The sequence below is a fragment of the Balaenoptera ricei genome, chromosome 6, assembly GCF_028023285.1.
Source record: "Balaenoptera ricei isolate mBalRic1 chromosome 6, mBalRic1.hap2, whole genome shotgun sequence".
Taxonomy (NCBI): Eukaryota; Metazoa; Chordata; class Mammalia; order Artiodactyla; family Balaenopteridae; genus Balaenoptera; species Balaenoptera ricei.
This window is the reverse complement of record NC_082644.1, coordinates 40,239,513-40,509,984: the sequence shown is the minus strand read 5'-3', so window position 1 is coordinate 40,509,984 and position 270,472 is coordinate 40,239,513. Positions and strand designations below refer to the sequence as shown.

The following is a 270,472-nucleotide window of genomic DNA, read 5'->3' as shown; positions in this document are numbered from 1 at the left end:
GAGAGATTCTTTTCAAACCCTTCAAAATGAAGTAGTCTCCTTCCTCTTTCTCTTCCTGAAAGGGTCCTAAAATCATTAGGTGAGTGCGAGAATAGGGGAGAAGAGGCTAGGTGGTAGGTAGGCTTTATAGCCTGGAGCTGGGCATCAGAGCCTGAGCAAGGTGACAAGGGCATTCGCACGTGGAGGGGATGGCAATACCCATGGGAGATTGGTTATAAACAGGGAAATTGATCAAATGTATACAGATCCTCATTATTTGCGAATTCACTTACTTGCAAAAATTCATTTGTAACCTCAAAATCAGTACTTGTGATGCTTTCACAATCATTTGTAGACATGCACAGAGTGGCAAAAAATTTGAGTTACTTGATGCACATGTTCCCAGCTGAGGTCAGACAAGTGACACTCTGCCTTTGTTTCAGCTTCCACATTATAAACAAGTGTCCTTTCCACAGTCTAATTTTTTTGTTTTTTAACATTTGGGGCTTTTTGTTAGTGATTTCACTATTTAAAATTGTCCCAATCATAGTGCTGAAGTGCAGTCTAGTGCTCCTAAGGGCAAGAACCCTGTGATGTGCCTTACAGAGAAAATACGTGTGTTAAATGAGGTTTGTTCCAGCATGAGTTATATTGCTGTTAACCATAAGTTCAATGTTAATGAATCAATAATATATATTAATAAAATGTCCTTAAACAGAAACACATAAAACAAGGTTATATACTGATCAGTTGATAAAAATGTTAATGAGAGGCTCACAGGGACCTAACTCTGTATTTCCCCTAGGAGCAATGATTCAGTGTTTGCAGTGACATTATAGAACAAACTACCTCAAATCATGAGATTCAACTGTAAATATATTAAGGATAATGGAAGCCAGGTTTCTTCCTGTCAGAGAAGGGAATTACAAATGTGGTAAGGAGAAAACTAGAATGAATTTTATAATGTTGGGATTGGAATCTGTTGAACTCGTAGTTTTCAATATAGATATGACTATGAACGGAAATATGTGTATCCATGTGTGTGTGTGTGCATGTGTGTATTCCTGACTCTGTCCACTGAGAGGCCTAGGAGCAATAAGCACACCAAGCACACAGATCTTGGCTCTTTCCCTGCTTACAAAAGGACCCAGAGTTCCCTGGAAAATACCTGACTCACAGGGCTGCAGTAGGAAAAGTACATCTTTTTTGTCCCAGAAAGCAAAAAAACATGCTAAGAGAACAATGGGATGTGTCAAAAGTACACAAAAGTCAGCTTGAGGAGGCTCCCAATGACCAAATTGGGGACAATTTGAGAACAAAATAAAGGATTACAACTCATTGAATAGAATAGGAAGGCACAAGTCCATAAGATATAAATGAATGAATGAATAAATTGAAAATTTGATGAAGATTAGTACATTTACATAATTTAAAGCACACACACACACAAATTATTAATTACAGAGGGGAGAAGAGTAACTTTATACCGGGGAAACCTGGTAGACTATATCAATCAAGCAATCAAAGCAAACAGCCTCAGGAATGGGACAGACCTGTATCATGCATCACTTAACAGGATACCATGAGAGGAACACAGCATCACTTCTGTGATTTTCCAGCCTAAAATGCATAATTTAATCATGAGGAAATATTCAAACCAAACTGAGAGATATTTTATTAAATAAATGGCTTGTAATCCTCAAATGTGTCGAAATTATGAAAATCAAGGAAAACTATGAAACTGTTCCACACTGGAGACAAGGAAGAAGACAGGCCAACCAAATGCAACATGTGGTTCTGAGCTGGGTGCTTTTGCTGTAAAGGACATTGTTCCATCAGTTTGAGAAACTTGAATGGGGGCTAAGAATCGAACTGTCGTAATGTAACAGTGTTAATATCCTTATTTTGATGGTTATATTGCAGTCACGTAAGAGACTGTCCTTGTTTTTACAAAACAGAGAAAGTATTCTGGACTATCAGGTTGGCAACTTATTCTCAAATGATCAGGGGAAAAGAAAGTTTTTTGTACGTATAGATTTTCTGTAAGGTTGTAATTTTTCCCTCCAAAATTTTTTTAATCATTAACATTAAACAAAATTAAGTAATGTGCACTAGAAGACAGAATGGGTTTGGTGAGAATATTGTGCCAGAGTAACTTTATTGATAGGTTTTGATAGCTCTACTGGGCTGATAATCAGGCATAGTAACCCTGATTTCAGCAAGGTATTCGGCAAAAACCTTATACAATGTCTCTGTAAATAAAAGGGGGAAATGTGTGATGGAAAATAGGAAAGTTAGGCAGCTTCAAAGCTGGTTCAATATTTACACCAACATAATGCCTCTTTTTAAAAAAAATGTCAGCCTGAAAGAAAGTTTCCAGCAGCATGCCACAGGACTTTGTACTTGGTCCTATTCTGGTCAACACTTTTGTCAACATGGAAGATATGAGTCATCTTTATCAAAGGTACAGAAAGTAATACTTAGGAGACTAGCTAATATAGTGGATGGCAGAATCATTAAAAAATCTCTGCAATGACAGGCTGAAGCAAGTTTAAAAATGTATAATAGATACATGTATAAAAACCCTTCACTTAGGTATATAAAACTAACAAACACAATCCAAGGAAGACCTGGCTTAATAGCAGTTCAAATGAAAAAACACCTGTAAGTTTCAGATGGCCACAAACTTAAGTAGCCTCACTGCCAAAAAATAATTTAAGCTTAGGCTGCATTAAAAGAGGTTTATTGTCTATAACAAGAGTTTTTTGTACTATGAACTTATTCAGACCACATTAAAAGGACCACATTAAGTTCTGGGAGTTACTTATTGAAAGGGACAATGACAACCAGAGTGTACCCAGAGGAAAGTGATTTCAGTGAAAGATCTGTAAATCACATGAAAGACAGATGAGTATAAATAGCTAGTTTTTCAGTGCTTACTCTATGAGGGCTTTGTTACGCCTATTTTACAGGTAAGAAAATTGAGGCTTAAAGAGGTTAGGTATCTTTCGTCAAGTCACATGGCTGGTAAATGGTGGATGTAGGATATGAGCCAGAACTGTTCTGATTTTTTTTAAAATTTATTTATTTATTTATGGCTGTGTTGGGTCTTCGTTTCTGTGCGAGGGCTTTCTCTAGTTGTGGCAAGCAGGGGCCACTTCATCGCGGTGCGCGAGCCTCTCACTATCGCAGCCTCTCTTGTTGCGGAGCACAGGCTCCAGACGCGCAAGCTCAGTAATTGTGGCTCACGGGCCCAGCTGCTCCGCGGCATGTGGGATCTTCCCAGACCAGGGCTCGAACCCGTGTCCCCTGCATTGGCAGGCAGATTCTCAACCACTGCGCCACCAGGGAAGCCCCAGAACTGTTCTGATTTTAAAGCCTGTGTTTTTAACCACTCTACTGCACTACCTTGAAAAAGTAGTAGGAAAGTTCCACTTAGATGAGAAAACAGTTTCATTGTGAACATGGTAGTTGTTTTCAAATAGATGTTAAATAGTCATGTGGTCCCTGAGAACAGAATTAAGACCAGTGAGGGGAAATGAAAAGGAGGCGGATTCAGGACATTCTAAAAGAAGAGTCTTTAATGATTAGAGGTGCTTACAATTGACCAAAATTGACTTGTGAATGTTCATGTAGAAGCCAAATGAAAATCTGGTACCATAGATGTTACAGAAGGATTCTTGCATTGGCTGGGCCGGGTAATCACCAATATACTTCTTGCTTTAATATTCAGTGGAGGTAGAAACAGCTAGGAATTTTCAGCCCAAATATTGTTTTTCAACTTCCAAAGATGCTGAGACGTGCCCTTGTATCTGTGTAGTATCTATTCCTAGTATCTGGAAGTATTTGTGAATTAAAAAAAAACAGAGACAGTATAAAAAAAAGCATATAGGGCTTCCCTGGTGGCACAGTGGTTAAGAATCCGCCTGCCAATGCAGGGGACAGGGGTTCGAGCCCTGGTCTGGGAAGATCCCACATGCTGTGGAGCAACTAGGCTGATGTGCCACAACTACTGAAGCCTGTGCACCTAGAGCCCGTGCTCTGCAACAAGAGAAGGCCCCACTCGCCACAACCAGAGAAAAGCCCACGCAGCAAGGAAGACCCAATGCAGCCAAAAATAAATAAAATAAAATAAATTTATTTTTAAAAATGCATATAAGGGAACAGGGTAATTAGATTTTTATCTAATTACAAGCTGAACTGATAATTAAATGAAAACTATACAGGATAGGTAGATTGAGTCTAGACCTATTTTTGTAGGAGTTTAGATTCTATAAAATATCTTATGTAACAACTAGCTGTTTTTTAGAATGCTGTAACTTTATTTTTTAATTTATTTTATTGAAGTATAGTTGATTTACAATGTGTTAATTTCTGCTGTATAGCAAAGTGAGTCAGTTATACATATATGTACATTCTTTTTCATATTCTTTACCATTATGGTTTATCACAGGATATTGAATATAGTTCCCTGTGCTGTACAGTAGAACCTTGTTGTTTATCTATCCTATATATAATAGTTTGCATCTGCTAATCCCAAACTCCCAATCCTTCTTTCCCACACCCACCTCCCCACTGGCAACCACAAGTTGGTTCTCTGTGAGTCTGTTTCTGTTTTGTAGATAAGTTCATTTGTGTCATATTTTAGATTCTACATATAAGTGATATCAAGTGGTATTTGTCTTTCTCTTTCTGACTTACTTCACTTAGTATGATAATCTCTAGGTCCATCCATATTGCTGCAAATGACATTATTTCATTCTTTTTTATGGCTGAGTAGTATTCCATTGTATATATATGCCACATCTTTTTATCCATTCATCTGCTGATGGACATTTAGGTTGTCTCCATGTCTTGGCTATTGTGAGTAGTGCTGCTATGAACATAGGGATGCATGTATCTTTTTGAATTAAAGTTTTGTCCAGATATATGCCCAGGAGTGGGATTCCTGGATCATATGGCGACTCTATTTTTAGTTTTTTGAGGAGCCTCCATACTGTTTTCCATAGTGGCTGCAGCAATTTACATTCCCACCAACAATGTAGGAGGTTTCCCTTTTCTCCACACCCTCTCCAGCATTTGTTATTTGTAGATTTTGTAATGATGGCCTAGAATGGTATAACTTTAAAATCACCTAAACGGGGGGGGGGGGGGTGTCTTCAAGATGGCGGAGGAGTAAGACGTGGAGATCACCTTCCTCCCCACAAATACATTAGAAATACAACTACATGTGGAAAACTCCTACAGAACACCTACTGAATGCTGGCAGAAGACCTCAGACTTCCCAAAAAGGCAAGAAACCCCCCACGTACCTGGGTAGGGCAAAAGAAAAAAGAAAAAAGAGAGACAAAAGAATAGGGATGGGACCTGCACCTCTGGGAGGGAGCTGTGAAGGAGGAAATGTTTCCACACACTAGGAAGCCCCTTCACTGGCAGAGACAGGGGGTGGGTGGGGGGGAAGCTTCGGAGCCATGGAGGAGAGCACAGCAACAAGGGTGCAGAGGGCAAAACGGAGAGATTCCCGCACAGAGGATCGGTGCCGACCATCACTCACCAGCCCGAGAGGCTTGTCTGCTCACCCGCTGGGATGGGCGGGGTCTGGGAGCTGAGGCTCTGGCTTCGGAGGTCAGATCCCAGGGAGAGGACTGGGGTTGGCTTCACGAACACAGCCTGAAGGGGGCTAGTGCACCACATCTAGCCAGAAGGGAGTCCGGGATAAAGTCTGGAACTGCCTAAGAGGCAAGAGACCATTGTTTCGGGGTGTGCAAGGACAGGGGATTCCTTCCCCGTCTGCCTACAACAGGCAGAGCACCACCTAAACAAACTCCAGAGACAGGCGTGAGCCGCGGCTATCAGCTCAGACCCCAGAGACAGGTATGAAATGCTAACGCTGCTGCTGCAGCAACCAACAATCCTGTGTGCAAGCACAGGGCACTATCCACACCTCCCCCCCAACCCCCTCCCACCCCCCAGGAGCCTGTGCAGCCCGCCACTGCCAGAGTCCCATGATCCAGGGACAACTTCCCCGGGAGAACACATGGTGCACCTCAGGCTGTTGCAATGTCATGCTGGCCTCTGCCGCCCGCAGGCTTGACCCGCATTCCAATTATAACTAGCGTTCCCCTCCCTCCTCCCAGCGTGAGTCAGCCAGAGCCCCCTAAACAGCCGCTGCTTTAACCCCTTCCTGTCTGGGAAGAAACAGAGGCCTGAGGGTGACCTACACGCAGAGGTGGGGCCAAAACCAAAGCTGAACCCCAGGAGCTGTGCGAACAAAGAAGAGAAAGGGAAATTTTCTCCGTGCAGCCTCAGGAGCAGCGGATTAAATCCCCACAACGAACTTGATGTACCCTGCACCTGTGGAATATCTAAATAGACAACGAATCATCCCAAAATTGAGGTGGTGGAATTTGGGAGCAACTGTAGACTTGGGGTTTGCTGTCTGCGACTGACTTGTTTCTGATTTTTATGTTTATCTTAGTATAGTTTTTAGCACTTGTTCTCATTGGTGGATTTGTTTATTGGTTTGCTTGCTCTCTTTTTTTATTATTATTTTTTAATTTTTTTATTTTAATAATTAAAAAAAATTTTTTTTAATTTATTATTTTTTTTTCCTTTCTTTCTTTTCTCCCTTTTCTTCTGAGCTGTGTGGCTTACAGGGTCTTGGTGCTCCGGCCTTGAGTCAGGCCTGAGCCTCTGAGGTGGGAGAGCTGAGTTCAGGACATTGGGCCACCAGAGACATCACAGCCCCACGTAATATCAATCGGTGAGAGCTCTCCCAGAAATCTCTGTCTCAGTGCTAAGACCCAGCTCCACCCAATGGCCAGCAAGCTCCAGTGCTGGACGCCCCATGCCAAACAACTAGCAAGACAGGAACACAACCCCACCCATTAACAGAGAGGCTGCCTAAAATCATACTAAGTTCACAGACACCCCAAAACACACCACTGGATGTGGCCCTGCCCACCAGAAAGACAAGATTCAGCCCCACCCACCAGAACACAGGCACCAGTCCGCTCAACCAGGAAGCCTACACAACCCACTGAACCAACCTTACCCACTGGGGGCAGACACCAAAAACAATGGGAACTATAAACCTGCAGCCTGCGAAAAGGAGACCGCAAACACAGTAAGTTAAACAAAATGAGAAGACAGAGAAATATGCAACAGATGAAGGAGCAAGGTAAAAACCCACCAGACCAAACAAATGAAGAGGAAATAGGCAGTCTACACAAAAAAGAATTCAGAGTAATGATAGTAAAGATGCTCCAAAATCTTGGAAAGAGAATGGAGAAAATATAAGAAACGTTTAACAAGGACCTAGAAGAACTAACGAGCAAACAAACAATGATGAACAACACAATAAATGAAATTAAAAATTCTCTAGAAGGAACTTATTCATATTTGATGGAGAAATTAAAACCTTTACAGACAAGCAAAAGCTAAGAGAATTCAGCACCACCAAACCAGCTTTACAACAAATGCTAAAGGAACTTGTCTAGGCAGGAAACACAAGAGAAAGAAAAGACCTACAATAACAAACCCCCCAAAATTAAGAAAATGGTATTAGGAACATACATATTGATAATTAACTTAAATGTAAATGGATTAAATGCTCCAACCAAAAGACATAGACTGGCTGAATGGATACAAAGAAAGACCCGTATATATGCTGTCTACAAGAGACCCACTTCAGACCTAGGGACACATACAGACTGAAAGTGAGGGGATGGAAAAAGATATTCCATGCAAATGGAAATCAAAAGAAAGCTGAAGTAGCAATTCTCATATCAGACAAAATAGACTTTAAAATAAAGATTACTAAAAGAGACAAAGAAGGACACTACATAATGATCAAGGGATCAATCCAAGAAGATAAAGCAATTGTAAATATTTATGCACCCAACATAGGAGCACCTCAATACATAAGGCAAATGTTAACAGCCATAAGAGGGGAAATTGACAGTAACACAATAATAGCAGGGGACTTTAACAACCCACTTTCACCAATGGACAGATCATCCAAAATGAAAATAAATAAGGAAACACAAGCTTTAAATGACACATTAAAAAAGATGGACATAATTGATATTTATAGGACATTCCATCCAAAAACAACAGAATACACTTTCTTCTCAAGTGCTCATGGAATTCTCCAGGATAGATCATATCTTGGGTCACAAATCAAGCCTTCATAAATTTAAGAAAATTGAAACCATCTCAAGTATCTTTTCCGACCACAACACTATGAGAGTAGATATCAATTACAGGAAAAACAATGTAAAAATTACAAACACTTGGAGGCTAAACAATAGACTACTAAATAACCAAGAGATTACTGAAGAAATCAAAGAGGAAATCCAAAAATACCTAGAAACAAATGACAATGAAAACATGATGACCCAAAACCTATGGGATGCAGCAAAAGCAGTTCTAAGAGGGAAGTTTATAGCAATACAATCCTACCTCAAGAAACAAGAAAAATCTCAAATAAACAACCTAACCTTACACCGAAAGCAACTGGGGAAAGAAGAACAACAACAACAACAAAAAAAAAACCCCAAAGTTAGCAGAAGGAAAGAAATCATAAAGATCAGATCAGAAATAAATGAAAAAGAAATGAAGGAAACAATAGCAAAGATCAATAAAACTAAAAGCTTGTTCTTTGAGAAGATAAAATTGATAAACCATTAGCCAGACTCATCAAAAGAAAAAGAGAAGACTCAAATCAACAGAATTAGAAATGAAAAAGGAGAAGTAACAGCTGACACTGCAGAAATACAAAGGATCATGAGAGATTACTATAAGCAACTATATGCCCATAAAATTACTACAAGCAAAAAGCACAACATTCCGAGACTGAACCAGGAAGAAATAGAAAATATAAACAGACCAATCACAAGCACTGAAATTGAAACTGTGATTAAAACTCTCCCAACAAACAAAAGCCCGGGACCAGATGGGCTTCACAGGTGAATTCTATCAAACATTTAGAGAAGAGCTAACACCCATCCTTCTCAAACTCTTCCAAAAATTGCAGAGGAGGAACATTCCCAAACTCATTCTATGAGGCCACCATCACCCTGATACCAAAACCAGACAGAGATACTACAAGAAAAGAATATTACAGACCAATATCACTGATGAATATAGATGCAAAAATCCTCAACAAAATACTAGCAAACAGAATCCAACAGCACATTAAAAGGATCATACACCATGATCAAGTGGGGTTTACCCCAGGAATGCAAGGATTCTTCAATAAACGCAAATCAATCACTGTGATACACCATATTAACAAATTGAAGGAGAAAAACCATATGATCATCTCAATAGATGCAGAAAAAGCTTTTGACAAAATTCAACACCCATTTATGATAAAAATTCTCCAGAAAGTAGGCATAGAGGAAACCTACCTCAACATAATAAAGGCCATATATGACAAACCCACAGCCAACATCGTTCTCAATGGTGAAAAACTGAAACCATTTCCTATAAGATCAGGAACAAGACAAGGTTGCCCACTCTCACCGCTATTATTCAACATAGTTTTGGAAATTTTAGCCATAGCAATCAGAGAAGAAAAAGAAATAAAAGGAATCCAAATCGGAAAAGAAGAAGTAAAACTGTCACTGTTTGAAGATAACATAATACTATGCAGATGACATGATACTACACATAAAGAATCCTAAAGACTCTACCAGAAAACTACTAGAGCTAATCAATGAATTTCATAGAGTAGCAGGATATAAAATTAATGCACAGAAATCTCTTGCATTCCTATACACTAATGAAAAATCTGAAAGAAACTAAGGAAACACTCCCATTTACCATTGCAACAAAAAGAATAAAATAACTAGGAATAAACCTACTTAAGGAGACAAAAGAACTGTATGCAGAAAACTATAAGACACTAATGAAAGATATTAAAGATGATACAAACAGATGGAAAGATATACCATGTTCTTGGGTTGGAAGAATCAACATTGTGAAAATGATTTTATTACCCAAAACAATCCACAGATTCAGTGCAATCCCTATCAGACTACCAGTGGCATTTTTCACAGAACTAGAACAAAAACTTTCACAATTTGTATGGAAACACAAAAGACCCTGAATAGCCAAAGCAATCTTGAGAAAGAAAAACGGACCTGGAGGAATCAGGCTCCCTGACTTCAGACTATGCTACAAAGCTACAGTAATCAAGACCATATGGTACTGGCACAAAAACAGAAATATAGATCAATGGAACAGGATAGAAAGCCCAGAGATAAACCCACATACATATGGTCACCTTATCTTTGATAAAGGCGGCAAGAATATACAATGGAGAAAAGACAGCCTCTTCAATAAGTGGTGCTGGGAAAACTGGACAGCTACATGTAAAAGAATGAAATTAGAACAATTCCTAACACCATACACAAAACTAAACTCAAAATGGATTAAAGACCTAAATGTAAGGCCAGACACTATAAAACTCTTAGAGGAAAACATAGGAAGAACACTCTGACATAAATCACAAGATCACAAGATCCTTTTTGATCCACCTCCTAGAGAAATGGAAATAAAAACAAAAATAAACAAATGGCACCTAATGAAACTTAAAAGGTTTTGCACAGTAAAGGAAACCATAAACAAGATGAAGAGACAACCCTCAGAATGGGAGAAAATATTTGCAAAGAAGCAGCTGACAAAGGATTAATCTCCAAAATATACAAGCAGCTCATGCAGCTCTCAATATCAAAAAAACAAACAACCCAATCCAAAAATGGGCAGAGGACCTAAATAGACATTTCTCCAAAGAAGGTATACAGATTTCCAACAAACCATGAAAGGATGCTCAACATCACTAATCATTAGAGAACTGCAAATCAAAAGTACAATGAGGTATCACCTCATATCAGTCAGAATGGCCATCATCAAAAAATCTACAAGCAATAAATGCTGGAGAGGGTGTGGAGAAAATGGAACCCTCTTGCACTGTTGGTGGGAATGTAAACTGATACAGCCACTATGGAGAACAGTATGGAGGTTCCTTAAAAAACTAAAAATAGAACTACCATATGACCCAGCAATCCCAATACTGGGCATATACCCTGAGAAAACCATAATTCAAAAAGAGTCATGTACCACAATGTTCATTGCAGCACTATTTACAATAGCCAGGATATGGAAGCAACCTAAGTGTCCATTGACAGGTGAATGGATAAAGAAGATGTGGCACATATATACAGTGGAATATTAGCCATAAAAAGAAACGAAATTGAGTTATTTGCAGTGAGGTGGATGGACTTAGAATCTGTCAAACAGAGTGCAGTAAGTCGGAAAGAGAATAATAAATACCGTATGCTAACACATGTATATGGAATCCAAAAAAAAAATGGTTCTGGTGCACCTAGGGGTGGGACAGGAATAAAGACACAGACATAAAGAATGGACTTGAGGACACGGGGAGGGGGAAGGGTCAGATGGGACAAAGTGAGAGAGTAGCATTGACATATATACACTACCAAATGTAAAATAGATAGCTAGTGGGAAGCAGCTGAATAGCACAGGGAGATCAGTTTGGTGCTTTGTGACCACCTAGAGGGGTGGGATAGGGAGGATGGGAGGGAGATGCAAGAGGGAGGGGATAAGGGGATATATGTATACATATAGCTGATTCACTTTGTTATACAGCAGAAACTAACACAACATTGTAAAGCAGTTACACTCCAATGAAGATGTTAAAAAAATTAAAGTGTGAAAGAATGAAAAATAAAGTAAAATCACCTTTAAAACAAGCAAGTACAAGGAAGCAGGAAGGATTACAGAGAGCGAGAGGAAGAGGAAGAAGGAGAGGTAAAGTGAGAGAAAGAGGAAGAGATGGAGATGGAAGGAGAAAGAGAGATGGGGGAGGCGGAGGGGAATCATGCTTTGTAGGCTGCTGATCACTTGGGGAAAAACCAAGTATTTCAAAAGGAGTAGCTTCTCCTCAAAGTAGTAACTGAATCTATTGGATTTAGTGTACTAACCACACATAAGAAAAGAAACAGGTCACATTGCAGTAAATGGGAAGAGACTATAGGCTTCACTGAAATGCAAAAGGTATTTTTTTTGTTTACAGTTGGAGGATTAAATCTATTTTACCACTTTATTCCTCAGCATTGCTTTTATTCCAAAATGCTCTAAAGGATAAATGCAAACCCTTATGAATTATATGATCAGTATTTAAAACCTAAGACTTAGAAAGGAGAGACTAAGGCAATGAACATCTAAATAACTATTATCAGGTAAATGGTCAACACAGACGAAATGCACAGTTTGGGTTTTCTGAGTTCTCAAGTGTGCCTTGCTCACTAAAGGGTACTGCATTTCACCAGTATCTACATCTCACCTCAGAAAAGTTACTATGTTTTCCATCTAGTGGAAAGACTGAATAATTGATACTTCTCAATCTCTGATTAATACAAGAGCAATAAACTGTAGGGGGCTTTATTAAACAGCTTGAGGGAACCAGGACAAAGAGAAATGATTTACATTAAATACTGAAGACATTAGCCCCAAATATAATGATATACCAAACAGGAAAATTGCATCCATGTTTTCCAAGAAACAGAACAGTTTTATTCTCTCCTGAATGGAGCAGTTGGAAGTAGACAACAACTGTTGAGCAAAGTACCTAAACAGAAGGGGACTGTGTCAATGATTTTTCTTTTTCCTGTTAACAACACTATTAGAAAATGTCAAGTTCTCGGTCTAATGCATGCCAAGTTTTGTCTATTCTTCCGTTTTTTTCTACTCTTCAATTTTTTATTTTCTAAGTTTTATATCAGTTTTAAGTTCTCTTGTTTGAGCAGCTTTCTTATTTAAGGCTTTGGAAGTACCTCACTGTCTTGATAGAATTGTTTGTTAAACATGTTAAGCCTCTCTAAAGATAAGAAAGCTAATGAAGAAAAGTTTAAATTTATATTCAGAACTCTTAGTCTTTAAGCAGTAGTGTGCTGATAAACCAGTTGGGGTGAAGGTAGGGGTGCTGATTTGTAGCATTTATCCGTTGCCAATTTCCAAGGTGTAAATATTCCCACTAATATAACCAATTTTAGGCTATCAATGTGAAATGATATCATTGATTGCGGAGTTGGAAGAGATGCACACAGTCAACTCTCAGGAACCAGTAAAAGTCATGACCAACACATCACTGAGATCTTAAGTCATAGATTACTACCCAACATATAGTATTCTTGGTTTTGGTATCTATATTTTTTAAAGTGCACCTTTAAAACTTACATGGTGTTAAAAAATTCCCTGATAATATTTTTAAAATCACAAAAATGCAAAATGGACATTTAGAATCTTCTAGAATCCTTGACATATACATAAGTCATTAAGAGGAAAGTGCCTAGTTTCTTCCTAGAAGAATTTATTTATTTATTTTAAAAATATTTATTTATTTATTTATTTATTTGGCTGTGCCAGGTCTTAGTTGCAGCACGCAGGATCTTTGTTGCCACACGCAGGATCTTTAGTTGTGCCATGGGGGATCTATTTCCCTGACCAGGGATGGAACCCGGGCCCCCTGCATTGGGAGCGTGGAGTCTTAACCACTGGAGCACCAGGGAAGTCCCCCTAGAAGAATTTAAATAGTTATTTTTATTTAAGTGGCTGGTATCCTAGGATCCTTTTCATTTTCTAACGTAGCATGGAATCGCCCTGTGGGAAATATTAAAACAAGAGATACTTGCAAACAGTTCCCCTTTTATACTAGTTAATTTTGTGATATGTAATACACAGTTACATATAGAAAGTGCATTATACATACATTTTAAAAACCATTTTTATATATAGATATAACTATATCCAGGGTCAAGAAATAGAACATTCCCAGCATCCCAGTAGACCCCCTAACTGTGTCTCTTCCTATCATAATCCTCTATGATCTGCTAGAGATAAACAATAAAATGACTTCCAGGATAATCAATGCAATTAAGTTAATTTTGTCTGTTTTCAAATTTCATATGTATAAAATCACACTATTTGTATCCCTTTCTGTCTTCCTTCTTTCACTTAGTATTACATTTGGGATATCCATCCATCATGGTGTTTTGTATGAGTGGGGCTTAATCCATTTCAGATGGATTTTTTCCTTCAGTTTTTCCCTTTTACAAACAATGCTTTTACGAATATTCTTATACACATAAAGCATAAGAGTATATATACTTATGAGTGGAATTGCTGGGTTACGGGGTCTGTGGGTCTTCAGCTTTTCAAGATCATGCCAAAATATTTTCCAGAACAGTTGTAACAATTTACACCCCATCAGCTCTGTATGAGAATTTTGATTAACCCCAAATTTTACAAACTTTTGGTATTATCAGACCTTTAAATTTTTGTCATTTTGGTTAGAGGTATAAATAGTTTCTCACTGTGGTTTGAATTTAAATGAGGCTGAACACATTTTCCTATTTTTTTTGACCATTTGGATTTCTCTTTATGTAAAGAGCCTGATACAAGGGGCATATTTTTTTCTGTTTGGTTTTAACAGTCTGCTGGGTATGTAATGGTATTTCACTTTGGTTTTAATTTTTATTTCCTTTATTAATAAAGCTGATCACCTTTTTATATGTTTACTAGCCATTTGGATTTCCTCTTTTGCGAAGTGTCTGTTCAAGGTTTTTGCCCATTTTGCGACTCTGTTATTTTGCCAGTTATATATATTGCAAATAGCTTTCCCCACTGTGTTGATTGCCTTCTTATTCTTTCATCGTATCTGTTCATGAAAAGAGGTTTTTTAGTTTTAATTTAAGATAGTTACTCCTTTCCTTTATAGTTAGCGCTTTTTTTGTACTTTCGATACCCTGAGGTCATGAAGATATTTGCCTATGTTATTTTATTAGTTCCTAGAGCTGCCATAACAAATTACCACAAACCTGGTGGCTTAAAACAACAAATTTATTCTGGTACAGTTCTGGAGGCCAGAAGTCTGAAATAGAGGTATCAGTAGTGTTGGTTCCTTCTGGAGGCTCTGAAGAGAGAACCTGTTCTATGCCTCTCTCCTGGTGAGAGTTCTGCTGGCTGCCAGCAACTCCTCACCTTCTTTGCCTTGTAGTTGCATAATTCCAATCTCTGCCTCTATTCACGTGGCCTTTTCCCTTGTGTTTCTCCTGTGTGTCTTATTTTCTTTCTGTTATAAAGACACTCATTATTGGATTTAGGGCCCACCCTAATCCAAGATAATCGCGTCTTGAGATCCTTATTTTAAAAGCATCTGCAAAGACTCTTTTTCAAAATAAGTTTACATTGTGGGGTTCCAGATGAACATATCTTTTAAGGAGGGGCCACTATGCAACCCATGACAGTTATCTCCTAAAAGCTTTAGGGTTTTGCCATTCACAAATAGCTCTTCAATCTATCCATGATTAATTTTTTGGTATGGTATGAGGTAAACATTTTTTGTCCAGTTGTACCAGGACAACATATTGAAAAGACAGTCCTTTCCCAACTCGTCTGCAGTGACACTCTTCTCCTCAAACAAGTATTGATACAAATGTCCTCTAAATAAGCTCTCTATTCCACCAGTTTATTTGTCTACTTCTGAGGCAATGTCATAGGTGTAGTTAATGTAATGTTGTAAGAATTCTTGGTAGCTGGTAGAACAAATCCTCCAAAATGATTTTTCATCTTCAAGAGTGTCTTGGCTTTTCTTGGCCCTTTCCTTCAGCTAGTCAAGTACCACAAAACAAAGCAAATATTCTGTTGAGAATGATTGAGGTTGCTTTAAATCTATAAATCCATTTGGAGAGAATTAAAATCTTTAAAACATTAGACCTTCTAATCCAGGAACATTGTATATCTATTTATTTAGATTGTTATTGTCTCTCAATAAACTTTTATACTTTTCTGTTAACAGTATTGCACACCTGTTTTGGGATTAGTGCTATACATTTTTATGTTATCTTAAATGATATCTTTAAATTTTTTTAATTTTTAATTACTTAATGGGATATATAGGAATAATATACACAACCTAAATGCCCATCAACAGACGAATGGATAAAGAAGATGTGGTACATATATACAATGGAATATTACTCAGCCATAAAAAGGAACGAAACTGAGTCATTTGTTGAGAAGTGGATGGATCTAGAGACTGTCATACAGAGTGAAGTAAGTCAGAAAGAGAAAAACAAATATCGTATATTAATGCATGTATGTGGAACCTAGAAAAATGGTACAGATGAGCCGGTTTGCAGGGCAGAAGTTGAGACACAGATGTAGAGAATGGACATATGGACACCAAGGGGGGAAAACTGCGGTGGGGTGGGGATGGTGGTGTGCTGAATTGGGCGATTGGGATTGACATGTATACACTGATGTGTATAAAATTGATGCCTAATAAGAACCTGCAGTATAAAAAAACAAACAAACAAAACAACTAATACTAAACTTTCATTGGGTTATTTGTATGGAAATATGTTAATATAAATGTTTCAGACATTACATGAAATTTCTAAAAATCTTATATTTGTATTTGTATGGAAATATGTATGGAAATATGTTAATATAAATGTTTCAGACATTATATGAAATTTCTAAAAATCTTATATTTGTATTTGTATGGAAATATGTATGGCAATATGTTAATATAAATGTTTCAGACATTAAAAAAAAAAAGGAATAATATACAAATAGTTTTGTGTGTGTTTGACTAAAGATGACTTTTTGTTGTTTTCTTTGCTTGTCTCAATCTTTTTTTAACCTGGAACATGTATGGCAAGAATTTTTAAAATCTACTTTTTGGAGATATAATTTACACACATAAAGCACACTCAATTTTAAGTGCATGGTTCCATGAACCTTAATAAAGTATTCATTTATGTAACCACTACCACAATCAAGATATAAAACATTTCTATCAGTCTGAAAAATTCCTTTTTTTTTAAACGTTTTTATTGTAGTATAATTGCTTTACAATGGTGTGTTAGTTTCTGCTTTAAAACAAAGTGAATCAGTTATACATATACATATGTTCCCATATCTCTTCCCTCTTGCATCTCCCTCCCTCCCACCCTCCCTATCCCACCCCTCTAGGTGGTCACAAAGCACCGAGCTGATCTCCCTGTGCTATGCGACTGCACTAGCTATCTATTTTACATTTGGTAGTGTATATATGTCCATATATACACTACACTCTCTCACTTTATCCCAGCTTACCCTTCCCCATCCCCGTGTCCTCAAGTCCATTTTCTAGTAGGTCTGCGTCTTTATTCCCGTCTTGCCCCTAGGTTCTTCATGACCTTTTTTTTTTGGAAAAATTCCCTTTTGTCCTTTCCCAGTCAATCCTTACCCTCAACCATGGCTCCAGGAAAATACTGAAGTCTTGATTGTCATTATAAGATTAGTCTTCTCTAGAGTTCATATAAATTGAATTAGTATGTAATCTTTTGTGTCTGGTTTGTTTTATTCAGGAAAATTATTTTACGAGTCATCCATATTGTGTAAATCAGTGGTTCTTTTAGTATTCCATTGTATGGATATACCTCAGTTTGTGTTTCCATTCACCTCTTGATGGACATTTATGTAGTTTCCAGTTTGGGGCTATTCTGAATAAAACTGCTATGAACTCGTGTACACATCTTTGTGTGGGCATATGTTTTTCTACCTAGGAGTAGATGGAATGAATGGATGTGACTGGATCATATAGTAAGTATATTTTGCTATTAGGTGATGAAGCTTTATTAGGATGAGTGTTTTTAACATAGTATATCTTTCTCTATCCTTTCAATTTATATGTGAGATTTCTTGTAGCTAGCATGTCATTCATTGGCTATTACTTTTTTAAAATCTAGTCTGACAGTCTCCGCCTGTCAGTTGGAGTGTTTGTTTAATCACTTGCATTTAATGCACTTGTCAATATAGTTAGGTTTTAAATCTGACATCTTATTATTGTTTTCTGTTTGTTTCATCTGTTCTTTGTTGCTTTTATCCTCTTTACCTGCCCTCTTTTAGAGAATTTTTGAGTATCTATTTGATCTCCACCACTGGCTTCATATATGTATAATTTTTCCCCCCTTTTTGTGATTGCTCTAAGGCATGGTTTCTCAACCAGGGGTGATTTTGCCCCTCGAGGGACATTTGGGCAATGTCCAAAGATATTTTTGGTTGTTACAACTGGGGTGGGGGTAGGGCTGCTGTTAGCATCTAACAGGTAGAGACCAGGGATGCTGCTAAACCACCTGTCATGCACAGGATAGTGCCCCTCCCCCCAAAACAAAGAATTATCCAGTCCCAGAAGTCAGTAGTGCTGAGATTAAGAAACCCTGAATTTGAATTCATCACAGTTTAACTTCAAATAATAATATGCCACTTCACATATAACGTAGGAATCTTGGAGTGTATACTTCATTCCCCTCTCCTGTCCTTTGTGCAAGATAATGTTGTTCTATATCATATATGTAATAAGCCCTACAATGCTTTCTTAGATTTATACTTAGTTATCTTTTTAAGAAATCAGAACATGAGGAAAAATATTTTTTATATTTACCCAACATTTCCATTTTGCTGCTGCTCTTCATTCCTTTGTGTAGCTCTAGGTTTCTATCTGGTAGTATTATCTTTCTGCAGAGAGGATTTCTTTCACATTTCTTTGTAGTGCACACCTGCTGGCAATGAATTACCTGAGCTTTTGTTCATATGTTTCACCTATTTTTGAATAATATTTTCACTGGTTATAGAATTCTGGATTGACAGTTTCCTTTTTCCTTTCACATTTCAAAGATGTCATTCTATTGTCTTCTGGCTTGTATATTTCTGACAAGAAGTCTGTATAAATTCTTTTTTTTTATTTTATAGACTTGTTTATTTTTATTTTTTATAAATTTATTTTATTCATTTATTTTTGGCTGCATTGGGTCTTCATTGCTGCATGCAGGCTTTCTCTAGTTGCAGCGAGCTGGGGCTACTCTTCATTGCAGTGCGCGTACTTCTCATTGCAGTGGCTTCTCTTGTTGCAAAGCACAGGCTCTAGAGCGCGTGGGCTTCAGTGGTTGTTGCATGTGGGCTCAGCAGTTGTGGCTCGTGGGCTCTAGAGCGCAGGCTCAGTACTTGTGGCACACGGGCTTAGTTGCTCCGTGACATGTGGGATCTTCCAGACCAGGGCTCAAACCCATGTCCCCTGAATTGGCAGGCAGATTCTTAATCATTGCGCCACCAGGGAAGTCCCTGTTTGTTTATTTATTTATGGCTGCTTTGGGTTTTCGTTGCTGCACGCGGGCTTTCTCTAGTTGTGGTGAGTGAGGGCTACTCTTCGTCACGTTGCACAGGCTTCTCATTGTGGTGGCTTCTCTTGTTGCGCAGCACGGGCTCTAGGCACATGGGCTTCAGTAGTGGTGGCATGAGGGCTCAGTAGTTGTGGCTCGGGGGGTTCTAGAGTGCAGGCTCAGTAGTTGTGGTGCACGGGCTTAGTTACTCCGCGGCATGTGGGATCTTCCCGGACTAGGGACCGAACCTGTATCCCCTGCATTGGCAGGTGGATTCTTTACCACTGCGCCATCAGAGAAATCCTAATACTTTCTTTAGCAGTGTCTAATCTGCATTAATCCCATACAGTCAATTAAAATTTTTTTTCAGATATTATACTTTTCATCTCTAGAAATTCTATTTGGTTCTTTTTTTTATGTTTTCAATTTCTCTCCTTATGTTCATGTTTTTCTTTGAATAAACATATTTATCATAGCTGTTTTAACATCCTTGTTGCCAGTTCCATTATCTCTGCCATTCTGAATCTGTTTCTATTGACTGATTTTCCTTTTAATTATGTGTAACATTTTGCTGCTTCCTAAACATGACTAGTGATTTTTTTATTGGATGTTGGATATTGTAAATGCTGATTAGTTCAGATAAGTTTTGAATTCCAACTATTACTTAGAAGTGAGAAGAAAAAATTTTCCTAGTCTGTAAATTGACAGATTTGTAGGACATTTAGAAGAACTGACACGTTATATCCAGCCTTGTTCTCCTTGCTGTAGGAGGTTAAAATTGCTTGAAAATTAGTATGATTACTCCTGCACTTGGATTTCATTTTGCTCTTTTGATCTGGATCAACCACACTTTTCTGTTTCGAGTTGCCTTGACTGCTGCAAATTTGGTACCTGATGTTCTCTCAGATAAATCTTGGTGACATTAGTAAAGTGCTTCATTTTTAGGTGATAAATATCACATTTAAGAAGTCAGACTAGGGACTTCCCTGGTGGCACAGTGGTTAAGACTCTGCGCTCCCAATGCAGGGGGCCTGGGTTCGATTCCTGGTCACGGAACTAGATCCCACATGCATGCCACAACTAAGAGTTCACGTGCCACAACTAAGGAGCCCGTGTGCCACAACTAAGGAGCCCACGTGTGGCAACTAAGGAGCTGGCGAGTCGCAACTAAGGAGCCCTCGAACCGCAACTAAGGAGCCCACCTGCCACAACTAAGGAACCCATGTGACGCAACTAAGACCCAGCGCAACCAAAAAAAAATTTCAGACTAGGGACTACCCTGGTGGTCCAGTGGTTAAGATTCCAGGCTTCCATGGTGGGGGTGTGGGTTCGATCCCTGGTTGGGGTACTAAGATCCTGCATGCTGCACAGTGTGGCCAAAAAGAAAAATAAATGAATAAAATTTAAAATAAGAGGTCAAAATTTTTTTAAAAGTCACACTAGAGATACTTGACATTTTTTACACACGGTACAATAGGTCAGTTGCTGAAAGCAAAAAAAAAGTCAGTTTTTACAAGAAAGTATTTGTGGTAACTTATTTTTTAAATATTTTCTTTCTATAGTTTTAAATCTTTCTTCCCCTTTGTATATCAGGAATGTGGTTCTTCAGTTGGAGTTCACCTTATTCACAATGCCCCACTGAAAGCAGTTCTAGCTCAAATGAGACTCCTTTAAAACAGGCTTCTATTGTACATAAAGTTCATTACTTAAGAGATGTTATAACAAACAATACTATTTGCTTCATCCAAAAGAGTGTTATACATCTGATACATCTGTAGACAGCTGGTAACTTTTGCAAATAACTTATTCTTTAAACTTTGAAGTGCTTTTCCATCACTTGATGATGGTAATTTTTAATCATTTGGTATCAGTATATCTTGATAGTCACTGTTTAAATACTAAATGTGCATTCTGTAGTTTCAAGAGTTCTGTGAAGAACATTTACTTTTATACCTTAAAAGGATTTTAGAGATTATCTAATAAAACTTTTAATTTACAGATAAAGAAATCAAGATGAATTTTATAGGTGAAATTGAAGTTTTGTGAACTTAATGATACTTAAGAAGTACTTTGAAAGCTCAAATGGAAATGACTACTTTAATATACATATCAGAAAAAGCAGTGGCAGTATAGTGATTATCAGATTTTAACATGCATAAGCATTTCTTGGGAAATTCATTAAAACTTTAGACACCCAGACCCACCTCCAAAATTACATGTTTTTTAACAAGTGCCACCAGTTAAGTCTAATGCATTTGATCTGCAAACCAGTTTGAGAAACAGATATAGTAGAATGGAACTGCATCCAGAATTCTAGTACCTGGCTCCATTATTTAGTCACTGAGAGATCTTATGTAAGTCACTGTTTATTCTAATTAAAAACTAGTAATATCCTGTTTCCACAGGTGAGAGCAGATCCTTTTCATTCTTCTAGTGAGCCATTTCATAGAGAATATAAACTTATCCATAATCTTGTCTTCTGTCTTCTCAGTGGGGAGTCAAGATGAAGATCTCTAGCTCAGGGTAAAGGGAAGGAAAGCTCTCATCACTCCAGGCAGATACAGTATACTTGGATGGTGGGAAGAGCTGGAGGAAAGGTATCATACCATCAACCTAGAGGTGAGGGAGGAGCATCTAAGGAAGTCAGGGAGGGACATTTAATCACTGAGTTAGAGCATGTTTAATACATACCAAGGTATGTGGCTTTGTTCATTCAAATTGCCCAGAAGAGGGCCATAGAACCCTCTATTTCAGGCTAACTGGATGTACTAGTAGCTCATAGTGAGAGCCACTATATTTATGGGCTTGACTCTCCCTGTGCAGTTAAGCCACTCAAACTTTTATGTATCTAACAGTATATTTTTCTGAATTCAAACCACTGTAATGTAAGCAATTTGTATCACCTTGCTTATTAAATTACTAAAGCTTATAGCCTTTTATGGGCTAACATAGTGAGCAAAGGGAGAGATAGTCTTTGTTAAAAGTGGTATTTGTTTGTGCAGAAAGAGGTTCTCCAAAGGGGGAATATTCTGTATATTTCTACCAATACACATGCTGTAACTCTGGGTCTCAGTTTCCTCATTTGTAAATTGAGTAGGTTGCATATGTTCTTAAGATTTATTCAACCTTTAGTAGTCTCTGGTTCTAGTGGTTGCTAGATTATGAAGACTTGGCTATGGTGGTTTCTTTTTTATATGACAAAGATTTTAAATTAGTCTCGAATAATTACTCATATCTCATTGTAAATATCTAGAATGTTTCATGACCTGAAGACTTGCTGGGTTCATTCATTGTTCATTAAGATATTTGTATTAAGAATCCATGACACACCACACACAAAGTACTGTGGATACAGTATTACTAAAAGACATGACCTTAGCTCTCATAGAACTTACATTCTAGTAAAAACAAACAAAAAAAACAAAACTATAAAAATAAGATAATTTTAGATATTAAGTGCCAAAATTTTTTTAGTGTTAAGATGTAACAGAGAGTAACTAGTAAGAGTTACTTCAAACAGAATAGTCAGGAAAGGCCTCTCTGAGATGACATTTGAACTGAAACCTGAAGTATGAGAAGGAGCTAGATATTGAGAATTGAGAAAAGAGCACCGTAAGGAGAGAGAGCATCAAGTGTGTTTTAGTCCGTTCTGGCTGCTATAAGAAAAACACCATAGCCTGCGTGGCTTAAACGACAGAAATTTATTTCTTATAGTACTGGAGACTAAGAAGTCCAAGATTAAGGTACTGGTAGATTCAGCGTATGATGAAGACCCACTTTCTGGTTCATAGACAGCTTTCACACTGTGTCCTACACAGCAGCACAGAGGGGAAGCAAACTCTCTTATGACTCTTATAAGGGCACTAATTCTATTCATGAGGGCTCCAACCTCATGACTTAATCACTGTCCAAAAGTCCCACCTCCAAATACCATCACATTGGGGATTAGGTTTCAGTATATGAATTTAGGGAGTGGGGGACACAAATATTCAGTCCATGGTAAAGTGCAAAGGCCTGCCTGAAGTAGGGAACAACTTAGTGTGTTCAAGGATCAAAAAGGAGTCCAGTGTGTCTGGAGCATTATAGTCCAAGAAGACAGGAGAAGTAGAGGGCAGCCCATGCTTACAGGGTCTTCTGTGCCACAGAGGTAGGTTTGAATTTTATTTTCCATGCAATGCAAAGCCAGTTAGTGACTTTCTGCAAAGAGTGGCATGGCCTGATTTACATTTTTTTAAAAATTGACATGATTGTATGTGAACAGTGTGGGTGCGTGAGCAAAGGCAGGAAGACCAATTAGAAGGCTAGCACTAGTCCAACGTAGAGATAACAATGACTTGGAATAGGGTGTTGGCAATGGAGCTGGAGAGATATGGGCAAATTTGAGATATATATGGAGGAAAACTTGAGAGGACTTGCTAAGAGATGGGATGATGGAGAGGGAGAGATCAATGATGATAGATTTTTGACTTAAGTATATGCATGGATATTAGTATCATTTATTGAGAGAGGAAAAGTTGGGAGGGGAGGGAATAAAATAAGTTTGATATGTCTCTTAAATATCCAAGTGAGGATAAAGTAGTTGGATATGTTATCTATTTATATCCAGCCTGTCTTTAAGGGGGAAATCAGGTATGGAAATATAAATTTGAGAGATATCAACATATTGCTAGTATTTAAAGCATGGTAATGGATGAACTCACCTAGGGTGATAGAGTAGAGTGAGAAAAGCAGACATCCCAGAACTAAGTCATGGAGCACCACAATATTTAGAGGTCAGAAATGCTGTCATAACAAATCGCTATAAATTGGTGGCTTAAAAGAACGTAAATAAATTCTCTCACAGTTCTGGAGGCTAGAAGTCTGAAATCAAAGTGTTGGCCGAGTCATGCTTCCACTGAAGGCTCTTGGGAAGAATCCTTCTTTGCCTCTCTCAGCTTCTGGTTTGTTCCTGGCAATCCTTAGTGTTCCTTGGCTTATATACCTGCCATCATTCCAATCTCTGCCTCTATTGCCACGTGGCCTTCTTCCCTATGTTTGTATGTACAAGTTTTCCTCTCTTTTCTCTCATAAAAGTATCAGTCATTGGATTAAGGGCCCGCTCTAATCCAGTATGACTCATCTTTTGGATTCCACATATAAGTGAAATTATACAATATTTGTCTTTGTCTGACTTATTTCACTTATCATAATACCCTCTGGGTCCATCTATGTTGTCCAAATGGCAAGATTTCATTCTTTATGGCTAATATTCCATTTTATATATATAAAATATATATATACACACACACACATTTTTAAAAAGTAGACAAATCCACGATCACTGTCAGATTTGAACATCTCTCTCTCTTGCTCAGTAACTGATAGAAAAGAGGACAAAGAATAATTAAGGATATATTAGATTTGAAGAAACTCAATCTAATCGGACATGTATAGAATACTGAATACTGCATCCAACAACTGCATAACACATATTCTTTTTAAGCCCACACATAACATATACTAGTTAGATCACATATTGGTGCATGAAGCAAATCTTAACAAATTTCAAAGTACTGAAATCACAGAATATGTTTACTTATCCCATATAACATGTGCAGTTGTATGCCAATTATATCTCAATAAAGTTGTGTTATAAAAAATTAATTTTATATAAAATGGTACAGTCAGTACCCCTTATGTATATTGAGGTATCAAAAAGAAAATTCTCTCTTCCTTAACAAATTCAGAATTGGGAGCATACTATATAAGTTATACAATAAAATAATTCACATTTTAGTTTGTAATATGAAAATCAAAAAACTAATTTTTGAATAGATGTCACCAGAACAGTATAATATGGTTAATGATAGTAAAACTTCTAAAGTTCTGAAATATTTTTGAATGAGAAATAAAACAAGGGAAACATCAACCTGGTTGACTACAATTTTACAAGTTTTCTTGCAGCCACACAGTCATTTTGATTCACAAAGCTACCTTCCCTGGTTCAGTTCTATTATAGTGAAGGGTTCTGGATTAAAAAGCAAAACTTCCATGTCCAGGAGATGTTCTATATTAATTAACACAATTCAGTTGAACATGTCAATACATAAGTTACTACAACCTACTTCTGTAACAGGAAATTACTTAACACAAATCCAAGCAGTAGTAATTTTTCTTTTTTTTGAATTACAAAAAATGGTGTATTAGATAAAATTTGGGGGGAAAAACAACCCATAATTCTCCATTATCCCCCATCCCAACACAAGCAGTGTTATTTTGGAATTACTACTTTCCAGTTTGTCCATATGCATATAGATTTTCACTTTACCTGTAATGAGTGTACAAGTTTTTATATTTAAACTTTGTTCAATATATTCTAAGTTTTTACAGAGTTGTTCTAATTATACTTTTCTTAAAGGCTGCATAAATACTAATTCCCACTGATGTGTTAATTAGTCATTCGAGTTGGGTATTTGTGTTAGACACTGAAGCTAAACGTTTGGGTTACTCCATGGTTCCCTGTTACACTTACTGTTATACCTGTATAGATCTTTTAAAGTTTATTCTTCTCTCAAACTGTTTCCTTAGGATAAATTATCCAATATTGGGAATGAGTGGGTATAAACATTTTTCTGGCTCTTGATATATATTACCACAGTGCTTTTCCAAAAGGCAGAAATCAAAGTACAAGATTGCTAATAGTACATATGGGTATCCACTTCAAAACAACCATACTAGCAGTGGCTGTTAACTTTAAGTAAATAACATTTTAAATTCAATTAAAAATTTACCCCAGGACAATCCGTCAATGATTTACATACTTTGGAGGATCTTTCACTTACCATCTTGTCTGTTGCTTCAGGAATTATTCCTTCATGGAAGTTTACTAATGTCTGATTATGAAATTATTTTATATTTCTTTTTTAAATCCTTAAGTTCTGCTTAAACATTCTTAAACTGTTATAAGGAAAGTACATAATTCCATTAACAGAGAGCAGCTTAACTTAGAATTGAACTATGAACGGGAGAGGGTTGACATGGAAACCAAATTACATAATGGCAAGTAAATACCTAATTGGTGGGCTCTGAAGTCAATTCCTCACCCCCATTCCCCCAATCTCATTGTTTTTTCTTTAATTGGGGTATAATTGCTTTACAATGTTGTGTTAGTTTCTGCTGTACAATGAAGAGAATCAGATAATATGTGTACATATATCCCCTCCCTCTTGGACCTCCCATGCCCCGGCATCCCACCCATATAGGTCATCACAGAGCACTGAGCTGAGCTGAGCTTCCTGTGCTTTATAGCAGGTACCCATTAGCTAACTATTCTATTTTACAATGGTAGTGTCTATATGTCAATCCTAATCTCCCAATTCGTCCCACTCTCCCCTTCCCCTCCATGTCCACATGTCCATTCTCTACATCTGTGTCTCTATTTCTGCCCTGCAAACCGGTTCATCTGTACCATTTTTCTAGGTTCCACATATATGCGTTAATATACGATATTTGTTCTTCTCCTTCTGACGTACTTCACTGTGTATGACAGTCTCTAGATCCATCCACGTCTCTACAAATGACCCAATTTCGTTCCTTTTTATGGCTGAGTAATATTTCATTGTATATATGTACCACAACTTCTTTATCCATTCGTCTATCGATAGGCATTTAGGTTGCTTCCATGACCTGGTTATTGTAAATAGTGCTGCAATGAACATTGGGGTGCATGTGTCTTTTTGAATTATGGTTTTCTCTGGGAATATGCCCAGTAGTGGGATTGCTGGGTCATATGGGAATTCTATTTTTAGTTTTTAAGGAACCTCCATACTGTTCTCCATAGTGGCTGTATCAATTTACACTACCACCAACAGTGCAAGAGGGTTCCATTTTCTCCACACCCTCTCCAGCATTTGTTGTTTGTAGATTTTCTGATGATGCCCATTCTAACTGGTGTGAGGTGATACCTCACTGTAGTTTTGATTTGCATTTCTCTAATAATTAGTGATGTTGAGCAGCTTTTCATGTGCTTCTTGGCCATCTGTATGTCTTCTTTGGAGAAATGTCTATTTAGGTCTTCTGCCCATTTTTGGATTGGGTTGTTTGTTTTTTTAATATTGAGCTGCATGAGCTGTTTATATATTTTGGAGATTAATCCTTTGTCCGTTGATTCGTTTGCAAATATTTTCTCCCATTCTGAGGGTTGTCTTTTTCTCTGGTTTGTAGTTTCCTTTGCTTTGCAAAAGCTTTTAAATTTCATTAGGTCACATTTGTTGATTTTTGTTTTTATTTCCATTACTCTAGGAGGCGGATCAAAAAATATCTTGCTGTGATTTATGTCAAAGAGTGTTCTTCCTATGTTTTCCTCTAAGAGTTTTATAGCGTCCAGTCTTACATTTAGGTCTCTAATCCATTTTGAGTTTATTTTTGTGTATGGTGTTAGGGAGTGTTCTAATTTCATTCTTTTACATGTAGCTATCCAGTTTTCCCAGCACCACTTATTGAAGAGACTGTCTTTTCTCCATTGTATATCCTTGCCTCCTTTGTCAGAGATTAGTTGACAATAGGTGCGTGAGTTTATCTCTGGGCTTTCTATCCTGTTCCATTGATCTATATTTCTGTTTTTGTGCCAGTACCATACTGTCTTGATTACTGTAGCTTTGTAGTATAGCTTGAAGTCAGGGAGTCTGATTCTTCCAGCTCCGTTTTTTTTCCTAAAGACTGTTTTGGCTATTTGGGGTCTTTTGTGTCTCCATACAAATTTTAAGATTTTTTGTTCTAGTTCTGTAAAAAAAATGCCATTGGTAATTTGATAGGGATTGTACTGAATTTGTAGATTGCTTTGGATAGTATAGTCATTTTCACAATATTGATTCTTCTAATCCAAGAACATGGTATATCTCTCCAACTGTTGGTATTATCTTTAATTTCTGTCATCGGTGTCTTATAGTTTTCTGCATACAGGTCTTTTGTCTCCCTAGGTAGGTTTATTCCTTGGTATTTTATTTGTTTTGTTGCAGTGGCAAATGGGAGTGTTTCCTTAATTTCTCTTTCAGATTTTTCATCATTAGTATATAGGAATGCAAGAGATTTCTGTGCATTAGTTTTGTATCCTGCAACTTTACCAAATTCATTGATTAGCTCTAGTGGTTTTCTGGTGGCATCTTTAGGATTCTCTATGTATAGTATCATGTCATCTGCAAACAGTGACAGTTTTACTTCTTTTCCAATTTGTATTCTTTTTATTTCTTTTCCTTCTCTGATTGCCGTGGCTAGGACTTCCAAAACTATGTTGAATAATAGTGGTGAGAGTGGACATCCTTGTCTTCTTCCTGATCTTAGAGGGAATGCTTTCATTTTTTCACTATTGAGAATGATGTTTGCTGTGGGTTTGTTGTGTATGGCCTTTATTATGTTGAGGTAGGTTCCCTCTATGCCCACTTTCTGGAGAGTTTTTATCAGAAATGGGTGTTGAATTTTGTCAAAAGCTTTTTCTGCATCTACTGAGATGATCATATGGTTTTTATTCTTCAATTTGTTAATATGGTGTATCACATCGATTGATTTGTGTATATTGAAGAATCCTTGCATCCCTGGGATAAATCCCACTTGATCATGGTGTATGATCCTTTTAATGTGTTGTTGGATTCTGTTTGCTAGTATTTTGTTGAGGATTTTTGCATCTATATTCATCAGTGATATTGGTCTGTAATTTTCTTTTTTTGTTGTGTCTTTGTCTGGTTTTGGTATCAGGGTGATGGTGGCCTCATAGAATGAGTTTGGGAGTGTTCCTTCCTCTGCAATTTTTTGGAAGAGTTTGAGAAGGATGGGTGTTAGCTCTTCTCTAAATGTTTGATAGAATTCACCTGTGAAGCCATCTGGTCCTGGACTTTTGTTTGTTGGAAGATTTTTAATCACAGTTTCAATTTCATTACTTGTGATTGGTCTGTTCATATTTTCTGTTTCTTCCTGGTTCAGTCTTGGAAGGTTATACCTTTCTAAGAATTTGTCCATTTCTTCCAGGTTGTCCATTTTATTGGCATAAAGTTGCTTGTAGTAGTCTCTTAGGATGCTTTGTATTTCTGCGGTGTCTGTTGTAACTTCTCCTTTTTCATTTCTGATTTTATTGATTTGAGTCCTCTCCCTCTTTTTCTTGGTGAGAGTGGCTAAAGGTTTATCAATTTTGTTTATCTTCTCAAAGAACCAGCTTTTAGTTTTATTGATCTTTGCTATTGTTTTCTTTGTTTCTATTTCATTTATTTCTGCTCTGATCTTTATGATTTCTTTCCTTCTACTAACTTTGGGTTTGGTTTGTCCTTCTTGCTCTATTTCCTTTAGGGGTAAAGTTACATTTTTTATTTGAGATTTTTCTTGTTTCTTGAGGTAGGATTGTATTGCTATAAACTTCCCTCTTAGAACTGCTTTTGCTGCATCCCATAGGTTTTGGATTGTCGTGTTTTCATTCTCATTTGTCTCTAGGTATTTTTTGATTTCCTCTTTGATTTCTTCAGTGATCTCTTGGTTATTTAGTAATGTATTGTTTAGCCTCCATGTGTTTGTGTTTTTTACGTTTTTTTACCTGTAATTTATTTCTAATCTCATAGCGTTGTGGTCAGAAAAGATCCTTGATATGATTTCAATTTTCTTAAATTTACTGAGGCTTGATTTGTGACCCAAGATGTGATCTATCCTGGAAAATGTTCTGTGAGCACTTGAGAAGAAAGTGTAATCTGCTGTTTCTGGATGGAATGTCCTATAAATATCAATTAAATCTATCTGGTCTATTGTGTCATTTAAAGCTTGTGTTTCCTTAGTAATTTTCTGTTTGGATGATCTGTCCATTGATGTAAGTGAGGAGTTAAAGTCCCCCACTATTTTTGTGTTACTGTCGATTTCCTCTTTTATAGATGTTCCCAGTTGCCTTATGTATTGAGGTGCTCCTATGTTGGGTGCATATATAGTTTTAACTGTTATATCTTCTTCTTGGATTGATCCCTTGATTACTATGTAGTGTCCTTCCTTGTCTCTTGTAACACTCTTTATTTTAAAGCCTATTTTATCTGATATGAGTATTGCTACTCCAGCTTTCTTTTGATTTCCATTTGCATGGAATATCTTTTTCCATACCCTCACTTTCAGTCTGTATGTGTCCCTAGGTCTGAAGTGGGTCTCTTGTAGACAGCATATATATGGGTCTTGTTTTTCTATCTATTCAGCGAGCCTGTGTCTTTTGGTTGGAGCATTTAATCCATTCACGTTTAAGGTAATTATCAATATGTATGTTCCTATGACTATTTTCTTAATTGTTACGGGCTTGATTTTGTAGGTCCTTTTCTTCTCTTGTGTTTCCCACTTAGGGAAGTTCCTTTAGCATTTGTTGTAGAGCTGGTTTGGTGGCGCTGAATTCTCTTAGCTTTTGCTTGTCTGTAAAGCTTTTGATTTCTCCGTCGAATCTGAATGAGATCCTTGCCGGGTAGAGTAATCTTGGTTGTAGGTTCTTCCCTTTCATCACTTTAAATATATCATGCCACTCCCTTCTGGCTTGTAGAGTTTCTGCTGAGAAATCAGCTGTTAACTTCATGGGAGTTCCTTTTTATGTTATTTGTCATTTTTCCCTTGTTGCTTTCAATAATTTTTTTTGTCTTTAATTTTTGTCAGTTTGATTACTATGTGTCTCGGCGTGTTTCTCCTTGGGTTTATCCTGTATGGGACTCGCTGCGCTTCCTGGACTTGGGTGGCTATTTCCTTTCCCATATTACGGAAGTTTTCGACTATAATCTCTTCAAATATTTTCTCGGGTCCTTTCTCTCTTGCTTCTCCTTCTGAGACCCCCATAATGCAAATGTTGGTGCGTATAATGTTGTCCCAGACGTCTCTTAGGTTGTCTTCATTTCTTTTCATTCTTTTTTCTTTATTCTGTTCCGCAGCAATGAATTCCACCATTCTGTCTTCCAGGTCACTTATCCGTTCTTCTGCCTCAGTTATTCTGCTATTGATTCCTTCTAGTGTATTCTTCATTTCAGTTATTGTATTGTTCATCTCTGTTTGTTCTTTAATTCTTCTAGGTCTTTGTTAAACATTTCTTGAATCTTCTCGATCTTTGCCTCCAGTCTTTTCCCGAGGTCCTGGATCATCTTCACTATCATAATTCTGAATTCTTTTTCTGGAAGGTTGCCTATCTCCACTTCATTTAGTTGTTTTTCTGGAGTTTTATCTTGTTCATTCATCTGGTACATAGCCCTCTGCCTTTTCATCTCGTCTTTCTGTGAATGTGGTTTTTGTTCCACAGGCTGCAGGATTGTAGTTCTTCTTGCTTCTGCTGTCTGCTCTCTGGTGGATGAGGCTATCTAAGAGGCTTTTGCAAGTTTCTTGATGGGAGGGACTGGTGGTGGGTAGAGCTGGGTGTTTCTCTGGTGGGCAGAGCTCAGTAAAACTTTAATCTGCTTGTCTGCTGATGGGTGGGGCTTGGTTCCCTCAATGTTGGTTGTTTGGCCTGTGGTGACCCAACATTGGAGCCTACCCAGCTGTTTGATGGGGCTAATGGAGGACTCTGGGAGGGCTCACACCAAGGAGTACTTCCCAGAACTTCTGCTGCCAGTGTCCTTGTCCTCACGGTGAGGCACAGCCACCCCCTGCCTCTGCAGGAGACCCTCTAACAGTAGCAGGTAAGTCTGGTTCAGTCTTCTATGGGGTCACTGCTCCTTCCCCTGGGTCCCGATGTGCACACTACTCTGTGTGTGCCCTCCAAGAGTGGAGTCTGTTTACCCCAGTCCTGTCAAAGTCCTGCAATCAAATCCCGCTAGCTTTCAAAGTCTGATTCTCTAGGAATTCCTCCTCCCACTTCCGGACCCCCAGGTTGGGAAGCCTGACGTGGGGCTCAGAACCTTCACTCCAGTGGGTGGATTTCTGTGGTATGAGTGTTCTCCAGTTTGTGAGTCACCCACCCAGCAGTTACGGGATTTGATTTTATTGTGATTGCACCCCTCCTACCATCTCATTGTGGCTTCTCCTTTGTCTTTGGATGTGGGGTATCTTTTTTGGTGAGTTCCAGTGTCTTCCTGTCGATGATTGTTCAGCAGTTAGTTGTGATTCTGGTGCTGTCGCAAGAGGGAGTGAGAGCATGTCCTTCTGCTCTGCCATCTTGAACCAATCTCTCAAAATCAGTTTTCTTTTTTGTGGTATCTTTGTCTGGTTTTGGTATCAGGGTGATGGTGGCCTCATAGAGCAAATTTGGGAGTGTTCCCCCCTCTGCAATTCCTGAGAGTTGAGAAGGATAGGTGTTACCTCTTCTGTATATGTTTGATAGAATTCTCCTGTGAAACCATCTGGTCCTGGACCTTTGTTTGTTGGAAGATTTTTAATTACAGTTTCAATTTCATTACCTGTGATAGGTCTGTTTATAGTTTCTAATTCTTCCTGGTTCAGTCTTGGAAAATTGTACCTTTGCCAGAATTTATCCATTTCTTTGAGGTTGTCCATTTTATTGGCATATAGTTGTTTGTCATAGTCTCTTATAATCCTTTGTATTTGTGCAGTGGCAGTTGTGATTTCTCCTTTTTCATTTCTAATTTTATTGATTTGCATCCTCTTCCTTTTTTTCTTGATGAATCTGGCTAAAGGTTTATCAATTTTATCTTTTCAAAGAACCAACTTTTAGTTTTATTGATCTTTGCTATTGTTTCGTTCATTTCTATTTCATTTATTTCTGCTCTGATCTTTATGATTTCTCTCCTTCTACTGCCTGGGTTTTCTTTGTTCTTCTTTCTCTAGTTGCTTTAGGTGTAAGGTTAGATTGTTTGAGATTTTTCTTGTTTCTTGAGGTAAGATTAAATTGCTATAAACTTCCCTTTTAGAACTGCTTTTGCTGTGTCCCATAGGTTTTGGGTCATCGTGTTTTTATTGTCATTTGTTTCTATGTAATTTTTTATTTCCTCTTTGATTTCTTCAGTGATCTCTTGGTTATTTAGTAGTACACTGTTTAGTCTCCATGTATGTGTTTTTTACAGTTTTTTTCCTGTAATTGATTTCCAGTCTCATAGCATTGTGGTCAGAAAAGATGCTTGATACGATTTCAATGTTCTGAAATTTTCCAAGGCTTGATTTGTGACCCAAGATGTGATCTATCCTGGAGAATGTTCCATGTGCACTTGAGAAGAAAGTGTATTCTGCCACTTCTGGGTAGAATGTCCTATAAATATCAATTAAATCTATCTGGTCTATTGTGTCATTTAAAGATTGTGTTTCCTTATTTATTTTCTGTTTGGATGATCTGTCCATTGGTGTAAGTGGGGTGTTAAAAAGTCCCCCACTATTATTGTGTTACTGTCAATTTCCCCTTTTATGGCTATTAGCATTTTCCCTATGTATTGAGGTGCTCTTATGTTGGGTGCATAAATATTTATAATTGTTATATCTTCTTCTTGGATTGATCCTTTGATCATTATGTAGTGTCCCTCCTTATCTCTTGTAACAGCCTTTATTTTAAAGTCTATTTTATCTGATATGAGTATTGCTTCTCCAGCTTTCTTTTGATTTCCATTTGCATGGAATATCTTTTTCCATCCCCTCACTTTCAGTCTGTATGTATCCTTAAGTCTGAAGTGGGTCTCTTGTAGACAGCATATATATGGGTCTTGTTTTTGTATCCATTCAGTCAGTCTGTGTCTTTTGGTTGGAGCATTTAATCCATTTACATTTAAGGTAATTATTGATATGTATTTTCTTAATTGTTTTGGGTTTGTTTTTGTGGGTCTTTTTCTTCTCTTGCATTTCCCACCTAGAGATGTTCCTTTAGCATTTGTTGTAAAGCTGGTGTGGTGTTGCTGAATTCTCTTAGCTTTTGTTTGTCTGTAAAGCTTTTGATTTCTCCATCAAACATGAATGAGATCCTTGCTGAGTAATCTTGGTTGTAGGTTTTTCCCTTTCATCACTTTAAATATATCCTGCCACTCCCTTCTGTCCTGCAGATTTTCTGCTGAAAAATCAGCTGATAACCTTATGGGGAGATTCTCTTGTATGTTATTTTTTGCTTTTCCCTTGCTGCTTTTAGTATTTTTTCTTTGAATTTAATTTTTGTTAGTTTGATTAATATGTGTCTTGGTGTGTTTCTCCTGGGGATTATCCTGTATGGGACTCTCTGTGCTTCCTGGACTTGGGTGGCTATTTCCTTTCCCATGTTAGGGAAGCTTTCGACTATTATCTGTTTGAATATTTCCTCAGAACCTTTTTCTCTTCTTCTTCTGGGACCCCTATAATTCGAATGTTGGTGCACTTAGTGTTGTCCCAGAAGTCTCTGAGACTGTCCTCAATTCTTTTCATTCTTTTTTCTTCATTCTGCTCCTCAGCAGTTATTTCCACCATTCTAAGTTCCAGCTCACTTATTCGTTCTTCTGCCTCAGTTATTCTGCTACTGATGTATTTTTCATTTCAGTTATTGTGTTGTTCATCTCTTTGTTTGTTCTTTATTTCTTCTAGGACTTTGTTAAACATTTCTTGTATTTTCGTGATCTGTGCCTCTATTCTATTTCCAAGATTTTGGATCATCTTTACTACCATTACTCTGAATTCTTTTTCTGGTAGGTTGCCTATTTCCTCTTCATGTATTTGGTCTTGTAGGTTTTTACCTTGCTTCTTCGTGTTTAACATATTTTTTCATCATCTCACTTTTTTTGATGGGTGGTACTGTTTCTTGTCTTACTGGTTGGCCTGAAGCTTCCAGCACCGGAGTTTGCAGGCAGTTGGTTAGATCCGGATCTTGGTACCAAGATGAGTACCTCTAGGAGACCTTACTCTGATTAATATTCCCTGGGGTTTGAGGTTCTCTGTTAGTCCAGTCGTTCGGACTCAGTGCTCCCACCACAGGAGTTCAGGCCAGCCCCCCAACCCATGAACCAAGATCCTGCAAGTTGCACAGTGTGGCAAAAAGAAAAAAAAAAAAGCAGAACAATAACAAAAAGTAAAAAACAAAATTAGAAAAGATACATTAGAAAAAAAAAAAATAAATGAAACAATCAGAAAGTAAAACAGAACCACAATAGTCCCCCCACAAAAAAATAAAGGGCCAGAAAAGGCCTTGGCTGTGGGGGGGAGGAGCTTAGATGGGGGTGGGGCTTAGGGGGCCAGGGTTTAGGTGGGGAGCAGGGTCTAGGCTCCAGAATCATGCGGCCAGTAAAGGTCCTGGGGGGGTTGGGAGCGGGGCTTAGGCTCAGCGTGGTGGGACGGGTCCCTGGAGTGCCTTTGGCCTCGGAGTGTGGTGGATGATGCCTGAGACCTCAGCAGGCTCGCCAGGGGCCGAGTGGGCAGGGGAAACACTAGCCACATTCCCCTCCTCTGATCCTCCAATTCCCAAGGGTCCCACCCTGTTGGCCTCTACTCTTCCTTTACCCTCCCTCCTATGTCCCCAGGACCTATGCGGCCAGAGGGCGCCTCAGAAGGCAGAGGGCCAGGCCTGGGGACCACAGCAGGATCCCTGGGGCCCAAATGGGCAGGGGAAATGCCAGCCACATTCCCCTCCAATCCCCCCCTAGGGTCTCTCCCTATCCCTGTTGATCTCCTTGCAGTGAGTGGGCCTCTCCAGGCGTCGGCACCTCTCCCCTGCCCCAGCCGCCCCTCAGGGGCGCTGCTCCCATCCCACCTCCACTTATCCTACCCCATTGCTCTCCCCCATGTCCTATCCAGTCATTCAGGGGTTCCTCCTGTCCCCTTGGGTGTCAAGGTCCCCCACCAGTGTCTGGTAGGTGCCCTAGTTGTGAGGAGACACGGACTCTGCATCCTCTTACTCCGCCATCTTGACTCCGCCCCCTCTGCTAAAAATGTCTCATTGTTTTCTTAACTGGTTCCTTTTTGTTCATTAACATAGTAAAGGTCTACTGAGTCCTAAATTTAAACAAACCAACCCTCACTCAACCATGTAGTCCCTTCAAAGCACCTTGGGGGCCCTTTCTTATAACTGCCAAAAGTGTTACAGTTTAACTTTTTCCTCAGTGCCTTGCTCTGTGCCATTGAAAAAGCTATTTTGAAAGTCATTAATGTGTTCTTTCTCTGTTAAAACCAGTAGTTTTTCCTCAGGCTCATAACTTGAGACCTCTATGCAACATTCATAACCATGCCTCCCACCTTTCTCACCAATCTCTCTTGTTTCCTACCATTTCCAAAGTCTGTCCTCAGCAGTATTCCTCTTCAAAAACTTTTTCCTTTGGGTATGTCAACTATTTATACAACTTAACTGTAGATGGATCCCAAATCCATCCTTCCCTCAAAGGACCAGATCTGTATTTCCAACTTCTTGGACTATTTTCAGATGCTCTGTAGGCAAATCCAGTTTAAAAAGTCAGAAGTTAATTCTGTCCATCTCCCCCACATCAATTCCTCCATCAGTGTACCTTACTAATGGCACTATCATCCTCACTCTCATTTAGGCTAGAGATCTTGATTTTCATGTCTAATGCCCTTGTTCTTTTCCTCACTCTACATAAATTTGTTAAATTCCACCCTGGGAATTTTTTTTATTCTGTATTCTGAATCCCACTGCCACCTCCCTAGTTCAGATCCTTTTTACATCCTGTTTCTACTATTATAAAAGCTTCCTTGATATTTCCAAACTGATTCTTCTATAATTTTTTATTACATCATTACCATTTCAATCTTCTTAAAGGACAACTTTGCATCACTGCTGTGGCCATAAATTTTTTTTTCAAAAACTCAAAAATTAAGTATTATTATATTAGCTTGATATGCTCCTCAACACATGCCTTGTTATCTTTCTATTCCCTGAACACATATGTTGCTTTTTCTTCACCCCTCTTTTTAAATTTTCCTTTCTTGTCAAACAACCTCTGCCCTTTAAAACTTTTTGGGAAAGCTACTTATCAATTAAAACGTTAGCTTTTTAATCAGTAACACTGGACTTCCCTGAACAAATATACTCTCTTCCTTCCATAAAATTGTTATGGAATCCACTGTATTCTATCTTGAATTTCATTTACTTATATGCTATGCTTGTTTATTCATATTAGACTGAAAATAATTTGCAGGTAAAAATGGCATCTTACGTAATTTTTACCCAGTACTTTCACTGACTATTCTCATTAGATACCAAATTTCATGCTGTTCAATCATTTATTGAATATTTATTATGAGCCAAGGCCATACAACTAATAAGTAACAGAACTTGAACAAAGCTCTAGTTCAAGAGTGTTGGCTTTACTAACACACTATAGAAAATGTCAGAAATCCCAAAGATGTCTAAAATGTTTAAAATAGTAAGATGTATTTTCTTCTGTACCCCAATAGCAATTTGAATACATCAGTATTACTATTTATTGGAATATTTTATGAATATTTCTTTACATTTCTATGTTCTTCCAATTGATTGTGGTTATTTGCATCTCTAGGACTTAGCACAATGCCTAGCACGTAATAAGCTATCAATAATTTCATTGCACATTCAGGAAGCAGAAAAGAATCTGAGTAATGATATTTATTAAAAGGGGATGCCTGAGAAATCAATCTAACAGAAGAAATCAACTGATCACTGATTGTCTTTTCTATCTCTTACTAGATAAAGCTTTCTCTGTTGAAATTGAGACATTGGCCTAGAAGTGATAGATTAAGTCCACAGAACTGGATACATCAATCAATGAAAAAAAATCAGCGGGAAAAACAAAGTCATGAGTGCAGTACTCCAGAGAATACCCAACACAAAACAGGATAATCAATGAAGTTTTCTATGTGCTCAGGTGATTTTAAACCATATATACACTAGTAGAAAATGGCGTATCTGTTGAGTGTCTACCATGTGCCAGGCACTGTGTTAGATGTTAGATAATGTACCAAATGGATAGTGTATAGGTAAATAATCAAAAGCAGATGATAATGTGATAGGCGTTGGTAATTCAGTTCAATAACTACCTGGGTAATTCAATTATAATTGAAACTATTCAAGTTCTGTCTGGCTTGTTCCTATAAGACAACATTAGAAATTTGATTTTGTTCATCACTGGATTGAAAAATATGGTACCATGGATTACCAAATGTATTTAAGTAATTAACTAGGTTCTGATGGTACCTATTCTTAATCAAAGGTAAAATTAGGGGAAAACTATCTTAAAAAGCTGTACACCACTTTATCAATTAATTAAACAAATAATTATTTAACATCTACTCTGTGCTATATAGAGAACTAAGTGTTGAGAATAATAAGCCACAATTCTTTGCAAGGTTCATGTAACCGCACGGAAGAAGCCAGACATATAAACAATGATAACATTAAGTAGTTTTTCTTATTAAAGACTGTCATGAAGTGGAGTCTTTCATATAATGCTGGTTTTGGAGGCCAATACCAGTATTTATGTGTTTACCTTTGTTATAAAACAAAAAAACTCTCTGTATTTTAATAAATCATATTTGTATTTTACTGACAACACTAAAAAAAAAAATCAATCCCATAAACTGCTAATTGATTATATGAATAAAAAAAAATCTATCTTCATTCCTTCCCCACATCAACACTCAGTGTGTCACACTTCTGTCCTCAAGCCAGATTGTCCTTTAAATAAATATTTCAGCCCAGAGTTTGCTCCTTCTGCCTAGGATGCTTCTCAAAAAATTTACAGAAAAGGTATCCACCTTCCAAACAACTACTGGGTTGGCCAAAAGGTTCGTTCGGTTTTTTCCGTAAGATGGTTCTAGTAGCACTTAGTTGTCTTTAACTTCATTCAAAACAATTTTGTTAGATTGTATGTGACAGCTGTCATATCAGTGTGCATTTTAAAAAAGACATCAAAATTGGTGGATTTTTGTGTAGCCATTTTAATATTGAAGACAGAAGAAAAAAGCAACTTTTTCAGCATATTATGCTGTATTATTTCAAGAAAGGTAAAAACGCAACCGAAATGCAAAAAAAGATTTGTGTAGTGTATGGAGAAGGTGCTGTGACTGACTGAACGTGTCAAAAGTGGTTTGCAAAGTTTCGTGCCTGAGATTTCTCGCTGGACAATGCTCCATGGTTGGGTAGACCAGTTGAAGTTGATAGTGCTCAAATCGAGAGATTAACTGAGAACAAGCAACTTTATGCCACGCAGGAGATAGCCGACATACTGAAAAATATCCAAATCAAGCGCTGAAAATCATTTGCACCAGCTTGGTTATGTTAATCACTTTGATGTTTGGGTTCTACGTAAGTTTAGCGAAAAAAACCTTCCCGACCTTATTTCCGCATGCGATTCTCTACTTAAACGTAATGAAAACGTTCCGTTTTTAAAACAAATTGTGATGAGTGATGAAAAGTGGATACTGTACAATAACGTGGCACAGAAGACATCATGGGGCAAGTGAAATGAACCACCACCAACCACACCAAAGGCCCGTCTTCAATCCAAAGAAGGTGATGTTGTGTATATGGTGGGATTGGAAGGGACTCATAATAGTCCTCTATTATAAGCTCCTTCCGGAAAACCCAGCGATTAATTCCAACAAGTACTGCTCCCAATTAGACCAAATGAAAGCAGCACTCGACAAAAAGCATCCAGAATTAGTCAACAGAAAATGCATAATCTTCCATTAGGATAACGCAAGACCGCATGTTTCTTTGATGACCAGGCAAAAACTGTTACAGCTTAGCTGGGAAGCTCTGATTCATCCGCCGTATTCACCAGACATTGCACCTTTGGATTTCCATTTATTTAGGTCTTTACAAAATTCTTAATGGAAAAAATTTCAATTCCCTGGAAGACTGTAAAAGGCACCTGGAACAGTTCTTTGCTCAAAAAGATAAAAAAGTTTTGGGAAGACGGAATTATGAAGTTGCCTGAAAAATGGCAGAAGATAGTGCAACAAAAGGGTGAATACGTTGTTCAATAAAGTTCTTGGTGAAAATGAAAAATGTGTCTTTTATTTTTACTTAAAAACCGAAGGCACTTTTTGGCCAACCCAATATCTCATGCAAGTTTTCTCAATTTCCAAACAATGTGATATCACACTCTAATATGTATGGTAATTTTTTGTTTGCTGTTGTCATTACCCACCCCCACCTTCTATTTCCCCTGAGCATAAGCCATTTGAGGATATCTTGTATGTTCTATAGGGTTTAGCATGCACAAAGTGCTGCGTAAATATTCACTGAGCTTAAATCCAGTTAAATTGATTGTGCTATAAGCAAAAACAATACTTTGACACTGTTTCTGAAATTTTAAAAAAATCAAACATTAATGGAAGAGTAAATTAATTTTATTGACTGATGAAAAACTAAAGTGATAAGAAGTACGAATAGTAAACAATAATCATTGAGTTGTGCTGGAATTCTATTTTTCTTCTTTTCACTTTAAGCCAAAAGGACATAAGATTATAAACCATTAGTGAGCTAATCATTTTAAGTTTCTTCAACAAAAACTGCATAGTTCAGCAGTTGCACAGCATTAAATATATACATTTTTGCAAAACCCTGAAAGTTTTAATTTTTGTGTTGACCTCAAAGGCTAATGGAATCACCTACACTGGTCGGATTCAGAGTTTCTTTTCCCTTTTCTGCCACCCTGTAAAGAAAAATAGGGTCAATTATTTAGGAAATAACATTTTGGGGGCATTTTCTTTTCAAGAATAAATGAGATCAAAGGCATTTTTGACTATGAAAAGGAAGGAACTTCTTTTCTGAGTTTGTTGCAAATTTGAATGAACATACCACTAAATTATTTATACGTATTTTAAATAGCAATAACCGTTGTTATTTTTACAAACGGTTAAAGTAGGTTGTAGAAAACAGTTATCTATTTGAACTAGTCTGGACTTAGTCTGATCACCAGTACCTTATTTTTTAGAGCTCATTTGCATTGTCCCAGATTTTTTTTTTAAATAAAAATTTTGATCAGGACTTCCCTGGTGGCGCAGTGGTTAAGAATCCGCCTGCCAATGCAGGGTTCGATCCCTGGTCTGGGAAGATCCCACGTGCTGCAGAGCAACTAAGCCCGCGAGCCACAACTTCTGAACCTGTGCTCTAGAGCCTGCGAGCCACACCACTGAGCCGGCACGCCACAACTACTGAAGCCTGCGTGCCTTAGAGCCCGCGCGCCGCAACTACTGAGCCCACACGCCACAACTACTGAAGCCCGCGTGCTCAAGGGCCTGTGTGCCACAACTACTGAGCCTTCGTGCTGCAACTACTGAAGCCCGCGCGACTAGAACCCATGCTCCACAACAAGAGAAGCCACTGCAATGAGAAGTCTGTGCACCACAATGAAGAGTAGCCCCTGCTCGCTGCAACTAGAGAAAGCCCACGCGGAGCAACGAAGACCCAATGCAGCCAAAAAAAAAAAAAATTGATCAAAATAGACAATTTGCTCCATATGATCAGCAAATTTGGTGATTCACTTCATTACCCTTTTGGGTAATTCAATTTCTAATTCAAGTTCTATATAGTTTTGTTCATATAAGACAGCATTAGAAATCTGATTTTGTTCATCAGTGGGTTGAAAAGAAGATTATACTTTTCATATTTGCTCAGTGACATATATAAATCTGTATTTAATTTCCTCCAAATGAAATGTAATCAATGGTATTTGACTTGAGCCAAAGAAAGAGAAAGGTGGCTTAAAAGACAGGAAGTATTGTTCATTAATTACTTTTAACTACATTTTCTACCTTACTCTGATTCAAAAAGCAAATAATCATTTAAAAAATATGGAAAGCACAAAGGTACAAAAAAATTTAATCATCCATAACTATTCTACCCTCCATTTTAACCATAAATAATGGTTTGATGTATTTATAATACTTTTATAATTTTTCTACATTTTTATAAACTATGGCAATGATACTCAAACTTGGTTAATTACTAGAATCATCTAAGTAGTAATATTTTAAAAATTCTGATGTCTAGACTTTGTCCCAGCCTATTTACTTATGATAATTAGTAGTGGGCTGAACAATCAAACAGTTCACAAGAAATTCTGATGATCAGCCAAGTTTGGGAACTACCTGTCTGTGAAAGCACATTTTTTAGAGTGGTGGTTATATCAAGGGCACATGGGACCCAGACCCATTTAATAATGTTGGCAGCTTCTCTTTGTTTGTTTCACCCTTTTTCTGCCCATAACCTCCCTCTTGGTGTTCAAAAACATGTCCACAACCAACCTTCTTTAAAAAAAAAAAAAATCAAGTATGAGAATGCTGTTAATTCAGTCCTGACCAAATAAAAGTTTTTCAAAGATTCATTCAGAGAAAAAAAAGTATGAACAGGTTATATGAAACTTGAGATGTATAATGACAGGTGTTAAAAATAAGATGTATTTCCTGATAGCAGGGAAATAAAAAATTTACTAAAAAACTTTCTACATGGTAGATACCCACTATACAGAGGTACCAATATTATATAGCTTAAAACTCTTACCTTTCTTCTAAACAAGAGTTTTAAAAAAAATAATAATAATTCAAAGATCCTTTTCAAAGCTTCCCAGGCAAAGGGAATCTTCCTTCCTGGATTGATGACATGTCAAAGCTGGAGCTAAACAACTTTTATGTTCTCTAGGCCACCAGTGGTGGCTTTCAAACTTTTAAACTATGACCCCACATCAATTAACTCATTTTATATCATGACATAGACACACATACATATGCATATACAAATATATGTGTGTTTGTGTATATTCACACATATACATATACACATATATTGAAACAAAGCCCTGATATTGTTTACTGCTTCACCCAGAAAAAAATGCCAAATGCCATCTTGTAAATGCAGAAGAAATGACAGAATTAGAAAAATCACTATTTTGCAACTACCAAAATAATAACTGATACAAATATCATTAATCTGGATGCTAAAATCATTGCGTAAAAAGGATATTCACACAATCTCAAAATATAACTTCACATATTATTTATTAATTACAAAGGGGGAAAGATATCTTTACAATGAAGATATCTAGGAGAGATTGCTGTACCCAAGTGATCAAACTTATTATATAATGGGATAAATGTCATTATGTACCTTCCCTCGATATGATTCACTGGCACATATCTCACATCATCTATGTAGTACTGAAGGTCTTTTTGAGTTACTTAAGTTATTGCTGTATATACCAATATCTAGAATAAACATTTTCTACGATGTAAATTATATAACCAATAATAACAAAATTATCAATATGTTTGGTGAATAAATTTTGGACTAAGAATAAAATAGTACATTTATTCTCACATGTATATACCTATTCCAAATGTATTATTTGTGATGAAAACACTTTCATAATTATAAAAGCATACCTGATATTTGGCTAATTCTGCTTGTAATACTTTCACTTTAGATCTTTCTTGTTCTAACGCAGCATGAAGTGAAGTTACCTATAACCAAATATTCAATAAAAAAAGACTTTTTTTGGTCTTTTTTGGTAAATATTCTTGTTATTCACAATGATGATTTTTGACTATGAGATTAATGAGCATTAGAAGAGAACCTCTATCCTCACAAACAATTTCAATTAGCCATTTTATTCAGCTGTATATTAAAGATACGTAGGGCAAGCTCACTGTTCTAAGACAAGACCAAAGACTAAGGATGGGAAGGGGAGAAAATCAAGTCCATGAACAGGATAAGTTCTGTCTGTCCTTTCTATCTCTATATTCAGCCCACACCAACTAAAATACAACCTTATCTTCCCCTATTCTTTAGGACATACATACCTCCCTCAGTTCAGTAAACAGAATTTTCAATCATTTGTTATTACATAATAATAATGAAGTATGGTTTGCAGTATTGATGGGCTGTGTTTTTGTTTAGTCAAGTTTCATAATTCAGGACTAAAGAACAGCTTAATATAACCAGTCCTATATATAGTTTTTCTTACCTGTATCGTTAGCTCATTCTTGATACTTTGTGATTCATCAACTTGCAGAAGTATTTCTGCTTTATCTTTCACTGACAAAAAGGAAAAACAGCAGTATAATCTTTTCAATCACTCAAATACTTTAACAATACTTTTAGTGAACCAAGACAGCAATGCAGTCAGGCAAAGATGAATTGTCCTCATACTTAATGTATTCCTTGACCCTATATATACCTCTTTATTTTCACTGGTAAATTCTGATCATTATTATCACCACAGCAGCTTTTATTGGAAATTCTACATTTCTGTGGTGTTAAAATATTAATTGTACAGATATGACAAAAGATTAATTTTTTCCATTTATACTAAAAAGGACAAGGACAGAGAAAATAAAATATTTCACATAGGGAAAAAAACTTTAAAATGCCTCGACTAATCTTAAAGCAAGATTTTAAAAACAATGTAGAGTGTTTTTGTTTGTTTTGTTTTGTTAAATTGTCAAGGTGTGCATATCATAAGGCCCACAAGAATTATTTTTATATGACTTTTCATACCATTAAAGCACTATCAAATAAGTGTTAGCTCATATGAGCACAGTTAATCATATAACATCTGTGGTATCAGAACTGTTGTCTAGAGGTTTTTCCCTCTTTGGGGAAGCAAGAGATCTGTTCTTTGGCCTCTGTGTTCCCTAAGCTTTAAAAATTTCCACATGGCTGACAATTTACTTAATCTATGGTAAAGGCTAATGCATGAAAAACTAATTCTTCAACTTTGAAAAGCTAGGAGAGACTGAAGAGGTAAAACTAATAAAATGAGTAAAGGAGGAAATGTTCAAATATACGAGTACTGATATCACCACAGCTCCACCAATATAACTCTGTCATTCAAATTTATTTTTCATAGTTTAATATGATATGCACTAAGGTGAGATGCTGTGTCAAGAAACAAATCACAGTCCCTTAAGAATCAACTTGGGAACTTTTACAAATTATACTTTCTACTCCTCCATCCTCAGAATTAAACGCACTCACTGAGAACTAGTGATTTTTAACAATTATGTAATATTTTAACTACAGTCAATTTTCCTATAATGCTGTTCTGTGTTTCAAAGAGATTGATACATCGGGGAACAACATGAACATAACATGAATTGTGTACTTAATGCTTAAGCACAATTTCATGAACAAATAAAACCGCACCCATGTACACACCTCAAATATCTACCCGCTATTTCAGTGCACTGTGTCAAGAACCACACCAACTTTGCATCCTTCCATCACTTAACAGTAACACACACAAGCTGCAAACCTTCTGAAACCTACTTCTACAGCAAACTTTAGGTTGTCTTCAAAGTAAAGTGCCATATTTATTACAGTATTTATGTGTTCAACCATTTTAACATGTATAAAACTGTTACTGTTTTTATTAGGTTCCTTTTTTTTTAATGTGTCACTGATGAAATTTTTGAGTATTGTATGCTCCTAACTCCATTTTCCCCATAAACTTTGTGGTTTTAACTGTATGATTTTATAGAGATGAGTGATTTTTAGGAACACATGTTGTACTGTAACATAACTGACTGTATTTGCATTTATATTATAAATGTTAGAGTTTGTAAACTCTAACGTACTGTATTTTTCATGTCATGGTCCTCTATAAAATTGTTCTACTTGGACTACTTATAGTACGGAGTATGGACACTGATATTATTTACTGGTAGCCATTTTTAATCTACTTTTAAAAATTTATTTATTTTATTTATTTATTTTTGGCTGTGTTGGGTCTTCGTTGCTGCGCGCGGGCTTTCTCTAGTTGCGGCGAGCGGGGGCTACTCTTCGTTGCGGTGCGCGGGCTTCTCACTGCAGTGGCTTCTCTGTTGCAGAGCACGGGCTCTAGGCACACGGGCTTCAGTAGTTATGGCACCCGGGCTCAGCAGTTGTGGCTCGTGGGCTCTAGACCACAGGCTCAGTAATTGTGGTGCACGGGATTAGTTGCTCCATGGCATGTGGGATTTTCCTGGACCAGGGATCGAACCTGTGTCCCCTGCATTGGCAGGCGGATTCTTAACCACTGTGCCACCAGGTAAGTCCCTTTAATCTATTTTTGAGAGTAAGTTTTTATCAGTTAATTTTCTCACTTTTCACAAATGTTTCCTTAAGGAATATTACTTTATTTTTAGGTATTTAAAAATCATACATCCAATGTTCAATGATACCCTTACTTTCTTCAATTAGAAATATATCTTGTAAACAATTATTTTCATAATTTTATTCATTAAATGATCCACATGGAGCTCAGTGACATGCATATCTAAATTAACCTCAGGATATTGATATCTAATTGTTCAAATAATGCCTTTTCCCATTATTATTTAACTTCTATTTTATCACAGTTAAGCTTGTAACAGTTAAGTTATATTATAAAAATCGTAAAATTATAAAAAATGTTTGACTCTACTTCAAGACTATATATTCTGTTCAGCTGGACATGATTTCTGGTTTTTGATAACTGTTATTTAATAGTTTAAATATTTGGTTGGACAATTCCGCTCCCAGTATCTTCATATTTGAAACAATTTGGGGTATCTTGTTTACTTATCCTTTAAGGTGAGCTTCATAACTTCTCAAGTGCTGTACAGTACTCACAGGAGCTATATTTGGGATTTCATTAACATTTGTTAACAAGGGAAATTGTTTATTACACTTAATTTTGTCTATTCAGAAGACTTTCTCATCTATTCATGTCGTTCTCTATGCCTCTTTTATGGTTCATTTTCTTTTGCAAATTTAATACACGCTTCCCTTTCTGTTATTAATGGAAAATTTTCAGAGAGCTTTCAAGGTTAGCGTCACTAGGTATTCACATTCAGGAATGCAACTGATTTGGGGGGTTTCATATAACATCAACTTTACTAATGTTATTATCTCTAACCTTTTTTGATTGATTTCCTTGGCTTCCTGCTGGTAATCTACTGCCAAAAGTTTAGAGTGGCAGCAAAAGTATGAAGAGTCGGGGTGGGGAGTGGGAGGGGTAGAAGGAAAACCTAAAATCATGACAGGCCTTCTCCTCTAATAATTAATAAACAGAATCTTAAGCAAATGTTTTCTTGTTTTCCCTCTAAATATACTCCAATAATTTATAAGAATTGAAATTTCAAGAGTTTCTTAGCTGAATAGTTGTAAACTTGTGTAATACTAAGGTGCTGCAAAAGAAACTGTAATAATAAAATTATCAACAATAATCCAGTTTGTATCCTTTTGGGAAACCTTTTTATTTTGTTGAATTAATAAATCATATATCTTGAAAAGTTATCTTCAAATATTTTTAAGATTAACTTTTAATTCTAAAAACACAGAAATCACTTACTTTCACCTTCCTGAAGCATTTTCAATAACTGTGCATTTCTTGCCTTTACTTCTTTATACTTTGCCTAATAATCAAGGAAAAAAGATTTAATTTTTAAAAAGTAAATGATATAATTAATGATTTACTACCAATTTATGGAGCTATGAATTCTAGGCTTGCTCAAAGACATAAATTACTTCTGAAAGAAAAAAGATGGAGGAAAATGTATTCACAACTGTCTACTACTTAATTAAATCCCTCGTATAATAATACAAATCAATATTATAGATGACTGTATTTAAGAAGAGTAGAATAAAAGTGGAAAAAACTCAGAATAAAACTAAATTTTCCTGAAGAGTCTTTCTCTTTTCTTCCTCAAATAAAATCCTTACACAATTCAAAATAATTATATGAAAACAAAAAGAAAAATGATTCATAGTTCTATACCAGTACTATACTAGAACTCTCTGTATCTGTTCTTCATCTGCCACTGTCCAATATGTGGCTACTAACTACTGGAAACGTGGTCAGTGTTACTGAGAAAATGACTTTCAACTGTCTTTAGTTTTATTTAATTACAATTTTTATTTTATTTAATTTTTATATATAAAAATTAAGAATTTTACTTTTATGTATTTAAAACCCATGTAGTGTATTAATTTTACACCACGTGTAGTAGTTACTGTACAGCACAGTTTTATATTTGCTCAGTTAAGGCTTTACTAATCTTTTGTTATTTCATTAACTAAATATTTTTAAAGTAATTTTTGAATTACTTTACTTACATTTTGGCTGAAATGAATTAGTAATTTACTGAAATATCTTTCAATTATTTTTCAACTTTAAAAAAATGGCTTAGCTTCTTTTCAAACTACATGAATGACACAATTATACATTATAAACAATTTTGGAATTGTGTTCCCACATTAACATCCATATTCCAGGGAAGTTTTCCCCTACACTACTCTTATTCAACGTGTCTTATAGCACACACTGAAGTATTTATAAATATTTAATATATTAGTACATTAGAGAAAACAATATATTTAGTAACTATAGAAATACAAGAGGTCAGGGAAAGAAAACAGATCAATATAAGAAACTTGTCATTTCTTCTCTCAACATGTACACAGATATGTACAGAAGTTACCAGATTCAAAAATCTTTCTTGTAAAACAAATTTGATGTATTTTAAATTAAGTCCAATAGATGACTTTTACTAAATACTCTGTCCAGTAAATTGCTGAGGATAAATCAATAATGTTACTGAGTAATACTGAAGACAATACACTGAATGGAAGAAGTAAACATAAAAGGGAGTAGGACTTTTGAGAAGCTAAGTAATGAAAGAGGGAGATAAGTCAGATGGAAACATAAAAATATGAAGGGGAAAAATAAATACAGTCAACTACAACTATACTCACTATGAATATAGAAATATATCTACTGGGAATATAAAACTGTATCCACTATGAAATTCTCACTCTCAGGGTTTCAGTCAATGTTAATAGCTCATCAAACTCTATCTTTAGCTCAAGCCTTTTCTCCAAGGTTCAGATCAGTGTATATGGAAGCATGTCTTTAGTTAGTCTTCAAGATCTAAAGCCAGCTCATAAGGCAAAAATTGCAAATGAACAAAATTACCCCTGAATATTCTTTATACTGCGATAAAAATAACATATATAGTTTTGCATTTACAATACTGAACAGTAAATGTATCTATGAAAACATAAGACTATAAAATCCTAGTACTGTGCAATTTATAATAAAGAACATATGAAATATACAGTGCCCTCATTATATTTTTAACTTCATGAAAAAGAGAACACAAAGTTAAACGCACATATGGTGTGACTCCAATGTGTCCAACACAGATGTTCAACATCCTGAACATCTATGCCTGCATCCACAGCCATTTCAAACTCAACATGTCCAAAACGAGATCTATTAGTTCCGTTTCCCCAAACCAGTTCAAAATGTGTTCTTCCTCTTACACTCAGTACCTGTTAATTTTGTTACCAGACAGTCTTCACTCCAGGCCTCAGCTATGTGCATTATCTTCCACAAGACAATTCTCATGTCACTTCCCTTCTAAAACCTTCACTGCCCTCTCCTTGTCTAAAATGCAAATGCCTTCAAATACTGACCTCAACTAACACCCCCAATCTCACCTTCTACAACTTTCCATTTCTCTAAACGTCAGTAACAATGCATTTCCTACCACTCTCGTGCCTTGTATGCACTGTTCTATCTGGAAAAACTATCTTTTTTTTGGTGAAACCTTTACCAATTTTCAGTAGCAGCAATGGATTCATTTCTGTTTCTGGGCTTCTGGAGCACTCTGTCAGATCTCAATCACAAATTCTACATTGTACTGCAATTACTTATATGATTATCTTCTCCATTAGACTATGAGCTTCTTACTAACTCATCTTTGTATTCACTGTGCCTAACACATGGTAAGTGCTCAAAAAAAGCAAAAGAAAATATAAATGACAAAGAAAAAGCTAAGGCAGAATTGGGTGCAGTTCAAAAAGGTTTTTAACAGGGATAATTCTTAAAGGCATGAGTAGACGAGGAAGGGAAATGTAAGAACCAGCAGGGCTGGAACTTGACTTTTTTTCACTATTACATACACAGGGTCCAGAAAAGCACCTGGCCTATTACAGGCATTCAACAAATAATTGTTGAGTGAATAAATATTAGTTCAAAAAGAGAATGATACTTGAGATGAATAAGAGATTTTTTTAAAAGCCTAAGAAAGGAGGAGAGTCATAGGTTTGTGGTTTAAAAAAAATTGTATAAATGACAAGTGTTGGCAAGGATGTGAAGAAATTGGTACCCTTGTTCATTGCTGGTGGAAATGTAACATGCTGCAGCTGCTATGGAAAACAGTTTGATGGTTCCTTAAAAAGTTAAACATAGAATTACCATATGATCCAGAAATTCCACTCTTAGGTATATACCAAAAGAATTGAAAGCAGGGACTCAGATACTTTTATACCACTGTTCATAGCTGTATTATTCACAATAGCCAAAAGGTGGAAACAGTGCAAGTGTCCATCAACAGACGAATAAACAAAAAAATATGGTATATGCATACAGTGGAGTATTATTCAACCATAAAAAGGAATTAAGTTCTGATACGTGCTACAACATGGATATGCATGCTGAAAACATGCCAAGTGAAATAAGGCAGACACAAAAGGACAAATATCATATGATTTCACTTATAGGAAGTACCTAGAATAGGCAAATTCACAGAGATTAGAGGTTATCAAGGATTGCAGTAGAAGGGGAAATAGGGAGTTTAATGGGTACAGAGTTTCTGTTTGGGATGATGAAAAAGTTCTGGAAATAGACAGTGGTGATGGTTACACAACACTGAGAAAGTACTTAATGCCACTGAATTGTACATTTAAAAATGGTTAAAATGGCAAATTTAATGTTATATGTATTTTACTATAATAAAAATATACTATCATTCAGATTATATATAATTAATGAGTTAAAAAAACCTAAATAGCAGAAATATTATTTCTATCAATCAAATATTAAACATATTTCAATATAATAAAAACAGAAAATGTACAAATTTATAGAATTATTTTAGTTTACAACAGTAAATATATACAAACCTCCCACTGAGTGATCACATTTTTCAGCTTCTGGATTTCAGCATCTTTTCTTTCAAGTTCCAACTTTAGTCTTTCAATTCTTCCATCTTTTAGAACTACTTCCTAAAGGGGGAAAACACCATTTTAGAACTAAGACAGTTCTGCCAATTCTGATTTACAATATCCTTTTTGAAAGGTTTAAGAGGAAAAAAAAGTCCCAATTTTAATTCATTTTCTAAAGCAACCTAAACTGTTGACTACATTTCCACTTGTACTCAATTTTATAAATGTAATTATGTACAGTACAAGCAAATAAGATATTTATGCCTAATCTCAAACTACAAACATAACCTAGAACAATATCAGGGCTTTGAAATGATATTTCCATCCTGGAATAAACATACTAAAGTGGTCTCTGACAAGTTGTTATTAGTCTATCTTAAAAACCTAAAAGAATTGAAAACTTATGAGAAAAATACAAAATAAATAATACAAAAAACCAAAAATAGCTTTTCTCTATATTAGCAATTAACACATAGAAGATATAACTAGAAAAAACATTTTCTCCGGACAGCAATAAAAAATATCCCTAAGAATAAAATTCAGTAATTTTCAGGATCAATAAATGATAAAATACTGAAAAGGACAGAACAAAGCATGGTTTTAGATAGGAAAACTAAGTATTACTAAATATTAATTTGTACATTCAATAAGATTTCAATAGAAATTTCAATAGAGTTTTTGTTCTTTGGAACTTAGCGAGATAGTCAAAACTTCACCTGGGAGAATACAGGATAGAAACAAAAAGTTAATGCAGTAGAATTTGCCTACCAGATAGTTATATATTATACAGCAAAAATAATTAAAACAGCATGTCATGGCACCTATGTTGACACAGCAATGTAACAGAAAAGAAAGTCCAGAAAGAGATTTAAAACACAAGAATTTATTATAATATAACTATGGTATTTTAAAGAAGTGAGAAAAGGCTGAATTACAGAATAATGGTAGTATATAGGACAAATGGCTAACTGGAAAAATCAAGTTAAATGCCTGCCATCTTGTAACATACACCAAAATAAATAAATTTAAATGCAAAAAGATCAACCCAAAGTCATACTTTTCATAAGAATATATATTGGTTCTCTTTATCTAATGAGTAATGTGGCAACAATTTTATTCCAAAAATACTCACTGAGCACCTATGCTGGGTGCTGGGTGTACAATGGTGAACAGAACTGAAAAGATTCTTGCCCTCATGGGACTTGTCTGGTGGAGGAGGCAGATATTACATAAAGAAATGCTGCAATTAGAAACCAAGGTTTAAGCAGTGACGAAAAGAAACACAGGGCTATAAAGGGAATAATGTGGATTATTCCTTGGTGGATCAGGGAAGCTCTGAGGCCACGACCCTTAAGATGAACCTTGAGTGATTGGGTAGGAATTGGCTAAGTAAAAAGTGGAGGGAGATAAGAGCTTTCCAGGTAGAAAGAACAGTATGTATAAAGGCCCTGAGGCAGAAAAGAGCCTAGAGAATTTGAAGGATAGTAAAGAGGCAAGCATGGTTGGAGCTTAGTGAAGAAGATGATAGTATAAGATGATTTCGGAAGAAAAAATTTAGATCAAAATTAGAAATATACATACTATTATAATGGCCCCAAAATCTCATTTCCAGAAATTTATCTTAAATAGATAAGCGAGGGGGGAGTAACTATGAAAGTGTTCACTGCAGTTAAAACAAAAAATTGGACATCAATTTAAATGCCCAACAATAAGGATATAGGCTAAATATATGACACATTTACAAAACTGAAAACTCTGAAATCACTAAAAATGATGATACAGAACCATAAAACACATCTGTATGATCCCAAAACTGTAATACTATATACAAAGAAAAAATCCTGGAAGGACATACACCAACATTTTAATAACTCTCTTAGAATTATTATGGAAGATTTCACTTTACTGTTTAAAAATTTCCTTTCATCAAAATTGTTTTATACTGAGTATATATCATTGAATAATATAAAACAGTATTTTAATTTAAAAAAATAAAACCACTTAAGTATTAAAATAAACTCTTTATAATATTACTAGCTAACATCTTTGAATAGGAAAGCTCTTCTGAACATAGTATGAAAGGGAGAAAACAAAAAGGAAGATTGATAGATTTAACTTGATGAAAAATCTCCAGAAACACTGAAACAAAATCAAAAGGTAAATGAAAAAAACTAGAAAAAACAGTTGCACCTATATGCAGGCATATGACCAATAAAAAATCAAAACGTGTACAACCTCAGTAGTAAGCAATGTTATATCAAACTGGTATATTTAAATTTTTTCCTCAGTGTGGGTAACTGAAAGCAATTTAGCTATAAACATTATTATTTAATGTAAAAACATTACAGTTGACCCTTGGACAATGTTGGGGTTAGGGACGCCAACCCTCTGAGAAATCAAAAAATACTCATAGTCGTATATAGTCAGCCTTCTGTATATGTGGTTCCTCTGCATCTGCAGATTCAACCAACCTCGACTGAAAAAAATCCATGTATAAGTAAACCCAAGCAGTTCAAACCTGTGTTGTTCAAGGGTCAATGTATTACTTAATGATCTGAATTGCTCACCATCTCTGTATTTAACTGAAAAGTGGTCCATGTAAGTTTCTACATGACTGGGGAAAAAGTGTAAATCCACAGAAAAGTAGGACCACAACAAAGTATCAATGGTAGTTTTCTCCAAGTGAATGAGATTAGGGTCAATTTTTTTCCACTGCATCTGCAAATTGGGGATCATAAAGATGCCTATCAACTTCACAGTTAACTGTGAGAACTGAATGAAATAATCATTTTAAGTACTTAATAGAATATCTGGCAAATATATACTAAGCCCTCAAATATTTTTGCCATCATTAAAATTTCTTCACTTATCAGTTATTTCCAGAATTTCTACAACAAACATCACTTTTTTTTTTTTTTTTTAATTAATAGCTACTTTATTTATTTATTTATTTATTTATTTAGCTGTGTTGGGTCTTCGTTTCGTGCGAGGGCTTTCTCTAGTTGCGGCAAGCGGGGGCCACTTTTCATCGTGGTGCGGGGGCCACTCTTCATCGCGGTGTGCGGCCCTCTATCGCGGCCCCTCCCGTTGCGGGGCACAGGCTCCAGACGCGCAGGCTCAGCAGTTGTGGCTCACGGGCCCAGTTGCTCCGTGGCATGTGGGATCTTCCCAGACCAGGGCTCGAACCCGTGTCCCCTGCATTAGCAGGCAGATTCTCAACCACTGCGCCACCAGGGAAGCCCCAAACATCACTTTTTAAAACAGAAAATCATATTGTTTTAATGTATACCCATTTTTATGAAGTCCTATATTTCATTAAATAAATTTTAAACTTATCTTCTAAGTAGAAGACATTATACTAAAATGAAGATAAAAGGGTGTATAAGTCTATGTCCACAAGGGATTTGTAATCTATTAAGAATAGTAACAGGGCTTCCCTGGTGGCGCAGTGGTTGAGAATCTGCCTGCCAATGCAGGGGACACGGGTTCGAGCTCTGGTCTGGGAAGATCCCACATGCCGCGGAGCGGCTGGGCCCGTGAGCCACAACTACTGAGCCTGCGCATCTGGAGCCTGTGCTCCGCAGCAGGGGAGGCCGCGATAGTGAGAGGCCCGCGCAACGCGATGAAGAGCGGCCCCCGCTTGCCGCAATTAGAGAAAGCCCTCGCACAGAAACGAAGACCCAACACAGCCATAAATAAAAAAAAAAAAAAAAAAAAAAGAATAGTAACAAATAAAAATGTGCTGTGTGAAATGTGCCATAAGAAAAACAAAATGCTATGGGGTATAGAAAAAGAAGGAAAGATCATATCCAGGTTTTCTGTGTTTGGGATTGGGATAGGGCAATGAGAGAGCTTCAGGGAGGAGATGGCATGTGAAATGAACCTTGAGCAAAGCTGGGAAGGATCCAGCGCTGTGATAGGAGTGCTCTGCTCTAGCTAGGAGAAAAAACTGCAAAGATTACAGCTGAAGTTACTTAGGCCGAAGCTACACTGTAGAACAATGCTTTCAAACTTACTTGACAGTGACCCATGTTAAGGAAAGTTTTATATCATGACCCAGAATGCACATACATGTCAGTGTATATATGTATATTTGTATGTTATATATATATATATACACATATACACAGAAACAAATTTCATAAAACACGAACAGATGTCATATACGCTGACAACTTTTTTTTTTGATTAGTGCTGGTAGCAATCTACTAAATTGATTTCAGGACTGGTTAAATGGGTTGGGACTCTCAGTCTGAAAAGCTTGAGGGCTTTAAATGTCAGGTCAAGGACATTTCCACTTGATTCAACAGACACTGAAGCTTAGGGACATGGTGTGGCAGGATGGAAGTCTTGCTTTTCAAAAAGTCATCTGTTGGGACTTCCCTGGTGGTCCAGTGGTTAAGACTCCGCACTTCCACTGCAGGGGGCACAGGTTCGATCCCTGGTCAGGGAATTAAGATCCCATGTGCCGTGTGGTGCGGCCAAAAACTTTTTTTAAAAAGTCATCTGTTAGCAATGTATAAGATAAATTACCTAGAATTAGAAGGCAGGATGCAGAAAGACTTACTAGGTTACTGAAATAATACCAGTAAAAGATAATGAGAGCCTAAACTAGAGAAATGTTAATAAGAATGGAAGAGAAGATAGATCTGAGAACTATTTCAAAGATTAAAAACTCCCAAACCTTGAAAAACAGAAAAGTGAAACAGGAGGTTCAGAGTCTGAATATCTGGATAAAATGATAAAACCAAAAACAGAAATGATGAAGTCAAGCCAAATGCTTGGTTTGGAGAGTAAATGATGACCTCGAGTTTGGACATAGTGAGTATAAGGTATTCACAGAACAAGAGAGTGAAATATGCCACAAAGACAACTGATAAAACAGAGCCCCGAAGGCCATTAGAGGGAATGCCAGTGAAGCTGTGGAAAAGTTAGTAAACTCATATCCTGCTGCTAGAAGACAATGTTGGTAACACATCAAGAGCAACACAGATGTTTACATGCTTTGATGCAATTACTATTTTTAAGAATGTATTCCAAGGAGAAATTCAGCAAAAAATTAAATATATGAATATATTCAATGAATATCAAGTGACCAATTCTAAACAACCTAAATGTTCAATATTAGGGTAATGACCTTAAACAAATTACAGCACGTTGATTTGACAGACTATAACCATGGTTTACATAAGGGGCTACCAAAAACTATAGTCCTTATCATCAGTTATTTTTTAAATACCTATACATGTGGCATTTTCCTAGAAAAGTACTATTCAAAAATGAAACCAAATGTTAAGACTGGTTGAACTAGGATGGATTTATTTTTCACCTTTAAAAATTTCTGGTACATTAATGTACAGTTTAAAACAATTTTAACCTTTGCAAAAAGAAGGGCTTTCTTTCTCTGAAAAAGGAGTGCAAGGGGGAGAGGAAGGAGGTAGATAAAAAGATTATTTTTAATGGCCTCAATCTTTCTTTTTTCCCCACTATACTCAATGACATGACAAAAATCCTAACATTTTTAATGATGAAAAGTTTTGCACGTGCAAAATAATATATAAAGGAATGACACAAGGTAAAAAGAAAAATAAAACAATATGCAGATTGTGTGAACATTACCAGTATTTTGGCATCCCCCATGTGCCTCTCCCCAATACATCCCTTCCCCCCCCCGAAAATATCCACTATTATGAATTTTGTGTTTGTTATTCTCTTCCTTTGTTAGTCTTTTAGAACAATATCCCTGAGTAATATATTAAATTTTCTATATTTTGAAATTTATATAAATGGCATCAAACTATTACTATTTGGTGACTTGCTTTTTTCATTAAAGATTATGTTGGGGTTTTTTTGTTTTTTGTTTTTTTATATAATTAATTAATTAATTAATTATTTTCTTTTTGGCGGTGTTGGGTCTTCGTTTCTGTGCGAGGGCTTCCTCTAGTTGCAGCAAGCGGGGGCCACCCTTCATCGCGGTGCACGGGCCTCTCACTATCGCGGCCTCTTTTGTTGTGGAGCACAGGCTCCAGACGCGCAGGCTCAGTAGTTGTGGCTCACGGGCCTAGTTGCTCCACGGCATGTGGGATCTTCCCAGACCAGGGCTCGAACCCGTGTCCCCTGCATCGGCAGGCAGATTCTCAACCACTGCGCCACCAGGGAAGCCCAAGATTATGTTTTTGATATTCATCCATGTTGCTATGTATTGCTGTAGCTCGTTCATTTCTCCTACTGATTTTGTTGTCACAAACAACTGAGTTTGAATCATTCTTGTTGAAGATGTCTTCAGGGTTTAATCTAACGTAGAATTTCTAAAACATAGTCTCCCCATCATCTTCAACTTTAAAAGTTAACGCCAAATTGTTCTCCAAAATGGTCATACCAAATTACATTACCACTAGTAATTTGTTACTGTTGTTCTACAACCTTACCATATGGCATATTGTCTGATTCCTATCACTAGTCTTCACCTTCCTTCAGTTTTTCCTAGGCACTGCAGTGAAATTAGTATTACCATATAGAACTTTGTCCTCTGCTCAAAAACTTTAAAAAATTCTTTATTATCTCCTGACTAAATCATAAATCAGGCTTTTAAGTCCTCCACAATCCCTCCAAACCCACTGTGCCAAACTTATACTATGCTCCTCTTTGAATTTTGTCTTAATTAAACTGGTTTATTCTTCACTGCCTCCATTCTTTTACTCTGACATTCCAGTTTCTTCTCCCTCACTTCTTCATGTTCAAATTCTACTGTCCCTTAAATTCCAATTCAAAAGCTATTTTCCGACTTCCCTGGTGGTCCAGTGGTTAAGACTCCGTGCTCCCAATGCAGGGGGGCCCAGGTTCGACCCCTGGTCAGGGAAATAGATCCTGCATGCTGCAACTAAGAGTCTACATGCCACAACTAAAAGAGCCCGCATGCTGCAACTAAAGATCCCACATGCTGCAACTAAGATCCCACATGCCACAACTAAGACCTGGCACAGCCAAATAAATAAATAAGTATTTTAAAAAAACCCCACAAAAACCAAAAGATATTTTCTCCTAAGAAAGCCATCTCTCATCTCCATTCCTATAAATTACCTTTTTTGGATCTACCACTTTCCACCTTGTACAAAAACAATTATCAAGTGCATGCTGTGTACAACATGCTCTGCTAAACATTTTACATCATAATCGCTAATTTTCATAATAACAGTGCATGAAAGGCAGGTAATTTCATTCCAATGTAACACAGCTGATAAGCTGCAGTGCTATATTTTGTGTTATTAGGTTTGATTTCAAAGACCGTTCTCTTTCTACTATACTGCACTGTCACTTTGGTTTTAAAATATCATTAACATTACTTAATAATTTAATTAAACTTATGTGTACCCAACTTTGCCCTACAGAAGATCTGAAACATCTAATTATTTGCTCAAGTATATTAATATCATTCTTACTATCTAACAATGATCTGAGATGGCTTAGAAAAATAAGAAGATACAAACCACAACGGGGAAAATCATAATCAATGTAAAAAGAGGAAACAAATATGCTAACTATAAATGTTAACACAGTTGCTTGCACTGTAAATAAAATTTGACAGTCAAGACAAGACAGGAAAACACAAAATTTAACTCAATGCCAGAAAGGAAGAAGCTCACAAGTACCTCAGGGCAGGCAAGGATTTCCCGTACTAAGTTGAAAATAGATTTTCATGTGGTATACTGTTTTTATAAAGCAATATTATTGCTGCATTGGAGTGACAAGTTCTTAAGAGTCTGGCTTCTTTTGTGTCCTATATAACACAACACAGCAAGTGTTTAATTTGTTGAATGACTAACCATTAAGTATTGGGGGTCAATATAAGGTAAAGAACAGACTCACAGTTTAAGAGGAAGTAAAAGAGAAGACTGGTGGTTGTGGTGAGAAAAATAAATGCAGACTTAGGGGTCTCTACAGGATAAGATCTTTTCTTTCTTTCTGTATTTCTCCAAACAATATTTTAAAATGTGAATACCATTCTTAGCTTGTGAGCTTTACAAAAACAGACTGCTGACCAGCCATAGTTTGCAACCCCTGGTCTGAAGGATAAAATTCTAACTTCTTAGTTTCACATAAAAAGACCTTTATAATCTAAATCCAATATATTTCTCTAGTCATGTTATCCCACACTCACTTAAGTCTATACTTCTTAGATGCAGAATTTTTCAGTTTCCTGAATATTCAGTCTAAGGCTTTTCATAGCTCTGGGCCATTGTTCCTGCAGCTCCCTTAGGTTTTCTCCATTTCTCAGTTTATACAGTTATTCACCATTCAAAATCCATCCCGAATGTCACTTCTTTATATACCTTTCCCAATTCACCCAAGGAGTGATCTATTACCTTTCCTATTCAAAAACCTCTTTTTTATTGTTCATATCTCTCTTAAAGCCTTCATCATGCTGAATGATATTTTTACAGTCTCCCTCCTCCTATCCCCACTACTCTGTCTAAGGCATGGATGGTCTTATCCATCTTGATATTCCCACTCCCCTACATTGGTGCCTAACAATACCTAGCATTATAGCGCATGCTCAATAAATATTCATCAACTAAAGAAGTACTTCATACTTTTTAACATAAGTATCTATGTGTAATAATGACTAAGATAATATCCGAAAACTGTAAATTTATACAGTCATAATTGGGTTCCACTGCTTAGGTTTTTTAAAAAAGAAAAATAATTTCACTGTGATTTTAAGAGTATTTTACATGCCTGGTTGTGTTCATGAGCTGTGCAATTATCTGTTCCATTATATTCTGTAAGCTGTTCTCTTCTTTTTTCTCTAATAAGAATTTTATGAACATCATCTTCCAGTCTATTGAAGAATCCTCCATCATGTGATAAAGTCTGAGAAGAACTCAATTCCTGTCAAAAATGAATTAAGATTTACTATCAATCAATACAAAAGTGCATGCATTTAATAAACCTGGTCAGCCACTAGAAGGATAGAGAATGAAAAAAAAATAACATAGAGACAATCAACCATCTGATTCTTCTCTATCTCCAGAAGATAACCAGTAGAGATACATTTGCAAATGTCCTTTATTTCATATTTTTTGAGTTGGGTATTGATTTTTACATTATTTTTTATCCATATACCATACAATTTACCCATTTAATTTGCACATTTAAATGGTTTTTAATATATTCACAGAGTTGTACAACCATAACCCATTTATAAAGTTACATCAGCCCAAAAAGAAACCCAGAACTTATTAGCATCATTTCCCATTCCCTCCTAATCCCTCCCCTCAGCTGTTCCCTAGGCAACATTAATCTACTTTGTCTGTATAGATTTGGCTATTCTGGACATCTGATATAAATGGAATACAATACAGTATTGTATAAGGTCTTTTGTGGCTGGCTTCTTTCACTTTGCAAAATGTTTTCAAGATTCATCCATATTATAGCATCTATCAGCACTTCACTCCTTATTGCCAAATAATATCCCACTGATGGATATACCATATTTTATTTCTCAATTCATCAGTTGATAGACATTTGAGCTGTTTCTACCTTTTGGTTATTATGAATAATGCTCCGGTAAACATTCATGCAACAAGTTTTTGTGTGGACATGTTTTCAGTTCTCTTGGGTATATACCTGGAAGTAGAATTGCTGGGACATATGGTAACTCTATGTGTAACCTTTTGAAAAATTGCCAAACAGTTTTCCAAAATGACCATACTATTTTACAACTTGTCAATGTATTCAGTGTATGAGGCTTCTAATTTCTCCACATTCTCACCAACACTTGTTATTATACATCTTTTCAAATTATAAACACCCAAGTGGGTGTGAATGAGATTCATTGTGGTTTTGAATTGCATTTACCTGATGGCTAATGGTGCTAAGCATCTTTTCATGTGCTTATTGGGCATTTGTATATCTTTGTGAAAAAATGTTTATTCAGATAGCTTGCCCAATTTTTTTGTTGTTTTTTTGTTTTTTAAACTACATGTGAATTTATTATTAAAAAAAATTTTTTTGGGCTGCACCACACAGCACATGCAATCTTAGTTCCCCAACCAGGGATCGAACCTGTACCCCCTGCATTGGAAGCGTGGAGTCTTAACCACTGGACCGGCAGGGAAGTCCACTTTGCCCAATTTTTAATTAGGTTACTTTTTATTTTTGAGTTGTAGTTCTTTATAAATTCTAGAAACAAGTCTCTTATCAAATACATGATTTGCAAATATTTTCTCCCATTCTGTGGGTTGTCTTTTCACATTCTTGACAGTATCCTTAGTATCACAAAAGTTTTAATCTTGACAGAGTCCAATTTATCCAAGAAATCACTGCCTAACTCAGGGTCATCAAGATTTACTCCTATATTTTCTTCTAAGAGCTTTATAGTTTTAGTTCTTACATTTAAGTTTATAATCCATTTTGAGTTATTTTTTGCATATGGTGTGAGAAGGGGTCCAAATTCATTCTTTTGCATGTGGCTATCCAGCATCATTTGTTAAAAGATTATTCTTTTCCCACTGAATTGTCTTGGCACCCTTGTCCAAAATCAATTGAACATAAGTATAAAGGCTTCTTTCTGGACTCTTAATTTTATTCTTTCAACCTATATGTCTACCCTTATGCCATACCACACTGCCTTAACTACTCTAGCCTTATATTGCTCAAACTTTTACAGTATATTTAAAAACAATTTTTACATAAATTCTACACACAAATGATAAGGAGCTAAGACTGTATCACAATCTACTCAATTATGTAAAGTCAGAGATTTTATATGTTCTCCAAGAAAAGTATCATTTCCTTTCCAACTTCCTGTTGCAAGACAGAGACTGAAGAAAATGTTCCTCTCACTCTCATAGGTTTTCCCTATGTCCCACATTCTTGAGCTTTAATATTCCCAATTTTACCCATTTCAACTGTATTTGTCAGCAAATGACCCAACAGTTCAATGACTGTTCATCCTTTTCCTTTCACCTTATCTTAGAAAGTGTTTGAAAGAAAAAAAAAAGTGTGTATCAGTGCTTAATATACAAATAATATTTAAAATATTTGTAGAGCACTTTATATTTTGCAAAGCACTTACAGAAACATCCCTTTAGTTGAATCTCATTAACACTGTAAGAAACTGATAGAGCAAGAATAATTTCCCCACAAAGTAATCATAGTCACAGGAAAGTTAAATAACTTGCTCATGAGTGATTCTACTGCCAAGTGGTACAGCTATAACTCAAAGTCTACTGCTTCATAAAATACTTCCATTCTGGTAAGACTTCATTTTAAAGCAATGAATACAACAATGCTTAAAACACTGCTGAGCTTCTATGGAAGGTATAGCATGATGATGGCAACTAATCAGCCTCTGGATTTCACTACTTTAAATAGTGCAGTTCCAACTAATGTCCTCTGTTTTTTGATAGCTGCTACCATTACCAGCATGCCTATCCCAAAGGGTACTCTGTCCTTGATATTTTTTCTTTAGCGAGGCATAAAATTTCTTTTCAGCCTAAGGACAGAAGTTTTCAAAAGATACCTTGACAGGAAACTACAGAGAAATGAAACAAAAATGAACCAACAACGCCCCCCTCCCCCAACACACACACCTCAACAGAAAAAAGACAAAAATGCAGCAAGTGTTAAGAACACAGATTCTTTAATAAGTCTAGCCAATTCAATTTCAATTTAACTAAAATTCTGAGCACCTATTATGTCCCAAGAATATAATGAAAAAGACAGTACGGTGTTTGTGTAAGTATAGCCTTATAGATCACTGGAACATAATTAGGAGACTGGACATAAGCCTTCACATTTATGGTCAATTTATTTTTTATGAAGGTGTCAAGTTACTTCATTAAAGAAACAATATTGTTTTCAACAAATGGTGCTGGGAGAACTGGATATAAACATGCCAAAAGTGTATTTGAACTCTTTCTTCACACTACGCACAAAATTAACTCAAAATTAGATCATGGAGAAGATTCTGTGAAGATGGCAGAGTAGCAAGCACCAGGAACCTGTGTCCTCACACAGACAATAACTGCACTGGCAGAATCTGTCTGATTTTGGAACAACTATTTTGGAATTCTGAAGTCTGCTGAAGGCTTGCAACTTCCAGGGGAACTCTGGGATGGTAAACTGCAGTAAATTTTGGTCAGTTTCAGCTCTTAGCACAGTAGCAACTACCCATCCACCACCCTCAGTGATGTGGCAGGCAGCTGTGTACATGTTCCTGGAGCAGCTTGTACACAGCTTATGGGAGCCAGGGTGGGCAGCAAGGAGCCTCTCCTCCAAATAATGGGGATCTGTGTTCTGGTCACTAATCGCCGCTTCTGATTACAGAGGTGCAGACCAAGAGACAAAGAAGCAGACAGCCGTTGTTGCTGCACCTCCCCTCGTTGTTGCAAGCCCCTCCCCCTCTAGCTGAAGTGACTTCCAGTGGATTTAAAGAGCTAGTGCCCTTCCCCTCCCCCCTCATATTTTGCTTTTCCACTTTTGAGAGCCAGACTTTAAAAAATAGGCCATTCATGGGCTTTCCTGGTGGCACAGTGGTTAAGAATCCGCCTGCGAATGCAGGAGACACAGGTTTGAGCCCTGGTCCGGGAAGATCCCACATGCCATGGAGCAACTAAGCCTGTAAGCCACAACTACTGAGCCTGCGTTCTAGAGCCTGCGAGCCACAACTACTGAGCCTGGAGGCCACAACTACTGAAGCCCGCATATCTAGAGCCCATGCTCCACAACAAGAGAAGCCACTGCAGTGAGAAGCCTGTACACCTCAACGAAGAGTAGCCCCGCTTGCCACAACTAGAGAAAGTCTGCAGGCGGCAACAAAGACCCAATGCAGCCAAAAATAAAATAAATAACAAATTAAAAATATATATTAATGTTTGAAAAAATACAATAAAGACCAGCTTATTAAAAAAAATAGGCCATTCAAAAACAACTGCCTGTAAGGGGAAAATTAGAAAGTGACTATGAATGCCCAAGGAAAGGCTATGAAAAGACCTAAGACATTAAGTTTACAACAATCAAAAAAAAACCAAAAAACAAAAAACCCCAAAACAGTAATAAAAAACACCAATCCCTGAGGAAGGAGGAGAATCTGATTTCCAGAGTTACCATATTACTAGACTCAAATGTCTCATATTCAACAAAAAATCACAAGGCATACAAAGAAACAGGAAAGTATAACCCATTGAAAGTAAAAAGAAATCTATAGAAACTGTTCCTGAAAAAGACTTATTTATGGCAGTTGTATTAGACAAAGACTTTAAAACAACTCAACTGTCTTAAAGATGCTCAAAGATTTAAAGGAAGATGTGGAGAAAATCAAGAAAACAATGTGTGGACAAAATGGAAATGTAATTAGGGATTAAAAAAAGAAACCTAAAGAGATGCCAAAAGGAAATTCTGGAGCTAAAAAGTACAATAACTGAAACAACACATTCACTAGAGTGACTGAAAGGCAGAGTTGAGCAGGCAGAAGAAAGAATCAGTAAACTTAAAGATAGGACAACAGAAATTATCTAGGCTGAGGAACAGAAAGAAAAAAGATTGAAGAAAAGCAAACAGAGCCTAAGGGACCTGTGGGACACCATCAAGCAGGCCAACATACAAACTGTGGGAGTCTTAGAAGAAGAAAAGAGATAGAAAGGGGCAGAGAGAATATCTGAAGAAATAATGGCTAAAAACTTCCCAACTCTGATGAAAAACATGACTATAAACATCCAAGAAGCTTAAAGAACTCCAAGTAAGATGGACTCAAAAAAAGACCCACAGCAAGTCACATTATAATAAATTTTCAAAAGACAATGACAAGGGACTTCCCTGGTGGTCCAGTGGTAAAGAATCCCCCTTCCACTGCAGGGGACACAGGTTCAATCCCTGGTTGGGGGAACTAAGATACCACATGCCATGGGGCAACTAAGTCCATGCGCCACAACTACTGAGCCCATGCACCTCAACTAGAGAGAGTCCACGTGCCAAAAAATACAGAGCCCACATGCTCTGGAGCCCGCACACCACAACTACAGAGCCAACGTGCTCTGGAGCCCATTTGCCACAACTAGAGAGAAAAAACCCGCATGCCACAACTAGAGAGAAGCCCGCACACTGCAACAAAGACCTGACGCAGCCAATTAAAAAAAAAAAAGACAATGGCAAATCATCATATACAAGGGATCCTCAATAAGATCATAAGCAGTTTTCTCATCAGAAACTTTGAAGGCCAGAAGACAATGGGCTGAAAAATTAAAAATACTAAAAGAAAAAAACCTTTCAACCAAGAATGTTATATGTGGCAAAACACTCCTTCAAAAGTGAGAAATCAAGACATTCCCAGAAAAACAAAATCTGAGGGAGTTTGTGACCACTAGACCTGCCCTGCAAGAAATACTCACGGTAGTGCTGGGAAGGTAAAAAGAAAGAACATTAGACAGTAACTCAAAGCCACATGGGGAAATAAACATCTCAATAAAGGGTAATTATAAAAGCAAGTATTATTGTAACAATGGCATGTGACTGTACTTTTTGTTTTCTACATGATTTAAGAGACTAATATGTTTAAAGAAACAAAAACAATTATTAGTGTAAATGCTAACATTAACATAACTTTGATTTCTAACTCCAAATCTTGTTTTCTACATAACTTGAAAGACTAATGCACTTAAAATAATCATCAGTTTATGTCTTGGGGCATGCAATGCATAAAGATGTAATTTTGTGACATCAGCAACTGAAAGGGAAGAGTGGTCAAGACGGCAGAGTACACAGACCAAGAGCTTACCTCCTCTCACAAGCACACCAACTTCACAACTATCTGCAGAACAACCACTGATGAAGAAGACTAGAACCTACCAGGAAAGATCTTCTACAACTAAAGACATAATGAGATGGGTGGGAGGGGTGGACTCGTGACATAGTCAAATCCCATACCCCCCAGGTGGGCAACCCAAAAACTGGAGAATAACTATACTGCAAAGGTTCTCCCACAGGAATGAGAATTCTGAGCCCCATGTCAGGCCCCCCAGCCCAGGGGTCCAGCACTGTGAAGACAAGCCCCCAGAGCATTTGGCTTTGAAGGTCAGTGGGGCTTAACTGCAGGAGCCCCACAGGACTGGGGGTGATAGAGACTTCACTCTTAAAGGTTACACACAAAATCTCATGCACACCAGGGCCCAGGGCAAAAGCAGTAATTTGACAGGAGTACATCTACCTGCTGGTCTTGGAGAGTCTCCTGGAAAGGTGGGGGGTGGATGTGGTTCACCCTGGGGACACAGACACTGGTGACAGACATACTGGGGAACATTCAGCTGTGTGAACACTGCTGCTATGGGGGCTGACATCTGGGCTCATTAGCTCCAAGACCTGGCACCACCCAACAGCCTGCAGGCTACAGTGCTAGGACACCTCAGGCCAAACAACTAACTGGGCAGGGACACAGCCCCAGGCATCAACAAACAGGCTGCCTGAAGACTTCCTGAGCCCACAGCTGCCTCTAAACATGCCCCTAGATACGGCCCTGCCCACCAGAGGGCCAAGACCCAGCTCCACTCACCAATGGCCAGGCATCGGCCCCTCCCACCAGCAAGCCTGCACAAGCTCTAGATTAGCCTCACCCACTGCGGGCAAACACCAGAAGTAAGAAAACTATGATCCTGCAATGCAGGCCAGACCCAACCCTGGGACCAGACAGGCCCTGACCCTGCCCACTAGCTGGCCAAAGCAACCTCTGGGACACCCTGGACCCAAAAACTGTATCAGGAATTGCCTCCCCCAAACAATCTGAAACGAGCTCTGAGATCCCTGGGCCCTACAGCCAGACTCTAGGACAAGCTCTGCCTGCCAGTATTCCAGCACTAACCACAGGATCTGGCACCGGTGGACTGGCAACAGCCACAGAGTCTTTAGGACCCTGACTCTGCCCACCAGTAAGCCAGTATTAGCCCCAGGGCTCCCTAGGACTCTGCATCCAATCCAGCCACTTTATGACCAGACCCTGCTAAACAGCAGCCAACAGCATCTGCACAAGGCAGGGCCTAGCAACTAAGCAGACTAGGGGCCAATCAAGGCTACCAGACTGCTCACATAGTGAGCCTGCTGCAAAAGAAGGACCACACAGCTCTCTTAGTGGGAAGCCCTAGAGCACACAGCTTGGGTGCCAAGAGGGGAGTGCACAGTGGGGACACACAGGATGCTTCTTACAGAAGGCCACTTCTCCTAGGTCAAGAATCAGAGCTGACCTATCACATACACAGAGATATGAATAGCAACGTAGACAAAATGAGGCAGCAGAGGAATATGTTCCAGACAAAGGAACAAAATAAAACCCCAGAAGAAGAACTAAGTGAACTGGAGATAGGTAATCTACCCAAGAAAGAGTTCAAAGTAATGATCATAAAGAAGATCCAAGAACTCGGGAGGAGAATGGATGCACAGAGCAAGAAGTCGGAAGTTTTTAACAAACAGCTACAAAACCATAAAGAAACACCAAACAGAGATGAAGAATACAATAACTGAAATGAAAAATACACTAGAAGGACTCAATAGTAAACTAAATACTTCAGAAGAATGGATCAGTGAAATCACTGCCACTGAACAATAAAAAAGAAAAAAGAATGAAAAGAAGTGAAGACAGTTTAAGAGACCTCCCGGACAACATCAAAAGCACTAATATTCACATTACAGGGGTCCCAGAAGAAGAAGAGAGAAAGGGCCCAAGAAAATATTTGAAGAGATAATAGCTAAAAAACTCCCTTGAAAAGTAAACAGTCACCCAAGTCCAGGAAGCACAGAGAGTCTCATACAAGATTAACCCAAAGAGGAATACACCAAGATAAACTGTAATTAAAATGACAAAAATTAAAGATAAAGAGAGTATACTAACAGCAGCAAGGGAAAAGCAAAAAATAACATACAAGTGAACTCCCATATGGTTATCAGCTGATTTTTCAGCAGAAACTCTGCAGGACCCAAGGGAGTAGCATGATATATTTAAGGTGATGAAAAGGAAAAACCTAAAGCCAAAATACTCTACCCAGCAAGGCTCTCATTCAGATTTGACAGAGAAATCAAAGGCTTTACAGACAAACAAAAACTGAAGGAATTCCGCACCACCAAACCAGCTTTACAACAAACGTTAAAGGAACTTATCTAGGCAAAAATGAAAAGGCCACAACTAGAAACAAGAAAATTACAGAATGAAAAGGCTCACTGGTAAAGGCAAACATACGGTAAAGGTAAGAAATCATCCACACCAAGCTTGTAGGGAGATTTAAAGACAAAAGTAGTAAAATCATCTGTATCCACAATAAGCAGTTAAGGAATGCACAAAACAATTAGACATAAAATATGATATAAAAAACAGTAATCATGAGGGGAGGAGAATACAAATGCAAGGTATTTAAAAGGCATTTGAAATTAAGGGTTAAGCTACTTGAAACAATCATGTATATACATACACTGCTATACAAAAACCTTGCAGTAAACACCAACCAAAAATCTATAACAGATATACACACAAATAAGAAAAAGGAATACAAATACAATACTAAATATAAAGTCATCAAATCACAAGAGAAGAGAACAAAAGAAGAAAGGGGGGAAATACCTACCAAAACAAATCCAAAACAATTAACAAAATGGCAATAAGAACATACATATTGATAATTACCTTAAATGTAAACGGATAAAATGTTCCAACCAAAAGACATAGACCTCCTGAACAGATACAAAAACAAGACCCATATATATGCTGTCTATAAGAGACGCACTTCAGATCTCGAGACACATACAGACTGAAAGTGAGGGAATGGAAAAAGGTACTCCATGCTAATGCAAATCAAAAGAAAGTTGGAATAACAATATATCAGACAAAACAGACTTTAAAGTAAAGACTGTTACAAGAGACAAAGAAGGACACCACATAATGATCAAGGGATCAATCCAAGAGAAGATATAACAATTGTAAACATTTATTCACCTAACATAGGAGGACCTCAATACATAAGGCAAATGCTAACAGCCATAAAAGGGGAAATCGACAGTAACACAACCATAGTAGGGACTTTAACACCCCACTTTCACCAATGGACACATCATCCAAAATGAAAATAAATAAGGAAACACAAGCTTTAAATGATACATTAGACGAGAAAGACTTAATTGATATTTATAGGACATTCCATCCAAAAACAACAGAATACACTTACTTCTCCAGAGCTCATGGAACATTCTCCAGGATAGATTATATCTTCGGTCACAAATCAAGCCTTTGTAAATTTAAGAAAATTGAAATCGTATCAAGAATCTTTTCCAACCACAACGCTATGAGACTAGATTTCAATTACAGGAAAAAAACTGTAAAAAATGCCAACACGTGGAGGCTAAACAACAGACTACTAAATAACCAAGAGATCACTGAAGAAATCAAAGAGGAAATCCAAAAATACCTAGAAACAAATGACAATGAAAACATAATGACCCAAAACCTATGAGATGCAGCAAAGCAGTTCTAAGAGGGAAGTTTATAGCAATACGATCCTACTGCAAGAAACAAGAAAAATCTCAAATAAACAACCTAACCTTACACCTGAAGCAATTAGAGAAAGAAGGAAAAAAAACCCCCCAAAGTTAGCAGAAGAAAAGAAATCATAAACATCAGGTCAGAAATAAATGAAAAGGAAATGAAGGAAACAACAGCAAAGATCAATAAAAATAAAAGCTGGTTCTTTGAGAAGATAAACAAAATTGATAAACCATTAGCCAGAATCATCAAGAAAAAAAAAGGGAGAAGACTCAAATCAACAGAATTAGAAATGAAAAAGGAGAAGTAACAACTGACACTGCAGAAATACAAAGGATCATGAGATTACTACAAGCAACTCTATGCCAATAAAATGGACAACCTGGAAGAAATGGACAAATTCTTAGAAAAGCACAACCTTCCAAGACTGAACCAGAAAAAACAGAAAATATGAACAGACCAATCACAAGCACTGAAACTGAAACTGTGATTAAAACTCTCCAAACAAACAAAAGCCCAGGACCAGATGGCTTCACAGGTGAAGTCTACCAAACATTTAGAGAACAGCTAACACCCATCCTTCTCAAACTCTCCCAGAATACAGCAGAGGGAGAAACACTCCCAAACTCATTCTACGAGGCCACCATCACACTGACACTAAAACCAGACAAAGATGTCACAAAAAAAGAAAACTACAGGCCAATATCACTGATGAACACAGATGCAAAAATCCTCAACAAGATACTAGCAAACAGAATCCAACAGCACATTAAAAGGGTCATACACCATGATCAACTGGGGTTTATCCCAGGACTGCAAGGATTCTTCAATATATGCAAATCAATCAATGTGATACACCATATTAACAAATTGAAGTATAAAAACCATATGAAAATCTCAACAGATACAGAAAAAGCTTTTGACAAAATTCAACACCCATTTATGAGAAAGACTCTCCAGAAGGTAGGCATAGAGGGAACCTACCTCAATATAATAAAGGCCATATATGACAAACCCACAGCCAACTTCGTTCTCAATGGTGAAAAACTGAAACCCTTTCCGCTAAGATCAAGAACAAGAGAAGGCTGCCCACTCTCACCACTATTATTCAACATAGTTTTGGAAGTTTTAGCCGCAGCCATCACAGAAGAAAAATAAATGGAATCTAAATCAGAAAAGAAGAAGTAAAACTGTCACTGTTTGCCGATGACATACTATACATAGAGAATCCTAAAGATGCTACCAGAAAACTACTAGAGCTAATCAATTAATTTAATGAAGCAGCAGGATATAACATTAATGCACAGAAATCTCTTGCATTCCTATACACTAATGATGAAAAATCTGAGACAGAAAATACGGAAACATTCCCATTTACTATTGCAACAAGAAGAATAAAACACCTAGGAATAAACCTACCAAAGGAGACAAAAGACTTGTGTGCAGAAAACTATAAGACACTGATGAAAGAAATTAAAGATGATACAAACAGATGGAGAGATAGACCATGTTCTTGGATTGGAAGAATCAACATTGTGAAAATGACTATACTACCCAAAGCAATCTACAGATTCAATGCAATCCCTATCAAACGACCAATGGCATTTTTCACAGAACTAGAACAAAAAATTTCACAATTTGTATGGAAACACAAAAGACCCCGAATAGCCAAAGCAATCTTGAGAAAGAAAAACGGAGCTGGAGGAATCAGGCTCCCTGACTTTAGACTATACTACAAAGCTACAGTAATCAAAACAATATGGTACTGGCACAAAAACAGAAATATAGATCAATGGAACAGCACAGAAAGCCCAGAGATAAACTCACGCACATATGGTCACCTTATCTTTGATAAAGGTGGCAAGAATATACAATGGAGAAAAGACAGCCTCTTCAATAAGTGGTGCTGGGAGAACTGGACACCTACATGTAAAAGAATGAAATTAGAACACTTCCTAACACCATAGACAAAAATAAACTCAAAATGGATTAAAGACCTAAATGTAAGTCCAGACACTATAAAACTCTTAGAGGAAAACATAGGAAGAACACTCTATGACATAAATCACAGCAAGATCCTTTTTGACCCACCTCCTAGAGAAATGGAAATAAAAACAAAAATAAACAAATGGGACCTAATGAAACTTAAAAGCTTTTGCACAGTAAAGGAAACCATAAACAGACGAAAAGACAACCCTCAGGATGGCAGAAAATATTTGCAAACAAAGCAACTGACAAAGTTGCTTGTATATCTCCAAAATATACAAGCAGCTCATGCAGTTCAACATCAAAAAAACAAACAACCCAATCCAAAAATGGGTGGAAGATCTAAACAGACATTTCTCCAAAGAAGATATACAGATTTCCAACAAACGCACGAAAGGATGCTCAACATCACTAATCATTAGAGAAATGCAAATCAAAACTACAATGAGGTATCACCTCACACCAGTCAGAATGGCCATCATCAAAATATCTACAAACAATAAATGCTAGAGAGGGTGTGGAGAAAAGGGAACCCTCTTGCACTGTTGGTGGCAATGTAAATTAATACAGCCACTATAGAGAACAGTATGGAGGTTCCTTAAAAAACTAAAAATAGAACTACCATATGACCCAACAATCCCACTACTGGGCATACACCCTGAGAAAACCATAATTCAAAAAGAGTCATGTACCACAATGTTCACTGCAGCACTATTTACAAGAGCCAGGACATGGAAGTAACCTAAGTGTCCATCGACGGAAGAATGCATAAAGAAGATGTGGCACGGATATGTGTCTATGGATAGCCGATTCACTTTGTTATACAGCAGAAACTAACACAACATTGTAAAGCAATTATACTCCAATCAACATGCTAAAAAATAAATAAAATAAAATAAAGACTGTTACAAGAGACAGAGAAGGACAATACATAATGATCGAGGGATCAATCCAAGAAGAAGATACAACAATTGTAAATATATGCATCCAACATAGGAGCACCTCAATATACAAGGCAAATGTTAACAGGAATAAAAGAAGAAATTAACAGTAACACAATAATAGTGGGGGGCTTTAACACCTCACTTACATCAATAGATCATCCAGAGAGAAAATCAATGACAATACATAGGCCTTAAATGATACCTTAGACCAAATGGACTTAATTGATATTTATAGAGCATTCCATCCAAAGGCAGCAGAAAACACATTCTTTTCAAGTGCACATGGAACATTCTCCAGGATAGACCGCATGCTGGGCCACAAAGCAAGCCTTTAAGAAAACTGAAATAGCATCAAGTGTGTTTTCTAACCACAATGCTATGAGATTAGAAATCAACTATAAGAAAAAACTGCAAAAAACACAAACACTTGGAGGCTAAACAATATGATACTAAACAACCAATGGATCACAGAAGAAGTCACAGAGGAAATCAAAAAATACCTAGAGACAAATGACAATGAAAACACGATCCAGGGACTTCCCTGGTAGTGCAGTGGTTAAGAATCCGCCTGCCAATGCAGGGGACACAGGTTCGAGCCCTGGTTCGGGAAGATCCTACATGCCGCAGAGCAACTAAGTCCGTGCGCCACACTACTGACCCTGTGCTCTAGAGCCCGCGAGCCACAACTACTGAAGCCCGCGCGCCTAGATCCTGTGCTCCGCAACAAGAGAAGCCACCACAATGAGAAGCCCATGCTCCGCAACAAAGAGCAGCCCCTGCTCTCCGCAACTAGAGAAAGCCTGAGCATAGCAATGAAGACCCAACACAGCCTAAATTAATTAAAATAAAATTTTAAAAAAACCACACACATACAAAAACACACGATCCAAAACCTATGGGATGCAGCAAAAGCAGTTCTAAGAGGGAAATTTATAGCTATACAAGCTTATCTCAGAAAACAAGAAAAATCTCAAATAAATAACCTAACATTACATCTAAAGCAACTTCAGAAAGAAGAGCAAACAAAGCCCAAAGTAAGTAGAAGGAAAGGAATCATAAAAATCAGAGCAGAAATAAATGAAACAGAGACTGAAAAAACAGTAGAAAAGATCAACAAAACTAAAACTGGTTCTTTGAAAAGATAAATGAAATTGACAAACCTTTAGCTAGACTCATCAAGCGAAAAAGGGAGAGGGCCCAAATCAATAAAACCAGAAAGAAAAAGGAGAAGTTACAACCGACACCACAGAAATAGAAAGGACCATGACAGACTACTACAAGCAACTATATGCCAATAAAAATGGACACCCTAGAAGAAATGGACAAATTCTTAGAAAGGTGTTATACAATCTTCAAGACTGAAACAGGAAGAAATAGAAAATATGAACAGACCAGTCACAAGTACTGAAATGGAAAGTGATTTTAAAACCCTCAACCAAAAAAGTCCAGGACCAGATGGCTTCACAGATGAATTCTATCAAACATATAGAGAAGAGTTAAAACCTATTCTTCTGAAACTATTCCAAAAAACTGCAGAGGAAGGAACACTTTCAAACTCATTCTATGAGGTCACCATCACCCTGATACCAAAATCAGACAAAGATATCACAAAAAAAGAAAATTACAGACCAATATCACTGATGAACATAGACACAAAAATCCTCAACAAAATACTAGTAAACTGAATCCAACAACACATTAAAGGGTCATACACCATGATCAAGTGGGATTTATCACAGGGATGCAATGATTTTTCAATATCCACAAATCAATCAGTTTGATGCACCACATTAACAACTTGAAGAATAAAAACCATATGATCATCTCAATAGATGCAGAAAAAGCTTCTGATAAAATTCAACATCCATTTATGATTAAAAACTCTCCAGAAAGTAGGCACAATGGGAACACACTTCAACATAATAAAGGCCATATATGACAAACACACAGCTAACATCATACTCAACAGTGAAAAGCTGAAAGCATTTCCTCTAAGATCAGAAACAAGACAAAGATGTCCACTCTCGCCACTTTTATTCAACATAATTTTGGAAGTCCTAGCCACAACAATCAGAGGAAAAAAAGAAATAAAAGGTATCCAAATGGGAAAAGAAGAAGTTAAACTGTCATTGTTTGCAGATGACATGATACTATACATAGAAAATCCTAAAGATGCCACCAAAATATGACCAGAACTCATCAATGAATTCAGTAAAGTTTCAGGATGCAAAATTAATACACAGAAATCTGTTGTATTTCTATACACTAACAACAAGAGGTGAGAAACAGAAATTAAGGAAACAATCTCATTTACCACTATCAAAAAGAATAAAATACCTAGAAATAAACCTACTTATGGAGGCAAAAGACCTGTACTCCAGAAACTATAAGACGCGGATGAAAGAAATCAAAGATGACACAAACAAATGGAAAGATATACTGTGTTTTTGGATTGGAAGAATCAATATTGTCAAAATGACTATACTACCCAAGGCAACCTACAGATTCAATTCAATTCCTATCAAATTACCAATGGCATTTTTCACAGAACTGGAACAAAATTTTTTTTTACTTTTTATGGAAACATGAAGACCCAGGATAATTAAAGCTATCTTGAGAAAGAAAAATGGAGATGGGGAGCAATCAGGCTCCCTGACTTCAAACTATATTACAAAGCTACTGTAATCAAAACAGTATAGTACTAGCACAGAAACAGAAATATAGATCAATGGAACAGGACAGAAAACCCAGAAATAAACCCACACAGCTATGGTCAATTAATCTATGACAAAGAAGGCAAGAATATACAATGGAGAAAAGACAGTCTCTTCAATAAGTCATGCTGGAAAAGCTGGACACCTACATATAAAAGAATGAAATTAGAACATTCTCTAACACAATACACAAAAATAAACTCAAAATGATTAAAGACCAGATACTATAAAACTCCTAGAGGAAAACATAGGCAGAACACTCTTTGACATAAATCACAGCAATATCTTTTTGGATCCGTCTCTTACAGTAATGGAAATAAAAACAAAAATAAACAAATGGGACCTAATTAAACTTATAAGCTTTGCACAGCAAAGGAAACCATAAACAAAACAAAAAGACAACCTATGGACTGGGTAAAAATATTTGCAAACGATGTAACCAACAAAGGTATTAATTTCTAAAATATAAAAACAGCTCAATTAAAAAAAAAATTCAAAAAATGGGCAGAAGACCTAAATAAACATTTCTCCAAAGAAGGCATAGAGATGGTCAACAGGCACACGAAAAGATGCTGAACACCACTAATTATTAGAGAAATGCAAGTCAAAACTACAATAAGTTATCACCTCATGCTGTTCAGAATGGCCATCATCAAAAAGTCTACAAATAAATGCTGGAGAGGGTATGGAGAAAAGGGAATCCTCCTACACTGATGGTGGGAATGTAAACTGGTGCAGCCACTATGGAGAACAGTATGGAGGTTCCTTAAAAAACAAAAAATAGAGTTATCATATGATCCAGCAAGCCCATTCCTAGGCATATATCCAGAAAAGATGAAAACTCTAGTTTGAATACATACATGCACCCCAATGTTCAGAGCAGTACTATTTACAATAGCCAAGACATGGAAGCAACCTAAATGTCCATCTTCGGATGAATGGATAAAGAAGATACACACATACACAGGAAAATTACTCAGCCATAAAAGAACAATGAGATAATGCCATTTGCAGCAACATGGATGGACCCAGAGATTATCATACTAAGTGAAGTAAGTCAGACAGAGAAAGACAAATGATATCACTTATATGTGGAATCTTAAAAAAATGATATAAAGGAAGTTACAAAATAGACATAGACTCACATAGAAAACAAACGTAAGGCTACCAAAGGGGAAAGGGGGAAAGGGATAAATTAGGGATTTGGGATTAACAGATACACACTACTATACATAAAACAGAAAAAACAGTAAGGATCTACTGTATAGCACAGGGAACTATATTCAGTATCTTGTAATAACCTATAATGGAAAAGAATCTGAAATATATGTGTGTGTATGTATATACACATATAACTGAATCAGTTTGCTATACACCTGAAACATTGTAAATCAACTATACTTCAATTAAAAGAAACTGAAAGGGGTGGGGACAGCAGTGTAAAGGAATAATTTTTGTATGTTACTGAAGTTAAGCTGCTATAAATTCAAATTAGTGTTACAACTGTAGAATGTTAAATGTAATCCCCAAGGTAATCACAAAGAACATAGCTAGAGAATATACACAAAAGGAAACAGGAAAGGAATTTAAAATATTTCACTACAAAAAATCAACTAAACACAAAAGAAAACAGCAATGCAGGAAATGAGAGACAAAAAACCTATAAGGCATATAAAAAATAAATAGCACAATGACAGACGTCCCTCCTTGTATCATGCTAAGTGAAATGAGTCTGACAGAGAAAAACAAGTACCATATGATTTCACTTATAAGTGGAATCTAAAAAACAAAACAAACATACTTATAGGTACAGAGAACAAAGTGGCAGTTGCCAGATTAGGGGAGGGGGATGGATGAAATAGGCTAAATGAATTAAGATGTACAAACTTCTAACTGTAAGATAAACAAGTCACAGGGATGTAACGTACACATGGGGAATGTAGTCAATAATGCTGTAAAAACAGGGGACTTCCCTGGTGGCACAGCGGTTAAGAATCCGCCTCCCAATGCAGGGGACATGGGTTCGAGCCCTGGTCCAGGAAGATCCCACATGCCACAGAGCAACTAAGCCCATGCCCCACAATTTCTGAGCCTGCGCTCTAGAGCCCGCGAGCCACAACTACTGAGCCCACGTGCCACAACTACCGAAGCCCACATGCCTATAGCCTGTGCTCCGCAACAAGAGAAGCCACTGCAACAAGAAGCCCACACACCGCAACGAAGAGTAGCCCCCACTTGCTGCAATTAGAGAAAGCCCGCGCGTAGCAACGAAGACCCAACACAGCCAAAAATAAATAATAAATAAAATTTTTAAAAATACTGTAAAAACAACTTTGTGTGATAATGGAGGTAACTGGTCTTATCGCAGTGATCATTTCACAATGCATAAAAATATCAAATCACTATGTTAAATCTGAGAAACTTAACATATTTTATGTTAATTATAACTAAAAAAAAAAAGAAGTACCTCCTTATCAGTAATAACATCGAATGAAAATGATTAAGCTCTCCAATCAAAAGACAGAGATTGGTAGAATGTATAAAGATATATGATCCAAGTATATGCTCTCTCCAAGGGACTCACTTGAGATCCAAAGACACAAACGGGTTGAAAGTGAGGGATGAAAAAATACACTATGTGAAAATAATAACCAAAAGAGAACAAGAGTGGCTATACTAGTATCAGACAAAACAGACTTTACATCAAAAAAAGTTTCAAGAGATAAAGAAGGACAGGATATATTAATAAAAGGTTTAATACAGCAAGAAAATATAATTATAAACATTTACACACCTAACTACAGACCATAAAAATATATTAAGCAAAAACTGACCGGTTTGAAGGGAGAAATAGACAGTTCTCCAATAACAGTTTGGGATTTCAATACACCACTCACAATAATGAACAGAACAACCAGACACAGGTAAGGAAATAGAGGAGTTAACACAATAAACCAATTCGATCTGACAGATACATGCAGAACACTCTAACCAACAACAGTATACACATTCTAAGTGCACACAGATTTTCCAGGATAGCCCACATTAGGTCACAAATTAAGTCTCCATAGATTTTAAAAGACAGATATCATACAAAGTATTTTCTCTGACCACAGTCGGATGAAGTTAGAAATCAACAACATAGAGAAAAGTGGAAAGTTCACAAAATGTGGAAATTAAACAACACAATTTTATCCAACCAAAGGATCAAGGAAGAAACCACAAGGACAATCATGTAGAGACAAGTGAAAACCAAAACACAACATACCAAAACTTACGGGACACAGTGAAAATGGTGCTAGAGGAGAAATTTATAGCTATAAATGCTTACCTTAAAAAAAAAGAAAGATCTCAAATCAAGAACTTAACTTTACAACTTAAGGAACTAGAAAAAGAACAAACTAAATTCAAAGCTAGCAGAAGGAAGGAAATGATAGAGATAAAGCAGAGAACAGAAAAATAATAGAGAAAAATCAATGAAACCAAAAGTTGGTTCTTCAAAAAGATTTTTAAAAATTGACAAATCTTCATCCAGATGAGCTATGAAAAAAAGAAAGAAGACTTGAATTACTAAAATCAGAAATGAAAATGGGGACATTACTACTGATTCTACAGAAGTGAGCATTATAAGAGAGTATTATAAACAGGTATACACCAAAAAAATTGGATAACCTAGATGAAATAGACAAGTTCCTAGAAACACAAAACCTACCAAGACTAAATCACAAATAACAGAAAATCTAAATAGACCTAAAACTAGTACGGAGATTGAATCAGTAATGCAAAATCTCACAGCAAAGAAAAGCCCTGGACCTGATGGTGTCACTGGTGAATCCTACCAAACATTTAAAGAACTAAAATCAATCCTTCTCAAACTCTTCTAAAAAACTGGAGAGGAGAAACACTTCCTAACTCACTTTATGAGGCCAGCATTACCCTGATATCCAAGCTAGACAAAGACACTACAAGAAAACTACGGACTAATATCCCTTATGAACATCAATGCAAAAATCCTCAACAAAATACTAGGAAACAGGATTCAGCAGCATACTGAAAAAATTACACACTTGACCAAGTCAACCCACAGAATGGGAAAAAAATATCTTTGAATCACATATCTGATAAGGGATTAATATCCAGAATATATAGAGACTTCTAAAACTCAGTAACAACAACAACCGAACAACCAAATTAAAAAATGGACAAAGGACTTGAAGAGACAGTTCTCCGAAGAAGATATACAAATGGCCAATAAGCACATGAAAAGATGATCAACATCACTAATCATTAGGGAAATGCAAATCAAATTACAATGAGATGTTACCTCAGACCCTTTAGGATGGGTACTGTAAAAAAAAAAAAAAAAAAAAGAACAAGTGTTTGCAAGGATGTGGAAAAACTGGAGCCCTTGCACACTGTTGGTGGGAATGTAAAATGGTATAGCTGCTGTATAAAATAGTATGGGGTACCTCAAAAATTTTAAATAGAATTACCATATGATCCAGCAATTCTACTTCTGGGTATATTCCCAAAGGAACTGAAAGCAAGGTATCAAAGAGGTATTTGTACACCCACGTTCACAGCATTATTCCCAACAGCTAAAACATGGAAGCAACACAAGTGACCAACAACGGATGAATGAATAAGCAAAATGTGGTATATACAAAAAATGGACTATTAGCCTTAAAAACAAAGGAAATTCTGCAATATGCTATAACACAGATGAAACTTAAGGACGTTACGGTAAGTGAAATAAGTCAGTCGCAATAAGACAAATATTTATGTATGATTCCACTTATATTAGGTACTTAAAAGTACTCAAAGGCATAGAAAGTAGAATGGTGGTTTCCAGGGGTTGGGGCGGAGGGGAGAATGAGTTATTGTTTAATAGGTACAGATTTTCACTTTTACAAGATGAAAAGAGTTATTGGGATGAATGGTGGTGATGGCAGCACAATGTGAATGTACTTAATACCGCTGAACTGTACATTTAAAAATGGTTAAAATGGTAAATTTTATGTGTATTTTACCACAATGAAAAAAAGAAAAAAATGGATCATAGACTTTAAAGGAAGAATTAAAACCATAAAACTTCTGGAATAAATCACTGTGGCCTTGGGTTAGACAAAGAGTTATTAAATGAACACCAAAATCATGACCCATAAAAGAAAAAATTGATAAACTAGACTTCATCAACATCAAAAAATTTTCTGTTTCAAAAGACACAATTAAGAAAGTAAGAAGGCAAGTCACAGTCTGGGAGAGAATATTTGCAAGTCATGTATTTGATAGAGGTCCTGTATCCAGAATTTTACAAAATAATAATAAGACAACACACATAAAAATGGGCAGAAGGTATGAATAGACATTTCCCCAAATAAGATGTAAGAATAGCTGATGAGTAAATAAAAAGATGTTCAAAATCTCTAGTCATTATGGAATTGCAAGTTAAAATGAGACAGCCACTCACACAGCCACTAGTGTGGCTATAATCAAAACAAGAGACAGTATCAAGTGTTGAGAAGGATGTGGAGAAACTGGAAGAACCCTCATATATATTGTTGGGAATGATAAATAGTACAGCCACTTTGGAAAACAGCTTGAAAAGACACTTAAATAAAAGTTAAACATAAATTACCTACAACCCAGCAATTTCACTCCTAAGTATCCACCTAAGAGAAATGAAAACACCTCCACACAAAGACATGTATCAAATGTTGATAGCAAATGTCCATCAACTGGGGAATAAATAACATGTATACAATGGAATGCTATTCAACAATAAAGTGAAATGAATTACTGACACATAACATAGACAAACCTCAAAAACATTATGCTAAGTGAAAGCCAGATATGAAAGAATACATGTTGTATGAGTCCATTCACATTAGATACCAGAATAGGCAAATCTATAGGGACACAAAGTAGATCAGCAGTTGCCAGGGGCTGAAGGTGGAGTAGAAATTGACTACAAATGGATATAAGGGAATTTGGGGGGATGATAGAAATGTTCTAAATTTAGACTATAGTTATGGTTGCACAGTTCTTTAAATTTATTATAAATTATTGAATTATATACTTAACGATGGGTGAATCTTATAGTATGTAAACTATAACTCAGTAAAGCTTTTTTTTAAAAAAAGGACACCCATTATTCCACTATTTTACTTAAAAACTAGACTATTACCCATACCATGTGCCCTCCAAAAGAGTAACAAATTTAGTGTTTATCATTTCCATCTTTTATTGTTGTCTTATAGATGTAACAGGAAAGAATATATTTTCATTTTGCTTGTTTTACTTTTTATTATGAAATTTTTCACCCATATACTCTACACCTAGCTTTAACAATTGTTAAGATCTTCCTTAACAATTTATCCCACCCCCTTTTTTGCTTAGGTATTTTACAGTAAAGTATTGACATCACGACATTTCATCTTAAAATTCACATGCAGCTAGCTACAAAAAATAAATTTTCTAATTTAACCATAATGTCATCACACCTAACAAAAATACTCCTTAATACCTACTTCATATTCAAATTTATTCAATTGTATAAAAATGTCTTCTATTGCTAATCTAATTTGGGTCTAAACATTACATTTGGTCATTCTTAAATCTCCTTTAATCCAGAACCTCTCCTCTCCACAGTCCAACTTTTCTTCTCCATACTACTTTCTTGCTGAAGAGACCAGGCCAGTTGTCCTACAAAATGTCCATCTTCTAGATTTGCCTGATTGCTTCCATTAGGTATCAGTTAACTTGTACATCTAATCCCTATATTTCCTGTAAAATGGAAGTCAGGTCTTCAGGCTTGATTTATATATAGCTTAAACATTTTTGGCAAGAGTGTTTAGTTTTGCTTGATTTTACATTTTATAAAATTGGTATCACTTTGACATAGTTCTAAGACATTTTCACTTAACATTCTCTTTTGGATTCATCCATTTTGTTGCCTAGAGCTATACATTAATTTTCACTACTGCATAAACCATTGTGTGATTATATTTAAAATTTATTCATTCTACTGAAGATTAACATTTGGATCTTTCCATGGTTTTTTTTTTTTTTTTTTGGCTGGGCTATTACACATTTATAAACATTCAAGTACAGTTCCCAGGACACATGGGAAGGTTTCTCTAGGGTATGTATACCTATATGAGAACTGGTAAGTCTTATCAGTGGTCAGCAAACTATGGCCCAAAAGGGGCCTGTTGCAGTTTTCTGTAAATAAAATTTTATTGGAACACATCCATGCTCATTTATGTATTGCCTATGGCTGCTTTTACACTACAGTAGCAGAGTTCAGTAGTTGTGAAAAAGATTTGATATGCCCCAAAGCCTAAAATATTTGCTACCTGTCCCTTTACAGAAGTTTATTGACTCCGGGGTTATAATGTATATCCAAATTTCCAAGAACACCAAACTTATACAAAATATTTGTACTAATTTACACTTCCACCAATGTAAACTGATCCATAACTCCCTTGATTTATAACCTCTGAATCTCGGTATTTCCAAACTTCAAAATTTTTGCCTACCTGCTGAGTGGGGAAAAAAATGGTATCTCCGTGTGGTCTTAACGTGCGTTTCTCCAACAGTAGCAAAGTTGGACTTTTTTTTCATGCTTTTTGCTATTAATTTTTCCCTGTTTTGTAAAATGCCTGATGTCTCTTACCTATTTTAAAAAATTTTTATCCTATGAGACAGTAAGAAAACAAGACAACAATCTCTTTTTTAACCATGTGACAGTTGTTATGTACCTGGACACTAATAGAGATAGAGATCAGTTCCATGTTTCGAAAATAGCTTCTCTCAATTTGTGCCTTGTCTTTTAAATTCTTTTTAGTATTTTTGTGGAAAATAAGTTACTTATTTTGAACAGCATCCAATTTAACAATCTTTCATTTTATAGTGTTTTTGTTAAGTTTTCCCCTACCCCCAGGTCAGAAACATATTCCCCTATATTTTATAGTTCTAAGGGTGGTATAATTTGTATTTCATATACAAGTATTCAATCTGTGTGGAACAGATTTTAATGTATGATGGAAGGTAGAGATCCAATTTGATTTTTCTAATGACTAACAACTGTCCCTTGCTCTTTCATATATAAGACATTATGATGTGATGAGCACACTGCAATATTAGCACAGGAATAAATGGACCCGTGTAATAGAATACAGGTATACCTCATTTTATTGTGCTTTGCTTTATTGCGCTTCACAGATACTGCGTTTTTGACAAACTGAAAGTTTATAGCAATCCTGTATTGTCAGATGATGGTTAGCATTTTCTATCAGTAAAATATTTTTTAATTAATGTATGAACATTTTAAAAGACATAAAGCTATTGCATACTTAACAGACTACAGTAGAGTGTAAACATAATTTATATGCACTGGGAAACCAAAAATTCGTGTGACTCATTTTACTGCAGCATTTGCTTTATTGTGGTGGTCTGGAACCAAACCAGCAGTATCTCCTAGGGTACTCCTGTAGTTTTCAGTGTACAGGTCTTTCACCTCCTTGGTTAAATTTATTCCTCGGTGTTTTATTTTTCTGATACAATTGCAAATGGGATTGTTTTCTTAATTTTTCTGATAGCTCGTTATTAGGGCATAGAAATGAAAGACATTTCGGTATCTTGGTTTTGTACCCTGCGAAGTTCATTTATTAGTTCTAACAGTTTCTTGGTGAAGTCTTTATGGTTTTCTATATTACAGTTGACCCTTGAACAATCCGAGTTTGAATCACATGGGTCCACTTATACGTGAATTTTTTTTCAACAGTAGATACTATAGTACTACATGATTTACTGTTGGCTGAATCTGTGAATGCGGAACTCCAAACACAGAGGAACCTCTAATATGGAGGAACTGTGTATACAGAGGGCCAACTATAAATTATACATTTGTTTGTTTGTTTTTTGTTTTTGTTTTATAAATTTATTTATTTATTCATTTATTTAATTTTTGGCTGCATCGGGTCTTCGCTGCTGCACGCGGGCTTTCTCTAGTTGCAGTGAGCGGGGGCTACTCTTTGTTGCGGGACGCAGGCTTCTCATTGTGGTGGCTTCTCTTGTTGCAGAGCACAGGCTCTAGGCGCGTGGGCTTCAGTAGTTGTGGCACACGGGCTTCAGTAGTTGTGGCTCGCGGGCTCTAGAGTGCAGGATCAGTAGTTGTGGCGCACGGGCTTAGTTGCTTCGCGGCATGTGGGATCTTCCCGAACCAGGGCTCGAACCCATGTCCCCTGCATTGGCAGGCGGATTCTTAACCACTGCGCCACCACGGAAGCCCCTATACATGGATTTTTGACTAAGCGGAGGATTGTCACCCCTGACCCCTGCATTGGTCAAGGGTCAACTGTAATATCATGTCATCTGCAAACGATGACAGTTTTATGAATTCCTTTCCAATTTGGATGCCTTTTATTTCTTCTTCTTGACTAATTGCCCTGACTAGGACATCCAATACTATGTTGGACCAAACTGTTTATAACAGGTTACCTCTTCATAAGCAGCATACTATTCATTATGCTGTATCCTCAGCAACACTTCAAATCATCAGACTCTGATTTTTGCCAACATGGAGGATAAATAACTGTCTCACTGTGGTTTTAATTTGCATTTCCCTGATCACGAAAGAGGGTGAACATCTTTTTGTATGTTTTTAAGGACATGTAAATATCCTCTTTTGTGAGTACTTGTTTTTCCACCCATTCTTCAATTGAGTTCTTCTTTGGAAAAAAATCTTTTCCTACTCTGGAGATCATCCTTTCACTTTTCTAATATACTTTGATGAAAAGAAGTGCTTGATTCAATGTATAAATTTAAATCTAGTGGGTTTTGTGTCTTCCTTACCCTAAAATCATATTCTTCTTATATTTGCACCTAAAAGAATTAGAACACTGCCTTTGACTTTTAGGTCTTTGATCCACTGCGGATGAATTTTTGTGTATGATGTGAATAATCCAATCCCTTTTTTCCATAAATATATTCAGCTGGCCCCCCAAAACCCACTTATTCTAAAAAGTACATCCTTTTCCCAGTAATATTCCACATCATTCTGTTATAAATCAAGGGTACACACATGGTTGGTCTGTTTATGGCCATTTTGTTCTAATGGTCTATTTGTCTATCACTGTGCCAAATCCTTACAGTATTAATTATTAGTTTTATAAAAAAAAATCTTGGATATGTGATTGCTCAAGTCCTCCTATCTTTTTCTTCCTCAAGAGCATTTTGGCTATTTTTGGTCCTTTGCACTTTCACATTAATTTTTAGAAGTGATTTCATTTTTATTTTAAAAACTAAATTGTGATTTTGATTGGGATTACACTGATTTGATAGATTAACCTCAGGAAAAGTGACCCCTTTATAATAAGTCTGCCAATCCATGAACATGGTATGTATCTCCATTTAAGTCTTTACTATCTTTCAATAAAGTTTTATAATTTTCCCAATATAGGTCTCACAGATCATTTATTAGATTTATGTCTAAGTATTATTATAATCTATTATTGTAAAAAGCATTTTGCTTTTTAAAAAAGTATTTATTTATTTATTTATTTTGCTGCACTGGGTCTTAGTTGTGGCACATGGGATCTTCGTTGCCTTGTGCAGGATCTTAGTTGTGGCATGCGGGCTCTTTAGTTGCAGCATGAGGGATCTAGTTCCCTGACCAGGGATTGACCCCGGGCCCCCTGCAGCGGGCACGCAGAGGCTTAACCACTGTACCACCAGGGAAGTCCCGCATTTTGCTTTTAAATTACACTTTCTGCTGTTACTGGCACAGAGGAATACAAATAATTATTGAAAATGTTTTTCATTTAAAGTTTAGTGCAAGGAACTAAGACTAGTATCATAAAAAACCTTTTGTCAGCCTCCCTGCAAGGAATGCAAAAATAACTTTCTTTATTTCACAAACTCCCACCTATACGTCCACAAGTGTAAAATGGCACAGCCATTTTGGAAAACTCTTTAGTAGTTCCTTACAGTTACATCATCTACCCCATGACACAGCAATTTCATTCTTAGGTTTTTACCTAAGAGGAATTGAACACATGTTCATAAAAGAACCTGTACACAAATGTTCATAGCAGCATTATTCACAATAACCAAAAAAGTGGAAACAACCCAGATGTCTAACTGATGAATACAGAAATAAAATTAAATACAATGGAATGCTATTAACAATAAAAAGGAACTGTAGCATGTCCTGATACATGCTACAACGTGGATGAACTTAAAAACCATCATGCTAAGTGTAAGAAGTCACAAAAGACTACATATTTTATGACTCCATTCATACAAAATGTCCAGAATAGGCAAATATATAGAAACAGAAAATAGATTAGTAGTTGCCTAGGCCAGGGGAGAGAGGAGGATAGGGCAAAAGGGGTATAGGTAACGGGCACGAGGTTTCTTTTGGGGATGATGGAAATAATCCAAAATTAGATTATGGTAATGGCTGTACATCTCTGTAAATATACTAAAATCCACTGAATAGTACACTTAAAATGGATAGCTTTTATAGTATCCATAAATTATACCTTGATAAAGCTGTTTTTTAAAATGTCATAGCAGCCTTATTCATAACTGTCAAAAAATGGAAACAAACCAAATGTTCATCAACAAGATGAATAAACAAACACACTGTGATACATTTACACCACAGAATATAATTTAACAATGAAAAGGAAAAAGCCACTCCTACACAACAACAGGGATGAATCTTCAAACATTTTGCTGAGGGTAAGAGCCCCAGACCAAAGAATAACATACTGTATGCTTTATTTTAAATAAAGAGGCAAGACTAATCTATGATGGTAGAAATCACAAAAGTGGTTGCCTGTGGGGGGTAGGGGAGGGCATGAGAGAATGACTGCGATGGGGCCGAAGGGAATTTTTTGTAATGTAATGAAAATGTTCTTTATCTTGATTGAAATGTACGTCATATAACTTTATGTATGTGTCAAACCTCATCAAACTGCACACTTAAGACTGGTACTTTCTATTGTGTGCAAATTATACTTCAATTAGTAAACAAACCTAGCTTCCCACTGAGTACCTGTTTCCTATCTGAAGAACACATCATTTATAGAGTAAACTGACAAGTATAAATGCACTGATTAACAATTCTTTTCATATTTCTAAGGGCTCCAAGCCAACTCTTAGAAGAATAGCCTCCCATCTTTACAGTTAAAAGAAACAAAGAAAAAACCCCCCAAAATAGTTTTAAGATACCTTAATATACAGTAACATGTAAACCTCAAAATGTTCCATCTGTATGTTATTCCTCTTTTGCCACACTTGACTGCTTTGAATTTATTCCAAGAGGAAATCAAAATAATGGTGTTCTTTATATAAGCATAGTATTAAAGATGACAGTATATATAGGATAAGTCTACTTTCTTCTTTCCCCTAGAACAGACCCTGATGAACTCAAGTCTTGAATTTGACCTGAAATAATTATTTGTTAAACCCTTACTATGCAATTAGTACTGTGCTACATATCAGCTACTCTCATGGAACGCACAATTTACTGCGAAAGACAAAAACCAACACATGATATAATAATAAACACAATAATTAAGCACTCTTCTATACACATCAGGGATGGCAAATACCTGTAAAGCATGCAGCCACTTCTTCCTCTTTTATAAATGGCAAACATAATTAACTGATAGTGTGGCACTTTTTCTTGCTGAGCAAGGATGCAGTCTTAAAATTCTTCTTAATGCAGAACTCCATGAAGGCCCTAACAATGTGCTTGAACTGGCAGAGGAATTAAAACCTATATGCTTCTGTTATAGTGTGATAAAAATACACAGAAGAAGCAGACCAAAAAAGGCTAGAGAAAGTTTTAGAAGGAAAGCAGAACATTCACTCATCAACCAACATTCATTTACATTACCTACTATGTGAAAGGAGTTAGGACTACCAAAGAAATTAAAGCAGTAAGATATGGTCGTAGACTTCCAAGAACTCAAATTCTAGTGAAGAAACAAAACAATGATAAAACAGGGTGTTGAGTGATATTAAGAATACACAGGATGTTTGGGCATCTAAATAAGACCATGATTAGTGAACCTTTCCAGGAAAAAGTGACTCTTTGGCCAAGTTCTGATGCATAGTTAGCCAAATAAAAAAAGATGGAAAGGGTGTGACATCATCAAGATGGTGACATAGGTTGTTCCTGATTTCACTGCCCCTCACAAGAACTAACAAACTATCCACGGAAAAGACACCACTGAGAAAGATGGAAGGGAAGAATACATGGGAGACAAGGTAGTATGAAAAAATACAGCACGTTCAGAAGAACTCTAAATACTCTTGCATGGCTTGACACAGAGTCAATCTTGAAATATGAGAAGGACTTTAAAATGTAGTAAGGGAATGAAAATAGCTGGGATACTACTGGTTTCATAAACTTTATCATTCAATTATTACTGTATGCATGTATTCCTGAAGCAATAAATTTAAATTTAATGAAGAACAAGCTCTAAAGAAATAATTATTATCAAGCAAATAATCATTAATAGCTACTAAAAGCATCACGTGAAAGTCTGATGGGAAACTTTATATTGGCTCACAAACCTGAACCCACTAATCAATTTTTAAAATAAACTTTTAATTGCAGAATAGTCTTAGATTTACAGAACAGTTTCACATAGTACAAAGTTTCCATATATCTCTCACCCAGTTTCCCCGGTTGATAACTTCTTACATTATTATGGTACATTTGTTACAACTAAGGAACCAACATTGGTATATTACTATAATTAGACTCCACACTTTATCTGGATTTCCCTAGAAGCAGTTCTTCCCTAATGTCTTTTTTCTGTTCCAAGATCCCATCCAGGATATATTACATTTAGTTACCCTGTCTCCTTAGCCTTCTCTGACCCATGACATTTTCTCAGACTTTGTTTTAGATGACCTTGATATTTTCAAGTCATACTGGTATACTGGTCAGGTATTTTGTAGAACATCCCTTGATATGGGTTTGTTTGATGTTTTTCTCAGGATTAGACATGTGTTTTTAGGGGGAAACCCACAGAGGAATAGGCCATTCTCTTCACATCGTATCAAGGGTACATGCTATCAACATGATTTATCACTAATAATATAACATTGATCACCTGGTCAAAGCTGTGTTTGCCAGGTTTCTCCAGTGTAGTTATTTTCCCTCCCTTTCTGTACTCTATCTTTGGAAGCAAGTTACTAAATACAGGCCACACTCAAGGGGAGTGGAGGGAGTTAAGCTCCCTCTCCTGGAGGGGGAATAAATCATATAAGTTACTGCAAATTTTCTGTATGGGAGATTTGCCTCTTGTCTCTCATTTATTCAAATAACTTATTTATATTAGTATCAACTCAGGGATTTAATTTTGTTTCTCATATTGTCCCAGCTCTGGCCATTGCAAAGTATTTCAGGTTGGTTCCTATGTCCCTCTGATATGCCCCAAGCCTATCCTTTTGTTTTTTGAGCACTTCCTTATTTTCTGGCACTACAAGATGCTCCGGGCTCATCTTATATATACCCTGTTGCAGCCCTAGAAGCAGAGCCATTTCTCCAAGAAATTGTGATTCCTTTTACTGGAGAATGACAGAACCACTCATCAATTTTAACATAACAATAACCAGACATTATATGCCCCCTGATGCTGAGATGACAGGAAGTGTGACACACCACCCAGGAAATACTTTTGCTCCCTTCTTCTCCAAAAAACAAACAACAACAAAAAACACCTGAACTTCACTCTATCAAGCCTCAAGAGCTAATTAATAGTTTATAGGAAATCCTATAATGATGTAACCCTGAGGTCCCCCAGTAACCATGTGAACTGCCATGAGGTGAGGCCATAAATGGCAACTGAGACTTGGGAGAAAAATGAACTATCCTAAGGCTATATAAAATCCATGGCTCCAGTAACTATGAGGCCAGTTCTTTCCCTATTCTTCCATGGTTTGGCTATATGAACCAAGTAAGTGTCTCCTTTCTTGCTTATGCTCAATTGAGTTCAGCTTCTGTTACTTATAACCAAGAGAGCTAACAAATATAATAAACATGAATAAGGAAAGGCATGGGAAGAAAAATGGATTCAGGACATTGAGAGGGGTAGGATATAGGCTGAATTGCTTAGGTAAAGTAAGATTTTAGGTGAGATTTTTTAAAGTTAGGGAGAATTTGTTTTTAGAATTTAATGATCTATTATTGCTATTCTCCTGTGTTTTGGTAGTATTAACTACAGGGTTCATTTTTTAGCATGTAATATTTATTTCAATCACACACTGACCACTTATCATAATTTTAGAAATCAACAGATCCCACATCTTACTTTTTAGCTAATATAATTAGGATCTAAAATGAATAAATTATTTATACAAGCTCATATATCCAAGGCAGACATGCTGAAAGCACAGTCCAATAAAAAAGAAATAGGCTGTGGAGCCACATAGGACTGGGTTTTTTCCCCGGTTCTTTCTCTCACCCAGTGTTTTTTCTTTTTAATATAAAATTTTAATAGGTAGTACATAGACTAGATAGAAAATTCAACAGCTTATATTGTGAAAAGTAAGCCTTTCTCCTATTCCTGTCCCAGGAACCCCTTCTTCCCCACCCTTTGGCAACCACTGTTACAACTTCTTGCATTCTCTTCTAGAGGTAGTCTATTTAGGCTTATTGAAGACTTGACCTTTTAGACTGCAAGCCATATGATGATCACTAAAATTTTTAAAGTTATTCAGTGGCATTAGAAGGACTGGAGTTGGGAAGGCCTGATAAAAGTGGGACTAAAGAGAAAGGAGTAGCTATGTGATACTCTATCCAGAAGCACTGACACTTAAAAAGGCAACAAGTTAAAATTAAAAACAAAAAAACTTTAAGGATCAAGTAATGTTCCTTAAAGGCATGATTATTTGAGGTTTTTAAGAGCACCTATTCTATTATTCACTCTGCTTGTCTAGAATTCTCTTGGGATCTTCTTGACTATTGCAGTGAATAATGGGGAGGGTACTGATTTAACAGTGTAACATCTCCTGGACATCCAAAGAAGAAAATTTAATTGTTCCCACCTTCTACTCCTACAAGTGTCATTTTTATTCCAATTGTTTTAGGGTGAGAGAGATTAAAAAGAACTGGGACTGAAAAGAAAACACTGAGATTAATAACACATAACCAAGATGGATGGAGAAAGAAAAGGGAGAATGACGAAATTAACCTGAGAACACATTTAGCTAGCAGCTACAGAAATATACAGGCAGTTCAAGTACTCATCCTCACCAAGCAATAAAGTAAACATCTCTTCTTTTTTGAATTTTACCCAGTAAACTCCTGACTTAAAAGGGGATGGCTAAGATACCATGCCTTTGCTCTCGACAGAGGTTGGGAATTTTAGAGTACCCATGGGAAAAAATCTCTTGGCATAAGTGACATATTAAATATGGAAAGAATTAAGTCAATTATTGAGCATACAAGGTAACAAAAATTAGTACATTTTTAGGAGTAGAAAACATATCTCATTTTAGAGTTGAAATGAGAATTTTTTTCAGACTTATTTTTTTAACTCTCCAGAAAAAAGTTTTTCTAAATTCCTAGAACAATGGCATAACCACTGCACATTTAAATATCCAAGTCCCGAGAAAATGAATAATAATACTAACAGAAATACAACATAACTTTGGTATATTTTTAACAAGTGTCATAGGATAATGTGAATTACATATTCTTTTGACCAATTTCTTAAAATAGTTATGTAGGAAATAAATTATAATTAGAATGCATTTACAAATGTTTAAAATGTCTTAATCATCAGGATTACTCAAAGTGAATTTTATTACACATCAAATTATTTAATAATAGAAAACAGCTCTAAAACTATAATGAGAGACAAAACATATGCTATGTCACATACCTATGCTTGTTTAAATACAACTTGGGTTAAGTATATTAAATAGATGAGATCCTGTCAGTCTGCATTTTTTTCTTTCAAATCAGTGAAGAAGAAAAAGCAAGCATGAATAGTTTATAAAAATTATTTTTCCCTCCACTACCAGTTGCTGGTAGTATCTTAAGAACAGGGTGTACCATTTGTATCTGCTTTCTCATTTGCATAAAACTATCCTCCAAATAAATCAATGGGTAAAAAAAAATTGAAATCAGTCCAAAAGTACATGTTTTCCACTTTCAAACATATAATTAATACTCAGTCTATATTTGCAGTCATTTAAATTTTAATCTAAAAACAGTGACAGTGGTTTGTAAATAACTTTAAAAGAATTTCTATCATCTGTCTAACAACAAATCAATTTTGTGCTTGTGTGCATAGTTGAGGACTATATTATTAATATAGTCAAAGAGTTATTTAGATGTGGTTTTCTCAGAGATGGATTTCATTTCCCTGACCTGTCAAGAAAACACCTAAAACAACAACAACAAAAAGTGCTCAAAACCATGTATGCATTCTAAAGTGAAATCAAGGAACATGTGACCATTAAAAAAAATCAATTAATGGAATTACTAACAAGAATAATATGTAACAGAAGAATAATGAAACTTTCAATTATTACCTAAAGAAGTCAAAAGAACTCTAACATTTTATTAGTAACTTCCTCAATATTAGAAGAGATTTTATAGTAGTATCTTCCAATTCTAAAAGGTTTATAGAGGCGGTATTAGAGTCTTAAAAGAAAAAAAGTAATCAATAACACTAGGAAATTATGTGTAGGCTGCACTACCCTCTAATGGTGAATGGTAAGAGAAGTATATGATCAGGTTATCTTATCCACAGATATAAACTATAAAATCACAGCTTACCTCACAACTTCCATAATTCCAAAATATCCTGAGGCATGGTTTCAGGATGTTTTTTAGTAAAGATTGAAGCGTTACACCACTTTTCCCTAAAATTTTAAGCTTACATGTGGTAACCTTCAGACACACAACAATTAGGATGCTAAAGTCAAACGATATTATACTGCATGCAAATAGTATTTTTATTCTACTGTAATGTACTTTATATCCTTTTAATTGCCAGAGACAGGATTGAGTTCATTCATGACAAGCTAATGGGTTAAATAGCTATGTCTCAAAACAGACTTACTGCTAAACACTAAAGTATCATTCTTAAAACCATCAAGTGGGTTTCCCTGGTGGCACAGTGGTTAAGAATCCTCCTGCCAACGCAGGGGACACGGGTTCGAGCCCTGGTCTGGGAAGATCCCACATGCCGCGGAGCAACTAAGCCCGTGCGCCACAACTACTGAGCCTGCGCTCTAGAGCCCGCGAGCCACAACTACTGAAGCCCGTGTGCCTACAGCCCGTGCTCTGCAACAAGGTAAGCCACCACAATGAGAAGCCTGCACACTGCAACGAAGAGTAGCCTCCGCTCACTGCAACTAGAGAAAGCCCGCACGCAGCAGCAAAGACCCAACGCAGCCAAAAATAAATAAATAAATAAAAAACAAACAAAAAAAATCATCAAGTGTTTTCTAGAATAAAGATGGTTATAATAATACTTACCTCAGTCTTTTTACTAATGTGATCTGTAAATGAAAAAAAAAATGGTGAGACTTCACTGAAGGACATAAACATATAAAATATTTCAGTATGTAAAAAATATTTAAACAAAGTTATTGAAAAGAATTTCAAAATTATAATAAGAGTTACAGAAGACATTTGGGGGTTGTCTGGGACTCACATCAGAATTTACTTTTCTAGGGATATGATGTTAAAATTTACCATATAATTACTAATTTGCTCAGCTTAAAAGACTTATATCCCAGTAAATGCCACCCATACCAAGGGGTATTATTAAATTTTAAACATTTGAATCCCATATATTTTAGATTTGTGGTTTCACATAACTTTGCGGGGGAAGAACTTGCAGGGGGGGTAAGTATGTCTAAAATCAATCACAGGGTACTGTTACTGTAAAAATTGTACAGATCACTGCCTTTGTGGAATAAAATAAAAGGTAGAATAGTAATTTGTGTCCTTCAAAACTATTACCTAGTTTTTTTTTAATTTTAAAAATACATATCATAGTGATTTGATAATACTGTGAAAAAAATCCTAAAAATTAATGTTTATAAATGAATACAAAAAAGATGGCATAACTATATCCAAATTAAACAAATCATTGACTTAGTAACAACACAGTATTTCTGGGAAGTGATTACAAGGAAGACATAGGGAATCCACACAGATATAAGGTTGAACTAAAGTACAAATAGGTAGCAAGTGTTCTTAAATTGGAGATGATCAGGATATCTAATATTTAACAATGCTTCTCGTGCACAGCAGAAATTTTCCATTCTCAAGGACTAAAAATAATTTAATAGCATAGCTTCTTATGAGAAATCTATTTGAGAATCTAAAAGCTGGTCCAGTTCTCTAAAGCATCTGTTGATCAGAATAGAGTCCATAAACCCAGTAAATGTCAAAATCACATGTTTCAGGTCAAACTACCAAATCCTGGTGGGTTATCCAGTCATTCTTCTAGCATGTTCTACCTAGTATACAATGTGATGCCAGAAACCCAAGGAAGAACTATGACTGTGTTAATCATGTTTTGAAATAGTTGTACAGCTTCCCTTTAACAGTATCACACTAATGTCTTTCTCAATGCACCTAATAAATTTACATAGTACTTAAACATATGAAAAATAAAGAAGTTTTAAAAAGTATTCTTTTCATGTCTCTGTCTAGTTTTTAATGACATAATTCTTATATTAAAATCTTTCTTACTAAAGTTGGAAATTTAACATGTATCTGTTCTTTTTAACCCCGAAACAAAGCAACTTAGAGAAGCAGACTATAGGGAAAAGTTTTCTCATCCTTAAATGAAAACAATATGATTCTCTAAATTTATTCCTAACTTCACAGGTAGGCTTGTTTCTGAAAACAGTAAAGTATTTTGGGGTTTTGGTTTTTTTTAGATTATTGCTATGGTCTTATTAATCCTCATGGAACTAATGCCCAATGTATTAAGCTTAAATTCATATGAGTCAAACTGACTTCTTGGTCAATGAAGAAAGAGCTGTTCATTTGGTCAGCAACTACTCTTTTTTCTTTCTGAATACAGTTCCTTGCGCTATACAGTAGGACCCTGTTGTTTCTCCGGTTAGCAACTATTCTGATTAGTATAGCACAGCACTCTTCATCAAAATTTTCTGTGATGACAGTAATGTTCTATACCTGTGCTGTCTAACATTGAAGCTACTAGTTACATGTGGCTACTGAGCACCAAATGTGGCTAATGCAACTAAGGAATTTTAAATTTTAGTTCATTTTAATTAACTGATATTTAAATTGCCACACATGAATAGTAGTTACCATATTATACAGCACAGACTTAAGAGTTTTCACCATTTCCCAATTCAAAAATAATGTGCTTTGTGCTCTGTCTTCAAAAGTTCAGTGGATGGTATAATTTCCTTCTGTCTTCTTTGTTCAATAAAACCAATACAAATGATGTTATAAAGAGATTTCTGGTAATAAGTCCCACTCTAAAAATTTACGTTTTAATTTTCTAAGATATAGTTCCAGATAACGTGAAGAGGTTGACCAATAATGGATGAAATCTGAAAATACTATTCCTGGTCTAGTGTAAGCCAAATCAATTTATGTATAAGGACAATAATATGTTTCAAGATGACTCAAAAACTACAAATACCAATTTTTATTTTCAGTGAGTTTTAGAAAAGGAACAAATTCAGAAATACATAAAGATAAATTCTTATTGAAATTTTATGAGGTTTTAATGACTGATTTTAAATTACTTTAACCCCCAAATAGTTTATTTTCAAGCAGGTTTACATTTTTTACATTCTAAGTAACATATTAATAAAACAATCTTTACTTATTTTAAAAATTAGAGAGGTACTTAAAATGAAATTATACAAGGACTAAGAATAGCTTCTCTAGTGTAATAGATTTCATACGTATATTACCTTCAGATTGAAACTCTTTTAGTGATATTGTGAGAGGTTTGTCTTTTCCCTGATGAGTCTTTCTTTTGTCTTTTTTATTCATAACCCTTGACTGAGTTGATGCATTTTCAGCATTTTCATATTCCTAAAAAAAATTACCAACAATAATTAAGCTCGGTTTAACACTAGTAAAATCAACTAACCAATGGGCAATATGTTTCTTAAAGTTTTATTTTTTAAAGATAAGAGGCAAATAAGAAAATCAAAACATAGGCTAGCCAAACCGTATAAAAAGACACCTGTTTACTTATACACTCAATCTCTTCCCTCTTAAACACTAAAATAAAAATAAAAAGCTATTCCTTGGTCTGTAACTCCTAGTTGCCACCCTCTTCTTCTTCATTTCAGGACCAAACTTAACACAATAATCTACAGTCAATTTCCTTTCTTTTTTTTCTTTTTTTTTTTTTTAATTAATTTATTTATTTTTATATTTATTTTTGGCTGTGTTGGGTCTTCGTTTCTGTGCGAGGGCTTTCTCTAGTTGCGGCAAGCGGGGGCCACTCTTCATTGCGGTGCGCGGGCCTCTCACTATCGCGGCCTCTCTTGTTGCGGAGCACAGGCTCCAGACGCGCAGGCTCAGTAGTTGTGGCTCACGGGCCTAGTTGCTCCGCGGCATGTGGGATCTTCCCAGACCAGGGCTCGAACCCATGTCCCCTGCATTGGCAGGCAGATTCTCAACCACTGTGCTACCAGGGAAGCCCCTCAATTTCCTTTCTTAACCACACTGAAATCTGGATTCTGCTAGTCTCTGACACTAAAATTAAAGTCAACCTCCTCTTCAATGCCACCCAAAGACATTATTTTTTCAAGCATCTCTTGGTTTTCTCAATACACTTCTCACTATTCTTAAGTCTCCTTCACTGGTTTCTCTTTTCCCAACTATATTCTTAAAAATGCAGCCGCTGTTTACCATTATTCCATTCTTAACCTATTCTTCTTATGCTTTATACCTGTTGTTCCTCAAACTCAAAATTTAAAGTTCTACCTGATGACTTGTGTATGTACTCAAACAGAATGTTCAATAAACATCTGCAAACTAAATATGTTCACCCTGCCTTCCCTACTTGATCTTCTAGTAAGTACCTTGCTTAATGCCACCATCATCTACACAACTGTCTAGGCTAGAAACTTCAGTCATCCTCGCTTATTCTTCCTATACACTTCATATGCAAATTAGTCCCTAGGTCTTGTTGAGTTTATCTCCTAAAGATCTCTTAAATCTATTCTCATTTATTCATACCTTCTGTCACTTCCCCTGTCTTCTCTAGCTTGACACTGCAACACTCTCTAATTTTAGCCCCTCCATTCATCTTCTACACCGTTACGGCATAAGTTTCTAAAATGAAAACCTGTAATCAATCTGAAAGTTAAAAATATTCAACAGCTCTCTGCCAACAAATGTATAAAACTCAATCTCCTTAGCCTGTACATGAGGTTATTTATATTCTATTCTGGTGGCAGTATCTCCAGCAACTCTAGGTCCGCAAATTATAGTTTTTCAAAATGCTACTCTTTCATGTGTACATGTCATATACTTGTCACTCCTTCCCTGAGAATGCCTACTTTCTCTTGCCTACTGCTGAACTTCTGATACATTGAGTACGACTCCTCTTTAAGAACGCTTTCCTAAGATATCCTGCCATTTGTGACAACATGGATAGACCTTGAGCACATTATGCTAAGCGAGATAAGTTAGACAGAGGAAGACAAGTACTGTATGATATCACTTATATGTGGAATCTATAAAAAAAAAAAAGTCAAACCTGTTAAAATAAAATGAGTAAAATGGTGGTTACCAGGGGATGGGGATGGGGATGGGGATGGGGATGGGGGTATGGTGTTTAAGTATACAAACTTATAATGAGTAATAAATAAACCATAGAGATCCAATGCAAAATATAATGAATATAGTCAATAATACTATACTACAATGCTGTAATATGATAAATATTGCTTCACTGGCAATCATATTAAAATATATAAATGTATCAAAGTAACACACTGTACATCTTAAATTTACAAATTGTAACATTCAAATTTATCAAATAAAAAAAAAGAATCCTTTCCTAAAACCCACCCCCATCAAAAGCACAGAAAATTCTTCTATCTTCCTGAATTCCCACTGCACTGAAAACATAAAATCTCTCAATACTATACACTACAATTATGGGTGTGTCTCCTTCCACTGAACTCAATAGCTTGCACCATGTCTTTATCTTTGGACTGTATGCCTAGCAAATTTTAGCTAGTCAAAAAAATAACTGGTGAATGAGTGACAGGATAGAAAATGCCATCCCACACCTTGGCTATTATAAAAATCCTTAGGCTAAAATAATTATAGTTATTTTATTGGAATATTGACTTAAAACTCAATGGCTACATCAATGTAATCACATCAAACTAGCCATCACATACAAAAGGAGTTTCTCCATTCTCTGAGAGTCATTATAGCCTGATAAAACCTATGCTTTTAGGTACCAGGCCTATGCGCCAAGAAAACTGGCTGGGAGCATATTTTACCAACACCATCTACTCTACTCCTTCTCCATAGGTACAGCTAATCCTTTTAGCTTTAGAATGTAGACATATATCTAACAACAACAAATCATCATTGTATGATAATATTCTTTTTGATAAATTTTATCTTCAAACTGGGCAAGTCAGAAGGATTTTTCCAGTGTAATGTGAAAGTCCATTTAAATGATTAAATCATAGTAAAGCTAGCTGTATCCACTTTTGTAATTGCCAGCTTTGTGTCTAAACAGACAAGTAACAACAAGGATTATAGTTATTCTTGATTATTCTGGATAACAGGAATAGGGACATGGAAAATGAAACTAACACATATAGTGTACCAAGTCCAGTCTAACGGCAACCTTCATCCTCTTCCCATGAGCTATAAATAAATAGCAAAATCATCTACTGTAAATGTTAATTCCTCTCCTCCCTTCCTCTTGAGTGAAGAAGCTAGTGTACAATGACATAGTATAAAGGCCCTTAAGCATGACCAGAGGCCATTTATGATCAACCACTGAGTAATCACAAGTTGAATAAACTTTACAGACCAAAAAAAATTCCCAATATATGTAAAGGACTACAATGTTAAATAATATGGAGATGATATAAATGCTCAGTTTAAACATAGAAAAGGGAAACAAACACTACTTTTTGCGTAAATGTCCCTACAGTTACAAACTGTAGAATGCATTTCAACACACAGCCCAATATCAAAGCTTAGTGATAAATGCTGAATTCACAAGGCCAAATTATCAGAAATGTCCTTCTATTTACTTCAGTTAATTAGTAGTGTATCTCTAGCAGAGAGTCTCTTAATGGATGCCCCTGTACTCACAGTTACTTAAATTTTTAAAATTTAACTATTTTCTATGTTCATTTAAAATAAGTTAAAATAAATCATCTGCTATTAGCCTCATTTCCTCTCTCCCCTTCATCTTGGTTGGAGAAATTTCTTAACTGAACATTCCAAATCACCAGACAAAGCTTAGTGCTCGTGTTTCTGTTATCTCTCAGAACTTGAGGAGAAATCTCATGAAAACTTTATGTTAATTACTTTGTTACAAGGATAAATTTTTAGGACAAACTTTAAAGAACTTTTATACAAAATTCAGGAAGGGTGGTTCTAACTTTTGACCACTTAAACCTAAAATATCTAAATCCATAAATGTATAAATACCTTTTTGTGTTCTTCATATTCTAATTTACTTAGCAACAATGCCTTCTCAAGATCTGCTTCAAACATTTCAGATGTCAGCTAAAAATAAAAAGAAAGTTTAACGATAAACAGATAATAGCATTATACAACACGATAATATATACAGGATAAGAAAACAAATACTTCAATAAACAGTCTAGGTTCTCCAAAGTTATCTATCCATGCCAAAGTAGAGAACTCTGTGTTTTATAGAAGATACCAAAGCAAAAACTTACTATTTTGATATTTTTATTTCCTCATTGTCAATTATCTGTTGTATAATAATCTTTTTACTGTAATAAAAAAAAATCTCACAAAGGAATTGACACTGTAATAGATGTTAAAGATGGTATCTAGTTTTGGACACAGAAAATATAACAGTGATTATTACTCAAAAATATAAGAATACTGAAAACTCAATAAGCATTATAAAACATACCATCTACTTAATACAGACTAATTCACAGGTATAGAACCTTTAAATAAGGGACCAATTGTCCTGGTATATGCCTGATGTTACAGAAAAATTGTAGTGCATCTTTTTACTGCTATCTTTTTATTCCTTTTGTATGACTTCCCTACCTTTAAACTCCTCTAACACTATAATAAAATGATTCTTTGTGATCTGTATCTTTTGGTACCTCTTTCTCACCGCTCAATCTCACCTTAACTTCTTATAATCTAGCTTCTGCCACCCTCCAAACAAATCACTCTCTAAGAATTACTTTTCCTAATTGCCAAACAGAATTGGTACAGTGGCTGGACGGGACTTTGGGTTGTCTGCCTTTGGGGATAAGGTATATCTGCAGCTGAATAGGATAGCTGCCACATGTAAACATCTTGGATTTGTTTACATGTATGTGTCGACCTATGCATACTGTATAATAAAAGCATAAATTTAGTGGACATTGCTTGTTTTTGTCTGTCCATAATCCCTTCCTTTATTCCTTTGAATAACTACAATTCAATCCAGTGTCCTAGGATTCCAGCAAGACAGCCAATCACCTAATTCTATATACCACCCACTACCATACCCACACAAATATGTGTATGGTATCACCAACAACAGGATGGGAGCAAAGGACCTAACTCTTTTTTGTTCTCCTAGGAACTAAAATTTGAGAACAAACACAAAGTAAGTGGGGTTCAATCAGCTGATGATAGCCTCTAAAAGTGAGTGTACTAGTTCATGCCTCTGAGCACCCCAGAATTCCTTAATTTCCATCTTTCCCAAGGTCTCATTGTTTAGTTTTTAATTCAAATCTGTGAATCACTCAGTATCCTTTTGTCAAATTATTTTTTGCCAAAGTTATTCAGAATTGTTTCTGTTGTTTAACGATTTAAAAAAAACACTAAACTAAAACAGAAACCAATTCCAAAAAGAAGTCATCTGTTTCAAAGGGACACCTTAAAAAGTGGAAAAATGTTAACACTGGACACCATGAACTAATAAATCTTTTACTTCTAATCAAAGCATTTCATCCAATCCTATACTAAGACAACAAAAAGAGGAGGAAAAAATAGGTTTATCACAGAAAAAAATTAATCTAACTCAGAGAAAAATAGTTAGAATTAAAATGGTAAATAAGGGCATATAGCACTAGAAATTCTGGTTAAGCCCCAAGTAAACTGTACATACTTTTTCTACGGAGTAACTGAAAAGAACTGAAGAATTAATTCAATCCAAATTAATAATAATCAGGAAAAAGTAACCTTTTTTAAAAGGTTACCCTTTTAAATACTTTATTATATAAATGTATATTAAAAAACAATATACAGTTAAAAGGTAAAAAGGAAGTGGATTCATGTTAGTGTTACACAAAAAAGGAAGTTTACACCAATTTCTCCACCTAAACTCAAAGCAAACTGAGTACAAAATAATTCAATACAATTAGAGCATAGCAGTCATCCAAACATAGAAAAAGTAACAAAATTACTTAAGTTTATTCTGAGAAAAGTTGGTTAAATTTACCACTAAGCTTTTAATCCATATTAACGACATTTAACATTTACAGAAAACACGTTTAAGATTATTTCCAATATGTCACATATTCTGACTGATATTCCAAAAATAAATTAGTGGGCAGGAGAAGAGGAGACGAATTTGGGAGTCTTGCAAGATGTCATTATTTTTTTTTTTCAAACTATCTCAAGTAACTTAGATATTAAGACAGCTGATTCTAAGAAAAGGATAAAAACGGAATGAAATGGAACTTTTAAAAGTGAAAAATACGGCTCTTCCCAGCATTTGATTCTAAATATAGCAGTTTAAAGCTTACATTTACCTTTTAATTATTAACAAAAACTAGTATACAAGGAAATACAATTAGGCAAAAATGATTTAAATTTCAGTTTAACTCTTTGAAAACTAGGAAAAACTTCCCAAATGTCACTGTATGGTTCAACCTATAAGGATTCACAGAGAACCCTCTATGTGCTTTGCCTCTAGTCCTTTAAAGTAGCAGCAAAAATTTGGCTTTTGCCCTCAAAGAATTTCTACTCCAGTTGGGAATAAAAAACTAACACACATGACATACAGAAAATAGAATAAGATATTAAAAGTGCTACAAAAGTTGACAGAAAAAAGGTAAACAAGAAATAGAATTCAAAGAAGCATACAGAAAAGAAAATAAGTTGGTCCTTAAAGGAGAGATATAATTTGGATAGGTAGCAAAATGAATGGAAGAATTTTAGGAGGAAAGAGTCACGTGAACAAAAAGTATGATATTAAGAATATATATATTATGGGATACATGATAAAAGATAAATACTATGCAATACAAGAGAGATGTGGAAAAAATCCACACTTTGGGATATCACACAGGTGGATAATTTATATTTCTATTCCACGCATTCTAGCTGTGATCCGGGGCAAGTTATGTAACTTCTGTGAATCTCAGTTTCTTCATAAATAAAAAGGAAACAGAAATATCAACCTTGCAGTGTAGTTTTGAAAATTTAAAGCTATAATATATGTAAAGTACCTAGCACAGTGCCTACCTGGCACAAGAGTTACACACAATAAATTAGAATTCCCCTTCTCTATGTTGGAGAATAGTAGAAAATACGATTGCTTAGGGTAAAATTAGGTTCCAGACACTCCCTAAAAATTATGGATTCAGGATAGATGAAAGAGGAACTCTGATAAGAGTAATTTTAAAGAAATAAACTGTCATATTAGAAGAATGAGAACTTAGAATCAATGGGTCTGGCTAAACCACTGTAGTCTCAGCATACAGGAACCTGGACCTGAAAATAGCAATGCAGGAAACAAAGAAGGCTATTTCTCAGCAAAGAATGACCAAGTTTCGGAACACTGATTAAATATGAAGAATGAAAGAAGAATGATTCAAAGATAAGATTTTTTACTCCAGATAATAGGGAGAAAGGTAACACAAGACTACAATACCAGGAAAGAGAAAGAAAACATGATTCCAAATTCCCTAAACATGCCTTAATTAGAGAATTAGTTAATCATAAGACTGATGTCAATGTAATTAATCAGTACATGTAGAGGTAGAACTGGGAGGGAAAAAAAAAGTCTGGGCCTGAAAGACAGGCACTGGACATGAAAATGCAACTAAAACCATGATTTTTAAAAAGTATCTTATATGTTAAGTATGCAAATTTAGAATTCCTCATCATTTTCTTTGTACTTATGGGAGGAGGAGGAAAGGAAGAAAAAGAGGAAATAGTAGGCACTAAAATGCCTACAGGATTGGAGAAGATACTTACATGTGCCCAAGATGGAGTACTTCAGATCCCCTTCCTCCTGGCTTCCTTCATTGCCTCCTATCCCCATCTAGTAGTAAAACATTTTTTTTCTATTTAAATAAATAAACCTATAGCTCAAGGGTTTATGATCAGTTAAAGAGTATGAAGAACCAATGAAAAATGAGAAGGACAGTAAATATGTTGTAACTAGATTTTTAAAAATTTGTAAATTGAAGTACCATAAAAATTTTACGCACTTTGAATCCAAGCAAAACAAATCCCAAATGAAGAATTAATCTTCATTTCTCAGGGGAACAGGGTTATTGTAACACAACACACAACAACATTCTGAGGACATCTAACACTTGCAGCCAAGTGTTTAGCCACAGTAGCAGTAGTGCCTTCTGGTCCTCTAACTCAGTGATTTTCAAAGTGTGGAACATATACCTTCACTAATTTGGAAAGCAGAATCATTTCCCAGAAATCTTCCAGTAGTCTTATTGAACATTATGATTTTAAAGGTTGTAAATATTCTACAAAAACTGTATCTACGTGTTCATACTAATGATCAGGTTCGGTTCATCTCAATTAATGCATCTTCATATCTTTTGAGTGCTGTTTACATTTATTAAGTTGTATGCTTTAATTACATCTCAAAGTAATAAAAATGGTTCAACGATTCACTGAAGGATTAAAAGTAGTAATGAAAATAGTAAATAATGCAACTTATAAAAAACATAAATTTTAAAATGAACAGGACTCTAATACAGTGAATACAGAATATAAATCTGTATGTGTTAGCACAAGAGTGATTGTCACATAAGCAAATGAAAAGGAAAATTATAAATAGAAAATTAACATAGTAAATATTTGAAATTTCAATTTATTGAGTCATCAATCTATTTGTTCCTAGCTTCCTGCTATGAAACATGGTCAGACCAGTGGCCTAAAGACATTATAGTTTTTGTTTCACTTCCAAAGCACAATGACCTGTATGAGTCTTTCCAGAACAGAACAAGTACTAAGTAATGCTTTCCAGAACAAAAGTGATGAATGTTGTTGCTAAAGAAAAAGCCAAAAAAACAAAGAGCACTGCTTATAGTAAAACCAGGTGCAAGTCAAACTATCAACAATAGACTTATTATACCAGCCACAAGGTTAATGAGAAATATCACACTCACAAACAAACAAAAAACAGAACAAACTATTGGCAAAATGCCTTTATCAGATAGATGTACTAGAGGCTACAATGTGAAAAAACAATTAACTATGCACATGCTAGCAGATATTCAACTTCAGAGTTGGACAAAACCAGTGATATGTGGAGTCTGAATCAATACAACAATAGTAAGAAATACACAATAAAATTTGATCTATTTATCACTGAATATCCATGAGAAGAGATTTTTCTATTCATTCATTATTTTTGAGCCATGATGTAAAATTTTTAAAAGGTAATACTGGAATCAGTATTATCAATGCACTACCACAAATATAAGAGGTTATACCTGAACAACATCTACACTGAGATTTATTCCCAGGCAACAAGTGATGGTGAACAATATGGCTCTTGATCTTGATTCAATATTAAAAAGAAATGGTAAAAATTCTGAATACAATCAAATCAAAGTCATGGCCTATTCTTTTTTTTAAACAGCTTTACTGAGATATAATTCACATATTTTATGTATCACATATCACATAAAATCTACCGACTTCAAGTGTGAAACGTATACCTCCTTTGATGTATACATTTCTGCAAAGAAATTTTGTATTCTGCTCATCTCCCTTTCAATTTCTCTTACCCGATTTTTCATCTCAGTCTATTATTTCACCTTTTTATATAACATTACCGTCACCTTGACTTTTACAAAATGTTCTAGCTCCTTGGTTTTTATTAAAGCAAAAAATAGGTGCTGTCTAAAATCAATTTCTCTGTTCCCTGTAGCAAATCTTTTTCAAAGTACACTTTCACTTTGGACATTAAGTACAATGTTCTTCTCCTTTTATGTGGCAGAAACTTTTCTTCAGCTGACATGAGATCAACTAAGATGCAGTGTTTGCTTCTAAGTAAGTGGAGTGGATGTTTCTTTACTGTCTATCTTGTTGCTGTTTAATGCCAGCTCTCAGATTTTATGCTGAGGCTTAGCCAATGTAAATTTACATTATCGCTTTGATAATTTAGGAGTAGTAAACTTTGTCTTAGCATTTCTCTTTTGTGTTTAAAATAAGCAGCCACATAACAGACAGGATTTCTATATCCCGCTTTTTGACTGGCTCAGCCCTCAACACATGGAGCTTCTCATAGTGCTGTTTCCCTGTGTGAGGGAGAACACCCACCACAACTGCATACCTTCTGCCTAGTACAGTCACTGTCTGGTCCCTACTTTTAAAATCTATTATTCCACACAGTAAAATAGATTCCAGGTGGTATACTGTCCATCAGTCCCAAAGCTTGCCCTTATCTCTTCTTCACTTGTCACTGTAATTATCCCAACAACTACTTTACTTCTCATGACCTTGATTATTTTCCTACAAGTGAGACTTCCAAATAAGGTACCAGGTTTTCCTAAGTGACCCATCAATAGTATATCCAGCAGAAATTCCTCAAAGTTCCTCAGCCTTGGATGATATTTTTATATAGGGTTGGGGCCAAGTTGACTATTTCCTTCTCATAATTACCTGGTCATTTTGGCAGCAATCAATGGCGGCAGGAAGAAGGGCAATCAAATATGTGCTTAAGTTCCCCTATTACGTGGCATTTATTGTGGTACAAAATTGAGTAGTTTTCCTTTATTAATTTTCCAGTGCCTCTTGGGCCACTGGGAGAAATTCTCTCTGGTGAAGACACTAGCAAATTCTATTACTGCCTAAACAAGTAGATCATTACGTTAATAATACATGTAAACCAGAAAAAATTTGTCATAATGAATGCTGTAGAAGGGAAAAAGAATCAAATAACCCCTCTAGAAAAATACAAGATGATTTATCCAGTTTACCAATGCTCGGAAATACCATTTTTGCACAGCCCTAGTGTAATAACTGATGCTCGTAAAGATGAGCCTGAGGCACTACAAAATTCTATAGAAAATGTTATAATTAACGTAGTTTATGATAAGAGCATAGTTCAGTATAGTCTAATTCTTTTTTTTTTTTTTTTACAGGAACATGTATTTATTTATTTATTTATTTATTTATTGGCTGCGTTGGGTCTCTGTTGCTGCACACGGACTTTCTCTAGTTGTGGCGAGCAGGGGCTACTCTTCATTGCAGTGCACGGGCTTCTCATTGCAGTGGCTCCTCTTGTTGTGGAGCACGGGCTCTAGGCACGTGGGCTTCAGTAGTTGTGGCACGCAGACTCAGTAGTTGTGGCTCGTAGGCTCTAGAGCACAGGCTCAGTAGTTGTGGCACGCAGACTCAGTAGTTGTGGCTCACGGGCTCTAGAGCGCAGGCTCAGTAGTTGTGGCACACGGGCTTAGTTGCTCCATGGCATGTGGGATCTTCCTGGACCAGGGATCGAACCCGTGTCCCCTGCATTGGCAGGCAGTCTTAACCACTGCACCACCAGGGAAGTCCCTAGTCTAATTCTTTTAAAACTGGTAACCCAAGCATGATAGGTATAGCCACTCCATTAAGCCAAACATCTGCTAAAACAATACCTATTCCCAACAGATCAAATGGCAGTTTAGCAGATAAGAAAATAACTATTAATTTCCCATACATACAGCACCTCCTAGAGTACATTCCAGGCTTAGTGTGTTAATTTCCTGGATACCACACACACAAAAAGAAATTGATTGGTTTTATTAAATTATCTCTTTGATTTGGTTATTAATGACATTTATTTAATAGAGGCATAAAAGAACAAAACATCGTGTAAATAGGTTAAAAAAAACAAACAAATGTCATAAACTATTTTACAACAAGGTTGAAAAGGAGAAGTTTCTCCTCAAAGTCTTTCTTTCTTTAAGTAAAACTGTCACTGAGTATTTTTTTTTAACATCTTTATTGGAGTATAATTGCTTTACAATGCTGTGTTAGTTTCTGCTTTATAACAAAGTGAATCAGCTATACATATACATATATCCCCATATCTCCTCCCTCCCACCCTCCCTATCCCACCCCTCTAGGTGGTCACAAAGCACCAAGCTGGTCTCTCTGTGCTATGCACTGCTTCCCACTAGCTATCTGTTTTACATTTGGTAGCGTATATCTGTCCATGCCACTCTCTCACTTCATCCCAGCTTACCCCTCCCCCTTCCCGTGTCCTCAAGTCTATTCTCTACGTTGGCGTCTTTATTCCTGTCCTGCCCCTAGGTTCTTCAGGACCTTTTTTTTTTTTTTTAGATTCCATATATATGTGTGAGCATACGGTATTTGTTTTTCTCTTTCTGACTTACTTCACTCTGTGTGAGTCTCTAGGTACATTCACCTCACTACAAATAACTCAAGTTTTTTTTATGGCTGAGTAATATTCCATTGTATATATGTGCCACATCTTCTCTGTCCATTCATCAGTTGATGGACACTTAGGTTGCTTCCACGTCCTGGCTATTGGAAATAGAGCTGCAATGAACATTGTGGTACATGACTCCTTTTGAATTATGGTTTTCTCAGAGTATATGCCCAGTAGTGGGATTACTGGGTCGTATGGTAGTTCTATTTTTAGTTTTTAAGGAACCTCCATACTGTTCTCCATAGTGGCTGTATCAATTTACATTCCCACCAACACTGCAAGAGGGTTCCCTTTTCTCCACACCCTCTCCAGCATTTATTGTTTGTAGATTTTTTGATGATGACGATTCTGACTGGTGTGAGGTGATACCTCATTGTAGTTTTGATTTGCACTTCTCTAATGATTTCACTGAGTATTTTTAATAAGAGACCTCTGGTCTTACAAATGTGATTTTTTTTACTTGAAATAATTTAATCCTGTTTTTCTCCCTTCCCTATATCTCCCTCATTTGTAAAAAGGCAGATGAATTTAAAACTCAGAAAATAACTGCTTGAAATTGCCAAAACTAACAAATATAATAAATGTGTCAATCTGCTTTCCTAGTAGATAAAAACCAGAACCTCTTATAAAAAGTAGCAAACACATGTGAGTTAATCCAATATAAAATGCTCCTCAGAACAGTGGTGTCATGGTCAGATGCACTGCTATCTTAAAAATGCAAAAATTCACTGAAAACCAAAGCAAAACAATTTGATTTACTTAGCTGTACCTGCTCATCTCTTTGTCTCCACTCTTGCCAATTTTCTTCCCGTGAATCCTTCTGTACCGGGTTTGGTAATGATAGCTCATGCTGAGCATTACAAATGGCATGGGAGGATTTCTGGGGAATTTTCTTAAAAGCAAGATTCCTGAGCTATGAAACAAACAAACAAAAAATTAAATTCAGTTTACCAATCCTGGGATACAAATGATTTTTTTGGAAGTTAAGAAATCAATATTTTTATACTTCTAAATACTCATTATGCTAACTCACAAAGTCACTATTTGAATTTTTTGTAGTCTTTTGTAGAATGCTAATTTCACCAGCATTTGAGATAATTTTGGTGGATTTCTAGATGAAATGATTAATAAGTGAGAATGGATTATACTCTATTATACCACCATTTTAATGAGTCTGCTTTACTAAAGGGAAGTTTATAGGAGTAGAGAACAGGATAACAAGTATGCTTTTAAAATACAAAACAATAGGGTTCAATAAGATTAAAGTTTAATAGCTTATAAATTTAAAAGTTTAAATAGTGAGAGAAGATAGCTTAAGGAACTCTAACTACTTTGCTAGTCCTTAAAAATACAGGGCCTAGTCCACAAAGTAACATAATGAACTAAAACTGTACTGGCCAAGCCACTCCCAACAATAAGAAAAATCTTAGTCACAGAGGTTGAAACAGGGAGAAAAATACTGAGAGGCTACTATGGATTAAATTGTATTCTCTCAAAAAATATCTTGTAGGCCTAACCCTTGCTGTCTGTGAATGGGACCTTATTTGGAAATAGGATCTTTGCAAATATAATCAAGTTAAGATTAAGGTTATACTGAATTAGGGTGGGCCCTAATCCAATGAAGGGTATAGACAAAGATACACAAAGAGAACACCATGTAACAAAAGAGGCAGACTGGAAAGATGCAGCCACTAGCCAAGGAATGTCAAGGACTGACAGCTACCATAAGAAACTAGGAAGAGGCAAGGAGGGATTCTACTCAGTCTCAGAGAGCGCCTGGCCCTGCTGACGCCATGGTTAGAACTTCCAGCCTCTAGAACTGTTAAGAGAATAAATTTCTGTTGTTTTAAGCCACCTGGTTTGTGGTACTTTGTTACAGCAGCCCTAGGAAACCAATGAAGAGGCTTCAAATCAAGGATCAACAATTTAACTGATAATCAATAGACTGTTCTGCAAGAGGGAGTGATGAGATACAAACATCGCTTTAAGCAGCTGCTTTCTGCTGTGGAAAAGACAGAGTAGAGGGGATGCTGCTAGAGACAAAGCCATGGCAGGTACACTACTGATTTATTACAGAAAGTAGACTGACAGAACTATAGCTGTGGAAGTGGGAAGGGAGGATCCTCAGGCTCATTCTCAGCAATGTAATGTAAACTCCACTATTACCTTATTTTCTGTTCCCCACATCTAATACCAAAAAGAAAATGGTGGGCAATCAAAAGTTCTGTAAGACTGAACTTCTGAAAGGTTGTATGGTGAGAAAAATGTCTTTTAAAGTGGCTCTCTGTGTGGCAGCATTTTAAAGAGATACTTAGAAAGCAATGGTGATGGAAATAAACAAATTGGAAAGGCCTTTTCTAAGTCTTGGGATATTATAAAATGAATATGGGGGGAAAAAAACACTTTTACTACTTCTCTCATTAAGTGATATTGAGAAAAGTCCTTAATACCTGACTGCTTCTTCTGTTAAAAGACAAACAGACACAGGCTAGAGTTGTTTTTCAACGTTTCTTTTAAAAATAAATGGGCGCATTAAATGTTGGTCATGTAACTCATGCTAGGCATGTCTAGGGGAGAAGGGCCTGTTTACTACCCTTAAGAAACAGATGACCATCAAATGCATAAAAATGTATGTTCAAGGCTAGTCATAGGCTTATTGTCTAGTCATAGGCTTATTGTCTATAACAGTAAAAAAAAAAAAAAAGAAAAAGAAAAAAGGGGAAACAACCTAAATGTTTATCACAACAATCTGATTAAGTAAACTATGACAAAGCCACATAATTTTAAATAATGTGGAGTCATTTAAAATAACGTAGATCTTTATTTACTCATATGGAAAACTGCTCATGCTAATTTTAAAAAAGCCAGTTATGAAAGTCTATTATATAGTCTCATTTTCATTTAAGTAAAATATGAATGTATATATGAATGTATCTATATATTCAAGTAAACTTATATATGTATACAGAAAACACATACCAAAATATTAATTGTTATATCTCTAGTTATATTTACAAATGACCTTTGTTTCCTTTTAAGACTTTCTTGTTTTTCAGAAACTTTTTGGAATGAGCACATAAGCTTCCACAAACAAAAGAAAAAAAGGCAATTTAAAATATGTTCATTACATCTGACTTCAAATACACACAAATTTATATCCATTCATTCAAGTCATATTTACCAAGTACCTATGGACCAGGACTGTGGATACATAGGTCAACAAGATAGTATCTGCCCTCATGACGCATACAACCTACTGGGAAAGCAGACATGAATAATTATAATTGCTACCTCATTTGCTTCACTCTGTTGCTGTTCCTTCTTTTTTCTTCTTTTCTCTCTTTTTTTCTCATTTGTAGTTGATTTATTTGTTTGAGACTTTCCAGTATTCCGACCTTTGCCTTTTCCAGGCTCAGAATCAGAACCACTGCCACTATCCACTTGCAACAAGGCAAAACGAGAAGCAGTAGTGGGAACAGAACTAAGTACTGCTGAGGCCATTGTAAAGATTTTTCTTTTAAAATACTTCTGTCAAGAATAATTCCTGTGGGAAGGGAGAAAGGAGGCAGATGAATAAACACAGTAAAATTTGTCTCAGATTTTAGAACAAATATATATATATATATACACACACACACACATACACTTCTCCTGACACTGAATTTAGTAACAGTTGGATTCATACACACAGTTCTATTGGCAATAACATACTTTTTAAACTTAAGTAAACAACATAAGACTGTATAATATAAAACAGAAAAATGATATACTGAGATTTCACAATTATTACAAGAATACCACCAATACAATGTATTCATTTTTCCATATACAGTTTCCAAAAATTAATGTTTTTCCTCTTTCTTTTAAATACACTGCTGTATATTTACATATTCATGGAGACTATCCTAATATATACATATTTATGAAGAACATCCTAAATCTGATTAATATATACATATTTATGGAGAACATCCTAAATCAATATGGTTTACAATGGAAGAGTAAGAATATCATTTTTCACCGCACACAGAGACCATTGGTCCAGCTACATACTTATCCCCAACTTCCAAGACAGGAAAAAAGGAGTAGGAAACAAAGAACATTCTTACCGTATACAAATTCTGCCTTAAGTTTGATTCTAGAGAAGTGACAGCAAAATAGAGAACTTAAATTCTCTCAACCAAAGGAAACTTTTCAAAATCACCTTCCACCATTATGTTTTAGTTCACTAGTCTCAGTGCCCCCTACCTCTCTTAGCTTTTTTTTCTTTTACTGTAGTTAATTTACAATGTTGTGTTAGTTTCAAGTGTACAGCAAAGTGATTCAGTTATTTATATACATATATATACATATATATTCTTTTTCAGATTCTTTTCCATCATAGGTTATTACAAGACAGTGACTATAGTTCCCTCTGCTATACAGCAGGTGCTTGTTGTTTACCTATTTTATATATAGTAGTGTGTATATGTTAATCCCAAACTCCTAATTTATCTCCCCCCACTATCCCCCCTTGGTAAGTGTAAGTTTGTTTTCTACGTCTGTGAATCTATTTCTGTTTTGTAAATAAGTTTATTTGTATCATTTTTTTAGATTCCACATATAAGAGATATCATATGATATTTGAGTTTCTCTGATTTACTTCACTTAATATGATCATATGTAGGTCCATCCATGTTGCTGCAAATGGCATTATTTCATTCTTTTTATGGCTGAGTAATATTCCATTGTATGTATATACATCTTCTTTAACCATTCATCTGTCGATGGACATTTAGGTTGCTTCCATGTTTTGGCTATTGCAAATAGTGCTGCTATGAACATTGGGTTGCATGTATCTTTTTGAATTAGAGTTTTCTCCAGATATATGCCTAGGAGTGGGATTGCTGAATCATATGGCAACTCTATTTTTAGTTTTTTCAGGAGCCTCCATACTGTTCTCCATAGCGGCTGCCCCAATTTACATTCCCACCAACAGTGCAGGAGGGTTCCCTTTTCTCCACAGCCTCCCCAGCATTTATCATTTGTACTTTTTAATGAATGGCCATTCTGACTGGTGTGAGGTGATACCTCACTGTAGTTTAGATTTGCATTCCACTAATAGTTAGCAATATTGAGCATCTTTCATGCGCCTGTTGGCCATCTGTATGTCTTCTTTGAAGAAATGTCTATTTAGGTCTTCTGCCTATTTTTTGATTGGGTTTTTTTTTTTTTGATGTTAAGCTTTATGAGCTGTTTGTATATTTTGGAAATTAATCCCTTGTTGGTACCTTTCAGCTTTTTAAGAGCCTGTTAAACTTAAGACAGGATAGCAAAGGTTCTCTAGTAAAACATATATATATATATAAAACTGAATCACTTTGCTGTACACCAGAAACTAACACAACATTGTAAATCAACTATACACCAATTAAAAAAATTTTTTTACAAAAAAGGTCCTCTAGTAATATCTAACCCAAATCCTTTTTTACAGATGAGGCAACTGGTACTTAGACTGGTTAGGTCATTCTGCAAGTTACTGGCAAAGTCAGGACCTGAAACTAGATTTGCTGAACCTTACTCTGCAATTTCTAAGTAAGAAGCCTTGTAACTACTAGAAGACCAAGTACTCTCTCAATTCAAAAGAAACAGATTCTCTTAATAAATTGTGAAACTGAGAAATTTATTTTTATTTTGAAATGTATTGAGTACATAACTGAATAAACTATTAAGTTTTTTTAAAAAAAGGAACACTCCAAGTACCTAGCACTAAGATTGACAAAATGTTAACCCACCCCATGCCTCTCCCCAATAGCAACCCCCCAACTCCCACTCTGTCCAGAGATAATTATTATCCTGATTTGTGTTACTTATTCCTTTGTTTTTCTTTACAGTTTTATCATGTCTGTCTTGAGCCACAGTGCTCATATCTGAACTAGCTACTGTTATTTCCACAATATCCTACTGTTTACACAGGTCCACCCTATTCATTGTGGGAAGGGACTGTGTAAAAGCGTGAATACTAAGAGGTGAGGATCACTGAGGTCCATTTTGAAAGCTAACCACACACTACAGTTTGCATGTTTTCAGGAGGGAACAAAAATGAGAAGCATACGTTCAATCTTCCATCTTAACCTAAGAATCTAGAAAATTATTTGGAAATCTTTCAATTTTTTGTTAAACAATGAAAAAAAATCAAAAGAAGAACTGAGATTTGAAGATGTCATCTAATAGTTATGAAATCAAAGTATTTTTATTACAATACCACGTTAATACCTATTGCTCCTATGCTCAGAAGCATACGGATTAAGATAAAATACCACGACATACAGAGATGACATCACACCATTAAAATTATGACGTATTTTTAGGCTTAAATCTTTCCCACAGACATGAAAATTAAGGCTTTGTAAGTTACTATAAGGAAGAAAATATTACAAAATGAAAAGGAAATTCCAGACTCAAAAATATTATGGAAAACATTAATTCTGCTTCAACTTCAACATGCCATGTTAAAATCCTGTAAGTTTTAGTAGCTTTGACCACTTTAGGTACACTAATCCTACACAGTTGTTCTACAACTACTGTATTTAATTTTAACTGTCGCAACTATAAACTGCATATGATAGCTGTTCACAAATATTCACTGCCCCTCCCTGAAAGAGAATTACGTATCACTCTCATGTTGAATGCAGGCTGGCCATGTGACTACCAGTGAAATATAAGCTTTAAAAAGCTTTAAAAGCCAGAACATGGTTCACCGTGTTCTCTTTACTCTGCTTCTGTTATTGTGGAAGTGTATGCTGAGATGAAGCCTCCTACAGTCAAGTCTGATGGAGTCTAAAACTACAATGAACAAAATCTCCTTACTAACCTGTAATGGATATGTAGCTTGAGCAAGAAAGCAACTTTGCTGCTTTAAGCTGCTGAGGTTTTCAGGTTGTTACTGCAATATAATCTAATCTTATCATCACTGATAGCTTACACAAATACATTTCCTCTCCATTTCAGGACTGATATCAAAACTGTGAATTTCATATTTGGATTGTTCTGCATGAGTGAAATGTTCACAGGTGTTCTAAATATCTCGCCAAAGCTCACAGAAATTTTTTTTCTTTGAAATGAAAAGAAAAAAGTTTTCAGGCATTGAGAATTTGTGGTTGAGCAGTCGGCCACTGAAGAGTCAGAGACCTAAAGATTATACCTAACATAATGCATAAGGAAAACACCAATCTATCTGAAACCCAAGAATCACAGTAGAGACTATGTCTTATACAGTGGACACACACAACAAGCAATAAATGTTTCCTGAATGAATGAAAAGAATAAAAGAAAGACAAAGTGAAAAGAAAGCATTGGAACAAATACTGTTAACTGACAAAAGAATCAGTGATAAACACTCAAAATAATTATTTTCCTGAGGCAGCTACCTATGCTACATCTTAGCAACCCATGTGTTAAAATACTTTCTCTAACTAATGAAAGGGTAAATGGAAAGGGGAAATGCTCACCTCCAATGATCCCTTGTTTGGTAAGGGGTACAGGTGGGAGAATAGGAGAGTGGTAGCCACCTGCACTATACTCTACATAATAGTAAATATTAAAGGCCAAAAATAGCTCTACTCAGCAGCTGAGGGAGTAAGGAGATGGGACAACTGGAAGGGCTCATCATCTGTACTCATGCTGTACTTAAAAAAAAAAAAGTGATAAACAGCCAACACATCAACTACCTCATTAGCCATGAGAGAAATCTGTATACTATGTCAAAAATCTATATACCATACACTAACCAGTACTTCAGAGGTGGAAGAGGGGGGAAATGTAAATTTTAAATGAAAGAAGGGAATAAAAATATAAAAATAATCCCCAATTTGTGTAAATATGTGTATTATTTATTTACACACCAAAAGAAGGAAATGCATGGGACTACTCCTTTTCCTTTCTATAGTCTTCACTATTTCCCCAAATATTCTGTAACGACCATATTCCTTCTATAAGAAAAAACTCTCATCGTGAAAAGGAAAAATGGTCATCTATACCCAAATTCAAAAAAGAAAAACATAATGTAATCAATGCAATATTGATTTTTCTGCCCTGTGTCAAAACTTAAAAAGAGCAACTACAGGTCAGAATTAACAATGACATGCCTCAGGTTCTTTTATGTTAGTGATTGAGAAGATAAATGACACAAAGCAATTGTCAAAGACTGATTATGGTTCATGTTTTTAAGAAAACATTGCCTTCATTAACAAATTTTTCAGAATTTGCAAAAAGATAATCATGTTATACAATCCAGGAATTCATTTGAAACTGCTTTAAAACCTTGAAGAGAAAAAGAGATAAATAAGCAGACCACAAAAACATTAGACTTTTAAAGATACTATTTCAGGGAAAGGCTAGGGTTAGTATTCTTGTGAGGCTAGGGTTAGAGATCTTGTGTCCTAAACTTCTGCATCTCCACCTATGGTCATATCTAAGAGATACTTGGATAAACAGATTCAGAGTGCTTCTCCCTCCTCCTGTTATCTTCCCTTTCTTTCTCCATCACATGGTCTTTAAAATCCAGATACTTGAGTATATATAAATGCTCATTTATAAACATACACTTAAATAACAAGGACATAATTAAGGTACACAAAACAAAAATACAGTGGACATCCACTAAGCTACCTACATTGGTCAGTCTATGAATGCAGTGGCTAGTGCTCTATGTTAAATAGTTAAAAATTACTAAAATACTACACAAATTAGGTTTTTAGTCCAGAAATTTAATGATTATTTCCTATGTTTCTTCCTCTTCCCTTTGAGTCTCCTTTTATTTATTTATTTATTTATTTTTTTGCCACGCCCCGCAGCATATGGGATCTTAGTTCCCTGACCAGGGATCAAACCTGCAGAGTCTTAACCACTGGACCACCAGGGAAATCCTGAGTCTCCTTTTAAAAAATAATTTAAAGGCTAATTTAAGTAGTTGAAGGAAGACAAAAGAAAATTTGAAAGATAATTTGAAAACAAATGTTTCAGGTCAAATGCACAAGAAACAAGTAAGTTTACAAATATAAATATGCAGGCAGCTCATCACATATAAGTGCAACATTCTATAATTTCTTAATGAATCCATTAGTAAAAACTATTAATTCCTCTATACTTAAAATTACAGCAAAATCAAATTATAGTGAAGTCTCCACTTTATATATACTCAATACTAGAAAAGCCAATTACTTATTAAATATTAGAGCATATGTTAGGGCTTTCTATAGCAACTGTCCTTCCTCAGATTTTGTACTCCAGCAAAACAAACTACTTAAAATTTCCTGACCACACATTTAGTTTTACTTGTTCAAATCTTTTTGCTGTGCCTTTTGCCTAAAATGCCCTCCATCTCTTCCACTTACAACTTGTATTTGTTCCTTAAAATCCTGCTCAGATGCTAGGATCTCTATAAAGCTTTCTCTGACCTGCCTGTTTAATCATTCCCTCCTTTGTAATATTTCTGTAGTTTATATTTACTTTTATTACTGAATAGATTTATTTAAAATTATCTGTTTACTGTTGTGCCTAGCCCCTTATAACCCTGATTTCAACATCCTGAAAGGCAAGAGCTTCTTCTTTCCACCCCTAACAAAACCACAGGACCTGGCACACAGAAGATACATTTATTGAATTTGGTTTTTTTAAAAATATTTACATTCCCCAAGTACACAGCTATCTATGCATTCAAAGACATGCTCTAAAATAGAATGGAGCAAAAGAAAATGCAAAGTGCGCTAGAGATAATCCCCAATTCCCAGAATGCAAATGTGAGTTAACAGTGATTATTAGCATATTTGTTTAGGAAACACAACTGGTTTCAAAGTATTGATTAAAAAGAACTAGGATACATGAGGAGCTTAAGTAAACTACTTTTTAAAATGAATAGCCTAAACTGCAAGCAGAAGGATTTATAAACAGCTGATCCTCTTGGGCTCCTCTACTAAGGTTCTGAGGACCAGTGCCACTATGATGTAATCCCTTTAGACTATGATCTCTCTAAGGTCAAGAAAGATGGTAGGAGTAGCCATACCTCAGTCCAGGGAACCACAATTAGGGCACTTCAAAACTGGTATATGTATAAGCTCCTCAATCAAGACCAAATATATCCCTTTTATAAAATGGAATGACAGTCATCTTCCATTAACACTATCGACCAGTAAGCCTAATGAAAAAAGAAGTGAATACCATGTAGATACCAACTAGTGTGGGCTCACTGAAATATAGCTTAGATTAAAAAAAAAACAAAAACCATAAAATGAAATGGCATTGAGTATGAGTGACTTAATACCTGGTGAAATTTTTTTATCGTATTATTTTACGTTCTGTTCCTCAAATAACACAACTACACAATATCTTTCACTTTGGCTTCTTATAAAATAAGGTTCACAACCAGTAAGTGCCAAGAGCATACCAAAACTTTGCTCGCAACAAACTTAGTGCAAACAAACCATATAAACTTAATGGGTATATCCTAAATTCCATTTTCTTTTCTTCATAGTTAAATACTGCCTCCCCTCTCCAATCCGCATCACCTAATTTCTGTGGGTTGAAAAACCTAGGCAAAAAGTACAAGCAGGTACCGGTTGAGGACCTAAGGGATTCGCCCGTGAATAAAGCACATGTATTTTCAATTGCCCCAGTGATCTCTTGGTCAACTTCTGGGTTCTTCACTCTTAAAGAGTGAAGCCACCTGACTGATTATCTTATAGATAAGTTTGTTGTAACCATTTATGACAATATCTTCCATTAATTAGGATTTGACTGATGAGAACTTAAGTGTTATGAACCTGTTGAGAAAAAAAAAATCTACGTTTCCACAGATTAAAGATTTAAAAAATTTTTAATTGCCACAAAGTTCAATATTCTTATGGCTGCAAGTCAAATTTATTAAACTGATGATTCAGGTTACAATCACAAGCACGTTTACTACGTAAAGAAATAGTACTAAACAGTGCAGAGAAAATGTCACTGGCTTTTCAGTAGAGGAAAGACGATCTTTCATTAGTGCTTCTAATGAAAGCCATAGCACCTACTCAATTGTAGTATCTAGCTAAGGTAAGAATGAAAAATCTAAAACAAGGCGGAGAGAAAAGACAATTTAATAAGTCATTTTTTATCATTGTTCAATACCTACCAAGCACCCTAAGTGCTAGAGATGACAAAAATTCTGGAAGACTGCTTGTTCCAAACAATAACTACAAAAAAACAAACAAAATTCAAAACCTTTCTCCCTTTTACTTTTCAATAGTTAGCGGAGAGGAGGAGGAGCACTTTACTCAAAAAGTAATTCACTATACCTCATTCACGAATGAAAGCCAAATTTCACCCACAGGCTGTTAACCGAGGCTCCAAAATTTATTCGCGCAAAGTACATAGAGAAGGAAACAGAGCTGGGCGAGACCTAACTCGGGCAGAGAAGCGGCTTCAAAACCTGAAAGGGAGAAAACAACGAGTCAGTTCGAAGCTCCAGAAATTTCCGAGCGCCTGGCTCCCCGGGCGGGAGCGCGATGCCCGCGGCGGGGAGGGGGCGGCGGCACCTGTCACTCGACGGCCCCGCGACCGCGGTGGCCCCCGGCCCCGGCCCCCGCGGGGTCTCGGGAACCGCAGGCACCGCCCGGGCGCCTGGGCCTGAGGTCGGCGCGGGTCTCTCTCCGCCGCCCCCGAGACCAGCGCCGAGCGTCGGGGCCGCGGCCCTTCCCAAGGAGCGGCCCTCCCGCGCACTCTGCCCAGCGGCTCCGGACAGCGGGCCCCATCGCCTCAGGCCGAGTCCCCAACTGCCGAGACGGGGGCGCATGGAGCGGCGCGGCCGAGCCGCCACCACCGCCTCAGGGGCCCCGGAGCGGACCCCCGCGAGGCGGCCCGCCCTCCGCGTACTCACCGGGCCTCCCCGGCCGCCGGCACGGTCCTCCTCTCCCTCCTCCCCCCGCCGCCGCCGCTCCGCGGCTCCTGGGGCGGCCGCACTGGGCGTTGGGACTGCGCTGGGTCAAGTGTCGGGGGGCAGGGGCGTGTTCGCGCCGGGCGGGGGTCGCACGGCGGCCCCGCAAGCGGGCACGGAGCACTAACGGGCCCCGGGGCGCCGGGCCGGGCGGACCGCTGTAGGGAGCGCGGCTGCGGGCTGCGGTGAGGGGCGGGGAAAACACGGCCGCGAGCCGAGGGCGGGAGGGAAGTCCCGGCGGAGGGGGCGGCGTGAGAGCCGCGGGGCGGAGCGGGGGAGGGGCCTGGCGCGCCTGCCGCCGCGCGCGGGGGTTTGTTTATTTTCCAGGTTGGTTGCGGCGCTGTCGCGTGGGTAGGGGTTCGCGGGTGACGTGAGCGCCCGGAGTTGGGGGAAAGGACCAGACCCACCTGCTGGAGAAGGGGAGCTACGGGGGCCGGGCAGGGTCCAAACGTCTCACGTAGGCGGCGGCGCCGCGGTCTTCGGGGTTACCGGGAAGAGAAGGGCTTTCCCGGAGTAGGTGGAAGGACCGAGGCCTCCCGAGAGAATAGTAGGACTCCAGGCTATTCCCCTGCAGTTGGGCGGCTTCACCTGCATCGCGGAGAGCAGTTAGCCCTGCAGTGGAAAAGGGCCAGTGGAACGTGGGGGCCCGAATTCCCAGCCCCTCCGGGCTCGACCTCCAGTTCGTGAAGTAGGGTTGGTCCTGCAAACAAGATTTGAATAGAAAGACTGCATCAGTTCTCTGTAAGGAAAATAATGAACATTGCCCAGTTCTCTGTAGAGTTACAGCACTTTCACGTTACCTCCCTTGGTGCTCCATCAGGTACTAGGATTCTCATTTTACAAGCCAAGTTAAGTGACTTACCCAAAGCCTCACATCTAATAAACGGCACAGCCGGAACACACCTGTACTGACTTCAAATTCTGTGCTGCTTACCGTTGCGTCACGTTATCTTCCTGAATCACTTTGTTTCAGCTAATAGTAGACGCCCCCATAGGTAAGACGCTGCAGGGTTACAGAGGGGAGTTAAAGCTGTTATCCTTGCCTTCAAAATAAGAAATAAAACAAGGATAAAACAGTTAAAAGACAAACCATGACAGATGCCATGTGAAAAATACAGAGTACTGCAGAGTATCAGGGAACTGCTCAGACCTGTCTGGGGAATCAGGAAAGAAAGGCAGTAAGGAGGAGAAGGCATTTGGGATTGACCTTGAAGGAGACGAGGATGGCTTTACAGCAAGAAGAGACAGCATGAGAACATATATGAAGGTGAATCAATGGAAGTTGTGTTCAGGAAAAGAAAATGGTAAGGCTCTAGGGCATGTTGAGAAGTGGCAGACACAGAGGAGAACGGGGCCTGGGATGCCAAGTGGAAGAATTTGTATTCAAATCATTACTTAGTTTTTGTGGTTTAAAAGTTTGGGGGTTTAAAAACCTTGCTTTTCTTTGATCTCTCTGTGAATGGATACAGAAATCAGAGGTGGCAAAATGGTCAGATAGACTTGCGATAGGCCAGGTAAAAGGTAATGATAAATCTGAACTAAAGGTAAGGCAGGAGGAATCTAAAAGAGCTTGGCTAAAAGATGATGTGGAAGCAGAATCTACAGAATTTGGCATTTGATTAATTGGTTTTCCAGTAAGAGGGGATTGCTTGAGAACATACATGAAGGAGGAAGAGAAAAATAAAAGGTAATGGAGGTTTTGAGTTTGGAGATAATTATAGAAGATAGAAAAAAGACAATTAGAGATAGGAATAGGAACTGCTTCTTGAGATATCAATTTAGACTTGGACATTTTAAGGGTTTGAAAGATTGTTGAGACAGCCAGATAGAGGTGGACACTGAGAAGTTAGATGTAAAGGTTTTGAAGTAAAGGTAAGAGGGTTGAACTAGAAGATAGATTGGGAAGTTATCAGCCTAGCAGTGATATCACTGTGAGAGAAAAGAAGAAAACAAAGGGCAGAATCTTGGAGAACATCTTCTTTAGAACCTTGCTACTCAAAGCATGGTCAATGGCCCAGCCGCACTGGCCCAGCATCACCAGGCGGTTTGTTGGAAAGGTGGAATCTCAGCCCTCCCCACCCCAGACCTGCTGAATCAGGTCTTCAGTTTAACAAGAACCCCAAGTGATTTGTATCACATTAAAGTTTAAGAAGCTCAGACCTAGATGAGAAAAGCCAACAAATAAAGAAGGGATCTAATCTAGATAGAGAAGCCAGCAAAGAAAGAGAGGAGGAAGTGGGAGGAGAACCAGAGAAATGCAGAATCACTAAAGCAAGATACACTGGAGTTTCACAAAGACAGGGGCAGGAAGGAGGGTTGATCACAATATCCAAAACCACAGAGGTCGAAAAGTGCAAGGAAAGAAGGTATGTTTGAACTTTGTGATTAGGTGGTGTGGTCATTATGACCATGTTGTTCTAACTGAAAGCTTGGAAACTGCCCCTTTGTGATTGGGGACAGCCTAGAAATATAATCCCTCCAGTCCCCACATATATGGGACATATCAAAGTAGGCTTGTGGATTTGATAGTGGGACAAAATAGAAGTTCCTTTCTAGTTGCTTCTATTTTCTCTGTGAAATTAGAAACAAGATCATTTTGGGAGACTGCTAATTGTCCATCACAATGTATTCTTTCTTTCTTCCTGACCACAGAGACTATTTTTCTCAGCCTTTCTTTCAGTTGGGTATGGTCAAAGGTGAAGTTATTGCTACTGGAATGTGAGCAGAGATGATGTCGGCCACTGCCAGGCCAGTGTGCCTCCTTCATGCGTTTTTCCTTCCTGCCAGCTGGATTATACAGATGACTACAAGTCCCTGAGGTTGGCAGAACCACAAGAAAGAACGTGCAGGGATGAAGGAGAGCTGCCCATTGACCTAGAACACACACTCTGGATTATTTTGTGAGCAAGGTATAAATTTCTATTGAGTAGGAGCCATAACATTTTTGTTTGTTATAGCAGTTTAGCCTACTGTGGCTCATGTAGTTATTAACTGAAAGTAATGAGGGGGTAGTTAGCGGGGGAGGGAGAGGGGAAGAGAGATGAAATACTAGTCTGTCAGTGTGGGAGAGGGAATTGATGAGGGAAACATGGTAAGGTTTCCAGGCACTAATAAGGGCGCACCTGAGTGAGTGGCCATGAATTTATAGTGAGACCAGTCAGTATGGTTGTGCATTTTTCTCCAGACAGATTTAGTTGCTCATGCGATGCACAAGCACTGAGTAGGCAGTTTTGGATTACCCAGGACTGAGATTTGGCTGGGCAAGTAGGATGGGGAGAGATCGGCAAAGGGTAGTTGAGGGTAGATGCAAAGGAGGCATTATAATTTCAGATGTGGTAAGAAATAAGGCTTTGAGAGGGGTGGGGAACTGTGAAAAGATGGGAGAGTGAATGGAATGGTGATTCTGATCAGGTTGAAGAATTGTTGGAGTTTAGGTACCACAGAGAATGACCTGAAAAGAGAAGAGATGGGTTGGAGAGTAGTAGGCTTGAAATTAAAATTAGAAGTAATGTCAGTAATGTCAAGGTGTAGGGAATGACCATCAGAGTGGGTAGCTGAGATAGCAGAGGGCAAAGATTGTTCCAAGAGAGATGGTTAAGGAACTGAGAGGCAGTAAGGATTTGAAAGATATCTATGTCTATATCTATATCTATATCTTGCAAGGAATTATCTGCAGAGGTGGCAGTGGTGTTGGAGTAGTGAGTAGCCTTGAAGAGAGTGATAATGAGCCTGGTCCTAAAATCTTCAAAGAATGAGGGGCTGAATGCTCTGAATTAAGATGTTCAAGGCCATCAGTGATTTAAGATGTTAAACTCTTGCATGTTTCAGGCACTTTAAAGTTTTGTTACTAATGTGAGATTTCTAATTGCTTCTCTTTGACCTCTCAGATTACAGATGGTGACTGCTTTCTTTAAGAGGAAATGCCCATCTGTCAGTATTATAAAACAAACACATGCCAGGGTTCCCAGTTTAAATGACTATGCTTTAAAATTTGTCATAAACTACTCCTACCTCCAACATGTATCTTCAAATAGACACATCAAAAGTGACGCTAGCCTTGCCACATCAAATAATGTGCTGTAAATGTTAAAATTCTATGTGAAAAACCTCAGCTATAGCTTAAGCTAACAATAAATAGGGATTGATTAGAGGCCTGACAAGTTGAAAATAACAAGATTACCTGTAGTTTAAAACATGAAGTACCCCATTATATAGCATAGGTGGTCTGGAGTCAGACTGCTAGGTGTTGAATCACAGCATCCATCTCATGGGGTTATTGTGAGGATAAAATATTAATATATATAATACATATAAGCATTTAAAAGACTTTTTAGCACATATAAGCACTCAGTAAAATTTAGGTATATTATTGTACTAATCTATATCTAATTCTTATAGAATTGCCTATAACTATACTTGGACTTTTCCCACTTAGAAAACATGTTCGTTACATCTATTCATGTTAATGGTAAGGAGACTTCTGGTTAAACACGGTGCATTGATCACGTGTTTTTCTCTACTCACTCCAGATACCTCATTAAAATGAGAGTGAAGGGATAAAAAAGGTATAAACCCATAAAGACAATGCAAACAGGATAAAAGATCCCTGCTGAAGAAGGATGTCAACAAACTTAGGAACATGGAAGGAGATGGATGAGTGACAACTAACTTACCCAAACTAGGAAATTTAATATCTAAGCTTCTGGGAGGAGGTTGAGCCAGCCAGAGTGAACCTTTTCACATCCCAGACCCTGGAAAGGGTCTGAAGCTAGAGCTGCCGCACCTCTGAAAGCAGAAGTAGAGTGGAACTGAGAATGAGAATTTATTATGAAGATTTTATGATGAACAGTGGGATCCTTCCTTCCCCCAGTCCCTAACCCACTCCCTGCTGCCTTAACTCAGCAGATAGGAAGTTTACTTTCTGGAGAGTTTGACTCAGAGCTCCTCTGGACCCCAGGCAGAGCTAAGGACAGGGATGACCCACTTCGTAGAAAAGCAGAATTAAATGAAGTTGTGCATGTTGAGTTATGAGACATATCCCCCCCACCCCAGCTTCATTCCCAAATTCAGATTCTAGAATGCTGGGATCCTGTCAGGGAATTAGAAGCTTCCTCTAGGTGGAAAACCAGCTGGTCCAAGAGTAAAGGCCTACAAATATTGACAATTGGGGGTTCTGTAATGGAGAATGTGGCTTGTCACCTATCTCTTTACAATGAAGCCCAACAGTAGACAAGTCCTGTTCCTACCAACAGAAGCTCTCATCCACTGTTAGTCAATAGTGAATAGTCCAGGATCTGCAGATATTTGAAGAAACCTCCTTACATGAAAGAGTCTGAAATGAACAAACAGGAGAAAAAAAGAAAAAAGGAAAAAGGCAGAGAGAGAGGGAGGGAAAGAAGGAAGGAAGGAAAGAAAGAAGAAGAAGAAGAAAAAAAGAAAAGAAACAGAGGAAACAGACACAATGGAGGGAGCAGAAAAAGATGTCAAAGTAAAAAATTTTAACTCACATATGCTCAGGCATCTACTAGAGGGAGATGCCTCATCAAAATAAGGGTGTAGGGCTTCCCTGGTGGCGCAGTGGTTGAGAATCTGCCTGCTAATGCAGGGGACACGGGTTCGAGCCCTGGTCTGGGAAGATCCCACATGCCACGGAGTAGCTGGGCCCGTGAGCCACAACTACTGAGCCTGCGCGTCTGGAGCCTGTGCCCCGCAACGGGAGGGGCCGCGATAGTGAAAGGCCCGCGCACCGCGATGAAGAGTGGCCCCCGCTTGCCGCAACTGGAGAAAGCCCTCGCACGAACCGAAGACCCAACACAGCCAAAAAATAAATAAATAAATAAATAAAGTAGTTATAAAATTAAAAAAAAAAAAAAAATAAGGGTGTAAACCAAGAAACAGAAACACATAGGACCTACCTGGTAAACAGGAGCTCCAACAAAGGAGAAAATAGGGAGAATTCCTGAGATAAAGGTGAAGGGAAGTTCCAGGATGACGACTGTGTGGCAGGCCTGGAGAGCAAACAGTCTACTCTGACACAGGAGGATGGAGGGCTCCAGAAGGGATGTCTCCAAGGAAAAAACAAAACAACAACAACTATAAAAACCACAGAATTAATCGATTACCTACTGTGTTTGAACCTTATGAGAGAAATTTCACAGCTCTGGTGGAACATATAGAGATGAAATGGTGAATAGGGTATAGAGAAAACTAAGCAACCCAAGAAAGAGGGGGCTATAAATTCCAGGGAAAACAAAATAATTGTGGTGGACTATATGATTGTTTAATACTTGATGTTACTTTCCTGGAGGAGAATTATACTTCCCTGCCCCATTGATGTCCGACCTGGCAGGGTGAATTACAGTGGCCAGGGAAATAGAGGCACAGGCAGAAGCTTTAGAGCCATGTCTCTGGCCCTGCCACAAGGTGGGCGCTTGTTAGAGGCTGCCTCTGGCCATCTGCGTCCTGAATGCAGACACCGTAGAGCGAACTGCAGCTGGCCTGCCACCGACATGCTGTGTAAATGAGAAGTAACCCTTTATTGTTGTAGGCCACTGAGGTTTTTGTGGTAATTTGTTAATGCAGCATAATTAACCTCTCCTGACTGATATAACATGGGATGCTGTGGACAATATATAAAATAGGGATTAAGATATATAAACATTGAACAATGGGATATAAGCATATTGGGAAATTAGTAAATGGCATAAAATGGCTAAAACGGAATAACTAAGCCATGGCAGTAGAAATGTGCTCTTGAGAAACGTGGAGTCAAATAGTAGAACAGCAGTTTTCCTTTGAGAAGCAGGCATCAGAGTGACGACCAATGGAGCAGGGCCTTCTGTTTATTGTTACGAGCCTTGTAATTATTTGACTCAAACCATATATGCTGTCACTTTGAAAGAAATGACAAGAAAAAATGTAAGAAAAAAATTTTTTCTTACACTTAAGAAAAAATTAATGCCAACTGAGAAGAGGGAAATGTTGTAGTATTATTGTTTTTAATTCAGTCAATTTAATAGACTGATCATTAATCATCCCACAGTAATATTAAGATTGTAAGTAGAACTATTCCTGATTAATAATTAATTAAAAAAATCTTTTTCAAGAGAATTGGATAAATCAAATAAGCTGAACTTTTTCATTCTACCTTCACACTGCCCACTACAAAATAGAAATGTCAGTATGGCTTTGCTAGTATTTTGACTCAGCTACCTCCTTCCCTTGCCCTTACTATGGTGTTATTTATAGTGTACTGTTTATATGAAGTCAAATGTCACTAACTTGAATCTGAAAAATGACCTACATGAATATGGAATTGTTTTATGAAAGGCTATTTTATACTTTCAAAAATAATTAATTTTTAAAATACCCTCTCACACTAGACCGAAAAAAAAAAAAAAAGGATTTTCCTCAGGAGCCTTGCAGTGAATAAAATCGATGTTATGCATAGATATAGACATAGATATCACCTATAAATTATTTGTAAATAATTAGTTCTACCTAATGGGTTTTAAATTCTCTTCTGGTATTTTGTACATCATCTGTACTATGTCTAAAGAAAAAGGATTTCGGGTAGCAAAAGTAAACCAGTCCAATTGCTGTGTAAATTGTACAGAATAAATGCAGCAGGCTTTCCATAGCCTTTCGATTCTTTAGTGTGGTCCTTTTGTGATCTAAGCTACCTTCCTATCCTCAGCTTCAGCCATCCCTTACACCCAGCACTAATTCAGTCACTCAGCATATCCTTATTTGGAGTCCCCAGTGTACTAGGACCATTACTAAACTGCTCACAGTTCCCTGAGTATATGGTGTTGTCTCCTCTTTCTTAGCCTTTGTAATGGGGTTTCCTGATCTAAAATGCCATTCCTCTTATTCTTATACCTTCTAAAACCCAACTTGTCCATTAAGACACAAGGGGCACCTTCTTAGGGAAGCCTTCCCTTACCCTTGAACGTTAAAAGCCATTCCTCCATATTCCCATAGTGCCCTCTATATTTTTACCAGAGCCATTATATTCTCCTTTATATTGTGAGTCCCATTAAAACAGAAACCTGGCCTTTTACTCACTTGTATGTCACTAGAGTGCCAGGCTCCTTGTACGTGTTCAAATGGTCAAAATGTTACTGTCTGTCTTTATTCAACAGACTGAGTGCTTCTTGGTGGATGGGTCTGTGATTTATTAAACTGGTTTTTTTTTTAGCATTTAGCATAACACCTAGCACATAGAAATTGGTTGAATAAATTAGCTTTCTCTGCATCACCATTAATCATTAAAATATATAGCATTGAGGAATATGCAGAAAGTATCCTCATGATACAGAGAGACAGGGTGCTGAGGATTGTTCCTTTTGTGTTTTACTTAAATAGGAAAAATACATGTGAAAGACCTGAGACTATAGACTACAAAAGCAAAATTACCTAGCGGTGCTCTATGCTCTTACCATCCTTCACCTAGCAATAAGAAAAACAGAAATAATTCCTGAAGGAATAATCTTAAAATAATCAGCTAAAAAGTGATCATCATCATCAACAACAAAAAGTTGGATTTCTGGGAATTCCTTAGCAGTCCAGTGGTTAGGACTCCGAGCTTCCACTGCAGCGGGGCACGGGTTCAATCCCTGGTTAGGAAACTAAGATCCTGCAAGCCGTGCAGCGCGGCCAATTTAAAAAAAAAAAAAAAGGTGGATTTCTGCTCGTTCAGTCAGTTTGTATGGGTAAACATTACCTAAGTTCCTTGATTCATGGTGTGGTGTGTTTCTAACCCAAATTTACTGTCCACCACAAATTGTGATCAATATACAAAAATCAGTTGTATTTCTATACACTAGCAATGAACAATCTGAAAATGAAATTAATAGAACAAGTCCATTTACAATAGCATCAAAAGAAAAGAAATATTCAGGAATAAATTTAGCCAAAGCAGCATAAGACTTGTACACTGAAAACTACAAAAGATGGTTAAAAGAAATTAAACATATAAATAAATAAAAGACAACCCATGTTTATGGACTGGAAAACTTAATATTGTTAAGATGGCAATACTCCCCAAATATAGCTACATATTCAATGTAATTCCTATCAAAATTCCAACAGACTTTTTTGCAGAAATGGATAAGCTGTTCCTAACATTCATATTCAAACTCAAGGGACCCCAAATAGCCAAAACAATATGAAAAAGGATAAAGCTGGTAAACTGACACTTCCCAACTTCAAAATTTACTACATAGCTACAGTAATCAAGTGTGGCACTAGCATAAGATATAAGCCAATGGAATAGAATCAAGAGTCCATAAACAAACTCAAACATCTATGGTCAATTAGCTTTCAACAGGGTGCCAAAACAACTCAATAAGGAAAAGATAGTTTTTTTCAATAAATGGTGCTGAGACAACTTGATATCCACATGCAAAAGAATGAAGTTGAACCTCTACCTCACACCATATACAAAAATTAATTCAAAATGGACCCTAGACATAAATGCAAGAACTAAAATAATAAAACTCTTTTTATTTATTTATTTATTTTTGGCTGCTTGGGTCTTTGTTGCTACGCACAGGCTTTCTCTAGTTGCGGCAAGCGGGGGCTACTCTTCGTTGTGGTGCACGGGCTTCTCATTGTGGTGGCTTCTCTTGTTGCAGAGCATGGGCTCTAGGCACATGGGCTTCAGTAGTTGCAGCACGCGGGCCCAGTAGTTGTGGCTTGCAGGCTCAGTAGTTCTGGCGCATGGGCTTAGTTGCTCCGTGGCACGTAGGATCTTGCTGGACCAGGGCTCGAACCCGTGTCCCCTGCATTGGCAGGTGGATTCTTAACCACTGTGCCACCAGGGAAGTCCCAACAATAAAACTCTTAGAAGGAAAGACAAGTGTAAATCTGTATGTATGATATTGGAGTAGGCAATGGTTTCTTAGATATGACAACTAAAGCACAAACAACCGAAAGAAAAAAAGATAAATTGGATTTCATCAAAAGCAAAAACTTCTGCAATGCAGAGGACACCATCAAAAAAGTAAAAAGACAACACAGAATGGGAGAAAATATTTGCAAATCATACCTGATAAGGGACTTGTATCTAGCAAATATAAAGAACTCTTACAATTCAACATTGAAAACACAAATAACTCAATTTTAAAGGGGCAAAGGATTTGAACAGACATTTCTCCAGAGAAGATAAAGAAATGGCCAATAAACACATGAAAAAAATATTCAGTATCATTAGTCATTAGGAAAATGTAACTCAAAACCACAATGAGATACCACTTCACATCCACTAGGATGGGTATAATAAAAAAGACAATAACAAGTGTTGGCAAGGATGTAAAGTAATTGGAACCCTCATACACTGCTGGTGGGAAGGTAAAATGGTGCAGCTGCTATGGAAAACAGTTCGGCAATCTCTCCAAAAGTTAAATGTAGATTTACCATATGAATCAGAAATTCCACTCTTAGGCGTATACCCAAGATATCTGAAAACATATTCACACAAAAGCTTGTACACAGATGTTTATAGCATTCCATAGCATGGTTATTCATAAGAGCCAAAAAATAGAAATAATCCAAATGTCTATCAACTCATGAATGGATAAACAAAGTGTGGTATATCCACATAATGGGTTATTATTCAGTCATAAAAAGGAATGAAATACTCTTACAGGCTACATGAATGAATCTTGGAAACATTATCCTAAGGAAAAGAAGCCATACACTAAAGGATGTATGAAATGGCAAAAATAGGCAATTCCACAGAGACAGAGAGATTAGTGGTTGCCAGGGGATGGGAGAAAATGAAAATTGGGACTGATTACTAATAAGAACAGAGGTTTTTTTGGCATGATGAAAATGTTCTGGAATTAGTAAGATTGCACAACACAGTGAATATACTAAAAACTACTGAATTGTGCACTTTAAGATGGTAAATTTTTTGTTATGTGAATTATATCTCAAAAAATTTTTAAGTGAAATGTGATCCTAAACTTGAAATAAGTCCTAAGCAACTGTATAGATCAAAACAGTAGATCTAGAGCGGTTTCCAATGGCTCAGCAAAATTAGTCAGTGCTCTTCCCCTCCCATAAAAACTGGCTGGATGTGATTTCTGTGTTCACATGCAATTTATGATAATTGCCCCTTTTGAGCATGCATGCACTGGGTCAATTGAAAAGCAATTTTTAAGTTGGTGAGCTTACATCTGGTTTTTACAGCTTTGTGTGTTTGCCTAACTCAGAAACAATTTCTAACTAAAAAAAAAGCATCCTTGATTCTCTGTTCCCTTACCCTGCTTTATTTTCTCCATAGTACTCATCACTGCAATCAATTAAGTTCCTTGAGTGACAGGGCTTTTAGTTCTCAGCTCTAGCATCAATGATAAAAGGTTAAGAGAAAACATAAAGCAGAAAAATGCCTATAAATTAAATATCTAAAGAAAATTTCCATCAGTTGTCTATAGATGCCATTTTTGTGATGTCTTCAGAATACAAGTAACTTTAATTATCAGCTCACCCTTTGAAAGAGGCACAGATTTTTCCCCATACAAGAACTAAACCCCGGGGTACTGGCCTGGTTCTGAAGGGTGTTTTGGTTTGCTGTAGCCTGGCCAATTAAACACACATAATCAGGTCCTTACATCTAGTTTCCCTTCTCAGTGATTAGTGAGATAGTGAACTTTGTAATAAACCTTATAAGAGGACCAATGAAAGTAACTCTCCCAGGAAAAGTGTATGTTAGTATTCTTCCTCTCTATTTGTTCACAATCCACTAGAATACTTCTGATTATAGGTTCCATTACACTTAAAGTCTTGGCCTTCTCTTTGATTACTTGGCTGCACAGGTCATGGATGCTTTGATCTAAATAGAGACAAAATATTCCTTAACATTGGCAGATACTTACACACTAAGGGAAATGAGCTTCCCTCAGAATACTTACAAAGGAGACTGCCATGGTATTGTTAGATTTAATTCTAATATACTTCTTGTATATAGTAGCTAAGAGTATGAAAGGCCAAAGACTGACTTTGCTGTTAATTTGATCACATACCTATACATGTACCAAAAAATTAACTTTTACAGTTTCCCTGAGGGAAAAATTGAGCTTAAAATATTTACCAAACAGAAGCTAGACTTTTCAGTTTTAAGAAAAGTTATTTTCTTTTTTTTCTTCTTTTTAATTTTTGGCTGCGTTGGGTCTTTGTTGCTGCGCTCAGGGTTTCTCTAGTTGTGGCGAGCGGGGGCCACTCTTCGTTGCGGTGCGCAGGCTTCTCACTGCGGTGGCTTCTCTTGTTGCGGAGCACAGGCTCTAGGCGTGCCAGCTTCAGTAGTTGCGGCGCATGGGCTCAGCAGTTGTGCCACACGGGCTCAGTAGTTGTGGCGCACAGGCTCAGTCGCTCTGCGGCATGTGGGATCTTTCCAGACCAGGGCTTGAACCCGTGTCCCCTGCATTGGCAGGCAGATTCTTAACCACTGCACCACCAGGGAAGTCCCAGAAAAGTTATTTCTAGCCAGAATTCATCAATAACAAAAAAATGTAATTGTTACTAAAGAAATAAGTAACAAATGGCCAAAAACTGGTGGTTAAAAACCCAGTAAAAACACATTTTTTGTTTATAAATCAAAGAAATAGTCATGAAGCACTTCTGAGGCCTATAAAAATAGACTCAGCCAAGTCTTTAAAATATTTTCTTGTGAGAATTGAATTCACATGAAACTTTCCAGAGACTAGTTATTTCTACTGTTGCTAACATATATAATGAAAACTCTGAGAATTTGTTTGAAAATGTTTTTTGATATATATATAAAGTAAGCAACCACATTTGTGCTAAAAAGTTATCACATTTTGACAACCAACCCTATGGAAAACCTACTTGTAATTCTATCATAAACATGTATGATGCTTTAGTTTTCAAAGTGCTTTTATATATTTATTTGATAAAGCAACAAACTATTTACATGTAGTAAAAACAGTAGTTTCACTACCAAATAATTTATTAAATAATTAGAGTTGCATTTGAAAAATAAGATTTTGATTTTAAATGCAAGGGAGTGATTCATAAATTGTTTTTTTTTTTTAAAAATGGCTGTTTGGTGTTTTAGAAAATATAATTATTTAAGGTACTCCATTAATAAGATTATAACCTGGGTCATTCTGATCATGTTCTGGTTGTCTTACAGCTAGTGACACCTAGGGAAAATGTCCAGTGAAACAGACAGGCTTACTTCCAGGCTCCAATGGAACAATTTAAATGCGGCCCAACCCCCAGGTGATGGGTATGAATTTCAAAAGAAGACCGGCACCTCAGTATACAAATACCTTGCCCTTTTCCCGATCTAGGAAAAAATAATCATGCTAGAAAGTAACAACAAAACTTTGATAATACTTATAAATTATCAAAATTATAAATCAGTTCAATTCAGATTAACTCCTTACTCGTTTTCATGGCGAACAATGAAATACCAACGCAGGCCACAAACAAAAATGAATAACATCAGTTCAGCCTCTCAAGGCAGTCTAAGAGCTGCTGGTTTGTAATTATGAATGGAAGTCTTTCATAAGCCAAAGATTTTTCAGGAGACAAATTCAGGGATATTTTAGCAGAGAGAAAAATTAAACGAAATGGTTAAGTATTGTTTTATAAAGATAAATCCTGTCAATTCTGCCTACAGTGTTTGTTTTTGCATACTCTCCACGGTTCTTCACCGGTAAAATCACTTAAGTCCTTCACTTAAATTCTTCAGTTTATGTTACAACTGATGAAATTTATTTAAAACTAATGTTTCTTGTAATTCTCTATTGAATGGCTCCACAATTTCCATTCAAATTCTGTCTAGGGTGGCTTTTTTTCATACAATCCTGAATTAATAGTAATCATAGGAAGAGAGATCAGTATTAAAAACTGGGATGTATATTTTCAAATGGCAAATTCAATACTAACTGGGAGTATTCTTTAGGGTATAGAGATAGCCAAAGAGCGAAGTTAAATTTATGGTATTTCAAGAGAAATAAAATATATTCTCTCAAAACATTTTTGAAAATTCCTTGCTGGCCTATGGAATGCTTTAAAATAAACCTCTTTTTCTTCTGTTTTTATCAGAGCTATTTGAATCCTGGAACACTGTGGGGAGTGAGGGGTAAGTAAGCTATCATCTGCCTATAATTTGTTGCTGTTACTTGGGGCAGGGTTCAAGAAGTGGTTCTTTTAAGAGACCCCTCAGATCAAATAAATTCTAACAATATTTACCACTTTGGACTTGAAAAATCATACCTTGCTTTGTATATACTGTAATAAGCTTGAAAACACAATACAGTATGCAAATATTGTTTCAAGATGCATTTCTTTTGTTCTACTTTAATTACACAAGTATTTACTAGTAAATGGAGTTTTAAATTTCCAAAAATCGTAAGTATACAAGTTTTTAGATGTTCAGTTTTCTACTCTTCTGTTGTGAATGGTTCTGTTCCTTGGGCATATAAGGATCTTGCTCATTATAACAAAGTCTGTGAGATTGTTCTGTTTTTCTCTTTGAGTACTGTAGAGATAACTCAGTAGAGTTTTGTGTAATAATTTACCAGTAGAACCTAATACCTAAATCTAAGTCAATATATTTGGGTTCAGTTAAATTACAATAGTGACAATCCTGTTGATTCATTGTGGACATTCCTAGGAAAAAAGATGTAAAAAGGGACAAATAAGAACTATGCAAAATATCAAAAGCCAACATTATAACATCAAGTTTTTCTGAGCTTTCTTTTTATAATTTCCCTTGTTCTAACTACCACCACATTGAGGTATTGTTGGGTGTCAACATGAAGGCCATTATAAAAATCAAACACCACTCTAGTATTCGGTGCCACGTGTGCACTGCATTCCAAAAGCAAGGAATGGAAGCAGTCACCCCTGATGCAGGCATTAAGGGGTGCATTGTTTGTAGAGAATTTTAAAACAATGAAACTTATGAAAAGTCAGTCTACTTCTTATTATCAGCATCAAGGTAAACAATGACAGTGATAAAATACTCCTCCCCATTAGAAAGATGCTCCCATAACCACCCTTTGAACACTATTGCCCAGATGAGCTCAAAATACTACATACCCAATGCACTTGAGAAATTTATTGTGACAAGATCTCACTCTCAACTTTATTTTCAATTTTTGAAAATATAAACATAGAAGAAATATGTTATCAATACTTATCAAGGCAGCCTGCAGCCTGTTATATCTTTAAATGTAAAATATACATAATGAATACTTTAAAAAATTCCAGTGAAGTTGAGAGAGGAATTGTAGACATGAGTGGACACTGAGCTTTCATTATTCATACTCCAGTGTTTTATAAAATCACAAGTATGTGCCTAAGGAAATAAATGAAAGAGCAAAACATGTCACACTTGCATTTTTAAAAAAATTTGTTTATTTATTTGTTTATGGCTGTGTTGGGTCTTCGTTTCTGTGCGAGGGCTCTCTCCAGTTGCGGCAAGTGGGGGCCACTCTTCATCGCGGTGCGCGGGCCTCTCACTATCGCGGCCTCTCCTGTTGCGGAGCACAGGCTCCAGACGCGCAGGCTCAGTAGTTGTGGCTCACGGGCCCAGTCGCTCCGCGGCATGTGGGATCCTCCCAGACCAGGGCTCGAACCCGTGTCCCCTGCATTGGCAGACAGATTCTCAACCACTGCGCCACCAGGGAAGCCCCACACTTGCATTTAATGCATGAGAATTTGTGTTGACTATAGAACCAAACTCCCACTAAGGACTTGACTTCTTAGCAATTCATTCTAAGACTTAGTATGACACTTTGTTTTAAAATATAAGACGCCCATTCTTAAATAAGCATTTATCACTTTATTGACCTGGATTATTACAAACAAGCCAATGGCAATAAAGTCCACATTACTGAAGATCATATGTATATTTTTGCTGACTCCTTGGACACTGAGTTCATGAAGATACGAAGAACTAAGGCGGAGATGCAAGAGGGAAGAGAAATGGGAACATATTGTATATGTATAACTGATTCACTTTGTTATAAAGCAGAAGCTAACACACTATTGTAAGGCAATTATACTTCAATAAAGATGTTAAAAAAAAAAAAAAAAAAAAGAACTAAGGCGGGGGGAAACATTAGCAAAAGAAAGCAAACATTGAAGCACAAAAGCACCTTCACTGATGTTCTTACCACCCATAGTTCCCATACTCATAGAAGTCTCCGACTCTGTTATCTACAACACTCTGGAGTTAGGGAAAGAACTAGTACTTTATGGAGGCAAATATGTTTCTTTCCAAATGCTCTGTTATAGGTGGAAAAAAAATAATGAACAAAAAAACCCCCACAGACATATTTCATATACACGCAAAAAGGCAAACAATGACAAAATGTTTAGATTAAGGAGAGCATGTGAAACAGAGGGTAAATTTATTATTAGTTAATGTAAAAAAAATTGAATTTGCCTTGGGAGAGATGACAATTTTTCTTTCCTTTGTGAGTGCACTGACTAAACTAGAAAGACAAGAGGTTCACTCCCAGAATATATTATCCAGGGCATTATTTATATGTGTTTGTTTGAGTATTTATCTGAAATCTATCATAGCTTATAAAGGATGTATGTTTAACCAAAAGGAAGAAAAAAAATTGTACCTTTGTTATTTAGATGTCAGTTCACATTTGCATTATCAAATCTACTCATTGTTGGTTTAATATAAATTTTTTTGCTTTGTTAGTGAGCTGGCTTTTAGAAAATGTGTTTATATTTTCCACAGGTAAAGCAAATATGTGTCCATTTCTTGGGCAAGCAGAATTCCAATGTCAAAATACATTCTTATATGAATTATTTCTAAATTATTACTTAATTTTATAAGGAACTTAAAATTAGGGGCTTCATTAATAAATATGTACATATTAATAAATATGATTGCTGTGCTTTGCTAAGGCACTGGCCTTTTGCCATTGTCTATCTATCTAAAACACACATTATATAGGATATATATTAAATACATATCATATAAACCAAAGGCAAAAAGAGAAAACTAGCTGAAAACAGGAATCTGACTTCAAATAGTCCCTGTTAAAAATAAAATCTCTAAGTTGGTTTGTAAATTTGTTGGTTGAAACAGTTTCTCTTTGGGCCGAAGTTATAATTTGTGGTTCCGTTTCCAGGTTAAGTCCACAGAAGTCTATTTAACCCATAATTCAAATGAGTTTTAATACCATACTTAAGAGATCTAGAAACTATTCACCAACTTAGAAGTTTGTTTTGGTTTGGTTTTCTTCTCCTATAGGAAACTTTTTTTTACCAGTAAGACCAAGGAACCCTACTTCCTAGGGGCTAGAAACTAGAAAAGGAAAACAGTCTTTGAGCACAGGGCAACAGTCTGGGTCTTAGGTAAGATGGTCAGGGTCAATAGCAACAAAGGAAAGAACAAAAGAAAAAACTTAGCATCAGGTAGGAAAAGTTGGAGTCAGTAATAAAGTGGGTTACTCTCATGGAGTAACATTCCATAAATCAGGGTGATTTTGCTACTGCCCACCCCAAACATTAATTGGTTTAAGAAAAAACTTTATTTTACAAGTAAAAGTTTGGAAAAGTAACAAAAATAACATAAGTAACAAAATCATACCTCTGGTCATTATAATGAAATGTTTTCTGTGATTGAAAAATATGATGAAAAATTTGTTGGGCAAAGCAATGTTGAGTTCTTAATTCCAAACTGAGGTTTACATTATATAATAAGATTTAGACCAAAAATATCTTGAAGAAAAAATTTCATTTACATATTTACAACCCCCGTGCAATCTGGGCGGCCTGTGTACAGGCCTGACTAACCAGGTTGTAGAGGAAACAAATCTCAGATTAAGCCCATCAACTTATTAAAGATCCTCTGGCTAGATGTCAAGCTTTACAGGTGTACTCCATATGACCAGATACCTTTTCCTTGATATGTTAGAATACTTTAGTGTTATTCTATCCTTGTTTCCCTATTCCATGGAACTGTATTCATTTCTCCCAATTTTAGTAGCATAATGAGAGATATGCTGAATAGATAGGGCAGGAGAGAGATGATAAACCTATATTCCATAATATTAGCAAACCAATAATATAATACTCTAAAAGCAATTCCAGAAAAAAGAGCAGAGACCATGTTTAAAAAGTCAAGAATGGGGGGCTTCCCCGGTGGTGCAGTGGTTAAGAATCTGCCTGCCAATGCAGGGGACCCGGGTTCGAGCCCTGGTCTGGGAAGATCCCACATGCCGCAGACCAACTAAGCCCATGCACAACTACTGAGCCTGTGCTCTAGAGCCCGCGAGCCACAACTACTGAAGCCCATGTGCCTAGAGCCCGTGCTCCACAACAAGAGAAGACACCACAATGAGAAGCCCGCGCACCGCAACGAAGAGTAGCCCCCGCTGGACGCAACTAAAGAGAGCCCGCGCGCAGCAATGAAGACACAACGCAGCCAAAAATAAATAAATAAATTTATTAAAAAAAAAAAAAAAAGTCAAGAATGATCACTCAGCCTCTGAGGACCCTAAATTAACCTTAATCCCTAAACCTAGCCAGTTGCCTTAGCCCATAGAGTGCATTCTGGCACAAATTTTCAGCTGTTTCAGCCAAAACATACACAGCAGGTGACTCTCTCTCTGATATAATATTTAACTGTTTTTTAAAAAAATAACAAAATATCCTTGTATTTGAGAATAACAATATAAATTTATATTATAATTATTGTATTATAACATACTTTTATAATATAATAATACACTTAATAATATACTTGTATATTATATAATAATATACATTTGATGGATATTTTAGTTTATTATTCTACTCTTAGTTTTATTCTTCAAATATGCCTGGAAAAAATTTTAAGCAAATTTAGAAGTGGAAACATTTAAATGTTCTATTACTTGATAAAGCATGTGTTTGGTTATTATAGAAATACAAATTAAAAGTCCTCAAATATACTATAGAAGATATACATATCCACGGTATACAAAAAGATTAGGGATTACTTCCTCCCCTTCTTTTATCCTGAGGGAACAGCTAGTAAGCTTAAGCTTTAATTTTTAACAGATTAGAAAAAGGAATCTTACCCACCTACTAAATTAAAATTTTTCTTATTAAATGCCTAAGTTTTTAAGTCACTCGTTTTCCTAGCTACTTCAATGGAATCAGCAGTCATAGATCCAATCCCAACTCCAAGACTGGAACTTCGTAACGACAGTTCCAAGGCAGAAATCTGACGTAACTCTTTGCGACACAACTTTACAGGCGTGACACTATGCAACTGTGCCACATTTCCTACTGGCTGAATTTGGGGTGGTGGTCGACTGTGAGAGTTTGTAAACTGATTGTCATTCCTTTCCGTTTTGTCCTCATTGCTTAACAAATGCCCACTAGTGGGTGCTAAAGAGCTATAAATTGGTGGTAATTCTGGGCCTTCTTCCCAGAGCTGAGGATTTGGTTGTGTTCTTAAACTGCTTGTGGAACTGTCTAATTGTCTTTCCCTTCCACTTAATTTTATACTTTCAGTTCTGGATGCCCATTTGAATTCTTCTGAAACCATGCCTGCTTCTTCTGGGTTCTGTACTCCATTTCCAGCATCATGATCTAAAAATAATCCAAAAAGCAGAAAAAAAATTAGAGGTTTCCTCCAAAACAGGTATTTTAATCATGATATCCTAACATAACTACATTATTATCATGCAATATAAATTATGTCTTCCAGCTTTTTTTGTTAAGTGACTTCTTTGAGATGAACAGAGTGTGAACATGAATTATTCTTATTTCACTTAGAGGCATCTTGCATGTGAATAACTGAGAACTTTCAATTAATGGAACAAAACTGAGAAGTAGTCTTCTAGAGATTTTGGTACCCCTGGAAACACAGAGGTGCTTTAGGCCTCTCTGGTGCCCTTCCACACCTGCCTCTGCTCGGCTTGCCACTGGTGAATCACATTTCAAATCCTGGTCATATCTCCAGGGAATCTTCTGGAACTTGGCATTATATGTGTGAAAATCTAGTCTTGATTGGCACTCCAAGCATGAGAGCAGGGTTCTTCCGTCTGAATGTACTCTGGGGTACATGCCACTGCTTTCACCATCAAAATGGAAATGACAGCATACCCCTCAGTGGGGACCACCCTGCTGGAATGAGTGATAGGAGTGAGTGAAGTTATCAAAGCTTGAGGCCCTCAAATCATAGAATAATCTAATATGAAAGACAAAACTTACTTAAGGGAAGTCCATATACCTACTAGACCTAATGCAAAGAAAAAATGCCAACTTTAACATATGTTGATGATGCAATTAGTACACTTCTTGTCCTGCGAGAACCAAGTTTAAAAACAGAAGTTGCACACTGGCAGCTCCCAAGCCAAATCTGCCCACAGACATGTTTTACTTAGCGTATAAAATAATATATGATGCAAAATTTAAAAAGTGGAAAGTTTCATATAAAGATATAGATTTCCGGATTTTATAGAAAAATGAGAAAAACTGACAATTTCTGCCTGGCAACAGCAGCTGGAGCAGAGCTGCCCCTGCCAATTTAGACAAGTGCTGCAGTCCCACCACTCACTTTGGCTTCCTGGCTCCTGCAGGCATTTTAGTTTGTGACCCTGGTTTAAAACATAATTGATTTTCTATATAACCTTTAAAAATTGTGAATAACTCTGTTGTACACCTGAAACTTACATAATATCATACATCAACTCTACTCAATAAAAAAAAGAAAAAAAGGATTGATTTTCTAGTTTTTAAAATTCTTCTCACAAACAAAAAACCTGAACTAGCAAATGACATAGATCCTCATGTGGAATTAGCAGGTACAAAGTTGATCATAGTGATCACAGTGGCTCCCAAACTTTGCTGCACATTAGTATCACCTGGAAGCTTTTAAAAATCCTTTGGCCTAATAACCTATAATGGAAAAGAATCTGAAAAAGAGTGTGTGTGTATATATATATATATATGAATCACTTTGCTGTACACCTGAAACTAACAGAATGTTGTAAATCAACTATATTTCAATGAAAAAACAAAAATTCCTGACGCCCAGGTCACAGCGTCTGGGGGAGGGAGCCAGCCATCTTAATTTTTAAAGATCATATGAGAAAGAGCAGAGATGGGCTCATTGGAAAGGCTCACTCCCAAGCCCACTTATATTCCTCACAATATAAAGTTTCCCTCTTCCAGAATTTCAACACTGAAGGAACAAACTAAAGAAAGATTTATTCACCCATAGTCACACAGCCAATAAAAGAAATTAGGATCCCAACCAGATCTTCTGACTCTAGTATCCTGACATGTAGAGTTTTATAGTGGTTTAAATTGATAGAAGAATAGAGTTTTGGGGGAGACCTTCAAGATGGTAGAGGAGTAAGACATGGAGATCACCTTCCTCCCCACAAATACATCAGAAATACATCTACATGTGGAATAACTCCTACAGAACACCTACTGAACGCTGGCAGAAGACCTCAGACCTCCCAAAAGGCAAGAAACTCCCCACGTACCTGGGTAGGGCAAAAGAAAAAAGAAAAAACAGAGACAAAAGAATAGGGACGGGACCTGCACCTCGGGGAGGGAGCTGTGAAGGAGGAAAAGTTTCCACACACTAGGAAGCCCCTTCACTGGCAGAGACGGGGGGGTGGGCGGGGGGGAAGCTTCAGAGCCACGGAGGAGAGCACAGCAACTCAGGTGCAGAGGGCAAAGCGGAGAGATTTCCACACGGAGGATCGGTGCCGACCAGCACTCACCAGCCCGAGAGACTTGTCTGCTCACCCGCCGGGGTGGGCGGGGGCTGGGAGCCGAGGCTCCGGCTTCGGTCGGATCCCAGGGAGAGGACTGGGGTTGGCAGCGTGAACACAGCCTGAAGGGGGCTAGTGCGCCACAGGTAGCCAGGAGGGGGTCTGGGAAAAAGTCTGGAACTGCCTAAGAGGCAAGAGACCATTGTTTCGGGGTGCACGAGGAGAGGGGATTCAGAGCACCGCCTAAACGAGCTCCTGAGACGGGCAAGAGCCGCGGCTATCAGCGCGGACCCCAGAGACAGGCATGAAACACTAAGGCTGCTGCTGCAGCCACTGAGAAGCCTGTGTGCAAGCACAAGGCACTATCCACACCGCCCCTCCCGGGAGCCTGTGCAGCCCGCCACTGCCAGGGTCCCGTGATCCAGGGACAACTTCCCCGGGAGAACACACAGCGCGCCTCAGGCTGGTGCAACGTCATGTCAGCCTCTGCCGCCGCAGGCTCGCCCCACATCCGTACCCATCCCTCCCCCCAGCCTGAGTGAGCCAGAGCCCCCTAATCAGCTGCTACTTTAACCCTATCCTGTCTGGGCGGGAACAGATGCCCTCAGGCGACCTACACGCAGAGGCGGGTCCAAATCCAAAGCTGAACCCCGGGAGCTCTGCGAACAAAGAAGAGAAAGGGAAATCTCTCCCAGCAGCCTTAGGAGCAGCGGATTAAATCTCCACAATCAATTTGATGTACCCTGCATCTGTGGAATGCCTGAATAGACAACGAATCATCCCAAAATTGAGGCAGTGGACTTTGGGAGAAACTGTAGACTTGGGGTTGCTTTCTGCATCTAATTTGTTCCTGGCTTTATGATTATCTTAGTTTAGTATTTAGAGTTTATTGTCATTGGTAGATTTGTATATTGATTTGCTCTTTTCCTTTTTTTTTTTTAATATATAGCTATGTATGTATTTTTCCTCTTTCTCTTTTTGTGAGTGTGTATGTGTATGCTTCTTTGTGTGATTTTGTCTATATAGCTTTGCTTTTACCATTTGTCCTAGGGTTCTGTCTGTCTGGTTTATTTTTTGTTTTTTGTTTTACTATAGTTTTTAGTACTTGTTATCACTGGTGAATTAGTTTTTTGATTTGGTTGCTCTCTTCTTTGTTTCTTTCTTTTTTTTAAATTACTTTTTAATTTTTAAATTTTTACTAATTTTTTATTTTATTTTATTTTTCTTTCTTTCTTTCTTTTCTTCTCCCTTTTCTTCTGAGTCGTGTGGCTGACAGGGTCTTGGTGCTCTGGCCGGGTGTCAGGCCGATGTCTCTGAGGTGGGAGAGCTGAGTTCAGGACATTGGTCCACCAGAGACCTCCCAGCTCCAAGTAATATCAAATGGCGAAAGCTCTCCCAGAGATCTCCATCTCAACGCTAAGACCCAGCTTCATTCAACGACCAGCAAGCTACAGTACTGGACACCCTATGCCAAACAACTAGCAAGACAGGAACACAACCCCACCCATTAGCAGAGAGGCTGCCTAAAATCATAATAAGGTCACAGACACCCCAAAACACACCACCGGATGCAGTCCTGCCCACCAGAAAGACAAGATCCAGCCTCATCCACCAGAACACAGGCACTAATCCCCTCCACCAGGAAGCCTACACAACCCACTGTGTCAACCTTAGACACTGGGGGCAGACACCAAAAACAAGAGGAACTACAAACCTGCAGCCTGCGAAAAGGAGACCCCAAACACAGTAAGTTAAGCAAAATGAGAAGACAGAGAAACACACAGCAGATGAAGGACCAAGGTGAAAACCCACCAGACCAAACAAATGAAGAGGAAATAGGCAGTCTACCTAAAAAAGAATTCAGAGTAATGACAGTAAACATGATCCAATATCTTGGGAACAGAATGGAGAAAATACAAGACGCGTTTAACAAGGACCTAGAAGAATTAAAGAGCAAACAAACAATGAAGAACAACACAATAAATGAAATTTAAAATTCTCTAGAAGGAATCAATAGCAGAATAACTGAGGCAGAAGAACGGATAAGTGACCTGGAAAATAAAATAGTGTAAATAACTACTGCAGAGAAGAATAAAGAAAAAAGAATGAAAAGAATTTAGGACAGTCTTGGAGACCTCTGGGGCAACACTAAATGCACAAACATTTGAATTATAGGGGTCCCAGAAGAAGAAGAGAAAAAGAAAGGGACTGAGAAAATATTTGAAGAGATTACAGTTGAAAACTTCCCTAATATGGGAAAGGAAATAGTCAATCAAGTCCAAGAAACACAGAGAGTCCCATACAGGATAAAACCAAGGAGAAACATGCCAAGCCACATATTAATCAAACTATCAAAAATTAAATACAAAGAAAAAATATTAAAAGCAGCAAGGGAAAAGCAACAAACAACATACAAGGGAATCCCCGTAAGGTTAACAGCTGATCTTTCAGCAGAAACCCTGCAAGCCAGAAGGGAGTGGCAGGACATATTTAAAGTGAAGAAAGGGAAAAACCTACAAACAAGATTACTCTACCCAGCAAGGATCTCATTCAGATGCGACGACAACGATGGAGAAATTAAAACTTTTACAGGCAAGCAAAAGCTAAGAGAATTTAGCACCACCAAACCAGCTTTAAAACAAATGCTAAAGGAACTTCTCTAGGCAGGAAACACAGACAAGGAAAAGACCTGCAAAAACAAACCCAAAATAATTAAGAAAATGGTAATAAGAACATACATATCGATAATTACCTTAAATGTAAATGGATTAAATACTCTAACCAAAAGACATAGACTGGATGAATGGATACAAAAACAAGACCCATATATATGCTGTCTACAAGAGACCCACTTCATACCTATGGACACATACAGACTGAAAGTGAGGGGATGGATAAAGATATTCCATGTAAATGGAGATCAGAAGAAAGCTGGAGTAGCAATTCTCATATCAGAAAAAATAGACTTTAAAATAAAGACTATTACAAGAGACAAAGAAGGACACTACATAGTGATAAAGGGATCGATCCAAGAAGAAGGTATAACAATTGTAAATATCTATGCACCCAACATAGGAGCACCTCAATACATAAGGCAAATGCTAAGAGCCATAAAAGGGGAAATCGACAGTAACACAATCATTGTACAGAACTTCAACACCCCACTTTCACCAATGGACAGGTCGTCCAAAATGAAAATAAATAAGAAAACACAAGCTTTAAATGATACATTAAACAAGATGGACTTAATTGATATTTATAGGACATTCCATCCAAAAACAACAGAATACACTTTCTTCTCAAGTGCTCATGTAACATTCTCCAGGATAGATCATATCTTGGGTCACAAATCAAGCCTTGGTAAATTTAAGAAAATTGAAATCGTATCTAGTATGTTTTCCGACCACAACGCCATGAGACTAGATATCAATTACAGGAAAAAAAATCTGTAAAAAATACAAACACATGGAGGCTAAACAATACACTACTTAACAACCAAGAGATCACAGAAGAAATCAAAGAGGAAATCAAAAAATACCTAGAAACAAATGACAATGAAAACACGACGACCCAAAACCTACAGGATGCAGCAAAAGCACTTCTAAGAGGGAAGTTTATAGCAATACAATTCTACCACAAGAAACAAGAAACATCTCAAATAAACAACATAACCTTACACCTAAAGCAATCTGAGAAAGAAGAACAAAAAAACCCCGAAGTGAGCAGAAGGAAAAAAATCATAAAGATCAGATCAGAAATAAATGAAAAAGAAATGAAGGAAACAATAGCAAAGATCAATAAAAATAAAAGCTGGTTCTTTGAGAAGATAAACAAAATTGATAAACCATTAGCCAGATTCATCAAGAAAAAAAGGGAGAAGACTCAAATCAATAGAATTAGAAATGGAAAAGGAGAAGTAACAACTGACACTGCAGAAATACAAAGGATCATGAGAGATTACTAAAAGCAACTCTACGCCAATAAAATGGACAACCTGTAAGAAATGGACAAATTCTTAGAAAAGCACAAACTTCTGAGACTGAACCAGGAAGAAAAAGCAAATATAAACAGACCAATCACAAGCACTGAAATTGAAACTGTGATTAAAACTCTTCCAAGAAACAGAAGTCCAGGACCAGATGCCTTCACAGGCGACTTCTATCAAACATTTAAAGAAGAGCTAACACTTATCCTTCTTCCAAAATAGAGCAGAGGGAGGAACACTCCCAAACTCATTCTATGAGGCCACCATCACCCTGATACCAAAACCAGACAAAGATGTCACAAAGAAAGAAAACTACAGGCCAATATCACTGATGAACATAGATGCAAAAATCCTCAACAAAATACTAGCAAACAGAATCCAACAGCACATTAAAAGGATCATACACCATGACCAACTGGGGTTTATCCCCAAACTGCAAGGATTCTACAGTATATGTAACTCAATCAATGTGATAAACCATATTAACAAATTGAAGGAGAAAAACCATATGATCATCTCAATAGATGCAGAAAAAGCTTTCGACACAATTCAACATCCATTTATGATAAAAACCCTCCAGCAAGTAGGCATACAGGGCACTTACCTCAACATAATAAAGGCCATATATGACAAACCCACAGCCAACATCGTTCTCAATGGTGAAAAACTGAAACCCTTTCCACTAATATCAGGAACAAGACAAGGTTGTCCACTCTAACCATTATTATTCAACATAGTTTTGGAAGTTTTAGCCACAGCAATCAGAGAAGAAGAAGAAATAAAAGGAATCCAAATTGGAAAAGAAGAAGTAAGGCTGTCACTGTTTGCAGATGACATGATACTATACATGGAGTATCCTAAAGATGCTACCAGAAAACTACTAGAGCTAATCAACGAATTTGGTAAAGTAGCAGGATACAAAATTAATGCTAAGAAATCTCTTGCATTCCTATACACTCATGATGAAAAATCTGAAAGAGAAATTAAGGAAACACTCCCATTTATCACTGCAACAAAAAGAATAAAATATCTAGGAATAAACCTACTTAAGGAGACAAAAGACCTGTATGCAGAAAACTATAAGACACTGATGAAAGAAATTAAAGATGATACAAACAGATGGAGAGATAGACCATGTTCTTGGATTGGAAGAATCAACATTGTGAAAATGACTATACTACCCAAAGCAATCTACAGATTCAATGCAATCCCTATCAAACGACCAATGGCATTTTTCACAGAACTAGAACAAAAAATTTCACAATTTGTATGGAAACACAAAAGACCCCGAATAGCCAAAGCAATCTTGAGAAAGAAAAACGGAGCTGGAGGAATCAGGCTCCCGGACTTCAGACTATACTACAAAGCTACAGTAATCAAGACAGTATGGTACGGCACAAAAACAGAAATATAGATCAATGGTACAGGATAGAAGGCCCAGAGATAAACCCACGCACATATGGTCACCTTATTTTTGATCAAGGAGGCAAGAAGATACAATGGAGAAAACACAGCCTCTTCAATAAGTGGTGCTGGGAAAACTGGACAGCTACATGTGAAAGAATGAAATTAGAATACTCCCTAACACCATACACAAAAATAAACTCAAAATGGATTAAAGACCTAAATGTAAAGCCAGACATTATAAAACTCTTAGAGGAAAACATAGGCAGAACACTCTACGACATAAATCACAGCAAGATCCTTTTTGACCCACCTCCTAGAGAAATGAAAATAAAAACAAAAATAAACAAATGGGACCTAATGAATTAAAAGCTTTTGCACAGCAAAGGAAAACATAAACAAGACGAAAAGACAACCCTCAGAATGGGAGAAAATATTTGCTAATGGAGCAACTGACAAAGGATCAACCTCCAAAATTTACAAGCAGCTCATGCAGCTCAATATCAAAAAAAACAAACAACCCAATCCAAAAATGGGCAGAAGACCTAAATAGACATTTCACCAAAGAAGATATACAGATTGCCAACAAACACATGAAAGAATGCTCAACATCACTAATCATTAGAGAAAGGCAAATCAAAACTACAATGAGGTATCACCTCACACCAGTCAGAATGGCCATCATCAAAAAATCTACAAACAATAAATGCTGGAGAGGGTGTGGAGAAAAGGGAACCCTCTTGCACTGTTGGTTGGAATGTAAATTGATACAGTCACTATGGAGAACAGTATGGACGTTCCTTAAAAAGCTAAAAATAGAACTACCATACGACCCAGCAATCCCACTACTGGGCATATACCCTGAGAAAACCATAATTCAAAAAGAGTCATGGGGCTTCCCTGGTGGTGCAGTGGTTGAGAATCTGCCTGCTAATGCAGGGGACACGGGTTCGAGCCCTGGTCTGGGAAGATCCCACATGCCGCGGAGCAACTGGGCCCATAAGCTACAACTTCTGAGCCTGCGCGTCTGGAGCCTGTGCTCTGCAACAAGAGAGGCCGCGATAGTGAGAGGCCCACGCGCCGTGATGAAGAGTGGCCCCCGCTTGCCGCAACTGGAGAAAGCCCTCGCACAGAAACGAAGACCCAACACAGCCAATAATTAATTAATTAATTAATTAATTATTTTAAAAAAGTAACAAATGTTCAAGTACAATTGGTGTCTTTAAAAAAAAAAAAAAGGAGTCATGTACCACAATGTTCACTGCAGCTGTATTTACAACAGTCAGGACATGGAAGCAACCTAAGTGTCCATCAACAGATGAATGGATAAAGAAGATGTGGCACATATATGCAATGGAATATCACTCAGCCATAAAAAGAAACGAAATTGAGTTATTTGTAGCGAGGTAGATGGATCTAGAGACTGTGATACAGAGTGAAGGAAGTGAGAAAGAGAAAAACAAATACCCTATGCTAACACATATATGTGGAATCCCAAAAAAAACAGGTTCTGAAGAACTTAGGGGTAGGACAGGAATAAAGACGCAGATGTAGAGAATGGACTTGAGGACACGGGGAGGGGGAAGGGTAAGCTGGGACGAAGTGAGAGAGTGGCATGGACATATATACCCTACCAAATGTAAAAACAGATAGTGTGAAGCAGCTGTATGGCACAGCTGGATCAGCTCGATGCGACCACCTAGAGAGGTGGGATACGGAGGGTGGGAGGGAGACTCCAGAGGGAGGAGACATCCGGATATATGTATATGTATAGCTGATTCACTTTGTATGAAGCAGAAACTAACACACCATTGTAAAGCAATTACACTCCAATAAGGATGTTAAGATAAAAAGTAAAAAAAAAAAAAGATGAATGGTTTTACTAATGTAATTGACCACATTGTAAATTATATATTTACAAATATATGGTATAACACACAAATCTAATTAATGCATTTAGTATCATATACATTCATCAAATTTTTATTGTGTCATAAACTTGTACCTCCAGTGTAATGTCTTCAAAATATTATATTTTTTATAATTAAGCTCATAACTTTTGCTAAAAAAGAATTTCCTTTCTCAGTGAAATTCAGTGTAAGCTCTGAAATGAATGATATATAAGTATTTTTATATTCAAACAACAATCCTCTCCAAAGAAAAGAAACAATAATTAAATTCTTCTAATTATGGCTAAAGCTGAATTTAAAGAGTTGCTTGGATTTAACCAAATAAGAATTTATGTCTTAAATTGTGTATCTTTCAAGACTTTTATGTTTTGTTTTGGGATAAAATAAAATATTATTCAATAAAAATAGAAGTATAAAGTTTTAAATACTTAAACAAGTACATAGACTGCATGTCCATATATACTGATTTTATCCTCACAAAATGTTAGAAAACAGATGCACTGTAACAGAAGCATGACCAAGCGCTTTTAGTCTTTTTGGCCACTTTTTAGAAGTGACCAAGATATTTTAGTCAAAAGATTAATTCTTTTGCTATTTGAAAATGCTAAAAATATTCAAAGCAGATAAAGTCTGGTAGGCAGACAATGAAAAGACTACTAACAAAACCCAATCAACTGAATACCAAGACAGTTATATATTAATTAGGATACTGATTATTAAGCATATAATACAGTTTAGGGAACTCAAAATTTGATATATTTAAACTGCTATATTTTATAATTCAAACAAGTCTTATTTAATGTCATTTTATTGGAGCTGCATTTTGAGGTAGGATATAGTACAAGCTATATCACCAGTATGATTCCAAATGAATTTTTTTTAAAGCATGAGGAAAACACTGAAAAGAATTATTATGCTGAAATGTTAATAGTTGTGGGTAGGATTATGGGTGTTTTTTTTTCTGATTTTTTTCTATATTTTCAAAGTTTTCTATAATGACTATGTATTACTTTTTTAGCCAAAAAATAAAGATATTTAAGATGGTTCTAGGGGATATAGCAAATTAGCTGAGATAACATCTTCAACATTATTATTATTAAGACTAGACTTCCAGGAATTCCCTGGTGGTCCGGTGGTTAGGACTCTGAGCTTCCAGTGCTGGGGGCCGGGGTTTGATCCCTGGTCGGGGAACTAGGATTCCACAAGTCACGTGGTGCAGCCGAAAAAATTTAAAAAAAGACTAGACTTTCCAGGTGAGTTGGTAAAACAGGAGTTATCCTCACTTTACACATCTCCAAGATTATTTAGCTTTTTTAAAGCTTTTTGTATTTGTTTCATTAAAGAGCATGATTAGGATCCAGGTTTCTTTCTTTCTTTCTTTTTTTTTTTTTTAATATTTATTTATTTTATCTTGGCCGCGCCGGGTCTTAGTTGTGGCACGTGGGATCTTCGTTGCTGCGTGTGGGATCTTTAGTTGCGGCATGCTGGATCTAGTTGAACCCTGACCCCCTGCATTGGGAACGTGGAGTCTTATCCACTGGACCACCAGGGAAGTCCCAGATCCAGGTTTCTTAAACCTGTTTACCACCATATACCACACTGTCATTTTAAGAGATGTCTAGTAGACTCAGCAGTATAAACATGGGCCATTTAAACAGTAAACATCTAATTTCAGATATCTCAAATTTGAAAGTGAATTTTTTAAAGCAAAAATGGGTTTGTGCTAATTGCTCTGTTTCCTACTTAATACCTGTTTACATTTTAATTTTTTGCAGATAGCGTTTCAAGTAAAAGGTTCAGCTATATGTTGCAGGCAGTATTTCAAGTAAATGTTTTAATTATATGAGTAAATACCTCTGCATTACTACATTGAAAATCAGAAAGTTTAGTCTCTTTGGCAGAATTCGTATGTTTGTATCACATCTCTATCCTAAAGCGACTTTTATACTAGAACACAGAACCAGGAATCAGAAGACCAGGGACCTTAGACCATGCTCTAATTACTGGTCGGTTCATGAGTCACTGGACTGCTCTAAGCTTTAATTTCCTCATCTAAAAATGAGGTTAGCATATACCGGCCCACCCTGAGTTTGAGGGCTAAATTGGACTATTTGGGAAAATGCCTGTAAATGATAAATACAATAAATATAAGGTAGTATTAGAACTACTTTTCTAAAATATTACTAAGTTTTAAGATTTAAAACTATGTTAATTCTGCTTATATTATATATTCAGTATATATCTTTTCATTGTGCATATATATCATTTTCCACTGGTTTCTATATTTTTTATGGTTTCATTTTTATAATTATATTTTTAAGTTGAGATATAATTGATATATAACATTATATTAGTTTCAGGGGTACTCTTTATATCTTGTTGTACCCATCTTTAGTTTTCTTTACAAACACAAAAAAGAGCTAAAAAGAGCTGTAAAGTCAACTTTCAAAAGCCATTCTTAACTTATTAGAAGAATACTTTCTCTAAAGGAAGGCTAATTCTTTTATAAAATGAGTATACATTATTTTAGAGATATTGATTCCTCTCTATTGGTGGCTTAAAGACAATATATATATTTTTTTAATTTATTTATTTACTTTTGGCTGCGTTGAGTCTTTGTTGCTTCGCGCAGGCTTTCTCTAGTTGCGGTGAGCGGGGGCTACTCTTTGTTGCGATGCGCGGGCTTCTCATCTCGCTGGCTTCTCTTGTTGTGGAGCAAGGGCTCTGGGCTCTAGGCTCTAGGCGCACGGGCTTCAGTAGTTGTGGCACGTGGGCTTCAGTAGCTGTGGCTCGCAGGCTCTAGAGCACAGGCTCAGTAGTTGTGGCGCACAGGCTTAGTTGCTCCGTGGCATGTGGGATCTTCCTGGACCAGGGCTTGAACCCGTGTCTCCTGCATTGGCAGGCGGATTCTTAACCACTGCACCACCAGGGAAGTCCAATATGTTTTTTTCTTTTTTCTTTTTATTGGAGTATAACTGCTTTACAATGGTATGTTAGTTTCTGCTGTAGAACAAAGTGAATCAGCTATACGTATACCTGTATCCCCTCCCTCTTGAGCCTCCCTGCCACCCCACCCCCATCCCACCCCTCTAGGTCATCACAGAGCACTGAGTTGAGCTCCCTGTCCTATACAGCAACTTCCCACTAGCTATGTATTTTACACATGGTAGTAAGACAATATGTTTTAATCATAACAGTATATCACCTTCATGGCACTTCTTGCTTTTGCAAAGTTCTTTGTCATGTTTTATCATTTCATTGAGGAAGATGGTATTTCTACATATCTATATATAATTATGCAAGAAAACATCCTTGTCTCAACGATGGGTTTTATTATATGTTTGAATTTCTAGAGGTCATGATATGAAAAAACCTGACTGATCTTAGAAATACATAAATATTATTTTACCTTTACTTTTATTATTCTCTATTTTACTTTTTTATGATAATCAGAAGGCTTAATTTACTATAAAACAGGAAAACAACAGCTATCCTATAATTAGGGTTATTTTAAGAATTAAGTGAGTTAGAGAATACAAGAGCCCCTGGTACATGGCAAGCAATCCAATAAATGATCATTTCCTTCACACATATACATTCGTTCATTTATTCTTTTCTCCAGTGGTTCTGTCTTACACATAGACTAGACAACTATTTTTGTTTACAGAGACAAAGAGAAGTTAAATATCTAATCCTAAATAATCCAATCAAGTGGGAAAGGCTCCACTACAAACCATGCTACAGTGTTGGAGTGACAAGTAACACTAAATCTCTTACTTTCTGATGGTACTAGTTGTCGTCGAATTGCTTCCCCTACCAATTCCTTAAGTTTCTTCTTAAGATCTCTGCTGGTTTTCTTATAGAAATAAAGCTCTCTTTCCAGCTGCTGGATTTTATCTCCATAATTTTTTAAAGTTTCCACAATGCCTTCCCCGTCTTGCTCTATAAAACAGAAATTTACATTTAAAATCAGTTTAAAGTAAATGATTGAAAATTCTAACAGAGCTCCCAGACTCTATTGTAGGGTCAGAAGTATGTTACATGTATCTATTACTTGGCTGGATTTGTTTTCAGCTACAATTTGGAGTCTTCTGCCTGTAAAATTTTTCAAAGTAAGATGAGCCCTTCTCCACCCTAATCCCTACCAACTACCACATTTTTCATGATTCATAAGCACTTTTTGAGTAGCTACTAACTAAATTTATCCTCAGAAGAGCAGAAGTAAGGTTCACATTTGTAACTCTGTCCAGCTGCATCAATGTCTTAAAGTTTACATCAGGAACCATGGATGTATGGAAAGTCATAAGCCTAAAGTTTATAGGCCCAAGAAATATATAACCAAAAAACCCCTCAAAAACCAGAAACCTGTCAAAAGAGTCTAGAAAGATTAAATTACAAAGGAAAACACCACCAAAAAAGGAGAAGGGGGGGGGAAGCATAAGTAAAGTTCTAGTTTATGACACAATATAATTTTAAAGCTTCTAATTAACGTTTAGGAATGTCTAAAACTGTCCGCTTTGGGTTAGGTTCTAGAACCAGTAAAACGCAGTTTACTGACCTTCAGAAATACACACTTTCAGACCTACTCTTTCCTATTGGTAAATTTATAAAATGGTCCTACTGGTTTGTAATTTTCTTTTGTTATAATTGGTTGTTTTGTAAAAATTGATCTAAGTATATCTGTATATTTTATATTAACCCATCATCTTGTTTAAAAAACATTTTAGATTAATAACATCACAAATCAGAATCCCCATGAAGGATATCATAAAAATGAACTTAATTTTATGGCCTATATTCAGTTGAAATTAGAAAATTCATAAGTTGTTAACATTTTCAGTTATAACTTTGTTATGAAAAACTTGTCCCAGCTATAGAAACGAATGATTTTTAAAATGTTCTCATTTGGCTAAAGCATGAACTTTTGTGGTAAAATGCCAACCACTTGAAAAACATATTAAAAATTCTATTAAAATATCACTTTTAGAGACTTAGGACAGAATTAACATAAGGTAAGGAAAGCATGTTTGAATGAAATAACATATGGAATCCAGTCAAGGAAATCCTGTCATCAGGCAACTGGTTGCTAATTAACTCGTTATAGAATTAACTTAGAGGCAAACTGCCTCAACGCTCAAATGCATATATTTTCCAATTTTCTGCTTACTCAGGTTGCTTCTTCCAGATCCTTTTTAGCACATTTCCAGCTATAGATTCATGAGAATCAAGACTGAGCAGCCAAGCCACCTGGATTGAAGCATTCCAGGCGTTGAAGTATCGCCAGGCAGTGATTTTGTTGCCATAGCAACTGTGTGTACCAGCCATAAGTCCAGGTATTGTGAAGACCAATTGCTATGACAACTCCATACCACAGTTGATGGTTGAACTACTGTGCACTGATAACACTATGTGCCCATCAGTGGTAGACTGATTTTGACCTAAGCTCTAACCTTAATGCATAAAATTTATAATTTACTGAAAACTGTAACAATATAACCAGAAATCTGACAGAACCTATCACTTTAATTTTATGAAGGGAAAGTGATTTAAATATCAAGGTTCTATATCCTAGAGATGGGGAATTTTCAATTGTACACCACCAAGCCAGAAGTCATCCCACATTCCTACATAAAAAGTAGACCACAACAAAGTAACAGGATTGCAGCAGTTCTCTGTGTGGCACTGGGGACAGGCAGAGGAGATGGCATTTCAAGCATGAATAGCCCTACATCAAAGTCAACTATCCCAACATGTGGACCAAAACATGTAAAGCACAAAACACATATAAGTAGTAACTATTTATGCATGTTGGGCTTTAAGTGATTCAATTCTGTCCTACCTTCCTTTCCCAATCCCCCTCCTACACGTCACCTTTACACAACTGATGAGAAGGGGCAGTTAGTTACCTTTGAAATGATGTAACAGAAGCTGCATTTTTTGCTCGTGTTCCTTTTGCTGAAGGGTCAGTCTCCGGTCACACTGCAATTTCAGATGTTCCAGTGTAGATTCCAACTCACGAACCACATTATCCCGTTCCAGAACTTTCATTTTAATTTCTTCATTCTGTAACTGTAGTTTCCGTTCAGCTTCTCGCAAATTAACCACCTAGCAAAGACATTTTTTTGATCTTTTAAGTGTGTTTTAGACAGCCTAATATAATAGACTAATTTATTTCTCTTAGACTTCATAAAGATGAACTCCCTTAATCCCCATGGTATAACTAGGCAAATGCTTTGTAATATACCCACAAGATAACCTAACAGCCTTTTTAATTTGTTGAGATTCTGAATTGGTAACAACTTCATTTTAAATATAATGTTGCTCTACTCTAACAATCACCCCTCCATCATTTCTTAGACATGATATTTGTAGTTTACATTTATAATCCTACAACTGTATTTCTCCAGTCTAAAAAGATATCAAGAATCTAAAGACTTCTGTAACATCTAGATAATTCTCATTTTTAACTCCAAAATGAATGTTATAAATAAGTGACAGAATTTTTAAGCTATAGAGTTCGGTCTCAGATTGTACATTTAGTCCAGTGGGTTCCTCTCTGCACTGATATAAAGTAAAAACACTTCAGACAATATCTGTATCACAGAACTTGTTAATAATGTAATGACATTCTCTCCAGAAAAATACTCATTTCTCCAAAGAGTTCTTAAGACCAGAAAATCCACTGACCTTCACCTGGGTGCTCTGGGTTAAGAACCCTTGCTCTAAGAACACCACAGAAGAGTTACCTGTATCAAAGCCTAAGACAATATGCACCATATTTCTGCCCTCCACACACCCAGTGATGGGATGCACTTGCATCAATAATAGAAGCTTACTACTGATGGTAATTATCCGAGAGGAGGGCTGTGTATCACATTTCCATTAATTTAGTCATCTTTATTTCAATTGTCTAACAGAATTAGAACTTTATTTTAAAACTTCTGTGTTTCATTTTTCATTAACTGTCTGCTATTCCCTTAAACTGAATATATTTTTCAGAGAAAAGAGTCATCTACTTGTTTAACACTTCATAATATATATCTTAAGAGAAAACATTAGAGAAAAGACAGATATAGTTTTCAATGCTGTGAAACATCTCTATCAGTAAGCTGTCAAATCTGTATAAAATATTTTAATTTATATTAAGCCCATCCAGGTTAATGCTAAAATCTATTACTATCTTTGTCACTGATGCACCATTTCACCTCCATTTCAATTCATAGGGTATAATAAGAAAGTACAGGTTACCCCTACCCTACAGCAATGAAGGAAAGGGAACCCAAACCTGGAGGGCCCTTGATTTTTCACGAATGCTAAGTAGGAACAATCAAATCTAGAAAACATACAACCAAGAAATAGTGACTGAGGAATATAACTTAAATTCTTTGGTTTTTAAAACTATTCCCGAAAGCCCTTCTTTCAAAAGGCCCTTCAACTTTAAGAACTTCACAAAGTTAGGCCTACATACTTGGATAAGTGCAAAGATTTCAGATGACAACATTCAGTACTGTAAATTCTACATAAGTGTGAGCTGTATAAGCATCTCGACCCCTCTTTATAAGAAAATCCTCTGTCCCTGAAAAACAAACCTTATTGAAATATCTGAAAAGAATAGCTCTAATCTCAACAGGACTCAGGCAGATTAGTTTTTCTAAGACATTTGCTTCACTATGAGAGAGATTTTGAAATGAAGCTCTGAGCGAGTTCTGGCGACTCTGGATACGTTCGTTCTTGTATTCAATTGCAGCTTCCAAAGCTTCAATCCCTTCTTCAAGTTGGAAAAGAACATGTTCTTCCTAGATATAATACAATAGAAATCACTCATTTTAAATGAAACAGTATAACTCGGACTTTGTCATATACTAAGATCTCATTATGCTATTTGAGTCTAATGGACAGTACCATTCTTCTACTAAATTAAAAAAAATGTTTATTGAGTGCTTGCTATGCTACACAATACACTGTGTGTACACACACACACACAAACACACACACATATATGTAACAAATAATCATTGAATCCTCGTAGTAAACCTTGGGTAGTAAAATGGAAGAGGAAGAAGGTTAGGTGAGTTATGAAACATCCCAAGGTCATAAGCAAATGCTGATCACGGAGGAATACACTTGAACAAAGCCTCAGCCCACAGGTTTGACAGTGTTATCATGTTATCTCCCTCCATGGCTCCTAAAGTGCATATTATGTGTCTGTGAGATCTGGAGACCTCGGGGGTCCCTTCAAGGATCTATCAAAACAATATATTGCTAGGAAGGAAAGAAGATATTAAAATAAGTTATTAAGAACTAGTAATCAGAGGAGAGTCTCTAGGGAAAAAACACAGTATAGCATAAGAAAAAGTAGTGAGGATTTAAGGACATGAAATATTTCATAAGATTCCTAGGAGATGTCATTAGAGGGAAAATGTAGGCACTAAAAATGGTGGCAGCAAAACCTTTTTTTTCATGTGCCAAAGAAGATTTCCTCTGTAGGAAAAAAAAAATCTGATGAATTCCTGTCAGAAAACCTAGCAGTTCTCTGAATTATCCAAATAACATCTTATTTGGGGGATCTAAATCTCTGGTAAGAAATTATTTTGGACGTGGTTAAGACTTGGATATATATTTTTGTATTCCCGTACTTGTGGTGGAGGCCACCTCAACTTTAAGTTCCCTGAGGGCAGATGGTCTTGTCCATACTCACATCCTTATTGCCTAGCACAGTACATATTACATAGTTTAAACTCAGTAAGTATCTGCTGAACAACTTAATGAAGGGAGAGGAGAAAAAAACATTTTCATATGTCTTGGGTACATGACCCAAGTATTTCTCTCCACTCCTCCCCATAGCATGTCAAAGAAAAATAATGTTACTATTTCTGATCTCCCCAAAGAATAGTTAGAATGACTTCTGGAACTCCTTTTCTGGAATTCAGGGAAAAGGTAGGTAATAACCTATTCCAATGGGAGGTTGAATAATACTTATTTTTTTAAAGCCATTTTATAAAATCTCCTGAAAGAGCCATTTTGGAAAAAAAAATGTTCAGCAGCCATTTTATTTCTTTGTGCAATTACTAACCATCAAGAATTTGAAGATTTGATAATCACTCCATAAGGAAGAAAATAATATTCACCTTTTTAAGAAAAACAAACTTAAATTCTGAAAGGTACTTAGGTGAAAAAGAAGAACCAGAAAATAAAAGTGAATAACCGGGCTTCCCTAGTGGCTCAGTGGTTGAGAGTCTGCCTGCCAATGCAGGGGACACGGGTTCGAGCCCTGGTCTGGGAAGATCCCACATGCTGCGGAGCAACTGGGCCCGTGAGCCACAATTACTGAGCCTGCGCGTCTGGAGCCTGTGCTCCGCAACAAGAGAGGCCACGATAGTGACAGGCCCGCGCACCACGATGAAGAGTGGCCCCCACTCGCCGCAACTAGAGAAAGCCCTCGCACAGAAACAAAGATCCAACAAAACCATAAATAAATTAATTAATTAAAAAGAAAAAAAAGTGAATAACCCAAGAAAATATTTGACTTTAGAATGCACACTATGATTATATTCTACCAAAAACAAATGTGGCTAGTTTTCTGCATACAGGTCATTTGTCTCCCTAGGTAGGTTTATTCCTAGGTATTTAATTCTTTTTGTTGCAATGGTAAATGGGAGTGTTTCCTTAATTTCTCTTTCAGATTTTTCATCATTAGTGTATAGGAATGCAAGGGATTTCTGTGCATTAATTTTGTATCCTGCAACTTTACCAAATTCATTGATTAGCTCTAGTAGTTTTCTGGTGGCATCTTTAGGATTCTCTATGTATAGTATCATGTCATCTGCAAACAGTGACAATTTTACTTCTTCTTTTCCAATTTGTATTCCTTTTATTTCTTTTTCTTCTCTGATTGCCGTGGCTAGGACTTCCAAAACTGTGTTGAATAACAGTGGTGAGAGTGGACATCCTTGTCTTGTTCCTGATCTTAGAGGAAACGGTTTCAGTTTCTCACCATTGAGAATGATGTTTGCTGTGGGTTTGTCGTATATGGCCTTTATTATGTTGAGGTAGGTTCTCTCTATGCCCACTTTCTGGAGAGTTTTTATCATAAATGGGTGTTGAATTTTGTCAAAAGCTTTTTCTGCATCTATTGAGATGATCATATGGTTTTTATTCTTCAATTTGTTAATATGCAGAAAACTATAAGATACTGATGACAGAAATTAAAGATGATATAAACAGATGGAGAGATATACCATGTTCTTGGATTGGAAGAATCAATATTGTGAAAATGACTATACTACCCAAAGCAATCTACAGATTCAATGCAATCCCTATCAAATTACCAATGACATTTTTTACAGAACTAGAACAAAAAAATCCTAAAATTTGTATGGAGACACAAAAGACCCTGAATAGCCAAAGCAGTCTTGAGGGAAAAAAACAGAGCTGGAGGAATCAGACTCCCTGACTTCAGACTATACTACAAAGCTACAGTAATCAAGACCATATGGTACTGGCACAAAAACAGAACTATAGATCAATGGAACAGGATAGAAAGCCCAGAGATAAACCCACACACCTATGGTCAACTAATCTCTGACAAAGGAGGCAAGGATATACAGTGGAGAAGAGACAGTCTCTTCAATAAGCGGTGCTGGGAAAACTGGACAGCTACATGTAAAAGAATGAAATTAGAACACTCCCTAACACCGTACACAAAAATAAACTCAAAATGGATTAGAGACCTAAATGTAAGACCGGACACTATTAGAGGAAACTCTTAGAGGAGAACATAGGAAGAATACTCTTTGACATAAATCACAGCAGGATCTTTTTTGATGCACCTCCTAGAGTAATGGAAATAAAAACAAAATAAACAAATGGGACCTAATGAAACTTAAAAGCTTTTGCAAAGCAAAGGAAACTACAAACAAGACAAAAAGACAACCCTCAGAATGGGAGAAAATATTTGCAAAGGAATCAACGGACAAAGGATTAATCTCCAAAATATATAAACAGCTCATGCAGCTCAATATTAAAAAAACAAACAACCCAATCTAAAAATGGGCCGAAGACCTAAATAGACATTTCTCCAAAGAAGACTTACAGATCTCCAAGAAGCAAATGAAAAGCTGCTCAACATCACTAATTATTAGAGAAATGTAAATCAAAACTACAATGAGGTATCACCTCACTCCTGTTAGAATGGGCATCATCAGAAAATCTACAAACAACAAATGCTGGAGAGGGTGTGGAGAAAAGGGAACCCTCTTGCGCTGTTGGTGGGAATGTAAATTGATACAGCCACTATGGAGAACAGTATGGAGGTTCCTTAAAAAACTAAAAATAGAATTACCATATGACCCAGTAATCCCACTACTGGACACATACCCAGAGAAAACCATAATTCAAAAAGACACGTGCACCCCAATGTTCACTGCAGCACTATTTACAGTAGCCAGGTCATGGAAGCAACCTAAATGCCCATCGACAGACGAATGGATAAAGAAGATGGGGTACATATATACAATGGAATATTACTCGCCCATAAAAAGGAACAAAATTGGGTTATTTGTAGAGACGTGGATGAATCTAGAGTTTGTTATACAGAGTGAAGTAAGTCAGAAAGAGAAAAGCAAATATTGTATATTAACGCATATATGTGGAACCTAGAAAAATGGTACAGATGAACCGGTTTGCAGGGCAGAAATTGAGACACAGATGTAGAGAACAAATGTATGGACACCAAGGGGGGGAAGCGGCGGCGGGTGGTGGTGGTGTGATGAATTGGGAGATTGGGATTGATATATATACACTAATATGTATAAAATGGATAACTAATAAGAACCTGCTGCATAAAAAAATAAATAAAATAAAATTCAAAAATTCAAAAAAAAAGAGAGAAAGGATTACCTAGTACACCTGAGCACAGTGAGCCCCATTATTTGTGAAAAAGACGTAGTTCTGCTGATAACTCTTTCTCCTGCAAAGTAGTAAGCTCATGTTTTCTGCAACCACAGGAGCTAATATTTATTGCCATAAAACTGACATTTTATAAGACCTGTAAGTTAAAACAGTTTAGAAAGGTCACAAAAAAAAAAACCCAAAAAAAATAAATGTGGAAAGAGTTTGCCTTTATGTAATGGCTGAGAACAATTTGGTACAAATTTAGTTTCTATAGTTTTGGATCTAAGTTAGGGAAGCACTGAGATAATGTAAGGCAGCATATCTATAGAACCCTGAGGATAGCCCGCTCTAGTGAGGCTCCAGCATATAAATATTTGTGGTTCCATCTAACCCAGCAAAACGTTGTAGGTTGAGAAGAAGAGGGGCAATGGGAAGCTGTCCCAGGATGAAGAATTTGCCACAACTCAAAGCTTAGATTATCAAGAGTTGACTATGCTTTGTCACAGAGCACTGCTTTCCAAACGTGCACCAGGGAGCTTGTAAAAATGCAGACTTCTAATTCAGCAGGTCTCGGTGGTGCCTGAGGCTCTGCGTTTCTAACAGGCTCCCAGGTGATACTATTGCTGCTGGTACAGAGATCACACTGAGAGTAACAAGGATCTAAAGCAGTGGTCTCCAAACATTTTAGATCACAAATTTCCCGTTAGTAAAAAACAAACACGACAAACGAAACCTTTTGAGCAAGCACTGCATGTATTTCTCTATAAATTATATGCATTTTCTAATGATAAAACATGAAATTGAAAATGTAAAAGATGAAATAAACATAGATATTCATATGTATTCTTCCTATACTCCACTTATTAGGTAACTGTTCTGCATTATTAGAAAAATAGAGTTCAAATATTTTATTTTTTCTAAATTTTAGTTTCTGGATTTTACCCCCCAAAAAAGGAGGTGATTTGTCTATATTAAATTGTTGGGTAATCCTGTACTAGTATAGTGATCTAAAATCTTTCTATCATTTCCCATGAAGTAATACAATTAGAAAAAATATTGTGATTTATTGTGGAAAGAAAAAATAATTCTGAGCAAGTTTAAAGACATCAAAACAGCAAACCATTCCACCTAGATTTTACTGATGTCTTGTGTCACAGCAGAATCTCATGTTCCCGATCGCCTGCTACTGGAGATCTATTTAGTACTATCAATCTTGGCGTGAAAACAGTGGTGACAGCAGAGCCCATTTCAAAGCTACACTAAGAAGAACCAACCATGTGGAAGCAGGGTGCACAGACGCTCACAGGACTAAATGGAACCCCACCAACTGTAGGAGGGTCACCCTTCCCTCAAACAAATCCAGGGTGGCTGCCAAACAGGTATCATGCATTGTGCTGCATTTTCACCACAAAACACTACATAATGTTTTTAGTTACAGAATTCCTCATGAAATAGAAACTTAAATGTTTCTTGAAGATAAGAATTGACCCTCTAGAAATGCCGATGGCCAACAGGCAAATGAGAAGATACTCAACACCGCTAATCATCAGGGAAATGCAAATCAAAACCACAATGTGATACCACCTCACACCTGTCAGAATGGCTATCATCAAAAAGAACACAAATAACAAATGTTGGTGAGGATGTGGAGAAAAGGGAACCCTCATACACTGTTGGTTGGAATGTAAATTGGTGCACAGTGGAAAACAGTATGGAGGTTTCTCAAAAAACTAAAAATAGAACTACTATATGACCCAGCAATTCCACTCCTGGGTACATATCCAGAAAAAAAAAAACACTAATTAGAAAAGACACATGCACCCCATTGTTCACAGCAGCATTATTTACAACTGCCAAGACACAGAAGCAACCTAAGTGTCCATCAACAGACGAATGGATAAAGAAGAATTGGTATATATATACAATGGAATACTACTCAGCCATAAAAAAGAACAAAATTTTGCAATTTGCAGCAACATGGATGGACTTGGAGGGCATTATGCTAAGTGAAATAAATCAGAGAAAGACAAATGCTATATCACTTATAGGCAGAATCTAAAAATTACAACAAACTAGTGAATATAACAAAAAAGAAGCAGACTCACAGATATAGAGAACAAAATAGTGGTTACCAGTGTGGGGGGAGGGGCATTATAGGGGTGGGAGTATGGGAGGTACAAACTATTGGGAGTAAGATAGGCTACAAGGATGTATTGTACGACACAGGGAATATAGACAATATTTTGTAATAATTGTAAATGGAGTGTAACCTTAAAAATTGTACAAAAAAATAAAAATTAAAAAAAGAATGGACACTCTACCCCTCTGCAAACAGAATTTGCTCATTCCCATCTCTATGCCTTATTTAACAGTGTTCTATCTAAAATGGCCTTCTTTCTTATATCAATATATACCATGTTTTTCATAATCCAGCTCAAGATTCTGATCCACCAAGGCTGCCTTAATTGAATCTTCCCCCAAATGATCACTGCATTGTTTTATATAAATAATGTAATAAGTATAGCTTTATTACATTATCTATAACTTGCTTTTTTATGTTCTTCAGGGTTTAGAGTTTTCTCATCTTTCTGTCTGTCTCCTCAGATGTAGTATGAATTCCTCAAGAGAAGCATAATGTTTTCTCCTTCTTTTTTTTTCTCCCATAGGGCCCAGTAACTGTCCTGGGCAGGCAAGAATTCCTTAAATCCTCATATGTTTTGCTGAATCTAAGGCTTTCAGACCTTCAAATCTGTAGGCTTGGGGCTCCAATTTAACAGCCTCAGGAGGACAACCTCATTCTGTGATCCTTGGCAAAGCTACCCCAATTAAGTTATAAAATAGGGCAGTAGAAGCTTATAATGTCACATAGCCCCCAATGAAGGTTGTCTTCAATTTCTTTCATCAACTCAATGAACAATAATGTCATGAAATCCTTTCCCCTGTTCCTTCTTAACCAGCCCCTTTCACTTCTTGTCACACTTGCTCCAATCTAAAACACTACAAGATAGATGATTCCCAGCCATTTACTTTCTCTTAGCAGCTTTCCCTTACTTTGGACATCAACTATAAATATTTGCAGAGAAAATCCAGGCTCAAAAGTTCATCTTTGGGACTTCCCTGGTGGCGCAGTGGTTAAGAATCCGCCTGCCAATGCAGGGGACACAGGTTCGAGCCCTGGTCCAGGAAGATCCCACATGCCGCGGAGCAGCTGAGCCCGTGCACCACAACTACTGAGCCCGTGAACCTAGAGCCCGTGCTCCGCAACAAGAGAAGCCACTGCAATGAGAAGCCCAAGCACTGCAATGAAGAGGAGCCCCTGCTCGCTGCAACTAGAGAAAGCCCGCACACAGCAACAAAGACCCAATGCAAACAAAAATAAATAAATAAAATAAATTTAAAAAAGAAAAAAAAAGTTCATCTTTGTCTGATAAAGTAATAAGGTATGGATACCACTGAAGTAAAATTTTGAGAAGACAAAGTCTGGGACAGTTTGCCAGCCAACAAATGAAACATCTTTTACATAGTTAAAAAAAATAAAGGTGAGAGAAGCCATATCCTCCCCTAAATGAAAAATCCTAAAAGGTATTTTTATTGGGGTTTGAGTTTTATGCATCTACTTGGCTAGGACTTAAAGTGGAACATGCTCCCACACTTTCTGAAAGAATTAACCCTTAATGACCTAGACATCTGTTATATGTGATGAATTACCAAGTATCATTCAAGAAAGATACATAGAGAGAAGACAGGTGCCCTCTTTGGAAGAAATGAAAAAAAGTGTCCCTCAAATCTTTTTCTGTGTTCTGTGATTTCAGATGAGAAACCCCAGCTGAGAAAGACCATACTCAAAAGAAACATTAGTCTCCCAGTCCCTGGCAATGCCTGGAAGGGGCCACGTTCATGGACCTCTACGAGAGGACATCACAGTCTCTAGTCAAGCATGCCTCATGGCGCCAAACAGGTGACAGGTAGACTCATTACATCTGACAAAAGTCTCAAGGAAACAAAGTTGACCAGATTTATCATTTTTATGTTTAAGTAACAAAGATGGAGGAAATCATCCAAGTGATCCATCATACAGCACTTCTAGTTCCAAAGCGTACTGACTTACTTCAGGTGATAACACACTACCATTTTTAAGTTTCTCATCCACGCTGTTTCTTCGTCTCTGTAGCTGATCCTTTTCTTTCTGGAGGGCTTGAACTTGTTCTGAAATCTTTATTTTCTCCTCAGCTGTGCTGCTCTGGAGCTGCACATTCTTTTCAGACAACTCTTGGTCCAACAAGATCAGGCGAGTTGATATTTTCAAACTATCTGTGTTTAAAGCCTAAAAAGACAATCAACCAGACACCCCAAGATCAGTTGTTAGAAATCCAGACTGTAAATAAATTAGGAAAAACAGAGAAAATTACTAAGTGAACATATTTTTAGCTTTTACATTATTGTTTTCTCCCATGGATTTTTTTGGGGGGCTGGGGAGCTTCATTTTCTAAAATCTTAAGTTGAATACCTTTTTTTAAAAAGTGGAGATTTTTCAAACAATGGATTTATTACTAAGTATTGCTTGGCCAAACCAGACTATACAACACAGGTTTGAGAGGCAGTATTTTTCTTTTGTATTATTTTCCAAATTAAACTTTTCTTTCTTGGCCTGTTACATAGTAGAATTAATTATGTTAACATTTCCCAGAGGTTGACATTTGTTTTGTTGTTATTTAAACATACAATTTGTTTCTACTCTTATTTCATTCCGGTCAAAATTATGGCCAGTTAGATTTACGGTGATCTTCATTATGACCAATTTAAGATAATCTTAAAAAGAGTTTTTCGTCAAAGTAATTATATGTATATACTGCCATAAAGTTTAATAATTTTTTTAAAAAGCAGTCCCCTACCCAACACTTTCCCCTGAGTCCTGCTCCCTAGAAACAACCATCTTAAACCTTTTAAGCTATTTCTTCTGGTGTTTATGTCCATGTTTCTAAATAACATTACCAATTTTAGATACTGTCTGCTGATTATCTATTACGGAAGACAAGGATTTAGCACTCCTATGCCTCCTCTTCTGTACTTCCCCTCCCTCTATTCTCCCAACGTAAGTTGTATTACAGTTTTTAGATAAACCAATGGTCAGTTTACATGATTTTGTGAATACATGAACATTCTGCCTGGAGCCGCCATCCTCCTGCTCCAAACTGGACTAGTTGTTCCTGGACTTCCTCTGGTATTATCCTGAAAATTTCCAGTTAGATCACATTTGCAGGATCCTGAGTCTTCCTTTATCATAGCTTGCACCCTCATTTTTAAGGAGCACATCCTCTAGTAGTTTCCTGAGACAGGCTAGGTAGTAGATAATTTTTTCACCAGAAAATATCCTATTCTACCTTCCCATTTGATTGATAGTTAGGCTAAAAAGAGAATCCTTGTTTGGAAACCATTTTCCTTGTGAGTTTTAAGACTGCTTCAGGTCTTTTAACGTCTAATGAAGAAGGCTGAGAAGTCTAATGCCATTCTGACTCTCAAGATTTTCAAGTGACTAGTCTTCTATCTGGAAGCTTTCAGGATATATTTTTTCCCTTAGTGTACTCAAAACTTCACAATGATATGCTTTTAGTACTCTTTGCTGTGCCTTTGATAAGCTATTTCAACCCAGAGTCTTATATCTTCAGTGCTGGCAAATTTTTTGTATTATGTCTTTGATAATTTCCTCTTCTCCTGTTTTCTCTGTTGTATCTTTCTGGAATTCCTGTTACTTGGATGATGGACTTCGTGGGTTTACCTGCCGATTAAATTTTATTCCTCCTAATTTCTATTTATCTTTTTATTTACTTTCTGAAATACTTCCTTAACATTATCCTCCAATCCTTTTAATTTCCAAAAGTTCTTTCATGTTTTTTATAGCCTGCAATTCTTGTTTTATGGATAGAGTATCATCTTTTACCACCTTGAAGATATTAAGGTTTTTTAAGAAGTTTTTTCAGCTCCTTGCTCTAATTTATCTGAGCTTCTTTTTTTTTTTCCTTTTGTTTTGGCCTCTGTCTTTAATGTTAGTAGCATTCCTGAAATATCCATCATACTTAAGAGTCAGGTATTAAAATCCTGATAAACTGTGGTGGGTAAGATGTGTCACAATAGGGTATATCTGGGATATGGTCACTTAGTTGGGGGCTCCCAAATGTAAATTTTTTAAGGTATTTTTTTCTGTGACTGTTTCAGAAAAATCCACCAATCTCCTGCTGGGAAGTATAAGTCTGGCTGCCAGCATTTTGGGATCCAAGTAGGGGTTAGGAAATGGATATCTCAGGATTCAGACTTTCATTCATTCCCTGTTTATTTTGACTTACCCCAGCGCTCTGCTGTACCTGGTTCAATCTTCAGAAAATAAATCATCTAGTCCCAGAATCAGAAAAGGATGCTTTCCTGACTATGCCCTGTTTTCATCCTTAGGCCTCACTCCTGCCGTCTAAAAATCATGGTCCCTTCATTTCTGAGTCTTTTTCATGTTTATGTGAATTATATCTCCTAAAGCTGTTATAAAAAAAAAAAAAAAGCTAAAGTTAAAGGCTTGGCTCTCATTGATGTCCCTCTTCTAGACATTTGGATTTCAGCTTCTTCTGTTCTGCTAAGTCAGTAACCACTTATCTATCTGCTTTCCATCTTACATTTTTTGGTAACCTTTTGTCCTCTGTTGTCTCCCCTACTGTTTTTTCCCTTTATGGGTTTATAGTTTTTTTGAGTAATAGCTTTACTAAAATATAGTTCACATACCATACAATTCACCTATTTAAAGTGTATAATTAGATGGTTTTTAGTATATTCGCCAAGTTGTGCAACCATCACCAGAATCAATATTAGAACATTTCGTCAGCCCCAAAAAAGAAACCCCATGCCCACTAGCAGTCATTCCATTTCCTCACCAAGCCCCCACCCAGTCTTAAGTAACCAGTATTCTACTTTCTGTCTCTATGGAACGGCCTACTGTGACTGGTTTCTTTCACTTAACGTAACGTTTTCAGGGTTCATCCATGTTGTAGAATGTATCAGTGCTTCATTCCTTTCTATTGCTGAATAATATCCCATTATTTCATTTATATATTATCAGTTGAAGGACATTTGGGTTGTTTTCATTTTTTGACTATTATGAATAATGCTGTTATGAACATTCATGTACAAGTTTTTCTGTGCACGTATGTCTTCACTTGTCTTGGATATACCCCTAGGAGTGGAATTGCTAGGTCATTTGGTAATTCTATGTTTAACCTTTGGAGGAACTACAAGATAGTTATCCAAAGCAACTGCACCATTTTACAATCCCACCAGCAGTGTATGAGAGTTCCAATTCCTTCATATCCTCATTAACACTTATTATCTATTTTTCTGATTATAGCCATCCTAGTGGGTGGGAAGCAGTATCTCATTTAAATTTTGGTTTGCATTTACCTGACGGCTAATGATGTTGAGCATCTTTTCATGTGCTTATTGGCCATTTGTATATCTTCTTTGAAGAAATTTCTATTATATCCTTTGCCCATTTTTTAATTGGGTTGTCTTTTTATTATTGAGTTGTTAGAGTTCTTTATCTATTCTAGATACAAGTTCTTTATCAGACATATGATTTGCAAATATCTTCTCCCATTCTGTGGGTTATCTTTTCACTTTCTGGATAACGTCCTTTGCATCACAAACATTTTTAATTTTGATGAAGTCCAATTTATCTAATGTTTCTTTTGTTGCTTGTGCTTTAGGTGTAATATCCAAGAAACCATTGCTTAACCCAAGGTCACAAAGAGTTATACCTATGTTTTCTTCTAAGACTTTTATAGTTTTAGCACTTACATCTAGGTCTTTGATTCATTTTGACTTAAATCAGTATATGTTATGAATATAGGCTTTTTTATATCATGTTTCTTGTCTGAAATGCATATGATCGCATCTTATGGTATTTCTTAAATACTGAAAAAATATGTAATATTATTCTTACGACTTTTGTTTTAAAAAGAACCCAGAAATATGTCTCAAGTTTCTGTTCTGTTTTATTAAAACAATCTTCAAAGAATCAATTTTGCTATGATTTCCTGTGGGTTTCCTTTATTTGCACTCTCTGCTTACCTCAGTATGTTCTGACTTCCTAAATATTACATCTTGTTGAAACTAGAAAACCGCTATTTTCTTTTCTTTCTTTCCCCTGTATCATGAAGTAAATGTATTTCAGAAATAAGTCTCCTTCTTATTCCTTTTTTATTTTTTCCTCTTTTTTCTTTTGTGATACAGAACATATCATAAAGGTGCCAGGTATTTTCTTCTATTTATTCACTTGATACGTTAATTTGTTAACCTCCTTTGCTGTCATTTACGTGGGTCACAGCTTTTAAAACCTGACCCTGACAGCCAATGTAAACAAGCTACCTGGATGCAGCACCAGCAACTAGGCTGGTTGGAGGGGCTGCCCCTATCCCAATGTCCAACAGCCTGCTGCTAAAAGCTATTTCAACACGTTTGGGGAACAGAGGACAGAGCAGAGGTTAAGTGCAGGTCCCCATGCCTGTCCACCTGTTATACTGAGGTGGAGAAGTTAAGAACATGTCACCATCACCTCAGATCCCAGTGGTCTAGATGCTGGATGACAGGCAGGTTTAATAAAGGGCAGGTCACTGATCTCCCTGTTCCATGACTCAATATTATAGACTGACCCCAGACTCAAGGCCAGCTGGAGGCAAAGGTTTGTGCAGGCAGTCTTTGTCAAGTCTGGGGCAAGCTAGCTTCATTTTTAGATGCTATTGTTGCTACTGCTATTATTGAAAGTATGTATATATCTAATATATATATACATATATCTAAAAAAGCTTCTCCTGGTCCTTCTACTCCCTCCACAATCATTCCTTTTTCAAAACCTGAAACTGAGGTGAAGTCCTTCATAAAACCACTTCTTTGACTGGCTCAGAGAACCCAAGTCCTACAACAAAATTTTTTGTAAAGATACCCTTGTCTTTTTTTTTTTTAACTTTATTTATTAAAAAAAATTTTTTTTTGGCTGCATTGGGTCTTCATTGCTGCGCATGGGCTTTCTTTAGTTGCAGCGAGTGGAGGCTACTCTTCGTTGTGGTGAGTGGGATTCTCATTGCGGTGGCTTCTCTTGTTGCGGAGCACGGGCTCTAGATGCGCGGGCTTCAGTAGTTGTGGCACGTGGGCTCAGTAGTTGTGGCTCATGGGCTCTAGAGCACAGGCTCAGTAGTTGTGGTACACGGGCTTAGCTGCTCAAGGCATGTGGGATCTTCCCAGACCAGGGGTTGAACCCATGTCCCCTGCATTGGCAGGCGGATTCTTAACCACTGTGCCACCAGGGAAGTCCCCCTTGTCTTTATAATTAGAAAAATAAACAAATCTTCATTATACAAACTCTTCTTTCTTTTATAGGAAACCTGCAAACCCCTGTGAGTAGTGATAGAACGTTTTCAAGTCTATTCTTCCAAATTATCAATGTTCACTCTACAGCATCAAATGGTACAATTTATTTTTAAAATATCCACTAAGGTTAATAATAGAGGCTGCCAGGGGAAATGGTGAATTATTGCTTAATGGTTACAGAGTTTCTGTTTGAGGCAATAAAAAGTTTGGAAATAGACAACAGTGATGGTTGTACCACACTGTAAATGTAATTAATGCCGCTGAATTGTACACTTTAAAATGGTCAAAATGATAAATTTTATGTTATGTATAATATACTACAATTTTTTAAATACCCCAAAAAAGTTAATAATAAGTAAATCATACTTGGTAGAACATTGAACATTTTACTTCAAGATAGATTTTAGTGATAGTCATTAAATAAGCACCAATAAGCGAAATACACTGAAAACCAGAAAAGTTTTCTTTTGGTTTCTAACTTTACAGTGGTATGATTTACTTCATAGAGAAAAATAAATCCTAGTTTATATGGCTTACAACCAGAATCAAAGAGCATATTAAATAGAATACCTGACTAGATCGTAACTTCTTATCTTCCAGATGGCTCTTCTCCTGTAACAGGGCCTCCTTCTTACAAACTATGGCCTCCCGTTTCTTTAAGTCTTCTTCCAGCTCCTCTAATTCTTGGCGTTGGTTCAGAACTTTCTCTACTTCTTCATCTAACCATTTCTTTTGCTCATCCAATTTCTACATTAAAATTCCAAAGAAATGTTATAATTTGTTTTTCTTCACCATAAAATTTATATGGTAATAATATAACTTCAGATTGACTAAAACACCTTAAATGAACATTTAAAAACTATCTGGAATACCTTAAATGAACAGTGAGAATAATAAAATAGTGTCTGTCCAAAACTGTCAAGAAATAAGTGGTTCTAAGTTAACATCTTTCTGTGTTGTTTTATAAGGAATTAAAATTTATTCCACAAATATGTTTGAGTCTGAGATTTTTCAGGCTGACAGTTTTCTTTATATTGAGAGTTAGTTCTGAGAACATGCTGGAAATCTTCTCTGTTACAAAGGTGCACACCTCTATCACAGCACTAATACTACTGATTGTTCTATGGTCTTTCTCCCCTACTTGAGCTCCTTGACTGATTGCAGGGACAGTGCTTTTTGCCTCTCTAGCCCCAGTGCCTGCTCTACTGCCTGGCCCATGATTGGCTTTCAATAAAATGTTAAATGAATTCTTGATTCAATCAATCAACTAATGATGTGAATAAATGAATACACATTGTGGAAGACATAGATGATGGAGCATGGAAATCCACTCTGCATTGTAGCCTGTCAACATCAAATAATTACAAAATAAAATAAATTGAGCTATAAAGATTTCCAAAACAAACATCTCAGTATTCTCTTGAGTTAAGGATACCCAGAAATAAGTACAAACAAAAATGTGAATGGAATGACTGTCCAAGATGAACTCTACCAAGTGCCCATCTGCACTGGGACATAGTAATGAAGCAATGCCACCTAAATAACAAATAATAAGAAAACAAAGCAATATAGTACTATTTTCCAGTTCTTCTCAACCTTGATAAAAGCGGTCCCTAGAAATCTATATTAAGACAATAAGAAGTGAATATGCATGAGAAAAAGAGAGCAAAGTGGCCAAGGCAAAGCAGGTCCAGAGCTATGTAGTTTTCCATCCAGACCTAGATAGTATGGTCCTATAAGCAACAGCACATCCAAATAATATTGAGGCCTAAAATAGCAGCTCTACAATTATTAGGAACAGGAAGCATATCCCAGAGCAACTACAGAAATACTTTAGCTTTGTTATATCCAGCTATACCTTAGAAACTCCATATATGAGACCCTATGAAGACTAGCAATTAACTTAAAACATATTCTACAAACATTTCTTGACTGTGAGTGGGGTTTGAAAGATGAATAACAGATATTCTGTAAGCTCCATTACAACAGGAAAGAAACCAAAAAATTATGACGGTTGATAATAAATGTTGTATACAGCTAACTCCTAGGTACTATGTATGCAAAAATGGAAGGAGAGATCGGTTCTGTCTGAGAAACGGAAGAAATGTCAGTGCCAGCCTCACAGAGTAGGCAATATTTTAGCTGTGCTTTGAAGAATGGGTAGGAGTCTACTAACATAATACAGGTTTTTTTAGGGAAATAATAATAAATGAATGGATTTTTCTGCATTTGATATAATAAAGGTTATGATTTGTGTAATTCACTGTATCTTAGTAACTTTTCTGAAAATTTCTTATTTTGTCTTTTCTTAAAATAAATATTCCTTTCTAAAAATCATATTTGTATTTGTATGGAAATATGTATGGGAATATGTTAATATAAATGTTTCAGACATTACATGAAATTTCTAAAAATCTTATATTTGTACTTGTATGGAAATATGTATGGAAATATGTTAATATAAATGTTTCAGACATTACATGAAATTTCTAAAAATCTTATATGTTCTGGTATAATGTTATAAGTAATAATCCTAGTTATTACTTTAAAATGTATATCTCAGAAATAACTAATTTTCTTGTCAACTGCATTATTATGAACTGTCATCAAATCTTTAACCGTGGTCATTGTTAAGTCTTTTGTCATTTACAGACAGTTCTGGGTGTACTCTGATGATTTTGCAAATATGTTCCTATAAAAGGGTTTCATCTTCAAGAAATACATGGAAAAGACTCTGACAAGTACAGGTTTCTGGTAACGGACTGTACTGCTGAACTGAATGAATAAGCATTTTCAGAACTCTAATGAAAAACTGATGAACTCATAAAAGTGCTAACAAAAGATCAAGACGAAAAAAAAAATTAATTACATGGGACTGAGTGAACTGATGAGGATGAGTATAATTTTTGTGACTTTCTGTCTGAATTTAAAAAAAAAAAAAAAAAAAAAATTCCACAAGGAAAAAAAAATAAATAAATAAATAAATAAATATTCCTACCACACAGTTCCAATTTTAAATACTCTCTTCTTATAAGAGACCTTCATATCAAATCAATGTCCTAGTAAAAGCTCTTTGGATAGTCATATTGATTAATTTATAATCTTGTTCTTGTTTAGAGTCAAATTCTGGAAAATGTTGTTTTACAACATTAAAAAGCATGAAGGTTTTTGTTTGTTTGTTTGTTTTATTATTATTTTTAACCTGACATAATCAGTGCAAGCTGTGGGAATCTATTACTGTATTCATTTAAAATTTAGATCCTTAACATTCTGAAAAGCAGGTCTAACTATTCTATGCATTCCTACCTCACCTACTCCCCCACATACCCTTCCACCCAGAAATATTACCAAGCACGTCAGAGAGAGAACTGTTCAACTAATTTCTAAAATACACTAGTAAAATAACTGAGAATACATTCATGTCCTAAATTTTACTATTAAAATATATAAGATTTAAGAAGAGAGAGCAAATAAATTTTTCAGAATTAAGGTGATGTATTTGCATTTGAGGGTAATTACAGTTTTAAGCACAGTAATCTTAAGACTTTTAGAACTGCCATTTCTAATTTCATAAAATTAAAATTTTGTTTCTTTGAACTTTGATATTAATCTATGGATTTCATTTTTTAAATGTGGCACTAAAACAATAGCTTTTTAATATATTATATATGGTGCATATACAATTTGGTTGTGCTTGAGTAGAGAGCTCTTATCTTTAGAAATATATGTTTCCAGGTGAATAAACCAGTCTTGACATGGGAATAAATACAATCTAGTTTTCATGTTTATATTCCACAACATTCAAATAAACCCATTTCTACTGAAATAAGAATATAGCACATTTCCGGATGGGAAATTAATTTTTTAATAACACAAAAAATTCACAAGAAATATTAGAAATTTTGTACTCGAGTGGCAAAGTCTAGTGTTTGAAGATTTTATTCAGAGTCCACCACTTTTTACCCCTACTTAGACAATCATCAAATTGCAGAGAAACCAGGAAACACTAAATAGAATCGACAAACCTGGAGTTGGTCTATACTTCCAAACGAACCTTTTCTCCTTTTCATCTTAAATGCATCAAGGTCCTCAGCTTTCAGTTTTAGACCTTCTTCCTGTTCTGTTTTTAACTGTAGTTCCTATAGAAAACAGGAATTGAAAATACCTCATTGCTTTTACTACATGGTCATCATTAAATATTTACGCAGATAATCATTTTAACATTTACTTTCTTAGTTGCAAAAAGAAAGAAAACAAGTAGATGAAGGTTGGGGCCATTTAAGAAGAAAATAATGTTAGCCCCTCATTCAAGCAATAAAATCTCACAGTAAAAATCAGGATTTACTAGAAAAACTAGGTATTTTTTTTCATTCTCTGCCAGTGTTACAAATTTGCATAACAGGGATAAGAGTATGAAAATTATAAATCTGCTCTTCTCTTCTGCCTTTCTGAGTTCACTACCTTCAGTTAGTCCACCCAACGCACCCACCTGCAATGGGGATATTAGAATTTATCACAGGAGAAATGTAAAAAGAAAAGTTATATTCAGTTTCCAGCATTCAAAAATCAGATTTTGCAGCATGAAAATAGTCTTTCAAGACTGATCATGGTCCTCCGAAGAGTATTTTCCAAATTCCTTTAGTTTCCATTCACATCTTAAGAGTCAAGTCAAGAGGGCCCTTGTGTTCTGCTGGGGTTTAGAGACGATGTTGCCATCCACCACCAAAGCTTAGCAGGAATCAGGAAGGAGGCCATGAACTCAAAGTGAACTGGTCCGCACTGCTATTTCTTACTGGTCCATGATGGATAAGTACAGAAATTAAAAGTAAGTGTTTAGAACCTTTTACAACAATTTAACAGAATAATTTTATGTCTGTTGAATCTAATAATTAAAAGATAGACTTGTATATTTTAGTTTTTATTTCATTTTTCTACTAGTTCTTGTTTACAAAGGTATTGGGCTGTGACAAATTAATAATAAAATGAAAATTGTATCTTTTCCATAGGTAATTTTAGAAGTACTGATAAAAAGGAAGTAAAAGGGAAGTCTACCATTTTCCAGCCCTGGAAATGGAAGAAAGGAGAAAAGAGACAGTAAAAAAGATGTGTGTCCCAATTTTCTTCTCTCTGAGTTTAGGCCCAGAAAGGGGATGATAAATAAAGGTATCACTGAGAGCAGACGGAGAAAATGAGGACTGCAGCGCAGAGGCCTCACACCCACATGGTTCTGCCCAGTCTTGCTGAAAGAACAGAGAAGTACGATCAGGAAACAGAGACTAATTGGACTCCTTGGCCTCAGATGACGAGGATCCTGAGTTGAGAACAAATAGGGGTCAGTTATTGTGGGGAATTGACCCCAAAACTGAAGGTGAGGACAGGCCACTGGGCTAGCAAGCTAGATGGAAGATTTGATAGTCTCAACAGGGATTTATAATGCCATTAGGAGATGAGATGAAGCCAAAGCACCTCCAGGCTCTAAGCTGAAAGTGAGACCAATCTATGAACTATACTGGCTTCACATCAAGTGCCAGCAGGGAAAGGTGAACAAGAGAGAGCAGATTCCAGCCAGTCACATCCAAGGACCAAATGAAACTCAGAAAGTCCCTTCCCCCTCAACACCATGTGATGCAATAAAGCTACACACCCGAACACCACATATACCAGACTCTATCTTTGAGAATCATGGGGAGGAAGAGGCCAAGAGACTGAATATTCTTATTCAAGAGAACTGAGAATTATTTGAAGGAAATGTTTAAACTATCAGAATAAGGTTTGAACAGACTGGTTATTCGGTTAGTTCCCATGATATTTCCAGAAATTCTTGTGACATGGTTTGGGCAGGGCAGGGTGGGAGGGGTGTCATAAGGAACACAGGTCTGCTATAGACTAAAGAAATTTTCTATGCCCACTTGAGTTGAATTATGAGTGCATTTGGACCCTGTTATATTTACTACCCATTAAATTTTCATGCTTCCCTAGCTCTAGTTCACAGTTATAATTTAGCCCCTGTCACAGTCACAGCAACTTCAGGATGCTGAAATAAAGGCACCTTATACCGGAGCTGACTACCTACTATTCTTATTCTTCTACAAATGCTTTAAAAGTGTACTGCAGGTGGTCTAATCCCCTCTTTTGCATGTTGCTCTAGACATTATTACCTTTACCTTATATTGTAATCTCTATTATAATAGTAAAATAACTGTCTACCAGGTACTGTGCTACACTTTTTACATCTATTTAATTATCCCATTTAATCCTCACAATAATCCTGTGAAACAGATACCATAATAAATCCCATTTTATAGATGAGGAAATTGGTGCTTAGAGAAGTAAAAAGCCCAGGTCACATTTCAGGGGTTCCCATACCTTTCCTTTATAGCTCATCCATAGTCTTCAGTTAAGAACTGCTGCTCTACGGAGAACCTATGCAGAAGTCATAGTATTCTCTGGAAATGGTTTAGTCAAGTGAAAAATGGAATGTTAGAGAGTTAGCTCCAAACAGAAGACAAGATATCCCTTAGGACTCTGAGCAGGTTTTGTTTTTGCATGAAGTAGTAGAAACTTCAATATATCTTTGGGGCAGACTGTTCCTTTTTCTGGAATACTCATTCTCCCCCTTAAATGGGTCATATTTCCCTAGAATGAAAGAAGGAACAAAATTACCCTAGATAAGAATGTAAAAAGTTTAAGTTACAGGCAGAGTTGCAGTTCAGCAGACTATGCATTCTGCTCAAAAGTTTTTTTCTTTTCCCTAAACATAGATTTAGAGAGTGCTATGTCTTGTTGGTTTAAGCCAGGGTTCATGAGAGATGAGAAGCTGAGACCCAAAGACCACAGGACTGACAGGCAGGCCTGATCCTCACACTGGAGGAAGGACAGCAACGAACAGACGAGGCTGTTGGCAGTGAAATGAGAATTGAACAGATTCAAGATATTTAGAAGACTCAATTTATAGGACTTTGTGGTTCATTGGATATGGGTAATGAGGAAGAGGACAGAGTCAAGGATGACTGCTAAATTTCTAGCTTACCCAACTGAATGCATTGAAATGTCATGTAAAGTACACTGGAAAACTATATTTTCTCCCCCATGAAGGGAGCAGGGAGGAGGAATAGTGGGGAGATAAGTAAGGGAATTCATCTATAAGACAACCTAATAAAGATGTCAATGGTTGGATATATGAATCCAGAGCTCAAATGGCAAATCTGGTATTAAGGATTAAATCTGGGAGTTGTCAGAGTTAAACTGCAGTCATGGAAAAAGACAAGGTGAGAGGTCACCCAGGACCGAGTATGGAAGATAAGAGGGCATAGGCTAGAGCCCTGAGTAATTCCCAAAGGTAAGGAAATGATAGTGTAGGATAAGCTAGCAAAGACAAAGAACAAGCAATAAGAGAAGAAAAAACAAGGTGAGTATAATTTCACAAAGGCAAAGGGGGAAATATTTCAAGATGGAGGGAGTGGTGAACTATGGTGGATGCAGCTGAGGTGTGACAGAGAGAGCACTAGTGAACTGCTCAAGAGCTTTGAAGTGAACGGTACAGCCAAGACCCAGAAACCAGACTGGAGAGGAGAAGAGAACAAATGAAAGGAAAGGAAACAGAATCAAATACAGTAAACTTTTCCAAGAAGTTTGGTTATAAAGGGGAGAAGTGAGAGAGAGAAATATAAAGTTGAAGGAGAATAATTTTAGGATAAGAAAAGTCTAAGATGTTTAAAGAAAGAATCTAGGAGAAGAGGAAAAGCTGAAAATACAGGAAGAGAAAAAGACAAATGAGATAAAGCACGTAAGCGCTTAGCACAGTACCGACTGAAGACAAATAATAAATGTTATTTACTGCTATAATAATGATTATTACCATTATTATTAAGAATGAGTAACTCAAGGAAATTAAGAAAGCAATTCCATTTATAATAACATCTAAAATAATAAAATATCTGGGAATAAATTTAACCAAGGAGGTAAAAGACTAGTACACTAAAAATTATAAAACATTCTGAAAGAAATTAAAGAAGATTTAAATAAATGAAAAGACGCCCCATGCTCATGGATAGGAAAACTTAATATTGTCATGATGCCAATACTACACTAAGAGATCTACATAGTCAACACAATCCATATCAAAATTCCAACGGCTGGGACTTCCCTGGTGGTCCAGTGGTAAAGAATCCGCCTTCCAATGCAGGGGATTTGCATTCAATCCGTGGTCAGGGAACTAAGATCCCACATGCCGCAGGGCAACTAAGCCCACGTGCCACAACTACTGAGCTTGCGCGCCTCAATGAGAGAGCCTGTGTGCTGCATACTACAGAGTCCACGCACCCTGGAGCCCATGCGCCACAACTAGAGAGAGAAAACCTGCATGCCACAACTAGAGAGAAGCCAACATACCACAACTAGAGAGAAGCCACTGCGCCACAACAAAGAGCCTGCACCACAATGAAAGATCCTGCATGCCTCAACTAAGACCAGATGCAGCGAAAAAAATAAAGAAAATAAATAAATTTTTAAAAAGTGGATCTACAGAGAAAAAGCCAAGAACGGATCGTCGTAAAAGGAATAATTTGAAAATAAAAATTTGTTGAGTGCTGCTGTAAAAAAAAAAAAAAAGAAAAGAACCATGCATTAAACACAATTAAAGCATTAAAAAAGAAATTGCAATGGCCTTTATTGCAGAAACCGAAAAGCTGACCCTTAAATTCATGTGGAATTTCAAGAGTCCTCAAATAGCCAAAACAATCCTGAAAAAGTACAAAGTTGGAGGACTTACTTCCCAAAATCTACTGCAAAGCTACTATAATCAAAACATTGTGTACTTGCACAAGGATAGACATATAGACAAATGGAATAGAACTGAAAGTTTAGAAATAAATCCATAAATCTACAGCCAATTGGTTTTTGACAAGGGTACCAAGTCCATTCAACAGGGAAAGAATAGTCTTTTCAATAGATGGTGCTGGAACAACTGGATTTCCACATGCAAAAGAATGAAGATGGACCCCTACCTCACACCATATACAAAAATTAACTCAAAATGGACCAGGAACCTAAATATAAGAGCTAAAACCGTAAAACTCCAGAAGAAAACATAGGGGTAAATCCTTATGACCTTAGATTTGGCAACGGATTCTTAGATATGATACTAAAAGCACAAGCAACAAAAGGAAAAATAGATAAGTTGGAACGTCATAAAAAATGTAAAACTTTGGTGCATCAAAGAATATTATCAAGAAAATGTAAAGGGCTTCCCTGGTGGCTCAGTGGTTGAGAATCTGCCTGTCACATCAAAGAATATTATCAAGAAAATGTAAAGGGCTTCCCTGGTGGCTCAGTGGTTGAGAATCTGCCTGCCAATGCAGGGGACACGGGTTCGAGCCCTGGTCTGGGAAGATCCCACATGCCGTGGAGCAACTGGGCCCGTGAGCCACAACTACTGAGCCTGTGCGTCTGGAGCCTGTGCTCCGCAACAAGAGAGGCTGCGATAGTGAGAGGCCCACGCACCACGATGAAGAGTGGCCCCCGCTCGCCGCAACCAGAGAAAGCCCTCGCACAGAAACGAAGACCTAACACAGCCAAAAATAAATAAATAAACAAAATTTTAAAAAAAGAAAAGAAAATGTAAAGATAATCTACAGAATGGAAAAAAATATTTGGAAGTCATGTATCTGATAAAGTTTAATGTCCAGAATACATAATGAATTCCCACAACTCAACAACAAAGAGACAACCCAATTAAAAAGTAGACAAAGAACTTGAAAAGACATTTCTCCAAAGAAGATATACAAATGGGCAATAAGCACATGAAAAGATGTTCAATACCACTAGTCATTATGGAAATGAAAATCAAAACCACAATGAGATTCCACTTCACTTGTACTTGGATGACTACAATAAAAAAGAAACAGAAAATGACAAGTGTTGATGAAGACGCAGAGAAATCAGACCCCTCATACATTGCTGGTGGGAATGTAAAATGGTGCTGCCACTATCAGAAACAGTTGGTGGTTCCTCAAAAAGCTAAGCATAGAATTAGCATATGACCCAGCAATTCCACACCTAGGTATTTCAATTCCAAATTGAAAGCAGGCACTTGAACAGTTACTTCCATGCCAATGTTTATCACAGCATTATTCAATAGCCAAAACGTGGAAACAATCCAAGTGTCTATAAGATAAATGCAGAAACAAAATGTTGTGTATGCATGCAATGGAATATGACCCAGCCATAAGAAGGAATGAAGTTCTGATATATACTACAACATGGCTGAACCTTGAAAACATGATGCTAAAGGAAAAAAGCCAGATACAGGGCAAATATTGTATGATTTCACTTTTATGAAATATCTAGGATAGGCAAATTCATAAAGAGAGAAGTAGATTAGGGTTACCAGGGGCTTGGGGGGGAAGAGGGGAAAGGGAATTATTGCTTAATGGTTACCAAGTGTCTATTTTTATTTATTTATTTTTGGCTGTGTTGGGTCTTCGTTTCTGTGCGAGGGCTTTCTCTAGTTGTGGCAAGCGGGGGCCACTCTTCATCGCGATGCGCGGGTCTCTCACCATCGTGGCCTCTCTTGTTGCGGAGCACAGGCTCCAGACGCGCAGGCTCAGTAGTTGTGGCTCACGGGCCTAGTTGCTCCGCGGCATGTGGGATCTTCCCAGACCAGGGCTCGAACTCGTGTCCCCTGCATTAGCAGGCAGATTCTCAACCACTGCGTCACCAGGGAAGGGAAGCCCCCTACCAAGTGTCTATTAAGGGTGATGAAAAAGCTTTGGAAAAAGACAGTGGTGATGGTTGCACAACACCGAATGTAATTAATGGCACTGAGCTATACGCTTAAACAAAGGTAAAATGGTCAATTTCATGTTATATTATTTTATAAAAATCAATAATGTAATATACCAAAACTCACTGTATGCTTTACATGGGTGAACTGTATGATATGTGAAGTATATCTCAATAAAGCTGATTTAAAAAAAAAAAGAATCAGTAATTTGGCTTAAATGCTCTTTTAAGTTCCCTTCCATCACTAAATTCTGTCATTTTTTTTTTTAAGGTCTGAGAATATATTATTTTCCAAAGTTTAAAATCTAGGAAATCTCCAATTATGTTCCAAACCTTGGGTCTGGCTTAACATTTGAACAGAACAGAGCCTGGTACACAGTGCTAGATAAGTGTTTGTTGTTATTATGATCATTATCATCCTTCTCTTCTTCAAAAGAGCCCTACTGAGGCAAGTATGATAAGGCCATCTTAGATAAGAATAAACAGACACAGAGAGGGTAAGTGATTTTCTCAGTAAATGATCTAGCCAGGAACAGAGAGAGTTGGGATTGAATACATGCAAGCCTGGCTCCAGAGCCCAGGCTGACACCACTAGTTCCTCCCCGGCCCAATCCATTCTATAGAACAGCTGGGCATACAGGTCTGATCACTTTTCTGCACACTATGAATGAAACGGTACCATTTTACCTTGTACTTTTTTCTATGCTGCCGCATGGACAATGCATGTCAAAGCACTTTGAAAATGGCAAATCCTATTCAAATGTTAGATATTTTTTTTTAGAAAGTCAGCTTTATAAATTTGTGTTTTTGACAGCCTCAACTGAAGTTAAGATCCTAGTTAGAGAAATTATCACGGCACTTTCTTTTGGGAAGTCAAAGCCTTCAAGACAGTACTCAGAATTCAATAAATAGCTTTTACTATGTAGATCAACAAAGTTTTAAAGTGAATGAGGACAGCAGCCAAGGACAGGCCAAGGTGAGATACCTCACAAGCCAACTGAATCAAGACCTTGGTTACATTAGCTCTGAGACATTGAACATTTCATATTATGCTTAGCAGGAAAGTATGACAATATTACTTTGATTTTTTGTTGATCCCGCTTAATTTCTGCATCCAGTTGCTTCCTTTTCTCATTTTCTTCTTGAAGTCTTTTTTGCAGCTGTACCTTTTGATGTTTCATGTGATCTACATTCTGCTCTAGTTCATTAGCACGTTTCTCATTTTGGATCGACAGTGATGCCAATTTCTTACTATTTTGTTGCTTCTTCTGTAAGACCTGGGATCATATGGAATATTTCAAAATGAAAAACTGCACCTCTCATATCCCTCCAGTAAACTTAAACTTTTCATTTAATGACGCAGGTGGGCATTTTTGCCTAGATTTTAATTTATTCTTGATAGTTTCACAACTGTTTTCTACATTTCTACTTTTACAGTCAGGCAAATATCATAATTTTCACCAGATATAAAGAATAATGAGACTTCCTGGTGCCGACAGCCAAACAGAACAAAATTGACATTGTTGCTTTTTTTATTGTCTTAATTTTAAAATATTTTATGTACATAATAAAAATTAAAACAATACAAAACTAAACTTATAATTAAAAAGACTCTTCTCTCAGATGCCTAATCTACCTGTCCTGTTTCCTGAAATAAAATTACCAATTTCTTAAATATTCCTTGAGAAATAATTTATATGCACATAAGTAACTTTATATTCTAGGTAGACTATTCTCCACCTCCCCTTTTTTTCTGTTTAACGTATCTTAGAGGTGTTTTCTCATAGATTTGTTCTTTCTATATGACTGCATAGTATTCCACTGTGCTCCTCTTTAATATCCAGCTGCAGCCTAAATCATTAATCCCTGAGTTAAGATGATCAGAAATGATACCATTTTCCCTGAATGACCAACCATTGTAATTACTATTTTAATTACCTTAAATAAGGCTTTTCCTCTCTAGGTAAAGTTATCCATAGACAGCATTAAAATTTTTTGAAGAGTTTACTAATATAAATTACCAGAGTGTTTCAATTTAATCCTGATCAAACAAGCAAACATATATTAGATTTGTATGCTGTACTTTAGCATTGCACTAAGTAAGTACCTCTTATGTGACATAAAAAAGTTAAGGTGAAGTCATTTGTAAGTTATGCAGACTACAATTATTTCCTTTATCTTGGTGATAAATTGTTGACATAAACACATTTTGTTTTAATTAAACTAAGTATTCACAGAGGCATTGTAGCTTAGAGCAGCGCTACTCAAAATGTGGTCTGTGGACCGGTACCACTCACAGACTGTTGTCAGCCTGCACCATGAAGCACATTATTAGATTCAGCTGATGATGTTTTCATGCAAGACTTTGTTGATGAGAGAAGCTGTGCTCCCATTTACCTTTATCTCACTGCAGACCAATAATGAACAATCTGCAGATGGACTACTTTGAGTACTACTAGCTTGGAGGCCGCAGGACTCTGCAGTTTCCCATGCCTGGATTTGGACCCTGGCTTTGTCACTTATTTTCGACAGTATTGCAATACTGGAGCAAAAAATGTTAATACTAGAATTTTAGTGTCTTTTCCACATGATATTGAAAATATCAGTATAACTACTGATAATCTTATTTAAAAGTGAGATAGGTTGTCATTTGCACTTATTCCACAGATGCTCAAACGTGCACCTCTGTTAGCATTAAACAGAGCATATAATGCAGCATATAATGCTATATATATCTAAAGACAAAGAATACAGATTTTAGATTTTTTTGATTAAAACAAATTTTTTAAGTTTTAAAAACTAAAATAAATTCATTATACCAATAAAACCACTAGTATTTCAATATGTTAAAATGGTATGAAATGTTAGAGTACTGAAAACCGTTATTATCATCACAATTATGTGACTCTGAGTTATTTTACCTTTGTAAACCTTAGCTTCCTCATTTGTAAGAGTGTAGAAATACCCACTTCAAAGGATTAAATAATGATTAAATAATACATATAAAACATCTAGTATGTATATAGCACTTGGTAGACACTTAACTATCACACTTCTTCTCATCCCCACCACCTTATCATCTTTAGCATCCCCATCCCCATCAGTCGTGCATGCATACGGCAAAGGCACAGAAATCTCTAAAACTACGTGGAACACTTCTTTCAGTCCTCCGGCTATGAGACGTTTCTTTTGAATTTAATTAAGTTCTTTCCTTTCCTCATCAGTACCCTCAGCAGAAAAAGATACACAACAAGAAACATGGAAAACAAAAAGAACATGATAATTCAAACCCTATTAATAATCTTTCATTTAATCTTTTAATCACAACCATAAAAATAATCTTTGCTAAATCCACACACAAGGCTTAAGCTATAGATTTATATGGTAAATATAATAACCTTCTTAGAAAAATAATAACTTTGGCTATTTCAAGAAAACTGGAAAAAACACAAACACGTGAAGATTAAACAATGTGCTACTAAACAGCCAATGGGTCAACAAAGAAATCAAAGGGAAATCAAAAAATACCTTGAGACAAATGAAAATGGAACCACAACTGTCCAAAATCTATGGGACACAAAAAAAGCAGTTTTAAGAAGGAAGTGTACAGTGATACAGGCCTTCCTCAAGAAACAAGAAAAATCTCAAATAAACAATCTAACATTACACCTAAAGGAACTAGAAAAAGAAGAACAAGCAAAGCCCAAAGTTAGTAGAAGAAAGGAAATAAAAAAGATCAGAGAAGACATAAATGAAATAGAGACTAAAAAAAACAATAGAAAAGATCAGTGATACTAAGAGCTGGTTTTTTGAAAAGATAAATAAAATTGACAATTTAGCCAGACTCAGCAAGAAAAAAAGAGAGGGCTCAAATGAATAAAATCAGAAATGAAAGAGAAGTCACTACTGATACCACAGAAATACAGAGGATCATAAAAGAGTATGATCAGGGGCTTCCCTGGTGGCACAGAGGTTAAGAATCCGCCTGCCAACGCAGGGGACACGGATTCGAGCCCTGGTCTGGGAAGGTCCCACATGCTGCGGAGCAACTAAACCCATGTGCCACAACTACTGAGCCTGAGCTCTAACCTGCGAGCTACAACTACTGAGCCCATGTGCCACACCTACTGAAGCCCGCACGCCTAGAGCCCGTGCTCCGCAACAAGAGAAGCCACCGCAATGAGAAACCTGTGCACCACAACGAAGAGTAGCCCCCACTCACCGCAACTAGAGAAAGCCCGTGTGCAGCAATGAAGACCCAACGCAGCCAAAAAAAAAAAAAAAGAGTATGATCAACAATTATATACCAAAAAATTGGATAACCTAGAAGAAATGGATAAATTCCTAGATATACACAGTCTTCCAAGACTGAATCATGAAGAAATAGAAAATCTGAATAGACAGATTACCAGTAAAAGATCGGTTCTTACTTATTAATATTGAGTATAAGAATTACAATCAGAACTGAAGGTAGGATAACCTTTCTGCCCGTGGACGCCGCCGAGTAAGCATCATTGAAGTCTCCCCCCTCTGCTGCTGTCGTGTCTAAGTCAGTCTCCCAAAGAGCCCGAACAGCTGTGGAAGCTCTTCATCAGACGTTTGAGCTTTGAAACAACCGATGAGAGTCTGAGGAGCCAGTCTGAGCAGTGGGGAACGCTCACAGACTGTATGGTAACGAGGGATGCAAACACCAGGCGCTCCAGAGGCTTCGGGTTTGTCACGTATGCCACTGCGGAGGAGGTGGATGCGGCCATGGATGCAGGGCCACACGAGGTGGATGGGAGAGTTGGGGAACCAAAGAGGGCCGTCTCAAGAGAAGATTCTCAAAGACCTGGCGCCCACTTAACCGTGAAAAAGATTTTTGTTGGTGGCATTAAAGAAGACACTGAAGAACATCACCTAAGAGATTATTTTGAACAGTGTGGGAAAACTGAAGTGATTGAAATCATGACTGAGGCAGTGGCAAAAACAGAGGCTTTGCTTTCATAACCTTTGATGACCATGACTCCGCAGACAAGACTGTCATTCAGAAATACCACACTGTGAATGGCCACAACTGTGAAGTAAGGAAAGCCCTACCTAAGTAACAGATGGCTAGTGCTTCATCCAGCCAAAGAGGAGGAAGTGGTTCTGGAAACTTTGGTGGTGGTCGTGGAGGTGGTTTTGGTGGGAATGACAACTCTGGTGGTGGAGGAAACTTCAGTGGTCGAGATGCCTTTGGTGGCAGCCGTGGTGGTGGGGGATATGGTGGCAGTGGGGATGGCAATAATGGATTTGGTAATGACGAAAGCCATTTTGGAGGTGGCGGAAGCTACAATGATTTCGGCAATTACAACAATCAATCTTCAAATTTTGGACCCATGAAAGGAGGAAACTTTGGAGGCAGAAGTTCTGGCTCCTATGGTGGTGGAGGCCAATACTTTGCCAAACCACGAAACCAAGGTGGCTATGGTTCCAGCAGCAGCAGTAGCTATGGCAGTGGCAGAAGGTTTTAATTACTGCCAGGAAACAAAGCTTAGCAGGAGAGGAGAGCCAGGGAAGTGACAGGGAAGCTACAGGTTACAACAGATTTGTGAACTCGGCTAAGCACAGTGGTGGCAGGGCCTAGCTGCTACAAAGAAGACATGTTTTAGACAATACTCATGTGTATGGGCAAAAAAAACTCAAGGGCTGTATTTGTGACTAATTGTATAACAGGTTATTTTAGTTTCTGTTCTCCGGAAAGTGTAAAGCATTCCAACAAAGGGTTTTAATGTAGATTTTTTTTTTTGCACTCATGCTGTTGATTGCTAAATGTAATAGTCTGATCATGACGCTGAATAAATGTCTTTAAAAAAAAAAAGAACTGAAGGTAGGATATAAACCTATGAAATTATAAATAAATTTCGAAATAATCATAAAGGAAAGCTCTTAATTGTTTTGTTCTACTAACGTTTTGTTAAAATGAGTACTTTGTTAGACGTCGCAGCCTTAATTTAACGGTCAAGAAATAAAAAAAAATTGATCGCAAGACTCTCTGAGGTGAATTGCTAAGGGAAAATATGTATTCTGAAGGAAAGTGCAAAGTGTCAAGTCACGTTATTTTAACTTGGTGTTGACTTGAGAAGCTACTTAAGTAAAAAAAAAATTTTAATGGCGATGTGCAGATGTTTGAGATGGCATTAAAAATCCTTGAAGAAGGGACTTTTTTGCTCTGTTCACTTCTGCATCCCCACCTAGAATAGGACCTGGCACACAGGAGGTGTGCGGTGAACACTTATCTTGTTGAAAGAAAATAACTGTGGCAGTTTCAAAAATAGATAACTAATGCTCTAACTAGGTTAACTACAATTCCATTCTATGTACAGTGGAAACAATATGAAAGCAATAGATTATGAATCAGGGACTTCCCTGGTGCTCCAGTGGTTGAGAATCCATATTGCAATGCAGGGGACGCTGGTTCGATCCCTGGTCAGGGAACTAAGAACCCACATGCCGTGGGGCAACTAACCCTGCATGCCACAACTACAGAACCCATGCACTCTGGAGCCCTCACACCACAACTACTGAGCCTGCACATTCTGGAGGCCATACGCCACAACTAGAGAGCCTGCACACCGCAACTAATGAGCCTGTGAGCTGGAGAGAAGCCTGCGCACCACAGTGAAGAGCCCGCATGCCACAACGAAAGATCTCACATGCCGCAACTAAGACCCGACACAGTGAAAAAATAAATAAATAAATAAATAAAATATTTTAAAAAATAGATTATGAATCAAAAGAACTGGAAAAGGCATTTTAGTAAATTCATTATAAGCAAACTAACAAAGCACTCTGACTATACCAAAAGCATCTGGGAACAGCTTCATACACAAAATCTCTCTATAATGGAATATTTCTCAAAGAATAGAATTTTTTAACTGTAGCTATATTTGAGGTTATAGCAAAGTCCAGCATTAGGAAATTAAGTACTACATCTGTAGTACTCAAAGTTATTAACCTTTCTTAAACCAATCAGTTATGATTTCAGAAAACTGTCTGAAACAGTTATCATATTTGTTGAGTGTCAAGAAAGTGCTATATACATACCAGATGTTTTATATATATTATTTAATCATTAGTTAATCTTTTATCCTTCAGAAAAGGACACTATTTCTGTGGTTATCTTTATTTCTCACCATGTGGTTTTTGATAAAAAGATTAAAATAATACACTTCCTGAATGAAGAAATATACTACCCAGACTAAAACTATGTAAACCCACCAGCATACTGGAAAAGAAAACTTGCCGTCCAGTTCCTCCCGCTAGTAAAAACTGAATCCTCCTTCTTTCCTAACTAGGTATAAGAATCCTCAAAATCAGGAAGCCTTAAATACGTTTTCTCAATTATATTTTTTAAATTACCTGGACTCTTAGCTTCGCAGCATCCATCTTCTTACGAAATTCCTTCTGTAATTTTACCTTCAAAGCAACATCAGAAAGATCTTTGTTTTCCAGTTCCTCTAGCTGCTTTTGCGTTTCAGTTAATTCCGCTTTCGCCTGTTCTGCTTCATGTTCAAGTCTTGTTACTTTCAGAGAATACTGTTTGCTTACGGACTTGACATCATTACCTTCATAATAATAATAATAGTAATAACAATTATAAATTATGTTTAAAAACTAAGTAAAACACCAAAAACATAAAATTTCCCTACTCTTAAAAAGCTGGGCAGTAACTATTTAAGGCATAGCATTAAAAATCCAGCTGTCCCTCCCATCCCCATCAAACACAACTTGCCACCTGTCCTTTTAATAATTAGTTCCTTAATGACTGTCCCCATCTGGTGCCATTTATCTTCTCCCTGGTTCATCTTTTGTTCTGAATTTGCAGTTTACCTTTGCTGGCATCAAACTTCAGTTAAAAGGTATTTGGGGTGACTCATTGGCCTCTTGCTTACTACACTTCGTCTTCCTACCACCCATAATCTGTCTCCGAATTCTTTTCTTTTACTATTACGAAAATTTTTCAACATATCAAAAGTAGAGAAATAATATAATGAAAGTGCATCACCCAGATTCAAAAGTTATCAAGATTTTGCCACAGCTACTTCATCTATACCTTTTTTCTTCTTTAATTTACTTAAAAACTTTAAAGCAATCCCAGATATAATGTCATCACCTATGTATACTTCAATAAGCATCTAAACAGAATATGGAAATAACCAAAAAGTCATTATCACATCTAACAATGCTAATACCCACCAGTTCCTATTCAGACTTCCCCAACTGTCTCAAAATGTCTTTTACAATTAGTCTATTTTAATCACAATCCAAACAAGGTCACAGTACATCTTCTTGTTATGTTTCTTAAGAATCCTTTAATATAGAGCTGGCCCCCTCTCCTTTTTCATTTCATTTGAACTTGTTAAAGATAAATTTTTTTAAAATGCTTTTCTTATGAATATTTAGAACATAGAGAAAAATAGAATATAGATATTTCTATATCTCTTTTCATTCTAAGCCCAGCTACTGACCCTAAGAATTTGGTTCTGATTTATTCTGAATAGTCAACTGTCCTGAACCAGACTGGCAAACTAGTGGTGGTGGGAAGTAAGAGTCTAGAGGTCATGGGGTGAATAATCACCAGGACATGTTGTTATACTGCTATACTGTAAAGCTCTTAATTTTTTAATAAAGGGAGTTATTGAACTAAATGCACTGTAAGTTGTCTTCTGGCTCTACAATTCTATGATTTCAACTAACTTCAAAATACCTATGACAACAATGTTTTAATGAATCTATGACCCCATAAATTGTTTAACACGCCAATATTTTATGAACCACTAAGAAAAAAAAAAATACAGTACCAATTACACCATGACAAAATGCTAAAATGTCACTGATTTTTAAGATGCATCCTGATTTCAGAGATATTAAAATGTGAAAAAAGTGTGTATTAAAATTGATGAAATACAGTATAATTGTCATTGTTATTAATTTTGGCTGAAGTAGCTACTGTTTGGGGAAGTCTTCAGTGAGAGGACTTTGAAAAGTAAGTACACATTGACCCTTTTGCTAATCACCATTTCTAAGGGTCTTTCGGAAAGCTCCAAACTGCCCTTCGTTCTAATGAACAAGAAGAGGACCTTCTCTGTTTAAGGTCAGGTATCCTCTATTTTAAGGCAACCAGGATGGGTATACCAGGCTACAAAAGTGTGCTTGTTTAGTTAGATATCCCATGGTGGGATAACCTACATGAAAGAAAATCGTTTATTTCAGAGTGGTAAATATCCTCAATTTCTACACTCACTATCCTAAAATCATGGGGATGGAGAAGCTATTTAAACCCCTAAACCATTTCCTAGATACTCCTAAGAGAGGTTTACTGGCATTGATCCTGCCTATGAGGAAGGAGAATGGTCAAAATCAAACATCTGGGATAACTGGAGCTGGGACGATGCATAGCCCATACACCACTAGGAATGAGAAAGGAAAACGCTTTGGACAGCAGCTAGAGGAGAGGAAGTTGAGAAAGGAGGACCGACAGCCAGAAAGCAAGCTTGCAGGAAAGAGGAGGGAGAGGCCAGGCAGGTTTCTCCTTGCTGGCAGAGGATTTGGGTCCCACAATTCGTGTAGTTTGAGTGTGATTATAGTCTTGGGCTTGAAGAAGAGGAGGATAGTATTTCCTTCAGTTTCCCCAAATGTGACCAGAGTTGTTTTGCATTGAAATTGGGGGAAAGAAACGCTAGTGTGTCTTATTCCTTCAGTTCTTTACTGAATTTCAGAGTAGTCAAGGCTTACACTTTGAGTGTATTAGTGAGGGGAACCCAAAAAGCTTGAGATGTGCATTTTAGGGCAAGCCTAATGGAGTTGGAGGGTGAGGAGAGGATGTGGTACATATGCCCAACCTGGTAGATTAAGGGGAGGAGATGAAAGCCTGGCTCACTCAAGAGGACAGCTCTCCAGGACAAATCCTTATATCTTCAGAAAAACAAAAATTAGCTACATTTAAAATATAAAGTTTATAATTAAGGTTAAAAATGAACTATCCAAGAAAATAAAGACTAATAATTTAAAATAAGTATTTACTAAAAATGAACTAGGAAAACATCTCAGACTTATCCCAGATGCCTAGTATAATGTTTCTAAAAAGTGGCAAAAAACATTAAGTGCCACAGAGTTTCAGCACAACACAGAGTTCACACTGGTTAGAAAAATTCGTAGATGAAATCAAATAAAACAAAGTTCTTTTGATAATTAACCTCCACACACTGGCTCTAGAGCACACCCTGTTAGACTGAATTCCAAGCTAACGTGGATAGTCCTGAGCATCAAAAATTAAAGTAAATGTTACAACATCAGAAGCAACTTTAGAAGCTTTTCTTTCTCATATAAGCAGGTTCACAGGATACTATTACCTGTTTTAATTAATTCTTTAATCAGATCTTCCTTCATCTTGATGTTGATAGTAAGTTCCCTCATTTTTTGTTTGGCTTCAGTAAGTATGAGTTCTGAATTCCTTAATTTTTGCAAATTCAACTCTTGACTCTCCTGGAGACATTCAATCTTTAAATCTTTAAAATAAAAGAAACAAAACTGAGAAATAAAACTATCTGCTCAGAAATATTTGACAGAAGTAGAGTTAAAAAAAAACAAAAGGCAGACACACAAGCAGTCTAGAGGTAACAGAGGAAGGGACAGACAGAAAGAGAAAAAAAAAAAAGGAAAAAATACATGGCAATTGGGACTTTAGTTTCGCAGCTCACAGTGAGTTTTCCTTTCCTTAAAACATATGTATATGCTCTAGTCATATCCTGTAGGTTCTGATACAGTTTTTCATTACCCTTAGATATTCTGCAATTTGACTTTTTCTTTAACCCGAGTTATTTAAGAAAGGTATAAAATCTCCAGATAGGTAGAGGTTTTAATTTTTTTCCTATTAACTCATAGTTTTACGGTAATCAGAGAATGTAGTCTCCCTCTACCCCAGGCTAATAAGAGTGTGGCCTCACACTGTTTGTTTCTGTCTTGTACCAGAACGTAAATCAACTACCTCACTCTTTTAGCTCAGCTGACATTTTTTTCACAGTGAGACTTCCTCAGTGAAGGAGCTGGTGCACTGATTTACATCCTGACATTAAGTTTCTTACCTGCTTGTAGACCAGTAACAAACAGTGCAAGGATGGCTACTTGGGTGGCACTTCTCTACACTATTTATACATTTAAAAAATTTATCTCAATTTCATTTTTTAATATTACACGCATAAGCTCTTAAATTTATTTATTATTTATTTATTTATCTTTGGCTGCATTGGGTCTTCATTGCTGCACGCGGGCTTTCTCTAGTTGCTGCGAGCGGAGGCTACCCTTCGTTGAGGTGAGCAGGCTTCTCATTGCGGTGGCTTCTCTTGTGGACCACGGGCTCTAGGCGTGCGGCCTTCAGTAGTTGTGGCAGGTGGGCTCAGTAGTTGTGGCTCACGGGCTCTAGAGCGCAGGCTCAGTAGTTGTGGTGCGTGGGCTTACTTGCTCTGCAGCATGTGGGATCTTCCCGGACGACCAGGGCTCGAACCCGTGTCCCCTGCATTGGCAGGTGGATTCTTAACCACTGCGCCACCAGGGAAGTCCCCCATAGGCTCTTAAAAAGATGCTATTTTCACAGTGTAGGACTTATCATGTTATTTATATTCTCTGTACTTTTACTCGTGGTGTTGTGACCACACATAGGCTAAGAGAAATGAGCTAAAATCTACGCATATACTTTTTGCAACATGAATGTCTTTTATGCTGTTTTTTGATGCATAAAAATTCTCATCAATTGTGAACATTAGAAGCACCCACTAGACTAAGTTGGCTCTAATGCCAAATATATCACTAATGGTAGGCATGGGTGCCAGTGAAGCAGTAGACAGCTAGTAAATTACTTAAGATGCATCTTAAAGAAGTCAAGAGTACAATGTATATCAACTCACGTTTGAATATAAAATCCCCATTCTGAGACAGTTAGCCTATAACTCTAGCTTGAATTGATTGGTGGAAAAACTGTTTTCATTAAGGAGTAAAAAAGGACAAAAAATCAGAGGTAGAGAGGAAAAGCCAGGAAAGCACTCCTAATCAAGTTCCCGTCTTGGAGAATTCCCAGATGCTTCTTAAATTATTGCCTGAAGAAAAAGAGAGGTGTCATTTTAAATATTAGATCTAAAGTCCTTGAGAAAGTCTGTGTACCTTCATTCTCCAATCTTGACTTTTGTGTTTGATCCTGAATATCGTTCAGTTCAACAAGAGAACAAACAGAGCCTGGCTTTTGAATCCACGAGCAACCTTTATGTCTAAAAAAAAAAATATCAGGATCAAAGGTAACTTGTCTGTTAGTGGTTTCTAATCTGCCCTCAAATGTTTCCCCCAAAATTATTCTTTAATTTATGATTAATATAAAATAAGTGGAACTTACTAATATTCCACAAAATAAAAAGATATCCCCCACCATGTTGGACCCAGTGGAAAATTCATCATGTTTGTTGCCACTGTGGCAGCAGAATTAGGAAATCCAAAATCATTCTCTCTGAAAATTAAAATTCAACCACCATAAATGATTTAAAGCAAAATTATTTTACAGTTGTTAGACTGACGACTTGTGTTCAAACACTGGTTTCATAACACATTAGTTGACAGTGCATGTAGCAAAAACCACTTACTCTCCTACTAAATGGAAAAAGATATAATGAAAAAAACCTACATCTGTATATATTAATTGCATCATGTAATTATGTTTATTAAATCAGTCTATATTAACATACCTAATTTCAGATTTCTCTTGGCCTTCTGACTCTTCATCATCACTGTTATCAGAAAACTGGCAGTGGAGGACTTCATCCTGCTCTTCTAAGTGACCCAGCAGCATCTGACTTCGTGTTCGAAATCCGGCAACTAGTCGATCCAGAGAGTATACAGAAGGACTTGTGTAGACCTTACAAGTGATTCCCCCACCCAACAACAAAAAACGTGATTTTTAAAGTGTCTGTTTTTATCCTATCACTCAAAATGTTTTTTAAAGAGGTTAGACAGGTACTCTTAAAATAGCCAATCACTGAAAATATACATTCCCCCCCCGCCCACAAAAAAAGTCAAAATTCATTTCACAATACTATTGTGCCTCATGGACACACACTTCTTTCAGAATCTATACACAGCTCTTCCTCTTCTAGAAAGCTCGTATAGCTTCAGGGAAAATAGCACTCAAAAATGAAACCAAAAAGAGGCATGAGTGAAAACATCACAGCTCTTTTTTTTTTTTAATATATTTTTTTAAAGATTTATTATTTATTTATTTATTTATTTTTGGCTGCGTCGGGTCTTAGTCGCGGCATGCGGGATCTTCGTTGAGGCACGCGGGATCTTTCATTGCGGCGTGTGTACTTCTCTCTAGTTGCGGCCTGCGGGTTTTCTCTTCTCTAGCTGTGGTGCGCAGGCTCCAGGGCGCATGGGCTCTGTAGTTGTCGCGCGCAGGCTCTAGTTGAGACGTGAGCTCAATAGTTGTGGCACACAGGCTTAGTTGTCCCTCAGCATGTGGGATCTTAGTTCCCTGACCAGGCCCTGCACTGTAAAGCGGATTCTTTACCACTGGACCACCAGGGAAGTTCCAACATCACAGCTCTTAAACATAGCTCAGGCACTCCCCAACAAATGTGAAGCCCATACACAGTGTAATAGGAGACAACTGTTACCCACCCCACCGCAATCTTCCCAGTTCTGAACACTTGGAGAATTGCAGTGCTGCTAAGGATCTGCAATTCCCCTCTAATCCAAATCCCACCACATGAAGAAATCCAGAGTCACTACCACTCCTTCTGCCAGGGCAAAATATTCCCGATTTGGAAATTTGAATGTATCTATTCAGACTTTACATGTAGTAGTCAGGGAGAGCTGAATTAATGCTCTAAGTGACATTTAATATGTATCATGGGATAAATAGATTTTCATGGACTAGCCTGGAAACTTTCTAGATATTATTCTATTGGCCTTAAGTTCTCAAAAATTCACCTTGGAAAACAATGAATTAGATACTGCCTTTATACTTTTATTCTAGTTTCTGTTACCAAATATTTCCTTTTTAACCACTTCTCTATAACCAAACCTCAGGGTAATTTCTCAAAAAAGGTAAATAATAAGATCTTAGAGGAGACATTCAATTTATTAATATAAATCATTATAACCTATTAAAATTACTACATACAGTAGAATGTGTATATCACATGGTGTGAAGATTCAATTGACGTAGGTCCTTTACACACCGCCTCCCAGGAAAGCCAACCTGATACTGGATATTCCTTGATACTTGATTTTTGTGCCTCCACTGTTGGTCACCTAATAAGACCATCCGTCACATCAGCACCATGATGGATGGGGGGTAAAGTTTTCTAGGTGGCCTCCCAATTCTGGGGTACGGAGATTATTTACAGAAGAACCAACTCAAGAAGTATTTATCTAACAAGCACATTGTACCTAGCATGGCCGTCTGCACCATAACCAACAGGATTCAAGGTTTCTCTTTGTTGGGGGTGGGGTTGGGGGCTGGGAGGAGGGCTTTATTTCAGGAGCAAATAAAACTTTTTGTTCAGAATCAAACTTTGTTCTCTGGGATTGTAACTTGCTTTAAAATTTTCTTTTTACAAAGAAAAGCAAATGACCCAGCTTAATAATGAACACCAAATGGGTTCTGCCACAATGAGTAACATTCAGTAAATTAATTCCTTAACAGTCATTCCACCCAAAAGAATGGTTCTTAGCCCCTTCTGGCTCACCAAGCCTTCTATAATCTGGCCCCTTCCTACCTAAGTGTTGGGTCCTGCTTCTTTCAGTTGCTTCTGCACTCCCTGCTCCCAACAAAGAATATTTTTGCATTTTCAACCATACCCCAAGCAACACTGATCACAATGTAAGTACTCAGTAAGCTGAGTAATAATTCAGATAACTGAAGTGTATCCAACTAGAAGGCAATTTTTTTATTCTAGCCATTTTTTCCAAGAATTACATAGCAACAGGACTGGACAGAACTTTAAAGATTAGAGTTCAACTCATCCCATGTTTGACTCTCCTCTGTAATACTGCAAATTATCATTTAACCTCTGCTTAAACAAATTCACTGTGGGGACCTGCACAAGCCCTGAGACCTCTCATATTACTTTGACAGTTCTCACTAATAAATCCCTCTTTATATTGCCTTAGCACTGCTTCTCATTGGTCCTAGTTCTAGAGACAAAGTCTAACAGTAATGAAGCCTTCAAATATTTGAAAGCAGTTATCATGTCTCCTCTGAATCAGACTAAATCTAGAGTTACTTCAGATTTTCTCCAAGGTCCTTCAGCAACTTGGTTGTTCTCCAAAAATAATCTAATTTGACTTAGGTGTTGTACCCAGACCTGAGCGTAATATTCTCAAACATCATACAATAAGATAATCTCTTCTCACTAGTGATGCATTTGATTTTGTTTCAGGAGATGTGTTGCAACTCATTTACCACAGATTGTGGCTTTCACATATTTAATTTTATAGTTGAATTTGAGAGTTCCATAAGGGTTCATAAGATGTAATTTGTCATTTTGCTACTGTGAAGTTGGTATGTTTTGCAGGAATGAGTGCTGGGCTGGCAAGGGAACCTGGTCAAAGCTCAGCAGACACATCTCACACAGCTCTGCTTCACCATGAGCAACAACCTATGCAAAGAAGTGATTAAAAAGCAAAACTAATTAATTATTTTGTGAGAAAAAAAATGGCCTTTGTGTGAAAGATAAAATCTTAATGAAAACTGAAAAGGCTGTTGACTTCAGTGTATGGGATTTAATGCATAAGAATTTTGTGACTCAATAAAAATGTAATTCATTCAGGAAAAACAGAAAAGATTTTACAGATATTTCCACTTTTGTGAGTTTGGAGATTCCAGAAGGTTTAAAAAAATATATCCCTTGGGACTTCCCCGGTGATCCAGTAGTAAAGAATCCACCTTCCAATGCAGAGGATGCGGGTTCGATCCCCGGTCAGGGAACTAAGATCCCACATGCCACAGGGCAACTAAGCCCGCATGCCACAACTACGGAGCTCTCGCACCTCAACGAGAGAGCCCACATGCCACAAACTACAGAGCCCATGCACCCTGGAGCCCGTGCACCACAACTAGAGAGAGAAAAACCCTCATGCCACAACTAGAGAGAAGCCTGTGTGCTGCAACGAGGAGCCCACGCACCGCAATGAAAAAAAAAGATCCCGTGTGCCACAACTAAGACTCGAGGCAGCCAAAAGAAAAAAAAGAAAGAAAAAAAAAATCCCTTAAGAACATTTTTGTTGGTTTTCTTACTATACAATTATGTCAAGTACTGAAAGTGATATTATTTACCTATTGCTTTAATTTCCTTTTCATAATACAATATTTTATCAAATCTAAAATGTCATCAACTGTAAGACACACCATTATTTTTATACCAGCAAGAAAGAAAAAAGCTATCATCTATGACATACCATCAATTGTAAAACATATCCTACCACCAAAGATGATAAAGTGAAAAAAAAATGTGAGTCTTATAATCCATGAAAAATGGTAGCATCATCAGCATGTGTGGTATTATTTTAAACCTAAGTAAAGACTGGTACCACTTTGTAATTTTTTCCTTCCAAAGTGCCTTTTTGGTATGTACTGATATAACACTGGCGTTTGGCTTTAATTATATCATATTTACCACGTTAAGAAAATAGAAACCTCTGTTACATTTTTTTCCTTAAATTTAAATCTAGATTCAATTTTACATGAGTTTACATTAGATGAGTTTCTCGTATCTGTTGAGACAAATGAGTTTCTTTCTCGTTTTTCCTAATAATTTGGTAAATTATACTATTTAGTTGTGAGGGGCAATTTCTTTAGGATTTCTACATAAGTAGATAAATCCTAAAATTCCACTTTGTAATTAAACTTTTTAGATTAAGAGATGGTTGCAAACAACTTAAATGTGCAACAATAGGAAAAAGTATACAATGGTATGTCCTTAGGATAAAATATTATTACCTGTCAAAATCATGATATAGAATATTTAATGACTGTCAAGCATTTGTGATACATTAAGTGACAAAAGCTAGCTACAAAAGTATATATATATGTTTTAGCTACAAAAGTATATATATATGTTTTATATACATATAATATACCTTTAAAATAAATAAGATCTTTTCACTCTTTCCCTCCAATATGTATAAACAAGCATATAAGAAAATCAAACTCTTTACACAATCAATTTAAAAACTAATTAAGCCATTGTTCCCCTTTTCCTTTGAAAGTATTTTAAGTCAAGGAAATATTTCCCTGTCAGACTATTTTTACTTCAAGAAAATATTTGAGCTAAATTCTAAAAGAAAATATTAGAGCTGGAAAATATTAGCTCAACTTCTGCCAAGGAGACAGAAATCCAGGAAAAAATGAAGTGGTGAAAAAATGAAATGACATTTCAGACGTCTTCTTTAGCTTAATTTAACTAGTTTTGGTATTTAATATGAAACGTTCCGCTCACTCTAGAACAATGGAACAGGAAACAGGACTTGAACAAGGCTTGGCAGGCTTTGTGTCTTTCCATGCAAGCCTTCATGTCTGCTGCAGTAACCAGTCCAAGCAAGAGTGGGGGCCAGGATTCCTGGACACACAATAGGAGCAAGAGAACTCTCAAAACTGCTGATCATATTACCTTTGCATTTTCTCCCTTTTCCCCTTCTTTTAGTGGCTAGAAGGGTTCTTTTGGGGGTAGAAGGAAAATTTTAAAAACAAAACTAAGAATTTGCTAATTTGAATATATGTCCATCCATGGTGAAGGAAACAGCACTGGGAGTAAGTGTTGCCATTCCTCAACATAATGCAGAGTCTCTCTGGTTGGGTCTTTTCCTTCCATGTCACAGCAATCTTTTGGCAAACTCACTGGTTCTTTCTTTCTGTTACATCTTAATCCCACTTGGTCATAAGGGAACTTTGAGATTACCTGTAACCACAGAGGAGCTACAAGTCTTATAGTGTATCTGCCCTCTCCTAAGCTATGATAACCACACAATATGTTTTCCAAACCAAAACGCTTGAAAGTGAAAGGGGGCAATGAAACTAATTAAAATTAAAAAAATAATAATTTGCTAATTTGAAACAATAACTGTGTTAGCCTTTATTCCAGTCATGGCTGTTTCAGGTCTAAGCAAACAACTAGAGATAAGAACAGAGGGGCCTAGGGACCTCCCTAGTGGCACAGTGGTTAAGAATCCACCTGCCAGTGCAGGGGACATGGGTTTGAGCCCTGGTCTGGGAAGATCTCACATGCCGCGGAGCAACTAAACCCGTGTGCCACAACTGCTGAGCCTGCACTCTAGAGCCCAGGAGCCACAACTACTGAGCCCATGTGCCACAGCTACGAAAGCCTGCACACCTAGAGCCCGTGTTCCGCAACAAGAGAAGCCACCGCAATGAGAAGCCCGTGCACTGCAACGAACAGTAGCCCCCGCTCACTGCAACTAGAGAAAGCCCGTGCACAGCAACGAAGACCCAACACAGCCATAGATAAATAAATAAATTTATTTTTAAAAAAAAATCTTGGAAAAAAAAAGGAACAGAGGGGCCTAACCCCTTCTCAAGAGACCATGGAGCTCTGTCTCCTCAAAGAATGTGTGTGTGTGCATGTGTGTGAACGTCGAGTAAAAAGAGAAAGAAACAGAGACTGAGAGAGATAATAAATATGTCTAACTTTTATAATCAGAAAAAAATGTTGTTATTATTATAAAATAAAAGAATGAACAGAGGGACTTCCCTGGTGGCGCAGTAGTTAAGAATCTGCCTGCCAATGCAGGGAACACAGGTTTGAGCCCTAGTCAGGGAAGATCCCACATGCCGCGGAGCAACTAAGCCTGTGCGCCACAACTACACAGCCTGCGCTCTAGAGCCCACGAGCCACAACTACTGAGCCCACGTGCCACAACTACTGAAGCCCGTGCGCCTGGAGCCCGTGCTCCACAACAAGAGAAGCCACTTCAATGAGAAGCCCGCGCACTGCAACGAAGAGTAGCCCCCACTCGCCGCAACTAGAGAAAGCCCACATGCAGCAATGAAGACCCAACGTAGCCAAAAAAAATTTTTTTAAAAAAAACAAAGAATGAACAGAAACAGGAAATTCTTTCACATTACTAGCCAATAGTAAAAAAAAATTTTTTTTAATATAGAAGACTTGATATATAATTAAGTTGAATTAATAGATATCCAATTTGAATCCTACAAAGATCTTATCTTTCTTCTCAAATGTTCTATGAAAATTTATCATGTATTCAACCAAGAAGAAAATGTCAATAACTCTAAAAAGTTTAACTGAAATTAATAGTAACGATGGTTTAAATTTTAAATCCAACCACTCAAAATTGAAAACTATAGAGGTAACAGTAGCATCTCTCCCACTCGTTCTGAGGCATGGAGCCTGGGACACAGTAGAGGCACCCCATGAACATGTGTTAGGATGCAGTGTGCCAGGCACTTCCGGAGTCACCATCTCATGTAAATCCTCCATACACTCCCACAGGTCCCCCATTCTGACAGATAAGGAGCCTGGGGTTCACACGGTTTTAGTCATCCATCCAGGCCTACACCGTAGAGATGGTATTCACATCCAAGCCAGCCTGACTGCAAAGTCTATGACACCTCTCATATTTCTTATCCCTTTGACTGTAACCAATGTATAGATCTCAAACAAATCATTTCCAGTCCTAAAATTAATAAATGGAAACCAAAATTCATGAATCTGCTAATTAGTCTTTTCCATGGTGGAGATTCCTTGATTTTTCAAGAGAAATCAGTGTGTGCACATATTTACCACCCACACACATATTTTTATAAATAAATTAAAATTAAGATGAAACTTCATTCTCACTTTTATATAGTCTTGATTATGTCAGACTTGGCAAGACTGAATAACACATAAATGTCATTTTGAAAATAATTAGACAGACCAAATAAGTCAAAATAAATACCTCCAACCTCATCAACTTGGTATAATTAAAGATAGAAAAAATTCATGGGGCTTCCCTGGTGGCGCAGTGGTTGAGAGTCTGCCTGCCAATGCAGGGGACACGGGTTCGAGCCCTGGTCTGGGAAGATCCCACATGCCGCGGAGCAACTGGGCCCGTGAGCCACAACTGCTGAGCCTGAGCGTCTGGAGCCTCTGCTCCGCAACAGGAGAGGCCGCGTTAGTGACAGGCCCGCGCACCGCGATGAAGAGTGGCCCCCACTCGCCGCAACTGGAGAAAGCCCTCACACAGAGACGAAGACCCAACACAGCCAAAAATAAACATAATAAATAAATAATAAATAAAAATTAAAAAAAAAAAATTCATGAAGATATCAGACTTAGTCATGTCTAAAAATACAATGGCAAAGGGTAGCTTTTTTCTCCTTGATAAATGTAAGCATTATCTTCAACTATTCCTTCCAAATATATCTATACATTCTCCTACCTATTAATTTTTTTATTAAAAAGAAGCATGATTTAAAAAAGAGTATACATAACAAACAAAAAAGAAGAGTATAAACAAAAGTGTGTGAAACCAAATGGAAAAAAACCCTGCTAAGACTATACAAATACACTGTGATATTATATTATATACAATACTTTTTAAATCTCATAATAAGAAAGAAATTAATGCTTAGACTTTACCTTCCTGGAATCTGATCTTGCTGGAATATAAATATAATGCCCCAAACGGGTATCAAATGGTACAGTATATGGTCTCTTTTCAGGTATCCTGGCATCTGGCCCATCTCCACAAGTTTCCTTAACTGACGAAGTCACTGACAGGTTAAGTTTTGTTAGTTCTTCACTCAGTTGATCCACAAGAAGTTGTTGTTCTATTATTTTTTCATTCTTTGTAGAAGAGAGGTAAGAATTTTAAAAACAGAGAACCTCAGTATGTGTGTAATGATTAAAAATAACTGTACATCGACCAAAATTACAACTACCTTAACAAAACAGTAAAACCTCATTTATCCAAAGACTAGCCTTCTGGGACTTCCCTGGCGGTCCAGTGGTTAAGACTCCGCACTTCCACAGCAGGGGGCGCAGGTTCCATCCCTGGTCGGGGAACTAAGATCCTGCAGGGTGCGTGGCGCAGCCAAAAAAAAAAAAATTGTTTTTTCTAAAAAAAAAAAAAAACCCAAAAAACAAAAAAACAAAGACTAGCCTTCTGGTGTTCACAAGAATTTAGGATTGTCCTGAGTGGTAAAAACTTTTGAATAGTAAGCACCAATAAATACAGCCTAAAGAGTGTGCAAGACAGTGCCCCACACACTGTGACTGGTTAGCTTGCCAACCTGAAGCACTATGATTAGCTGATCTTTATAAAAGTTTGAACCTTCAGAGTGAAATCCAAGAAGTAACAAGAGACTAGAAAGTTGAAAAGTGTAGAAAATTGCAAATAGCTGAGGTGACAGCAAAGGGGACAGAAAGTGGTAACAGGTGCAGTGAAGTGAAAGCCTTTACTCAGTGAAAAATAAAGCCAGAAACACAAAGAGATAGAAGATAGGCAATTGAGAGTCGTGGGAGAAAGAACTTGGAAATCAAAGGCAGAACAAATTATGGGGTGGGGCGGGGGGAGAGAGACACCGTGTGTGGTTTAGCTTCTTACATATCCTCTAAAGAAAAATTTTGAAGTATATCCAATCTAGAAAGCTCTAACATCAATCTTTGTTTTATAAGCACAAAATTATATAAACAAGAAATGTCATTCATCTTAATATTTCACATGTATTAAAATGTTTAAATAGGAGAAAAAAAAAACCTAAACTTTCACTGTTAATGCTGAGCTATAAAATGTAACTTTATTTTAAAAGTCATGTATTCAGATAATTAAAATATAAAATATCAATAGCATATAAGTTGACGGGGAATATTAAATGGAGTCCTTATACTCTCTAGGAAAAGGGTAAAAATACCAATTAATATTAGACTGTACTAAGTCAAGGGTGCATGGTATACTCTCCAGAATAACCACTAAAAAAAGTGAAAGTACAACTTCTAAGGTAATGAAGTAAATTTAAAAATACACAATTAATCCAAAAGAAGGTAAGAAGGAGTGAAAAAGGAACATAGAGCAGATAGGATAAGTAAAAATCACAATGGTGGGATTATAACCAGAATGTAATAGTAATTATGTTAAATTCAGAAATGAACTAAGTAATCCAATTAAAGGATAAGGACTGTCAGAAAGAATTGTAAAGTTATCTAACCTGCTAATTACAAGAAACACAACTAAAATAGACATAGAAAGATTAAAAAGAAGATGGAAAAAGAGATACCATGTAAATATTAATCAAAAGAAAGCTGGTATAGCTATATTAATATAAAATAGACTTTAAGGCAAAAAACATTAGAAGAGATAAAATGAAGTAAAAAGTGATTTTAAAAAAAGGTCAATTCACCAGGATGATGTAACAATTCTACATTTCTATGTACTTAATAACCGAGCTTAAATATATATAATGCAAAAATGGTCACTATTCTCAAGACAAATCCAAAATTATAGTGGGAGATTTTAACATCACTCTAAATCATTGATATGACAAAAAGACCCCAAAAAAGTGAGTAAAAATATAGATTTGAATAACAGGATAAACAGGATTAAGAGAACCCAATGATTGCAGAATACACATTCTTTTCAAACACTTCTGTAGTATCTACAAAAACTGGCCTTATGCTAAGCCATAAAGCAAGTTTCAACACAAAGAACTGAAATCATACAATTAAGCTAAAAATTACTAAATGCAACTAAGCTAAAACTTAATAAAAAGAAATCCTCCACGTGTTGGAAATAAAATAACTATATAACCCATAAGTCAAAGAAAAAAGTCACAATAAAATTTAGGAAATATTTTGAGGCAAATGTGGAATGCAGGTAAAAATAAGCTTAGGAGGAAACATATAAATTTAAATGCATATATTATAGAAGGCTAAAAATATATAGAAAGGCTAAAAATCAATGGAACTAAGCATCCATCTAAAGAATTTAGAAAGATAGCATAGGATCCTATCCCCCAAAAAAGCAGAAAAAATTAAATAATAAAGATAAGGGTAGAAATTAATTAAATAATAAATAAACATATACTAGAGAAGATCAAAGTCAAGAATTTCTTCTCTGAAGAGACTAATAAAACTGATAAACCCCTGGTGAAGCTGATCAAGGAAAAAAAAAAAGAGAGAAGGCACAAATAACCAGGAATGAAAAGGGGGATATCATCACATGTCTAAAAACATTGAAGAGATAAGAGACTATTACAAACTTATGCCAATAAATATGAAAACTTAGACACAGTTGTCAGATTCTTAGACAAATATACACCTTATCAAAAGGGGGGCAAAAAGAAAATATGATTGAATTCATAATAAAACACTCCACAAAGAAATGTTCCAGTCCCAAATGTTTTTCAGGTGAATTCAACCAAACACTTAAGGAAGAAATAACACTAATTTTTCACACACTCTTCCAAAGTATAGAAAGAGAAGGAATGCTACCTAACCTATATTATTAGGCTAACCTAATTTGTTACAATATCTAACAAGAATATTTTGAGAAAGGAAAATATAGGCTAATCTCACACATGAATAGAGATGCTAAAATCCTAAACAAAATAATCACAAACCAAATCAAGGACACTTGTAGAAAACAGTTAACACAGCAGACCTGACTGCTGTCCTTTGAAAGACCTGCTTAAGAGGTTGTCCATTGGCTGGTGTCTGGGAACTTGGATCTTAAGAGGGTTCCCAACACCCTAACTGGTAAGAGTGGCTCACTGTGCTCAAAGTGTTTGTACAGACAAGGTGGTTTATGTTGAACACCTGCTTTCCTTCTGGTAGTCTGGAATTTTGTTACATGCTGGGCAGAGAGTGCCTTCATTACCAGCCCTCAATAAAACCTGAGTCTCTACTGAGTTTCCTTGGTAGACAACATTTCACGTGAGTTGTCACAGTCTTTGCTGGGGGAATTAAGTACATGTGGGTGACTCCACCGGGAGACAACTCTTGGAAGCTTGTGCCTGGTTTCTCCGGGACTTCACTCTATGTCCCTGTTCCCTTTGCTCTCCTTTCACAGTAATAAATCTTAGCCATGAGCACAACTATATGCTGAGTCCTCCTAGTGCATCATCCAACCTGAGGGTGGTCTTGGGGACCCCCAACACAATACATCATGACCCAAAGAAAGGTTTATTCCAGGAATATAAGATTGGTTTAAAAATTAGAAAAATCAATATAATTCACCACATTAACAGAATAAAGGGAGGAAATCATGATAAAGAAAAATCATTTGATAAAATTTAATATCCATTCATAATAAAAATTCTCAGCAAAGAAATTTTCCTTGGTTTGATAAAGGATAAATTAAAAAATATATATATCGGGACTTCCCTGGTGGTCCAGCAGTTAAGACTCCACACTTCCACTGCAGGGGGCACGGGTTGATCCTGGTCGGGGAAGTTCCGCATACCGCACAATGCAGCCAAAAAGTATAAAAAAAAAAAAAAAAAATCTACAGCAAACATGATACTTAATATTGAAACAGTGAAAGCTTTTCCTCTGCAGTTGGAAACAAGACAAGGATGCTTGGTATCAACACTTGTATTCAACACTGTATTAAAGATGTCAGTCAATGAAGTAAAGTTAAAAAAAAAAAAGGTATAAGGATCATAAAGGAAGAAATAAAAATGTCATCATTTGCAGATGACATAATTATAAATGAAAATCATAAAGAATTTACATAAAATATCAGAATTAAAAAATGAATTCAATCAGGTTGCTGGGTATAAGCTATCAACATAAACAAATCAATACAGTTACACATACCAACAAACAATTAAGAAAATGAAAATCTGAAAAGATTCCATTTATAATCACATAAAAAAATTAAGTACCTGGGAATGAACCTAACAAAAGATGTGCAATACTTCTACATACACACAAAAGAGTCATTATTGAGAAAAACCAAAGAAAGCATGAGTAAATGGAGGAATATACCATGTTCATGGGTTAGTGAAAAGACTCATGATCAAAAGATGTTAACTCTTTCCAAATGTATCTTATAGATTTAATGCAATCCCAGCCAAAATCACAAAAAAGTTTTTTGTTTTGTTTTGTTTTGTTTTTGTGGTCCTTGAAAAGCTGATTCTAAAATTTATATGGAGCAACCAAGACATTCTTGGGGAGGAGGGAAACAGAGCAGAGGCCTTGCTCTACAGAATACCTAGACTTATTAGGAACCTGCAATAAATAAGAAATGTGACATTGGTCCAAAGACAGAAAAACCAATGGGATACAACAGAAGTCCCAGAAATATACAATAGATGCATGCATGAATGAACCTTGACTTATGACAAAGACAGCACTCAGAACAGTGGTGAAAAGATGGTCTTTTCAAAAAGTGACGCTGGAACAAATGGATATCTCTATGGAAAAAAACTGAAATTTGACCTTTACTTTACCCCATACACAAAAATCAATTTCAGGAGAACTGTATAGCAAAATGTAAAAGGCAAAAGAATAAAGCTCCTAGAAGATAATATAGAAAGACTCAGTCCAATAGGAAAGCAAGCAAGAAACTTGAATGAGCATTTCACAAAAGAAGGTATCCAAATAGCAAAAAAACATGAAGAAGTGCTCAACTTCACTAGTCATCGGGGAAGTGCAAATTAAAACCACAATAAAATAATATTACATACCTACCAGATTGCCTAAGATTTAAAAATTTACAATAACAAATGCTGGCAAGCAAGTGGAGCAGCAGGATTGCTCATACAGTGCTGGTGCAAGTTTAAACTGGAAAACAAGTTTGGTATCATTTACTAAAGTTGAAGATTCGCCTACCCTATGACCTAGCAATTCAACTCCTAGGCACAAATCCAAAAGAAATGTGTGTGCGTGTGCACCAGGAGACATGTTTAAGAAAATTCATAGAAAAAAATGTCTATCAACAGTAGAACAGAAAAATAAATTGTGGTATATTCATACAATGAAATCCTGTACAGCTATAAACTAATCAAGCTACAGCTACACACAACAACGTGGATGAATCAGAACAGATAAAATGTTCAATAAAAGCAACCAGATACTAAAGAATATATATTGAATGATTAAATTTATAAAAATTACAAAAACTAAACTGTAGTGTTCAAGGATACATAGTAAAACCACAAAGCAAAGCAAGGAAATTATCATTATGAAAATTAGGAGAGCAGCTCTCTCCGAGGAGGAGAGACTAAGGGCTTCCGAGGGGCTGGCAGTGTGCTATTTCCCGAACTGGTGGTGGTTACCCAGCTGTTCTCTTTGTCATAAATCACTGAACAACACATTTTATTTTATATATGTTTTATGTTTTAAAATTATTACAGAATTAGAAGGATTAAAAAAGAAAACAAAAATAATGTCAAAATCAAAGTCTAATTTGTCCTGAATCAGATTATTACTCAGGGCAGTAGTTACTCCTTGATAGGAAGCTAAAGGCTTTAAATGAAATTAACTGTTTGGCAGGTGGTAGAGTTCATAGCCAGGGAGTATAATATTTAGGGACATACCATGTTACTCCGCAGGCACATCCATGTTAATACAGAAAAGCTAAGATAGAGAAATTGAAAGATTTAGCCAAAATTAAAGAGCAAATCACTGATGGAGTATAAAACGATAATCTAACAAAACAAAAAGTTTAAATTATGTGTTTACCTTCCAACACTTGACAATATCACATTGCCTATTACTTGGCAAACAACGGAAGGGAAAGTATAAAGAAAGGATAACCATAACATGATTTGCAAATTAAGCTCCTGGGTATAACGTTTTGTATTTTTGAAATACAAGTCAAGCTAACAATAAAAATGTTTTCCCTTCACACCAATTTAGGAGGAAAACTGTAATAACTCTTTCAGGTGCTTGTGTTCAGAACTCTTCATCTGAAACCTATTTTTGCAAACATTCCCACTTATCATTTACAATGCTATTTTATTTAGTCATGTACTATTCCAATGAAATATACAGAGCAAGGTACATTAAAAAACTCTACCTGCAACCTATTCACTTTCTGCGCTTCTTTCAAAGATATAACATGTCCTTTGTTTTCCTGCATCATCATTTGCATTTGATTCTTTAGTTCCTTCACTTCCAGGTCCTTCTGATTAAATACTACTTCATCAGCAGCAAGAGCACACTGGGAGGAGGGAAAGAAAGCACAAGAGAGATTCAATGTGGAAAATACTCGAGAGAGCCCACATAATACCACAAAAACTGTGGTTTAATGACACCTTGAAGATGTCTCTTAAAATTGTCTTATCCTTTGTTTCTGGTTTCTTTATAAGAAAGGCCGAAACAGCTGAGAGGACCTATTACTGCTATAATGTAAGAATTAATCACCACAAAGATAGGAAGATTTTCCTTATTTTTATTTCCTGCATTTTAAGATTGAAGCCAGTTATTCAAGTTCTAGAGTACATTCAATGAGATTTTTATAAGTTTTCTAGAATTGCCATGAGATTTTAATGTGGGTTTTTAAAAATCAGAGAGGTCACATTTCCCAAGCTGGCCTATAGAGTGTAACAATGCATTTGGATGTTTAAATAAAGAACATTCGCTAATTTTGCACCCTTTCACTAAAAAGAGATATATTTTGAAGATGTCTGGAAATATGGTTAAACATATAGTTTTCTTAGTTTGCCTGTCTCCAAATAAACTCGGGATATGCAAATAATACTTTTAAAACAAATTTTGAACTAAATAAACAGAAAATTAACATTGGTCAAGGGTCTACTTTATGCTAGATTGTAACTTGGCATTTTAAATTTATTTATTTATTTATTTATTTATTTAGGCTGTGTTGGGTCTTCGTTTCTGTGCGAGGGCTTTCTCTAGTTGGGGCAAGTGGGGGCCACTCTTCATCGCAGTGCGCAGGCCTCTCACTATCGCGGCCTCTCTTGTTGCGGAGCACAGGCTCCAGACGCGCAGGCTCAGTAGTTGTGGCTCACGGGCCTAGTTGCTCTGCGGCATGTGGGATCCTCCCAGACCAGGGCTCGAACCCGTGTCCCCTGCATTGGCAGGCAGATTCTCAACCACTGCGCCACCAGGGAAGCCCTGTAACTTGGCATTTTAAAAACATCTCACTGAATAGACATGATTCCTTTTTCATGAAGAAACTAAAGCTCAGTGAGTTAACACCTCTTCCAAAGACAACACACTGGATAAACCAAATTCCTGACAGTCAGCTCCAGGGCCTTTCTAGATCCAAAGCCTATGCTCTTTCCGCTAAGCCACAGGAAAAGAGAAGAATGAGTAGCTATTTACAAAATGGTGCTCTCTTTACAAACAAGATTTAATTCACAAAACCAGAGCATGTGCGTGACCCCTCAGGTGGTGGCGTGGAGGTGGATGGGCCTCTGAACTGGGAACCCACGGACTGAGGCCAGTCTTGAATTTGCTACAGCCTTCCCTTGGGACTTCGGGCAAGTCCCCTCTTTTCTCTGCTTGGGATCTTTGAATGACCAAATAAGGAGGGGACGCATGACCCTGATGGTCCTTATAACCCTATATATTTATATGACCTTTATGACTTTTCTCTTTTTAAAATAAAATATAACTATAATTCTCATTAGTTAATACCCTCTGCTATGGGCAATTAATTGCCCATCCGAGAAGCTTAAAATGTAACTGCTCTCCCAGTGCTGCATATTTAAATATTTTTACATATACTTTATAAACTACAGTTTTATTGTTTATTATTTATTTAAAAGTGTTTATCTGTTGAGTATATTCGTGTTCACATACTGTTCTTGTGTTCAAATTATGGAATAAAAAAGTAACAAAGAGCCTTAAGAGGTATTTATGAGGGGACGAGCTGCCTTCACAGAACCCCTGGCACGTGGCCCTACCTACAACTACTGAGTCCAATCCCTTAGCTGCCACAGATGTATAACCTAGGCCCAGGTAGATAAAGAATAAATGAGAGGAGATCATAATAGGCTAATGTGTATTAAGCCTTACTATAGCTCAGGCATCTTTCTCATCACTTTATGGGAACTAATAATGCTCTAATAGCTTTCAAAGCAACCCTAAACAGAGCTTATTATTAGTGTTTCCATTTTACAGGTAGGGAAACTGAAGCACAGAGGGGTTAAGTATTTGTCCAAGGTCAGAAAGCTAGTAAACAGAGGAGCTGGGATTCAAACCCTGGAAGTTTGTTACCCATGTTCTTAACTACTATATTCTCTCACAGAAAAAAAAGAACAGAAAATGAAGTTTAAAAAACAATTTTTTAAAGAGACATATGGGGTAAGGAATGACACCAATCATTTGTCTATTTGCTGTTCAGTGGTATCCATAGATTACTACGCCTAGAAGATTGCAGACCAAAAAAGGGAATCAATTTTTTTAAATTGGGTAACACTGAATGCTATATCTCTCACCTGGAGACTCATAATATACATCTGTACTTTTCAAAGTTCTGGGAAGTCTCTGGATTAAGAAACCTGTTTGTTTTTTGCAATCTAGCATTTCCCAAAACAATCTGATCATGGTACCATTTTTCATCAAGACTGTTAATATCTTTGGGATATCATAATCTAGAGTACATAATCTAGAGCAAGTTTAAATTTAGAGTTTCCAACAGATGAAGAGAGGAGGTTACTACCCATCTCACCCGCAAGCAGATGGGTTTTGTGGGCTTCCAAAATCAGTCATCTTAGAAGCATGCTTTCTACCACCAACTCCTATAGTGTACCACAAAGTTCAAGCTTCCTATTACCTGTACTTAATGTTCTGCCAGTTTCTTACACCAAAGAGGAAGGGCCAGGCCTGCTCTATTTAAGAAAAAGGCAGAGCAGAGTTACTGCCTTAAAAAAAAAAAAACCGGGCTTCCCTGGTGGCGCAGTGGTTGAGAATCTGCCTGCTAATGCAGGGGACACGGGTTCGAGCCCTGGTCTGGGAAGATCCCACATGCCGCGGAGCAACTAGGCCCGTGAGCCACAACTCCTGAGCCTGCGCGTCTGGAGCCTGTGCTCCGCAACAAGAGAGGCCGCGATAGTGAGAAGCCCGCGCACCGCGATGAAGAGTGGCCCCCGCTTGCCACAACTAGAGAAAGCCTTCGCACAGAAACGAAGACCCAACACAGCCAAAAAAAAAAAAAAAAAAAAAAAAAAAAAACCATGATTTTAAAAGTAGTACTTTATATGCTTATATTTAAAGATCAAAGCTTTGTAAAAGAGCAGCAGTTCTCATAGTGTATTCAGTAGTGAATCTTTTAGCATTAACCTTAGATCCTTTCAGGGTACCATGAGGTTAAAACCATTTTCCTAGTTATACTAAAATGATATTTGCCTTTTTCACCATGTTGTCATTTGTACTGATGGTGCAAAAACAATGATATGTAAAACTGCTGGCTCCTAGTATGAATAAAGAAAGTGTCACCAAACTGTAGTGGTAGTCACTGTATTCTTCACTGCTGTGCACTAACAATACAAACAAACCAACAAATGTCAGTTTCACTTAAGAATATCTTGATGAAGAAATAAACATGATTTTATTAAATCTCAACACGAGTACTTTTTTAGTATTCTATGTGTCAAATAGGAGGTATGCATAAAGTAGTTCTGCTGTATACTGAAGGGTGATAGTTATCTGGGGCAAAAAATCTTGTGCAATTGTTTGAGTTGCAAGCTGAACTAGCCACATTTTTCATAGGGTGCTATTTTTACTCTAAAGAACAACAGACAAACTATTCACACTTGTATGTGTGACAGAACCATCATTTCAAGGAAAACAACTAATAGTATTTGTTGCAAATGATAAAATTCAAGTTTCATGCAAAAATTAGAATTTTGGAAAACACTTCTGCTACTGTAAACTTGACAGCTTTCAGTAATTAAAGACTTTGCAGGTGAGGTCAGTGGTGATATTAAGGAATGTGATTTTTTTTGATACTGTATAGTGAAATGTGTCAGCATTGAAAGATCTGCATAACTTAGTAAACAAATATTTTTCAAGTGTCCAATGCATGTTGATTCAAAATCATGTGTGGATAAAATATCCATTCAAAGTACAAGATAAAAATCAGTGAATGTTAATGTAACAAAATGGTTTCAAATCCCACATTGCAGGTAAACTTTAGGAAATTTCCGCTTGTTGAGTTTTGATGTAATGTGAAACAATATCCACAATTATCTGAAAAAGTCATTAAAATATTCCTCTCTTCCAACTACAAATCTAGATGAGGCTGGATTTTCTTCATATACTTCACCTAAAACAACATATTCCAACAAATTGCATGCTGACAGATATGAAAATCCACCTGTCTTCTATTAAATCAGACATGAAAAGAGATTTGCAAAAATATAAAGCAATTCCACTGTTATTAAATTTTTTTGTTTTGGAAAATAGTTATTTTTAATGAAAAAATGTTCTTTATATTAACATGTAATCGGGTTATTATTGTTAGTTCTGAATGAATTAATAGTTTAAATTTGTTGTTTTAATTCTAATATGGTAAATATCAATAGATAACAACCCACATAAACAAAAGCTCTTTAGGGAACCTCAATTTGAAGAAAGTAAAAAAACCTTGTGAGCAAAAAGTTTGAGAATTGCTGTAATAGAGGTTTCTTTCTAATACATACAAATAGATATTGAGGAAAGATTTCTAACTAGAAAGCCGTCATTACGTATGTTTTCCTATTTTTAAAAAAATGGAGGAATATCCATTTGCCCACCAGATTGCAAACTCCACATAAGCAGAACCAGGTATGTCTATTCTCCATTATTTCCCCAGTGACACATAATCTTTAAATAACAAATATTTTTCAAATGAAAAGTGGGAAAATGTAATTTTCAACTCAATATACATATATAAAATATGTATACATGTACATAGCTACATTCCTTAAATATTATCAAATATGATGATTTATTTGTTTGTCTAAAAAATCAAAACACCAAACTCAAGGGATGAAGTACTTTTTTTCTTTCAAGAAGCACTGACCTAAAGAGGGATTAAAAACTCAATAAAATTTAACCTAATTTTGTTCTGAAACTGTGTTTCTTTTCATCCTCTAAATTAATGACCAGTCCCACAAGAGCCTACTTAATAAATACAACAAATTAAAATACATTTGAAGGAGAAAGGAGGAGGAGCCAAGAAAGAGATGAATTATGAGGAGAAAGCAATAGGAAAAGGGAAAAAGAAACAGAGTAAAGGCAAATGAGATTTTATATATAATCCTTTCCAAAAAAACTTCTGAAATTCCAAAACGACTCTTACTTGCCCAGATAAATTTAGTCTTTAAACAAGTTACTTACAAAGGTAGTGTCTAAGTACCTGGCATTTCTTAAGCTCTCGCTTCAGCTGGAGAACTGTAATATGCTGTGGTCCTTCTTCCAGGTTTCCAATGCCTTGGTGTCCTCTGAATGAGGTGACCTCCTGGGTCACGTTAAACCACTCCTGCAGTTTGTGTTGCTGATTTTGGTTTAGTCTGACAGAATCTTTTAAGTCCACCAGGAAGGTAAAGGCTTCCTCTAAACAATTTTGGTAACCCAAACATTCTCCTTGTAGCTGAGCAACTTGCTCCTCAAGAGAATGGATCCTATTTTTATCAGGAGTCCCCTCCCGATGGATCTGGCTAGTTTGGCTGCTACTAGCCTGCTGGCTTTGCAAAGCTTCTCGAAGCAACTTAATCTCAAATTCCATTTCGCCCATACGGTCTGACTCGGGGCTGAAGTTTAAGGTGGGTTTGTTTCTAATGTTGCGTGCTCTGTTGGCATATTTGAGAGAATTTAAGGACTCGTCAAAATCCGAGGAGGATGGGCTGACACAGGTGATCATGACGGTCTTGGCACTGCCTCCCAGGGAATCTTTCAGAAGCCGGGTAATTTTAGCATCCCTGTATGGAATATGTGAACTCTTCCTGCGTGGGTCCCCAAGAGCGCTTATTACGTTTCCTAAAGCCAGCAAGCCACTGTTGATTTGAATGGATTCTTTGAACCGTTCACCAGTATTCCCTGTTTTGGTTACTCTTTCTGATCCAGCCAAATCCACAAAGTGGAACTTTGAGACAATATGCTGATGGGAATACCACGATCCATCTTCAGCTGCCTCTTTATTTTTCGCCACTTGACGAAGGCTGATTGTGAAAATCGCGTGTGACCTACTGGAGTGCTCGTTCATTTGGGTGGTACCCGTATGCCTGGCTGCATTCCCCATCTCCAGGAGACTCATCACTTCATCTGCACTTTCCACCTGGCATTCCTTGGCCCCAACAATCACTTAAAATAGCAACAGCAAGTTTTAGTAAAAATCCAGTAGAGTTAAATTAACCACACAACAATTATCATTTGCTTATACTGCCCAGCTAAGACAGTCCCTTTAAAAAAATTCATAGCATTTCAAAATAAAAGTAACATCAGCAACATCATTAAATAATTTTAGATAATCTTCTAACAGGACTATTTCAATAGATGGCATTCATTTTGATGTTTAAATTCTAAAAGATGTCATACATATATGTATGTTTTAAACAATCTGTGGGTTTTTTTTGGAATCACACATCACACTCAATTCTTTAAAACACATGACAAAAGAAAAATTCTTTATTCCAGTATTTTGATTTGTAGAGTCTAATATACTGATTGAAAGATAATAGATTAATTATATATATAACTCAAAAGAATTAATCAGTAGTAGATTAATTAAAATTAAATTAAATTAGTTTCTTTTGAGTTTCGTTAATATTCAAGCCATCCTAAGGTTTAAAGTTTTTGGTAAATAACCAATGATAAATGAAAATTTCAATATAAATAAAGTTGTTTATTCATTTTAAAAACAGGTTTCCCCTACATAATATAAGAGTGCAAGGCAATTCAAAAAAGGCAAAAAAGTTTCTATTTTAATGGCAGAATAGAACCCAAAATAACCTAAGCTTACTACATGTGTTATTTGTTTATATCCAAAAATATTTCAAAAAGGAGTAGGTGGATTTGGGATTTGAATCACAGCAGTAAACCTCCCAAGTCTGTGCTTGAATTACAGCACCAAGCTCCCTCTTTAATCAGATCTTGTCATGTCACTGTTTCTTTAAAAAATATTCATTTTTCTTGCATTGTTTCCATCATGACACCTTTTTTAACAGCCCAGTTCATTTAAAGTTCTAATGTACCTGTACTACAACAGGGAGTGCTAAACTATCAGTGATTATAAAATATAACAATTTAACCATAAAGCACAGTATAACTTTTCTAAAAGTTTTCTAATGTTAGGCTATAGCTTAGCACTATCTATGGTCCTCAAACCCAGCTGAAAATCACCTGGGAGCTTTATAAAAGGGAAAGTACCAACACCCATGCCCCATCTTTAACTAATTCATCAGAATCTGTGAAAAGTGGGGCCCAGAAATCAGTATTTCTTAAAAAGCTTCCAAGATGATGCTAATTGTGCAGCATCCAGGTTAGATACCAACTACCACCTGATACAGAGAAACTCAATAAATATGTCAAACAAATGCATTTTGGTTGTGATTGGGACATTTTATAAGATATGTGGTAATTTGTCTTAAGACTGTTACATCCTACCAAAATTTTTGCAGGATTGCTATCAGGTGTGGAGTATTTCCATCACTAAGTTTATGAGGCGTGATAGTGTATACTTCCGTACTGTCTATTTTACAATAAACATGTATTTTTTTTGTAACTTTTAATAAAAGATAAAAACATTCAATAATTACATTTTACAGAAGCTCAAAACATCAGTCTGGATTTCATCCAGAAAAGATAAACTATACAAAATTATCTAATAAGGTCACAAAGTACTATGTATGCTTTTTTTTCTAAAAAACAAAACAATAACCTATTTCTTCAAACATCCAGCAATGCCAGAGCTGCCAGGACAGGGCCTACAGAGGCGAGCTTTACTGCCCCCTGCAGGCTGCTGCTGAAGGAGCGAGCCATCTTATTTTCCTAACTGCCAGGAAATTCCCCCAGGGAATCACTCCCTTGGCAGGATCCTTTATCTCCAGGAAGGAGGAAGGTTCCACTAAATGTGTTTTCTAGGAGAAGAAGACATCTAAGAACAGTCATTGTTATTAATAATCATGAAAATCTGGAAACAACCAAAATGTCCAATAATGGACTATTAGTCAAATCGATTATTATAATATACTCAGAAGACAAAATTACATGACCACATGAAGTCATAAATTTGAAAAATATTTAATGACATGAAAATTCTTACAATATAAATATTAAGTGAAAAAATAAGATGCAATACAATATGTGGGGTTGTGAGTGTATTTTTTTTTTTTAATCAGATGTGTGTAGAAAAAGAAATCTGTAAGGAAACACACCAAAATTGGAAGTTGCTATTTCTGAGTTCTGAGATTAAAGATGATCTTTAACCTTCTTCCTTATACTTTGCTATGTTTTCAAAATGTTCTACGTTGAACATATTACCTTTTAAGTCAGAAAATCAGAAAGTGTTATTCTTTAAAATACTTGTATTTTGACCTTCCCATTCTAACGTTCTCCCATTTCCAAACAAACAGATATTTAACGAGATTAACAGGTTGACAGCACAGAACGTCAGACCTTGAGAAGCACAACAAAGGACGAGTAAATGTCAATATGAAGGAGCAAACACATAAACTCTAAATTAAAAAATAAAAAAAAAGAGGAAGCAATAGGAGTGCTGGGACAAAAATCAGAAAGGAAGAAAGGAGAGTTCTTGGATCAACTTGGATGAACACCAAAACACCAAAGGGAGAAGCCATCCCCAACCTCAGGGTAACTCTGGGAGAAAAAAAGTACAAAAATTAATTTAGCCTATGTCACACTTTCTTAAGATCAGCCCAGGGGCGGGGGAGGTGGCAATTATAGGAAATAATTACAGTTGATCCTTGAACAACACAGGTTTGAACTGTGCAGGTCCACTTACATGTGGATTTTTTTCAATAGTAAATACTACAGTACTATGCAATCTGAGGTTAGTTGAATCCGCTAAGGCAGTACTATGGATACAGAAGGACGACTGTAAATTATACTTGGGTTTTTGACTGCGCAGAGGGTCGGCACCCCTAATCGCCACCCTCCCCGCCACATTGTTCAAGGGTCATCTGTATTTGGAATTACACCTTAATAACTTCATCTTACCAACCACCTTGAACTTCTACTTTTCACCTGCGTGCATTAACTGCTACTGGTAATCAATAAGTTATTCAATTTAAAAGCAAAAACAAATGCATTTTGTTTCTATGTCTGTTTTTAAAGAATCCTTGGAAAATATCCAGAAACTGAATTAAATCATATTCATTTGCTAATGAAGACTATCAACTAAGTAGGCTACTTTACCTGTGTTTCCCTTTTCATCTTCTCTGATGTGAAGATCCTTCATAGATGTCTCCAATTCTAGAAGATCTCTTAGGTCTTCCTTGTATACTTCTATATAAGACACTTTTATCTTAGAGTCAATGCTAAGATTTTCAGAGATGTTTTGAAATATTTCTTGGATAGCACGAGGAATGATACCTTTTTGACCCTCCACAACTGAAGCTGAAAATTTAGAGAAAGAAAGCACATCTGAAATTTAAGATATAAGAAAAGCTACAATCAATAAATTTATTTTCTCAAATTTCTATTATAAATTTTTAAAATAGAAAAATAGAACATTTTTTTCTATAAAGTTCAGAAGTGAAAGTTTTCACATGCATGCTCTTACCCAAACTTCATTCATGCATTCATTCAATATTTATATAGTACCTACTATGTGCCAGGCAGTATTCTAGGACCCTGGGAACCATCAGTGAACAAAACAAGGAAAAGATCCCTGCCCTTAAGGAACTGTACTAGGAGAGACTGACAACAGCAAAAAAGAATAAGTGAATTATATAGTATATTAAAAGGCATTAAGTATGCCTGGAGAAGAAAATAGGGCAAGGTAAGGGGGACTGGAAGTGTAAGTGTATTTGATGGGCATCACGGAGAAGCTGACATTTGAGCAGAAACTTGAAAGAGGTGGCAGAGGAGCCATGTAGGTATCTGAATGTCCCAGAACAGCAAGCGCAAAGGTGCTAAAATGGTGTGATCCATAAACAAGGAGGCCATTGTAGCTGGAGCAGAGGGAGCAAGGGGAGAGTGGCAGGGCATGAGGTCAGAGAAGTGACAGAAACAAGACCATGTAGGTCCTTGGAGACCACGATAGACTTTAGGTCTTATTCTGGGTGAGATGAGAGCCACTGAAGCAGAGCAGTAACTTGGGATTTAAAAGAGACCACTCTGTCTGCTGCATTTTGCCTCAATCATAGAAGGGTAGGGGCAGAAGTGGGGAGACCACTTAGGAGACCAGTGCACTAATCCAGGAGTCTAGAGGGTTCGGGGGAGAGGTGGACATGATGGTGGCATAAGGTTGGCAGCAGAGAAAGGTGAGAAGTGACCAGATTCTGGATTTATGTTGAAGGGAGAGCCATTAAGATTCCCTGACAGATTGGATATGGAATGTGACAGAAAGTGATGAGTCAAGGATGACTCCAAGATTTTGTCTTGAGCCAGTGGAGTTGCCATCAACTGATATAGGGAAGAGTGTGTGTTGAGTTGGTTTAAGGGGAAAATGGCAGAAGTTCATTTTTTGACCTATTAAGTTTGAGGTATCTATTAGGGATACAATTGGGAAGGTTGAATAGGCAGTTGGATATATGAGACTAGAGTACAAGACAGTCGTCTGGACTGGAGGTAAAAAACTGGAAGCTATATATAGATGGTATTTAATGTCATAGGGCTGGATGAGACCAAGGGGAAAAGCTGAGAGTCAGAAGAGAATACCAAAGATTGAGCCCTGGGCACTTCATCATTTGTTGGTTCACTTATCAGGAACCAGCAAGAGAGCATGAGGAGTGACCAGTTAAGTAGGAGGAAACCAAGAATGTGGTGGCCTGGAAACCAAGTGGAGAGCATGCATCAAATTTGCTGAAAGGCCGGTTTGATGAGAATTGACCACTAAATTTAGTAAAGTGAAGGGCATTTGTGATATCCTGACAATTGCAGTGTCAGTGGTAGTGGAGGTGAAAGTCTGAACGGAGTGAGTGTAAGAAAGACCGAGAGGAGAACTGCCACCACGAGTCACAGATAATACCTTCAAGGTTCTGCTGCAAAGAGGAGCAGAGAGAAGTGGGGTGGTGGATGGCAGCAAGAGTGGGTAAAACAGAGGGGAAGTGAGAAATGTAACTATTATTTTAAGATACAATAAAGACTGATTTACCCAGCATTCTCTCAATTATTAACACTAAAATACTATTAAAAATCACATCATTGTAATTGATGAAAAACTGTATTCACAATGTAATTGTGAACATCAATGTAATTAATGAAAAACTGTGATCACTGTTTATGATTATTCACTGTTTAAAATGTCATGTGAGCAATGATTTTTAAATTTGATAATGCCCCATTTCCTCAAGGTGAGCAAATTGGTCCTCTAGAATACTATGACAATGTTAACCAGCACAGCTTTTTTGGAGAAACATTAGTATCAATAGTATCAAAAGTTGAAACGTGATCACCCTTTGATTCAGATATAGTATTTCTTAAAGAAATACATGTACACATACCCAAAGGTGTTGTATAAGGATCAGTAAAAATTTCTTGTAATTGATAAAAAATTCCAAACACTAATAAATCCATTAGTAGGAGAATGGTTAACAATGGTATACCATGCACCTATTGTTAAACAGATGTCTAAGAGCCATAAAGTTAAAAGAAGCAACTGCAGAGCAAATTCATCTGCATAAAAGAAAACATACATATCTATGCAAAGAATATTTTTGAAAAAATTCACAAAAAATGGTGGTTACCTCTGGGGAGTTAGAACAGGGAGAGAAAAGAAAGAAAAACTTTTACTTTTATCTTATGGTTGTAATATCTGAATTTTTACCTTTAGAAATAAATATATATAGTCTAAAAATAAAAGTTTTAAATATAAATAACTTAAAAATAAACTAAATATACTGTATAGAATTGGAAGCAGCATAAAAAAAGCTTACAATCAAATGACATGACAATGAAAAAAACTAAATGATATTTATATAACAGTTTAAGGCAAAAATAAAAGATTTAATAAGAAAATATTTATTGAAAACCCCAGGAATGCAATAGGCATAAGTGGCACCAGTGAAGTTCAAAATAGGTACAGGTAGTACCTAAAATATCTAAAATATCTCTCTTTAGATCATTTATTATGGTCTGGGGAGAATCCCAATCATTGGAATGCAACTCATTTATGTTAGCAAGAACCCTTTTAAAAAAATTATTTGTGTCATATTTCTTCACATTTAGCCAAAAAGCATGTTTTGAGATTTCTGGGATGGAAAGGTACAGGTAGTTTGAGGGTAAACAGGCATAAGAAAGGGACAGGGGAGCAAGCCAGGGTCTAATGGCAGCAAAGGACATATGCAGAAGAGAGGTACAGAAAGACCAGTTCTGCCCAAGCCAAGACCTCAATCCAGGACTGAGGGAGGGAACATCTCTACACCTCTTCTCCTGCATCACTGCCTCTTCTCCTCCATCACTTCCGCAACGCAGAACACAGATTAACACAATAACATGAATGAATAGAAATGCATACAAGAGACTCAGATATTTGTACACCAATGTTCACAGCAGCATTAGTCACAATAGCCTAAAGGGGAATACAATTCAAGTGTCCCTCAACAGATGAATGGATAAACAAAAGATGACTTATACATACAATGGAAAATCATTCAGTCATTAAAAGGAATGAAGTTCCAATACATGCTACAACATGTAGGATATCCTTAGATACATTATGCTAAGTACAGAAGCCAGACATAGGAGGACAAATACTGTATGATTCCACTTCTATGAAATATCTAGAAGAGGCAAACTTACAGTCAAAGAAAGTAAATTCGAGGTTACCACGGGATGGCGGGGGGAGGACAGTTATTGCTTAATGGGTACAAAGCTTCTATTTGGGGAGATGAAAATTTTTGGAAAGAGCAGTGATGGTTACAAAACACTGTGAATATACTTAATGTCATAAAACTGTACTATTAAAAATGGTTAAAATGGTAAATTTTGTTTTACATTTATTTTTTTAACCACAATTTTTAAAATAGTAAAAAAAAATGTACAAGATAAAATTTAGAATAAGTAAAAGAATAAATTGGACTTAAAGTTAAATAAGTTTCTGTAGGCCAATTTAGAAACCTGCCCACCATTTTTAGCATTGTTCCATGGAAAATATATTCCAAGCTACAAAAAGGTGGCTTACAAATGAACCTTAAAAACAACTTGCTTCCAAGTTGAAGATTACCAATGTTCAGATTTTTGGCAACAAACATCCTGAAAATCTGAACCTTACTAACTTGGACCGCCTTTGATTGCCATCATGTAGCAAATATGGGAAGCTGCAGGTTTTTCCAGTACAAGAGAAAGTGAAAATTCCTTTTGGAGAGCTTCCAGGAACTAGCCAATAGTACTATCTATAAACTCCAGCATATATTGAATATATGCATTCTAGATTAGCCAGAATATGAGGCTGATCAGAAATAGCTCATTCATTTCCCACTTCAACAGATAACAAAGCACAGTCACTCAAAAGACTTAAAAAAAAAAAAGCTGAATTACAAATAATATTTACAAATAAAGCTTCAAAATGTATTCTGGTAACCTAAAAATCACATTTTCACTGTCACTCTTATATTCCTGAAAGACTATTTCAGAGAGAAAAACTGTAAAGTTTTATACTTTAATAGCCATCATTTAGCTCTTATACACTATTTAAAGAGTATGCAAATGAAAGTTTTTAGAGAAGATTATGCCTGGTAAAAGTTGGTAAATCCAAGGTTCTGAAAAGCAGGGAAATGAATAGTAGTTTAGATAAGCATCATATTGAAAAATAAGAGATTTTCATCTACCACAGTGCCTAGCATGGTACTCTAGCCACTGCAAAAGCTCAATAAATTATTTATTGGAGAAAAAAACTACATTATTTCCATGGTCAATAATCAAACAGCAGGTGACTGACCCAGAATTGGTGTCTTACAGATAGCCTGGGAAATCAAAAATGCTATTTTCACAAATACACCAAGAAATGTAACTTCAAACAACAAAGTGCAATTCTTCACTTATCAGATAGTGAAAAAAAAATTTTGGATTTATGATTTCCAGTAACTGGCAAGGATATGAGCAAATAAATGGCTTTCACATATTGGTGGGAGGATATAAACTGTTACACCCTTTTGGATAATTTGTCAGTATCTATCCACATTTTAAATGTGCATACCCATTACTCAACAAATCTACTTCTAGGAATCTATTCTACAGAAATACTAACAAATGGATGCAAAGTTAAATGTATAAAGATATGTACACTGTAACTTTTTATAACAGTAAAAATCAAAACCAACCACTAATCCTGTCCATTAATACTGGAATGGATGAACTATGATCCATTCAAACTATGGAACATTATATGTACAGCCCAAAAAAATGAGGTGAAATTCTATGACCCAAATGGAAAGAAATGAAATGATATTTTATATCGTTAAATGCAAAAAGAAAGTTACAGAATCACAGGTATGAAATACCTCATCAAACAAATAAACTAACAACAAAAAAAACAAAAAACTACATGTGTGAGTACTTGTAATATACCTAGAAAAATGTCTAGAGGACTCTGAATGTATACATCAAACTGTTATTTCCTGGGAATGAGAGGAGCTTTCATTTGTTTAATTAGATTTCTTAAGCATCACTTGCAATTCTTTTTACAATGAACATTAATTTTTTTTAAACTAGCAGAAAAAAACATCAAAAACTCTTCCTAATGGTGATCTATTTCTTTTGGTATGAAGTATTTTAGAGCAGCTAAAATATTTTAGGACAATAGATAACTTTAATAACCTTTTCCCTTAAGGAATTAAAATTGTATTCATGGCCTCTTAAAAAAAAACAATATAGCTGTGTATGTGACCAAGCTGTGAAAATTGTTAAGGGAATAGAACCTAAAAGTTCTCATCACAAGAAGAAAAATGTAACTGAGGTGACTGATGTTAACTGAACTTACTGTGGTAATCATTTTGCAATATATAGATATATCAAACTATTATGCTATATACTTTGGACTAATACAAGTTACATGTCAATTATATCTCAAAACTGGGGAAAAACAGCAAAGGGCTGAATACTGAACATTGTCTTAAACGTCTTTCCTCAAGCAAATATAATCATAAATTGTTTAATGAAACTTCAATATTTAAAACAAATCTTTCAAAGATGATGATCTTATGAACACATCTGTTATCCTATTGATTATTTCATTCAGTTAATATGCTGAGCACCTACTATGTGTCAGGCACTGTGGTATTTCAGCTTCTTTCTACTGTCTCAAATAAAAGTCAAAGAGTATGAGAATCTTACCAACATGGCCTCCTCCAATGGTGTATGTCTTCCCAGATCCAGTCTGTCCATAGGCAAAAACGGTTGCGTTATAGCCCTCAATGAGTGACAACACTAGTGGCTTTATACAGGTATTATAAACTTCATCTTGAGTGGAATTTTTGCCAAAAACAAAATCAAAAGTAAAGACTCTATCTTTCCCAATGATAACTTGTTGGGTGTTTGGAATAACTCTCACACAAGCTTGATGATTATGAAGAACTTCTTTGCACAGCAGAGGTCTAATTCTTACAGCAACTTTTACCGGTATTTCTTCCATGGCAGCTTAGATTTTACTAAATAGATTTTCTACTTAATATGCAGTATCTAGTGTGAGAAACATCCATTTTACGTAAGATCTGGACCCCTGTGTATCAAAATAAAAACAAAATTTAGTTATTGACTTCTCTATCCTAATAAACTAAGCAACTTCTAAAGCAAAGTCAATTAAAGCAGGTTTTGTTCTAATATAAGATAGCTACAAAGAGTAAATCTGTCTTGAAAAAGTATACCTATAATTTATAGATGAAATGATATGATGTCTGGATTTGCTGCAAAATAATCTAGGGGATGGGAGCCTTGAGTTGGTAAATGATGAAGCAAAGTGATAAGTGCATGGGATTCCATTATGCTATTCTTTCTATAGTGGTAATATGTTTCCCAGCTCATTAATCTAAATATTGAATAATTGGGGAATTAGAAACATAAGGCAAGGACTTCCCTGGTGCCGCAGTGGTTAAGAACCCGCCTGCCAATGCAGAGGACACGGGTTTGAGCCCTGGTCTGGGAAGACTCCACATGCCACGGAGCAACTAAGCCTGTGCACCACAACTATTGAGCCCATGTGTCACAACTACTGAAGCTCGTGTGCCTAGAGCCCGTGCTCTGCAACAAGAGAAGCCACCACAATGAGAAGCCTGCGCACCGCAACGAAGAGTAGCCCCCGCTCTCAGCAACTATAGAAAGCCCATGCAGCAACGAAGACCCAACTCAGCCATAAATAAATAAATAAATTAAAAAGAAACATAAGGCAAGGAAATAATTGGGTAATTGTACACGTACACAAGTAGTACAAAGCAAACCCTTAGATTTTTACAGCTATGTACTGAAAAATAACATCTCCTCTTTGTCGCAAATGTTAGAAATCAATCCATGAAAATAGTTTTAAGGATTTCTATAAGTCAATGTAAATTTAAAACTAAATTTTCTATTCAAAAATAACCAAAACTAACAGAAAAACTGCTGTTCCACTCCTAAATTACATGGTACTTATTTCTGAAGATCTCTGGTGGAATTAATACATTAAAAATTATATTGGGGGACTTCCCTGGTGTCCAGTGGTTAAGAATCCGCCTTCTGGGCTTCCCTGGTGGCACAGTGGTTAAGAATCCGCCTGCCAATGCAGGGGACACGTGTTCGAGCCCTGGTCCATGAAGATCCCACATGCCGCGGAGTAACTAAGCCCATGCGCCACAACTACTGAGCCTGTGAGCCTAGAGCCCGTGCTCTGAAACACGAGAAGCCACTGCAATGAGAAGCCCGCGCACGGCAACAAAGAGTAGCCCCCACTCACCATAACTAGAGAAAGCCCGCGTGCAGCAACAAAGACCCAGCGCAGCCAAAAATAAATAAATAAAATAAATTATTTTTTAAAACAAACAAAAAAGAATCCGCCTTCCAATGCAGGGGATGTGGGTTCGATCCCTGGTCAGGGAATTAAGATCCCACACACCACGGGCAACTAAGCCCGTGCACCACAACTACAGAGCCCATGCACTCTAGAGCCTGCGCGTCACAACTACTGAACCTGTGCGTCCCAACGAACAATGCCATGTGCCACAATTAAGAACCAATGCCAAAAAAAAAAAAAAAAAAAAAAAGAACCAATGCCGCCAAAAGTAAAATAAATAAATATTTTTTAAAAATTGCAGGGACAATGTTTTAAAAAAATTAAATTGGTAGCTATACTTACAATGAACAACCTGAAAAATAAATTGAGAAAACAATTCCATTTACAATAGCATTACAAAGAATCAAATAAATTTAGGAATAAATTTAACAAAAGATGTGTAAAACTTACACTCTGAAAACTACAAAATATTGTTGAAAGTAAAGAAAATTTAAATAAATGGAAAAACATATGTTCATGGATTGGAAGACTTAACATATTAAAATGGCAATATTCCCCAAATTGATCTAAAGAGTCAACAGAATGCCTACCAAAATCCCAGCTGACTTCTTTGTAGAAACTGACAAGCTGATCCTAAAATTCATATGGAAATTCAAGGGACATAGAATAGCCAATACAATAATGAAAAAGAACAAAGTTAGAGGACATACTTCCCCAATTTTAAAACCAGGCAACAGTAAACAAGACAGTGTGGTACTGGCATACGACAGACTTGAAGATCAATGGAAAAGAACTGAGAATACAGAAATAAATCCTCACATTTATGGGCAACTGATTTTCAACAACAGTGTCAACACAATTCAATGGGGAAAAGATAGTCTTTTCAACAAGTGGTCATGGGACAACTGGATATCCACATGCATAAGAATGAAGTTGGACTTCTACCTCACATCGTATACAAAAGTTAATTCAGAACGGTTCATAAGACTTCCCTGGTGGCGCAGTGGTTAAGAATCAGCCTGCCGGGGCTTCCCTAGTGGCGCAGTGGTTGAGAATCTGCCTGCCAATGCAGAGGACACGGGTTCGAGCCCTGGTCTGGGAAGATCCCACATGCCGCGGAGCAACTAGGCCCGTGAGCCACAATTACTGAGCCTGCGCGTCTGGAGCCTGTGCTCCGCAACAAGAGAGGCCGCGATAGTGAGAGGCCCGCGCACCGCGATGAAGAGTGGCCCCCACTTGCCGCAACTAGAGAAAGCCCTCGCACAGAAACGAAGACCCAACACAGCCAGAAATAAATAAATAAATAAATAAATAAATAAATAAATAAATAAAAATTGTATAACTTTAAAAAAAAAAAAAAGAATCAGCCTGCCAATGCAGGGGACACGGGTTTGATCCCTGGTCTGGGAAGATCCCATATGCTGCAGAGCAACTAAGCCCGTGCACCACAACTACTGAGCCTGCAAGCCACAACTACAGAGCCCGTGCACTGCAACTACCGAAGCCCACATGCTCTAGGGCCCGCATGCCGCAACTACTGAGCCTGCATGCTGCAACTACTGAAGCCTACTCGCCTAGAGCCCATGCTCCACAACAAGAGAAGCCACCACAATGAGAAGCCTTCTCACTGCAACAAAGAGTAGCCCCCGCTTGCCGCAACTAGAGAAAGCCCGCGCACAGCAATGAAGACCCAATGCAGCCAAAAAATAAATAAAACTTAAAAAAAAAAGATACTCAAAAATGTTTAAAAAAAAAAACAAAAAAAAATCGTTCATAGACCTAAACGTAAGAGTTGAAACTATAAAAGTCTTAAAAGAAAACACAGGGGTAACTCTTTGTAATCTTGTATTTGGCAATGGTTTCTCATTTATGACACCAAAAGCAAAAGCAATAGCAATGAGCAGTAAAAGGAAAAGTAGATAAAATGAACTTAATCAAATTTAAAAGTTTTGTGCCTCAAAGGATACCACCAAGAAAGTGAAAAGACTAGTGCTGTGAATAGCAGCACTATTCACAATAGCCAAGACATGGAAACAACCTAAATGTCCATCGACAGATGAATAGATAAAGAAGATGTGGTACATATACACAATGGAATACTGCTCAGCCATAAAAAAGAATGAAATAAGGCCATTTGCAGCAACATGGATGGACCTACAGATTATCATACTAAGTAAGTCACACAGAGAAAAACAAATACCATATGATATCACTTATATGTAGAATCTAAAATATGAGGGCTTCCCTGGTGGCACAGTGGTTGAGAGTCCGCCTGCCAATGCAGGAGACACGGATTCGAGCCCTGGCCCGGGAGGATCCCACATGCCGTGGAGCAATTAAGCCCATGTGCCACAACTACTGAGCCTGCACTCTAGAGCCCATGAGCCACAACTACTGAGCCCACGTGCCACAACTACTGAAGCCCGCGTGCCTGGAGCCCGTGCTCCACAACAAGAGAAGCCACTGCAATGAGAAGCCCGCGCACCGCAAGGAAGAGTGGCCCCCACTCGCCGCAACTAGAGAAAGCCCGCATGCAGCAGCGAAGACCCAACACAGCCAAAAATAAATAAATAAATAAATAAATTTAAAAAATAAAATAAAATAAAAAATAAAACAAAATATGACACAAATGAACTTATCTATGAAACAGAAACAGACTCAGAGACATAGAGAACAGACCTGTGATTGCCAAGGTGGAGGGAGGGTGGGGGAGGGACACAGTGGGAGTGTGGGGTTAGTAGATGCAAACTATTATGTATAGGATGGATAAACAACAAGGTATTACCGTATAGCACAGGGAACTATATTTAATATCCTGTGATAAACCATAATGGAAAAGAATATAAAAAAGAATGTGTGTGTGTGTGTGTGTGTATATATATATATATATATATATATATATATATATATATGTATATAAATAACTGAATTTGCTGTAGAGCAGAAATTAACACAACATTGTAAATCAACTATACTCCAATAAAATTTTTTTAAAAAGAAATACAATATTGTAACATTAAAAAAAAAGAAAGTGAAGATTATTCACTGAATAGGACAAAATATTTGCAAGTCATATATCTAATAAGGATTTGTATCCAGAATATACAAAGAACTATTACAACTAAATAGTAAAAAGACAACCAAATTTAAAAGTGGGCAAAGGGCTTCCCCGGTGGCGCAGTGGTTGAGAATCTGCCTGCTAATGCAGGGAACACGGGTTCGAGCCCTGGTCTGGGAAGATCCCACATGCCGCAGTGCAACTGGGCCCATGAGCCACAACTACTGAGCCTGCGCGTCTGGAGCCTGTGCTCCGCAACGAAAGGCCACGATAGTGAGGCCTGCGCACCGCGATGAAGAGTGGCCCCCACTTGCCGCAGCTAGAGGAAGCCCTCGCACAGAAACGAAGACCCAACACAGCCAAAAATAAATAAATAAATAAATAAATAATAATTAAAAAAAGAAAAAAAACTTAAAAAAAAAAAAAAGTGGGCAAAGGTGGGCTTCCCTTGTGGCGCAGTGGTTAAGAATCCGCCTACCAATGCAGGGGACACGGGTTTGAGCCCTGGTCCGGGAAGATCCTGCATGCCGCAGAGTAACTAAGCCCGTGCGCCACAACTACTGAGCCCGTGTGCCACAACTACTGAGCCTGTGCTCTAGAGCCCGTGCGCCACAACAAGAGAAGCCACCGCAATGAGAAGCCCACGCACCGCAACGAAGACCCAATGCAGCCAAAAATAAATAAATAAAATAAATAAACTAAAAAAAAAAAAGTGGGCAAATGATCGGAAAAGACAGTTCTTCAAAGATGATATAAAAATGATCAATAAGCAAATGCAAAGACGCTCAACATCATTAGCTATGGGGGAAATGCAATCAAAACCACAATGAGATACCACTTCACTCCCACTAACACAACTATAATAAAAAAGACAGATCATAATAAGTGTTGGCAAGAAGGTAAAGAATATGGAAACCTGATGGGAATGTAAAATGATGCAGCCACTTTGGAACAGTCTGGCAGTTCCTCAAAAAGTTAAACACAGAGTTATCATTTGACCCAGCAACTCCGCTCTTAGGTATATACCCTAAAGAAATGAAAATATATGTTCACATAAAAACTTGTACATGAATGCTCACAGTCTTGGTAGCATTACGCTTACACCATATAAAAGTTTTTTGAAAAGTGACAAGTAATCTACATCTAAATGCAGATGAAAAATAATCAGTTTAGGATGGGACTGGGCTCTCTGGAGAAGAGTCTTGAACACTATCATTAAGTAACCTAGCAGACTAATGGACTAAAATAACATTTTCAGCACTACATGCAATGGAATGTTAATTAAGACATATCTAATACTTACTAGCCTTTTAAAAAAACTCTGCAGCAATACTGTGCATTTATAATTTTGTGAGTGAACAGTCTGAAAAAGATCACAATAACAGAAAAACATTTACATCACTCTACTAAGAGTCCAAAGAGAGTAAAAAAATATCAGCTCCCCTGTGCTGTAAAATCCCAAAACAGAGTCAACAAACTATCTTTAATGGCCAAAGAGATGCACCTAACCTTGGCAGTTTTAATCATTCTAGTGAAATTCTGCACTGAAAAAATAAATATTCATAAATATGATAAATCTTTTCCTGGATAATAAAGGACTCTACAATCATTTGGTACTGCAAACTTTTCCAAACAAACTACAGGGATGTAGTATGACTTGATTCTTCCAAATGTCTCTGAACACCTATATTAGGAGTTTTTATCATACAAATTAGTTTATTTTTTTATATATAAATTTTATTTATTTATTTATTTTTGGCTGCATTGGGTCTTTGTTGCTGCACGTGGGCTTTCTCTAGTTGCAGCGAGCGGGAGCTATTCTTTGTTGCAGTACACGGGCTTCTCATCGCAGTGGCTTCTCTTGTTGTGGAGCACCGGCTCTAGGCATGTGGGCTTCAGTAGTTGTGGCACACAGGCTCAGCAGCTGCCGCGCACGGGCTCTAGAGTGCAGGCTCAATAGTTGTGGCGCAAGGGCTTAGTTGATCTGCAGGCATGTGGGATCTTCCCGGACCAGGGCTCGAGCCCGTGTCCCCTGCATTGGCAGGCAGATTCCTAACCACTGCGCCATCAGGGAAGCCCCTATTTCTTTTTTTTTATACCATCGCATTAAAACAAAAGCCATGGTCTATGTTAAGCTAAACCTAACTACTTCCAATGAAATTGTTAATAAAAGGTGCCAAGTGTAATTGAGATGTTTTCACTTTCTTGGTTTTTTTTTTTAATAGGAATGTCTATAAACAATCTGGCTACAAAGGCAATAGAAATTCACCTACTCTAATCAGTAAAAAACCGATAAGGGCCCATAAACATATAGCTTGCAAAAAATTAATATACAAGAATTTACGTTTAGGGAGTTCTCTGGCGGTCTAGTGGTTAGGACTCTGGGTTTTCACTGCTGTGGGCGGGGATTCAACCCCTGGTGGGGGAACTAAGATCCCACAAGCCCTGCGGCACGGCCAAAAAATAAATAAAAAGTAAATTTAAAACATTTTAAAAAGAATTTACATGTCTTTTAAAAAATCCATAGCACTTACACTTCTTCAGATTCTGATCAATTACAGCCATCAGAAGCGTACGTATTAATCTCACCAATCAATGTAAAGAAAGGTGAACTCCGACTGGCTGGCATACTCAATGGAGTTTGAAATCTGAGCAAAGGAAGGAGAAATATTTGATCACTGATGCCATGTCGTTGATCAGAAAAGTGTCTCCAAATACCGTTGCCACCCCGTGCCCTTGGCTTTTCAGAAGTAGTGACTGTCTAAAAATTGTAGTTTGTAAGTAATATTTTCGTAAGAAACTTTCTGGCAAATGGATAGTGAATCTCATAAGGATCTCAGAAAAGGCCCCAAATGCATAAAGAACAGATGGAGAAGACAGGAAGCGAACAGGGGAAACAACAAAGATTTTTAAAGTTGGAGTGGGCGAAGTTTTATTTTTAAAGTGTTTCAAAGAAAGAATCTGGGCACCCTTTCTTTCTCAATTATCACCTGCTCTAAGGGAGGGGTCTTTCAGATTTCCGCAGAGCTTAGAATGCACCGAAGTTTCAACATCCGCAATGGAAAAAGGAGGCCTGTGACAAAACGAAACCCCCAAGGAAGGTGGGCCTTTCCACCCCTCTTCAGATACGGCAGCTGGAAGCATGAAAACAAGAAATACACAGGATCCGATTCCGTGAGGCTCGGTCCGGGGTTCCCGGGGTTCCCGGGGTTCCCGCGCGTCCGTCTTCCCCAAGCCCTTCTACCTCAAGGGGCACCCAACTTCCCCGGCCGCTCGCCTGGGAGTCCCAGCATAGGCCCAGGCCCCTCGGGGGGCACTGCTCCGCCTTGCGGGCGCCCCAACCGCCCTCCCCGCCAGCCGAGCCGCGGCGGCTCCCAATCCCCCGGCCGGCCCCCTCTCCTCCCAACGGCCGGCCGGGGACACCAGCTCAGAGAGCAGGCCAGCGCCGCACCAGGCCCGACCCCGCCAGCCCGGCCCGGCCCGCCTGCCACTCACTGACCGGTTCGAGAAACCCCAGTCTCCAGGGCTAGCGCAGCGCAGTACTCTTCGCCTTCACTTCGCACCGCCGCGCCGCACCTACCGCCGCAGCCCGCGCCTTTTGTTGTCGTGGGTTCTCCCGGCAACCAGCAAAATCCGCGCTGACGCGCCTCCGCCCCTCAGGGCGGCCGGAAGCTCCCCAGACCCCGCCCCCGCCCGCCAAGCCCCGCCCTTGCCCCCGCCCCGTCAGGGAGGAGCCTAGAGCCGGCCACCTGGAGGCCCCGCCTCCCATATTAGCGCCAAAGTAAATACTACCCAGGGACCCCTCTCATAGTGCTGAGCCAGAGAACTCTCCAGGAGTTTGTAAGATGAATATGAGAAAGAGTCACATTGCTTTCAATATTTTAGCTACCAATTCCGTTTATTTTTATTGAAGTTAAGTTCGCATAACATAACATGAACCGTTTTAAAGTGTACAATTCAATGGCGTTTTAGACATTCACAATGTTGTGCAACCAGCACCTCCATCTTTTTCCAAAACATTTTCATCACCCCAAAAGGAAAGCCTCATACCAGTTAGCAGTCACTCCCATTCCTCTCTTCCCCAGCCACTGGCGACCACTAATCTGCTTTCTGTTTTCTATGGATTTACCTGTTCTGGGCATTTCATAGTCATAGAATCATACAATTTGTGGCCTTGTGTCTGGCTTCTTTTGCTAAACGTTTCCCAGGTTTACCCATGTTGTAGCATATATCAGAACTTTAATTCCTTTTTATGGATGAATAATATTACGTTATGTGGACATACCACATTTTATTTATCCATTCATCAGCTGAGGGATATGTGGGTTGTTTCCACTTTGGGGATAATATGAATAATGCTGCTATTAACATCATGTACAAGTATCTGTTTAATGTTTTGTTTTGTTTTTTTCAGTTCTTCTGGGTATAGACCTAAGAATGAAATTGCTGGATCATATGGTAATTCTATGTTTAACTTTTCCAATTTACTTTTAAATGCCTCAATGCCTCCCATTTTTAATAGCACCATCTAAGCATCTTCAAAAAGCAGTCCTCTCATAAAACTTAAAAGTGAAAGTGGGAAAAAAAGCTGCTTAAATTATTAAATTGAATTATTTTGAATTTTTAAAATCCAAAGATGTGAATTTGTTAATTATGTTGCACTTTTAGAATTTTTTTTTAAAAGTTGCCCATCATGACTGGTCTGCTGACAAAACTGCAATGAATAACAGTAACAATTTAGGTTTGGGAAATCCCGGGAAGACTAGGCAGCAGGTTTCAGGAGGCCACATGTCTGCAGACGAGGTCAGCAAATGCCTAACAGGATTGGAATGGGACATTTCCTGTTGCCCCCAAATTGGTGTCTTGAGTCCAAAGTTGAAGAGAAGGGGTCACTTAAGTTCCCCACATTGTAAAGTAGACACCAGTCATTATCACCCCCTTCACCCCCAGGATTTACAGCAGAACAAAACTAATTCCATTCCAACTCCAATCCTATCTCCTTTTATAGCCCTTATAAAGAGGGACTTGGGGTGTTGAAGGAGAGTCATGGGGTCTTGGTCCTTGTGGAGTGGGGAATAGAGGGTTCACAAGTAAGAGGCATCTCTCTTAAGTCAAAGGAGGCTCTAAGAGTGACCTGGAGAGCCTGGGGGAGCGGCACCAAGGGGAAACTGGCCTTCTGGTTGGACAGGGCTAGGGGAGGAGGCTGCATGTGCCTCTCTACACTGAAGCAAAGCAATTGGATCGCAGTGCAGGGAGGGCGCTGGACTGGAGCAGCCTGCACGCCCACCATTTGGCAGGGCAAGAACCTGTGATTTTCCTTTGTTTCCCATCTTGCCCTCACAAATCCTTCCTGCACACCTGCTATAGTGATCTATGCAGGACACAAACTTGACCACAAATCTGCCCTTTGCCTATACCATTTCTGTGACGTCGTGGAGAATATTACTACTTAGCAGCTGGAATGAGAAATCCATGTAGAGAGAGAGACTTCTTTTGCTGAGAAGATGCTTTGCCAGCCTACACCCAGGTGGAAGTTAAGTCTCCTGGGTTTGACCTTTGGTAGGTACCCGGGCTTCAGAGAAGAAGACGGTGTTGCGCATATGAACCAGGAGAATTATTTGACTGCTCTTGAGAAGGAATGAGAAAGATGGAAAGCCCAAGATGCTGAGAAGAAGCTGAATCAGAGAGAGGGAAAGGATAGCTGATAAAGGAATTCCAGGGAGAACAGAAATGGCTAATGGAGATCTTTAGGTTGCATGCTGTGAGGAAGGTGAACCTCTTCCTCTCTCTCCCCTGCAAAATCTTCAGTAAAGTCTACATTGCTAACCGAGGTATTTGTGACAGAGGATTATTTGTAGCAACTTAAAGATCTGCCAGCCCCTAAGTCAAGTCTGGTGCTGGACAAAACCACGTGAACCTAGAAGGCAGAGGATTAGAAGAAAGCTGAAGTCTGGCTTACATGTCAGTGATGTTTTACTTCACTAATAAACCAACACAATGTAAATTAAAATGATAGGGACTTCCCTGGTGGTCCAGTGGTAAACAATCCGCCTTCCAACGCAGGGGACGCACGTTCGATCCCTGGTCGGGGTACTAAGATCCCACATGCTGCAGGGCAACTAAGCCCACTTGCCACAACTACTGAGCTCGTGTGCCTCAACTAGACAGCCCGCATGCTGCAAACTACAGAACCCACGCACTCTGGAACCCACACACCACAACTACAGAGCCCATGTGCCCTGGAGCCTGCGTGCCACAACTAGAGAGAGAAAACCTGCATGCCACAACTATAGAGAAACCCACGAGCCACAACTAGAGAGAAGGTCGTACACCACAACTAGAGAGAAACCTGCATGCCGCAATGAAGAGCCTGCACCACAACGAAAGATCCCGCACGCCTCAACAAAGACCCTGCATACTGCAACTGACCTGACGTAGCCAAAAAAAAAAAAAAAATTAATTAAATAAATATTTTTAAAAATTAAAATGATAAACCATTTTCGCCTATAAAGTTGGCAACATCTTTTCATAATGTAATACGGGCAAGCATTCAGTGAGACAGACTGTATATTTGCACATTTTGCTGTATATTTTGCTGATAGGGCAAGCCCTTCCTCATTATTGTAACTTTCTTGACTATTAGCATTTCTCTTCCAGAAGAACTTTTGAATCAGTTTGACATTTTCCAGAAGAAAGTTCCATTGAGATTTTTTTAATTGAATTGCAGTTAAATTTTAAAAATTTATAACACATTTTTATAAACATAGAGGACAAATTTTAAAATGTATAAACTGCATGGCTCTTTTATGAAAAAGATTAAACGGCTCTCATGATAAGGTCCAGTCTTCTTGACATGGTATACAAAGGCCTTCCTTAATCTACTTTTTGCCTACCTTTCTAGACTCATCCCTGTTATTTCTTGCCTCACATTTTATTCTCCAGCATCAGCAGAGACCATATATTATTTATTTTTATGCCCCCAATGTTGAGCAGCATTTAATACATAGTAAATACTAAGCTCGTCACAGAGATGCAACAAATATTTATGGAAATAAAAAACTAAAAAACAGACAGCAAGTAATTTGCTCAAGGCTACATGGTTGGTAAGTGGCAGAGGCAAGACTGAAGCCTATATGTGTCAGATGACAAAGTCAACACTGCCTCCTCAAAGGTTGAGCTCAGCTATAGCTTTCTACATAATGTACGTCTCTCTCTCTCTCTCTCTCTGTTCCCCTCTCGGTCTTTCTCTCTCGCTGTATTTACTCAAATCAGGATCCAAACATGGTTCACATGTAGCATTTGGTTGACAGGTCCCTTAATTCTCTTTTAGTAACAGTTACCTCCACCTTTTTAAAAACTGTGGTAAAATACACATAACATAAAATTTACCATCTTGACCATTTTTAGGTATGCAGTTGAGTAGTGTTAAGTCCATTCACACTGTTGTTCAACAGATTTCCAGAACTTTCTGTCTTGCAAAACTGAAACTCTATACCCAGTAAACAACAATTCCCCATTCACCCCTTTCCCCCCTGGAAACCACCATTCTAATTTCTGTCTCTATGAATTTGACTACCCTAAGTACCGCATGTAAGTGGATTCATATGGTATTTGTCCTTTTGTGACTGACTTATTCTCTTAGCATAGTATCCTCAAGCTTCACCCATGTTGTAGTGATCTTGGGTGGCCTAGGACTGCAGCGGCTTGAAGCGGGGTTTTGGTTCCCGGCCAGTGACTGAGGTTGGGTCGTGGCGGTGAGAGCACCGAATCCTAGCCACTAGACCAGTGGTCAGTGACAAGGCCCTGGCCCTAAGTCTTTGCAGAAGAAGAATTCCCACAAAGATGGAAAGTAGTGAAACAAGTAAAGTATTTATTAAGAGAAAAAAAGAGTACAGTATGTGTGGATAGACACACAGGAGGGCTCAGAGAGAGAGTCGCGCCCTCGTGGCAGTTTAAATCACTTATATGGGGCATTTCTTCCATGTTTCCTTTGACCAATCATTTTGATTTGTCTGATTCAGAGTCCATATTTGGTGTATCTCAGGCTTTTCCCATGTGTGCGCATGCATCTCTTAGCCAAGATGGATTCTACCAACGAGGCCTATGTGTAGGTTTGGTCAGTTGGCATGACTCCCCTTTTGACCTCCAAGGAGCCTTTCTGCACATGTGTAGTCGGGAAGGTCTCCTGACTTCGAGAATGAGGTCTCTTATCTTCTATCTAGGCAGGGCTGAGCCTCCTCTCTCAGTTGTCCTGTTATTCCCGTCTCAGAGTATCGGTCCACAAGGAACGAACTCAAACCGTTTGCCCTGAGGGCCCATCTGTCTCTTGCCTCAGTAGCATGTGTCAGAATTTCTTTCCTTCTTTTTTTTTTTTTTTAAAGGTTTTATTTATTTATTTATTTATTTATTTATTTATTTATTTATTTATTTATTTATTTATTTATGGCTGTGTTGGGTCTTCGTTTCTGCGTAAGGGCTTTCTCTAGTTGCGGCAAGCGGGGGCCACTCTTCATCGCGGTGCGCGGGCCTCTCATTATTGCAGCCTCTCTTGTTGCGGAGCACAGGCTCCAGATGCGCAGGCTCAGGAGTTGTGGCTCATGGGCGTAGTTGCTCCGCGGCATGTGGGATCTTCCCAGACCAGGGCTCGAACCCGTGTCCCCTGCATTGGCAGGCAGATTCTCAACCACTGTGCCACCAGGGAAGCCCTTTCTTTCCTTCTTAAGGCTAATATTCCACTGTATGCATATAACATTTTGTTTATCCATTCATCTCTTGTTGGACACTTGAGTTGCTTCCAACTTTTGGCTATTGAAAATAATGCTAAGCACAAAGGTGTACAACTATCTCTTCAAGATCCTGCTTTCAGTTCTTTTGGGTATATACCCAGAATGGAATTGCTGGATTGTGTGGTAATCCTATCTTCAATTTTTTGAGGAACTGCCGTACTGTTTTCCATAGCAGCTTCACCATTTTACAATCCCACCAACAGTACACAAGGGATCCAATTTCTCCACATCCTCACCAATGCTCACCTTTTTTTTTTTTAATCACTTATTTGTTGAAGAAACTGTGCCATTTGTCCTTTAGAACATCTCACATTCTGTATTTGGCAATGGCATCTTTGTGTTGCCATTTAACTTGTTCCTCTTTTTTCCTACATTTCCTGTAAACTTGTAGATCTAGATTCTTGATTAGATTCAGGCTCAATTTTTCTGGCAAGAATACAGGGCTGTGTACTTCCCTATTGCAACACACCAGGAGGTACATGATGTCTGAGTATCTCACTTCTGGTGATGTTAAGATTATTAGTGAGTTCAGGTGCTTTCAGCCTAATCCATCCCTTTAAAATTTACCCATCAGCTTTTTACCTAATGGTTTTAACAACCATTGATATTATTTTACAGATGTATTATTTCATTAGGGATTCCAAAATGGTAATGTTCTAATTCTAATATTCCTTTTTGCATTTATTAGCTAGAATTGTTCTATAAAGAAGAGCTTTCCCACTATCAGGTTATCCTGAAATACAGTTAGTACAGGAACCATGCTTGATTTTTTCTTTCTCTTTTAAAGATATAATTTTAAAATTTATTTTTGGCTGCATTGGGTCTTCATTGCTGCACGTGGGCTTTCTCTAGTTGTGGCGAGTAGGGGCTACTCTTTGTTGTGGTGTGCAGGCTTCTCATTGTGGTGGCTTCTCTTGTTGCGGAGCATGGGCTCTAGGCATGCGGGCTTCAGTAGCTGTGGCGCGAGGGCTCAGTAGTTACGGCACACGGACTCTAGAGTGCAGGCTCAGTAGTTGTGGTGCACAGGCTTAGTTGCTCCACGGCATGTGGGATCTTCCCGGACCAGGGATTGAACCCGTGTCCCCTGAGTTGGCAGGCGGATTCTTAACCACTGCACCACCAGGGGAGCCCTAGTCAGCAAATTTTATACCTGAAAGGAATCTTAAAAATTACTTAGTCCCATTATACATTTGTTAATTTCTTATTTTATATTCGATATCCCTGAGTTAGACAAAAATTATTTTGCCATTTTATTTATTCATACCTGTATTAGGGTTCTCCAGAGAAACAGAGCCAATAGAATATATAGAGAGAGATAGATATAGATACAGATCTAACTATAGACATATAATCTATATATGTCTATCTATCCCTCCACCCATCCATTCATCTATCTAGAGAGAAAGAGATTTATTTTAAGGAATTGGCTCATGTGATTGTGGGAGCTGTCAAGTCTGAAATCTGTAGGGCAGGCTAGCAAATTGGAAATTCAGATAAGAGTTGATGTTACAGTCTTGAGTCTAAAATCTTCAGGGCAGGGCAGCAAGTGGGAAACTCAGGCAGGGTTTCTATGTTTTAGCCTTGAGGCAGAGTTGTTCCTTCTTCTGGAAAGCTCAGTCTTTGCTCTTAAGGCCTTCAACTGATTGGCTGAAGCCCCCACGTTATGGAGTGTAACTGCTTTACTCAAGTCTATTGACTGTAAATGTTAATCACACCTGGAGAATATCTTCACAGCAACATCTAGACTAGTGTTTGTTTGACCAAATAACTGGGCACCTTGGACTAGTCAAGCTGACACAAAATTAACCACCACAATATCATCCTACCACAGCCTGTAAATGAGACGTGCATATATTTTACAAAATGATACAAAAAGAAAACTGGAACCAGAACTAGAAAATCAGACTCAGATTATCCTCTTGCATATGTAAATTAAGTAGGCATAGAGATTTTAACTGATTTGTTCAAAAGCAGATGACAGAACCAAGGGAGTGAGCCTACAGTGATTCCCCTTAGGGCAGCCCAAACCCTTGGATCTTAACTCTGGATACTTTATACTATGGAGAACTCACAATTCTGGACTTCCTTACTTTGAGGATCATTACCTCCCATGGTTTGAGAGCAAATAAAAATGTTGCCTAGGCCATGGCAGCTTATCTTTTTCCCAACAAACGCACAAGCACAAGAAAGGGTTGATGGTGACAACGTTGAACTTTACCTGAGCTCTCTGTACTTTCAGAAAACAGTGACATTAAGAAATCCCTCCAGAGGGGCTTCCCTTTTGATGCGGTGGTTAAGAATCTGCCTGCCAATGCAGAGGACACAGGTTCAGGCCCTGGTCCGGGAAGATCCCACATGCTGCAGAGCAACTAAGCCTGTGTGCCACAACTACTGAGCCTGTGCTCTAGAGCCCGCAAGCCACAACTACTGAAGCCTGTGTGCCTAGAGCCCATGCTCCACAACAAGAGAAGCCACTGCAATGAGAAGCCCGCACACCGCAACAAAGAGTAGCCCCTGCTCGCCACAACGAGAGAAAGCCCACGGACAGCAATGAAGACCCAATGCAGCCAAAAATAAAATTAATTAATTAATTAATTAATTTTTAAAATTAGAAAAAAGAAACCCCTCCAGGGACTTCCTTGGTTGTCCAGTGGTTGGGAATCCGCCTTTCAATGCAGGGGACGCAGGTTAGATCCCTGGTCAAGGAACTAGGATCACACATGCCGCAAGGCAACTAGGCCTGCACACCGCAGCTACTGAGCCCTCACTCAGGAGCCTGCGTGCCACAACTACTGAGCCCGCATGCCACAACTACTTAGTCCACATGCCACAACTACAGAGCCCATGTGCCGCAACTACTGAGCCTGCACACTCTGGAGCCTGCAAGCCACAACTAAAGACCCTGCGTACCACGACAAAAGATCCCATGTGCCACAATGAAGATCACGCATGCCGTAACTAAGACCCAATGCGGCCAAATGACTAAGTGAATATTTAAAAAAAGAAAAAAAAGAAATCCCTTCAACCTTTTAACCTTTTGTTTTCTGAAATCCCCCACCCTTTTATATTCTGGGAAACGGTTTACCCAAAAGAAAACCATGTGACTTAGATAAGACTAACTGTCGACTCTTTCTCATCTCTCCCTGCTTGACTTGTGACTGTGACAAGACCAAACACAGATCTTTCCCTTCACCCAAACCTGCTGACGCGAGGCCAGCCACAGACTCTCCAATTCCTCATTCTTTGTCTCTGTGAATGATTAGCTGAGATTAGAACTATCTGTCTGCCTCAAACTAGCTAGACACAAAGATAAAAATTTCCTCTTCAGCGAACTGACTGAGATGCCTCCTGATTGCAAAACAAACCCACCTGTGAATTCCTCCACCTGTAACCTGTCTACTCCTCCCTATAAAAGACTAGGGCAACACCACCCTGCCAAGAAACTCTGATCTTCGCATCTGGGGTGCTCTTCTATTGCAATTAACTGAATAAGGTCAATTTTCTTACTTGTTCAGGTATTGTCTTTGGCAATAACATCCACCAAAGGGCTGAGAATAAAAAACCAAAGTAAAAAAAGAAGAAAAAAGGAAAAAAGTGATCTAAGCACACTAAGAGAGAGATGAGTCATAGAGCTACAAGGAAAAGGAAGGTGTAGTTGCCTCAAGTCATGTACTGTGGCTCATTAAACCTATACCTCCTCAACTGGATTATTAAACCATTATCCATTCAGCTTCAGGGAAGAGGAACAGTGAAGGAGTTCATTAATTGATTTCTGGATTGAATTGAATGAAATCTATTAATTTCTTTAGTGCTAATCAGGGAGAAGTTAAAGGTTGAGAAAGGAACAAAAGCAGCCCCTGACAAAAGCTGCCCTGGCACTCACAGCTATGCCATGGTATTCTCCTGTTGAACATAATCTCAGACAAGGTTACTCAGAGACCTTGATAAAGTGAGACAAAATAAGGCCACTTGATAATTTTGCCTAGGCTACTGTGCCACACACACAGAACCAAACATCCTGCTATCTTGGCTGAAATGAGTGACTGCTGCTTCTTTACCAATTTCTGTCTTTCCTTGCTTCAGCCTGCCCTCTTTATAGATAAGATTTGAGATAGCCAAAGGTAGAATTGCCTTTGGCTGATGGCATCCAATTTAGAGAGAACCTTGCTTCCTTAGACCCTGTCCCAAGGCATCCTCTTACTGAGACATCCCATGCTGCAACATGTAATTAACCCAACCTGTTTACTTTGGCTGGAAGACATCGACATGGTACCATGGCTAAACCACCAGATAATCCTAAAGAAATCAATGAAATATGTTTTAAAAAAATGTTTTTTGAGCTTGTTACAAAGCAAAAGCTATTAAAGGAAACAGTCACCAAGGAATCAGAACTAATGTTTCATCTCTGCTAGGGAACTGGTTTAACGACAGTAAACAAAGGACTTCCCTGAATGGAGGGCTGTGATGGGGAGGGCAGGGAGGGGCTCCAGGAGCTGTGCACATTTACATTAATTGTCTTTGAGATTAGCATGCAGAATAAATCAACATAACCAAAAACCTTTCTAGATCCTATTTCTACATTCTCATCTTCTGGAACTTCAGGAGCTGGCTCCAAGTTCATTATGCTCCTAAATCTATCCTGAAATCCATCAAGAGAGAAGTTATCTCTGTGCAAGGCTCACACAACCAAGAATATTAGAATTAGAATATTACTATTTTGCAATCCCACAATAGATCTGGAAAGTGAGCATCACTGGCTGTTAAAACCATTAGGTGAATTGTTATTTAATTTAAATTCTTAAGTCTGTATCAGGTATGAAAACTATAAAATCCATGCATGGTGATGAAAACTTGCTGTTTCTTAATATCCATCCACACTCCTTAGTTTAGCTGGTACCCAATGCCTGGAATAGAGAATAGTTCCCTGGCCTCCCTGGCAGTAAGTTGTGGTCATGTGACTAAGTTCTAGTCAGTGAAATGAAAGCAAAACTGCACGTGGTAACTGCTAGAGCCTTCCTGTCAACCCCTGCACTCTTCAACTTCGTAGCTTCTTCAATCCTGCTGCCTAGATTAGAACGCAGACATTTTGGATCACGAGTCCAGGCTATGCTCAGTGTAACAAGAGAAAAGACAGCTGCGTCTTGGACATCAAGGAGCACCATACAGCCCTAAACTGCCTTCTCTATCTTTTACATGATGGAGAAGTAAATGGGGAAAGCAGGAAGCCCAGAGCTGGCTGAGCCTGGAGGGGGAAGGAGAGAGGAGGAGAGGGAGAGATGGGGAGGAGGGAGAAGAGGGAAAAGACAGGAAGCAGGGGAAAGGGTACAGGGTTGGGCAGGACACGGAGAGGAGCAAAAGGGCGACAGGAGGAGGAGCTGGGCCAGTCCTGAGGTCTAAGCAACTGTTTTGCTTGCGCTTCCTGGAGCCTTGTAAGAGCGGGTTAAATTGGAGACTATTAACTATGATACTTTCTACAGAAAACTAATTCAAAATTATGGCAATAATAAGGTGCTGAGTTCATTATCTCAGGAATGAAGGCCATAGCTAGGCTGGACTCACGCAGGGCAGGTTCAGGAGGGCTCTGGCTCCACACAATCGTTACTACAGCTTCAGGTATTACATTTAAGGCAGAACATTGCTCAGAGGAAGAAGAGGGATCTTCTCCCATGGCCCTTTCTTCAAAGTGAAGAAACCTTTTCCCTTAAGCCTCCCTGCAGACTTGCCCTCCAGTGTCACTGGCCAGAACTAGATTATATATCTATTACTAGAACAATCACAGACAGAGAATAGGATTATCATGAATAATACACCATTCATATTAACTCAGGTCTATCTCCAGAACTGGGGACAAGATCACCTTCCCCTTAGTCACATAGGAGAGAGACAGATACAGGACCACTACTTCTGGTGGGGCAAGTTGTGCAGTACAGGACTCCAGGGGGCCCCACTCACATTCCCACTCATTGTCATTTGTAAAGCTATTATGACAAGTTTCCAGCAGATGGCAGTGAAGTGCCTGGAGAAAGGACGGCTTTTTCTGATTCACACAGTCACAGTGAGGTGATAAGGTAGGTAACAAAAATCAAGATTACGTTAGAAGGGAGGTGGGGATGAAGATGGGAGACGAGTGCTTGCTTGGTAGGTAATGAGAGTCCTGCAACATAAAGTAAATAGTCAGATTCATTGTAAACCTTTTAAAAGTATGTGTGGTAAATTCTATTTTAATGAAATAATTCATTCCAGAGTTAAGAGAAGTTTAAAAAACCTTTATTCAATAAATTCTAATGTAGTTACTCTGAAGAAAAAAAAAAACTGTACAGATATCCTAAATTGAAAATCATTATGTTTATCAATAAGAAGTTTTAAAAAATCTGTCAAGATTGATTTCTACAAGAGCAGCAGCATTCATACAGCAAAGACCCTACTTTCTCTCTCTCTTATATCAAATGATTAAGGTATATAGAAAATTACAACACCTTGAAAAAAGATACCAATTGAATGGATGAAATATTATTACCAAAGGTCAATCACATTATAAGGCATGATTAATTTTAAGAAATCTGAGATTTAAAGAAAGCATTAAATTTCCTTTACTATTTCTGTCATGTATCCATAGAAAAGGAAAATACAGTGAAAACTAAATAAGCAAACAAAGGAAAAAGTTGGCAATACAGAGTGATATGTCAGGAAAATATTTTAAGAGAGCCTGGGTAATCAATTTTCTTGTTGCTGTAACCTCTACCACCTTCTCTAATAACAAAGAAAAATTATACAAATAATTATGTGATATAAAAATGCAAGTTTTCTTAGGATCAGTTTACATTGTGGGTCAATAATATATGCAACGTGTGCGATGAAATGGAATTCCTTTCATATCTACCCTGTGATCACGGGCATAGTCCCATAAGAAATAATCCAGAAGAATGGAATTGATCTCTCCACTAGTTTTTTCACCCTTTTTTTCAGTAAGCTCCAGAAGACAATCCCGGATCAGCTCAACACACCAAAGTGAACACCCTCTGATTTCCACCTCTTGCCTATTCCCATACGAAAGCATTTCTCCTGCAAGGGAAAAAAGACAGAGCAAGAAGCACTAATAGTCAATGAAATGAAATCTACTCAAAACTTTACTATAGGACAAAACACAGTATTTAAATAGTACTCATTTTAAAATTGTAAATCTCAGATTTATTTTTGGTAATTTAAACCATTTCTAAACTCAGGCATGAATTCAAAATTGCAAGTTAAGTTCCACAAGGACAAGGACCATGTCTGGCTTAGTTGTCTCAATATTCCTAGGACCTAGCCTAGCACCTTGCATATACTAGCTCCCCAATAAATATTTGCTAAATAAGTATGGGGTAACCATACATTTTATTTTTATTTATTTATTTTAAAATTTTTATTTATTTATTTATTTTTTGGCTATGTTGGGTCTTTGTTGCGTGCGCGGGCTTTCTCCAGTTGTGGTGAGCAGGGGCTACTCTTGTTGCGGTGCGCAGGCTTCTCGTTGCGGTAGCTTCTCTTTGTTGCGGAGCACAGGCTCTTGGCACGCGGGCTGCAGTAGTTGTGGCACGCGGGCTCAGTAGTTGCGGCGCACGGGCTTAGTTGCTCCGCGGCATGTGGGATCTTCCCAGACCAGGGCTCGAACCCGTGTCCCCTGCATTGGCAGGCAGATTCTTAACCACTGCACCACCAGGGAAGTCCCTAACCATACATTTTAAAATATGACAGCAAGATTATTAAATTACTTTTAGAGAGGATTTAAAATTTGGGTTTAATGTCAGGAAAAATAAAAACACTATTGCAAAATCTAGAGGACTCCTAGGGGGCCAAATAAACAGTACCTCCCTTCCCCACTTAACACTGTCTTGGGGACACGCCAGGTACATCAAGGAAAACCTAGGAAATCAAAGTTCTTAGCTTGAGCAAGGAAAACCATGATCGTTCTTCGGATTCAGGATCCTTGAGAGCTTGTTTGGATGTTCTAGCAGGGGAGCACAGCTGCTCGTATACCCTTGACCGAAGAACGGTCCTCCTCTATCGGGGAAGGTTGTCCTCTTCCACCGAGCGCGCAGCTTCGGGAGGGACGCACATGGAGTGGTGAGGGAGGAAGGGGACACCCACCTAACCAGCCAGATCAGCCGAATCAACCCTGGCCATCAATGGGGTGACAGATGTCGCAGCCAGATTGCCCTCACATCCTGGATTCAGGATCCTTTAGTCAGCTCTGCCTGAATACGGAGCCGCGAGCTCCTATAGGACCTGCAGTCTATTCAGCACCCACCTCCAGGGTATATCTGATCCTGCAGGGTGGGCGCTGGCAGTGCTTTGCCAGGGAGACTAGAGTTGGGCTCATCAACTCAACTGCCTATAAAGATAAGCCAGATACAGTAAGTGGATGCAGCTGCCAGATGCAAACTGTGGTGAGCTAGAGAGCATGTGCTGCCCCGTGTAAAGGTAAACCCAATGTTCCTGTATTTCTCTACTCTTACAAGAGAAGCCAGAAAGTTGATTTTCATGTGAAATCTCCTACTTGTCAAGTGCTGATAACTAATTAAAAATTGCTTAAAACATGGTTCAAGCCAAACAAAACACATCTGCAAGCTATATTTGGCCACCAATATATATATATTTTATATATATATAATATATATATATATATATTATATATATATATATTATATATATATATATCTGGCCACCAATCTGTACCCTTGCACAGAGCTTCACAGTATCTGAGAGGCCCTGTGATCCACTGAGACCCAGGGGAAATACCCTAGCCCCATTGAGTTCCACTCTGTCACCTAGGATCTTAAATAGTGTCCCCTCCATCCATCTCTCCCTGATCCCTGGGGCAGGTGGAAGAACAGACACTGGCTGTTTCCCTCCATTTCCTTACTTTGCCCCAGGTACCAGCATACAAATCCATTCTTCAGTTCTCTTGCTAATCAATTCCTTCAAACTTGACTATCAACTTGCCAGATTTGCCAAATCAACCATGACAGTGAATTTGGAGGTAGATACCACCACCCAAGTGGAGCCATTAGATAAGACCACTGCCCCAGCTAACAGCTTGACTGCAATCTTGAGCCAGATGCACTCAGTTAAGCAGCACCCAAATTCCTGATCCATAGAAACTGTGAGATAATGTTTGTTACTTTAAGTCATTAAATATGAGCATAATTTGTTACACAGTAACAAATAACTGTAGAGTTGAACTGTGTTCCTCCCCACCCCTCCCCTCCCCCCCCAAAATACTTTCGAGTCCTAACTCCTGGTACCTGTGGATGTGGCCTTACTCGTAAAGAGCTCCTACAGATGTAATCAAGTTAAGATGAGGTCGTAACTGTGTTAAGATGGGCCTTCAATGCCATGACTGCTGTCCTCATAAAAAAAAGGAGAAGATACGAAGAGACAGAGGAGACACACAGGGAAGAAAGCCATGGTTGGAGTGATGCAGCTACAAAGCTAAGGAATGCCAAGGACTGCTGGCAGCCACCAGAAGCTAAGAAGAGGCAAAGAAGGATTCTTCCCAACACCCTTCAGAGGGAGCAAGCATGGCCCTGCAAACACCATGATTTCAGACTTCTAGCCTCCAGAGACATGAGAGAATATATTTCTGTTGTTTTAAGCCATCAAGTTTGTGATAATTTGTTATGTCAGCCATAAGGAAACTAACAAAGTAACTAATACAGCAACTTATAGTATGGAATAGGACATGGACTTTGAAACAGAAAAAGAATGAAACCATTTGAGAGGACTGACATAGATTAGAGTCAGGGAAGGTAACCTGGCCAACATATTAGGCCTAAAAGTCAGCCTTAGAATCACAATGAAGAATCTAATTTAGCCAAACTGCATTGTCAGTCTTTATAGCTGGCTAAAAAATATGCCTTTGGCGAAGAGATGGGCTAAAGATAAAATGAACAGAAATCTAGGTAGGTAAATGAACAGAAATCTAAGTAGATCTTCCAAGGGCTGCCCTGCCCGGAAGAGAAGAGAAGAAAAGAATTATACACGTAGCATATCCTCAAGTTTGGAAAAAGTATCACTAGAGACCAGTTAAGGAAGTTTCTACCTCATCTAATCAAGCCACCTGGTTCTAGATTTCACTTAAGATAATTTTTAGGGACTTCCCTGGTGGTCCAGTGGTTAAGACTCCATGCTCCCAATTCAGGGGGCCCGGGTTCAATCCCTGGTCAGGGAACTAGATTCCACACGCTGCAACTAAGAGCCCGCATGCTGCAACCAAAAGAGTCCACATGCCGCAACTAAGACCTGGCGCAGCCAAATAAATAAATATTAAAAAAAAATTTTTTTTAATCAGTGTCCTAGACTTACGTGTGCTCCTTTATATTTATAAGTTCTATCAGTATTTCTCCTCTAGTTTGCTAGTAAAGTACTTTTTGGGGAAAATAAAATTCCAACTTTGCTTAAATAAACTAAGAGGCAAGGGAATTTGTTCCCCCTATGACAAACTAGTGAAGGACAGTTTGAAGCTGGATGTAATAAGAGGCAGTAACAGTTGCAGCTGGACATCTGGAAAAGAGCCTCTGGAGGTGAAATGGATGGTAGAAGAAAATTCAGACAACTCTGTACAACTATGCTGGGTGATCCCTTCTCACCAGAGTTTTTCTCACAGCAGCAGAGACAACTGGGTGCTCTAAAAACTCAGGAGAAGGAGATGGACAAAGCATGGAGAGTCAGGAAAAGCTATGTGGAAGAGGTAACATTTGAACTAAGCCTTTGTGGATGTGTAGGATTTGAATTGAAAAAAAGAAAATATGGGTGAGGGAAACCAAGCAACAGTGTGTTTAGAGATAGGAATGAACATTCTATACGTTGGCCAGAAAAAAGATCAGCTGAATATGGCTGTATGTAGAAGCCCTGATTGCTAAATGTTGTCCCTTTTAAAGGTATCCAACAATTAATGATCCCAGACATGAGCATTATGACATAAAATAGCTTGTTATTTTCCAAATGAGGAAATGGGCAAAACGGATTGCCCAAGGCTGCATAAAAACCTGGTAGAAGCAATCATAGGAATAATGGTACTTTTCTATCCTGTGCTATTCTTATTTTGGGTGATTGAAATCTATTTCACAAGAGAAAATTATTCAATCATAAAAACTACTTCTTTTAAAAATAAAGAAAAAAGCTGAAAGTACTGCACCTAAAAGAGAAATTAACATGAAAATTGTACAATATAATTATTTTCCTTATACAAAGAAATGTTTAAAAAACAAAAAGCTGGGGGGAGGGCAGAGAAGGGGGAGGGGGAAAAAAACAAAAAAAAACAACAAAAAGCAAAAAGCTACTTTTCATACAAACACAATTATCTATACTCATATATTATAATAAGGCTCCCACTCTTGAGAATCAATAATCAAACCCAATAATGGTAAAAAATAAGCCTAGGAAAGTGAGTGACTTGTGTAAGATAAGCCAGTGACAGACCTTGGAGCCTCCTAACTCAAAATCCAGTACATATTACCTATCACTCAGCCCACCTTTTATTTCACAGTGTAGTGTGCTCTTCAGCTTAACACTCTTTAAATACAAACCTGAACTGTCTTAGTGTTGCACACCTTCACGTGACATAAATTTAGGTTTCATTTTATTATAAGACTCTGAAATGATGATGTCCAAATACTGTGATTTCCAACAATATCTATATTCCACACTGTAAACAACAAAAAGCAATTTTCTCTGTAATTTAATTGCCCCTGCATTCTTCTTTACATGTGCTTTTAACAATAATAGTGTTTTGTTTTGTTTTTTAAGGAAAGAAGACCTTTTGTAAAAGAAACTAGACAAAGACCCAACGACAATTCATAGTATAACAAAGAATGTCTTAATTAAGCTGGCAAACCTTTGAGAAGCTTCTCCAGTAGTTCGTCAGAGTATTTCAGGGCTCCCAGGTAAACAAGAACCTGAGGTAATCTATAGTCAGCAAACATGGTGATTCTGGAGATGTCCTTAAAGCAGCCGTCTCCTTTTCCCTCTAATACACTCCACGTATCTGCCACAAGGATTTGGGCCCGTTTGTAAAAAGAAATTCTTTTCCCCTGATGAATGAGGAGAATATAAATGTTACCTGGGTATGTGAAAGCTTTATGTATGCTATTTAAAAAAAGGCACACATAGAAAACATTTTTCAAGGGTAGAATAATCTTACTCTTTGGTAAGAATTTATAGACCTTTTACAGAAAAAAAGAAGGGGTCTAATAAATACTAAGTTATCTCTATCACTCCAAATTTACTTCCTATATTTTTCAAAGCACATAAAATACAATTTATGTAATCATGGCACTATTTAGTGTTCTTTTTCAATGGCATTACTTCATATACATATTTCTGTGTCACTATAATCCACCTGCTTGCTATTGTTAAGGGCTAGATAGTATTTCTTTAGAAAGTTTCTTAAGTTAAAAAATATATGTTTTTCTGATTGCAACATAATTCACATTAATTGTATAAAATATGGAAGAGTATAAAGAAGAAAATAATCATTCCTAAATTCACCTCTGAAGAGAATTACAACATCCATTTTTTTTTTTTTAATGCTATTCTTGTCTGCTTACATTCTTTTTATGTATGTATGTATGGCTTTGTTGGGTCTTCGTTTCTGTGCGAGGGCTTTCTCTAGTTGTGGCAAGCGGGGGCCACTCTTCATCGCGGTGCGCAGGCCTCTCACTATCGTGGCCTCTCTTGTTGCGGAGCACAGGCTCCAGACGCGCAGGCTCAGTAATTGTGGCTCACAGGCCTAGTTGCTCCGCGGCATGTGGGATCTTCCCAGACCAGGGCTCGAACCCGCGTCCCCTGCATTGGCAGGCAGATTCTCAACCACTGCGCCACCAGGGAAGCCCACAACATCCATTTTTTAACTGTTTCCTTTCAGATAAAATGATTAACTTATTTCAGAGATAAAGACAAAACTGATCAACAGCTAGAATTTATCAAGTCTACCCTTTTTGGAAATGGTCCAAGTTAATATGTAAGTTCATATAACAAAATTAGTTACCAATTATATTTATACATGGAAGAAACAAATTTAACCAGGCATTATAAGAGAATGGGTCATAATTTAACTCAAAAATTCTCTATAGGGACTTCCCTGGTGGTCCAGGGGTTAAGACTCCATGCTCCCAATGCAGGGGACCTGGGTTCAATCCCTGGTCAGGGAACTAGATCCCACGTGCCAAAACTAAGACCCCGGTGCAGCCAAATAAATAAATAAATATATATATATTTTAAAACTCTCTATAAAACTACAAATGCTCATTAGCTTTCACTATGGAAGAACAAAGATAATTACAGTCTACTCCTAGTCCTAACACCAGTGCTAATAACCTCAAATCATCTTTTATAACTGCTAGTCTGTTAAATGTGAATAATCAGTATCACTGGCTCCCAAAATATATTCTGATCACCTCGGAGAATGTTTTAATAAGGAAATGACATAAAGAAGTAAATTAAAAGTGAAATTAAATTCTTCAGGGAAAGACTCCATATAAAAATTCTTTAAGATGATAATATAGATTCCTATATTTACTAAAAACAACCCCAATGCTACACTGTCCTAATGAGAAATAACCTAATATTGCTTAACCTTAAGGTATACCTCTTACAATCAATCCAGACTTACTTTTACTAAATAAACTAAATTTCATTTTTTTTTTTTTAAACTAAATTTTCTAAGGCCACCACTAAAAAAGCAGGTATCTTGTTTTCTCGGGCAAACACATACACTCATTTTTTGACATAGTGCAAAGACTAAATTACACTGAGTGCTGGGGGAACAAATCACCACTAAGAAATATCCCTATATCATTTGGGAATAATCTATATTCTCAAACCTATCAAAATATGACAACCTGGCAGCTGTTCCTCTATATACGCTGGACTTATATATGGTAACTAGGTTTCTAATTCAAGTCTACTTTATTAAACAGCAAGGCATAAAACTTAATTTGCAAAATAAAACTGTTTCAAACAAAATTATTACATCATAATATTTACTATGATAGAAGCTATTGTCTCCTATTTCTAACAAGATTCATAGAGCAAACTGGAAAAATCTAGGAACCAGACTTATATAACAAAATCAGTGCTAGTATCTAACAAAACACAAATTGTCACATCATGAGCACTGTTTCCATGGTAGCCAACTAGTATCACAGAGATTAGATTATAATACCCTAAAATGAAAACAAAAACAAAAACAAATTCAAGTGAGGAATCTAAAAATAAACTCAAATCACCTATAAAACATTTTCTTAACAAGCTGATATGGTTTTTAGTAATGAAATAATTTTAGTAATAAAATTCTACGTCTCTAAAATATTAACTGATATCACTGAAAATACCAGTAAATCCCCAAATAACAATTACCCTATATGTTCCATAATATTGCTTTGTGAATAAAATATTTTCAAAATAGTACCTTTATAAAATAATTATCAGTGTAAAACTCTATAACCATGAGTTGATTTTCTGCAACAAACTTATTATGAACAAATTAGAAAGGTCAAAAATTACAAATGCTTAAGAGTAACATAAAATGTTATCAATTAAAATATCAGAAAAGCTCATGCTTTTCATGTATATTTATCAGTACATCAGCGTAAAGAAGCCAATCTATTAATTAGAACTTTTATATAGCTACTGAATAGTCTAAATCAGAGTCACTTGAAGAGCTTAAAAAAAATAGTTCTTTTACCCATAGATCAGAATCTTTGAGGATGCTGCTTTGGAAATGTATCTGAATTCTGAAGCTTCCTAACTGATTCTGGAGCATAGCCAGGTTGGGAAATCACCGATCTAAAACTGTCTCATTTAGACAAATTTTCTAATTTCATTTATTTGTTCATAATGTCTAAAAATGAATGATAATCTCAGTAACTAAATAAACATTAAAAACAATTGTAACTATTTTTATGTAACTTGCTGAAGATTTAAAAATACAGCAACCAATACCATGACCATATTACGAAGGAGCAGGGAAAAGGGCATTCCAATATGCTGCGGCTGATCATCTTTCTGGAGAAGAGTTACCATTTTTATGTATCACAAGCCTGAAAATCCTGGCCATGCTCTGACTCAGTAATCCCATTATTAGGAATCCATCCTAAGAAAATATTATGGGTGTGAACTGTTGTCAGTATTGCTTATTATTATATAAAACTGAAAACAATAAGATACAAAATTCAATTTAAAAACTACAACTGTGTATCACAATTATTGTGGTAAAATAGTTTGGGCAAATAATTATGGTAATGTACATCCATAAGGTACATCCATACATCCATTAATGACTTTTAATGTGAAGTCATTAAAAATAGTAGTATGAAAAAAAAGTGTGCTGTGAAGAATTTTTATTGACATAGATGCTCATAATATGTTAAATTTTAAAACAGTTTATATAGCATAACTCTCCCCCGCTCATATGTATACACGTTCACACACACAGAGAAAAAGACCAAATTGTGAACAGTGGTTACCTCTTGGCAGAATAAAGACTGCTCCTCTGTACCTTCCAAATTCTGTATTAATTTGTTTTACTTCTGCAATTAGAAAATTTTTAAATATGGATTAAAAGACATTTGATTTTAGCACTTTCTGAATTCAGAAGCAGCGCCAAAACTTCATTAGAATTCCTTTAGACTTGGAATTAATTGAGCAAAGTGCTTTAACTATTTATATATCTTTTAAATGAATATGCAAAGGTAACTGTAAATTAACTAATCAAAGGGTTAAGTGAGCACCCACTACATGCTCAATGTTATGTCAGGAATCATATGGCTTTCAGAAATATAGTGCTTTTGAGTAACAATAATGATAAACTTATGAAAAAATATAATACTCCTTTAGGAAAGTGTTAAAAGGTTTAGGTTTGATTTTTGTTACATTTTGGGGATATTTCTGTAAGAATGTATTTTAGAAATAAATACTGATGGGAAATGGTTCAGATACTAATTTGCATTTAAAATGTATCAGCCTTAAAATTAATCTATATCCTGGTACAGTTTTTAACTGAACTTTTCAGCATACATAGCAAATCAAAAGAAAGCACTATGCTGTAAATAAAAGAGAAATTCAACAAATGCTTACTAAATCAATATCATAATCTACCCAAAAAATCACTGCTTTCTTTCACAAAGACAAAAATTCAGAACAACTTGAAAGTAAATAAACTACATGGTGTCCTGAATTCATTCCATCCTGAAGTCATGTTAGATTTAATCTTAGCCCTCCTTCTACAACAACCATGTCATTTCTGGAATACACAGATTCTTAGCCACATTAATGGCAGTTTGATTTATTTTATACACTGTTTAATATATTTATAAATGGTCGGAATGATGGACCAAGGAACTTGATCCAAATTTCCTGAAAACAAGGTTGAAATGACATACTTTGAAGACAAAGATAAATCTCAAAGTACCCTCTGCATTAGTAAAATGGTTCCTCAGAAGAGAATAAAGTTCAACAGTGGCCTAGGGCCTCTTTTCTAAGAACTGCCTCTGTCCGGTCCATTCAGTCCTCGCCCAGGAGTTTCAGAACCGAGAGGAAGTTTCTCCCTCTCTCCCTGATGGCTGAAGCGATAAAATGCAAAATTCATGGACCTTTTCTACTTCATGGAGAAAGCTGGTCTGCAGTAAGGGAAAAATGGAGTCAACAGAAACAAAGAAGAGAGACTGAATCCTGATGGCACTGAGTCCCTGATCCTGGATGTTTATCCCCAGTACCTATCCCCAAATTCTTTTTGCTTAAGTTTTTTCTTGTTTTGTGTCTGTCAGTTGCAATTAAAAGAATCTTAACATACATAATCAGGCATCTCTCACTTTACAGCAGAATTGAAAAGCTAGCTATTTCTTGACTAAATGACCTAAGATACACTAGTTAACCTTTCTTTTTTTCAGACTTTGGTTCTTGGTCTGCAAACAGGACTGTAATGTTCCTTGTCCCTAGGCCCCACAGAGTTGTTCTGTGGATCAAATGAGAGTGTCTGTGCAAACACCTTGTAAATCATAAAGAATGATTTGAACAATATTACTGGTAATTTTAGTTGTTGAATTGTGATTACAAAAGGGTAGCTTCAAAATTTTAAGTTGACACAAGTATTCATTAACTTAGTCAATAGATTTACATTATATGATCCCCCTGAAGTTGCTTTCAATTCTACATCACAGTTAAAATAAACAGTGATAACGAATTCTAAAAGAATTATACAAAAGCAAAACCCAGGTGTACACTGGGAGAGTACACAAAATGTTCACCATTTTAAAAGAACGCCTATTTAAACTTCTTTGTACCATAAAACAAATAATACTGTTAAAGTACCCTGTGCATGAAAAAGAAAACACATAGTATATATACATTAGAACTCTGCAAGAAATAATTTTTATTAGAGAGAATTTAGTATACATCCTGATTTTCATCCAATGAAGTAAATTTTTTGAAGTACTAAAAGGACCTCACTATCCCTAAGTGACAACATCATGTTGAAGGTCTAGTGTTAATTCAGGTTTGAAACATTTTAAAGGACAGAAGAATAAAGAGAATACACTGATTAGAAAACAATAAGAAAAGTAATATCTCTGAAACACTACTTAATAATTTTGTTATTGTTCCTTTGTTCCACATGGAAAAAAATTCCAAAATTAAAATTTTTATTCTCAAAAGGAATTCTGGAAGTAAAAGAGTTAACTATGAGAAGATAATTAAAGAACTCTAAAATGGCCAACAGGGGGTTCCCTGGTGGCACAGTGGTTAAGAATCCGCCTGCCAATGCAGGGGACACGGGTTCGAGCCCTGGTCCGGGAAGATCCTACATGCCGCAGAGCAAGTAAGCCCGTGTGCCACAACTACTGAGCCTGCGCTCTAGAGCCTGTGAGCCACAACTACTGAGCCTGTGTGCCACAACTACTGAAGCCCGCGCGCCTAGAGCCAGTGCTCCGCAACAAGAGAAGCCACTGCAACGAGAAGCCCGCGCACCGCAACAAAGAGTAGCCCCCGCTCGCCGCAACTAGAGAAAGCCTGCGCGCAGCAACAAAGACCCAATGCAGCCAAAAAATAAATAAGTATATTTTAAAAAATAAAAACTAAAAAAAATAAAATGGCCAACAGAAGCAACTCACCTCAAACTGACTCACATCTCTATAAGAAGGAAAGCTTTCAACTACTAGGTGCAATAACTTCTGAGCACTTTTATCACTTTTTCGGACACAATTAAGAAAAGAGCCTTCAAATTTCTCAAGCAGAATTTTCCCGGTTTCATTGAGAATCCGATGCCTCTCTTCTATCAAAGGCATGGGGACGTCTGTGTCAGAACGGAGTATATGCCGAACCTCATCCAGGGTCACTGTGGCATAGTACGAAGCACTAGTCATTGGTATTCCTTGGGGAGAAAAGAAAAGGCATTGGAACAATGTCATACTTGTATATTCATTAGGCCCTTGCTATTGCAACACAATTAAAATGAAACCACATAATTGTTAAAGGAATGCATAATTGTTACAGGAATGCAGTAAAAGTGGACGAGTAATTAAAAATCAGAAGCAGATCCCTCATTCTCTATTTGCTTGTCTGTATTTATTCATCCACTTCTAACAATTGTAATATTACATCAGATGTATTTTGACCGTGTAAAATGTGTTATAATTTCTGCCCTTTGTTCCTCAGATGCCATCAAAGTGGCATTCCTTAGAAAACTGACTTTGACTTAGCTGTGACAATGATAAATATTAGAATCATTTCCCACTGAATAAAGATTTCATGCCAGCCTCTTCTCATACTTTTAAGCAGAGGTACCGGCAGTGAAGATCTTCAATTTCGCCTTATCAACACATTATTCCATCTCCCAACCCGCTCTGTGGGACCCTCCCACTAAACTGAAACCTCAAAGCTGCTGGGTCTGACCGGGAGAAGGGGCACCAACCTTCATCCAGGGCTCTGTTGACCGCGGCGCACAGGGACCAGTACCCACTGTACGTCTTCCCCCCGTACCCGACCAGACATTTGTGCTCGTCACTCTCCGACCAAAAGGAGAAGTTGAGCGTGTCTGTCACGAACACCCAGTTAACGGCGGCCTCGTCGGCCGCCTTGGGGTTCAGCTCGTGAAAGGCCTTCCAGGCCCCCACGCGCAGCTCCGGCCCCGCGGCCTTGGCCAGCAGAAGCTCGGCCACCCTCCTTACGCCTCCGCCGTCAATGAACACATCTCGACTGTTCTCGGCAATGAATTTTGCGGACTCCCTGGGAGTCAGAAGCCCATCCATCCGCCCCTCCCCTGTGGAAAGGGAACCGACGCTTTCGCCCGCGGGCTGGCCAAACTCTCTTCCCTCTCTAGCTGGGTTAAGGCTCAGGGTCCCCTACGACTCCCCCTCCCTTCCCACCGCGGGATCGCTGCCCTAAAAGGCTCCCGCCCTCTCAGAGAGGCTAGCAAAACCGACTGGGCCCAGCCCCGACAGCCGCAGCCGTACCACTGGGGAACTGTGCAGACTGACGCGCTGCGCCGCGCCGCGCGCCGGCCGGAGGCCGCAGGCATTTCCGGGAGGGCGGCTCCGCCCACTCGTGCCGGGGCGCACTCCCGGGACCCGCTTCCGCTTTTGGAGGTCTGGAAACCGCCTCGCAGCGTCCGGCGCGCCCTTGCTGGGAGTTGCCCACTCCGAGACGTGGGGCTCGGCCGTTTTGCCCGTGCTCCCCACCCCCTCCCGCGGGCACGTGGGCCTGCGTCCGCCGCCGTGGCCCGAGTCGCGATGATTCCAACCGGTGTACTGCGTTGCCCTCCCTCGGCTCCCGCCCCTCCCCTCTCCACGGAGGGCGAAGTCTGGGCAAGATACCATTGGCGACGCCCTGCATCCGGGTTCCTGGAACGCGAGCTTTCTGGCCGCGGGTCTCGGTGCGGGGGGCCGAGCCACCCCTAGACTACGACACGGGTTGGCGGTCCCGCCACCCCCACCCCCATGTCCCAGGCAAGCCACTTCTTCATTTTGCTGAATCCTGGCCCATTTGGAGGTTTAGGATTAGTTGGAATGTTTGGAGAAATGGATGAGGAAACAAGTGTATTAAATCGTTAAATTAACATTATGTGCCTGGATTTGTGCTTAGATACCGAATCCAGTTTAGTCTACGGCCGTGTCAGAAGCAGCAATCGTAATCCCCATTTGTGCAAGAGAAGCTGAGTGGTTCAGTGCTTACTTCCTGGTCACAGCAGTGGTCTGGGCTGAGATTCCATCTCCAAGTCAAAGGCACTTTCTTCGAACCAAGCTCACCAGTGCCAACCATCCTGGTCAAGTAAGGGACTATGTCAGTGGCTCTAATCAACTGAAGAGACATTAGTATAAAATATAAGTATCACCTTACAGCCCCAAACTTAAAAAAGCAAAACAAAACAAACGCACACAAACCTTCTAGTAGTATAAGGAGAGAGGTTTAGGAGTCAATTTAGTGATGATCCAAGTTTGCCTCTTGATGAAATTTTAGTATAGAGGCATGTATTTTTTTCTCCTTCAGAGACTTAAATCTCCACGGATCATATAAAATGTTCACATCTTTGAAAATCACCTATTAAAAATAATCATCAGTAGTCATCTCTAGTTATTGAATTTGGGGAGTATTTGGAACTTTAAGTCTGACAACTGTGCCTTTAGAGACGCAGAACACCTTCATCCCTGCAGTTTCTTCATTTGGATAAGAAAAAGGAACTTTAAAAGCTTCACTACGATTTGCTCTCCTAGAAAAAGTCACTAGTACAGTAATACGGTTGTTGAATAAATGTCAACCTGTTGACTACCCCAGCAGTTGTAAGTCTTGGGAGTCAAAGAAGTTGATTAATAGGGAGTTCCCTGGTGGTCCAGTGGTTAGGACTTGGTGCTTTCACTGCCACGGCCCCAGGTTCAATCCCTGGTCCGGAGCTAACATACTGCAAGCCATGTGGCCAAAGGAAAAAAAGAAGTTGTTTGATTAGCAAGAAAATTTAGCAATCTACAAAAGAATCCAAGAGGTTAAATAATTTAGGCCATTTTCTTATACTGAGGCTTGTTGACAAAAAAAAAAAATCAAAATTCGACTATGTTCAGGCTATTGAGTGAGACATAAGAGTAGTATAAACAAAAGTAAAACATGCTTCCTTCTCTCAAGGAACTTAAGATAAAGCATAAACTTTTCGTGTATAGGAGGAGTTTTTTTTTTAAGTATGTTTGCAAGATGCTAAGAATAGAAAAAGTGAGTTCTTTACCTACTCAACGTCCTTTCCCTCTTTCTTCCTTCCCAGCAGAATTTTTTTTTTAACATCTTTATTGGAGTATAATTGCTTTACAATGGTGTGTTAGTTTCTGCTTTATAACAAAGTGAATCAGCTATACATAAACATATGTCCCCATATCTCCTCCCTCTTGCGTCTCCCTCCCACCCCTCTAGGTGGTCACAAAGCACAGAGCTGATCTCCCTGTCCAGCGGAATTCTGATGTTGTTCAGGAATCCCTCTCTCTTACCCATAGTTGGTGTAGCACAGCATCCTCAGCTCCAGAGGTGGTCTGGACTGGTCTAAGGGTAATATTACCCTCTTGCCAGGGATTGGATTAGGATCATGCATGTTCCCCAGTTCACCTCAATGAGTTGCAAGGATAGGTTTGCAGGATGCTTCCAGAAAAGCTTTTCCAGGAGAAGTGATTCATGCTCCTTCTGGACATGGTTGTTCTTGGATATGAGGCTTGAAATTGCTACAGTCCTTTTGATGGCAACCTAAGCATGAAGTTTACACGTGGGGGAAGCCAAAAGAATAGCAGAGAAATGGAACTGAAGCTGAATCTGGCCTCTGTACCCAGACACTGCATTAAATCTCAGAGACAGAGTTTTGGATGAAGTAGAAAAGAATAGCTTTGTTGCTTTGCCAGGCAGAGAGGGCCACAGTGGGCTAATGCCTTCAAAACTGTGTGTCGGGCTTCCCTGGTGGCGCAGCGGTTGAGAATCTGCCTGCCAATGCAGGGGACACGGGTTCGAGCCATGGTCTGGGAAGATCCCACATGCCGCGGAGCGTCTAGGCCCGTGCGCCACAACTACTGAGCCTGCGCGTCTGGAGCCTGTGCTCCGCAACAAGAGAGGCCGCGATAGTGAGAGGCCCGCGCACCGCGATGAAGAGTGACCGCCACTTGCCGCAACTGGAGAAAGCCCTCGCACAGAAACGAAGACCCAACACAGCCATAAATAAATAAATAAATAAAGTACGTTTCTTCCACAAAAAAAATTTAAAAAAAAAAAAAAACTGTGTGTCCCAGCTTGGAGAGGGTAGTGAGAAGTTTTATCGTAATGGTTCAAAGAGGGCGTGATCATCTCTTGGACATTCTTCTGATTGGTTGGTGGTGAGGTAGGTGGGAGTCAGCATCATCAACCTTCTGGTTCCAGCTGGTCTGGGGTCTACAGTGCTTGTGGGCAGCACACCATACCCACCTGGTGAGGGTTTCAGTATGCAAAACAGCTCAAAGATATTGTTATGTGTATCCATTGGTGGGGAACCAGGACCTTGCCGCAAGGCTGTACTATTGTTTCTCTTGACTGTTTCTCCCTAGTCTCACATCTCCTCACTTCTCTAATTAACAACTTCTTGAATCTGCCCCGTTGGAACTCAGGGAAGGTCATGGAAGCTGAATGAAGTCTGTTTCCCGTAATCAAAGAAATGGGGGACAGGCTTTTGTGCTCAGGAGCCCCACAGGGCGCTCCTCAGTATCAGAACTGGAGTCATGGGATTATGTCAACTCTTAAGTTTGTCTTACTTTTGGATTCCAGTTATCTGAGTTAATAAACTTCCTTATAGTTAAAGCAGTTTTGAGTTGGGTTTTCTATTATTTGCTATGAAAGCTTCCTATCTTAAGTAGCAAATACAGGCATGCTACCTGACATCTTATGATCTAGTGGGGAAGGCAGACAGTCAAATGTCTGGGTAGAATTATGCTTCAAGCAACAGAAAACCAGATTCTAGTGACTAAACAAAAAGGGGATTGTTATTCTCATATAATAAGAAGTCCAGAGGTAGGCACTCCAGGGCTGGTGCAACTATTTGAGAATGCCAGCAAGGAGCTAGGCTCCTTGCTTTCTGTCTCACTGTCACTAGTATGTGGCTTTATGGTTGTAAGATGGCTCTACCCTTACAAGGCATTGTGTCCACAAAAAGAAGGAGGAAAGTAAAGGGGGCAAAGGGCAAAGGGCAAAGGAAACATGCCAACTGAGTATGTTTCTTTTGAAAACCTTTGCCAGAAGCTCTACCACATAGGCATAGGCTTTTGAAGAGATCAAGGGAGGGAGGCATGATCAATGATGTGTCCCTATCATTTTCCACCCCCCGAACAGTAATCAAGTTAGATTATTCCAGTTATCAAGAGAGCCATCATTCTGAATAGCTAAATTAAATGTCAAGCATTGGCAACAATCATTGCTACATCTGCTATTTTCTGTCATGATCCGCTACGGCAGGTACTTAAAGAAAGTGGGTTAAAATGTATTCTTGAGCAAAATTTGCAAAAGTTGGCTAGAGCAATGGATGGACAGTAGACATTGCTAGAGAGCAGTAGTTTCTGATATATGCAGAAGGAAGAAATCAAAGAAGTAAAATGGATTTTGTGAAGGTAGGATATCTGTTATTTTCATTTCTCCTGACTCTTCCCGAAGTGACCAATATACTAAAGCCCCAAGAAGGCTTAACAGAAAAGAGATATGGTTCACTACTATGTAATTTTTCTGTTCATTTTCTCCTTGATTTATCCATGTATAGCATTTAAAATTGATCACTTCCTTAAATTCACTCTTGGCTTCTAGGGCATTATATTATATTATCCTAGTTTTCTTAGTACCATTGAAGGCTCCTTCTCTTCCTCCTCTCTTCTTATTGTATGTAAAATGTCCCATCTACAGGCTTGGCTTAGGGACAGAATGGACTCTTTTTAGTGAAAACTGTGACTCTTAAATACTTCAATTTCTATTTAAAAATATGCAGCTATAATGGAATAAATATATCATTTCCATTATATATCATTAACATTCTCACTACAGTTCAAAACCAATTTGAATTTTTTTGAACCATAGTTTGCTTTTAACTAGTGAAATATTAATATTAACATTTCCTACTTTGGAGGAAGAACTAAGTATTATTAAAAAAACAGTACAGAGCTTCCAGATTGGTAAGATTCGGGGAGAGTAACATGCTGGGAGAACATGGACACTCCACGCCCCTTCCCACATACCTTGCCCTATGTGTCTCTTTCATCTGGCTGTTCCTGTGTTTTATCCTTTTACAGTAAACTGATAATCTATTTGTTTTCCTTCCTGTCTAAAAAACACAACAAAGTTCTAGAACAAGCCAGACAGTCCTTGAGAGGTTTGCTGAGTTCCAGGGATGTTCCTTTAGCAGATTACAAACAAGACTTAAATGTCATTGAAGAAGTGATTTGAATGATATTAGAGATCATCAGTTCCTGCCTGCCAAATTCTCTTCACCACCCTCCAAACTTGGTGTATGCACTGCTTTACACATGAGATCTCTTTGAACAATTTTGAACTCACCCTTCATTTCAGGATATAACACAAAATATTGATCTGGTAATCACCTTCTTTAGCTCAAGGATGCTACAAGCTGGAGCTGAGCTGTCAGTGGAATGGGTTCTGGAAATCATCAAGCAAGGGGTTGTTGCACTGCCCAAAGACAAGCTAAAGAAATTTCCATAACTGACATTTAAATATGTGGAAGCAGGGCAGGGGAAGGGGGAATTGGATGAAGGCAGTCAAAAGATACAAATTTCCAGTTATAAGAGAAATAAGTACTAGGGATGTAATGTACCACATGATAAATATAATTAACATTGCCGGATGTTATATATGCAAGTTGTTAAGAGAGTAAATCCTAAGAGTTCTCATCACAAGAGAAATAAATTTTTTTCCTATTTCTTTAATTTTGTACCTATATGAGATTATGGATGTTCACTGAACTTATTATGATAATCACTTCATAATAAAATTGATGTATGTAAATCAAATCATTATGCTGGGGACTTCCCTGATGGTGCAGTGGTTAAGAATCCACCTGTCAATGCACGGGACATGGGTTCCATCCCTGGTCCAGGAAGATCCCACATGCTGTGGAGCAACTAAGCCCCTGCACCACAACTACTGAGCCCACGTGCCACAACTACTGAAGCCCATGCGCCTATAGCCCGTGCTCCACAACAAGAGAAGCCACCACAATGAGAAGTCCGTGCACTGCAACAAAGAGCCCCCGCTTGCCACAACTAGAGAAAACCTGCGCACAGCAATAAAGACCAAAAACAACAACAAAAAAAAGTAGCCAAAAAAAAAAAATCATTATGCTGTACATCTTAAACTTATACAGTGCTGTATGTCAATTATATCTCAATAAAACTGGAAGAAAACAACAAACGAACCAAAAAAACGCAAATGTGGGAGAGGTTCTGGGGAACAGAAGTAGACAGATTGCCTGGTGTACCTTCTAGTAAAGAGGATCACATGATCATGTTTGCAATGCACACTTTGATTTGCAGAATTGGTGCCAGTTGGCAGTAGATCACTTAGTAGTGAAAAAAAAGGTGTGGGTGGAGTGGGGATTCACAGTAACATATGTAAAAACCCTACTTTTAAAAAATGCAAAAATAAACAGACACAAAGGAATATTTATCATGACAGAACCTGAGGCAGGGATTAAGTGCTGATGTTTTATCTGTGAGGTGCAATCTGAGGGCATCGACAGTGAGGGAGAGGAAAAGAGGAAGTTCGGCTGGCAAGTAACACAGGGGGACATAGTATGTGTGCTGGCTACTGCTTCATGATGAGCCTGGAAGAGACACAGCTAAGCACTGTGTAGAAGCGTTGGCACAGCCTGCACTACCCTGGACAAACTATGTGAAGAAACTGTGCCTCAGAGCAGTCTGTGGCGGGAGAAAAGAAAGGAAATCCTCCTCTCTCTCTGTCTCTCTCTTTTTTTAGATGTTTTAGGATTTTAATGTTCTTCACCTATTCAACATAAAATACTGACAATGTATAAACAATAAGGGAAAAGACTCTTCAGCAAAGATCTTCCAGAACTCACAGTTTCCCTCTGGTCAAACACTATAAAGAGAACATTCAAGTGAACAAAGGATAAGGGAGTTTAACAGAGAATTTTTAGTTCAACCGCATAACCAAAAAAGAGCCAATCAACCAACCTTCTCTTCTACTCTTTGAAAGGAAAGCAAAAGTGAACCTGAGAACTTCTAAATCTTTTTTGTAAAGCAGCTTTAAAAGGGAGGGAGGGTGGAAGTGGGGAGCGCAACTGTGGCTAATGTAATGCTATAATGCAGGAAGTGAAGGATTCTAACAAATTCTAGAAGTCTCTATGTGTATTACTGAGAACCACATCATTGGAAATATAAGCGCATAGAGATATAAACTATTTGGTATTAAAAACAGACCTTGCTATATAAACATGTAGTATGTCACTTTTATCTCTTTATGAGAATAACAGTATAAAGAAAGATCTCCAGTTTGCCCTTTAGTCTGGAACTTCTGAACACTCAGCACACAGTCAGTGCAGACCTGAATTAACAGCTGCGGAACCCAGAGACCCCACTGCTGTCACTTTGTAAAGGATCAAGAATCGAGTTTCTAGAGGAAACCATCCACCCTCCTCACTGTGTGTTTGTGTGCCTCTAGAAACAACTGCAGTTTGCATAATTAAGTCCACAATCAAGTGTGAATACTGAGATCTAGCTAGAAAAAGTAGCAGCAAAGGCAACATAAGCTAGTTTTTGTTAGAAAAGCAAGAGGAAGATTTTTAAAATGCTTCCAGTTCAAGTCAGAATTAAGGTGTCTAAGTCCCACCAGCTGTGAATGTTTTGCTATTGTTCCTTGAAAAAAAGAAGAGTCTATAATAAATATGTCCATTCGAGAAAAATGCCATGTTTGTTAAGTTTTTTGTAGCCATTCCCAAGTTACTTTAAATTTTGTCCGATGTTCAAGGACAGAGTACGTATTGGTTAGGATGTGTTCAGAGATTATCTCCAAATAATTTTTCATGAAGGCTGCCAGCTTCTGAACATCTTATCTCCTGTTGGCATTGTACAGAGAAGCCATGATGCCTGCCACAGACCCACGCCCTTTCAAGGAGATTATACTGATTTCAAGAGCTTTATTGAGAAATCTTTTAGTCTAAAGCATCATCTCCTTTGGCATTGCCAATGCAGAATGGAATATTCGTCTTGCTTCTATTCTGGGCTTCACTGGATATACATAGGATCCTTGAGAATTATCAATAATATCATAAATCATTTGAAATTTGACAGAGCTAAGCTTCATGGTTGCTTCACCACTGTTAGTCTTTTTTTTTTTTTTTTGCAGAACTTCCCCGACCAGGGAACAAACCCTCTCCCCCTGCAGTGGAAGCATGGAGTCTTAACCACTGGGCCACCAGGGAAGTCCTTCACCACTGTTACTCTTAATATACTCCAAGACCAAGCCAATGCCATAGAAGCCAAAACAGGGAGCTGTGTTGAATAGAGCTGTTTCTGGCTTGCACTTTGTATTCCAGGATGGAGGGGAACTTTCTGAGGGTGAACCCTTGCAGGATATCTTGAAAGATCACCACTGTGACCCCTGCAGAGCCAGCATTCTGCTGGGCACCATCAAAAATCACACCAAACTTGTTTATATGGGAAATTTGAGGACGTGTCAAAAACCAGCAGTGCTCCCCTGACATCAGGGATAAAGTAAAATTCTACTCTGGACCTGGTCTCACTTGTGCAGTAATACATAGAGGAAGTGACCTGATTGAAGTTCCAGGGGCTTGGATCCAGAATTTTCCTACAACTTCTAAGTTTAGAATGGATGACATTCACAGTTCCCAAACTTCTGGGCTTCTGGGGGTTTTCATGTCAATCAGGTTTAAGGGGACAGTACTGAACAGGCCCAACCCTCCTCTTTGCACAAAAATCATTATCTGGAATGGCTAACAATTTCCGCATGAGATTCTATGTGTCGTTAATAATCTCAGCTAAAGCTGATGGCCTGTGGCTCATTTCAAGAACACTAATGCCAACTCCCTTGTGGTCTAGTAGTTCTTTTTGTATCTCTAACAACACAGAGCTAGGCAGCTTGGTGGCCTGAGCTAAAACTGACTGCCTACCTCCAATTGTTCGCAGTGCATCCCGAGCGGCATGGGTGGAGCTGGCCGGAGAGGATCCATCACGGGACAGTGCACCTCTCTCTCCTGTCTCTTATTTCCCTTTAGTCAGAGTTTTCCCCACTGGGAGTTAACTCCTCCATCATCCCAGATTGCATCACCCAGCCCCTTTGGTGGCTGTTAGAGAAGTCAGATTCCTTGCGTGTGAGGTGTGGCATTTTATCGCAGTCTGAAAGTGGAAGAAAAAGCCAGAAACTCGGGGCACATTGCTAGTTGCTCTGGATGTTCAGTGGCAGCCTTGAGATAGGGCCTGGCACTCTCCTATAAAATGACTGATTTATGCCCCAGATGGCATAGCTGTGAAGGCCCAACTGACATTGGTTGCAGCAGTGGCTGCTGAGGTGGAGCAGGAAGCTCTCACCGATACTTTGTGGCTCTCCTCACTGAAATTAGCCATGCTGCCTGTACAAGAAAAGCCTCTTCTTGCAACAACATGGATGGACTTGGAGGGTATTATGCTTAGTGAAATAAGCTGTGCAGCGAAAGACAAATACTGTATGATATCACTCATGTGGAATCTAAAAAACACAACAAACTAGTGAATATAACACAACAGAAGCAGACTCACCAGATATAGAGAACAAACTAGTGGTTACCAGTGGGAAGAGGGAAGGGCGGAGGGGCAAGATCGGGGTAGGGGATTAAGAGGTACAAACTACTATGTGTAAGATAAACAAGGATATATAGTACACACAGGGAATGTAGTAAATATTTTATAATAACTATAAATGAAGTATAACCTTTAAAAATTGTGACTCACTATATTGTACACCTGCAACGTATATAATATTGTACATCAACTATACCTCAATATAAATAAATAAATAGAAAAGCCTCTTCATTTGATGGGCTGCATATAATAGCAACTAGCTAGCTAATTAAGGAAAACGAATTTTTAAAAAAGTTATGAAAAAGCTCTCAGGATGGAAGGGAAGGCTGGGGAATGAAACGTGTAAACAGAAATCAGGCAGTTCTAGAGTACTGAGAGCAGAAACTACCCAAAGTTCTCTTCTACTGGTGCTGCTGACAAAACTATGATAATTTTAACTTGCTTCCGTTATTTTGTTCAAGGTTCAAAGTCCCAGGACAAAGTGTCTGGTTGGGCAAGGCTGGGTCAAATGCCCACTCTTTTGGGTGATAAGGAGTCTCTAATGACCAAGATTTCTATCTCATCAAGTCTACGTACAACCAGGAGAGAAAAATTCTAAAAGGAAAACTGGGTTCTGTTAGAAAGGAAAAACTGATGCTGTGTTGTTTAACAAAATTCACCCCTATGGCTGTTCAGCATCCAAACAATTTTATTCCCATATATATACTTTCAAAAATACTCCTGCCTAACAGAATGCAGCTATGCCTCATAAAGTAAAAAAATTCTCACTCCTTCCTCAGATGGAGATAATTCAATGTATCATTATTTACTGCATCAAAGTCTATGTCAAGGGTGTCTAGGTGAAATAAATTTCTGCTCTAGCTCCAGCTCAGCTGTCTTAGATCAAGTGCCTAGAAGCAGAGCCCAGCCCAGGGATTCTTGTGCAAATGATTTGCTGGGGAAATGCTCTCAGGTGAAAGGGAGTGAGGGAAGCAGGATAGGGCAGGGAATCAGTCAAGCCATGATTTGATCTCAGCTGAAGATTAGTGTCAGCCTCATCCCACAGAATTCTGGAGTCTGGACCGTACACAGAATTGGTGCCAGTTTGAAACACAGGTATGAATAAATGATCTAGATAAAAAAGGCCACGTGATTTACCAAATGAAGGCCGCAACCCAGCTGGGGCCACCTCCACCTGGAACATATAGTTTGGTAGTATTAGCCTTACCTCTCCTGATTTTATTTATTTATTTTTTATTTTTGGCTGCATTGGGTCTTCGTTGCTGCGTGCGGGTTTTTCTCTAGTTGTGGCGAGCGGGGGCTACTCTTCATTGTTGTGGCGTCTCTTGTTGCGGAGCATGGGCTCTAGGCACACGGGCTTCAGTAGTTGTGGCTCAGCAGGCTCAGTAGCTGTGGCACATAGGCTTAGTTGCTCCGCAGCATGTGGGACCTTCCCCGACCAGCGCTCGAACCCGTGTTCCCTGCATTGGCAGGCAGATTCTTAACCACTGCACCACCAGGGAAGCCCCTCTCCTGCTTTTAAAATGGGAACTTCTAGAGGTCCCAAATTCCCTTATACCCTCCTTCTCATTAAGTTTCCATTTTCCATTGAGGTTAGAAAAAACACATAAACTTGCCAAGTAAAAGTAAGTTGATCTCTTCCAGTTTAAAATGATCTAATTCAAGGTAGATAACTATTCAGTTAACTTAAAGGTCAGACCTATTATTAGGGCTGTTTGTTTTCGCTAAAAGCTCTTTCATTTCCACCTTTCCAAGACTTTCCAAGGTCTGGGTAAGCTCTTTCATTTCCACCTTTCCAAGACTTTCCAAGGTCTGGGTGCAAAGGGTTTAGGTGTTCTGATAATGGAAGGAAAGGGCCTTTGTTAGTAAACTCTGACCTCTGAGGCGTAGTCTGTCTGGTGTCTGAATTTTGGCATCTACTCTCCCTATAGTTACCACTGAATGACCAAAGCTAGAGTTAACTGCTGGTCTGGTTTCTCAGCACTCAGCCCAGTGGTCTTCCTTGACCAACTTGATCTCACTTTGGCTTTCACTGGTATTGACAACCCTTTGAAATTCTGCTGTGTCTCCATCCAGTCCCTGGGTGGGCTGTCTACCTTATAGCTCCTGTTATGCAGTAACCACCCGCTTCATCACAGTGGCCCCGTGGCAAGCCCCTTAGCACTTAACTAATGTTCCTCTTATGCCATATAGGAATCAAAGGGAATTGAGGAGAGAACAAGAGCGAAATCTCAGGTTCTCTCTGTGCCGAAACGTGATATGTCTCAATTCTGCTGTGCTTTACTAGCTTATGTGGTCATAGGGACACTTTGCAGTGTTTCAAATAGGTGTCTTGAGCCTTGCTTCTGTTTTTGGCTTCTTATTCAACCTACCTGGAATTTCTGCTCTCACTTGCCCAGCCCCATGCTGAACCCTAGGTCAGTCTCTGAGGGACTTAGCTGGCACTTTCTACACTGTTTCTGCCAAATCTGTCTCATTACTATCAAAATCACTTCTCCCACTTTTGGTCTGATAAGCAGGTATCATATGCTTTCCCTTGCTACTCTATAGACTTTCTTCATACTAGGTGAACAAGGTGGCCCTTCCTTTCCAATGAAGCCTGTCCTTAATCGTAGAAAGACTTTAGGGAAAAAAGGGGCAAAGGGAATAAGATGTCCAAAAGGGGAAAATGGAGAATTCCCTGGCAGTCCAGTGGTTAGGACACTGCGTTTCCAGTGCCAGGGGAATGGGTTTGATCCCTGGTCCGGGAGCTAAGATCCCGCAAGCCGTGTGGTGTGGCCAAAAAAAAAAGGTGAAGTGGGGAGAATGTTTGAGATTTCGAAAAGTGTGAGGTTTTGGTGACCAAATGTTTATTTCCTTCACAATTACAGGTTTGGGGGTTACAGGTCTAAGTTCGGGGGAGGAGGGAGAAATAGAGGGAGATCTGTAGAGAGGGAGGATAGGAAATTCTTATGGGTTCTGGACAGAGTGATGTGGATAGAAAGCTTTGAGGTCATAGGATAGCTGGCATATCATTTTACCCCAACACTGTTGCTAGTGCCTGTTGCTCAGTTAGCAAACAGGGAAGCCCAACCCCACAAAACACTTCCCATTTTACATTTTTCAATGTGTATTTGCACATTCAACCACCTTGACTCAGCAGATGAGCTCCCCATTTTTAATATAGACAAATGGATAACTGCTTGGGCTTTAATTTTTCAGGTATTCCCTTCTCTCCTTTTCCTCAGGTCAGATTTCTTCCCTGACTGGAAGTGTTGAGGCCTGGCTTGGGTAAATGATGTTAATCTGTGTATATATGCCCCATGTCTTTATTTTTTCATCTGCTAAGAGGAGCAGAAGGCAGAATTTTAGTCAACACACTGGGATTTTCCTAGTGCAGTTTTGTTTCAAGCAATATGCTTGTGAATGACTATACATACATGTACACACATGTATGCTGGTTTCTACTTTCTTAAACACATCTCACAGTACTATGAGGTTTCTTTTTCAGTATCAGCTTAATTATTGGTCTCTCCAAACACTTTTTGCTAACCACTGCCTCTTCAGGGCCTACCACTGTACACCTAGGAACTAAGTATGTATTTGATGAATGAAAAAATATGGAAACTTGTGGTCCTCTTAACTACATGTTGCTATATTACAGGTCTTCAAAACTATTTTAACTCGAGGAATTTGTTAAATATGCAGATTCCTGGCACCTCTCTCTAGAGATTCTGGTTCAGTAGAGCTGAAGTATGGTCCAGAAATTCTCATTTTTAACCAGCACTGTTGATTTTTTTTTTTTTTTTTAGCACTGTTGATTTTGAAGGTGGTCCTAAGAACAGTTTGAGAAACACTGCAATATTGCTTCCCAAGAGTTCAATGCCACCATCAAGAAGTTGGGTCGGGACTTCCCTGGCTGTCCAATAGTTAAGACTCCACGCTTCCACTGCAGGGGGCACAGGTTTGATTCCTTCTTGGGGAACTGTGATCCTGCAGGCCACAAGGCGCGGCAAAAAAAAAAAAAAAAAAAGCTGGATCAGTTTCATTTCAAACTTGCCAACAATGGGCAAACCTTGGTAAGTGGGAGATGTAAAATGTAGCATTCAAGGTTACTTTTACGTTCAGCCATCATCGAGTCCCTTTTCAATAAACATTTTGATGGCACTGAACACCTATTAACAGAAAAGTTTCCACTGGTCTAAAGAGACAAAATACAGGTCTCTTTATCTAACAGCAGTCTTAAGCAAACCACAACCTATCATTTGTTTGTGGAACAGTAATTCCATTTTGAGTACCAACAACATAAGGCATTTTAATACAAAACCACTAATATGGTTAAGAGAAAAATTACTGTCCATTTTCCTAAAAGATTCAGTCTCTGTGTTGCAGTGGTATCAGTGATTAGATTTAAGAGTAACTGACAGATCATTCAATAAAATTCAAGTACTTTATTATCAGTTTCATTATGCAAACTATTAACATTTGAATAGTAGAGAAAAGATTTAAATTCCTTTCCTCGCTCCTGAAAACACTTTGGTGTAATCTGGTTTCCCACATTGTTTGCCTATCAGTTGATTTTCAAAAAGTTAAGCTAAAAACATTT

At 37.5% G+C, this 270,472-nt stretch overlaps 3 protein-coding genes and 2 pseudogenes across 8 annotated transcripts; 1 reads left to right on the top strand and 4 right to left on the bottom strand.

Annotated features, from left to right (window-relative positions):
- Window positions 1–40,427: 40,427 nt before the first annotated feature.
- On the bottom strand, window positions 40,428–120,276 carry GKAP1 (G kinase anchoring protein 1). Its single transcript, XM_059926322.1, has 13 exons — window positions 119,964–120,276; window positions 119,383–119,516; window positions 111,365–111,617; window positions 108,843–108,986; window positions 99,886–99,963; window positions 96,150–96,273; window positions 93,718–93,740; window positions 59,773–59,925; window positions 50,995–51,096; window positions 47,378–47,441; window positions 44,030–44,100; window positions 43,449–43,526; window positions 40,428–40,720 (listed from the first exon to the last, which is right to left on the bottom strand). The coding sequence occupies exons 3-13, from the start codon at window positions 111,572–111,574 to the stop codon at window positions 40,673–40,675; spliced, it is 1,095 nt and encodes a 364-aa protein (XP_059782305.1). The 5' UTR covers window positions 111,575–111,617; window positions 119,383–119,516; window positions 119,964–120,276; the 3' UTR covers window positions 40,428–40,672.
- Window positions 120,277–138,832: 18,556 nt separating this feature from the next.
- Window positions 138,833–231,917, bottom strand: KIF27 (kinesin family member 27). Of its 5 annotated transcripts, none has more exons than XM_059924532.1 (19): window positions 231,766–231,917; window positions 230,801–230,914; window positions 223,561–223,945; window positions 217,480–217,680; window positions 213,464–214,407; window positions 208,172–208,315; window positions 201,790–201,996; window positions 193,876–194,045; window positions 193,304–193,407; window positions 191,500–191,655; window positions 188,507–188,712; window positions 182,203–182,400; window positions 174,367–174,480; window positions 170,912–171,088; window positions 165,048–165,263; window positions 156,637–156,843; window positions 154,954–155,152; window positions 152,825–152,989; window positions 138,833–139,607 (listed from the first exon to the last, which is right to left on the bottom strand). In XM_059924532.1, the coding sequence occupies exons 3-19, from the start codon at window positions 223,856–223,858 to the stop codon at window positions 139,126–139,128; spliced, it is 4,188 nt and encodes a 1,395-aa protein (XP_059780515.1). In that variant the 5' UTR covers window positions 223,859–223,945; window positions 230,801–230,914; window positions 231,766–231,917; the 3' UTR covers window positions 138,833–139,125. The 5 variants fall into 5 exon arrangements, 4 of the variants coding, with proteins under 4 accessions (XP_059780515.1, XP_059780514.1, XP_059780513.1 ...); XM_059924531.1 differs by lacking the exon at window positions 231,766–231,917 and adding an exon at window positions 231,257–231,315; XR_009503628.1 differs by lacking the exon at window positions 230,801–230,914 and adding an exon at window positions 139,922–140,141 and having other exon boundaries at window positions 139,528–139,607.
- LOC132367577 (heterogeneous nuclear ribonucleoprotein A1-like) lies at window positions 183,393–186,652 on the top strand (annotated as a pseudogene).
- An 11,386-nt stretch (window positions 231,918–243,303) lies between the features above and the next one.
- Window positions 243,304–256,797, bottom strand: QNG1 (Q-nucleotide N-glycosylase 1). 2 transcript variants are annotated; one of them, XM_059926321.1, is made up of 4 exons: window positions 256,540–256,797; window positions 255,199–255,458; window positions 248,928–249,123; window positions 243,304–244,114 (listed from the first exon to the last, which is right to left on the bottom strand). In XM_059926321.1, exons 2-4 carry the CDS (start codon window positions 255,448–255,450, stop codon window positions 243,882–243,884), a joined length of 681 nt encoding a protein of 226 aa, XP_059782304.1. In that variant the 5' UTR covers window positions 255,451–255,458; window positions 256,540–256,797; the 3' UTR covers window positions 243,304–243,881. The 2 variants fall into 2 exon arrangements, with proteins under 2 accessions (XP_059782304.1, XP_059782303.1); XM_059926320.1 differs by lacking the exon at window positions 256,540–256,797 and adding an exon at window positions 255,999–256,533.
- Window positions 256,798–264,004: 7,207 nt separating this feature from the next.
- Window positions 264,005–267,959, bottom strand: LOC132368046 (phosphoserine aminotransferase-like; annotated as a pseudogene).
- Window positions 267,960–270,472: the final 2,513 nt, after the last annotated feature.

Bases quoted from the DNA above. Each gene is read 5' to 3' on its own strand.
- GKAP1 (XM_059926322.1), bottom strand. From the start codon at position 111,574: ATGGCCTCAGCAGTACTTAGTTCTGTTCCCACTACTGCTTCTCGTTTT. The intron at 96,274-99,885 runs GTATTTATACAT...AATTTTTTTTAG, and splicing joins AATATGAAGAACACAAAAAG to GAATATGAAAATGCTGAAAA. The intron at 47,442-50,994 runs GTTTGTATATAT...CTTGATTATTAG, and splicing joins ATGTGATCACTCAGTGGGAG to GCAAAGTATAAAGAAGTAAA.
- KIF27 (XM_059924532.1), bottom strand. From the start codon at position 223,858: ATGGAAGAAATACCGGTAAAAGTTGCTGTAAGAATTAGACCTCTGCTG. The intron at 214,408-217,479 runs GTAAAGTAGCCT...TGCTATTTTAAG, and splicing joins AGATGAAAAGGGAAACACAG to TGATTGTTGGGGCCAAGGAA. The intron at 182,401-188,506 runs GTAATTTAAAAA...ATATGATCCCAG, and splicing joins CTGCGAAGCTAAGAGTCCAG to GTCTTACAGAAGAAGCAACA.
- QNG1 (XM_059926320.1), bottom strand. From the start codon at position 256,335: ATGGATGGGCTTCTGACTCCCAGGGAGTCCGCAAAATTCATTGCCGAG. The intron at 255,459-255,998 runs GTTGGTGCCCCT...TTTCTCCCCAAG, and splicing joins CAACAGAGCCCTGGATGAAG to GAATACCAATGACTAGTGCT. The intron at 249,124-255,198 runs GTGAGTTGCTTC...CTCATTCATCAG, and splicing joins GAGATGTGAGTCAGTTTGAG to GGGAAAAGAATTTCTTTTTA.